Here is a 252,295-nt window from a genome sequence, read left to right as displayed (position 1 = left end):
TTAAATCCTACCAAACAGGCCCTTTAAGTCTATAGTTACATTGACAAATTTAACCGGACATGGGTGATTTTATAGGACAAGGCTGGCAACTCCGCCACGTGGAAATACGCATGATAAGTAAATTGAACCATAAAAATAAAGCCTGGTGTTGTACTTACCTTGTATTTGACCTTCAGATCTCCTACCTTCACTCAGACGGAGTGGATTCGATGAGTATTAATGCTGAATATATTATTTCTATATTTTGTCAGATAGGTTGCACCGCCTCAGAGAGCTACGTCTGGCTAGCGATGCCACTTACCAGCACGAGTTTTTATTGTATGTGCTGTTAAAAAATCTGGATTTTTTCTGTTTACATGGTAGGCTGACACTGCACGAGTCTTGTGAACTGTATCATTGTCTTGTTAATATGGTTTTAATTTGGAAAATCTCCAGCCAAGTTGCAATTTCTTCCAGGACATCACTGCAGCACACAAGCTGCACCACACTTCAATCTCCATACATGTAAGCAATACCACCTATGTCTTGATCTGAGGAGTCGGATCGCACTCGCTAGTTGTGTAGATGCAAAATATTATTGGTGTGCGTATAATAAATCCTAAATCCTCAGTGAAAGTTTGTGATGTGATCGTGGACAGTCGGTCGATATGCCTGCCTTCTATTGTTATTACTATGTACTGAAACTGAATAGAGCATCTTCTAATTACGAGAAAGGTTCTTGTACAGTAATAAAGAAAAAAATCTTGTAATAACGAGATTGAAAAATACTTTTATCACAATTAAACTTATTTTCAGAAAATGGCGTCCAGAGAGAAAACAGTCATTATATCCTCATATGACGTCACACCGTTGTATTGCATGGATACGTAAATGCCAATATTAACGTTTGGATTTTTTGTTAATTATTTCCGCTGTGTGCCGAAGCCGCCATGCCGTGAATACGACATAGTTTGAAACCCTCGGACTTTAATCTCCAGCCTAAGTCCTAATAGAAGAAATTGGCTGCCAATGTTTACAGTGGCGAAAGCACAGCTCACAAGGTGATCATTTCCAAACTCCAACAAGGGCGAAATTCCTGTCAGTTTCTTTCTGATCGGAGTTGCCAGCATTGTGTAGATGCAAAATCTTATTAATAGCATACATTGGTGCGATACTCGTAATAAATCCTAAATCCGAAAGTGTTGTGTTGGATCGCAAGTCATGGGCGCAGCCATTTTTATTAACGTTTGCCGCTGTCAAGGTTAAATGGAGTTTTCAAGTCTGGTCACCTGTCACTAATTTTGAAGAATGACATCTCGCATACCTGTGAATAAAAAGAAATAAAGATCTACCATCTTGCTAAACTTTTATGTGGGGGGTGCCATCTTATGTTGAATTCCGCACCAAAAATCAGAAAGTCAGAAAATGGCGTCCAGGGAGAAAACAGTCATTATATCCTCATATGACGTCAAATCGTTGTATTGCATGGATATGTAAAGCCAATCGGTAACCTTCGGCACTTTCCGTAAACGGTGTATTCTCAATCGGATCCCCTCGGAGAAATTTCCGGTAATCTTCGGAAATATAACACCTCGGGAGTGTGTGCCGAAGCCGCCATGCCGTGAATCACGACATAGTTCGAAACCCTCGGACTTTATCTATCTATAGGTTCCTAATAGAGAAATATGGCTGCCAATGTTTACAGTGGCGAAAGCACAGCTCAGTAAGGTTGATAAGGATACGCAAACTGAAACAAGGGCGAAATTCCTGTCAGTTTCTTTAATGATCAGTTGCCAGCATGCTGAGATAGAAAATCTACCAGAGCAGGATTGGTGCGATACTCGTAACGTAGTGCTTTCCTTCGTGTTGATTTCATGCCAATTCATGGGCGCAGCCATTTTGGAATATGACGTACATACCACGTGAACATACCACGTGCCCCTCCATGCATACACTCGAGGTGATATGTTTCCGAAGATTCACGGAAATTACTCCGAGATGTCGCGATTGGGTGTATTCTTTAGAGAATGCCCGAGGAGTTCCGATTGATGTAAAGCCTTAGACGACATATGACGTCACACCGTTGTATTGCATGGTTACATAAAACCTCAAACGACACATATACTGGAATATCTGAATTTATAGAGGCTCACTCTATACTGAATATCTATAATTACAGAGGCTCACTCTATACTGGAATATCTATTATTATAGAGGCTCATTTTATACTGGACTATCTATAATTATAGAGGCTCACTCTATACTGGAATGTCTATAATTATAGAGGCTCACTCTATACTGGAATATCTATAATTATAGAGGCTCCTCTATACTGGAATATCTATAATTATAGAGGCTCGCTCCATACTGGAATATCTATAATTATACAGGCTCACTATATACTGGAATATCTATAATTATACAGGCTAACTATATACTGGAATATCTATAATTATAGAGGCTCACTCTATACTGGAATATCTATAATTATAGAGGCTCGCTCCATACTGGAATATCTATAATTATAGAGGCTCACTCTATACTGGAATATCTATAATTATAGAGACTCACTCTATACTGGAATATCTATAATTATAGAGGCTCACTCTATACTGGAATATCTATAATTATAGAGGCTCACTCTATACTGGAATATCTATAATTGTAGAGACTCGCTCTATACTGGAATATCTATATTTATACAGCATATAATACAGAAACGTACAAAATCTAAGGTGTACATGACAAGCTCAGAGGAATGCTTTACATCCGGGGTGACAGTAAACATTGTTATCAGTCAACATTGGTGTTATCGTCTCTACAAGGAACCTGACCTATGACGTCACAGGCCATGTCTATTTTGAAATACTTTCATACAGTCATTGAGGAACAAGGAAAATTAACCAGATTATACAGGGTGTGATCAGTGTTAAACTTGACAATGAACAAATCCAACGTTTTCCCCGGTGTGAAAATGAACAGCATCAATTCCTTCGTCTTTGTTCTGTTAATATTGGTTACGTTTCTAACTTCAGGTAAGTTCATTGCGTTTATCTATGATGTACCCGGTTTATTCTATTAAACTTCCTTGTGCAAACTAAATTCGACGACTAACTGTGGGTGAAATTGATAGTTCAACTTACTCGAGTTTTTCAGTGCTATGTATTCCGCCATATATGCCAAAGGGGGCCAACTCAATGAAAATGGGTGTTGTCATACGTTTTTTTGTATAAATATATATAATACGAGATTTGAAAACTAGAAAAAAAATGTATGACAACATCCATTTTCATTGAGTTGGCCCCCTTTGATACACATGTATATGCTGGTCATTTTTGTTAATGCCCCGTCATGATGACCTATCGAGGAGAATGACCTACTATCAGGAATTACAAGACTTTGAGTATTACAAAATTAAGTAGCAAATCATGTCACATAACTCATTAATTCATAATTCTAGTATTTAGTATTCTACGTAATCTATATGCACATATACCTGTACAGATTCTAGCGAAATGGATATTACTCAAGAAATAGCATTCATTCGTAAGAGGCGAGTAAACTGAATAAAGAACGATGATTTTTTTTCTATTTATTTTTTATTTTTGCAAATATGTGACACATAATAATATGTATAACATAGACAAGTAGGATCATGTATACACTTTTATCCATAACTATATATACTACCATACACAAACATCTCAGGGATCTGAGAATTAGTTACAGTTTATAAATCTGGACCTTCCAGTATCCATCGATCTAGACCCTAGGACCTATGACAACAGTGTATGGAGACCAACGTGGGTCCAAATTGATATAAACTTATTACACAGACCCCTGTGCTACATGCATGTATCATGTATCACCACCTGTTATTTTGGATGGATAGACAATTGTTCCCCTCAAACTACATGACTGACTGATAACAATCAATATAGTTCTTAGCTACTTTAATACAGCGAAAGCTAACGTAGCTGGATTGGTAACTTCCGATACTCTCCCTGCAATAAAAGAATGTCGGACTGGATACCCTTGGCTAGGGAAGTTGTGGTATTGTGACAAGCGTGAATGGAGAGGGGTGTGTTGATTACTACATAAAGCAAACAAACATAATTGATAAGAATGTCAGACATATGTACACGACCTGTCACTAGAGTAGGCTAAGTGGCTGGTATTCTATTTAATACCCTAATCGCACATATTGAAAATCGTTAGGTGGTGCATTAGAGTTTAGACCGCTTTTTGTCTGGGTTGTATAGATTATGAAAATGAATCTCCTATAACGTACTAAGTGGGTGAAGGTGAGTGATTGGGCGAGGATGGGAGTGAGGTGGGAGTGAGGGTGGGAGTGAGGTGGGAGTGAGGGTGAGGGAGAAGTGAGTGGATGTGATTGTGTAATGGTGAGAGTGAGGGTGAGGATGAGGGTGAGGGAGTGGATGAGACAGTGGGTGAGGGTGAGAGTGAGAGAGTTGGGTGAGGACATGTTGGTGAGGAGGATGAGGAGAGGAGGGAGTGATGCGATGAGGGTTTGAAGGGGACTGTGGATGAGGCGTGGAGGAGTGGATGAGACAGGTGAGTGGATGAGAGTGACAGGATGATGAGCATGAGTCAGTGGATCGAGGTGAGGGGAGTGGAGAGTGAGGTGAGGATGAGGATGAGGAGTGGGTGAGATGGAGATGAGGATGAGGGAGTGGATGAGGTGTGAGGGAGTGGATGAGAGTGAGAGAAGTGGATGAGAGGTGATGGGAGTGAGATGAGGGAGTGAAGGGAGTGTGAGTGTGAAGAACAGTGGATCGAGGGTGAGGGAGGTGGATGTGAGAGTGGATGAGGATGTGCGGGATGGATGAGGGTTGAAGGAGTGGATGAGTGGTGAGGGAGTGGGATGAAGGTGAGTGGAGTGGATGAGGAGGGACCGTGGGTGGATGAGAAGTGGATGAGGTGGTGGAGTGGATGAGGGATGAAGGAGTGGGATGAGGGTGAGGGAGTGGATGAGGGTGAGGAGAGTGGATGAGGGTGAGAGTGGATGGAGGGTGGATGGTATGAAGGTGAGGGGAGTGGATTAGGGTGGAAGGAGTGGATGAGGTGAGGGACGTGGATGAGGGTGAGGGAGTGGATGAGGGTGAGGGAGTGGATGAGGGTGAGGGAGTGGGTGAAGGTGAGGGAGTGGATGAGGGTGAGGGATGAGGGTGAAGGAGTGGAGTGAGGTGAAGGAGTGGGGTGAAGGTGAGGGAGTGGATGAGGGTGAGGGAGTGGATGTGAGGATGAGGGAGTGGATGATGGTGAGGGAGTTGGATGAGGGTGAGGGAGTGAGTGAAGAGGGAGAAGGGAGTGGAATGAGGGTGAGGGAGTGGTGAGTGAGGGTGAGGTGAAGGTGAGGGAGTTGATGAGGGTAGAGGGAGTGGATGAGGGTGAGGGAGTGGGGTGATGAGAGAAGTGGGTGAAGGACGTGGACTGAGGGTGAAGGAGATGGATGAGGGTGCGGGAGTGGATGAGGATGAATGAGGAGTGGATGAGGGGTGAGGGACGTGGATGACGAGGTGAAAGGAGTGGATGAGGTGAGGAGAGGCATGGGTGAGAGGATTGGTATGAGGGTGAGGGAGTGGATGAGGACTGAGGGACGTGGATTGAAATTGAGGGTGAGTGGGTGGATGAGGGTGAAGGAGTGATTGATGGTGAGGGAGTGGATTAGGGTGAGGGAGTGGATGAGGGTGAGGGAGTGGATGAGGGTGAGGGACGTGGGTGTGAAGGTGAGTGGAGTGGCATGAGGGTGAGGGAGTGGGTGAAGGTGAAGGAGTGGATGAAGGTGAGGGAGTGGATTAGGGTGAGGGAGTGGATGAGGGTGAAGGAGTGGATGAGGGTGAGGGAGTGGGTGAAGGTGAAGGTGAGTGGATGAGGGTGAGGGAGTGGGTGAGGGTGAGGGAGTGGGTGAAGGTGAGGGAGTGGATGAGGGTGAAGGAGTGGATGAGGGTGAAGGAGTGGATAAAGGTGAGGGAGTTGTGATTGAGAAAAAACTACAGTTGTGGGACATAATTGAGTTCGAATGCTAAATTTAACCATAATTCGTATACACTTATACAATTTTCTATGAATTATCTAGTTCGACGCCTTATATTTCACTGCTGAAAATGTAATAAAAGGAATTATTGCACTTTTTTGCAGTGAAATATAAGGTTTTACGGTGAACATAAAAGCAATTTACTTCATTCCAGTGAAAGATCAATTTTCATATTGGTATTTTCACTTACTTTTGAGCAATCGAATCGTACTAATTACAAGGGCAAATAACTCTGTACAATATAATGGCGAAATAATCTTTGGCGGTACTAGTAGTGATGGTCCTTTGTTAATGGAAGCAAGAAAAAATTTAATAAATATAATATTCCTTGTTTCTTGATGAATATCATTGATATTTAATCTCGTGAGGTGGAAATATAACTGGTAATCATCAAAATAACAAGGAATAGCCTCTATGTATTACAAATCAATAATCAAAGTTTTCTTTAAGCAATAAATCGTCACTCTGTAATACATATTCTAGTAATATAGATATATCACGTGGTAAAAAACATAAAAAATATTGCGACGCTATGCACCTTTATAGGCCAACCAAAATGGCGTCAACAAAAAATATAAGTTTCATTTTTAGTAGCAGTTTCCTTGAATAGTGAATTAACAGCATTATTTTTTTAATTGATACATATGTATATTTGCGATTTCTGAAAGTGATATTGAAAAACAAAATTAAAATACTTCGATAACATGATTTTTTTTTCGAACACAATATTACAGCATATCAAACAACTGTATTTACTTTTTCAACATTTTGGGACTTAGAATGATGTATTGCTTACCCTATTGAGGACCCTTTCGATGTCATATCTTGCCATCAGTATATAGTCAATAATATCAATATAGTCCTAATGATTGGTGTCTTTGCCACTAAAGTTGTGAGATACCTCTAAGAATTGCATTATTCTATCAAATAAGCATCCTCGTTACTCCAGGGGTTGATATCACTGTCGTTATATCCACTTTTGAACTTTGTCATAACAAACTCAGTTCAGGAGAAACAACCGACCAATCACAGGCCGGCAAAAACTTCCCTTGAAAATTACAAAGAGTGACACCAAACTTCAAAGTCACAAAATCAACCACAGTTTACCGTTGTTCGATTCTTTTGACGTACATCAAATGACCAACTGAATATGTCATTTTAACCAGAATATGCAGGGTGTGATATGAATCAATATTCTTCATCATCATTTTCTTAATATATTTGCGGTCATTATATATTTCATCATTCATGTATTACGGGAGAAGACGGACTATAAGTTATTCAACTTGTGTCTGATCCCATTTGTATAAATGCAAATAAAATATGTTTAAATCAAAACCAAATGAAGTGTTCATTTGTTGTCGCAGACAGAGTCTTCAGTTTTGCAGTGAGGGATTAATATTACCACAGTGACAGTCACACCTGGAATATCTAGGCTATTTAAAAAGAGAAATACATAGCTCTCCTTCAAACACTCATAGAAGGCTACGATGGTCTTCACCATTAATAAGACGTAGAGCGTAATAATAATACCAACACGCCCATCCTCTAAATGTACATGCGTGTGTAAACTAGATTGATCATCAAGACTTAATTCAAATGAAGCATTCTGTCCCTCTGTATAACAATAACTATTTTTGTCTTTTTCAGTTACTGAAGGAGTTCGAATTCGTTATTATACCAGATATTACTACTACAACTACTATAGCTACACGACATATACACTGTAAGTACTATTTATACAAGAATAACAAATAAGCAAAAGAATACAAAAAAAATATTACATAGTCATCAAAAAGAGAAGGTAGGTACTGTTTGTGACGTTCATATGCTTGACAGCGTAATCTGTACTATTCGGAGAAAAGACTTGGATTGCGCCCACAAATAATGACATCACGATTGATACTTTACCCGCAACGGGGGTAACTCTGTAATGTTTGCAAAGACGGTGATTATCATTAATGTTGACATCAAGTACTGAACAATATCGATTATGTTGTTCTATTTGTAATTTACTAAAGATACGCGCATTAGTTACCAACAGTTCAAATTTTCCAAAAATTCAAATAGAATTTTATATAGAAGTTTATATTGAAACAAAGTTGTCGTATATATCGAGACTCATGCGAAATTTGATGGGGTTAAAATGAGATAAATTGTGTTAAAATTGGTTGATACCCCGGTTTCTGTACATAGTAAGACATGCATATACTCGGTAAACCCTATTTTGGTCTAAATTAAGCAAAATGCTTCTTAACCTCCTAAAAATAACATCTGTACATAAATAATTATAATTGCACAATAATCATTCAAAAATCAAAAACTTAAATTAATAAAACATGTTCTTACACTATCTTTCGCAAGTTATGTCGTGACAAAAAATGTCTGTCTGTACATTAGATTTTAGTAAGTAAGTTAGAAAAGTTAGAAATGACATATCTGTCTGTACATTAGTACCCACAGGGCAAGTAGTCAGTAAGTAGATTTCAAGTTAGAAATGACATATCTGTCTGTACCATATAGTACCCTACACAGGGCAAGTAGTCAGTCAGTAGATTTCAAGTTAGAAATGACATATCTGTCTGTACCATAGTACCCCACAGGGCAAGTCGTCAGTAAGTAGATTTCAAGTTAGAAATGACATATCTGTCTGTACATTAGTATCCCCCAGGGCAAGTAGTCAGTAAGTAGATTTCAAGTTAGAAATGACATATCTGTCTGTACATTAGTACCCCACAGGGCAAGTAGTCAGTAAGTAGATTTCAAGTTAGAAATGACATATCTGTCTGTACCATAGTACCCCACAGGGCAAGTCGTCAGTAAGTAGATTTCAAGTTAGAAATGACATATCTGTCTGTACATTAGTATCCCCACAGGACAAGTAGTCAGTAAGTAGATTTCAAGTTAGAAATGACATATCTGTCTGTACCATATAGTACCCCACAGGGCAAGTAGTCAGTAAGTAGATTTCAAGTTAGAAATGACATATCTGTCTGTACATTAGTACCCCACAGGGCAAGTCGTCAGTCAGTAGATTTCAAGTTAGAAATGACATATCTGTCTGTACCATAGTATCCCCACAGGGCAAGTCGTCAGTCAGTAGATTTCAAGTTAGAAATGACATATCTGTCTGTACATTAGTACCCACACAGGGCAAGTAGTCAGTAAGTAGATTTCAAGTTAGAAATGAATGTCTACATATATGTCTGTACATTAGTATCCCACAGGGCAAGTAGTCAGTAAGTAGATTTCAAGTTAGAAATGACATATCTGTCTGTACATTAGTATCCCCACAGGGCAAGTAGTCAGTAAGTAGATTTCAAGTTAGAAATGACATATCTGTCTGTACATTAGTATCCCCCAGGGCAAGTAGTCAGTAAGTAGATTTCAAGTTAGAAATGACATATCTGTCTGTACATTAGTATCCCCCAGGGCAAGTAGTCAGTAAGTAGATTTCAAGTTAGAAATGACATATCTGTCTGTACATTAGTACCCCACAGGGCAAGTAGTCAGTAAGTAGATTTCAAGTTAGAAATGACATATCTGTCTGTACATTAGTACCCCACAGGGCAAGTAGTTAGTAAGTAGATTTCAAGTTAGAAATGACATATCTGTCTGTACATTAGTACCCCACAGGACAAGTAGTTAGTAAGTAGATCTCAAGTTAGAAATGACATATCTGTCTGTACATTAGTACTCCACAGGGCAAGTAGTTAGTAAGTAGATTTCAAGTTAGAAATGACATATCTGTCTGTACATTAGTACTCCACAGGGCAAGTAGTTAGTAAGTAGATTTCAAGTTAAAAATGACACACAGGCTAGTCGTTAAAATGAATATTGTCTTTAGTACCCCACAGGGCAAGTAGTCAGTAAGTAGATTTCAAGTTAGAAATGACATATCTGTCCGTACCATTAGTACCCCACAGGGCAAGTAGTCAGTAAGTAGATTTCAAGTTAGAAATGACATATCTGTCTGTACATTAGTATCCCACAGGGCAAGTAGTCAGTAAGTAGATTTCAAGTTAGAAATGACATATCTGTCTGTACATTAGTACCCCACAGGGCAAGTAGTCAGTAAGTAGATTTCAAGTTAGAAATGACATATCTGTCTGTACCATATAGTACCCCACAGGGCAAGTCGTCAGTCAGTAGATTTTAAGTTAGAAATGACATATCTGTCTGTACATTAGTATCCCACAGGGCAAGTAGTCAGTAAGTAGATTTCAAGTTAGAAATGACATATCTGTCTGTACATTAGTACCCCACAGGGCAAGTAGTCAGTAAGTAGATTTCAAGTTAGAAATGACATATCTGTCTGTACATTAGTACCCCACAGGACAAGTAGTTAGTAAGTAGATTTCAAGTTAGAAATGACATATCTGTCTGTACATTAGTATCCCACAGGACAAGTTGTAAGTAAGTAGATTTCAAGTTAGAAATGACATATCTGTCTGTACATTAGTGCCCCACAGGGCAAGTAGTCAGTTAGTAGATTTAAAGTTAGAAATGACATATCTGTCTGTACATTAGTATCCCCACAGGGCAAGTAGTCAGTAAGTAGATTTCAAGTTAGAAATGACATATCTGTCTGTACATTATAATAGTATCCCCACAGGGCAAGTAGTCAGTAAGTAGATTTCAAGTTAGAAATGACATATCTGTCTGTACATTAGTACCCCCACAGGGCAAGTAGTCAGTAAGTAGATTTCAAGTTAGAAATGACATATCTGTCTGTACATTAGTACCCCCCAGGGCAAGTAGTTAGTAAGTAGATTTCAAGTTAGAAATGACATATCTGTCTGTACATTAGTATCCCACAGGACAAGTAGTTAGTAAGTAGATTTCAAGTTAGAAATGACATATCTGTCTGTACATTAGTACCCCACAGGGCAAGTAGTTAGTAAGTAGATCTCAAGGAGTCAAGTTAGAAATGACATATCTGTCTGTACATTAGTACTCCACAGGGCAAGTAGTTAGTAAGTAGATTTCAAGAAGTTAGAAATGACATATCTATCTGTACCATATAGTACCCTACAGGGCAAGTAGTCAGTCAGTAGATTTCAAGTTAGAAATGACATATCTGTCTGTACATTAGTACCCCACAGGGCAAGTAGTCAGTAAGTAGATTTCAAGTTAGAAATGACATATCTGTCTGTACATTAGTATCCCACAGGGCAAGTCGTCAGTCAGTAGATTTCAAGTTAGAAATTACATATCTATCTGTACAATATAGAACCCCACAGGGCAAGTAGTCAGTAAGTAGATTTCAAGTTAGAAATGACATATCTGTCTGTACATTAGTACCCCACAGGGCAAGTAGTTAGTAAGTAGATCTCAAGTTAGAAATGACATATCTGTCTGTACATTAGTACTCCACAGGGCAAGTAGTTAGTAAGTAGATTTCAAGTTAGAAATGACATATCTGTCTGTACATTAGTATCCCACAGGGCAAGTAGTTAGTAAGTAGATTTCAAGTTAGAAATGACATATCTGTCTGTACATTAGTATCCCACAGGACAAGTAGTCAGTAAGTAGATTTCAAGTTAGAAATGACATATCTGTCTGTACCTTAGTATCCCACAGGGCAAGTCGTCAGTCAGTAGATTTCAAGTTAGAAATGACATATCTGTCTGTACATTAGTATCCCACAGGGCAAGTCGTCAGTCAGTAGATTTTAAGTTAGAAATGATATATATGTCTGTACATTAGTATCCCACACGGCAAGTAGTCAGTAAGTAGATTTCAAGTTAGAAATGACATATCTGTCTGTACATTTGTACCCCACAGGGCAAGTGGTCAGTTAGTAGATTTCAAGTTAGAAATGACATATCTGTCTGTACCATATAGTACCCCACAGGGCTAGTCGTCAGTAAGTAGATTTTAAGTTAGAAATGACATATCTGTCTGTACATTATAATTAGTATCCCCCAGGGCAAGTAGTCAGTATAACTAGATTTCAAGTAAATGACATATCTGTCTGTCTGTACATTAGTATCCCCCAGGGCAAGTAGTCAGTATAACTAGATTTCAAGTTAGAAATGACATATCTGTCTGTACATTAGTATCCCCTAGGGCAAGTAGTCAGTAAGTAGATTTCAAGTTAGAAATGACATATCTGTCTGTACATATCTGTCTGTACATTAGTACCCCACAGGGCAAGTCGTCAGTCAGTAGATTTTCAAGTTAGAAATGACATATCTATCTGTACCATAGTACCCCACAGGGCAAGTAGTTAGTAAGTAGATTTCAAGTTAGAAATGACATATCTGTCTGTACATTAGTACCCCACAGGACAAGTAGTTAGTAAGTAGATCTCAAGTTAGAAATGACATATCTGTCTGTACATTAGTACTCCACAGGGCAAGTAGTTAGTAAGTAGATTTCAAGTTAAAAATGACATATCTGTCCGTACATTAGTATCCCACAGGACAAGTAGTTAGTAAGTAGATTTCAAGTTAGAAATGACATATCTGTCTGTACATTAGTACCCCACAGGGCAAGTAGTTAGTAAGTAGATTTCAAGTTAGAAATGACATATCTACATATCTGTCTGTACCATTAGTACTCCACAGGGCAAGTAGTTAGTAAGTAGATTTCAAGTTAGAAATGACATATCTATCTGTACATTAGTACCCCACAGGGCAAGTAGTCAGTCAGTAGATTTCAAGTTAGAAATGACATATCTATCTGTACATTAGTATCCCACAGGGCAAGTAGTCAGTAAGTAGATTTCAAGTTAGAAATGACATATCTGTCTGTACATTAGTATCCCACAGGGCAAGTAGTCAGTCAGTAGATTTCAAGTTAGAAATGACATATCTGTCTGTACATTAGTATCCCACAGGGCAAGTCGTCAGTCAGTAGATTTAAAGTTAGAAATGACATATCTGTCTGTACATTAGTATCCCACAGGGCAAGTAGTCAGTAAGTAGATTTCAAGTTAGAAATGACATATCTGTCTGTACATTAGTATCCCACAGGGCAAGTAGTTAGTAAGTAGATTTCAAGTTAGAAATGACATATCTGTCTGTACCATAGTAGTACCCCAGTAGATTTCAAGTTAGAAATGACATATCTATCTGTACCATATAGTACCCTACAGGGTAAGTTGTTAGTAAGTAGATTTCAAATTAGAAATGACATATCTGTCTGTACTTTAGTACCCCACAGGGCAAGTATTCAGTTAGTAGATTTCAAGTTAGAAATGACATATCTGTCTGTACCATATAGTACCCCACAGGGCTAGTCGTCAGTAAGTAGATTTCAAGTTAGAAATGACATATCTGTCTGTACATTAGTACCCCACAGGGCAAGTAGTCAGTAAGTAGATTTCAAGTTAGAAATGACATATCTGTCTGTACCATATAGTACCCCACAGGGCTAGTCGTCAGTAAGTAGATTTCAAGTTAGAAATGACATATCTGTCTGTACATTAGTATCCCACAGGGCAAGTAGTCAGTAAGTAGATTTCAAGTTAGAAATGACATATCTGTCTGTACATTAGTACCCCACAGGGCAAGTAGTCAGTAAGTAGATTTCAAGTTAGAAATGACATATCTATCTGTACCATAGTACCCCACAGGGCAAGTAGTTAGTAAGTAGATTTCAAGTTAGAAATGACATATCTATCTGTACCATATAGTACCCTACAGGGTAAGTTGTTAGTAAGTAGATTTCAAATTAGAAATGACATATCTGTCTGTACTTTAGTACCCCACAGGGCAAGTAGTCAGTAAGTAGATTTCAAGTTAGAAATGACATATCTGTCTGTACATTAGTACTCCACAGGGCAAGTAGTTAGTAAGTAGATTTCAAGTTAGAAATGACATATCTATCTGTACCATATAGTACCCTACAGGGCAAGTAGTCAGTCAGTAGATTTCAAGTTAGAAATGACAAATCTATCTGTACCATAGTACCCTACAGGGCAAGTCGTCAGTAAGTAGATTTCAAGTTAGATATGACATATCTGTCTGTACATTAGTATCCCACAGGGCAAGTCGTCAGTCAGTAGATTTCAAGTTAGAAATGACATATCTGTCTGTACATTAGTATCCCACAGGGCAAGTCGTCAGTCAGTAGATTTCAAGTTAGAAATTACATATCTATCTGTACAATATAGAACCCCACAGGGCAAGTAGTCAGTAAGTAGATTTCAAGTTAGAAATGACATATCTATCTGTACCATAGTACCCCACAGGGCAAGTAGTTAGTAAGTAGATTTCACCTTAGAAATGACATATCTATCTGTACCATAGTACCCCACAGGGCAAGTAGTAAGTAGATTTCAAGTTAGAAATGACATACCTATCTGTACCATATAGTACCCTACAGGGCAAGTAGTCAGTCAGTATATTTCAAGTTAGAAATGACATATCTATCTGTACCATATAGTACCCCACAGGGCAAGTAGTCAGTAAGTAGATTTCAAGTTAGAAATGACACATCTATCTGTACCATAGTACCCCACAGGGCAAGTAGTTAGTAAGTAGATTTCAAGTTAGAAATGACATATCTGTCTGTACATTAGTACCCCACAGGGCAAGTAGTTAGTAAGTAGATTTCAAGAAGTTAGAAATGACATATCTATCTGTACCATATAGTACCCTACAGGGCAAGTAGTCAGTCAGTAGATTTCAAGTTAGAAATGACAAATCTATCTGTACCATAGTACCCTACAGGGCAAGTCGTCAGTAAGTAGATTTCAAGTTAGATATGACATATCTGTCTGTACATTAGTATCCCACAGGGCAAGTCGTCAGTCAGTAGATTTCAAGTTAGAAATGACATATCTATCTGTACAATATAGAACCCCACAGGGCAAGTAGTCAGTAAGTAGATTTCAAGTTAGAAATGCCACATCTATCTGTACCATAGTACCCCACAGGGCAAGTAGTCAGTAAGTAGATTTCAAGTTAGAAATGACATATCTGTCTGTACATTAGTATCCCACAGGGCAAGTCGTCAGTCAGTAGATTTCAAGTTAGAAATGACATATCTATCTGTACAATATAGTACCCCACAGGGCAAGTAGTCAGTAAGTAGATTTCAAGTTAGAAATGACATATCTATCTGTACCATAGTACCCCACAGGGCAAGTAGTTAGTAAGTAGATTTCAAGTTAGAAATGACATATCTATCTGTACCATATAGTACCCTACAGGGCAAGTAGTCAGTCAGTAGATTTCAAGTTAGAAATGACATATCTATCTGTACCATATAGTACCCTACAGGGCAAGTAGTCAGTCAGTAGATTTCAAGTTAGAAATGACATATCTATCTGTACCATAGTACCCCACAGGGCAAGTAGTTAGTAAGTAGATTTCAAGTTAGAAATGACATATCTGTCTGTACCATATAGTACCCCACAGGGCAAGTAGTTAGTAAGTAGATTTCAAGTTAGAAATGACATATCTGTCTGTACATTAGTATCCCACAGGGCAAGTAGTTAGTAAGTAGATTTCAAGTTAGAAATGACATATCTATCTGTACCATATAGTACCCTACAGGGCAAGTAGTCAGTCAGTAGATTTCAAGTTAGAAATGACATATCTATCTGTACCATATAGTACCCCACAGGGCAAGTAGTTGGTAAGTAGATTTCAAGTTAGAAATGAGATATCTGTCTGTACATTAGTATCCCACAGGGCAAGTCGTCAGTCAGTAGATTTCAAGTTAGAAATGACATATTTGTCTGTACATTAGTATCCCACAGGGCAAGTAGTCAGTAAGTAGATTTCAAGTTAGAAATGACATACCTATCTGTACCATATAGTACCCCACAGGGCAAGTCGTTAGTAAGTAGATTTCAAGTAAGAAATGACATATCTATCTGTACCATAGTACCCCACAGGGCAAGTCGTCATTATGTAGATTTCAAGTTAGAAATGTCATGTCTGTCTGTACATTAGTATCCCACAGGGCAAGTCGTTAAAGTAAATAGATTTCACCTTAGAAATGACATATCTATCTGTACCATATAGTACCCCATAGGGCAAGTCGTCAGTCAGTAGATTTCAAGTCAGAAATGACAAATCTATCTGTACCATATAGTACCCCACAGGGCAAGTCGTCAGTCAATAGATTTCAAGTTAGAAGTTACATATCTGTAAGTTCCTAGTACCTTAGTTTGCATTTTACAAAGTTATTTGCCCATGCGAGTGGCTACTTATTTATCATCGTAGCTACTTACTTATTATTATCTCTCCCAATAGATGTATGAAGGAAAAGAATCGTTCATTTTATTTTATGTGTACTATCCTCATATTTCATTTTTGTTAGTTTAGACGAATTAATGTTTCTACCATATGTCATATTTCATACAGTTCCTTACGAGTGCTAGCAATTGTACATTGTCAACGCTTTCCTTTATGTGAAAGAGTGTATGTGAAATGCATTTCATTTAAATCAATGTTTAAAATCAGTTCCGTCAACGTGTTGGCCTCTTTGGGTTTGAGTTGATGAAGATTAGTACATTAGTAGTTTGTGTTAAAAAGATCACATGTCTATAACTAGTTTTATATCGGTTTTGATTGGCACTTAATGAAGAATCATTATATAATAAAATCCATGTTAGCAAATTTCTTTTCATCGTTAAGTAATATGCTGCATATCTGGTCTTGAGAAAGATAGATCATTTTAGCTGTTTACTTCGTGCTTCTTTAGGTACTACACAGACAAGTGCTGCAGTTGCTTACTATCCAACCGGAAATGCGTCACAAACTACTTCGCACTCCGCTCCCCCGCCATCATATTCCCAGGTGACGTCAGTTGGAAACGTGAACCTAGGGTTCCAGGATAACAAGTGAAGTCGTACTGCTTCCCATGGGTATTTCTGTAGATGAACAGTTACAAAACGTCGATAGTTAAGGAAATGACAAGTCAGCACTGATGAACTGTGATACACAAAGAATAATGGACATATGAAGATGTTTATGTGGTTGACTTGTTGAAATACATAAGTATATATCACTTAAAGATTAGTTCTGGATTAAGCGTTACCTATTAATATGTATATATATCGTTTAGCCGGCTACTAATAGGGAATTTAACTAACGATTTTAAAGATGCTCCACCGCCGACAGAGCTTAAATGATATTCATCATTTGAACTATAATTGGTGTTTAATCGTGTATATATATATGTCTAATTAACACAAAAATAATATTCAATAATTTATTTTGCCTTTGGTGCATGCGCAATCAGTACTTCTTTCTATATAGGATATAGTGCCATTGAATTTTTTCGGGATGCAATTAATTGTTTTCTATATTTTTAACTTAAAGTAAAATTAGAAGCTCAAACTTTTCAATGGTGGTAATGGTGTAAAGTAAGTAACTTTTGTAACTGAAGAAAAATACTAAATCGTCTGTTCCTGTTTTTGATAGAGAAAATATACCATTTGTCAGCGGTGGAGCATCTTTAATTAAATGGGTCCCTTTTCATCAACATTTTTGAACCTAAGGAAATTCATTTGATCATAGTCTATATGATAGCATCATAATAATTTTCAATGATTTTTATGGAAAATTTAGTTAAGAGAAACGATGGTAAAATCGAAGTAATAGGAATGTAATACGCGAATATATATTAACTTTTGTTTTGTGATCCCATGAAACTTGGAATCACAAAAACAAACTTGCTAAACGGTAATAATTCACACAACGTTATTCTTGCCTTTTTATCAATTGATGCAACTCATCTTTCCGTTTATATTTACAATATATATAATCTCAATAAAACTGATTTATAAAAATCGGCATATCTCTTGATATCTCAAATGATTCAAATTCATTATAGTATATAATTTGTAAACGGTTACTTATTTGACAAATCGGTAGGGATATTGTGTTGGTTTTATTCGGGTACTCCGGCTTTCAGGCACCTCTTAACTGGCTCATTCTTAATGTTGTAGAGCCTAACAGTATTACCAAAACTTTTCGCATATTTCAATTTTCTTTATAATTGTTTTATCAATTGACCCTGTTGTTTTGCATCTTCCGTCAACATTTCAAAGAATGTGTACCATTGTTTGTAGATTGATATTCAAATTTGATTTTTTTTTTAAATATTTTCTGTAAATGCAAAAAGGTCCTAAGGTAAATCCTCCGCATCAATGCAAATTAATCAAAATCTTCTATGACATATGTATTGGTTGATATATGTGATATAAATATGATATTTTCAAGAGAAAATGCTTCCTTTCCTTCTTCGTATTTTTTGAGGACATTTTTGGTTTGATGAGATAAAACAATTCTCTGAAAACAAAACAAATCAAAGTTAATTTGTTACAGAAAAGTAAATATAAGAATAAGTTTGCTTTTCAATCCTTTTTAAGAAAATTTTAAATATTGTAAAAAAAATACCTTTATTTATCATTGACCAGGACTTCATAATTGTTTATTTTGTAATTTCATCTTTTTATTATATAAACTTGGTGTCAGTATATTTAATCTTGAATTAAACAACAATATTTAAACAATACATATTAATTATAAAATCAAATTAAATTTCTGGCGGTGTTATTGCTGTATTCATAACTTCAAAAGAAATTATAGGGCATTTATTCATCACTTGAGTCATGGTCATACTTAAAGATCTAAAGACATCTGTTTTTATTCAAGCGTAGGCATGAAAAAACAACATTTGAGTGTCACTTACCACGAAACTATCATCTAAAATGACCTGACTGTTAAACCAATCAAACGAAACCAATTGTTCGTGACATTTCAATAACGTCTGATCTATATCCGATATGTTATATAAGATCAGCAAAGACATGCGTTACATTTTTGAGCTTGTTGAATGGTAAATGATATCGACCGATCTGGTCGTTAGCGTGATGAGGTGGTCACTCGACTTCACATCCCATTTATAATTAATGGACGGATTCTTTAAATAATTTAAACATCACTATAAATGGTCTTCGCAATGTACGAGAATTTCAGAGTTTGCGAAGTCAACTTAAGCAAACCGTCTAACAGAGCGATACATTTGAAAACTAAGATTACGCTATTGTCCATTATAATATGTGTTTCTGCCATGATGGTTGAGATTGATTCACGAAATGAGAAACATCTGTGGGAATTATCGTTCCTGATTTATAGATGGCGCGAAACACGTTGCGGTCCCGGAAGTAACACAATCCTCGGTCGGTGGCTGGTTAAATGCTTTTTAGCATATAAAAAACCCGGTTACATGTAATAGCTGTAGGCATTTTACGTTTGCAATTTTTTCTTTTACAATGTATATGTAGTCCAAAGTCTGTTTACATATTAAACCCTGACTATGACGATTAATTGTACAAAAGGGTTTAAACGGATTTATACAATGTAGTTCCTGTAGTTCGATGTAGTTAAATCAAAATGGAAGTTTTCCAGTGATAACATTTTACAGAAAGCGAGCAAAAACATAGTGATGTTTATTTACACTTATATACATGCACGGTTATTTGCATTACGTTACGCTTCACTGTTCATTGCATTACGTTACGCTTCACGGTTCATTGCATTACGTTACGCTTCACGGTTCATTGCATTACGTTACGCTTCACTGTGATCAGTGTAGCGAAATGTGCCATCAACGGCGAATTTTAACAATTGGGAATGTCCAAACTTTGCAACGGAATTCAATAAAGTTTTGCATGATTTTTCATCGTCGAATTTTGGAGAAAACATTTTTCTATCATGGGTCTCCAACAATGGGGAATTTCCAAACTTTGTAACGGAATTCAATGATGTAGCACAATTTTTCCTCGTTGAATTCAGGAGAAAATATTATGTCATTTATTTTGCAGGGTACATATTTATACCAGACAATAACTATATGGAGGTTCAAATATATCCTTTTGCGTTTTATCAACCGTTTAATCGAGAAATCAATTTTCCAGACAAAAGACCTCTCTCTTTCTCTCCTTGAGCATTCTTTATTAAGTAAGTCTGCTTGTTCTCTGTTCAAGTATATGTAGTCCTGTTTGCAATTTTATGATTTCATACTTTTACTTCCATTTTTTAATAAATTGCAAAACTATTAAAGTTTAAAAAAAATATTTTATTGAAACTTGACTTAATTTATTGCATATTTAAATAACCACAAGCTTCATCATACACTAAAATCGCCAACAAGTACTGTATATTTTATAAAACCTGTCTCTGAAATTAAGGTACACATATTCCTAGTACAGATTTATTTCCATGACAAAAATATAAGATAAAACTCCGGCGGTATTGTTTTAAGTCGGGTATATTGTATGATAATTATACAGATATTTTATGCTGCATATTTCTTTCCATATAATTAATGTAAATGTAATAATCTATAAACATAGCCTGCTTGTGAAAAACTGTACATTATGTACAATGATAACAGCAATCAATTTAATTTCTATGGCAAATACCTAAGCTTGGATACATCTTTCACAAAAGCCTTTGCAACGTGTTTATCAAAAATATCATTTTTTTTTTATTTTCAAAAAAAAAAAAAAAAAATCTTATGATTACACAGACGCTGTAATGACGGTCTATAACTGATAAAATTAGATATGAAAGTTACTGTAAACCATCTAATTTTCACTGCGTTAATGGCGACTAAATCTCTGCGATGTAATTTCGCAGCTTATATCTCGGTTTTTGATTACTCAGGAAATACGATAGATGGAATCGTACGCAAAAATAAGTTGGTTTACAATATTACTTCTATTATGTCTATTTGTTCTATTTATAGTAATTCAGTCCTGAATATTAGCAAGTTTATATACATAAGCAGAATTAAAGGATAGAGACCAAACGTGTCCATTTACCTTTTGATTAAAGGTCAGTTGTCATCTACCTAAAAGATTCGGTACCCTTGCCTCAAGTGCCTGCTGGAACCTGATCGTTAACAATATGGCACGCCATATTTTCATCAAATGATGAACACATCTAGGCATAGGATTTACTCTGAAGGTTCAGAAATTTAATCTGAAGAATTGATTGTATTTTGTGACAAACATTATTGCACCATTAATGAGAAGAGACATATTAATTTTACAAAAAACTATCCGAGTTATAAAAATAAATAATTGACATGAAAATAAAGCACAATGTGGCTAGTGATGTCCGAATAAATAAAAAATATATAACATTGATAAATAAGTAAATACACTTAGTAACGCTGAAACGATACATACAAGAAAAGGGTGTCGGCATTTTTTGTCAGCAAGACACGAATAAATAATATATATCAAAAATGCAAGATGATATTAACAATGTTTACATAGCAAAACAACGCTTTAAATGATTGACGCGGTATGTTTTGATTCATTCCATGAAATCATATTTAAAAAAAAGCCATATAAAAATGGAGAATTAAATACATATATAATCCTTGAATACAATACAAGCATGGACAATCGACAAGATTTAACAACAAACAAAAAATAGTAACGATGACAATGTTATACGGTAGTCATATTTATGAGAATGGTTTTGACAATAAATAATATTGTGGATCACATACAATCAACATAAGTTAATTAAAGGCTTAGCATGAACATTTTTGAAACGCAGCAACTCGATGAACAACAAAACAGTATAGACAAATGTAGAAATCCCCACTATAATTGGTATACGGTAGACTCATTGTGTATTTGTAATGTTAGCAATAATCACCATATATAATAGCATTATGAGGATAATAAAAACATTTTGAGCGATATCTTATCTTTAAAACCCATTCAATTTTTTAAACATCATTAAAACATACATTTATGTGCAATTGTAAGACATGGTTTTTATTTAAGACCTGGTTAACTATTATATTGATTTATCAAAAGAATAACTACATGTTCCGGTTTAATTTTGTAGTAATGGCAGTAAAACCCACTACAACTCATCACTATTGATGGTGTAGCGAAATTAATCATGAGCACCACGTAGGCGGTTAGAACACTAAATTTAGAAGGTGAGACGGCTAACTAAAAGTACCACGATTTCTAGTTGTAAACGTCCTTTGGTTTTTGGTATACCTGCGTGCCGTAGTTTCTAATTGTCTTTAACCTTTGGTTTTTGGTATACCTGCGTGCCGTAGTTTCTAATTGTCTTTAACCTTTGGTTTTTGGTATACCTGCGTGCCGTAGTTTCTAATTGTCTTTAACCTTTGGTTTTTGGTATACCTGCGTGCCGTAGTTTCTAATTGTCTTTAACCTTTGATTTTTGGTATACCTGCGTGCCGTAGTTTCTAATTGTCTTTAACCTTTGATTTTTGGTATACCTGCGTGCCGTAGTTTCTAATTGTCTTTAACATGAGGTTTTGGTTAACCTATTTACCACAGTTCACACTCAATCAAATACTTTAGTGTTTGGTATACCTAGGTACAACGGGTTTTTAATTGTCTTGGATCCTTTGAATCCTCGAGTTTGGGTTTGCTAGCGTACGGCTATTCTTATTTGGCACGATCTTTTTATCTATAATGATGATTCTGCAGTATTCAAGTATATAAAACATTTGTTAAATCTGTCTATAAAGACCACACAAGGGATCAAGAAAAATGGTCTTTACAACCAAGTGGTCTTTATAAAAAGTGGTCTTAATAAACAGGTGGTTTTTAAACACAGGTCAAATTGTGTTGAAATTCAACATTTCAAATGACCTTGATAAAGTGATCTTATTAAGAAGGTATTCTTGATACAGGGGTTGTGGTTTAGGCAGGTTTGTCTGTAGAATGTATCAAGTAGCTTAACGAGTGGACCGTAACAGCTTGATTCAATGTCAAATTCAAAATGAAGGAAATCCTATGGAGAAACCCTTTATGAACATCATTCTTCTGGTGACCGTTTGCAGAAGAGAGTGCGCTGTACATTATGAATGAATTGGGTCTAGCTTTCCTAGAGTCGAATATTATACTCGTCCATCTCGGAATAAGTATCATCATCATTATCCTATAGAAAAGATAAAAAAAATAATAGTAATAATAAATAGATAAATAGCAATCATTGTTGTGTAGAAAGGATTTTTTAAAATCTGAAAGAAACAAAACAAAAAACAACTAATAATAATAATAAGTTATAATGAATACATAAATAGTAAATCTAAATAATGCATCATCTGCATAATTGAAGGTACCAAAATAATGTATTTCAATTATTTTAATAACTTTAACTTAATACTTGTCCTAGATCATTTTACAAGTCATTTATATGCTAAGATATTTATTATTTTTTCAACGTGTTAACTCATACAATTATTATACAGAACTCATTCATGATATCATTTTAACGTTTTACATAGTGAACACTAGCATATGCATGACGTTTCAAAATTCATGTATTACAACCATAAATTTACAACAGTTACGTCAACAATGAGAGTTAACGCCCTTGAACCAAGGTGACGGGTTTTTGCTCTCCGCTCCAACGTGTTTGGAATTTCACTGAAAATATTGAGAATACTGCAATATTTCTTGGATATATGTGAAGTATTAACTATATACATTGTTCAGAAATACTGATTTCTGAAAAATAGTGAAAAACTGTGCTCCTTTTGCGAGGAAAATGGATTCTAAACAAAGTCTCCCACAGACAATGGAAGACAATATGGCGGGAAACGGACCGAGAGAAACATCTTTCGCCAATATTGTGGCAGCAACGAATGATACGCCAAATACAGCTGAAGGATATGGCTCAGCAAAACCAATCTTCTTAATGGAAAAAGACATATTTGGTTTAATCCAGCCGCAGAAAAAAGACTGGCTTACACACCAAGAACTGTACAAGGCCATCGGCGAAAAAGTAGAGGCAAACCATGTATGTGGTCTGCAACGGACAGGCAAAATGTGGCGAATATACGTGGACAACATGGCAGACCGAACAAAACTCCTGACAACAGGTATCGTAATACGTAAAAAGATGGTCCAATTAATATCAACCAACCCCAGACGCCCAGATAACAACCCCGAATACACATCCCGAGTCAGAGTGTCAAATGTACCCTTATCTGCTGATGACGGACAGATCAAGAGGGCACTAACATTGTTAAACTGTAACATTAAGTCCATGTATCGAGAAAAGTTGAGAATTGACAATCAACTAACTAACTGTGATACAGGGGATAGGATAGTGATAACTGAAAAACTTACCACCCCCCTCCCCAGAAACATGAAAATCGGAAGATATAATGCATTAGTGTTCCACGCTGAACAGCCCAAACCAGATGGGCACAACACTAACTCCGACACCATGAACTGCAAAAAGTGTTTGCAAACAGGCCATGTAGCAAGAGACTGTATAAATTCATGGGTATGCCGACAGTGTAATATGTCAGGGCATCGTATGATGGAATGTCCCTCCCTTCTCCAGACAGAAGAGGAAATTCGACAAGACCTCCACGAATTCGAAGGCAATGACATAGTGCATGAAGCACCGGTAACCAATGACAATGATATAAACAATTACTCGAGTACATCCACAGATGACAGCAGAGACAGTGATACATCTGATGATGCAATTAGACCATATGAGACTCCCTCGCGCGCGAGTGCAAGTAAAACACAACGCAGGAAGAAAAGGGCTAAAAGGTCTAAGGGAAAAAAGGTCAAAAAATTTTCCCTTGAAGATTTCATGAAAGTGAACAATGAGAACACTCCCACAAATCAAAGGACAAATACTGTGAAACACCAGGGTAGAACCCCACCTTCTCCACTGGAGGATGGTCCTGCAAAAAAAAACAAAGGTGCAAGTACAAGTGCATAGAGACAGTACAAAGCACCCTCCTCAGTAATTAGTCAATACTTAATTAAGTAAGTAATAAAATAAGTTAAAAAACAAATAAAATTTGTTAAGAAAGTTTTATTTGATAAAAAAAATCAACAGATATGAAATATTAAACATGTAAAAAAAAAATGTATAAACATGAGAAATTCTTTAAATATATCATATTGTTTACCAAAATATTCACGTCAATCATATTATCAATGAACAAAATTTATATTTGGTTCAATAATTTTGACCTGGAAATCAAAAAATGCAACAGAAACATACATAGGTGTACTAGTAGGTGCAAATATGTGTACATAGAGACAATAAAAATAGTACATGTAAGCACCAGCCTATGTAGTAAATGGTATAAAGTGATGAAAGCATGTGTATACTTTGTGTGTATATATAGTGTATATGTGTATATTGTATACTTTGTGTGTATATATAGTGTATATGTGTATATAGAATTTTTAAACTGCATATATGAAATGCTTATTCTTCATTCGAATATACGATTGTATACACACTTGTTTTTTTTTCGCATATTAAGACTTAGAACTGAGGTTGTGGGTTTTTGTAAGAAACAAATGAGCATACATACATATTGTATGAATATCGATACGAAATTATCAAGAAAACCATGTTTGTGCAAAATGTTAATTTGTAAAATACAAATATACATGCAGTATGTGGATGTATATAAGAAACTAACAAAACAATTATGTGTAAATATTAACAAGGTATTAATGTGTAAACGGCAAAAGTGCTTTCATTATATGGGTGTATATTTCAAATTAGCAAAACAAATATGTGCATGTACATATAATATTTTAAAACAAAAGAAACAAGTATGTAAAAATGTTAAACAAAAGTTGTTTTGTAAGAGTGTAAATAATAAACTACCAATTCAGGTTTTTGCATGTAAATATTTAGGACTAATGTACATGCAATATATGAGTGTATATATGACATCATGGTATTTTTATATCAAAGTAAAATGTAATGTGAACATTAATGTAAACTATACATGCTGTATTAGTATACATGGGTGTGACTGTATGATACCCCCAAAGGGGATAACAAATTTTGAAATGTGGATAAAAAAGATATACATCTATTTGTGTACATACAACACCAAAACTACATACATTTTATGTAAAATAGAGATACATTTTAACAGCATAATAACATATATATAAAAAAAAAAAAAACAAAAAAAAAAACAAGATATGAATGGTATAAAAAATTTCCATCTTATCTCTTTGAATGCACAGGGATTGAGAGACTCATCTAAAAGACAACGTCTATTACAATATATTAAACAACAGAAATGTGACATAATTTTTCTACAAGAAACACATTATACTCTAGAGTTATTTCCCTTGATAGAACAAGAATATGATGGACACATCTATAATAGTATTGGGAAAAGCGATAGTAGAGGAGTTTCAATTTATATTAATAAAAATGTGCATTATAATTTGATAGATCAATTTAAGTCTGAAGATGGTAGGATTTTGATGTTAATCTTGAAAATAAATAATAACACATATACATTAACAAATGTTTATGCACCAAATGAGCCGATAAAACGAAATGCATTTTTTAAAAGATTAAAAGAAAACTTAAATGAATTAAGTGTTGGAATAAATATCATTGGGGGAGATTTCAATGAAACTCTGAAACCAATTGACAGAAAAACAAATAATATCAAAAATAGAAAACCAGTGTTTGGTCTGACGGATCTAATTAAATCATTTAATCTTATTGATATATGGCGAAGTAAACATTCAAATACAATACAATACAGTTGGAGAAGAAAAAATGGAAAAGAAGCAAGCAGGATAGATTACTGGCTTATAGCAAAAGATTTCTTAAATAGAATTAACTCCTGTGATATAAGACCAGCTCAGATACGCTCAACTGATCATATGGCTATATCACTAAAACTGATAAATGTAGGCGAAACACGCGGAAAGGGAATTTGGAAAATGAACAACAGTGTGCTAAAAGACATAAACTATACTGAAAAAATTAAAAATGTAATTGTAAATGCGAAAAAAGAATGTCGAAGGAGTAATCTAAATAAAAGGCAAACATGGGATTATATAAAAATTCTAATTAAAGAAGCAACAATTGGTTACTGTAAAAAAAATTTAAGTAAACAGAGGAAGGATAAAGTTATATACCTTGAAGAAAAACTTAAAATGGTTCATGAAAGAAATGAAAGTAAATCAGAAAAGGAAAATGAAGAGCAAATCCTTATATTGGAAAAAGAAATAGAAGAATATTATGAACACAAAGCACAGGGTGAACAAATTAGGTCAAGATGTCAATACATAAAAAAGGGAGAGAAACCAAATAAATACTTTTTGGGCTTAGAAAAACAAAGACAAGCTAAAAAAGTTATACATAAGGTTAAAGACAAGAATAATAAATTAGTAACGAAAGAGAGTAAAATCCTGGATGTTATTCGTCTGTTTTACGAAGACCTATACAAAAGTAAAAATCCTAATGAAGAATCTATAAAGCAATATCTCAGAAATACAAATTGTCAAAACACCCTAAATGAAACGGAAAAGGCTATTTGTGATGGACCCCTAACAAAATCTGAATGTACACATGCTATCAAAAATATGAAAAAAAAATAAAAGCCCCGGTTTAGACGGTCTAACAGTAGAATTCTATGAGCTTTTCTGGAGTATTATTGGAGATGATGTAATCAACGCCTTAAATGAAGGGTATTATGCAGGAGAAATGTCAGAGTCACAAAAAATAGGTTTACTTTCTTTAATATACAAAAAGGATGATGAAACTTCATTACAAAATTGGAGACCGATCACCTTACTAAATATAGACTATAAAATTGCAGCATTTGTATTAGCTCAAAGATTGAAAAAAAATAATGCCTAAAGTTATACATACAGATCAAAATGGTTACATCAAAAATAGGTTTATTGGGTTTAATATACGACAAATACAAGATGTGATAGACTATGCTGAAAAATTTGGAACAGATAGCGCAATTTTATTTTTAGATTTTAAAAAGGCCTTTGATACTATTGAATGGGTATTCATGCTAGAAGCTTTAGACAAATTTGGTTTTGGAAAATCTTTTATCTCTTGGGTACAGACACTGTACTATGATATATACGGGTGTATTTCCAACAATAATTATGTATCTGATACATATAAAATCTCACGCGGAATAAGACAAGGTTGTCCATTAAGCTGTTTGATCTTTGTGATTGCAGTTGAAATTATGGCAATAAATATAAGAGAAAACCAAAACATCAAAGGGGTTAAAATTAAAAGAAAAATAATAAAAATTTCCCAATTAGCAGATGATACAACATTATTTGTAAAATCAAGTGATATAAAAGAAGCAATAAAAGAAATTGAGAACTTTGGTATACATTCTGGGCTTGAGCTTAATAAAGAAAAATCACAAGGTCTTTGGCTAGGTAAAAACAAGAACAAAAAAGAGGTTTATGGTATAAAGATGACAAGAGAAAACATCAAGTCTCTAGGTGTGATTTTTGGTGTTAAAAATAAAGAAGTAGAGCAAATGAACTGGGAAAAAAATATAAATGCTATCAATTATCTCATAAAAAACTGGAAAAAAAGAAAACTGACACTAATTGGAAAAGCTACTATAATAAATGCATTAATCATACCTAAAATAACTTTCCTGGCAACAGTTCAACATATAAATAGTGATCAAATAAAGACACTGGAAAAAATAATATTTGGATATTTATGGGATGATAAACCAGACAAAATTAAGCGAAATGTACTGATAAATGAAATAGATAATGGGGGTTTGAACATAAGAGATATTGAAACGCATATAGAAATGTTAGGATTACATGGGTGAAAAGACTATTTGACACAAAAAATACTTTTTCGAACTGGACAATAATACCTAAACTCTATTATGATAAATTTGGTAACAATTCACTAATATTCAGAATGAATATCAAATCACTTAAAAAGATACATAATATTGAAGAGATCCCAGCTTTTTATAAAAAAATACTACAGTCTTGGATTAAATTTAGATCACAAGAGCGAAATGCTTTACCAACATACGTGCATAATGAGATAATATGGGGTAACTCCAGCATTACTTACGAGGGTAAATCTATTATTTTTAAAAAATTGGATCAACAGTAATATAATACAAATACAATATTTATTTGATGAAACTGGAAAAAATAATGATGCTAGCATCTATGAAAAACTAGTTTGCAAAGCAAACTGAATTGCAGAACTTATCAAATTAAAAAAAATCAATACCGAAAACATGGATAGAAAAAATGAAAACACAAGTAAGAACAGAGCCAAGTAAAAATAAAGATGAAATTCAAGTATTGAATGGACATACAAACAAATTCTTATATAAAACCTTACTTAATCATAAAATAGAAAAACCAAACCTATTAGAAAAATGGAGATATCATTTTCGATGTGATATCAATGAGTTCTGTGAAATTTTGAAATTTAATTTAAAAAAATTTACATGACAATTCATTAAAAATTTTCAAATGGAAATTGATTCATAATATAATTCCAACTAGAAAAAATCTGAAAAGGTGGAGAATAGAAAATTCGGAATTGTGTCCATATTGTAATAAGGTGGACGACAACACACATTTTTTCATAGAATGCACACATGTGGAAATGTTTTGGAATAAACTGACAATGAATCTTTATAAAATAGGAATATTTATAAATGTACGCTCTCTTAAATATATAGTTTTGGGTTATTATCCAGAAAATAAGATGTGTAAACAATTTAATTTTTTGCTTGCACTTGCAGGATACACAATATATAAATCTTACTATGTCAGTGACAAAAGGCAAAAAAGTCTTGACATATATAGTATGTTTATAGCAGACTTGACATTTTATTCTAAGAATTTCAGTCAACTTGGTCTATTATAATTAGAATACATTGTGATACAAAGTAATAATTTAATTGTTCAGCTGCAATTTTGAATATCCACTTGATATACACCGATCTTCGTCTGTAGTATCAACAACACTAACTTCTTTAGAAAATAAATCCCAATGGCAATGGATCACTTGAAATAACACAAACAGCATCTGCATAGCTTCAACAGGCACTTTTTAGAATAAATCCAACTGATGCTGAAAAGAAATAATAGCAAATCAAAATAATTATAGTGTCAATTACATTTAATTTTAAACTGAATATAATTTTGTATTATTTCATATGAACTACATTTAGTTGCATGTATGACAATGTGTAAAAATCACTGTGAAGTACTTTTGTTTACATTAATTGGTATAAACTGTACAGGAACTTTGGATATTGACCTAGAAATTATTTAAATAACAATTTACCGGTAGTTTGTAACTTTGTATCTTAGACTGCTGGAGTATGAAAGATTTATTTACATGTATAGAGCAGCCAGGGCTAGAGTGTAAGCTTACTAGACTCCCAGGACCCTGTGCTAGAAATGGTAATAACAATACAAAAATGTATTTGGAAAAATGGTCTTTTTTATAATAATATAAATTAAGCAGTTCACTTACCTGAAATAGTAGACAACTGTTTATCTTTACCACCCAAGTGTAGACTATAGCTAGCTTAGTGGACCACGTGTAGACGCCAACATGTGGATACCGTACATGTGTTTCGCGTGAAATTACTGACTTCCGGGTGGTATTAAGAGTTACCTCCCTTAATATAAGGTATCACGACATAAATCTGTAGGTTCTAGGCCTAGCTATGTATGAAAGTGGGAATGATGAATGGATCTCCTCCTGTGAGAGGACACTAAATGTATCATGATAACATGCCTATTATGAATAAACTTTTATGTTAAAAAAAAAAAAAAAAAAAAAAAATCCACGCTTACAGTAAATTAATATTGGAATATTAAATTCTTTTTAAACAAGTTATGTATTTCTGATACCTGTCTGATTTAATAATTATTCTCTTTACATATTATTTGTGCTGTAACAAGTAGGAACTTTTAAACAAACATTCGGCAGTAAAGGACTAACATACTACAGCTCTCTGGATGGGGACTTCTTTGGAGTGTCTTTGGGCGACAACTGTTTTCCTATCCGAGGATAGAGAGAGAACATGTTCTCATGAATTCTCACCCAAACAACGTGAACATTACCTAAGAACAAATATGGCGATGAGTAGGGAACTTGGATACACTAGCAATTTATCAATTTATAGACGATCTTCTTAACACTGAACATGAAACCGAATCGGAGACACCATTTTATATACATATAACAACCCTGAAAAACCCAAACCTTTTAATATTGAACGTTTATTAGTTTGAAAAAAAATCAGATTCATTAAAATAAATTTCACTTATTTATTGTTATCTTATCAGTCAATATATTTATGCCCAATACATAACTGATATTCGTGCCAGCCAAAGTTTCTCTCATTTCTAAACAAGTGACGTGTACGGTAACGTTACGTCAATTTTAAAGAAATCATTGGAAATTTTCAATAAAACTTCACAGCATTTTACGACCAATTAGTACTTAAAAATATATAAATTCACATTTACATCAGTATTTTTAATCTTATAATCACACTTCACGGCCACAGACAAAACAGTCAAATTGAAGCGAAAGGGTCAACCATTACTTTAAATTTGCCGCCATTTTTGTTCTTGTTTGTTCTTCATGCCCCTGCTTTGGAGGTGGTCTTAGATTTTGTTCCAGGAACAATGTTCTCTTTTCATGTTCATTACGGTTGGGCGAAATCATCCCCTTAGAACAGTGTTCTACGACCCAAGTGAAAACTGTGCCGCTGTTCTGACGGACAAAACGAAGGGAAGTAACTCTGATTGATTCAAATAATGCACCCATAAAAAAGACTGATTAATTCACAGATAATTACTTAGGTAACACACTTATAACGATTATTTCATTTTGATGTAATTGACAAATGGCAAAATGGGTTAGTTCGTTTATTTTTTTAACAACGTGCAGTGTTTCTTTCTATGTGTTTAAGATCACACGTGAGTATTTGACTATACATATACTAGAATACTGGAACTGTGATATGTGAATACGTTCATGTGTTAAACACGTGTATATATATATTCATTCTCAATACCCCAGGGGTTACTATCATTATCGTAATATTCACCCTGAATCAGTGATACAAAATTGAAGGCCTGCAGAGACTTGCTTTGAAATTACAAAGTGATACAATGAACCACCATGTTCTGGTGATGAATTATTTTAATATACATCAAAGGACCAAATTACCGATCTCATCTTTTGTCGCAAACAGAACCTTCAGTTTTGTTATGACATATTCCAGGGTTGGATATAACGATAGTGATATTAACCCATGGAGTATTGTGGATGGTGTGTACTAGACTATATATACATTAGTATATTTGAGGTGTGATGTGGATAGAGACATGTGTTAGTATATATACTGTAAACCAATTTATTTTCGTGCCCGGTTATATTTCGCGTATTTCAGTGTTCGCGAAAATAAATCGCCACACAGAGTTAAAAAGCAAGTCAATTAAAGTGAATAATCGGGCAAAGGAAATTGCTCGTAAAAATGGTGTAAATATATCCAGTATAATTCCTTATGAAATGGAAAAATAAAATTTCCCATTAAAATCACTCTACATTCCAAGAAATTAATTTGTATCATAGAATCCTAAAACGTCCTCCCAGCTGGTTTTATATCCGTGTTGATATTTCCACGCAGTCACGCCTTCAAATGATTAGGCTAAATTATTAAAACTGTCCTAAATTTACACAGGGCTATTCCATAATTTCATTGGTCAAAACTGGACAACATAAGCAGAACTTCACTGTGGTTTTGATATATAAGGACTTTTGGAAGGCCAATAAAAACATTTAGATTCGTTTTCACTGCCCGACTTTTCACTTTAAAGCATGTTTACTGTAAAATAGAGTAACCGCGGAAATAAGTGGTTATACAGTATAGTACCTGAAATTCGTCCTGGTTATCAACAGAGCAAACAAATTGCTGCAAATCAATGAAATGAAAACAAAAGTGTCAACACAACCATGAACTATTGATTACGTAATGTAATCAGTTGCAATTTATTTTTTTTTATCCGAGTTGATTTCTGATGAATATATTTACGGGTAGAGCCAAACTCATTAAGGCGGCAAGAAAAAGTTGTCTTTAGACAAGTTGTCTTTATGAACATGCCAAATTGTGTTGTAAGTGGCTACATATTATTTGGGACCCTAAGAAAATGGTCTTAATAAGAAGGTGTCTTTATAGAAGAGGAGGTCGCTAAGACAGGTTTCAATATATATTATGTTACGTTTCTAGATACCGAAGACCTGATAGGGTCATGCTGACTATGAACATGCTTCCCCACTTTGTTTTGAGAATTTATGATAAATCACCAGATGTAATATTATGTGAATTTTGAACAGTTCTGTAAAGTTTTTCAGAACTTTATTTGACGTATTTTGTCACTAATAATGTGTCTGCTGTTTTAAAATATTAAGTTTTAGATTGAGCACAACACTGATATTATTTTTCATACATCTTCATAATCATTCAGCATACCACTGTACATATATACCAAACTAGTTGGGTATGCTCAATTAGTACTACTCATTTCGACTGTGGCAGTCTAATTCTAAACCTGTTAATTCTAATAGATTTTTCCATAGCTTTGTTGCAGAAATTTTGATTTTGTTTAAAAAAAAAGTTGCGCTTCATTTTCTTAGCTTAATATATCAAGTGATAAATATAGTAACAATAAAATGTTTGCGATTTCAAAACTTGATAACTTCTGATCAATGTTATATCTTGAGTAATGCAATATTGTTATAACACAAAAGTAAATTTAGATGGAGAATATTATAGTTAGACGGTTTTACGGTAGATGCGAAACGTAATACATTGAGTAATGCAAACATTAATGTTAAACCCCGAAAGCTTTAGATGAGTACAATATTTAGATGATTTTAGAAGATATGGAATGCTTCTCATTAACGTAATACATTGATACTGATGCTATAACATTAAAGCAAAGTTAGAAGAATAGTATAATAATGAGATGATTTTACCTGAGATATGTCCATTGTGTTATATACTGGATTATCAAATATTGCAGCAGCAGCGGATGCGCTGTCTCTGTTGACCCCTGACCCTAGATCGCTCTCATCAATATATGTCTGGCCTTTAGAGTTTATCCTACAAGAGATAAAGACACATGTTCCCTTGGACATTGTATTATTATATCCCTCTAAATAGGTGGGTCGATAAGTATTCATCCTACAATAAATAAAGATAAGAAAAGTGTTAATTAACTCGGAAAGAGCAGTGTGGAATGCGCAATTGCAAGCTGGTCATTTAATATCCATTTTACAAGAAAATCAATGAACATGTATATTCTCGTTGACATTGATAATTACATCCGCCAACAAATCCATGTTCCTTAATATTTTTCCTATAACAAATAAAGACATTTTGTTAACATGAACATTATTATACGTCAAGATAGGTTTGTTTGTAAGTAGATATTTCCTATAATTAATATAATTAAACCATCATTAATATTTTCAATATGATATCTTTGACAAAATTTGTCCCTAGCCAGATTTTCACCTACAAATACAGTTTTAATATTCTAAATTTGCATATTACATAGTTACCTGCCCTTCCAGGTAGACATTGATTGTTATATATGCCGTAAGAGCGGAAGCTTTGTAATTTGCAAGACGGAATACCTGGATTTCGAGGTATAAATTAATAAAAACTTTTCTTTTTTTTAAAGCTGATATTACACATCTGTGTATCCTTATGTTGGCTATTTGGATAGTCGGTGTGCCGTGCGGTTTTAAAACATTAACATAACATTCGCGATTTTACAGTATATTGCTTTATTTACGAAAATTGAGACTACGTCACGCAATTTCAGTCTACGAAAAACAAGTTTTGAGTAAAATCACATACTCCGTTCTTATTGCTACAATCCCGAATTTTTCTCAGACTTGTTTGAAATTGACAATGGAAAATCCTTGACATGAGGTTCAGAAATAGGGTTTGTCTAGTGTTACTATTCCTCGATATTCCGGGGTTTGGGGGGGTTACTACACTGTCATGATATCTACACCTGCTTTAAGTAATAGTAAAACTCACCGAAGTTAAGAAAATTAACTGACCAATCACAGACCTACAATGTCTTTTGTAGTAATTTTGGTTTTGGTTTATATAAAACGGGTACATATATTTTAAAATGATTTACTTACTTTCGTTTTCTGTAAATAATTGATGCTGCGATGACAACTATTAATAACCCACCACCAATACCGACAAGTGTCGGCCAGTTGTCTGCCGCCCAGCCCTGTAACAAACAGATACTTATTTTAATACCACTAGTTTATATGTCTTTTTTGTGATGGAAAAAACATCACAATATGTCTAAAATAAATAAAATCATTAAATGCTAATGTCGCAGTAGTCGAATTTCGCCATACGGTAAAATAGGAAATGAACCCTTTTTACTTACATATATTTATATGGATAATCTTGCTTTAGTTTGGTGTTGTTACTTTTTATTTATCTTAAGCCATCGACAACATATATCTTTATTTTGTAAACTTAGTGGACATTTCAATGTAATTTGTTTCATGAAATTGGCTTTGAACTATTATAGACATAACTTACCTGATCCGTAAAAAGAAGACTTACTTGATCACCCTTGTTTGCACTTGCGTTTGATGGTACAACAGCTCCAATGGTTGGCTTAACCGTCCTTGAAGTTTTGGATGATGTGCCAGCACCTCTAGTAGATAAGATAAGGGAATTTGACGCAGTCGGGACCTCTGTTGTGGATTTTGTTGATTTAGGTATGTCATGCCGACTACTATGAATACCTTGTGTTGTTAGTGAATGTGTCGCACTGTGACTTGTTCTAGTGCTTGTTTCAGACATTCCGTGTTGGGTTGAGTAATATGTCGTCGTTGGTGACGTAACCTCTGTTGGTCCAGTGGATATGTCTGCAGCAGATACGTGTTGCTTTTCAGTTGTAATGGGCAGTTTTGTTGTTTGTTGGTGAATTGGTTTTGCCGTTGTTTGAAAGAAACCTTCTTTGGAAGTTGCGAACTGAACAGAGTGTGTTAATGTTGATTTATGAACACTACCTACTGTTGTCGTTCTGATGTCATCGGTACAATTTGGTCCTGTCCAACCTTCGAAACACTCACAGACAAAATTTCCATCGGTGTTTTTACATGTCCCGCGATCACAGATGTTGATCAAGGCGCATTCGTTTACATCCTCCTCACAGTGGGCTCCTATCCAACCACTAGTACACATGCACTTAAACGAGCCGGCCATATTGATACAGGTTGCCCCATTTTGACATGGGTTTCCGCTACATTCATCTATGTCCTTTTCACAGTTTTGGCCTTGCCAACCAACAATACACTGACAATGGAAGCCACCATCTAAATTTGTGCATGTAGCGTTATTTTGACACACATGCTGTTGGCATTCATTTATATCAGATGTGCAATTGTCTCCCGTCCAACCAGATAAACAGGTACAATTATAACCGCCGTTGGTATTGCTACAGGTCGAATTATTTTGACAAAGTTTCGGCCTTATTTCACATTCGTTTACATCACGATCACAATTCCTTCCTGTCCAGCCTATTCTACACTGACAGGTATAGCTACCATCTATATTGTGACATGTGCCGTCATGTATACAAGGAATATTATCACACTCATCGATATCGTTATTACATGTTAAACCTGTCCAACCATTAAGGCAAAAGCATGTGAAATTTCCGTCTGTATTAACGCAAGTGCCGTCATTTAAACAGGGATTATGCTGACATTCGTCTACGTCACTCTCACACGTATTTCCGGTCCAGCCTTTGGGACAGGAACACGAGAAGCCACCGACATGATTAGAACACGTTCCATCATTATGACATAGATAATTGGTTTTACATTCGTCGATGTCCTCAGTACAGTTTTTACCAGTCCAGTGGGGATCACATTTACACGTGTAATCTCCCTCAATGTTAGTGCAATTGCCATTGTGTTGACATGGATTATGTTGACACTCGTTCACGTCTTGATCACAGAGATGACCCGTCCATCCAGGCGGACAATTACACTTGAAGCTACCACCGGTGTTCTGACACCGACCCTGATGTAAACATGGATTATTTTGACATTCATTAAAGTCTGTTTGACAAAGGTTTCCTGTCCATCCATGCGTACAATTACATATAAAACCGCCATTGGTATTGATACATTTACCCCCGTTCTGACAGAGTCTATGGTTTTCACATTCATCCACATCACTGCCACACGTATTTCCCGTCCATCCTTTTCTACAAGAACACAAGAATCCACCCTGACTATTAGAACATGTCCCACCATTATGACATGGAGGATTGGTTTTACATTCGTCTACGTCACTTTCACACGTATTTCCGGTCCAGCCTTTGGGACAGGAACACGAGAAGCCACCGACATGATTAGAACACGTTCCACCATTATGACATGGATGATTGGTTTTACATTCGTCGATGTCCTCAGTACAGTTTTTACCAGCCCAGTGTGGATCACATTTACACGAGTAATCTCCCTCAATGTTAGTACAATTGCCATTGTGTTGACACGGATTATGTTGGCATTCGTTCACATCATGATCACATAGGTGACCAGTCCATCCATGAAGACAAACGCAATTGAAACTTCCTTGCGTGTTTCTGCAACTACCATGATGTAAGCAGGGGCTATGTTGACATTCGTTAACGTCAGTTTGACACCGGTTCCTGTCCATCCATGCGTACAATTACATCTAAAACTGCCATTGTTATTGATACATGCACCTCCGTTCTTGCAGATTCCGTGGTTTTCACATTCATCCACATCACTATCACACGTATTTCCTGTCCATCCTTTTGTACAAGAGCACGAGAATCCACCCTGACTATTAGAACATGTTCCACCATTATGACATGGAGGATTGGTTTTACATTCGTCTACGTCACTTTCACACGTATTTCCGGTCCAGCCTTTGGGACAGGAACACGAGAAGCCACCGACATGATTAGAACACGTTCCACCATTATGGCATGGATGATTGGTTTTACATTCGTCGATGTCCTCAGTACAGTTTTTACCCGTCCAGTGGGGATCACATTTACACGTGTAATCTCCCTCAATGTTAGTACAATTGCCATTGTGTTGACACGGATTATGTTGGCACTCGTTCACGTCTTGATCACAGAGATGACCCGTCCATCCAGCCGGACAATTGCACTTGAAGCTACCATTAGTGTTCTGACACCGACCCTGATGTAAACATGGATTATGTTCACATTCATTAAAGTCTGTTTGACAAAGATCTCCTGTCCATCCATGCGTACAATTACATATAAAACCGCCATTGGTATTGATACATTTACCCCCGTTTTGGCAGAGTTTATGGTTTTCACATTCATCCACATCACTGTCACATGTATTTCCTGTCCATCCTTTTGTACAAGAGCATGAGAATCCACCCTGACTATTAGAACATGTTCCACCATTATGACATGGAGGATTAGTTTTACATTCGTCTACGTCACTTTCACACGTATTTCCGGTCCAGCCTTTGGGACAGGAACACGAGAAGCCACCGACATGATTAGAACACGTTCCACCATTATGACATGGATGATTGGTTTTACATTCGTCGATGTCCTCAGTACAGTTTTTACCAGCCCAATGTGGATCACATTTACACGAGTAATCTCCCTCAATGTTAGTGCAATTGCCACTGTGTTGACACGGATTATGTTGGCATTCGTTCACATCATGATCACATAGGTGACCAGTCCATCCATGAAGACAAACGCAATTGAAACTTCCTTGCGTGTTTCTGCAACTACCATGATGTAAGCAGGGGCTATGTTGACATTCGTTAACGTCAGTTTGACACCGGTTACCTGTCCATCCATGCTTACAATTACACATGAAACTGCCATTATTATTGATACATGTAGCTCCATTCTTGCAGATGCCGTTGGCTTCACATTCATCTACATCACTGTCACACGTATGTCCGGTCCATCCATTTGCACAAGAACACGAGAATCCACCCTGACTATTAGAACATGTTCCACCATTATGACATGGTGGATTGGTTTTACATTCGTCTACGTCACTTTCACACGTATTTCCGGTCCAGCCTTTGGGACAGGAACACGAGAAGCCACCGACATGATTAGAACACGTTCCACCATTATGACATGTCTGATTGGTTTTACACTCGTCGATGTCCTCAGTACAGTTTTTACCCGTCCAGTGTGCATCACATTTACACGTGTAATCTCCCTCAGTGTTAGTACAATTGCCATTATGTTGACACGGATTATGTTGGCACTCGTTCACGTCTTGATCACAGAGATGACCCGTCCATCCAGGCGGACAATTACACTCGAAGCTACCACCGGTGTTCTGACACCGACCCTGATGTAAACATGGATTATTTTGACATTCATTAAAGTCTGTTTGACAAAGGTTTCCTGTCCATCCATGCGTACAATTACATATAAAACCGCCATTGGTATTGATACATTTACCCCCGTTCTGACAGAGTCTATGGTTTTCACATTCATCCACATCACTGCCACACGTATTTCCCGTCCATCCTTTTCTACAAGAACACAAGAATCCACCCTGACTATTAGAACATGTCCCACCATTATGACATGGAGGATTGGTTTTACATTCGTCTACGTCACTTTGGCAAGTATTTCCGGTCCAGCCTTTGGGACAGGAACACGAGAATCCACCGACATGATTAGAACACGCTCCACCATTATGGCATGTCTGATTGGTTTTACATTCGTCGATGTCCTCAGTACAGTTTTTACCGCTCCAGTGGGGATCACATTTACACGTGTAATCTCCCTCAGTGTTACTACAATTGCCATTATGTTGACACGGATTATGTTGACACTCGTTCACGTCTTGATCACAGAGATGACCCGTCCATCCAGGCGGACAATTACACTTGAAGCTACCACCTGTGTTCTGACACCGACCCTGATGTAAACATGGATTATTTTGACATTCATTAAAGTCTGTTTGACAAAGGTTTCCTGTCCATCCATGCGTACAATTACATATAAAACCGCCATTGGTATTGATACATTTACCCCCGTTCTGGCAGAGTCTATGGGTTTCACATTCATCTACATCACTGTCACACGTATTTCCGGTCCATCCTTTTGTACAAGAGCACGAGAAGCCACCGACACGATTGGAACACGTTCCACCATTATGACATGGATCGTTGATTTTACACTCATCGATATCCTCAGTACAGTGTTTTTACCACCCCAATGTGGATCACATTTACACGTATAATCTCCTTCAGTGTTAGTACAATTGCCATTATGTTGACACGGAATATGATGGCATTCGTTCACGTCATGTTCACATAAAAGACCCGTCCATCCAGGCGGACAATTACACTTGAAGCTACCGTCAGAATTCTCGCATGTAGCACCATGTAAACATTGACTAGGGTGACATTCATCCACATCAGTCTCACACGTTTTCCCCGTCCATCCTGTTGTACATGAACACGAGAACCCGTTGTTATGATTTGAACATGTTCCACCATGATTGCAAGTGTTAGCAGAGTTACATTCGTTGACGTCTTCACTACAATTCTTGCCAGTCCAATATGTGTTACATTTACAGTGGTAATCTCCATTAGTATTGGTACACTGGCTGTGATGTTCACATGGGTTATGCTGAGTACATTCGTTGACATCATCGTTGCACGTGTCACCGTGCCAGCCTTTGGTGCACTGGCACTTATAACTACCATGGGTATTGATACATGTGGCGTTATTTTTGCACACATGTTGATGGCATTCATTGACATCTGACGTACAAGTATGGCCCGTCCATCCAGGTGAACAAGAACAGTGATACCCTCCGTCGGTATTATGACAAGTCCCACCGTTTTGACAAAAATGTGGATGTATTTCACATTCGTTTACATCCCGATCACAATTCCTCCCTGTCCAGCCTGTTCTACACTGACAGGTGTAGTTACCATCTACATTATTGCATGTCCCGCCACGTTGACATGGATTATTATGACACTCGTTCACGTCAGTATTACACTGTGTACCTGTCCACCCTGTGACGCAAAGACATTTATAAGATCCGACTGTGTTGTTACATGTACCTCCATGTTGACAGGGATGTTGTGTTTGACATTCGTCAATATCATGTGTACAGGTTTTTCCACTCGAACCCAAGACACATACAGGTGTATGATCCGGCGGTATTGTGACACTTACCGCCATTTTGACAAGGGTTATGTTCACATTCATTAACGTCAGTTTGACACCGGTTACCTGTCCATCCATGCGTGCAATTACATTTGAAACTGCCATTATTATTGATACATGTAGCTCCATTCTTGCAGATTCCGTTGGCTTCACATTCATCTACATCACTGTCACACGTATGTCCGGTCCATCCATTTGTACAAGAACACGAGAATCCACCCTGACTATTAGAACATGTCCCACCATTATGACATGGTGGATTGGTTTTACATTCGTCTACGTCACTTTCACACGTTTTTCCGGTCCAGCCTTTGGGACAGGAACACGAGAAGCCACCGACATGATTAGAACACGTTCCACCATTATGACATGGATGATTGGTTTTACATTCGTCGATGTCCTCAGTACAGTTTTTACCAGCCCAGTGTGGATCACATTTACACGAGTAATCTCCCTCAATATTAGTACAATTGCCATTGTGTTGACACGGATTATGTTGGCATTCGTTAACGTCAGTTTGACACCGGTTACCAGTCCATCCATGAAGACAAATGCAATTGAAACTTCCTTGCGTGTTTCTGCAACGACCATGATGTAAGCATGGGCTATGTTGACATTCGTTAACGTCAGTTTGACACCGGTTACCTGTCCATCCATGCTTACAATTACACCTGAAACTGCCATTATTATTGATACATGTAGCTCCATTCTTGCAGATTCCGTTGGCTTCACATTCATCTACATCACTGTCACACGTATGTCCGGTCCATCCATTTGTACAAGAACACGAGAATCCACCCTGACTATTAGAACATGTCCCACCATTATGACATGGAGGATTGGTTTTACATTCGTCTACGTCACTTTCACACGTATTTCCGGTCCAGCCTTTGGGACAGGAACACGAGAAGCCACCGACATGATTAGAACACGTTCCACCATTATGGCATGGATGATTGGTTTTACATTCGTCGATGTCCTCAGTACAGTTTTTACCCGTCCAGTGTGCATCACATTTACACGTGTAATCTCCCTCAGTGTTAGTACAATTGCCATTATGTTGACACGGATTATGTTGGCACTCGTTCACGTCTTGATCACAGAGATGACCCGTCCATCCAGGCGGACAATTACACTTGAAGCTACCACCGGTGTTCTGACACCGACCCTTATGTAAACATGGATTATGTTCACATTCATTAAAGTCTGTTTGACAAAGATCTCCTGTCCATCCATGCGTACAATTACATATAAAACCGCCATTGGTATTGATACATTTACCCCCGTTCTGCAGAGTCTATGGTTTTCACATTCATCTACATCACTGTCACACGTATTTCCTGTCCATCCTTTTGTACAAGAGCACGAGAATCCACCATGACTATTAGAACACGTTCCACCATTATGACATGGTGGATCGGTTTTACATTCGTCTACGTCACTTTACACGTATTTCCGTCCAGCCTTTTTGACAGGAACACGAGAAGCCACCGACATGATTAGAACACGTTCCACCATTATGACATGGATGATTGGTTTTACATTCGTCGATGTCTTCAGTACAGTTTTTACCCTCCAGTGGGGATCACATTGACACGAGTAATCTCCCTCAATGTTAGTACAATTGCCATTGTGTTGACACGGATTATGTTGACACTCGTTCACGTCTTGATCACAGAGATGACCCGTCCATCCAGACGGACAATTACACTTGAAGCTACCACCGGTGTTCTGACACGACCCTGATGTAAACATTTATGACATTCATTAAAGTCTGTTTGACAAAGTTTTCCTGTCCATCCATGCGTACAATTACATATAAAACCGCCATTGGTATTGATACATTTACCACCGTTCTGGCAGAGTCTATGGTTTTCACATTCATCCACATCACTGTCACACGTATTTCCTGTCCATGCTTTTGTACAAGAGCACGAAAATCCACCATGACTATTAGAACACGTTCCACCATTATGACACGGAGGATCGGTTTTACACTCGTCCACGTCACTGTTACACGTATTTCCCGTCCATCCTTTTGTACAAGAGCACGAGAAGCCACCGACACGATTGGAACACGTTCCACCATTATGACATGGATCGTTGATTTTACACTCATCGATATCCTCAGTACAGTTTTTACCACCCCAATGTGGATCACATTTACACGTATAATCTCCTTCAGTGTTAGTACAATTGCCATTATGTTGACACGGAATATGATGGCATTCGTTCACGTCATGTTCACATAAAAGACCCGTCCATCCAGGCGGACAATTACACTTGAAGCTACCGTCAGAATTCTCGCATGTAGCACCATGTAAACATTGACTAGGGTGACATTCATCCACATCAGTCTCACACGTGTTTCCAGTCCATCCATGAGTACAATTACACCTAAAGCTGCCAATATTATTAATGCATTGCCCCCTATTGTGACAAATGCCTTGACTAGGGTGACATTCATCCACATCAGTCTCACACGTTTTCCCCGTCCATCCTGTTGTACATGAACACAAGAACCCGTTGTTATGATTTGAACATGTTCCACCATGATTGCAAGTGTTAGCAGAGTTACATTCGTTGACGTCTTCACTACAATTCTTGCCAGTCCAATATGTGTTACATTTACAGTGGTAATCTCCATTAGTATTGGTACACTGGCTGTGATGCTCACAAGGGTTATGCTGAGTACATTCGTTGACATCATCGTTGCACGTGTCACCGTGCCAGCCTTTGGTGCACTGGCACTTATAACTACCATGGGTATTGATGCATGTGGCGTTATTTTTGCACACATGTTGATGGCATTCATTGACATCTGACGTACAAGTATGGCCCGTCCATCCAGGTGAACAAGAACAGCGATACCCTCCCTGGGTATTATGACAAGTCCCACCGTTTTGACAAGGGTTATGTTGACATTCATCGATGTCACTCTCACAGTTTTTCCCTGTAAAGCCGTGACACGAACAGGTATATGAACCGATAGTGTTAATACATGTACCTCCATGGTGACAGGGATTTTGTGTTTGACATTCGTCAATATCATGTGCACAGGTTTTTCCACCAAACCCATGACACCTGCATGTGTATGATCCGGGGGTATTTTGACACTTACCGCCATTTTGACAAGGGTTATGTTGACATTCATTGATGTCAGTCTCACAGTTTTTCCCTGTAAAGCCGTGGCACGAACAGGTATATGAACCGACTGTGTTGTTACACGTACCCCCATGTTGACAGGGATTGTGATCACACTCGTTCACATCAGTATTACACTGGTCACCTGTCCATCCTGTGTTACACGGACACTGGTATGATCCGACTGTGTTGACACAATGCATGTGATCATGCGGACATGTTAAATGTTGACATTCGTCGATGTCACTCCCACAGTTCTTCCCTGTAAATCCGTGACACGAACAGGTATATGAACCGATGGTGTTATTACACGTACCCCCATGTTGACAGGGATGTTTTGTTTGACATTCATCAATATCATGAGTGCAGTTTTTCCCATTAAATCCATGACAAGTGCAATTGTATGATCCGTCCGTATTGTGACAACTGCCGCCGTGTTGACAAGGGTTATGTTGACATTCGTCGATGTCGTGGTCACAGGTTTTTCCTGTATATCCTTTCTGACACAAACACGTATACAATCCGACTGTATTGTTACACGTACCACCATGGTGACAGGGATTGTGACCACATTCGTTCACATCAGTATTACACTGGTCACCTGTCCACCCTGTGTTACACGGACACTGGTATGATCCGACTGTGTTGACACAATGCATGTGATCATGCGGACATGTTAAATGTTGACATTCGTCGATGTCACTCTCACAGCTCTTCCCTGTAAATCCGTGACACGAACAGGTATATGAACCGATGGTGTTAATACATGTACCTCCATGTTGACAGGGATGTTTTGTTTGACATTCATCAATATCATGAGTGCAGTTTTTCCCATCAAATCCATGACACGTGCAATTGTATGATCCGGCGGTATTGTGACAAGTACCGCCGTGTTGACAAGGGTTATGTTGACATTCGTCGATGTCACGGTCACAGTTTTTTCCTGTATATCCTTGCTGACACAAACAAGTATACGATCCGACTGTATTGTTACACGTACCACCATGGTGACAGGGATTGTGATCACACTCGTCGACGTCCTGGGAGCAGTTCTTTCCTGTCCAGCCTCCATTACAGTTACACTGATAGGATCCCGCACGGTTGTTACACCGATGTGTTCCAGGTCCGTGACAGTAATGTTCCTTACACTCATCAATATCGTGGCAGTCACTCCCAGCGTAACCTGGTAACATGGAAGAAACTCTTATTTATGTCATACGATTCATTATTAAAGTAGTGTCTCTAAACATTGCTTTCTAACATGTAACACATCTTTATATGATTAAATTGAAATTTTAACAAGTTCTGAATTGAAAATAGTGAACATTGAGAAGTCCCCCAAACATCCCAACAATCAAACTGTTCAATTCACCATACATGAAAACCAGAATATGCCAATTTTGTTGAAATTGAAGGATAACTTGATTTTAACCAATCAGAAGCTGTTATTTCATTGTTTTGATAATGAGGGCTTTCGAAAGGGGGATCATTATATCACAGTATCCCTCAAAAACCTCATTTATACTAATTTGCACTATAATCAGACAAGATCTAAATTTGGCCAATCAGAAGTCGGTGAATGACGGCTTGATTGATATCTTTGTGATAGTTTTCGAGAGGACGAAGAGGAAATAAGGTTAAGATAAAATTAAAACCGATGACTCATCCAAATTAAAAATATGATAAAAATAAACATTATCCTCTCATCAATGTTAAACAACAAAATACCTATTTATAAAAAAAATTATATCTGGCTGTAAAGACATAACTGCATAAATCAATACCAATTATTCTAATACTTGCAGTGGTTTATGTTATAAATCAAACTGAAACCAATCAAACACACTTGAACAACTCTTCCTCTATAAAATATGGGTATATAGTTTAAAGATATTTATCTGTGTTTTTCCCCATACCAATAACTCGGAAACACAATTAAATTGTGTATGGTATTTCAAAGTCTTGGATCTTAGAAATGTGATTTAGATGCTCAACTTGTAATAGCAATTCGTATTGGTTATATAAATATTAATTTCCTCACTCACCAGACTGACAGACGGCGGCGCCAGTATCAGGATCACACGATCTATGGCCGCTCGGCGTACACTGAACGTCACAATTCTTCCCGTACTTATGGGCCGCGCACCAAACCAACAGACGCAGGCGTAAACTGGAAAATTAAAATTCTGAAAACTTACCCACATAACTAAAAATAAAAAAAAACCATGTAAAAACAGACTCCAAATATTACAATTTAAGGAGATATATTAAGTTTACACCGAAAAACAGTTAGCAAGATTTTCGCCCCATTTTTTTTTATAAAATGTACTAAATATAATCGACCAATCAGAGTATTAGATTATATAAGAAAACAATGAAAAAAAAATTATGGAGAATTAATAAAAGCAACCTAAGATCTACCTGACGTGTCCATGAAGTTGGACGGATTCCGCGGTGGCTCCTGATAGATCCCAATGTCCCGGTGTCAGGTCCTGTTTTAACGACATGACATCAACCGTGTCGTATTTATTTCCATCGTCTGCGTCCCTCACCTCTACGTGGATATATGTATTGTTCTAAATATAGAAAGATTGAACACACTACTAAAAATAACAGCATGTTGTAGAACTGACATTTATGTCGAACAAAATTAGTTACTACAAAACTATCGGTTCTTTTTTTATATACCACGATTGCGGAACAAATTTTGTATCTTATACCAATCAACTTTGATGAAGTAAACGAACGTTTGATAGGTTTGTCAGTTTTTGGAAAAGTAGCTCTGTTATCTTTCGTTTATATAACATATAAGACTTGAAGTAAAGCAGAACTTTTAATGCTTATAATTTATAATACGGTGTAACATCTTTTAGACATTATTTGAAACTTCAGTTTTACAAAGGACCATAAAGTATTGATACTTCGATGATAACTAGTCCAATACGGAACTAAAAACATCCAACAATAAACGAAAACAAAATCATGATAATACTAATGACCATGACTGTTATCATCGTTAATCAATGAATCAAGATTTTACTTTACCCAGGTCCAAAATTCCGTGACGGAGATGTACGTTGACGCAACGTCTAGTTGGTTAGTTGTGTGGTTGACCCGCACATCACCACAAGTGGATAATTCGTTTGTATCCGGTCTGACCCTAGTGGTGATACAGCTTCCACTTCCGGTGTTATGTAGATCACTGTGGAAAATACCGGATGCAATAGCGCACTTTTCAGGACAAGCAATGAGGCGTTACAACTTTTCCATTTGTATTGTATTTTGTTAGTACATTTCTCTCACTACAAGTATGTAAAACAGAGCGCACGGTTTGATAAAGACAATCACTGCATCCCCAGAGATAGAACCCGAGACCTCTGGATTACCAGCCTGACACTCAACCGATCGATAGAACTAAAGCCCTCTCTAGTCGAGAGGTATATTGCCACTAGTATTAATTGCCAGGGTTACATATTCCCCTTCCAGGAAAGACCTTGATTTCCAGGGGTTAATAGCGATCCATGTGTGGGGTAGCTGAGTATCTTTCCCGAGTTCCTACGTGGGAGCCAATGCAACAGAGTTCAGGATTATATATAAACATAATCGTTGCCTCTACCATGGATTGATCCGGAACATCTGGCGTACTAGTCTGACTAGTACTAGTACATGTGCTTGTTTTACTACGTTTAAGGTAGGAATACTGTACCGTTTTTGTACAAAAATAGTAACAGCCGACATAACATAATTAATATCCAAACACATGCAAAGTTAAAAAAAAAATGACAGAAAAGATATAAATCAGGGAATGGAACATTAGGCTCCGGAAGAGTAAGTGATCTTGTGTCTCACCAATTACATACAAATCAAGTTAATGAGCATTACACTGTTGTGCTTTGTTATCGCTATTTCAGAAAAGTTATGAAAAACCAAAGATAATCAATAAAATGAAAATGAAACAAATAACGTTTGGCATAACGTAACTGTGAATTCTGAAATCAAAAATGGAAATTAATTCAACTTGTTAAAGGTCCACTACCTTTCCAAATGAGAATCTGATTCAATATGAACTCACTTGTTGACACAGATCCTGAAATGTGTGTCGAACGTGTAACTTACTTGATGACACAGATCATGAAATGTGTGTCGCACGTGTAATTTACTTGTTGACACATATCCTGAAATGTGTGCCGCACGTGTAACTAACTTGCTGACACAGATCCTGAAATGTGTGTCGAACATGTAACTTACTTGTTGACACATATCCTGAAATGTGTGTCGCACGAGTAACTTACGTGTTGACACATATCCTGAAATGTGTGTCGAACATGTAACTTACTTGTTGTAACTTACTTGTGTGTGTCGCACACAGATCCGCACGTGTAACTAACTTGCTGACACAGATCCTGAAATGTGTGTCGAACATGTAATTACTTGTGACACAGATCTGAAATGCGTGTCGCACGTGTCTGTATCACAATGGGGTAGATTACCGCCGTCACAACATTTCCTGGTTCCTTTTGTTTTACAGGTTCTGTCTTGGTTTGTGTAGCTTTGTATCTTCACAGCGAAAATCGCAACTACATTCATCTAAAAAAAAGTAGACAAAAGAACCTCTGTGATTATATAAACCCAGTGTGTTTCGCCGCTACATCATAGTTTTATCAACAGGGTATTTTAATTAAAGTTATATGTGCCATAACTGGACGAAAATTTGACATGTTATTTTTTCTTCAGTAACGTATTGAAAACCATATGGTTTGATGAATTAAGCTGTGAAAATCATTCAAATGGACAGGGAAACATGTATGATGCCTTAAACGTATGATTTATGCACTGTAGAAATCTTATTTTATGCCTTATGTATGTTTAGATTGAACCACCCTGCATAAATCACTTTACACTTACTAATATATCTGTTAAAATGTGAAATGAGACAACCTGGCTTCATGGTCTGACCTATGTATTGATTTTCAAGGCACTGTAGATGTTAATATGAAAAATAATTTTCAGCTCTTATTTGTAGTTATAAAATAAAACCTATCGTTATACTCAAAATGTTGGTAACTTTTGTTAGCGAACGCCATATCAAAAGTTTAAAATTACGGCACATACAACTTCATATTATTGTCTGATAGATAATACCAATAAATCAAACTGAAATAATTATAATGTTTCTACCGTATTTCATATAGGGCTATTGAGCAATGGATTTCTGAATTATTATCGTGTACAGCAGATCAATACATTGTATAAGGAATATTTTTTAATTAGTTTTGCTTATTTATATATTCATTTTTTTCTGAATAATTTTCAAAACTGTATAACGACTATGATTTAAACTGCATTCGGTAATTTAATATTATATCTGAAATACAAACAATCTTCCTGAACAAATCGTTTTAACATTCAGTTTACAGTAAATTGTCAACATAAGAATACGGATTTGAGCGAGTATATTTTCCAATTAACATTATGAATTTATATTTTACAATAAAATGTATAACTCGTACAGACTAAGAACAGACTTACCCCTTGTCGGTAATTGTTTAATGGTGTAGGGACTATTTTCAGACTCCCCTGATTCTGGTATCCCTCCGTACCCAGTGCCGCCTGTACTACTATAGGGTCTACCGGCTTGTCTCCACATTTGGCAATAAACCCTACCCTGGATATTGGACATTGATGTATGATTCAAAAGGTGTAAGATAAACTGTCCGTGAAATAACTGTGAAATACATCCTTATAACGTCAAAAACCGCTAATATTACCTAAGATTTAAATAATATCTACATTTTGCCACAGACACTCTCGTAACTCTAATGATAACCATGATCTGTATTATGAATCAATAAATACAGTTTAGAATGTGTGTAGTAATACCTTTGTACATGAATGGGAAACCTGTTTACTGACACCAAGTTAGTGTAAGCGGGAAAATTGACATTGTAGTTTATTGAAATTATAAAAAAAATCTTTTAAAAGTTTGGATTATTAATAAGCGCTTTTCTATTTATCTGCCATTTAGATACATCTATACCTTTAAAGAGACAATTCGATCTGAAGAGTACATTGAAACTTGTACATATTTCGGATACAAACCAGTTCTAATGGAAATTGTGATATGTCAGAAAAGCCCACTGTTGTCAAAGTATGTGAACTGTTCAATCGCCATTACACATAGTCTTGTATGCCGAACCCTGACCTTTGCCTGTGTTGTAAAGAATTTTTATCTAGAACTTCACAAAACGCTCTTCAGTTGTGTTAACATTATTAGATGCATGTTTTTGTCTAAAAATAATTTCATCAACTCCTCAGTGGTTATGTATTGCTTTTGTTTAACGTGCGTGACTTTGACTCGGGCAAGGGTACAGCGTACATGTTGTACCTGCTTAATCGTGTTGATCAACGATTTGGAATTTCAATGATATTAATTAAAATACTTAACAATGTTGTGGAATTTGTCACTATTTCTTGTCAAATGTTTCATAAGGATTGTAGAACAATACATTGATGTCATATTTTGCTTCGTGGTTATGTAACGAATTAGCATTACTGAATTGTCCCTTTAATTGTATTATAATACCTAATCCCCAGATGGCTTAAGGATCTGCTCTTATGAAAAGTCAAATTTTTCTGACGATTAACTTTTTTTTCTTGTATGGACTTTTGGAAATACATATAAAGGCGTTCATACCAAAGTTAAAAATGAAAAAAAATATGCTGGTGTACTTGATTTTAAGCTATTGTGAATTAACCAATACCTATTAGACGTAAATTGAAATATAACCGGAATTTTTACCGTATTGGCCATACACATAACAAACTAAAGCAATATTTTCCAAATTCGTTGTCGGACAAGTATGAAAATTCGCGTAAAATTGACAAAACTAAAGTGTTTTTAGGAAAATAATAGTATCGCACAGGCAACGCATTTTTTTCTGCCCAGAAAAGAAGTATATATTACCCCAACCCCATTAATTTTGAAGATGAAAGCACCTCGTTTTGTCCGATTTCTGACAGATTCAACGCCTCACAGAAAAATTACTGATGACTAACTTTTTCTAAAATTTTGCAGTTCCATAGAAAACACGTTACTCTTTCTAAAATCAGCATAAAATTAGGTGGCCAGTGTGCTTGATTTTCTTATCCAGTTACAATTTGTTTGGTTCTTCAGCATTTTTTGCTAAAAATTCCAAATTAATTTAATCTCACTATATTGTAAAAACAAAAGACCAATAGAACAGGCTATTGAAGTGAAAATGTTGAAACAAAACAAGAAAAATTTAAACTCTTTACAAAGTGCAAGAAAAACACAATTTCAAAATGAACGCCAAATTGTGTAAAAAAATCTACAAGCAATAGAAATCTTTATATATATTCCATACATAATTTCTACAAAAAAGAGTAAATTAGTTTTTGAAAAAAACCTCTTTGATTAATGTTGAAACGAGACTTCAACGAGACTTCAACAGCACCAGATAGATCCTTAACAGTTGGCCAAGCATGTTATCGTATTTGATCAAAATATTTCACCTCGAAAATATATGTATGAAAAACATACTGTAAATCAGTGTATTTTGGCGTGCAATTAGAATTTGTGCAAATAAACTAAAATCGTCATGAAAATATCATAAATTACTAAAACGGGAAATTAAGTTGCCTCGAAAAAATACGTTTGTTTACAGTGATTTGTTTTCTCTAAAAATATGGTGGTACATTTAGGACATTTAAATTGTAATTCATATCTTAGATGTGACACCGTGGTAACAAATAAAAAAATCCCATTCATGTCCCTTTCAATGTATGTTTACCTGGAGAGAGACCACAGAGATTGTTTACTGTACAATCGTAATGTATCACAAATGTGATTTTTCAAGAAGGCACCGATGTGTTGTTCAAAGCTCTGGATTGATGTGGAGCTGGACGGAGTGTAGGATGAATATCTAACTATAGCTGGCTCTAAAAAAGAACATATTTCTCTTAAAAATTACTTTTTCCATAAAGCATAAGAGATATTTGCAATTGAAAGGAATTCATCGACGTCATATTCAATGAAGGAGGCGGAAACGATTTCCTAAAGAGATGCAATATAAGTAAAGAGTTGTAAAGATCAGTAATAAAAATCAATCTTCAATATTCAAAATTCAATCCTATACCCTAAAAGCTTCAGTTTGCAGCCGCCATTTTTTACCAACTGTTAAAAAAATCCCATCAGCGCGAATGCGATGCTTTGAAGTCAGCTCATTATATAATCAATTAATCTTCATCCGGCAGCAATTTAGGGCTATTTCTCATTATTTGTAAGCGTTCAAGTAATTGAACATCTTCCAATATAATCAGCTAACCAAAAACGGAATATCTGTTACGAAAATAAAAATTTCTTCCTTCTCTTCAATAGATTTCCTTCTCAAATGCGGGTTTCGGGACAAGGATAGAGTGTGAGTATATGAATAAAAAATAAAAAAATAAATGATTAAGGCCTTGCCTTCAGTCATATTGTTGAGAAAGGATACAGAACCCTTCATTTGAAAGTTTGACTTCATCCACAATTAGCATAGACGTACAAGATGGGTAGTTATACACCTAACAGACTTAAACTGTGTTGCAGCACTTGATCTTACGGATTATAGAAATTTTCAAGTGGTTTACTAGTAAGAGCGCAGCTCTCTGCACGGACAAACACCGCGTAGAGCGATGCTCTACTAATAACCATAACACGTGTGTGAGCAGATAGATTCCAATACATTCCAGTACCTCATGGACTTTGAAATCGTGCCCCGCGGGAAAAGTCTCGCGCCTCCATGCAGGCTGCCATGTTTTAATTCTCGTTATTAGCACGACGAGATTTGAAATTTTCTCTATAGACAAAACGTGTGATCAGGATACACTTTTAAATTACTGTAAATGGTTTTAGATAACTACACAAAGACAAGAACGGCACAATAAATGTACTGGTCAATATACTCTGTGTGTTGTCAAGTGCTCGGCACCGTCAGCCGTGACGTCAGGACGTCTTTGGTTTCAAAAATGACGGCACAATTCCCGCGCATTTTTGATACATGGCATGTTGCCAGGTTCTGCCTTAGAGAGAAACAAGGTCGATAGGAAATTGAACTATTTTACGGTAGTTGAATATTTCTTTCTGACCTGTATACATGACAACTGTTGAAAAATTGCATTTAAAAAATCAATGATCGGACTATACAAGTTTAAACAATCTCGTTCTGGGTCCGTTTTGTAACATTTTTACATGTAGCTGCGCTCTTCTGAGGGTTTCCCTTAAATTCATATTAATAAGAGCTAAGCACTTTCGACGCGCGAAACGCGTGAAGCGCGTCGAAAATCGAAAAAAATGTTCCGGTAACATGTACGTAAGCAAAAGTACATATTGAGATTAATGACCTGCATGCATGGATTGCTCAAATTTTTCCGTTCTTCCGGTTTAACCTGCGTTGCTCCGGTACTGTTCTTCGCAGTAAATATATTTAACTGATGAAAATGCATTAACATATGTGATGAAACATTTCAATTTGTTTTTAATAATAATAAAAACACTTTTGAAATTTAAAAAAAAACTACGGAATGTCAAAATATCCACCAAGCGAAGATGAGCACAAGGAATCATGACGTCACATCACGTCAACAAATGGCCCGAAATCCTATAATTCGCATACTCGGCACCCAGGCCTCTAACACTGCATATGCATGGGAACAGAAAATGAACGTCCAAATCCGATTCAATGTCTACTTTAAATTACGTCCTTTTATTTGTAAATTATGTCTTGAAATAGAAAAGAAAATAAACAAATAGAGCTTCGATCTTCCCATGCCGTGCATGATTCATATTAAACGTTTTAATTTTTTGTGTTTCCTTCGATTATTCTTTTTTAATTTTGCAATTTATTATTGTTGCGCAAGACAGTATGCTCAATATTGTTGTTCTTGTAATAAACTCAATGTCAGTAATTCAGCAAAGCTATGACTCAAATAATTATATAAATGGTTTCTAGCAGTACAGATAGTCAGTGCACACAATAAGCAATAAGAACAAAGCACGTATCAACATCGATAAGACTGATGGGTCATGGGAGATAACTATTTCGCCGTTAAAAATCCTTTATTTACCTGCAATTTTTCTATTTAGTAACAGTTAAAGACACAAAAAGAATGGACTTACAAAAATGTACTGCTGCGCTCTCAGATACGCTTTGCCTAAAATTATATTAGCGTATTGTAAGTTAATGAATTTGGTGTAACACCAGTGAGGGGTTAGAACGTGATAGAAATTATAACATTGTCTAACTGTTTTTGGAATCTTACCTTCATTGGAACACTGCAGATTCACACTTCCGTTATTACACGTTAGGTATGGATCACTTCCGGTATACCGAAAGGTACATCCGGGCCCTGAGTAACCCGGGCTACACCATGCCTTAAACTCCATGATCAGGCTGAAATGTTAGGAAATAGTAATACTCCGCGTCGAAAATCGAAGTTCTGTTCCGGTAACATGTACGTACGCAAAAGTACATACTGAGATTAATGACCTGCATGTATGGATGGTAAACTTTGTTTATTTAAGGATTGAATTTTGCTTTGGCCGGTTTCAGGAGGTGATGAATTGAGTTCCTCTTAAATCATATTGAAGCAGATCATGTTAAATTTGTTTCAAGAGGAACTCAATTCATCACCCTATGAAATCGACCAAAGCAAGATTCAATCCTTATATTTCAATTCATTCGTATTTAATTATTTTCTTTTAATATTAATTAATTAAATAGTATTTGGACTCGGGCAAGTCTACAATGAGAGACATAAGAAAGTAGTCCGTCATTAGAATACAACTAATTAAAATAAAAAGTGCATATATTACAATTTGGCATACATTTATCTAGAAACCATTATCTAATCAGAATAATTCAGATGAAAACCCCCCCCCCCCCCCCCCCATTAAAATAGATTTAGAAATGATTGCAAAAATCGTTCGCCAAAGTTGCGGAAGGATAATGTCAAGACTGTGTGATACGGTTGTATCACTGTAACGTGATGTGACAGTCATTGTTCTAGTCGTTTATGTACCCTTTAGCCTTGATACAAGTTAAACACCTGATTAATGGTAAATCGATATCCATTGACTTTCATATAGCTTTTGTTATCGTCGTTTAGGCTTCATCACTTGATTTTATAGAGACGTACATACGTCACACAGGGACATGTCACATTTTATTACGCATTGATGTCACTATCTTTTAATTTCATCGGGGTATGAAAGAAATTTTGTTACCAACCTGTGTGAATGTAACAGAACTTATAACCCGATGAAATGAAAAAAATAGTGACATCAATACTTATAATTAATTTTCTGACTACTTGATCAAATAAAACAATTTAAACGTTTGATTCCGTTGACTTTCCATGGGGCTCATTTTTCAAATCGATACGCAACGTCAATATATATATTTTGACGTCACGATAACGTCGTTTTTTTCTACATAGAAGTATAAGAAAGTTACAATTATGACATGGATGGTTTGAAAACAGCTGGTCGATTTTTAACAAATCATGAACGATGAGAACGATGATAAAGGAGTGTTTATGAATTCAATATTAAACATTTTATTTCCTGTTTTGTCAAACATTACGAGAGTCCTATTTAGCAAAACCGATCTCTAATAAATAAATCAATTTGAAATTCTTCCATTGTTTACATACAATAATTCCTATTTTCAGAAGAGACATTATAAAAATGTGTGAAGGAAGTATCTGATTGATATGTGTCATCATTGCTTGTTAATCTCCCATCCCACTCCATTAGGTCAACATTATAAAATATTGCTTATCCAACTCTCCTCTGTACATATGCAGGTACAGAGCAATATTTAAGCCAACAATATACTGTGTATAGGTATATATACGAGGCGCTAAGATTAATTCGTTTCTGTACAAGACTTTAGTCAGGCGTATACGACACTATATTACGTATTTGCATATTATAGAGTTATCTGTAATATGCGGGTAGGTATTGATTGTGACGTCATGTGTTTGCGAGCGTAACGTCATACTTTTCGGAGAAAACGACGCGAATTGCGCTCACAAAAATGACGTATTAATCGATACCTAACCGCAAGGGAGCTAACTCTATAATATGCAAAGACGGAATACAATAATATAGGATACCCGTACACAAACAAACGTACAAGGTTCAAGATGATAAATTAAAAGAACAATATGTCTAGTAGTACTGTCTGTTCACAACTAGGACGCTTTAAACTGCGTACACCATAGCAAAACTATTAAGTACGTACTGTTATTTTACTTGAACCCAGTTACATTGCCAATATACTACAATGTGTGATAAAAATTACATGGTTTGTTAATAACTTACGTGGTATGATTCGTCATTACAATGGGTTGATGTCCAGTGCATTCTTGTTTTAATCCCGGCCATACCGACAGAGGGATATTCAAAATGTCTATCAAATCACCAGGTTTATTCGGACTGTCCTTGTCGAATGGATTAATCATGGCTAAGAGATTCGACTGGAAATTGAAATTTTGATTATTACAAACAGCTTATGTTTCATCTACCATAAGATTAGATATAAATTATCAGTTTTGATATATAGACAATATAAATATCTAGAAAATTGGATCAATGTCAGAAAATCCTTCACTAAGACCGTTCAAATTATTTACCAAATATCATTTATTCAATAAGAAATATTATATTGTAATATCCTACAAATAAAATCACCCATAGATTTTTTTTAGATATATATATATTTGTGTGTATTTGTTCAATGCTCACGATATGTTTCTCTACCGGCTATAATAACATACTGTCAAACCAAATTGACATCATTTCATCTCAACCTTATAAACATCGTAAAGTTCACCAATACTTACATCCCAGTTATTTGTCGTCCCTGTCCATGTGGTGTCATTACCAAAGGTGATATTGTTACTGTTGGGAAATACTTTGGAATCGTGGTTTATAAAACATTTACCCCTCCTGTAACCGAAATCAGGACAGAATGTATATTTAGGATTTGGTTAGTTTTTAATTATAGTTTTATTAGTAGAACGTCATATTATCAATCAGAGTCGTCAAAGGACGTACAAGGTTTAGACGGTGGAAGAAAGCCGGAGTACCCTAAAAAAAGCCACCGACCAGCGATCACTACCTGGTAACTGCCCCAAATGGAATTTGAACTTGCAACCCAAAGGTGAAGAGCTTTGGTAATATGTCTGTACATCTTAACTCCTCGGCCACCGCGGCCCCTAGACTGCATATACACGGGGGAGAAACTACGTCACATACATGATTGTCGTTGCAATCAAAATGGCGGAAAATTGTTCGCTTCAAGGTAAAAAATGGTATGCTGTGTCACCAATAACGACAATCTCAATAAGACAATGAGTGCACCGTACCCCAGACATTTCCGTGTAACTGTAGCAAGTGTTATTTGTGTTATAAATCTCTCCGTTTCTTCAAACACTCCAACACAATATCAAAATATTGCATGATATCGTTAACACAATCAAGCATGGTTTTGTAAATAACCCAAATTTCTGCATATTTCCGATGTCGCATGTTGAATACTTTGTAGGAATCAACCAACTGAATGAAAAATAGACCTTAGCTGGTTAATTATGAATTTCATAATTAAAACGTTTTTCTGATAGGTATTATCCCTAGGAACCATGATATGAAATTGGAAATCCATATTGAAATCTAGGTTCGAAATCTAGAAAAAATGGGTAAAAACATTAGAATTTTAGGCTTCAAAATGGCTACCCTGATTGGAGCTTGAGCTGAATGATCCTATCTCTTTTCATCCAGTGTTATATGAGAATCAAGACTTTAGTTATAAAACACAATAGCTAACTATCATTCACTCAGGCCAAAGATGAGCCTACATATAAAATATGAAACAGATTATTCCTACAACACCTAAATAGCGGTTACAAATCTTGTCCTTCCGGTAGCAAAATGTTCAACTACTGTTCTAGGGCTCCCAAGGATGTAATATCGTCAAGTCAGACGACAATCTCAAATACATTTAGCTACTTGAACACTGGTGTTTTGACAACTTCGGCAAACTCCAGTGTGTAAGCGTGCGTCAGCTTCGCCTCGCTGCACAATAACGGTCACCGAGTTCACACACGTGGCTGAGTACAAATACTTTATGTTAGATTCTATTACGCTACATATTAACTTTTAGCAAAATTGGATATATATTAAAGTTCTGATCTGATTAAATAAAATTATCTCTGTAATTAACTTTATTTATCATGGTTTTTTTTACACAAAAATATTGAACTTTTTTGTCGTCGCGAATGAATAATTCTACATTACGTATTTTGGCGGTATAGACTAATATGGTATGGTGTTTTGGCGGTATTAACTAATATGGTATGGTGTTTTGGCGGTATAAACTAATATGGTATGGTGATTTGGCGGTATAAACTAATGTGGTATGGTGTTTTGGCGGTATAAACTAATATGGTATGGTGTTTTTGGCGGTGTAGACTAATATTGTATGGTGTTTTGGCGGTATAAATAATATGCTATGGTGTTTTGGCGGTATAAATAATATGGTATGGTGTTTTGGTAGTATAGACTAATATGGCTTGGTGTTTTGGCGGTATAAAACTAATATGGTATGGTGTTTTGGCGGTATAAACTAATATGGTATGGTGTTTTGGCGGTATAAAACTAATATGGTATGGTGATTTGGCGGTATAAACTAATGTGGTATGGTGTTTTGGCGGTATAAACTAATATGGTATGGTGTTTTGGCGGTGTAGACTAATATGGTATGGTGTTTTGGCGGTATAAATAATATGGTATGGTGTTTTGGTAGTATAGACTAATATGGTTTAATGTTTTGGCGGTATAAACTATATGGTATGGTGTTTTGGCGGTATAAACTAATATGGTATGGTGTTTTGGCGGTATAAACTAATATGGTATGGTGTTTTGGCGGTATAAACTAATATGGTATGGTGTTTTGGCGGTATAAACTAATATGGTATGGTGTTTTGGTTGTGGTATATAGACTAATATGGTTTGGTGTTTTGGCGGTATAGACTAATATGGTATGGTGTTTTGGTGTTATAGACTAATATGGTATGTGTTTTGGTAGTATAGACTAATGTGGTATGGTATTTTGGTGGTATAGACTAATATGGTATGGTGTTTTGGCGGTATAGACTAATATGGTATGGTGTTTTGGCGGTATAGACTAATATGGTATGGTGTTTTGGTGGTATAGACTAATATGGTATGGTGTTTTGGTGGTATAGACTAATATGGTATGGTGTTTTGGCGTTGTTAGCTAATATGGTATGGTGTTTTGGCGGTATTAACTAATATGGTATGGTGTTTTGGCATTGTTAACTAATATGGTATGGTGTTTTGGTGGTATAGACTAATATGGTATGGTGTTTTTGGCGGTATAGACTAATATGGTATGGTGTTTTGGCGGTATAGACTAATATGGTATGGTGTTTTTGGTGTTATAGACTAATATGGTATGGTGATTTGGCGGTATAGACTAATATGGTATGGTGTTTTGGCGGTATTAACTAATATGGTATGGTGTTTTGGCAATATAGACTAATATGGTATGGTGATTTGGCGGTATAGACTAATATGGTATGGTGTTTTGGTGGTATCAACTAATATGGTATGGTGTTTTGGTGGTATCAACTAATATGGTATGGTGTTTTGGTGGTATAGACTAATATGGTATGGTGCGTTGGTGGTATAGACTAATATGGTTTGGTGTTTTGGTGGTATAGACTAATATGATTTGGTGTTTTGGCGGTATAGACTAATATAGTATGGTGTTTTGGCGGTATAGACTAATATGGTTCGGTGTTTTGGCGGTATTAACTAATATGGTATGGTGTTTTGGCGGTATAAACTAATATGGTATGGTGTTTTGGCGGTATAGACTAATATGGTATGGTGTTTTGGCGGTATAGACTAATATGGTATGGTGTTTTGGCGGTATAGACTAATATGGTTCGGTGTTTTGGTGGTATTAACTAATATGGTATGGTGTTTTGGCGGTATAAAAACTAATATGGTATGGTGTTTTGGCTGTATAAACTAATATGGTTTGGTGTTTTGGCAGTATAGACTAATATGGTATGGCGTTTTGGCGGTATAGACTAATATGGTATGTGTTTTTTGGCGGTACAGACTAATATGGTATGGTGTTTTGGCGGTATAAACTAATATGGTATGGTGTGTTTTTGGTAGTTTAAAATGATATGGTATGGTAGTTTGGTAGTATAGACTATATATGGTCGGAAAAGGATGTTGTAAGAGAAGTAATTAAAGTACTATTGATCCTGCTGTTGTTTTTGACATGATGCTCCGGTTTTGATATGTGTATAGATCCGATTTGGATGAAACGTTGCTCAACAAATGAACCGGTTTGGATACCATTAGAAATTTTTTATCTTTACTATAGGTTTGAAACACATTATTTCTTCTACTTCAGATGAATTAAAGTGATTTGTCGTTGTCACAAATTGTAGAACATTTCCAACAGAGACACAAAAACTATTTACTAAACCTTGCGCAATGCGTTAAGTGAAAGACTACCAATCGAAGTCATAATTTCAATGTAATCCCTTGACTGTTTAGAGAATAAAATTAGAAAGTATTGTTTACTGGCGGAGAACCAGAAAATTCAATGATTTTTATATATTTACATATGCCCCTATATAGTCAACGGGAGGGGAGTTGCGTTCAAATTAGCGTAAACGCAATGATGTATGAATACAAACGCGGTGCAGGTTCGGACTTCTTCTAGTTCACGCTTCGATAAGATTTTTGCGTCATAAGTTGACGGATTTTAAAATAACAATAAAGAGTTTTTATTAGATCCAATTAAATATGTATTTGACATCAAAACAAAACATGTGTTCAAGCATTATAACGGTAATAAACTACAAAATGAATCGCTGGTCGGGGCTACAACCGGGGGGCTTTCCTCAGGAATGTTCGGGGAATCCCATAGTTACGTCAGATGTACATGTGTGTACGGTCACTCATCTCACCTAAATATACAGAACATCTGATTGTCGGTGAATAATTCTGGGAGCGTCTAAGCGAACAATAGGTTAACAGATCATATACAGGTTTCCAGAAAAAAAACCATTACAGGTATAGTCTATCCGAAACAGTATCATCAGCTTAAATGGCCCCGTCTTTGCATTCAAAATAGGCCTACACTTGTCTATCCTCCGTACAATTAAATAAAAGTCATGACTGCGAAGAATTTAGTGTATATCGCGTTCTTAGACCGATACATACATGACAAACATTCAGCAGCTCAACGGTCATACCATCAATAGGCTTTATCACAGTCACTTTCCTCGGTTGAAAATCAAATATGGCGGCTCGCTTCACTTCGGACCGCATCACTACCCTGACAACGATACATACCAGTAGTCGTTCCGCCTTGGTTATCTCATTTTTATTCGAAATGGACATTATTAATATATGTTATCAAATTGAAAAAAAATATATGTTGAAAATAATTGAAAAGTGTCATTGTTGTATTTCAAACCAAACTGCAGCTATAACATTCAACAATCGGAACTATATCTTCGGTCATCCTGACTACCGTAGTTACCCAACTTGGCAACCATCACCGTTTTAAATTGTATGTAAAGGTAGATTTATTTATGTAAATATATAGATTGAACAGTGTTCTGATTGCGTTAAAGGTGGTATGAACGCAATGGGATACAGACATATTCTACATGTAGCGCTAACGCGCTACATTGAATATGTCTGTATCCCCATTGCGTTCATACCACCTTTAACGCAATCAAAACACTGTTCAATCTCTATATGAAACCAGGTTCCAGATTCATAAAAACAATCTTAGACCTAAGTTTAGAGTAAGCCTAACAAAAACATAAATGTTTTTTTTTGTAACGTAATTTTTGATTTGCTAGGACATGTATATAATAATTTTGTCTAAGCACATGGACGCGTTCCTGGTGATGACATATATAAGATGGATCACGTCTATTTAAATATTGTGTAATCGGTAATGTTTGTAAATAGATGTTACCCATCCTACATCTACAAATCTCTCACCATTGGGAAAGAGTCCAGAAAAACTGTTTTAGACTTAAAACTGTATTGTGGGTTTTGGGCCGGGCGTTATCTGTTTTACTAAGCTTGATAAGATTTAATGGTAGCCTTTATCAGACATAGAATTAAGTATACAGAACAATTAAGGATTTTCATAACTTAGTCACCACCTATTTAAAATTCTCATATTTGTTCTTTACCTTATAGCGAGTTCATTTACTGGTATCAATATTTTTTGCGAGTTAAACTGAACATCATGAGAAAATTAAAGTTTAATGGATTTTGTTTGGGATCTGGTCTTCTGGGTACAGTAAATGTGACTCACGAAAATAACCGACTATACGGTGCATCTGCATCGATCTACAAATATGACGCCAATAGTATATGCTAATACTGAAGATGATACTACCCTTGGGGTTAACAAAGACCGGTAAATTGCAGTGCTAGGCCAGACTCACTTCGTTCAGTTAACGACTAACTGAAAGAATGTTTTTGTTAACCAGCATCCATCGCATGCATTGCCAATTTGTTTATATTAAATGTAAAGATGCATGCGAAACGACAACCAGGAAAAATAATGAGTTGCATCGAGAAAGTTTATGACAGTGTATAAAATGTTGTATCATGATATGTATACTGACAAAATAAGCCAAACAAATGAATGTTTAAAGAAAAAACATCAACTACGTTCTACACATATTTCTATCACCAAATAACCATGTTATTTGGTTACTCAACATGCAGGTACCACAAACGTTCAGGGAATACTACGATTCCTTCAATATGTGCAAAACGAAACATGTAGTTGCCATTCTGGGGTTCGATTCTGGGACACCTCAATATTTACTTGATGCTCTACAAGTTACCGATGATTGAGATAGTCAAGTCCTGCTACAGATACACAAAATATACTACTGAAAGAACACAAGCTGTCTATGAAAGGCACTTTCAACAACCCAACAAAAAGTATACTAAGGAGCAAACTGGTACAATATCATGGGATATGAAGACATTTGGATGGTTCAGCTGCTGCTGCCCAACGGTGTTATCTCGGCAATCAATTTGAAATCTGCTAAAAGGTGTAATGTCTCTCAAAAATTTAAAAAAATCGATAGAATACGTCTAATAAATATAAGAATATCCATCCAAACCAAAACTCCAAACCGTAGCTCTCCATTTCAAAGTATAGATCCAAACACGTAACATTTCTACGACAATGTATCATAATTTTGGGCAAGATTTAACATGTAACGTCGTCTGTATGGATGTGTACATGGCACCCTGATGGTGGAATATTTATACTTAAAAACTGTCACTTCTTTAAAAGGTCGTTTTCAAATGTAATTTCAACAAATCTGACGACATCCCATGTTTATCGGCGTGGAATGAGCATTCATTAACTGAATTCGCCACAATAGTGGCAAAGTAAACATAAAATGTGATGATGATACACAATAATGATATCTGTAGATCTGCATTTTGTTCAAACTATACCCATCTGTAATTTATGGAAATCTATGAAATACAGTTATCTTGTTGTCTTAACATAAAACCGGAAGACAATTCAAACATGGGGATTACGGCGCGGATTTAATACAGTGGTGATATTCGAAACATATGTATGGCTTTAGTTATCTTATTTAACTATTTACACGGGTTTTCATTTTCATCACCATGATTACGGCTAATATTTAGAAAAATAGTACTTAAGGTATTTTTCTCTGTTTTGGCTAGCAAATAAATCTATAAGTATGGTCTATTTTAGCTCAAGTATCTCAAAAAGTAGTTCGATAACCCTAGCTTTTTCCTCTTTTCATGGATGATGCAAGAAAAAATGACATGGTTTTCCCAAAAAGTTTAGAGTTAATTATCCCCGAGTAAACATGCATGTAGATTTGTTTCAAGCATACTCGTATATGTAGGTGCCGTTACTAATCATACTTACATCTGTATACATATTTTGATGTAGGTATCACAAACATCAGTACTTCTGCTATCACACAGTCGTCTGTTGCCATGGTAACGTAGTTGATCCCATGATGTACCATCAGGGTTAGAGAAGCTTATCAACTTCAGAGAGTAACTAACTCTGCCATCGACATTCTGTACAGTAAAATAAATATTCAACTTAGAAATAAAATAAAACAGTAACACCATCAACACAATTAGTCAATGTGAATATAGGTTGAAATTCAACATAGGTCCTTCAACATTTCAAATCTGATAATACAGATTAGTTCGAGACAAGGTAATGAACTCAGCAGGCAAACCAACATTATCTTAGATAAAACAAATTGAAGGTGGAAAGAGGAAGGTTCGGATCATGGTCATGGTACCCACCCCTGTTATACTGTAAATTTCCTATCTTCTGTAAATTACGTGGTAGTCTCACATTACCCAACATTTTCCCGTTGTTCAATATTCTTCATATTTGTTTGATCATGTGACCGTGTTGTTATGCATCTTCTGTCAGAGTTTCGAATAAATCATACGTGGTTTTTTTCTATATTTATATTTCAAAATTTGGAATTTTTAACCTTTTCTGTAAATGAAAAACCAATATTCACCATAGGTAAATATGTTCTATAAACTAAAATAACAGAATATTCTATCATATATGTATCTTTTAAAAGATATGATGTACATGTATATCTATGTTTTTTTTTTCTACATTTATATTTAAATTTGGCATTTTTAACCTTTTCTGTAAATGAAAAACCAATTTTCATCATAGGTACATATGTTCCATAAACTAAAATAACAGAATATTCTATCATATATGTATCTTTTAAAAGATATGATGTACATGTATATCTATGTTTTTTTTTTCTATATTTATATTTAAATTTGGCATTTTTAACCTTTTCTGTAAATGAAAAACCAATTTTCATCATAGGTACATATGTTCCATAAACTAAAATAACAGAATATTCTATCATATATGTATCTTTTAAAAGATATGATGTACATGTGTATCTATGTTTTTTGGGTTTTTTTTTAAACCTTTTCTGTAAATGAAAAACCAATTTTCATCATAGGTAAATATGTTCCATAAACTAAAATAACAGAATATTCTATCATATATGTATCTTTTAAAAGATATGATGTACATGTATATCTATGGTTTTTTTTCTATATTTATATCTAAATTTGGCATTTTTAACCTTTTCTGTAAATGAAAAACCAATTTTCGTCATAGGTACATATGTTCCATAAACTAAAATAACAGAATATTCTATCATATATGTATCTTTTAAAAGATATGATGTACATGTATATCTATGGTTTTTTTTTCTATATTTATATTTAAATTTGGCATTTTTAACCTTTTCTGTAAATGAAAAACCAATTTTCATCATAGGTACATATGTTCCATAAACTAAAATAACAGAATATTCTATCATATATGTATCTTTTAAAAGATATGATGTACATGTATATCTATGTTTTTTGGGTTTTTTTTAAAACCTTTTCTGTAAATGAAAAACCAATTTTCATCATAGGTAAATATGTTCCATAAACTAAAATAACAGAATATTCTATCATATATGTATCTTTTAAAAGATATGATGTACATGTATATCTATGGTTTTTTTTTCTATATTTATATCTAAATTTGGCATTTTTAACCTTTTCTGTAAATGAAAAACCAATTTTCATCATAGGTACATATGTTCCATAAACTAAAATAACAGAATATTCTATCATTTATGTATCTTTTAAAAGATATGATGTACATGTATATCTATGGGTTTTTTTTTTTTTTTTTTTTTTAAAAAGATGTTTTCTTTCTCCTCATAATTAATTTTTAGGATTTTGTTTTTTGGTAATGAGATAAAAACATCCTCACACAAATAGATTAAATTTTCTTCGTTCGATTGTTTCAGAAACCTTAAAGAATAAAAACATACATGTTTTCTTAATTCAGTGAATTTTCAAGAAAATTAACCCACAATTTTTCAAGATATATAAGCATAAAAAATCTTCAATTTTTCATTAATCAAACTATATAATTATATAGCAATCTTCCTTTATTTTGTTGATTCAAGAGATGTGTCCATCTTATTAAATAAGCTAGACGTCAATATAATTAATATTAAATTTAAAAAAAAAGAACATGTTCAAGCACTATATATATAACATAAAATAGCATTATTAGATTCATTGAGTTGTTTTTTTAAAACAAGTAATTAATCCATAACTTCGCGACATCCTGCTCTGCTAATATTTCAGTTTTGCTTGTTACAAGCATTTTAAATGGCTCAAAAATATACATAAATAAAAAAATGGCGTCACCGTTTATAACGTCGCTTCTGATTGGCGGAGATAACGCCGTAATAATTCCATGTAAAAAATAGTCCCAAAATGAATTTGGATTTTTGAAGATATTATCTTAAGTAATTTGAATTATAAGGATTAATTTGAGTAGATTATTTTATGTTATGGAGACATAACACAAACATCTGAGCGTACACTTACCATAAACCGCCTCAGATTTTTGTGTTATATATCCATAACATGGAAAAAAATATATTCAAGTAATCATTTCATATCATATATACATTGTAGTTACTTGAGCCATGGTCATTTAAATGCTTGAAGATATAGAGGCAATTGTATTAATTCAAGTGTCTACATGAACACAATCAGTTTATCCATTTATATGATTATTTCAAGATATATTTTTTCTGTTAGTGAATAACCTAGATGCAAATATCATTAATATTGAATTAAATAACAATGTTTAAACACTATATATCTAACATACAATAGCACTATTAAGTGTATGGAGTATCATTTTTTCATAACTTCAAAGGAGGCACCCTGTTCTGCAAAATATAACTTGAGTCAAAGTCATTTAAATTCTTGAATATCTAGAAGTAAAATCATTGACTCAAGCGTCTGCATTAAAAATGAGCCTGTTCTACAAAATATATAACTTGAGTCAAAGTCATTTAAATTCTTGAATACCTAGAAGTAAAATCATTGACTCAAGCGTCTGCATTAAAAATGAGCATCACCCTTAACATGAAACTACCACCTCTACTAGCCGCATGTCTTCAAACTCAGTCCCATTTTTATATCTATATAAGTAGTTCGAATGTATCATGAGTATATGTATATAATGAATAAGAAATTAAACACACAACCTAGATGATATCGTGACTTCTAGTACGGAGTTCACTTAATGACCCCGTGTTTACTTCACCATACTTACACCTTAACCGCAGGTTAAATTTACCATTATTCATAACACCATGCTACACCGGCATTCAACATTCAATGTTATCAAGCTCGTCCATTGAAGGAAATGAGCGTCAATTAACAAACAGTATACCTATAGAAGATAAGTGTAAACTATGATTGTTGTTCCATATCAGAATATTTTCAAAGTACATTACCTTTATTCAAAAACAAATTAGATAACGCAAAAATAAACCCAAACAAACAAAAAAATAAAATACAACAATATTTGCAGAATGGTGTTAGTGTTATATATATATACAATGAAACAATATTGTTGAATCGTTTATTAATATTCTCCTTATAACCAAATAGTAATATACAACTATTCCATTGGTTACTGTGCTCTAGTTCATAATATTTAACCTGAGGTGGTCGTAATCAACTAACTTTATATTGAACGAGGCAAAAGTGATGTAAACATTAAATATTACTTAAATGTAGCAGATGATCATATCTTACCATATTCGTTGCTTCTTTAGGAGATTTGATATTCAAAAATATTTGCCATTATTTTTGCGATACTTTTATAACTAATAATGAACATTTCTCTAGGCACTGCTTATATAACGTGTCTGAATATGTATATCATATGTCGATTTTCTATCAAATTTTACACGTTTCTATTTCGTAAAGATCAGATTAATTTATGTAATCGTATATCATGCTGTAGCGAAACGTATTACTATAACGCTATTTCTCATATTTCATACAAAAACATGATTTAATGATTTCCTGTTATCCTACATAAGTGGTTATGTAATATCTACACAGAGGTCCTGTGATTTTCTCCAGGTTATCTCCCTTTTAAACATTAATGCTAGAATCAACGAAAGACAAAAAAGAGACAAATTACCTGGAAGCAACAGAAAGCCAGAACGGAGATGAGGATAACTGCTGCCCTTTCCATTGTCAATTTTAACAGGGCTACACAAAATCGGTTACCGCCATCACTGTCACCGCCATCACAAGCAGTCGGGTCAGGTGATAAAGACCAGGCGGGACATCAGTATCTAATCTATCGGCCGAATTCTGAATCTGTGGTGAAAACAAACATATCTCTAAATAAGGTTAATCAAATATGATAATACTACATACTACACAGTAGTAAATTATAAAGGTGTATTTGAACCGTGTAGTTGGTATTGTAGAGGTGTTGAATGTGATGTAACAGTTATTGTTGATTTTAGTCATAACAGCTGATAAGTCTGATGATAGGATGCAATTAATGTAATTTTGATAATCAAGTTGATAATATTTCCAGTTGTATGTGATTTATTTGTTTTATTTTTTTTCTTCAGTTCAATAAGTGTAACATGGTCCTCACCCTGTTATTACAGCACAATCCAATAATGTCTGATATGTGTCATTTAACCCTATTAGATCCGTGAAGTCGCTCAATATATATTTGTTACAATACCTATACCCTATATAAATCATCACGACATAGGGCCTTAATCACTTCATTTCTCATTTGTTGCAAAACCTGAGGTTATATCTGTACTAAAATCACCAATTTGAAAACAGGAGACTCGAATGTCCGGATTATCGAGAGTTCACTGTATTGATACATAATACTAACTTTCGTATGTTTTTTCTAAATTGTTGTAAAGTTAGTATTATGTATCAATACAGTGAACTCTCGATAATCCGGACATTCGAGTCTCCTGTCAAAACCGTTCGCATTGCAAGTTTTCCAGGCTGACGGAATTTGTTTACCTAGTTAATAATCAAATACGTTCCTCGACATCCGGAGTGTAAGGTTTCCGGACTATCGGTGTCCGGATTATCGAGGGCCAACTGAAATGATATATGAAAGAAAATATTGGAATACTAATCCACGAGAACAGCAATCGATTTATGCCACGAATGTTCAGATATTTCCTAATGTTAAATATTTCCTGGTGGAAACTTTATCAGAGAAAATAAAAATGTGACAATTCTCTTTCCTGTTTGTGACAGTGTAAAGCATTTATATTATAGATAAGCATGTGGTATTTATCTGCTGATCGTTATTTAATACAGCGACAGAAACAAAGGTATGATATTCATATTAAGAAGTAGCTCAGTAAGGAAAAAAATCGTTGTTTATATCATAAAGACCATCGATATGACAGCTACGTTAGTTTTCTGACCGCCTGAGCTGGCCATTATTGTTAACATTTGTCTATGACACAAGTTTGAGATCGGGCACTGGTTGTCTTAAAGCCGAGCAGATAATGCTTATCGCGTTACCACATTTATCTGTCACAATAAAGACTACAACACGATTGGTAAGTATTAGAGAATGTTAACTGAAAAAATAAGGCGTGACTGTTCTATGGAAGTTATTTCTTAAGCAGTTTGCGATTTATTGCTAGATATTTCAGATCAACGATGTTCAGGTGTGGCCATAAAGTTACGTTGTGGACAATTTCAGATTTGATTATTTCGATGAACTTATTTGTTCTCGCAATTGGTAAATGTGCGTAATATGAACCTTTACAAACTAATCTTCATAAATGTCCATGAATTACCCCACGAATTGCGATTTCGTTGTCACATTCTCTAGGTAGGGTATTAGATTCCATTAATCAGGCGTCTCTATACAACTCATACAAACAATTTAGATGTGTGTTTATCAAATGACCTACAAATATGTAGGTACAACTCATTCTGTCATGAACCTTCACAAATCATAGTTCAAACTTCATATCTTCACAAATCATTTCTGAAAACATGTGAAACGAAACTAAAACGCCGTCTGTAAATTCAAAGAAGCCTTTATCAGTGTGGGAAGGTGACGAAACACTACAGGTACAGGGTCTGTGTATAGTCCAGTAAGATAACATTTTAGATCTGCTGACTAAGATTTAGATCTTTTGAGGTGTACGTTAGTCAAGTACACGTTTGTAAATCACATATTGAAGGTATCTTAAGTATCACAAGATTAGAAGTTTATAAAGATATAATCTATTATAGTAAAGTCATTCTTTATTCAAACGCAATGTGGAGCGAAACTAAAAATTGTCTTTATGCCAATGAACTACTTTATCTTTTTTCGAGATATCAAGCAAATATTTAAAGCATCGATGCATATAAATCATCTAACAATAATTTGAAATCCTATTTAAGTTGCGCTCTAAAAAAGCACCTGAGATCTTTTCTCTCAATAATAATTAATTTCCTGATATCACACCCTCCAGTTGCGTTCAAATCTGGTTACTATTTTATTTCGATGTATACATAGTAAAATGTAATATTTAAACATTTAAATAATTCATCTGAAGCTTAATATCATTGATGTACGTAAGATGTGTTATTTGGCCTTGGAATCCACGACCTCAAGCCTTGTTTCCCTTTCAATCTTAATACGATTGCTACGGAATATTCCGCGTGGACTATTGTGGTGGTAGACACCTCCAAAAGCCATGCACGAGCATGCCCATCAGACCGTGTACGACTCATAGTGAATGTAGAAAGATATGAGATATACGATATATTAATGTTTGCCATGGTTTCAAGATTACAAAAACAAATATTATAATTATGCTTGAAATGAATATATCAAACTGAGAGGTTTTAGTACTTATACATCGAAATAAAAGAATAATTAAATTTGAACGCAACTGGAGGGTTGATATCAGGAAATTAATTATTACCGAGAGAAAAGCTCTCAAATGCTTTACACACATCGTTGCTTTGAATATTTACTTTAAAGAGAATAGTAATTCGAAGAAATCATATATTATGATATTACATATTGTAAAAAAAACAATAATTTGTTAGTGGGCAGTGTTATGTTGAAATTATATGACACAAATCAAGTATATTTTTGATATATTATCCTCTTATCCATGTCTTTGGTTTGTTAAGATATACACCATATTAACAGCAAGGTCATTTAAGAAAAACCGAGTTCCCCAGAGAAAACCAACCGACTAACGTTTGGTACCTGGCATCTGCTTCATGTGGGATTCGAACTCGCAACCCAGAGGTGGAGGGCTTGTGGTAATATGTCAGGACATCTTAACCACTAGGCCACCGTGGCAACTTCTATCCATGTCACTTTGTCTGTAAGATGTTTTATTCTATATTACAGGTGAAGAGTATACATATGATATGAAGACATGAACATACCACTTATACTGTTCCTTGTCCTGTGCTGGCCCGAGGTAAGTATTGCTGGGTAGTACAACACCATATCAACTTCATTAAAGATCAATATGTTGTTGATAAATACATGTCTTAGCGTCCTTTAAATCTTCAAAGTTTTTTTAACATTTCGGCTTTGTTGTGGCATTTATATTTCCTGTAGCACGTCTGAAAAACGGAAAAACGGTCAATAGTCTTGGAGCCAGAAACGATCATTTTACTAGTAAACCTGAGTATTTTTTATCATCTGATTCTTATTTTATAATGGTAATCATTTGGGATATAATTTGCCCACCAAAATGTTTCAAGCAGTTCGTTCTTTTTTTTGATATATACATGCAATGGAAATCGACAGCAATACCATCTCGACAAATGAAGTTAGTTAATTTAATATAATTGTTGTACTGGTGGGAATGACAACCAATATCTTGGCGGCGCCCTGTTATCAAATTGCTATTTCCTAAGATTGCCATTTTGGCGGCCAGCTTGTATTTTCTTGGTTCAGTTTTGTTTTCAGCTATATTCCTATGATTGCCACATTGGCGGCCCTCTTGTATTTTCTTGGTTCATTTTGTTTTCAGCTATATTCCTATGATTGCAATATTGGCGGCCCTCTTGTTTTTTGTTTTTTGTTTTGGTTCATTTTGTTTTCAGCTATATTCCTAAACTTAAAACATGATCAATAAATAAAGACAAGTATACAATTTTTGCGTTTTGGTTAAAATTCTTCATTTCTGCCATCTTGATAGCGTCATAACCATAGGGTCATCCCAATGACTACATATTACCTATTGATTTCATAATTAAAGGGTCATAATGGTTCATTGGTGCGTTCAGATGTGTATTACTGGGACCCTACCTAGCCCCCTGACTACCTGTTAGAATTAAATTGGATCCAACAGGAAGCTACAATACCATATGGATCAAATCACATGTATTTTATTTATATATATATGATATGGATTTTCTTTTTAAATGTCAAAAGGTACTAGAAATGTTCATAGGACACCACCCCGATGAACCCGGATGTGATTTAACAAAATCATATTTACTAAGTGTTTCTTTAAAGTGAGGCACTAAGTTGGTATTCTATATATATATATATATTAGCAAATATATATTAGCAAATGAGAGTAGTAAGCATATTTGATATTTTAAAAAGTGAGATAATATTATTTTTACGATGTATATTGATTCAGAAAATATATAGTGCCCATTTATACAAACTGTCCTTCACATTTCAGTAACGTGTTATGTAATACCACATCTATGTTGATAAGTTCCTCTATCCCCGACTGCACTGAAGCTATATTAACAATATACAATGTTTGTTGTATCTAAAATTAAGTCCAGTAAAGCATACTGCCTTTCAAATTTTAATTATTTATGTAATATCAAATGTATTGTTATCATTTTATCTGTTAAGTTAACTTACAAAATTAGTAAGGTCATAAACTAAAATTGATAGGTATTCACAGTGATAATTGTGATTCAACATGCGTGTAAAAATGTTGTAGTTGTTATATATTCATTTCAATCTAATTAATATTAGATCTTCTATGTCGATTTCCGTAGACCGTCCGCTTCTACGAGCGGACGGTCTACTGAGAGCGAACTAGAATATCTAATTTTAATTAGATTGATATTCATTTAAACCCCAATTATGTTTATGTAACATTTTAATCTTACATTTCTGTCAAAAAAATAAATAAAACAATAAGTGGAGATGAATTCATTAGAATCAGTTTAAGTTATTACAACTTTCTCTCTTGCTGTCAAAAACAAAATGGGAGTTTAAGATAGGTTAATATATTATGTGCATGCCTCATTTTAGGAGACAGTGCATCCCTATATGATAAGTGGTTAAATTCTAACTAAGTAAAAGGTAAAAATGAACTCATGTGAACAATTTGATTTCAGGAGGTCAATAGCAGAGTTAGTTTCTCTCTGAAGTTGATAAGCTTCTCTAACCCCGATGGTACATCATGGGATCAACTACGTTACCATGGCAACAGACGACTGTGTGATAGCAGAAGTACTGATGAGTGTGATACCTACATCAAGATATGTATACAGATGTAAGTATATAGACATCCAATGAAACACGTAGGTACAGCAATGAGTGTGCTTGCAGTGCTAAAGTATATCATTAGGACATTAATTCTATCAGTAAGTAACCTTGGAAATTTTACAATGAAATTATTATAATGATTCTATACTAAGACGTTATTCGTTCAACTACGAATTTAATGCATTTTACGCCGAATGAGTTTACCATGATTATCCAATACATCAAAATATTTTTCAAGTTTCTACTACTAAATCCAGATGATTTAGACAAAGCGCGTGCATTGGCTAGTAGCATAGAAGCAAAAAGTGAGATAGATTAGAAAAGTGATGTAATTGAATCATAAATTTATCGTGTTTATGTTAATTAACACATGTTCAAAATGTTGATTACAATTAACTTGTTTCTGATTACCGTATCAGCCGTAATATAGCGCCCTTCCCCTTTAAGTATCCCTCCCCTCTGATGAATTTGAAGTTATAAAATGCCCACATCCATGGTTTAAACGATGTTTTACAACTGTGTGGTGCATAGAAACATTTGCATTGTATCCTATTTGATATTTTCATGTTATTGCATGTATATTTACTTACATAAATATATCTCAAAGGAGAGAAAGCATATATTATGTATGTTAACTGTGATTAATGTGCCATGATTATGGAAAGAGTTCAAATATGGTGATTTGTTTCGTCTTCAAATTACATTTCGTTTCCCTAATAAGCGCCCAATTTGTTACATGTTACATGGGCGCTAACTATGGCGAATACGGTATATGGAATACAGTTTCAGTTATTTGAGTGAAATGTACTCCATACATTCTGTCCTGATTTTGGTTACAGGAGGGGTAAATGTTTTATAAACCACGATTCCAAAGTATATCCCAACAGTAACAATATCACCTTTGGTAATGACGCCACATGGACAGGGACGACAAATAACTGGGATGTAAGTAAATAGAGTTTCCTGCTCATTATGTTCCGGATAACAGCTTTGCGATTGCGCGGGTCATCAACGTGATCGCGAAATATAGATCCATTAACTATTAAGAACTGGTTGAATGATATATCACTTTGAAGCCAAATCGCGAAATTCTTATTTGCTAAAACGGAATTTTGGTCCAAATCGCGAAAATTTTGACCCACGAAAATAACAGGTTACGGAATCATATATATTTTTTATTCGATCATTATAATGTATAACATTAAATTTTTCTTGTGTCGTTTTTTATGGTTGCTATGGCACCACGAATACGTGGTTGCTGTGGAAACATGGATATAAAAACAACGAATTATGTTTTATATAACATAACTACTATTTATATATCGGCGAACCACGAATATTTACACCCAGGAAATGATTCGAAAGCTTTAAACCACGATAAGATGTGGACATGACATATTAGCACTACAAATCTGTTAATACAGAGTGACAATTATGTTCATTATTGACTTCTATTGAAAAATAATCTTTATAATTCAAAAGAAACGAGGAAGTGACAAGGAAATACCTAATAACCGGTTATTTTCAGGAGAGTTTCATTTTCGCAATTAGCGGAACAATGCTGTGATTGCGAAAAATTCATCCATGAAATGTTGTGGAATAGTTGAATCAAATATACCCTGAAATGTAATGGCAAAGCGAAGAGATCATTAGCTTACCTAATGAAACTGTATCTTTAGGCGAAAAGGTACCACACTTTGAGCTACTTAACGAATATAGTCTCAAATATTTCCTACAATAATAATGCTATTTTCAAAGTTATGTGGGCCGTAACTGCGCAAAAAAATTGTCTTTATTTTTTTTTATTTAGTAATCTATTGAAAAGCATCAGGTTTGATGAATAAAACTGTAAAAATCATTCAAATGGACAAACAAACATGTATGATGTCATATAAAAATTATTTGCAAGACAGAATTTAAGCACTGTTAAATTCGTGTTGTTTATGCCTTATGTATGTTTAGGTGGAAACATGTCTTCAGAAATCACTTTACATTACTTATGAAATTGAAAAATGTTACAACGAAATTGTAGACAACAACCCAGCTTCATGGTGTGACCGTATGTACTCATTTCACTGCTATGTAGATGTAAATGAAATAATAATTTGGCAGTAATGTCAAAAAATCCCTTTAAGCTTTTATTCAAATTACGGCACATATTAATTTAAATATTCATCATGTTCTCAAAACAAATATTCTTAAATTTGTGTTGCATTTGGTACATATGTTAAAATCCTGTCTTTTTTACAATTGCCATATAGTTTTCCGTTACATTATACGGATAGCAGAATCAAACTAAAATTAGTTTTTTCTGGAATTACCTTTTGGGAGAGATGAATGTTCCGGAGTCTGCTGGTTGGATGTTCAAAGTGCATCAGTTTCAAAAGTTTAATGTTTGGGTTGGGCAATGCATGTTAATGTAAAATATGTTAACAAAGAGCCGGTTTTCAAAATGTCCTCTTCTCTGATTCCAATATCCTGTTGGTGGTGCATTGACCATGCCGTTGAGGTCACACATCTATTAAGTATAAAGATTTAGATCACACGGTTTGTTTTTATTGCTCCTCAAAATTGTACCTTTCAGAAGCAGTCTTAGTGCTGATAAAATGCAAATCTAATCAAAGAATGGTCACTGTCAAGAGAACACTTTCATGGCATGATTGTGACAAATACATGTAAATCATGTTTCCATCGCGCCATTTGGTTGTTTTATGGAAGACACAATCCCAAAAATGCCTTTTTCGATGATACCATTTTATACACAAAAACTGTGTTTTTTGAGAGAAAACACCTTTTATGGGCGTTGGATGCAAACCATTTTTTATCCAACAAACAGTACGTAAAGTGTTTTTGATGACAGGACAAATCATCAAAATGTAAGTTGTGGAACATTATCAAATCTTGGGTTGAGTTAGTGTATGATTGATAAGCCGATTTTTGACTTTCTTTAGATAACTAACAGTAACACGAGAGTATTTGCTCGGTGTGTTGAGAACATAAAAATCCAAAATGGTTACTTCACAAGTTCCCGTGGTTGAAGTCATTGGCTGGCATTTATTGGAGTGTTCATAGCTTCGGGCGATTGTATAATACCAATATGTATTTATAAATTTGGTTAGTCACATGGTAAAGGAGAACTTTGATATCGAACCTCAAACATACTTTGAGACATATGCACTCCGTTGCTGCATGGAAAACTATTTCAAGTTTTGCCAAAATTTCTTTACCTGGGGTTGCAATTCTGTATGGTTTTCCAGCGTCCTGTAATACCCAAGGTAGTACAAGATACTGAAGATGTGCGCACACATCCCATCGTTCTCTCTCCAACTGGGCACTGGCAGAAGTAGTCATTTATTGGGACCTCATCATCGGGTCAAACGGTGAACCATATCCAGACGGTGTATTTCGTTTGGCTTTTGTGTCGAGAATGTTTTTGACATCGGAGAAGGTCTGGGGAGTACTGGTAGAGCCACACGTAAAAGTCTCCGTCATCATTTAAAAGTTAGGAGATGTTACCAGGAGCCAGAGATATCTGATACGTTCCACACGTAATGGTTCTCAAGTAATCGAAATCGAGACGGGGAAACAACACGGAAGATGCGTCCATCTTGACAAACTCCGACCTTGCCATTTTAGATATATCCGGATCTGTCTTGATTCTCTGAGCTAAACAATTCGGTTGTATCACACGATCCTTCATACGTTCAGCCATAAGCCTATCTTTGGCATATCTCTCTGGAGATCTCAGGTAGATTGTTCCTCTAATACCATTCTAACAGACAGTGGCGGTTTGAAGTAAAGCCTCGATGACATTGATAAAGATGTTAGACACCACTTGCGTTCGGAAAAGCGCCCAATGTTTCAGACAACCATGATAAGATTCCACAACCCACCTCGATTTGGTGACTTCGACCGGGTTTCAGGTATAACGGCATGCTAGCATTGAGGTCAAAGGCTTCGAGAACTGGTAGGACATCTCTAAAACCTCGGTCAATGTTGTCGTCTGGTTGTAGGCAAATAACTAGCTTGACCATGACTTTTTGTCAATGTAGCATCATTTTCGCTGCCAGTGAATGGTCCTACTTTGTCCGAATGTAGCCATCTGGTAAGGCGATGCTCATGAATTTAAGATAGTTTCTCTTCTTCTGGCCACAGTAGGACATTCTCTGGAGCTTGCGGTCTGAGCTTTTCTGGATATAAATATAGATGCCATCTAATATGGCAGTGGTTTTATTTAAAACATCAAAAAATGTTTCTGAAGAGACAGTATTGTGCCCGAGCAACTGTTCTCTTGTCAAGTGATCCGGATCTAGAAATTGTGGGACTATCGATGTGCCTAATGCCTGTACTATGGATTGGAAAATTTTGGACACACTTGACTTGAAAATACCAAAAAGAGAAGAAAACTGACTCCAGGAAATGTCAGTTTTCAGTTTTACCTAGAACAGTAATAGAGCATCGTGTATAGTCTTTGTATATAAATCAGATGAAAGATATAAGGGACAGTGCGAGTGGATTTCGAGGAACTGATCTTTGGACTAACCTGTCCAGTCCATTTTACAGAGTCACCAAGAGAAGAAAAGCTTATTGCTAATGTAGACTGGTTCTGTGAAAGGACGTGCGATATCTCTAGGATGCCATCAATGATTTCGGACGATTTTTATGGTAACTGAGATTACAAGGAACCACTATCATCAAGGGAATCCTCTATAGACGGATCTTAGTTGTTTTCAATAAGGTGAATGGAGCTGACGAGGGATAAAGTGGAACAGTACAGTTTGTGTGAATAAATCAAGTAATTTCTTGTACGTTTTGGTAAGACTGATGATTTTGTTCCATTTCTTATAAAGGTAACATGAGAGAGACAGCAACGACAGTATATGAGACGGGGAGACGTCTTCTTCCTCTATTTCTTGGTTCTGGTCGAGTTCAGGTTCAGGCTGATTTTTGTTCCGAAGACTTCATGTAGCATTTCTGTCAAATAAGTGCTTGCTCCTTTGCTGACATCAATCCCTGTTGCATCAGCATTCTAGGATTAATTTATTTTCTGGACAACTTACATTGCGTGCACTTCTGATCTTATTGCCAATACGTTTCTTGAAGTATAGTTGACAGTGATCCAATACATTTACCCTCCATCTTGAAACAATAACGATTGGTTTATGAAAAGTCGATAAAGTAACAAAATAGCAAGTCACCGATGATAGTTATAAACACCTAATACTTAGTAGTTTGGTACAGTTATGCGAAAATGTGTGATAAATAACGAATATGGATAATCTATCTATTCGATCTGGTGTAGTCGGCAGGCATAAAGAAAGTGCGACAAGTCAGGGTCCCTACCCTGACAGAGCCACAACGCTTTGGAGACGGGACAATAAAATAAGGAAAGTTAGACAAGAATAGCTAGCGTCGAGTCAATGATTCCGTAAACGTATAGACAAAGACAAAAAGATACGGATAAATGTACAAAGCCACGCCATCAGAAAATTCAGAAGAGGACACCTTGTGATAGAACAGGATTCATGTATCAGGGTGTCAGTGTAAATCTTTATATCGATACTGTTTATTTAGTCGTTAGGTATCAAAACTGTTTTATGAACAAACACGATTTTTTTTTAAACATTTGCCAAAAGATATTTATACTAAGTTGCGATTTATAATTTCTTTTATTTTCGACCTGATGTCTTTGATGCTTATAATGAAAAATTTATAAAAAATATATTTTCACTGAAATTGTGAAATCTCGGTGTCGAAAAGGTGAAATATCCTTCATCGGAAAAAACCCCACTGTATTTAAGCTAGATAAGAAATTATACGGGGCAGGTTCCTGTGAAGGATTAACATTACTGGAAACAAGCCCTTTACCTGTTCTTAAGTCTGATTCTGACAAGGGGAGACAACCAAAATTGTCAATTTCTGGTGTGGAATTCAACACAAGATGGCAGCCCACAACTTAACGTTTAACACGATGGTAGATCTTTAAAATTATGTTCAAAAATGTGAAATGACCTTCTTCAAAATCAGTGAGGCATGACCACACTTCATTTTAGCTGGACCGTAGCAAACGTTAACATTGTTGTCTATGGGAAACCACTTGGTTGTGAGGTCTTTTTAAGTATTGTTCTGGGTATGATCAATCATTATAAAAAATGAGGATGTTGAAAAGTTCGGGATATCCAATGGGCCACAATGCATATTGTATTTGGTTATAATTAAGCAATGGTTTATAAAGACCGCGAGATTTTTGCTTTCTATGAGAATAGTTCTTGATTACACGCCGTTGACATTTAGGCACAATGATGTTACAAAATTACTTAAGATCGACTTATGTATTTGACCTAAGTTTTTAGGATTATTAAAACACCGCCAAATAGTGGTCTCCGATATTTCAACTTTATAGAATCGATTTGTCGATTGAATACAATTTTTCTATTTCAATATCTTTTTTAATGTTTGTAATAAATGCAAAATTTAAACTTCAAGCCAAATATTTTTACTTCGAGAAGGAAATATTATTCAATATATATACTTAACATATTGATTTACGTTTTATTAAGAAAAACGTCTAAGAATATGCATAGTTCGAACTGTAGCTCGAATCAAAATTTTATGATAATACTTTCGAAAACCTAAAACCAATATGGGATGAACATATAGCCGAATTGAATTAGTTAATAATGATAATATTTCATGTGAGTAATTGATCAAAATTTCAATTTTCAGTCGAATCTCTTAGCCTTGATTAATCCATTCGACAAGGACACTGGGAACAAACCTGGTGATTTGATAGACATTTTGAGTATCCCTCTATCGGTATGGCCAGGATTAAAACAAGAATGCACTGGACATCAACCCATTGTAATGACGAATCATACCACGTAAGTGATTTAACAAACCATGAAGAATTTGTCATTTTTGCCACTCAATGTAAAAATCTTTGTATTGTATAGTTATCTGCCATATTTAACGTATATTGATATACAATATTAAGTTAATGTAATAACTATTGCTACAAACCATTTCAATAACCCACTTACTCAGACGTTTCCGTAAAACAATAATAACAAAGAGAAGAAATATCTAAATTCATGGTCTAAGATGACGTTACAACAGCAAACAAATTCAAGATTTTCCTGCGTAAATGGGCGTGATCAATGTCTAACATTTTACGTTTTGCGTTCCCATTTTAAACCGGAAATACTTCAGTACCTTTAAATGAATAGCTGTATAAATCATACGTTAACGTAATTATACTTAAGACGTCTTTTAGCGATACCATACCCTGTTAAGAGGAAGTTGATGTAATCAATGTCTTATATCTTTATTGTTTGATTAGTGTCCTAAACAGATTTTAGCACTCGTTGATATTGCATAATTTTCTTGTGACAGCATAAACCTAATAAAACAAATGCTCTTTCTGAAATAGTATCTTAACAATATTTATATTTTAGATATATTTTTAGTTTTTATTTGCTTACTTATCTCGTGTATATTTAGCTGTAAAGGTCAGTTGAAATGATTCATGGCTGCCGTGGGCTTGGGGTAATCTGACGAATCAAATGTTTAATTTTACACAAACTCATTTCTCAAAATAAAATGGAAACGCTTTAGAACAACCATTGTCTAACAAAAAAAAATAACAAACAAAAAATACCGCTCCATTTATTCCCAGTCTGTTCGACTGTGGGAACGTTTTGTGATATCATCTGATATTTTTCTTTTCTCCGATTACGCTATCATGTCGGGTGATCAGTGCTTCCTTTATATGTTTGTCACCTGATTATCATTCGACGGAGCGTCTTGGCCCGAGGTAAGATCTAGCTGGCTGCTGTATCGATGTAGTAAAGAACGCTAATCCGAGACATCTAGTTCTTTTTGTAATTTATAAATATATCAAATATTATTAAAATAGAAATGCTACTGACACGTACAGTCATCAAGTCGCTTTAATGTGACCAGCCGTTGTCTAAGTTATAACAACCATTGCCTGACAAAAATAAAACAAAAACAAAAAACATACAAACAAAAACAAAAAACACCTCTGTATTTATTCCCAGCCTGTTCTTCGTGATCATCTTTAAACGCAAAACGTGTGATCACAAAATAGATGATAGACTGTGGGAACGTTTTATGATCTCATCTGATATATTTTCCGTTTACACTATCACATCGGATGATCAGTGCTTCCTTTATATGTTTGTCACCTAATTATCATTCGACAGAGCGTCTTGGCCGAGGTCTGATCTAGCTGGCTGCTGTATCGATGTAGCAGAGAACGCTAATCCGAGACATCTAGTTCTTGTTTGTAACTTATAAGGAAACACTCTGTGAATAATGTAAACATAATGCATAGGGTAACCGAATATTTTTTTTTTATATAATTTTATCGTTTCGTTTGAAAACAAAAACCTTCTATTTTCATAAACATCTATAGAGCAGTGCAATGTTGTGGTCATCGCTGAAATGGTAAAAGCTCGGTCAGGTAGAGCAATACAGTAAAGTTTTCTTGTCATATATAGCAAGTTCTCCTGCACAATTGGTATTTCGTTAATAAAAAAAATAAAACTTAATCCGAAAGATTTTTATAAGATATTCACGAGTGGTTCAGATGTATTTGAAATGGATTTAAAACAATCTGTGATCGATGACAACGATCATTTACGGCGGCGGAATAGATAAATAAGTCACATTAAAGAAATCAAATTACTATACATATGTCTCCGCCAAGTCACTTGCACGTATGGAAATATTAGCGATATCATTAAGCTGCTGCTGGATAAAGATTCAAATCACAATAGCGTTTGAACCGTTCAGTAATATAATGAGCTTACTGGAAAGCATCATATTCATGATATTTTTTAACCATCATTCCCATATGAATCCAATATGGCCGCCGAAAAGTTTACTTGTCTGTGTGGAGGCCTGAATGTTAAAGATTTTTTCTTATATTTTCAGGTGAAATCATTCCTTAGAAGTGCTTCGTATAGAGAATAGAGAATGATGAAAAAATATACAAATGGAAACTATTTAATAATATCCTTCCAAATGGAATTTTGCTTAAAAGATGGAATATTATTGAGGATGATACATGTTTGATATGTAAAATTAAGGATGATTATAAACACTATTTTATTATTGAATGTCGATGTGTAGATGCTTTGGTGAATTTAATTCATATATTTTTAGAAAAATATCACTACAATGTACAATTAAGGAAAATGATGTTCATTGTTATAGGCTATAAGATTGCTGATCAGACTTACAGCGAATTTAATGTTCTTTTGTCCTTAATTGGCTATACAATATACAAACATCATATTTCTAACAGAAGAGTTGACAATTGTTCTATTGTTTCCCTATTCAAACTATATCTCGATAGAAAGTTACTGTTACAACGATACAGAGATATGAAATTATTAAAGAATATGTCAATGTACTTAAATGAAGAACAAAATAATTAAAAAGATGATTAAAAGAATAAATGAATAAAACATTGTGCAATGATGATAAACCTTGGGGCTCGGAGCGCTGCGCGCTTAAAATGTAATTATAACAGTTTAATGTATAGATTTTAAATGTAAAAGATGGTGGTCGAGATAAGATCGTAGTTGTTGATAAGAGATAGTTGTGAAGGAGAGAAGGTGGTTGAGGTGAAACGGTAGATGAGACGAGATAGTGGTAAACGTGAGATATCGGTTGAGACGAGATGAGGGTAGAAGTGAGAGGCTGTTGAGACGAGATGGTGCATAGTAGAAGTAAGATGGCGGTAGAAGTGAGATAGCGGTAGAGACGAGATAGTGGTAGAAGTGATATGGCGGTAGAAGTGAGACAGCGGTTGAGACGAGATGATGGAGTGATATAAGGCGGCTGAGACGGGATGACTAAAATGAAATGATGAGATGATGGTTGATACATATATACGAGATGTTAGTTGGAATGAGAGGAGAGAGATAAGTAGAGAGCATGCTGGGATTTATGTATAAGAATTGTATTGAAATGAATGTGTAAAATCCAAGAGTCAAAACGGAAAATATAATACTTGTTTTATATACGACTGAGACTATATGAATGAGATTAGCTACAGGTGTAATGAGCCAATATCTGAGCACAAAAAAAAAAAAAAAAAAAAGTGCTTCGCTCTTCGCCCTTATTAAATATTATTCTCTTTCCGATTCAGGAAAAAACATAATGATCGTTTTGAAAACAGAATGGTCTGTAGAGTATTTTCTTAACATTTCAGTCTGATCATGGAGTTTAAGGCATGGTGTAGCCCGGGTTACTCAGGGCCCGGATGTACCTTTCGGTATACCGGAAGTGATCCATACGGATCATGTAATAACGGAAGTATGAATCTGCAGTGTGCCAATGAAGGTAAGATTCCAAGTATATTAGCTTCCCAAAAAGCTACATGGGCTACGCGGAAGCTTAACCTTTTTGATTGGAAAGAATATGGAAATTAAACAATGATGTGATGATATTGTTTTTCAATTTCAATTGTTCTGTTGGAAGCCGTTTTATTATTTGTGAGCTTGTGTTATTGCAAGGTAGCCAGGTCTAGTACAGACGAACAGTTTTAATCATACTTTCGTTGTAAGAAATAAAAGGGATTTATGCAGAGATTGCTAAGATCAGTAAAAAGACAGAGAAAATATTTTACTTTATCTCATATATTTCTGTGTTTTTCAATGTTCCATTTTCATTCCGCTTTTAGTATGTACTGTTATTCCGCATTCCGCATTTTAGAATGTTCCGTGTACCGTCAATTAGCATATGTATCGTCTGATTATTATTGTTACACGATGGTGTTCTAAATAAGAAATATCAATAAAGAATACATGGTTGGTATCTTACAATACAAGGTTTAATTTTTTGTGCGAGACTTAGAAAAGCCTCGTCATCTCGGTAAAGATTCATTCAGTAATCCGAATGAGAGTGTACTCCTTTTTACTGCAGAGGGAAATAAATAAGCGCATTCACAAACAGTATCCGTAATATTCTTCAGTGTGATTTATCACTGAAACAAAATGAAAATACTCAAAAAACAATATTACCCATTAAAAAATTACTTTACAATACATACCTTTGCCATGAGCCAAGAAAAAGACGACCGCCATGGTATTATCAACATCGGTCGTAGGAAAAGTGCTTTAATATTTAAATTCGCGACGACGACGCGATGATATTACATGTATGTCGGTACACCTTAACCACTCGGCAATCACGGCCCCGTAAGTTCCAGTGAACCTATAAATAAAAATATGACAAAAAGAGCGAAAGTGATAGACCAAATAACTTTAACAATGTTATAATAATGATCTTTCCAACATCTTACTTATCTGTTGAGGACATTGTTTCCGCCACCCTTATTGAAAATACCGCCGATCAATCCTTTCAATGGCAAATACTTTATTATGTTATGTGAAACAAGTGGTTTTTAAGAGAATAATGTTCTTTTGTAGAGCCAGCTATAGTTAGATATTCATCCTACACTCCGTCCAGCTCCACATCAATCCAGAGCTTTGAACAACACATCGGTGCCTTCTTGAAAAATCACATTTGTGATACATTACGATTGGACAGTAAACAATCGCTGTGGTCTCACTCCAGGTAAACACACAAGCACTAAGGATTATTTCCTTAAAATGATCTTATGGTCTGCGACGTAACTTTCCTCTTTTTTCTTTTTTTAAAGATTCAATTAAAAGCATTTCAAATTGGTATTGTATTTACTACGACTGTACATCTGAGACATGAATACCACTTAACATGTGCTTGATGTACCAACATATTCTACAGAAAAAAATTACTGTAAACTTATTCAATTTTCGCGGGACTTATTTTCGCGCTTTCGTGGCTCAATAACTATTGACAATTTAAATTCAAAATATACGTATTTGTCTTATTTTTTCATTATTTAGAAGAATGCTGAAAAATAATCCTGTTGTAAATCTTGCAGCGATAGGACTAAATCGAAGTCAAGATGAGCAATAATGATTTGGAAACTTTTGATAAATAATCGGCAATAATCGTAACTTCTATGGTGACCAGTTTGAAATGAAGGCATGTTTATAAGTATCGACTTTTAACAACTGCTGTACCAAAGTTATTAAGAAATCATTATATATAATATTTGATATAACTTAACTTCAACTACATCTACAAATAATAATAATATCGGGGTTGAATCTAACTTGACTTTTTGTTGATAGTTACGTATAATGTGGCTTTAACTAATACACGTGTACATGCATTTGAAATATTTGATTTATTATCACGCATTCGAATCCCGCTCGAAATATATTCTATGACCGAGTGGGGTGTGCCATTGGATGTCATCAGCTGTATATTTATTGATGTAGCACAGTGATCTGGCTATCACAAGGAGATTAATGCTTTAACGAGTCCATACGGGAAAATACTCCCGCCAGGGGATTTAGATATTACTTAATCTTTTTGATTTTGTTGCGGGAGAAACGGGTTCTTCTATAACACTAAGGATGTCTTGTAAACGTACTTATTTCAGGGCAGTAAATGTGAAAAGTTGTAAATTATGATTTATTAGCGTGGATATAGATTAGCGCATTTTGTTGGTTTAATGCCGAAAATATACTTTTACAAAATTGTAACACTATACATGAACTAGGGCTTAAAAGACAGTAATGAAAGCACTAAGATATAACTACCGCTAACATAAGTATCATTGCAGTATTTCACAGTTATTTCACGGACAGTTTATCTTACACCTTTTGAATCATACATCAATGTCCAATATCCAGGGTAGGGTTTATTGCCAAATGTGGAGACAAGCCGGTAGACCCTATAGTAGTACAGGCGGCACTGGGTACGGGGGGATACCAGAATCAGGGGAGTCTGAAAATAGTCCCTACACCATTAAACAATTACCGACAAGGGGTAAGTCTGTTCTTAGTCTGTACGAGTTATACGTTTTATTGTAAAATATAAATTCATAATGTTAATTGGAAAATATACTCGCTCAAATTCGTATTCCTATGTTGACATTGTACTGTAAACTGAATGTTAAAACGATTTGTTCAGGAAGATTGTGTACATTTTATATATAATATAATTATCGAATGCAGTTCAAATCATGGTCGTAATACAGTTTAAAAATTCTTGAGCAAAAAACAAATAAATAAGTAAAACAAAATAAAATAAATGAAAATCTAAATCTTATATTTATCTGTTGTACCCAATTATAATTCAGGGAATGTTTGTTCATTAGCGCAATTCAAAATAGTTAGTAACATTATACTTCTTCAAGTATAATGCATCAAATATAATGGGAGAGCGACAGAACACACCAAGTTTCTCTGCGGTTCCATTGTCTACTTTTTATAGATGAATGTAGTTGCGATTTTCGCTGTGAAGATACAAAGCTACACAAACCAAGACAGAACCTGTAAAACAAAAGGAACCAGGAAATGTTGTGACGGCGGTAATCTACCCCATTGTGATACAGACACGTGCGACACACATTTCAGGATCTGTCTCAACAAGTAAGTTACACGTGCGACACACATTTCAGGATCTGTCTCAACAAGTAAGTTACACGTGCGACACACATTTCAGGATCTGTCTCAACAAGTAAGTTACACGTGCGACACACATTTCAGGATCTGTCTCAACAAGTAAGTTATACATGCGACACACATTTCAGGAACTGTCTCAACAAGTAAGTTACACGTGCAACACACATTTCAGGATCTATGTCAACAAGTAAGTTACACGCGCGACACATATTTCAGGATCTGTCTCAACAAGTAAGTTACACGTGCAACACACATTTCAGGATCTATGTCAAAAAGTAAGTTACACGTGCGACACATATTTCAGGATCTATGTAAACAAGTAAGTTACACGCGCGACACACATTTCAGGATCTGTGTAAACAAGTAAGTTACACGTGCGACACACATTTCAGGATCTATGTCAACAAGTAAGTTACACGCGCGACACACATTTCAGGATCTGTGTCAACAAGTAAGTTACACGTGCAACACACATTTCAGGATCTGTGTCACCAAGTAAGTTACACGCGCGACACACATTTCAGGATCTGTGTCAACAAGTAATTACACGGACACATCTATGTCAACAAGTATACACAACACATTTCGTTACACGCGCGCGACACATATTTCAGGATCTGTCTCAACAAGTAAGTTACACGCGCGACACACATTTCAGGATCTGTGTCAGGAAGTAAGTTACACGTGCGACACACATTTCAGGATCTGTGTCAACAAGTAAGTTACACGCGCGACACATATTTCAGGATCTGTGTAAACAAGCAAGTTACACGTGCAACACACATTTCAGGATCTGTGTCAACAAGTTAGTTACACGTGCAACACACATTTCAGGATCTATGTCAAAAAGTAAGTTACACGTGCAACATACATTTCAGGATCTATGTCAACAAGTAAGTTACACGCGCGACACATATTTCAGGATCTGTCTCAACAAGTAAGTTACACGTGCAACACATATTTCAGGATCTATGTCAAAAAGTAAGTTACACGTGCGACACATATTTCAGGATCTATGTGAACAAGTAAGTTACACGCGCGACACATATTTCAGGATCTGTCTCAACAAGTAAGTTACACGTGCGACACACATTTCAGGATCTGTGTCAACAAGTAAGTTACATATGCAACATACATTTCAGGATCTATGTCAACAAGTAAGTTACACGCGCGACACATATTTCAGGATCTGTCTCAACAAGTAAGTTACACGTGCAACACACATTTCAGGATCTATGTCAAAAAGTAAGTTACACGTGCGACACATATTTCAGGATCTATGTAAACAAGTAAGTTACACGTGCAACACACATTTCAGGATCTATGTCAAAAAGTAAGTTACACGTGCGACACATATTTCAGGATCTATGTCAACAAGTAAGTTATACATGCGACACACATTTCAGGATCTATGTCAACAAATAAGTTACACGTGCGACACACATTTCAGGATCTATGTCAACAAATAAGTTACACGCGCGACACACATTTCAGGATCTGTGTCAACAAGTAAGTTACACGTGCGACACACACTGTCAACAATTTACAGGCGACACACATTTCTCTATGTCAACAAATAAGTTACACGCGCGCGACACACATTTCAGGATCTGTGTCAACAAGTAAGTTACACGTGCGACACATATTTCAGGATCTGTGTCAACAAGTAAGTTACACACGTGCAACACACATTTCAGGATCTGTGTCAACAAGTAAGTTACACGTGCGACACATATTTCAGGATCTGTGTCAACAAGTAAGTTACACGTGCGACACACATTTCAGGATCTGTGTCAACAAGTAAGTTACACGTGCGACACACATTTCAGGATCTGTGTCAACAAGTAAATTACACGCGCGACACATATTTCAGGATCTGTGTCAACAAGTAAGTTACTCGTGCGACACATATTTCAGGATCTGTGTCAGGAAGTAAGTTACACGTGCAACACATATTCCGGTATCTGTGTCAAAAAGTAAGTTACACGTGCGACACACATTTCAGGATCTGTGTCAACAAGTAAGTTACACGTGCGGCACACATTTCAGGATCTGTGTCAGCAAGTTAGTTACCCGTGCGACAAATATTCCGGTATCTGTGTCAAAAAGTAAGTTACGCGTGCGCCTCATTTTTCAGGATCTGTCTCAACAAGTAAGTTACACGTGCGGCACACATTTCAGGATCTGTGTCAACAAGTAAGTGACACGTGCGACACACATTTCAGGAACTGTGTCAAAAAGTAAGTTACACGTGCGGCACACATTTCATGATCAGTGTTAACAAGGAAGTTCATATTGAATCAGATTTTCGTTTGGAAAGGTAATGTGCCTTAAACAATTTGAATTTATTTGCATTTGTGATTTCAGAATTCCCAATTACGTCATACCAAACGTTATTTCTTTCATTTTCATTTTCTTGATTATCTTTGGTTTCATAACTCTTCTGAAATAGCGATAACAAAGCACAATAGTGTAAAATTCATTAACTTGAATAGTATGTAATTGATGAGACACAAGATCGCTTACTCTTCCGGAGCCTAATGTTCCATTTCCTGATTTATATTTTTTTCTTTCATTGTTTGACCTTTGCATGTGTTTGGATATTAATTATGTTATGTCGGCTGTTACCTCTTTTGTACAAAAACGGTACAACATTCCTACCTTAAACTTGTCTTTATCAAACCGTGCGTCCTGTTTTACATACTTGTAATGACAGAAAAGTACTAACAAAATGCAATACAAATGGAAAAGTTGTAACGCCTCATTGCTTGTCCTGAAAAGTGCGCTATTGCATTCGGTATTTTCCACAGTGATCTACATAACACCGGAAGTGGAAGCTGTATCACCACTAGGGTCAGACCGGATACAAACGAATTATTCACTTGTGGTGATGTGCGGGTCAACCAAACAACTAACCAACTAGACGTTGCGTCAACGTACTTCTCCGTCACGGACTTTTGGACCTGGGTAAAGTAAAATCTTGATTCATTGAACCGTAACGACGATAACAGTCAAGGTCATTAGTATTTTCAAACTTATCATGATTTTGTTTTCGTTTATTGTTGGATCTTTTGAGTTCCGTGTTGGATTAGTTATCATCGAAGTATCAATACTTTATGGTCCTTTGCAAAACTGAAGTGTCACATAATGTCTGAATGATGTTACACAGTGTTGTATATTATAAGCATTAAAAGTTCTGCTTTACTTCAAGTCTTATATGTTATATAATCGAAAGATAATAGAGCTACTTTTCCAAAAACTGACAAACCCATCAAACGTTCATTTACTTCATCGAAGTTGATTTGTATAAGATACAAAATTTGTTCCGCAATCGTGGAATATAAAAAAAGAACCGATAGTTTTGTAGTAACTAATTTTGTTCGACATAAATTTCAGTTCTACAACACTCTGTTATTTTTAGTAGTGTGTTCAATCTTTCTATGTTTTAGAACAACACATATATCCACGTGGAGGTGAGGGACGCAGACGATGGAAATAAATATGATACGGTTGATGTCATGACGCTAAAACAGGACCTGACACCAGGACATTGGGATCTATCAGGAGCCACCGCGGAATCCGTCCAACTTCATGGACACGTCAGGTAGATCTTAGGTTGCTTTTATTAATTCTCCATAATATTTTTTTCATTGTTTTCTTATAAAATCTAATACTCTGATTGGTCGATTATATTTAGTACATTTATAAAAAAAAAAATCCGATCTGATCGTGATGTCACGGTAGAGATATTGACATTGCTTACTGTTTTAGAAAACAATCCCTTGAAATCAATGGAATCGTTCATTGAAATATATATTGGTTTAAAGTTAATTGCAAGCGCATATGTCACTATTTTCTTTAATTTCATCGGGTTTTAAAAATAGTGCATTCTCAACAAATTTGCTATGATTTTTTTTTCAAACACATGATTATGTATTAAAAGTAATCATGACATCATTGATTAAGTAATTAATATATATAATAAATCCATTTAACATACATTGTTTATCTTCTTAGATAAAGCTAACATTTTGTTTACCCGGGTGATACTTTATCAGATTTTGACACTTTTGCGATTTACATGTCATCGATGTAAACATATATCTCCTTAAACTGTAATATTTTGACTCAGTTATTTTTTTGTTGATTTTTTTAGTTACGCGTGTAAGTTTTCAGACTTTTTTATTTTCCAGTTTACGCCTACGTCTGTTGGTTTCGTGCGCGGCCCATAAGTACGGGAAGAATTGTGACGTTCAGTGTACGCCGAGCGGCCATAGATCGTGTGATCCTGATACTGGCGCCGCCATCTGTCAGTCTGGTGAGTGAGGAAATTAATACTTATAAAACCAATTCGAGGTGTATTTACAAGTTGAGCATCTAAATCACATTTCAGATCCAAGACTTTGAAATACCATACACAATTTAATTGTGTTTCCGAGTTATTGGTATGGGGAAAAAACACAGATAAATATCTTTAAACTATATACCCATATTTTATAGGAGAAGAGTTGTTCAAGTGTGTTTGATTGGTTTCGTTTGATTTATAACATAAACCACTGCACGTGTTATAAATAGATTTTTTTATAAATAGGTATTGTGTTGTTTAACATTGAAAAGAGGACACTGTTTATTATTATCCCATATTCATTTTGGGGGACTTATTGGTTTTCAATTCATTTTCTTCGTATTTCCTCTTTTTCCTCTCGAAAACTATTACACATCACAATCAAACTTTTTTTTCATCGTCAGGAGAGGTACACGCAGCCCTTATGTTTCCGAATAATCAGCTATCTAATATAGCCGTCATTCACCGACTTCTGATTGGCCAAATTTAGATCTTGTTTGATTCTAGTGCAAATTAGTAAAAATGAGGTTTTTGAAGGATACTGTGAATTAATGATCCCTCTTTCGAAAGCCCTCATATTATCAAAATAATGAAATAAGTGTTCAATCAAGTTATCCTTCAATTTCAACAAAATGCCATGGAGTGAAGACACATGTAATATTTTATAATCAAATCGATTGTTATTACAAGTTGAGCATCTAAATCACATTTCTAAGATCCAAGACTTTGAAATACCATACACAATTCAATTGTGTTTCCGAGTTATTGGTATAGGAAAAAACACAGATAAATATCTTTAAACCATATACCCATATTTTATAGAGGAAGAGTTGTTCAAGTGTGTTTGATTGGTTTCAGTTTGATTTATAACATAAACCACTGCAAGTATTAGAATAATTGGTATTGATTTATGCAGTTATGTCTTTACAGCCAGATATAATTTTTTTTATAAATAGGTATTTTGTTGTTTAACATTGATGAGAGGATAATGTTTATTTTTATCCTATTTTTAATTTGGATGAGTCATCGGTTTTAATTTTATCTTAACCTTATTTCCTCTTCGTCCTCTCGAAAACTATCACAAAGCTATCTAATATAGCCGTCATTCACCGACTTCTGATTGGCCAAATTTAGATCTTGTTTGATTCTAGTGCAAATTAGTAAAAATGAGGTTTTTGAAGGATACTGTGAATTAATGATCCCTCTTTCGAAAGCCCTTATTATCAAAATAATGAAATAACAGCTTCTGATTTATTAAAATCAAGTTATCCTTCAATTTCAACAAAATGCCATGGCATCTTCTGGTTTTCATGTATGGTGAATTGAACAGTTTGATTGTTGGGACGTTTGGGGGACTTCAATGTTCACTATTTTCAATTCAGAACTTGTTAAAATTTCAATTTAATCATATAAAGATGTGTTACATGTTAGAAAGCAATGTTTAGAGACACTACTTGAATAATGAATCGTATGACTTAAATAAGAGTTTCTTCCATGTTACCAGGTTACGCAGGGAGTGACTGTCACGATATTGATGAGTGTAAGGAACATTACTGTCACGGACCTGGAACACATCGGTGTAACAACCTTGCGGGATCCTATCAGTGTAACTGTAATGGAGGCTGGACAGGAAAGAACTGCTCCCAGGACGTCGACGAGTGTGATCACAATCCCTGTCACCATGGTGGTACGTGTAACAATACAGTCGGATCGTATACTTGTTTGTGTCAGCAAGGATATACAGGAAAAAACTGTGACCGTGACATCGACGAATGTCAACATAACCCTTGTCAACACGGCGGTACTTGTCACAATACCGCCGGATCATACACTTGCACGTGTCATGGATTTGATGGGAAAAACTGCACACAAGATATTGACGAATGCCAAGCACAAAATCACTGTCAACATGGAGGTACATGTATTAACACCATCGGTTCATATACCTGTTCGTGTCACGGATTTACAGGGAAGAACTGTGGGAGTGACATCGACGAATGTCAACATTTAACATGTCCGCATGATCACATGCATTGTGTCAACACAGTCGGATCATACCAGTGTCCGTGTAACACAGGATGGACAGGTGACCAGTGTAATACTGATGTGAACGAATGTGGTCACAATCCCTGTCACCATGGTGGTACGTGTAACAATACAGTCGGATCGTACACGTGTTTGTGTCAGCGAGGATATGCAGGAAAAACCTGTGTCCACGACATCGACGAATGTCAACATAACCCTTGTCAAAATGGCGGTAAGTGTCAAAATACCCCCGGATCATACACATTGCAGGTGTCATGGGTTTGGTGGAAAAAACTTGATATTGACAATGTCAAACAAAACATCCCTGTCATGGGGTACGTGTAATATACCTGTCGTGCACGGCTTTACAGGGAAAGCAGAGTGACATCAATGAATGTCAATGTCAACATGGAGTAGTCAAATGGCGGTAAGTGTCACAATACCCGGATCATACACATGCAGGTGTCATGGGTTTGGTGGAAAAACCTGTACACATTGTGATATACATAACTGGATCTTATAAATGTCTTTGCGTCACAGGGTGGACAGGTACACAGTGTAATACTGACGTGAACGAGTGTCATAATAATCCATGTCAACATGGGACATGCCATAACGTAGATGGTAACTACACCTGTCAGTGTAGGAACAGGCTGGACAGGAAGGAATTGTGATCAGGATGTAAACGAATGTGAAACACAGCCACATGTTTGTCAAAACGGTGGGACTTGTCATAATACCGACGGAGGGTATCACTGTTCTTGTTCACCTGGATGGACGGGCCATACTTGTACGTCAGATGTCAATGAATGCCATCAACATGTGTGCAAAAATAACGCCACATGCATCAATACCCATGGTAGTTATAAGTGCCAGTGCACCAAAGGCTGGCACGGTGACACGTGCAACGATGATGTCAACGAATGTACTCAGCATAACCCTTGTGAGCATCACAGCCAGTGTACCAATACTAATGGAGATTACCACTGTAAATGTAACACATATTGGACTGGCAAGAATTGTAGTGAAGACGTCAACGAATGTAACTCTGCTAACACTTGCAATCATGGTGGAACATGTTCAAATCATAACAACGGGTTCTCGTGTTCATGTACAACAGGATGGACCGGGAAAACGTGTGAGACTGATGTGGATGAATGTAAAAATCAAGGCATTTGTCACAATAGGGGGCAATGCATTAATAATATTGGCAGTTTTAGGTGTAATTGTACTCATGGATGGACTGGAAACATTTGTCAAACTGATATTGACGAATGTCACCCTAGTCAATGTTTACATGGTGCTACATGCGAGAACTCTGACGGTAGTTTCAAGTGTAATTGTCCGCCTGGATGGACGGGTCACCTATGTGAACATGACTTGGACGAATGCCAACATAATACATGTCAACATAATGGCAATTGTACTAACACTGAGGGAGATTACACGTGTAAATGTGATGGACACTGGACGGGTAAAAACTGTACTGAGGACATCGACGAGTGTAAAAACAATCCTCCATGTCATAATGGTGGAACGTGTTCTAATCATGTCGGTGGCTTCTCGTGTTCCTGTCCCAAAGGCTGGACCGGAAAAACGTGTGAAAGTGACGTAGACGAATGTAAAACCAATCCACCATGTCATAATGGTGGAACATGTTCTAATAGTCAGGGTGGATTCTTGTGTTCTTGTACAAAAGGATGGACCGGACATACGTGTGGCAGTGATGTGGATGAATGTGAAAACCATAGACTCTGTCAGAACGGGGGTAAATGTATCAATACCAATGGCGGTTTTATATGTAATTGTACGCATGGATGGACAGGAAACCTTTGTCAAACAGACTTTAATGAATGTGAACATAATCCATGTTTACATCATGGTCGATGTCAGAACACTGGTGGTAGCTTCAAGTGTAATTGTCCGCCTGGATGGACGGGTCAACTGTGTGATCAAGACGTGAACGAGTGCCATCACAATCCATGTCAACATAATGGCAATTGTACTAACACTGAGGCAGATTACACGTGTAAATGTGATGCACACTGGACGGGTAAAAACTGTACTAAGGACATCGATGAATGTAAAACCAATCCTCCATGTCATAATGGTGGAACGTGTTCTAATAGTCAGGGTGGATTCTCATGCTCTTGTACAAAAGGATGGACAGGAAATACATGTGACAGTGATGTGGATGAATGTGAAAACCATAGACTCTGCCACAACGGGGGTAAATGTATCAATACCAATGGCGGTTTTATATGTAATTGTACGCATGGATGGACAGGAGATCTTTGTCAAACAGACTTTAATGAATGTCAAATTAATCCATGTTTACATCAGGGTCGGTGTCAGAACACCGGTGGTAGCTTCAAGTGTAATTGTCCGCCTGGATGGACGGGTCATCTCTGTGATCAAGACGTGAACGAGTGCCAACATAATCCGTGTCAACATAATGGCAATTGTACTAACACTGAGGGAGATTACACGTGTAAATGTGATGCACACTGGACGGGTAAAAACTGTACTGAGGACATCGACGAGTGTAAAACCAATCATCCATGTCATAATGGTGGAACGTGTTCCAATCATCCCGGTGGTTTCTCTTGTGTCTGTCCTAATGGCTGGACTGGAAATACGTGTGAAAGTGACGTAGACGAATGTAAAACCAATCCACCATGTCATAATGGTGGAACATGTTCTAATAGTAAGGGTGGATTCTCCTGTTCTTGTACAAATGGATGGACCGGACATACGTGTGACAGTGATGTAGATGAATGTGAAAACCATAGACTCTGCCACAACGGGGGTAAATGTATCAATACCAATGGCGGTTTTATATGTAATTGTACGCATGGATGGACAGGAGATCTTTGTCAAACAGACTTTAATGAATGTCAACATAATCCATGTTTACATCAGGGTCGGTGTCAGAACACCGGTGGTAGCTTCAAGTGTAATTGTCCGCCTGGATGGACGGGTCATCTCTGTGATCAAGACGTGAACGAGTGCCAACATAATCCGTGTCAACATAATGGCAATTGTACTAACACTGAGGGAGATTACACGTGTAAATGTGATGCACACTGGACGGGTAAAAACTGTACTGAGGACATCGACGAATGTAAAACCAATCATCCATGCCATAATGGTGGAACGTGTTCTAATCATGTCGGTGGCTTCTCGTGTTCCTGTCCCCAAAGGCTGGGCCGGAAATACGTGTGAAAGTGACGTAGACGAGTGTGAACTTTTTAACCGTTGCAACGGAAGTGACCTCTGCGTCAACATTAGGGGAAGTTTCCTGTGCTCCGGTTCATCGGGTAAATTCGTTAATTCGTTACCGTTGCTTGTTTGTTTGTTGTATTTTGGGGGTTTTTTTTCTTGGTTGTTTTTTTTTGGGGGGGGGGGGGGAGGGGAGGTGGAGTGATTTCCGGGATGTAAAGTTGATTTTTTATTCAGTTGGCCATATTAGTATGTTGCGAAAATCTGGTATCATAAGGAAATCACGTGATCAGTTCGTTCCAAATATTTCTATTTATGGATATACCCTATGTATTTCAGTGATACCATATATGTCATGGCACGAAATCTCTTTCATGTAAACAAAATGCAATATTAAAGTGTGAAGTTTTTAGAGAAATAGGGATAATATGATTAATTTTTTGTTGTTTTGTCTTGCCAATGTTGCAATATTAATTTCGTGTGTGAAAGGATTCAAGCCCTTTTAGGTGGAAAAACCTGTGCAGAAAGTACCACTTCAAACTATTCCAGTTCGACGTCTGCGATGGCATATTCCTATAGTAAGTGGCCTAATATTCTTCTGACGCAGAGCTAGTACTTCTTTTCTGTCGCCAATGATACGACAAATTCCTTGCTTTCCTGTAGTACATCAGATACGATGTTACGCCATTTGTAAAATACTGCTTCCCTTGAAATCTCTGTCCCTCATATTTCTCTACCAAAAGAATAATCAAAATAAATATTGCTTAAACTAACTGATATGAAACAAGGAACATCATAAATCATTGAGAAAATGAAGTAATTTATCAAACACAAAAGAATATTTTCTTTGTATTGATGCATTTAATGTCAATAAAAAACTAAATGGAAAAAATAAAAATACAGCAATATAACAAGTCTTCAAATATTGCAATTGTGTTTATCAGAGTCCTACGTTGACGCCATCAGCCTTCAATGTTCTGAAGATGCTTGGAAAGTTCACATTCATGTTCCTGAACTTTACAAGCGTCACGTTGATTTTGATCCGTCCGACATTTACCTTGGTGAACCGGGATGTGAGGGGTACCGGTCTGGAGACTTCCTAGTTATATATCAACAATATAGTAACTGTCTCACTCACCATAGTGTAAGTTCTCAGTCCTTGGTGAGTATATCTGAAGAAAAGGGTGTGGTTGTGAACGCACCGTGTCGTACTTCTATTTGATTTACTAAATAATTATTAAATATGATCCACCGCTAACATAGCATAAATGATGCTCATCATTTGAACAATAATTGGTGTTTAATCGTCTATATATGTATATGTCTAATTAACACGAAAAGTAATATCAAACAATTTAAATTGATTTTGGCGCATGTGCAATCAGTATTGTATTCCATATAGGACATACTGCTATGGATTTTGTCGGGATGCAATTAATTATTTGTAATATTTTTCATCTTGATGTAAAACTAGAAGTGCAAACTTTACGATGGTGGTAGTAGTGTAAAGTAAGTAACTTTTGTAAAAGAAGAAAGAGTGCTATTTCCTCTGCACCTGTTTTTGACGGTGTAGCATGCATCTTTAAGCTTTGACATCGATAATTTAAGCGATTATGCTTCTAGACCATTTTGACTTTCTCTTTACTTGTGTCATACCGGGTTGTTCATTTCCACACTTCTGATGAATTTAGGAAGCATTAGCTCCTATATTGATTTTGGATTAAATATGATACATCATTGAAGATTTGTGAGGTTAGAGTTATATACAAAATATGTACAGTGGAAGTGTTCATTAAAGTTACTTATATATATTATGAAGTATACATCTGGTATCGCTCTATACCTATCATATAAACAATCCAGTAAACATCACTGGGTGATCCTTCAAGGCCTTATTCAGACTGGATTTGAATGTGTTTATATTTGGAGAGTTTATTACATATATTCAGGTAGGCCATTCCAAGTGTTCACTGCTTTAAAATATTTTGAAGTATATTTTTCATTATTATTATTTACAATTCAAACATGCCTCACCACCTTTTTAGAAGGACTGCCTTAAAATCCGTGGTGGTTTTTTTTAATCAGCGCCAACAGGGAACGTTGTTGAAGTGACAGGGGTTAAGTCATAAGCTGTTACATCTCAAACGTTCTAAATTTTATATCGGTATTTAAAAAAAGACATCATCAAACTATAGTTGTATTTCTTTTTACAGATGACATCAGGAAGTGACGTCTACACCAATACACTGGTGTATGCTCTCCGTGACGCTAACTACAAATTCATCATTCGTGAGTTCCGGTTCCGGATAGATCTGGAATGCAATATGGCCAAACAAGTGACAGTGTCACAACATTTTATAGAGACAAATAACCAGGTGCGCAGGCGCAGCAATAACCCACGTATTTCCGGTCATGGCTATTACAATGTTCTAATGGCATTTTATAGGTAAGCTTTTTTTGTAATAAGCAGGGTTTCCAACGCTTATTTAAAAGTTATATGTGTCATAATTTTCATACTCACGAATCAAGAAGAGTTTTTAATATGTTATTCACCACCAAACATCACTAACATGTTGAGAATTACAATGCTTACAATGCATAGGTTTTAATTTTACTAAGTCAAATGAGTATTTAAAGTGGATTTTGGCAATTCATGATATATAAAGATTTTGAAGTACTATGATAATAAGGAAAATAAGAGCATGAATTTAAACGAAACAATATTCTTTGCTATGTCAAATGGCACCCCACAATATACCCCCTTTAATCAGTCGTTTTCAGGATTGAATTGCTATAGCCACGTGCATTTAAAGAAGCTCCACCGCCGACAGAGCATAAACGATCATAATTTGAACAATAATTGGTGTTTAATTATGTATATATATATGTATGGCTAATTAAAACATAAAATGATAAGGAATAATTTATTTTGCTTTTAGTACATACGCAATCAGTACTGCATCCCATATAGGACATAGTTCCACGAATTTTTTTTCAGAACGCAATTAAATATCTCCTAATAATTTTATCCTGATGTAAAATTGAAACTTTTCAATAGTGGTAATGATGTAAAGTAAGTAACTTAACTGTAGTAAAATACTAATTCGTTGTCTCCTGTTTTTATTGGGAAAATATACAATTTGTCTGCGGTGGAGCATCTTTAATTTTCATTGATTTTATAGAAATCCCCGTCATAGGAAATATTTCGAATGTCATTCGATCAACTTGTTCAAAATTGAGCTACAATTAATATGCAATGTACACCAAAAGAAGCAGGTGTAAAATTTGTATGTTTGATGTCATTCAATATCGTGTATCTTTAAATTCACTAGCGACTGTGTTCGTATTATTGTTTTTCCTATCTAAAACAAGGAATTTAAGATGCATCGTTAGTCAAATCAACTTTGTTTCCATAGGGATCCAAATTTCCTCCACCAAATGACTGGTCATTCTGTCATGGACACTAGTCCACTTCCAGTTGACATCGGGACGGATATCTACGTCAAACTAGCCACACACGTGACCAATACAGATGTGAAAATGAGGCTTGACGTCTGCTACACACTCCCATCTCCTGGAGCTGGAGACAGCCTCAAATTCTACCTCATTCGGAATGCGTGAGTAAAATCTATACAACCTAAGTTTGACATTTTGACCTTCCAGAGTAAAGTACTTCTGTTTTTCGCAGGCGATGAGGATTCTTATATATTATTCGTTCATTCTTTCGGGATATGTAGCCATCCGTCATCTTTTTTTTCAGATGTGTCACTGACGTGAACACTCGCGTGCTTTCCATTTTGCCTCACGAGACCAAATTCGTGTTCCGAGACTTTGAGTATTCAACTGATCTGCACAACTTGTACCTTTACTGCACCGTCACATTCTGCAACAGGACCGACAACTCGTCACTGTGTGACCAACAATGCCACCAGAGGTCGCCGCGTTCGGTCATCTATCCTGCAAACGGAAGATACTTACATAGAATATCGACTTCCAGGGTCATACCTCGACCTAATGTTAAAGGCAAGATTATACACAAATTTCCGCATGGAAGATGTAAATATAAAAAAGTAAAGATTCACAACATGTGATGAAATTCAACAGTAGATGGATTCACTTAAAGATGTTCCATCGCCGACAGAGCATAAACGATATTTATCATTTGGACAATGATTGATGTTTAATATACATATCTAATTAGCACAAAAATACCTATACAATACATACAATACTATGCTATTTTGTTGTCTGTGCAATCAGTACCCCATTCCATATCGGGCATATAGTACCAAGGATTACTTCGGGATGCAATCAATTATTTTAAATACGTTTACTCTGAAATAAGATAAGAAGTTCAAACTTTTTAATGATGATAATTGACAAAAGTAAATAACTTGTATCACAGAAGAAAAATAATACTTTGTTTGCTGCTGTTTTAATTGATAAAACTGACCATTCGTCGGCGGTGTAGCACTTTTAAATTTTTTCTATAAAGCACCTCTATTTTTCTACCAATATACAGTATGGCAAGTTGTCAGTTATTCTGGTGTGTCCAAACTTTCGCGATTTTCCACATCAGTGATTATAGTTTACCATGGCTTTCACAGACTGAATTTTCGCGACCACATCGACTTCCTATTAAATCGCAAATATCAACTACTAAGTACGATGTCCCGTTAAATCGCAAAAAGATCCCCCTGAAAACCAACTGCTAAGTACACTTTATCAAAAGGGTGTATATTTAATTTTGACGTTCTTCTATGAAAAACACTCGATCAGCTGATATTTCGAAATGAAATGAAATAATAAATTGACCATCGAATAGAATAACATTTATGTAATTAATAATAGAGGATTTCTTGTTTTTCTTTCTCAAAAATCCTTATATTTCATTTTAAAATTTTGCTTCATACATACATGACTCCTTTCTTTAAATAGGTCAAAGAACTTCTATACCGGATGAACCTGGCCAATCTGAGTCACACAAGCATACGGATGGCATCATCTTTATATCATCTGTTCTTCTGGTAGCGGTATCTGTGACATCAGCAATACTGATGATGATTCAGCTGCGTCAGAAACATGAACGCCATGATGACGACACAAACGACATATGACGTCTGAAAAAAAAATGATATAATAATGATACCAATTCATGAAATACTTGTTTACTTTAAATTAAACCTAAAGAAGGGTTGTCAATTTGGCCCCTCTGGTGGCCATGACCGATAAGCATTTTTTGTTTTGTTTACAGTCATCATGATATGACATATGATTAAGGTCAGGTCGGAGTCCCTTGTGAGTAATTGGGGGTTAAACAGAGGGAGGGAGTCAATTTTCTGTATTGTCCAGTTTAGCTAGAACCAATTATTGGAAATAAAACAAATTGAAAAATAAATCTTACTGTCAAAAATGGATAACAGTGAGCTAATTTTGTAAAATGCCAATTATGCAAGAATAAAGTTCGGGTATCTGTAAACAAAACATAATGCTTATCGGTCATGCCACCAGGGGGTCACATTTCCCTCCTTAAAATAAATCTAACGGGGTCATTATGATTTATGTACAGCTTAATTTATCTACACCGGATGTGACTGGGCCGGTATAGTCAGATTTCCGGATTATAACGGGTTTAATTAATATAAATTGATAAGGAAAATGACAACAACTTACTCCGGAATATGCAGGATCTGTATTAGACATGGACTGGTTTTGATAAGTTATACAGTACTCCGATGCCTATTTCTGATAAACATGATGTTTGGAATAAAAATATATATAATATAAAATAATATATTGTTTATATAACATTATTCGTGTAGTTATGATTCTTATATAGTATTATATAGTTTTAAAATGATTATGAGTCGTTCCTTCATGCCCATGATAATGTATAATCTGGGTCTAGTAATCAAACTCTTCACTCTGCATATTCACATGTTCTGCTTGCTACATTAACTTGGCCAAACCGAGGTAAGAAACTTATTGTGACGTCACAATGGTGAGTTGACTTTAATGCATTTTGACGTCATTAAAGTTGAAATTAAACATATTTTGTTGCCATATTAGCAACAGGATCAGGCACAAGTAATTTCTAACTTACAACACTCTCTCCATGACAATTTACAACTCATATAATATTTACATCTTATGATGGCTTTACTTTATAATAATTATATCACAATTATTTTCTTAAAGGGAAACAAATAAGAGTAAAGAAAGAGATACATAGATAAAGAGAGAGAAAGAAGAGCGGATATAACATCAATAGATCACATGTTATTGACAAACATTGGGACATTTTTTTATATACAGTATACTAAAGTAATTAAAAAGAAACTTTGTACCATCCAGTACAGTCGACACCTCAGAAACTATCGCAACCAAAACTTTCATCTTGTTTGTGTGTGTAAGGTTGTGTGTGGGTGTATGTATTTGTGTAATATGTATATATGACATAATTAGTTTCTTCCTCTTTGTTTTGTTGTTATATAATAATTCAATTCAAAAAACACTTCATCCACCTAAGGAAAGGTTTATATAGGTTGTATTCACTCCTTTTGACTTATAGTCCGGGGCCTCAGCAAAATCCTGTCGATACAATTTGTTGAAATGAAAATGAAATACGATGTAGTCAGGACAATCTTCGTACATCAAACGAGCATGTTGTTTTAACATTCTGACCTTGTACAAAATAGGATTTTATCCTCAGGGTCTAGTTGTTTAAAGGGTTATTATCCATAGTTTAACGACAAGTTTCAAATCAAAATAAAAAAATTTCTGCAAGATTCTTAAAAATTCTATTGTATGCCTTTCTTACTTATTTTGGTCAAGATTAATTTTCAGGTTTTTCAGCAGATGAGAAATGAAAAAAAATACTAAAAAGCCATTAATATAATTACTCTTGAACAACTAGACCCCCGGTTGAATTACGATTGCCTATTAGTTTTTATTAATGCATGTTTCTAGGTTTCGGCTTAAAAGTTAACGCGTTGAATATTCTCATCCAAGATACATGATTAAAAAGCCATGGTGTCTATCACTTAAAAGAAATGCATTATAATTACTTGTGTAAAGGACAACAACATCCCTCTTACCACTCTTGGATCATAAAGAGTGTTACCAAAGCAGACAAAGGTCGATTTTCTTGGATAACATCTGGACAGTGTCAGATGAGCATAAAACTAAAATGAACTGCCTCAATTATATGGTAGGTGGTGTTATGAAGTATGGATTAAGGACGTTCCGAACAGTGATCGAATGCGCCGTTCGTTCGGACCTCCTCGGGTCAACGAGTGCATTCGGAACTGCACATGAAAACTCTTTTGTGACTAAGATTATGAAGAATACCGATCTATATGTTATCCGTCTAACGATATCTTACATTTTAACGTTAAAATCAGGATAGTATAGTCGATAAACGGCGTATTTGTCGATATTGTACTTAGTTCGGTTTGCCGAAAGCTTGATACCGGGTGAAAATCAAAGTTTGTACGGTAGGTGTAGGACCTAGTTTCGACAAACTAGAAAAAAATAATGTTGTCAGATCTTTGAATTTGGCTAGGCTAATATAACATGAAGCTACATGTATCTTTTGAGAAGCACGTTACATAACTCATACAAACGGACTGATATATGCCGAAACGGTCTCGATCTTGTACTGAATAAAATGAGATTTCATAACAATCAAGTGATTAAAACATTTTCTGTTCTACTCCGTTAAACTGTGAATATTTGACACATAATATACATGTGTTTTAAGAGAGATGCATAATTAAATCAAGATATTCCAATTTTGCCGTGTAATCCTCTAGTATAAAACTACAGATACAGAAATATTTTCATCTCCATCGCCCTACCCCTGCTTTTCATTCAATTTGTACAAGCTAGTATATTTCATGAATATTGCGTATACATGTAGATGTCTACATGTATCATGTTTAGCTAATATGATCCTCAATAAGCACTAACACGTTCGGAAACAAGATTTTATTTACTGTATACATGTACGATATAACATTGGCCTAACTACTGTAATAAGATGATGCGTGTATTTCCCGTTTCGAGAAAATGCATGGAAGTACTCTAATTAAGTTGATCAAATACTTTATGTAAGCTAGTGTCAACATCAGTATTATATCTGCGATATAGAAACTAAACATGTACATGTAGGCATAAACTAATTATTTTCCTGTCTACAGTAATCAGCTGAACGTAGATAGAGGATTCAGAATAAGAGATTTTTTTCTTATGCGTACACTTGCCGTATAGTTTATATCGAGGCTCCAAAATCTGTTTTAGTTTACTTCGGATAATAAATATGTATCTACATTTCTTAGATATGCAGATATCTCCTCAAAAAACATACAAAGACATACAGTTGTGTATGATGACATCGATTTTATCGACATTGTTGTGATCAAGTTTAAGTTATCAACTTCGATCGTTGTCACATAGACGCTTTTCATCGTTACAATTTTGGCGCCAAATTCAAATTTATGCTTAAATATCTGCCTCAAACGACTATTGAAGCTAAGATATCTTGACGATAGAAAGATAGATTTTGATAAAATATTTTTCCGCTAAAACAATATAAAATCATGGATTGTCTAAAGGGTAATTAAAGTAGAATCTTTACACGGAATTTCCCATATTCATTTTTCAGATATTATATCCAGGCAAAATAATGGCTTATTTGTGCCATTTCTTAGCTTTGTATAGCATCAAATCGGTGGCATCGTGACATAAAATTAACTGGTATAACACTTTATATTATCAGACTATTACACTTTATAATATTCAATATATAAGATGTTCTTTATAAAAATATCACCGCTCGATTTCGGTCAAATAATATAATTGTGAAAAAAGTCAATTTTTAGGGGGTAGGGGTATAGAAGGGCTAATTACTCAAAAATTCCACGGTCAATTTTTTTAATATTCTTTTATCATAACCCAAACACCTGTCTTATTATGTGGACAAAAAATAAAGAAAATTAAACGACACAATTTTTTGAAATTAGATTTTTAAGTTGAAATTCAAATGCAAAAATTGGGCCTTTTCGCATTCGCGTGAAAAATTCACAATTGTTGTATTTTTAAGAGTGAAAACGACATTGAGGTCATTGATCGCCATATAAACTTACATATTAAAGATAAAAAAAATGTGGTTGTTTGTAATATTTCAGTCAATTACCAAGCTTTGAAAATATGTGTGTAAAATTGTATTTTGAGAAAAACAGACGGTGAAGTAGGGTTATTGAGAGTACAATATTTCCAAAACCGCACGGTCAAATTTCAAATAAAAGCCTTAATAAACAGTTTATTAACCAATCTTTCAGTGAGCAAATTTTAAAGAAAATTAAACGAGGGGAAATTTTTGGGCCTAACTGTATCGAACCACCTTAAGATTATCAATGAATTATGTCACAGATACGATGTTGTGGGTACTTGATTGTGTACATTCAACGAGTGATCATCAAAATCACAAATTCACCTAGAACAAGTAATAATTGGGATATTAGTTGTTTGAAGTCAATTAGAGAATTGCATATTAGTAATGCGAAGAATGTACTGCAATACGTCTGTTCACTGTTGCTTGGACCTGGTGATGTGTTGGCAGATGTCAGGAGGGATGACCTTGCAAAGGTAATCACGTTTTTTTCCAAATATGGTTGTTTTTGGTTACCATAAAAGATTTTCATATACACATTTTGACCCAAATTCAATATGACGGTCATCTGGATGACATCATGACCGGAGGTACTCGTCATCTTTTGTTCTTATTTTTGATTAATTTATTCTTTTTTTCATGTGCAAATCATTTAGAGTTATTTGTTCACCATTCCAAAAATTAATATTATCTTTGATTTGTAACTGTAATCTGTATTGGCTACTGTTGTCGTTTTGGCGGTTATCTTGGATTTAATCGTTATTTTTAGCCCACCATCTTATATTCATATCGCCTTTCGTCCGTGGTCCGTCCGTCCTTCCGTCTGTTCGTCCTTCCGTCTGTCCGTCCGTTAACAATTCTTGTTATCGCTATTTCTCAGAAAGTACTAAAGGGATCTTTCTCAAATTTCATATGTAGGTTCCCCTAGGGCCCTAGTTTTGCATATTGCATTTGGTAGCTTATCGGTCAACAAGATGGCCGACCGGCCGCCATCTTGGATTTTGATAGTTATCGCTATACATCAGAAATTACTGAAGGGAAATCTCTCAAATTCCAATGCGTAGGTTCCCCTTGGATCCTTGTTGTGCATAGAACCTTTGGGACTGATCGGTCAACAAGATGCCCAACTGGCCGACATCTTTGATTTCAACGCTGTTTCTCAGAAAGTAGTTAAACGATCTGTCTTAAATTTCATATGTAGTATGCTTGAAAAAGTTTGAAAAGCATGGAAAAGATCCCTCTTCCCATTGTCAGACATAGATCATTCTTTGGTGGGCGCCAAGATCCTCTGGGATCTCTTGTTTGATTTGTCTTCAATGATTTTTCCAATTATAAACATCATGTAAGTTTTATACAATATTTGTCACATTTGATCAAATAAAAGAAAAAAGTCAAATTATGCCACAAAATGTTGTAAAACCCTGGGCAAGCCTCGGGTATTACAATGTTCAACATTTTGTGACCCTCGAGTATTACAATGTACAAAATTATGTGACCCTCTGGTATTACAATGTACAACATTTTATGACCCTTCGGGTGGAATATTCCTATCCTCCTACCACATATGAAAGAGTCTTGTAGTATCAGTATTATCATGATACTCTGGAAAAATAGAAAACATTTCTTACATAAAACAAGAATTTTGAGAGTATTGCTGACGCAATACATGCCACCGGTCGGTCCCACATTTTCAGTTAGATCAACTTCTTAACCCAAAATCAACCCAAGCAATGTTTCATCATAAGCTACCATTGTATGACATCTCACGATATTCCATCAATCTCTTCTAAAGTTATCGTCTGTAAACAAACATAAAACACAATCTATTTTAGCAAGAGTGACCATTGATGTTGATTTTTTCACATTTTTTCTTCAAAATCAATCCCAAGCTATTTGTCACAATACAATACAATTGTTTGAAGTGTCAACAAAATCCATCTATCCTTGCTCAAGTTATCGTCTGGAAACCAACATCCAGACATAGTCCCCTCCAGTATGACTACATATTCCTTGAACTTTTGAAATAGCATTCCTAGTCATGCTCTTTCAACCATATGTCGCTCAAGCTTGATTTCAATAGATATCTGTAATGTACGTACCTTTACATAGCATTATATAGATATGTATCACTGAACTAGAGTACAACATAGCCAGTATTCGATTCACCTGAAAACCATCCTAGCGTAGAATCACTGTCTACGTGTGTACGCACAGTACCGTGACGTTACAGGGTTACAAGGTCGTACCGCTGTTTGTTGTTGTTTATAAAAATAAAGATGGCCGATGCCGAAACTGGACGTGAAGGATGTAAGGAGTGCTGCTCAAAAGAATTCCAGGTGTCTAACTTTCTCCTGGAATATGACAAACCACACCATTTTGTAGAGTTTCAGGTGAGTGATGTTAAACGTAAGAGAGAAGTGTTGTGTGTTATATTGCTGGTGATGCGACATGTAGTATCCGTTAAGTGACACATATAGTATTATTGACGTATACTGCAAGCCTTTATGTCCATATAAATATACAGAATTATTAAATAACAATAACTCCATGGGTACAACTGTCCATAACATTGGTTTTCTTGTATACTTATTCTCTTGATATTCAAAAGAGAATGAACAGAAACAATATGTATTACATGAAAAATGAATGTAACAATAGAAATGGCAAGATCTACGTCTGCTTCTTTTTATATTTGATTAATTTTGAATATTCACGCATCAATGATTATACTAGTGTAAATAAGAGACGATGTCAGTCAACTGTGAAGAACTATTAAATTACTATCACGAATGTGGGAATACCTTTAGCTGCTGGAGGGCTTTATAAACTTTTAGCTTTTAACTCGTCATATCACTGTTAATGTTGTCGCATCATGTGTATGATGTTGTCGCATCATGTGTATGATGCTCTATATCATCCTGTGTACAGTGAATTCTGCCCAAAAAGACTACCAAATGGACAATGAAAAATGGTCTTTATAGCCAGGTGATCTTTATCAACATGTCAAATTGTATTGAGGTCTTTTGGGACTCGAAAAAGTGGTCTTATTATACAGGCGGTCAGTAAGACCTCTTAAAGTTATATGTGTCGTAACTGGGCGAAAATTTTGGCATGTTAATTTTTCTCCATTAATCTATTAAAAATCATAAGGTTTGATGAATTAAGCCGTGAAAATCATTCAAATAGCTTCAGATGCCATATAAACATTAGTTACAATACAGAAATTACATACTGTAAAATTGTTGTTTTTATGCCTTATGTATGTTTAGATAGAAACTTTCCTGCAGAAATCACTTTACAATTACTAATAACACTGTAAAAATGTGAAATGAAATTGTAGACCACAATTTGGCTTCATGGTCTTACCGTAGATACTCATTTCGCTTCACTATAGATGTACATATAATAATTTTTGGCTGTACTGCTAAAAATCATTTTCTGCTATCATTTGCATTTGTAAAATTGAAAGTAACTTTTGGTGCTGAATAACATATTTAAAAATTGATTCGTGAGTATGAAAAATACGGCACATATTTAACTTTAGCATTGATTATAAGATATATTTTATGTTTTGGTCATATACGAATGTTCATACAATCACGACCTAACATTGAAATCGCTGACATTCCCATTGTCTATCATTTGTAACCATAGAAACATAAGCGACTGACATGACTATCAATAAAGTATATACCTAAACGGATACGAAGGAGCATGTCTTGCGTAAGGTTTTAATCATTAAGATATACGAATAATGTGAATCCCGTTGTTTGAATATTCAACAGACAGCTACATTCAGTCCTATCTTATGAAACCTTTATAATACCTGTATGTGTGTTATTGGGTTATCGCTGTCAAGCAGACTGACTTTTATTTCCATTTCTAAAATTGATTGATAGTTGTCATATGAAACTGTAAGAAAAATAATAAAAATTAAAAAAAAAATCTTTTTACAAGATAATAAACGTAATGTGTTCCATGTTGATCCATGAAATTATTCATATCCTTCTGTTAGGCGTTGTGCCCGCCGTCCTCATTGCATAATTGTAAAATCGGATGTTATCTTTGCTAGTCTGCTTTCTTCTTCCTACCATCTCCATTGGTACCTGCCCCTGACCAGAACACATAATCTATATAAATATAAACTTTATTTATTTTACATCGATTACGAAACAAGTTATACAACTTATGCAAATCACTCTCGATAGCCCGGATGTAAGCGCGTGGGATCTTAGTGTGGGAGGAAATCGGAGTGCCCGGAGAAAACCCATGTGGTCGGGCAGGTGACCCCTAACCTTTTCACGTCCGTGCCGGGGATCGAACCCCGGCCGGCTAGGTGAAGGGCGAGTGGCTTAACCACTACACCACCCGATCACCATAGTCTATAAAGGTGGTAGTTTTGGCTCCATAAAGGGATTAAGACGACTGGTTTGTCCGTTTTTAGTATCATGTGACCGGGATGGGTTTTTTCATTGAAATAACATTATGAAAAGGCACAAAACGAACATACTGAAGTCTCCCAAAATACACAAGCACTTACACAAGCAGCACACGGGAGACCATAAATAAAAAACAAATAAATCAACCAAGCAACAAAATCGTTAATGTATATGGTACCTTAAAACTTAATACACTAACGTAGGTTAATTATGAACAAAAATTTTCGCTAGATTTAACTCCGTATATCATTGTCCCTTCATATGATGTGTATGAACCTCTTTGTCCTTGTTTTTGTATCATATTCTCTTTTGAAGTTGGTTTTGTTATTCTCATATTTGATCTAGATTTGTATGATGGGAATTTTCCCTCTTGAGACCGCGGCTTACTCTCCTGGAGTACAATGACACTTAAGCTGACTTGAATTGGCAAATATGGACACAAAGGTGCGGGAAGCGTGCTCTGTCGATAATATCATGGTCTGTAAAAGTGTGGAATATCAGGACTGACTCCAGGCTTGGCAATTTGCATTTTAGTCTATAAACTCACGATTATACCTTAGTTCTTTATTTCAGTGTGGGAAACAAACACCATATTTAGTATGGCGCGTGATCTGGACTGTGTATCACGTGATCTGGATTATCATCACGGGTGTGTATAGCTGGCAGTGGGCTGGGCCAGACCCCAATCAACAGGTAAAATGGTTTATCTACCTGACTGACTGGTGCTACTTCATGCTAACCTTGTCCACTGTGCTAGACCTGGGCGCTGTCATTTATGCTCGTGCAAAACGATCGGATATTTGTCAAGGTATTAAGTAAACTAAATTGTTTTCATAAAATTGTATACTATAATTTACAATACTTTAGATTTTTTGGAAACAGATTTAACGTCCCAGTGTGAGATTTCTACTTATATGTGACATGTAACTTTTATTCATATCTGCTATATTCTGCAATTTCAAAAACTATTCTATTATTCCCTGGTTTGATATACATTTGTGGTTTTCGTTGTCCTATTCTGATAATGACATGCTGATTTTTTATTTATCTCAACAGGAAACAAAATCATGTTCGTAGAAAATCGTTCGGAAAGGGAAATACAGTATAAAATGAAATATTCGTCGCGAAGAAACTTTCATTGTTTTCATGGTTGCTATGGAAACTCAAATATAAAAACAACGAATAATTTTATATGACCTTGTTTAAATTATTTTATCTGTGAACCACATTTGTGTCTATGAAATAATTGGAAAGCTCCGAACCTCGAAATAAAGTACTCATGAATACTTCATATTATATAGTAATTCTGCGAATAACTAAAAAACGTTGCGTGGTGTACACATATTTTCAAAAACTATATAATTGTGTTGTTTTTATCAGGGATAGCCTTTACGATTTCAAGGTACTTAAAGTGTAACTGGATCAAACTTTGAAATAAAGTACTCACGAATATGTCATGTTCTGCAGTAATTCCTCGATCAAGGATAAGTTAGATAACTCGTTGGTGATAAGTACATATTTACAAACATTATGTGTTCTGTTTTATCAGGGATAGCCTCTACCATTCCATGGTACTTCAGGTGTAACTGGGTCATTTTCAATGTGGCGAACACGTGCAGTGTCACCGTTTCTCTTCTATACTGGGGTCTTCTCTACAGCAGTAAGTATACACGACATTTATTCTTGTCGATTTATCCATGCATTTGATAGTATCATCAGCGTTTACTTTCACTGTCGTCTGCCCGATTTGTTTATTGGTCGCCATCTTGTTGTTAATTATGTTATGGCCAACGGAGGACGGTACCTTTTTCGTCCTTAACTAATAAGAGATTTCACTATAACCTAGTACGACTATATTTTGGATATCATGTGACGTCGTTTAAATAAATAAAAATACAAGATTTTGTCTAAGGCGGACTAAATGTAAATATATTAAAAATGTCTTCATTCCAATTCAATAATGGGACTAATGCACGTACCACGTGATACCCGATAACGTTTGTGCGGGACTAGTATCTCCAGCGGTGATGGAACGTTACTCTTTGTAATCTTCCCGCTGAAACGACGTTATCCCGCGATAACGTCATTGGACGTCATTCCATCACCAATAGAAACAATAGTCCCGCACAAACGTTATCGGTTATCACGTGGTACGTGAATGAGTCCCATTAGGCTTTCTCTGTGGCTATATGTCCGCCATATAGGATGTTTTAAATTTATGCATCTCTCAGGCTGCAGATGCTGTGGGAACTATAAAACCTCACCAGGTTTTGTGACATATATCTCTACAACGTATACCCGTGACACAGAATGTTTACATCATTGTTCTAGTATAAGTCGTTATCATAATTATAGGATTATGGTGAAGAAATATGACCTTTATGCTTATACACGATTTCGGTTATGACATGAACAATAAAAGGGTTTGATCACGTTAAGTGTATGTCAATGACTAAAAAAAATAAACAAATCAAATATTAGCTTTAGTGACGGATTCGTTGTCATATATACAGGGTGTCCCAAAAATATGTCCCAACTTTGACAAGTAATAAATACAAAATGATTTGGAAAGCATGGGTATCCTTTTTTTAACTTAATCGGGTACAAATATACATATTACATCATCATTATGTGTGATGACGTCATAATAGAAATGATGGCATAATCGATGATGTCACAATTTAGGGACTTTCCAGCACCATGAAGATTCAGGCTGAAATTACTGAACTCTACTATTCGACCGGAAAATTGATTTTACTTTAGTGAATGAAATGTTGTGAAAATGTCACCCAGGTATACTGCCCATTTCCTGGAAGCGATTTACAGAATTGTGAAATGGCGTGGAATTTCAGGGACAGAATTAATCATGTCACCGAAAACATTCTTTAACACTGAAAGTTATTAATTTTCTGAACAAATAGCAAAATTAGCGAAATGTGACTTTCGCTCAAATTTCAATATAAGTATTACCAAAAAGATATTTTCCGTGTTGTTATATATCGTTGTACAGAGCAGATAATTACCTTTCTTATGGTATATAGATAAAAATCTTCCGTCTAGTAAAATATTTTTCATGATGCGTCAAACACATGTTTTTGGGACACCCTGTATTTACTACTGTAGGTCCATGACTATGTATTAGTACTATTCAACTCTTTGTTCTAGGTTCCGAAACGATGACAGCAGTTAATATTGAAACCCACGCCCTGAACGCCGTCTACGTCATCATCAACCTGCTTGTCACCGGCATGCCTGTCCGAGTCCTCCATTTCTGGCACTCCGTGGTGTACGCTTTGGTCTATGTGCTATTCTCGCTGTTCTACACCATTGCAGGCGGTACCAACCATATAGACAAGAACTATGTCTACTCAGTCCTGGACTGGAAGGGAACCCCAGGTTTTACCACGGGAATTTCTATCGCTGTGATATTTGTGGCCATGCCACTGGTCCATTGTGTGTGTTTTGGTATTTACAGGCTCCGCCGCGTAACCTGTTGCTATGGTGACGGACACGTGGTCCACAATAAGGAGACAGAGTTGGCTTACAAAGACAATCCGTCTTATACGGCAGACTAGTGAATTATAGATTTTAGATATATATACAAATTTCTCACATGGTTTGGTACCAAGTGTGATTTTAATTTGCTCGTGTTATACTTTTGCATATATGATGACGTATGTGGAACCATATTTTTATATACATGTACTAGTAAATTATAATGTGAGGATTCGAGGGCTTTTTCTCAAAGGTTGTAGTTATGTGATAAAAATATCTTAGATTTGTGTTCATATGAGCTTTTATAAAACCTCGTCTAAAAGATGTTTTTTATTATTATTTTTGCTGACTTCTTTTGCAAAAACAAAATACCAACATTAAATCTCATATGACATGGACACCCATGTAAGACCCTAGAAGTATTTATATATTGTTATTAAAGTGTATATACGTGTTCAAGAACAAAGTAATTATCAATTTTGTGTTTGTAGCAATGTAAAACCAGATAATTGGCATCTCTTTGTTTCGAAGTACACCGTAAGAACATTTATGGATCCCTCACCTCGCTTTATTACTTTCCTCTACGATGCGATGACGACTAAAATTGTTATTTACAACTAACTATTCTACCATTAGTTAAATTATATAGTCATTTTTTTCTGAAAAGTATGACGTTACGCTCGCAAACACATGACGTCACAATGAATACCTACCCGCAAGGGCAGATAACTCAGTAGTAATACTTCAATAAAGAATAACATTGTGATAATGGAAACGAGTATTTGACAACGTTGATAACAATTACTCGTATCTCTGTATTGTTTATTGGAGTTCTAATTCGAGACGAGGGGGGGGGAGTCTTAAATCGCGGCATTAAGCGTTTCAAACAGTTGCAGTACCTACTGTTAAAATTTTGAAAATTTAACAATATGGTAGGCTAGTGTTCTATGGTATATTATAGATCCCTAAAGCTATATTTTATAACTGTCGTATAAATGGAATATAGAACAGCTGTTGTACAACTGGAAAATCAATATATACAAAGTTATTGGTCGCAGATTCAAAATGCACCGAAATGTTTATATTATGTTTTAGTAGTGAAGGTATGTGTGTGTATCATTTAGAATAACGTTGGGATCTGATCGAACGCTGACAATACTGTTATCAGTATTGTCATCATGGAGTAAAAATTTTATATTTACGATTATTTTTATATTTACGATTTTTTTATATACTTAGGGTAATTTTTCATACCAATAAAGCAAAATTACATCAACATTGTGACAAAGTCATAAATTTATCAGGTGTTCTCATATTCATATTTCTAATAAATATATTCACGATGTCGAACTCAAATTTTATTGGAAAAAATCACATTTAAAAATACTGAAGCCATGGTCAAAAAGAAGATGTGTTCGAACAGAATATTGAAAATAGGAGATAAGTTTATGGTTGTGAATATACATGAATCAAAGACAGAATGTTCATATAAAGTTTATTTTTGATGATTTCCTTTAGATAGGCTTTCTTCTGTGAAAGAGTATCTTCCCCCTCTGCAAAGATACATTAGAAAATATAAATAAAAACTTTAATATTCCTAAATTGCAAAATAGTTCATTCTTCATCTATTAATTGTGAAGTATAATGTAATTGTTTTATGTAACAAATTATAGAACATCATCATTAACGTTTTAATATTGCATAGACAATGACATGTTAGTGAAACAAATACCTTCATTACATAATCGTTTATGTGAGTTTACATTGATAATCTGTTACAAGAACTTTCATCCTCGAATAGATATGTACAGTTCGCAATTTCCACTTAGATTCGTTTCGTCAGAAACCAATTTAATCTGGTCTTTATCTTTTATTATAAACGACATTATTTGTGTGATTCCTGCAATGATAAGGTATTGTTTTCCAGGTCTTGTTGTTATGGAATAGAATTTTAATCAAGATCACTAGAACTTCTAAAAAATGTATTATGATTTGTTGACGGCTTTTCGGATTTATTTTTGAACTGCAATGTTGACTTTGGGAACGTTGCATGTTGTTACGCATACCATACTGTGAAAAACATATGTGGAACAGCCATTCTTCATATTCGAGGGGTTACTATCACTGTCGTTAAGTCCACCCCTGGACTATGTCATAGTAAAACTGAAGACTTTGCGTGATAACGGATGAACAGGTATTTTGGTCCTTTTATGAACATTAGTAGAAAGTTAGACACACATTTGGTACACTGGGTAGCTTTGAAGTTGAGCGTCGCTCTATGTAACTATGTAAATTTTCACAGAAGGGCAATATCTATCGGTCTATTTAGGCCATGGGCTAGGAGGGTCCCACATGCACCCCCCCCCCCCCAAACCTCCGAACCAATATTTTTCTGAACCCTTATGACCCACTGATCACAAATCAAAATGTTAACATTGCATAAGTTGGGATGAACTTCCGGTTATGACGTCATCAAGATGGCCGCCATCTCGAATTTCACTAAAAATTGAAAAATAATCATAACATTAACATTTTTCAACCGAAGTAGACAAATGAGATATCAAAATGACCACAATAGAACAACAAATACATTCAAATAATATCATCCATGTATGTTTTTGAAGCCAACTTGTCATCAGTTTAAGCTTCGATGGCCACCCATCTCGAACTAAAAATGAAAAATAGTCATAAACAATCGGCATCAAATGAGGTATCAAAATGATGGAGATTAGGAAATGAAAAAAATAATATTTTAAGCTCAAAAATAAAAGCATCAGTTTTTATTTGACCTAACAAAACATCACCGCACTTTACAAATACCATGACACTTTTCGAAACATAAAAATTATTTTTCCATGTGATAACTCAAGATATAAAGATGGTTACTCAATTTGTGCGTGCTTTCTCGCCAGAGCGTTCGCTTCAGGATGTTGGAGCTCTTCCTGTAAAGATTCACATATCGGATGTAGAGGTCAACATCAAGTGGTTCTCCTTAGCACCTATTGAAATACAATAACTTTTTACTGGAGAGTCTTCAAATGTCAAACACCAGATCGTAGAACAACAATTAACATTTTATGCCCTCATATAATGACCTCGCATTATATCACCATTGCCATGACACGAGGGTCCACGATTACATCATATCGAATAAAGGATTATGTGCTTAAGAGAACAATACCACACCATTGAAGAATGTTTCCATAATCGAAGTCTAAACAGCATAAAATGAAAGAGATCCCACATCCCTGAACCTGTTGTTATATAGAACTCTGATCATGCATGGGTCCCAAAAAAGGCTATTTCAAAGTGCGATTACTCTGATTCGGACAGTCAATTCAAAGGTCAGTGAGGCGAGAAAGCAACAATTCTAATGTTATCATTGAGAACCAGTGAAAGACCATATTAGTGTACATTAAAATGACTTTTGCTATGCAATGCATAGGAATAAACAATAATGTGCTCATTTTCAAAGTAACTGTTTTATGATATTAAACGCCTCAGATTCAGATTTATTTTATTGGTTATTAACTAAGCATTTCATACAGGCGACAAAGTTGGCAAAACAGATGGTTATTCAGATGTTTCCGCTGTTACTAGAATAATCAAGCTAATCAAATATATTACCATTTAAACAACATGTTAAACATACAATACCACTCTTGGTACAAAACAAAAACGTATCCAGGCAAGTCAATTTTAGATATGTGTTTATTTATCTATTAATATATTTATTTTATCTCAGTTGTTACAATGTGTATATACTCATGAACATAGACCAACGTATTTTGAATGTTTATACCAAATGAGTTAATGATCCATTAGACGGATAGCATTACTGCAATACCACACTGTAATACAATATTTTAGCAAGATATATGCTTATATATAAATGTTACCCAAACAGTTACTATTAACCGTATGACACACCTGAGAATTAGAAAGATTCTAAGTGAATTCGGACCTTACCCTAAGTTTGTACAACACATTTCAGATTATTTGGTGTGGGTCTAGACTAGGATGGTTCTCGGTACAAAAAGGACACTTTTCTATATGAATTTCTTCACGAATTTCTACAGTATTTTTTATATTCATTAAAAGATAATGAGACGGCTATTAAAACTTCCTAAAATGTGCCATGCAGACAAAAGGAAAAATCCGAAAATGTCACCACGTATGATTAAAATACCCAGTTCATGATATTTTCATTACCCCTCAACCGTGCCCTGGAATAGGCGTTGCACTTAACACAGGAAATATGTTGTTCACGTGAAAGTCACGTGAAGGAATATTTTACCAGTGGTGTAGTAAAACGAAGCCATGAGCATACGATTTGAATTAGATTGGAATGCATATTTAGAATATAAATCTAATTCCTGTGGTAAGACACACAAACAATCTCCACTGAAACAGCACTCTGTCAATAACTTGGGCATCCACGTTTCACCACTGCAAGGACAATATTTTCTCACCTTTCAATGTATAGCAAATAATAATCTAGCATCAATTGAATACTAAAAGATATCGGAATGCGCGCATCTGGTAAATTAAAAAGTATAATCCTCCTAGAATGGTCCTAAAAAACGAACGGATTGAAGTTTTCGCCATCACAAAAAAACTAAAAGAAAAACACTCTTGAAAAACAATTTTAAACTATTTAAGTATACACTTATTAAAATATGTATTTTTCAAATAGAAATATACTATAAATAGAATATTCGTATAAATAGAATTATTAATGAACAACAGAAATTTGTTTGAGAGTTACCTCCCTTACATTACAGAGAAAAGTATTTGAACATGTATCCCTCGAAATTTCAATTATTAAGATAAAAATTATTTCCTTGTGCCGTTTCATCATTCCAAACAGTGTAAAAGAAAATAACCAAAAATATAAAACAAGAAAGCAAATAACTCACAAAAAATATACATAAGCAAAGTTTTGTCCACGAAACCTCTTCACTTTCTATTTACATATATAATACTGTAATCGGTAGGAGTCTGTCCCTACGTTCGAATCTAGAGTGTAGTTTTGATATATTTAAAGCTAAACAAATAAAACAACGGTTTATTATAACTTCAATATAGTCGGAGAACAGCAATTAGGGCCGGCTTCCGGGATCAGACAGAAGGTCAATGAAACAAGGAAACTCCGAGGGAAATCCGAAACACTTTGATTGTTGAATAATGACGACAAGTCATTTGACTGAAAGCGAAAGTCAATACAATGGTTCCTATAACGTTTCGGCGGGCGTTAGCCCGATCCCAAGTACATGTCAAGTATGGTCCGATAAACCCAGTATCTGCCAACTGAAAGTAAAGCAAACATTAATAACGGAAATATAATTGATAGCGCGCCACATGAGACAGACATACAAACCTTCCCTATACCTTTATCGACTTTTTTATGTGCTGTTTGGGCAATTATACAGCAAGCGAACTGTACCATACTATTATAGTATCCATTGCATTCACTGTTCGTCGCTACATCCGCGCCGTGACTGCTGAAGAACTAGAGGAATTAATGGTATCCAAATTCATATGAAAAAGATATCAAAGTATATCAAGGAAGGTGAAAAAATAGTTCATTTTGTCATGTCTATGACTGGAACTCAACAGTTCTTAGATAAAATGGTAACTAGAACTTAGAGAATTGCGAAGGAGTCTGTAACAAGCTTAGATTACAACCAACCAAACTCTTTTTGTCCAGGGAATTAAGCTCCTTCAAGTTTTCAATCCTCGTATACCCGGGACCTACTTACGATTTGGATGGGTTTATGGTCGGTCTATCACCAGTACCTCACGAACCGTCATCTAGCCCAGTCATTATAGGAAAATTATTTTTTTTCTTGTTGACTTCCGGCTAAAACACATCCGGGCGCCTCTGGTTGAAAAATTTGTGTTGGAAGTTCTGCTGCGTCTAGACCATGTAAAATCCATAATCATCTATTGATCGTATTGGAACTCGATGTAACCATTGTCCTTTAACAAACTTAACCCTGGTGCCTTGAGCTTTTCGAACGGTTTTTTGCACGTCAGAAAAAGTAACATGATGCCTTTCTTCTTGTCGGCGAGAAGATATTCCATTGTCATATATAGTCAAAGAAGTGAAGCATTAGCTTCAGGCTGTAAAGCGTATAAAGGCAATGATGATTTATTTTAATACGCCTACAGGCATTGGGATTAATAGAAGCGATTGCTCCATTAAAAACCAAGGGTTAAATTTAGCACACACAATGACAAACCATCATCCATCAACAAGGCATTCGATTATTAATTAAGCCACAAGATAAAATAAACAATACAACACAACTTTTTGTATGGAGGAAGGTTAGTTTAAATCCTATAATGTTTAAACAAAAAGGAACGACATAAGCCGTATTATTGGGACCTTGTCTTCGACAGAGACAGATGATCCTAGCTGCTCTGGTCCCTTGGAATTGGAAAATACAATTCATCACAATGGCCTCAAAAACCAAACTTCCATGATTATCCATGGTTTCAACTTACACAATACTTCATAAAAACAAAAGTTTTGACACATGTATATAAATATGAATTTCTGATTCTGAGGGAAACTTCTAGAACAATAACTAAGGATGTGTAGAAAGTTGTGGAGTTAATTACAACATATAATAAATTGCCTTTACAATGGGATACTAAATAAAATGTTCACAGTCGCAAGAGAAAGGCGAAAAAAGTCAACATAAAATCAGGCTTGTTAGTTTTATACAAACACACTCACCAATTGCAATCCACTATAGTGTTTAGTAAAATGTAACACTGTACGCTCCGAGGGTATATCTCCACACAAGAATCACTATTGCATGAAGATATAATTATATATTTGTTGTCGAATATGTAATTAATAAAGTTAACTTAAGACCTACTGCAGAGCGGAATAATTCATGCGGGTCAAAGCATTTCGCGCTTTTATTAACAATCGAAATCAGAACATTAACATTAACATGCGGATTTCAACAGTTTGCGAAACTGAGATATCATCCATAAACTGAGTGAACCATTTTATTCACGGATACAAATAATTTCGCAACATTGTGAATGTACCGCCATCATTCCGCGAACAATATTGTCACTGTGACAATATCACCATCGCGACAATATCATCACCGCGACAAAAATTCACCACCGCGTGACCATAACAACACCGTGGACAATTTCACCACCGTGACAATATACCACCACCAGTGGCCAAAAGCCACATTGTGATACAGATATCCATCCCATTGTGACAATAATCTTCACCGCGACGAATATCACCACCAGTGACAATAACATCAACCGCAACAATTCCCACACGTGACCAAATATCACCAAGCCGTGACAATATCATCACTGAGTGACAATATCCACACAGCGTGAACAATATACATCACCGGGACAATATGCATCACCAGTGACAATATACATCACTGTGACAATATCAATCACTCAACGACGACAATATCCCCCCTGTGACAATAACACCACCGCAGACAATAACACCAACCGTGACAATATCACCACCGTGTACAATCAACATCACCGTGATAATCCATATCATCACTGTGACAATAATCATCACCCGTGACAATATCACCACTCGTGAACATATCATCACCGTGGACAATATCGAATCCCACAGTGACAATATCACCACTGCGACAATAACACCACCGCGACAATATCATCACCGTGCCAAAACTAATCATCGCGACAATATCACCACCCCGTGCCAATATCAACACTGATGACAATATCACACACCTGTGACAATACATCCACCGTGACATAATCACCACCGCGACAATATCATCACTGTGACACAATCACACACCGCGACAAAATCCATCACCGATGACAATATCAGCACCAGTGACAATAACATCACCGTGACAAATACTATCATCGCGACAATATCATTCACCGTGACAATAACATCCATCGCGACATTTTATCACGCGAACCGCGACAATATCATCACTCGTGACAATATCACCACACCTGACAATATCCATCACCAGTGACAATTATCATCACCGGGACAATCAACACCACCGTGACAATATCACACCGTGACAATATCACCACCTGACAATACATCACCGTTGACAAATAACACCACCGTGACAATATCATCACCGTACAATATCATCACTGTGACAATTATCACCCACCGTGACAATATCATCACCGAGTGACAATATCAACACCCGTACAATATCACCACCGTGACAATATCATCACCGTATGACAAAATCCCCACCGTGACAATATCATCACTGTGAACAATATCAATCACCGTGACAATATCATCACGTGACAACATATCACCCACCGTGACAATATCACCCACCGTGACAAATATCATTGCACAATATCACAGGACAATATCATCACTGTGAAAGTCACCACCGTGACAATATCACCACCGTGACAATAACACCACCGTGACAATGATCATCACGCGATTTGAATTACCACCGCGACATGCATCATTGTGACAATATACCACCGTGACAATATCATCACTGTGACAATATCACCACCGTGACAATATCTCCACCGTGACAATATCATCACCGCTGACAATATCATGGGCATCCGCGACGACGTATCACCACCGTGACAAGGATCATCACCGTACAATTCTCACCTTTCAATGTCATCAGCGTGAAATAATCAACCGTGACAAATTGATACTGACAATAATTTGTTTGAGAGTTACCTCCCTTACATTACAGAGAAGTATTTGAACATGTTCCCTCGAAATTCAATATTAAGATAAAATTATTTCCTTGTGCCGTTTCATTCCAAACAGTGTAAAAGAAAATAACAAAAAATAAAACAAGAAGCAAATAACTCACAAAAATATACATAAGCATGTTTTGTCACGAAACCTTCACTTTCTATTTACATATATAATACTGTATCGGTAGGAGCTGTCCTAGTTCAATCTAGAGTTAGTTTTGATATATTTAGTAAACAAATAAAACAACGGTTTTTATAACTTCTATATAGTCGGAGAACAGCATTAGGGGCCGGCTCCGGGAACAGACAGAAGGACAATGAAACAAGGAAACTCCGAGGGAAATCGAAACACGTTGATTGTTGAATAATGACGACAATTATTTAATGAAGCGAAAGTCAATACTATGGTTCTTTACGTTCTCGGGGCGTTGCCGATCCCAAGTACTGTCTTGTAGGATCCGATACCGTATCTGCCAACTGAAAGTAAAGAAAACATTATTAAGGAATTATTGGATAGCGCGCCTCATGAGACAGACTTACAAACATTCCCTATGCCTTTTCATTTTTTTTATGCTGTTTGGGCTATTATACAGCAAGCGAACTGTACCACATTTTATAGTATCCATTGCCATTCACTGCTGAAGACTAGTGGAATTAATGGTTCAAATTCTTTGAAAAAGATATCAAGTATGTCAATGAAGTGAAAAATAGTTCATTTTGTCATGTGCTAGAATGGAACTCAACAGTTCTTAGATAAAATGGTAACTATAACTTTGAGATGGAAAGGAGTCTGTAACAAGCTTAGATTACAACACCAAACTCTTTTTGTCAGGGAATTAAGCTCCTTCATGTTTCAATCCTCGTTACCACTTACATTTGGTGGGTTTGGGTCGGTCTATCAGCCAGTACCGGAAACCGTCTCTAGCCCTGTCATTATAGGATGTTCTTGTTGACTTCCGGCTAAAACTCATCCGGGGCCTCTGGTTGAAAATTTGTGTTGGAAGTTCTGCGTCTAGACCATGTAAAATCATATCATCTATTGATCGTATTGGAACTCGTGTAACATTGTCCTTTACAAACTTAACCCTGGTGCTCTGAGCTTTTCGAACGGTTGCCAAGTCTGAAAAAGTAACATGCCTTTCTCTTTTGTCGCGAGAGATATTCCATTTTCATATATAGTCAAAGATGTGAAGAATTAGCTCAGGCTGAAAAGCGTTAATGGCATGATGATTTTTTTATACGCATTAAGCATTTGGATTAATAGCGTTTGCTCATTAAAACCAGGGTTAAATTTAGCACACAATACATAAACATATCATAACAAGCATTCGATTATTAATTAAGCCACAACATAAATTAAACAATACAACAAACTTTTTGTATGGAGGAAGGTTAGTTTAAATCATAATGTTAACAAAAAGGAACGACATAAGCCGTATTTTGGACCTTGTCTTCGACAGAGACAGATGATCCATCTGCTCTGGTCTCCTTGGAATTGAAAATAAAATTAACCAATGCCTAAACCAAACTTCCATGATTATCCATGTTTCATCTTACTCTATTCTTCATAAAAACAAAAGTTTGACACATGTATATATATATGTATTTCTGATTCTGAGGGAAACTTCTAGAAACATTACTAAGGATGTGTTGATGTTTGAGTTAATTACACATATAATAAATGCTTTACAACGGATACTAAATATATTGTTCACGTCGCAGAGAAGCGAGTCAACATAAAATAGGCTTGTTAGTTTTACAAACACACTCACATTGCAATCCACGATATTGTTTAGTATATATACACTGTACATACAGAGGGTATTCCCACACAAGAATCACTATTGCATGAAGATATAATTATATATTTGTCGATATGTAATTAATAAGTAACTTATGACATACTGCATAGCGGAATATTCATGCGGGTCAAAGCTTTCGCGATTTTTAGTAAAATCGAAAAAGAACATTAAATTGATGCGGATTTCAAAGTTTGCGAACTGGATTTCAGGGTAAACTGAGTGAACCATTTTTTCACGGATAAAATTTTTCGCGATCATTGTAATGTACCGCGATCATCGCGACAATATTGTCACTGTGACAATATCACCACCGCGACAATATCTTCACCGCGACAATATCACCACCGTGACAATAACATCACCGCAACAATATCACCACCGTGACAATATCACCACCGTGACAATAGCATCATTGTTACAATATCATCATTGTGACAATATCTTCACCGCGACAATATCACCACCGTGACAATAACATCACCGCAACAATATCACCACCGTGACAATATCACCACCGTGACAATATCATCACTGTGACAATATCACCACCGTGACAATATCATCACCGGGACAATAGCATCACCGTGACAATATCATCACTGTGACAATATCATCACCGTGACAATATCATCACTGTGACAATATCACCACCATGACAATATCACCACCGTGACAATATCACCACCGTGACAATATCACCACCGTGACAATATCATCACCGTGACAATATCACCACCGTGACAATATCATCACCGTGACAATATCATCACTGTGACAATATCACCACCGCGACAATATCACCACCGCGACAATATCATCACCGTGACAATACTATCATCGCGACAATATCACCACCGTGACAATATCATCACTGTGACAATATCACCACCGTGACAATATCATCACCGTGACAATAATATCACCACCGTGACAATATCACCACCGCGACAATATCATCACCGTGACAATATCATCACCGTGACAATATCATCACCGTGACAATACTATCATCGCGACAATATCACCACCGTGACAATATCATCATCGCGACAATATCACCACCGCGACAATATCATCACCGTGACAATATCACCACCGCGGACAATATCATCACCGTGACAATATCATTCAATGTACCAAAAAATCTTAATTAAATTTCCATGGAATTGGTGACAAACTATTTATAGCATCTCAGAGTGAGTGACAATCTATTTACATGAATAGCATCTCGGGTTATGTGACAAAATATTTATAGTATCTCAGGACTGAAGAAGGCCCTATAGTGGCTGAATGTATATTCCATAGAAATGATTTTTATTTTACTTTGAATTTATTTTGGCCTTTTATTTCAGATTATTTATATACTAGCTTTTTACCGTTTTTACCTCATTATGAAACTATTTATAGTTTCCGTGAATTTAGTAAAAATGTAGTTAAAGCATAACAGTATTGTTGAGCTATAAATAATATATCTCAGGATTAGTGACAAGTTATTTTTATAGTATCTCAGGATTAGTGACAAACTATTTCTCGGAATTGGTGACAAGCTATTTATAGCATCTCAGAATTAGTGACAAACTATTTATAGCATCACAGGATTGGTGACAAACTATTTATAGTATCTGTGGATTGGTGACAAACTATTCATAGTTTGTGAATAGGAGACAAACTATTTATAGTAGTTTTGAAATTGGGACAAATTATTTACCAAATTACCAATAATTTCATTTTCTAAATAAATGGGACAAACTATTTAAAGTATCATTGTAAAACTCTTTCAATTCTCTTTATAGTAACCGCGAGTTATTGTTTGGTGATGGGTAAAGTTATTTACTATATCTGTTGTCGAGGAGGTAGTAACTGACAAAAATTATAGTATTTGAAGATAACGACACAGGACTCAGGTTCTATTTACATCTATTAACTGATAATTCAACACCATCTTTCTTTGTCTTTCCGAAGTTTGACTAATAAGACTTATGAACATATATTTATTGTCGTGACATAATACAGTGCGGTACATTGCCCGTCTTTGTAACTATACAGCATATCTATATAGATAATTATTAAGGTATGGTGCCTAGCCTGAACTGGGTGGTGCTGCCAAGTTTGGTACGATACAGTCAATAAGGGTGAAGGTTATCGACAGATGTCTATCAACGACACTTAAGTCAACGTCTCAATAAACTCGTATTGGGTACTAGTATATAGTCAACCAATAATGATCAGCTAGATCAATCACAAGATTTTGATTCCATACTAGCAATATGTATATATGTGTGTTATACTGGATATTATTCAGTATTTATGTGTATGTGTAATTATATAACCAAAAGCATGTGGTTTAATGTTGTATACTTAAAATACTCTAAATTAAAACCTAAACATCCGATGGGAATTTTCTAGATGAGTTTATTTTAAAATGATATCGCTTTTCTCTGTCGAGATTTATATTCATGCTCTTCCTTAAAATGTCTGTACAATTATTGACTATCCGTTAGATTAGCCATGTTGTCCTTACTTTTAGTGGATTTGGATATTTTAATTCATTAACCGACGGGGCTATACAATTATTTAACGAATCCGTCTTTAAAATAGAAAAAGTCACCACAGTTCAAAGATAATGTATTATCTTACCAATACTTACATTATGTATGATGATTTTAACAATACTACATGTATTTAAGATCGTTTCTGCGTGAAGGCGAGTTTTGACTCCAAGGATACATTTATGTCTACATACCTAGTCGTGCGAGATCATTACTGTCAACGTGGATATATTCGAGTGTATGATTCGCGATTTCCATGTGTAGACCTTTCTTTGTGTAGTTATTTCCGCGATAAATACACCCGCTCATCACTTTCCGAAACATAGTTCCATATAAATACACCCGCTCATCACTTTCCGAAACATAGTTCCATATATACACCAGTGAAAGTAAAAGTGAAGGTCATTCGCGTAAATATCCACCTTGCGTGAAATTCCACATTTACAGTTTAAAATAGCAATTCATATATACATGTAATTATATCTACCATATTTAACCATACGAAACGTTACCAGTCCACTAACATGGAAATTGTCTCTAATATAGGGCATTAGGATACATTTGAAATGTGGACAGAAGTTGACGATACGTCTTGTAAAGTTTTGGTGAATTTTGATCGTGTGCATCGAAAGTCTTGCATCCATTGTAACTAAAATGACGTTAACACTCACCTAGATCTGAATCGGAGCGTATCTGGAGTCCCTTGGCGCCATAAGACACGTTGTAGGAACCCGACTGAAATATAAATAATTCAGAAGACATTAATAGATAAATAGTGATAGAGATACCATCTATGTTCCGACATCGACAGCTGTTAAAACATTTTTAAAAACGGAGGTATTAACGAGGTAGTTTTTGGTCATTGTTTTAGAGCGCTAAAGATTTTGAGATGGATATGTCCGCAGTGTCTTGCAACCGCCTCTCTCATGGATTCCGAACACGGAACCCAGACGTAGCGATTATTGATATAATGTCGGGGCTTCAGTATTAGTCATCGATCAAGAAAATTTCCATATCAAAATGGTGAACGCTATAAAATATTGATTTAATCAAAGAGCTGGTTGGCTGGTTAGTTATATCTACGTCCCACTAACATCAAGTGTCATATAAGGAAGGCCTCGCTTGCCTGTGGTCTAAGTGCGAGTGTGTTTTGGGGGACTGCGAGATGTTCGAGTTGTGGGTCCTTGTATTAGTAGAATCCTTTGTAGTTATACCCACTGAGACATGCCACCAGAGGTACAGAAGGGGTGGTGGGAGACAGACTATGTCATGGATGAAGAGAAAGACGGCTGTTCAAGACCACTGAAAACCCTCGATCAATTTGATGACTATTTATTCATTTCTTACGTTTTAATTTTATTTCGTTTCATTTTATTTTTATTTATATTTATATATTTTTGTTTGTGTATTTTTGGATATTGAAACAATTGTTTTTGAAGATTTCACAAACGATGTAAAAACAGAAGCAAGACAAATATTTCATGATTATTGAAGATCTGGTTTTAATCAGATTGGATAAAGCGTTACGTTCTTTTACACGGACTAGCTGACACATCAAAATTCTCTCCAGAACTTTCAATGTCTTATCATATTGAATAGTCTTAATTTTTGGAGTCCATCGTGTCAATGTATGTGGATTTTGCCATATCGATTAAACCTTCAACTCTATCGAAATTCTTTCTATGTACACGTATATACTTCATTTTATAATCATTTTCTAAATCTCTTTCACTGGCATTGAATGTCGTGAATTAGATTGCTATTTTTATCTGCAATCAATGTGTCTCTGGAATGTTTGCTGATTTAAAACGTTTAAGAATCGATACATTTCTGATTGTATGTAACGTCTAACGATGGCCTTGGCGAGGTATTATATACCCGTGTGTACATGGAATTTTAATTTTTTCTGTTTCAGTGACCTTGACCAAAACTTGATTTTGTGAAATAGTTAACAACGACCTATTAAGAAATTAACATTGTGATAAAATGAGTTTGTGTGTGAGGTCTACACAATGAACGTATTTTCTAACAGGGATATCGACATTTTCAACACTAACACATTTGCAAAATAAAAACCAAAAAAATACTTGTAGATCACCAATTTATCTGTTTTACATAACCAGCATCCATTATTCGGTAAAATCACTTAATCATATGTGCATTTAAAACACCAATACAATTCATATTTATTTTACAAAACATTTTCTGTGTAATTTCAAATTTGACATACGTCTTAAATAAAACCAAAACTTATCTATATGTTTTATATAATCGGCATTCGTGGTTTGATAAAATCACTTTATCATTATTACGCAGTAATTTTGTACATAGACCAAATAATCTTTGAATCGAATAAGGGTGTCGTCTGCCAATAACGCGGGCTTATATCATCGTCTGCCCAGAACTCGTCACAGTGACGGGACACGATTATAATCAACCAACACATGGAATTATGAATGGATAACATTGTGACCACAAACCATGTATAAGAATCAAATCTGTACTGGTATCTATATACTAGACGGCCACCAGCTAGTAGGTTAAACATTGTCGATTAAATACATGTACATTATATAGCGTTAGTATTCAAAAGAACTTATCACGAATATTTAAGATTCTATTTCATTTGAAATTAAATTTTGGACTAAGAGCTATGTATGGATAACCTGTTATGTCTACGAGTTTGAAAAATTAAATGATTTTCGACGATCTACTCATTTTTTTAAAAAGATATACAGTGGTCGAAATTACCCATGTGTGGTCGTAGTTACCCCGATATGGTGGTCGAAGATACCCTAGCTGTGGTCGATATTCCTCCTGTTTGGCGTACATGTTTATATCGTTGAATTGGGTCTATTTGTGAGACTATCAACTTAATAAGTGGTTGTGCATTGTACAGGAAAGGGAGGTTACTCTTACATGATCGACAACAAGATCAGGAACGATAACCATAATTGCAGGCTGAGCGGTGGGTCCAAAGGTGGTCGAAATTAGACCATCTTACCCTACTAGTAGACTATTTACAGAACACATTGCTTTAGTTTATAATCAATGACAAAAAAAAAATCAGAAAAATGGCGATGGTGTATTGGTCTCTTCATCAACTCATTGGTTTGGTATATAATATAGAAATTAAATCACTGACAAAAAAATGTTCAATTGTTTTCGAAGAATGGCGGTGTACCGGTATCTGAATATGCTAGACGACCACCAGCTATAGTAGACTGTTTTACAGAATTCGTTGATTTATAGAGTCAATAAATTGAATAACCGACGAAAATGTTAGGCAAGGAATGGTGGTGTATCTGTATCTGAATACTGTTTTGAAGAACTCATTGGTTTGGTTTACATAGTCAAGAAATAGAATCATTGATGCAAAGTTCCAGCTGCATTGAATCTCCAGTAGATACATATTACATTAGTTCAATTTGGTTTTTTATACGTGAAATATGTACAAGGCTTACTTTTTATAATTTCGTGAAACTTGCAATGCCGCATTTATCCACGTAATGTTACCTTTACATGTCTATAAGAGTAAAATGATGCCCCTGATTGCGTTGGACCAGGTTTGTTTACAGTCGAAACCTTTCATCATTTTCGATTCTGATGATACACGTACATGTAGGAATATTTTCCGCTACCTTGCTTTTTGCTATTTCATTACTATTTTTTACCTATAGATTTTATTTAATTCCAATATATGCTTTGGTTTTATAAGATATAAAATGGGAATTTTAACATAAGATCTAAAAGCCAAGAAGGGTACTATTGAGTGAAAATTATCTGTTTTACTTACCTTCTGTCTCGCTTTTGACCAGTGGTCAGTGTGACCTTGCTGTTGCTTAATTGGGTCATGCCTTGACCAAAAGGTCATCCTGGAAAGAGAAAACCCGATTTTAGATTCAAAATTGAGATGTTTGTTCAAATAAAACATCGATCTGATTAAAATACAGATCCTAATAACCAATAGAGGATCTGACAACATCCCATAAGGGGTCATGTTCGGATCAAATGTATTTTCTTCATCTTACTATGTCAATTGAAAACGCCATTTCGTTCCGGAGTATACATATATATTTAGTATTGTTGTGCTCTTTGGGCGAGATGACTATTTTCAAACTTGTTCCTATCAAGTCAAGTTTCTAGAAGCGGCAGCAATTTGATTGGCCATTTTCAAAGGTCATCAGAATGTAACCCCTAATGGGATGTTGTCAGATCCTCTTGTCCAACGTTGCGATAGTAAAGGATCTGTATTTTAATCAAATTAATGAAAACTAGGTTTTGGCCAAATAGAATTGTTACACATACCATACTCTTTTGATCGTGGGGTAAAGTAGATCGGTATGACGTGTACATTAATTGTGTAAAGGCTACGTCTTTGTGATACTGATGGCTGATGTGATTTACATCACAATAGAAATGTAATGTAGTATAAATGAAACAATGAAACGCAAGTCTTCTATTCAAATCCACTGTAAGACGAAGTGGTTAATAGTAGTTATTAATACTAGTAATAATTCAGATAAAGATTTCGAAGACAGACAACTCCAAAGGTTTGTCACAAGGCGTCAATGCAACTTGATAAGAAAAACTAGTAACTACTAGACACATCATTCCCAGGGGTAAAACTGCTACATAGAAACCAAGAGAATACAGACACATCTTTTACGGAGGGAAAACTGCTACATAGAAACCAAGAGAATACAGACACATCATTCCCAGGGGGAAAACTGCTACATAGAAACCAAGAGAATACAGACACATCTTTTACGGGGAAAACTGCTACATAGAAACCAAGAGAATACAGACACATCATTCCCAGAGGGAAAACTGCTACATAGAAACCAAGAGAATACAGACACATCATTCCCAGGGGGAAAACTGCTACATAGAAACCAAGAGAATACAGACACATCTTTTACGGGGGTAAAACTGCTACATAGAAATTAAGAGAATACAGACACATATTTTAGGGGGAAAACTGCTACATAGAAACCAAGAGAATACAGACACATCATTCCCAGGGGGAAAACTGCTACATAGAAACTAAGAGCATACAGACACATCTTTTACGGGGAAAACTGCTACATAGAAATTAAGAGAATACAGACACATATTTTAGGGGGAAAACTGCTACATAGAAACCAAGAGAATACAGACACATCATTCCCAGGGGGAAAACTGCTACATAGAAACTAAGAGCATACAGACACATCTTTTACGGGGAAAACTGCTATATAGAAACCAAGAGAATACAGACACATCTTTCACGGGGAAAACTGCTATAAAGAAACCAAGAGAATACAGACACATTTTTCAAGAGGAAAACTGCTACATAGAAACCAAGAGAATACAGACACATCTTTCACGGGAAAACTACTACATAGAAACAAAGAGAATACAGACATATTCTCACGGGAAAAACTACTACAAAGTAACCAAGAAAATGCAGATACATCTTTCACGGGGAAAACTGCTACATAGAAACCAAGAGAATACAGACACATCTTTCACGAGGAAAACTACTACAAGGAAACCAACAGAATACAGACACATCTTTCACGGGGAAAACTGCTACCTAGAAACCAAGAGAATACAGAGACGAGGAAAACTGCTACAAAGAAGCCAAGAGAATACAGACATATGTTTCACAGGGAAAACTACTAAATAGAAACCTAGAGAATACAGACATATCTTTCACGAGGAAAACTGCTACATAGAAACCAAGAGAATACAGACGCATCTTTCACAGGGAAAACTGCTACATAGAAACCAATAAAATACAGACACATCTTTCACGGGGAAAACTTCTACATAAAAGCCAAGAGAATACAGACACATCTTTCACGGGGAAAACTGCTACATAGAAAGCAAGAAAATACAGATACATCTTTCACGGGGACAACTGCGACAAAGAAGCCAAGAGAATACAGACATCTTTCACGGGGAAAACTGCTACATAGAAACCAAGAGAATACAGACATCTTTCACGGGGACAACTGCTACAAAGAAGCCAAGAGAATACAGACATCTTTCACGGGGAAAACTGCTACAAAGAAGCCAAGAGAATACAGACACATCTTTCACGGGGAAAACAGCTACATAGAAGCCAAGAGAATACTGACACATCTTTCACGGGGAAAACTGCTACAAAGAAACCAAGAGAAAACAGATACATCTTTCACGGGTGAAACTACAACAAAGAAACTGAGAGAATACAGACACGTCCTTCATGGGAAAGCCGCTAAAGAGAAAAAATACATCTTTCACGAAACACGTCTCGTATAGGAATATTGGTCAACAAAATAAATATCCAACTTGGTAACATTGGTGATTAAGAATACAGCTGTACTTATGAATAGTCATTCATGTTATTATTACGTAACACGTATTACTTCTGTCACGTAGATATATAGGATACATAGGCAGTTATAATGTACAAGTGTGTGTTACATAAATCTTTTAGTTGTAACACGATATTCTTTGACTGAAAATGCAAGATAAAGCTTTGATTACGCAGGTTTGGACACACAACAGTTGTGTTTAATGCGTTGGGTGGTTTGTAATCTTGAATTTTCTTTTGTTACCAAATACAAATCATAGGGGAAATTAAATGTAGCCAAGTAGCTTACGACATTATCAGATTCAGTTCCACAATTCTTTATCAAAAGCGTCATAAGATTTCTTCGAAAAGATACCTCAGCCGGATTGTCATAAACGGTCTGTATACGAACACTGGCAAGCTGTGTATAGTTAGTTTACCGTCATCCACATCACACTCAATATTCTACCTGATTAGCATTCTAATTAACATTCTACTTAATTAACATTCTATTCTACTTACACACGGAGATTGGGGTTATGACTGGCGTCAAAGGCAGACATCGCGTGACTACCTCCCGTGGAAACTGTTGCGCGAGCCTTCACATAACACCTATGACGTCATACAATTGATGACGTCACAATGAAAAACTAAGTCTCCTTAGAACAAATACTCCACGTCCTCTTTGAAGTTTTCCGAGTTGTTCTATGATTCAGGGTTTTCTATTCCGGTCTACAACCGGCCTGGGCTATGACTAGAAGTATAGTACCCGTAATAATCTTTGGCGGTTTTATTTTGGACGAGATATCGGTGTCTGGCTCTGTGGTGTTAGAGAAACAATTTAACCATTTGTTCGTGGCATTTGGTGACACTTCTGGCTTCCTATCAAATGATCGTTATGCTTAACACTGATCGATTATCGATTATCATCTACCTATGTGGTATAGTTACTGCTAAATCTGTCTGTCACTTTGAGCGCTATTCTCTGATACACATATAGAGGTACGTAATGTGTAGTCGAGGTGTTTAAAACCACCGCCGGGACAACGGATAGTAAGGATTCTATTGTACATTCCTTTGTATAAATACCCTAATTGAAATCTTTAAATGGTTAATAGTTTCTTCTTTCAGGACTTAATATTGTGTTTTCATTTCTACTGAAATAAAAAATCTTTTCAAATTGACAGATGGCTATAGGGAAATTGGTTCTAAAGCTACTCGCGATCTTCGCTGCACGAAGCATTTTTTGAAAAGGTGTAATTTGGATTTCTTTGATATCGGACCTTTAATCGGTCAATGTATTCGCTCGATTTTTACCTTAAAAGATTAATTACGTGACATACATTTGACTAAATCAATTAGGTAAGTCTTGATATGGTACACCATTGATTTGTCACGGTCACGCTGACATACGATAAGTCTCGGCCACGTGTTTATATGTTAACCCCTTCACGGGTGATTGAACCCCAATATTCCGCATTCAAGATATACGTTCATATGTTCCCTCCCATTTTATTTCTCACGATGATTTTTTTCGGTGTGTTTATTTTGTGCAATATTGCATATATAGATGTCGATATGTAACAAAAGAAGTTCGTCGAATATCTAAACATACAAAAAACAAACAAAAATACAAAAAACAAACAAAAATACAAAAAAAATGATGAAGAAATAAAGCAAGCCCCAACCAAAAACAAATTTGATCTTGACCCTTTTGGGTAGAAAATTAATGTATATCCAATTCAAGCTATCTTGTTGTCATTTTTACAATCCACAGAAATGTAATATTTTTTCCGCAATGGCGTCTGGTTTAGTTGTAAATGAATTAATCAAAAACTGCGCTTACAGTCAAGTAAGTTATAAGGAGATCATTTTCATAAGAACTTTGTTTTTATTTCTTTCTATACTTTAAGTTCCTCCATTCACTTGGCTCAGACCCCTGCTTCTAGTCCCGATTATGTTATTGTTAGAAAGAAATGTCAGGACTCTATCATATAGACACGTTCTAAAGTCGCTCTACACAGGTTCATCCTGTCCTCCGTCAAAGTGTATTACACAGATCCTGTTTTGACAGGTTTTTCATCGATCCGATCTAGTTCAGCTCGCTCAAGGCATGTCCGATTTTGACAGGTGACTGTCGTTCCGATCTAGTAATTCAGCTCGCCTATGGCATGTCCGGTTTGACAGGTTTGTCGTTTGAATCTAGTTCAGCTCGTTCAAGATATGTCCGGTTTTGACAGGTTTGTCGTTTGAATCTAGTTCAGCTCGTTCAAGACATGTCCGGTATTGACAAGTTTGTCGTTTGAATCTAGTTCAGCTCATTCAAGACATATTCGGTTTTGACAGGTTTGTCGTTTTAATCTAGTTCAGCTCATTCAAGACATGTCCGTTTTTGACAGGTTTGTGTCGTTCCGATCTAGTTCAACTCGGCCACTGCATGTCCGGTTTAGAAAGGTTTTAATATCCTGATTTAAATTTTAATCGAAGGTCCTGTCAATATCTTTGCATAAAATCGCCTCAAATTCCCCATATACTGAGCGATATACGACATTCATCAGCACGCCATTTAATTGCATAATTCATATTCCGTCATACCAATATCGGGGCCCTGTACGTCTAATATCCGAGCCGGGGGTCCGGACATCCCGGTCCGGAGAATCCGAGTCTAGATATTAGGATTAAAAATAACGCTTCCACTAAAACATCGAAAACATCCCCATATCCAGGTAGTCAAATAAAAGCGTGAAGTGTATAGGGGCGTGTATTGAAAATAAATCCAATGGGATAGCTGGAAGATTTTCCTTTCCAAAATGAATCCACTTTATCAATTTAAAGATACCTTTTTATCTTTCATTACGACAACAAAAATATTTTTATAATCTCACCTGTTCAGCTTTTCGTAGGAAATCCTAGTCGGTTCAATGGTCATTGTATACAACAAAATCCAAACACAGTATTATGAAAAACAAAAGTAGTCTCCGTGAACTTAAAGTGTCGGTATTAACAGGTTTTATCCTCAAGACGTATTCTCAGACTGTCTGGATCAGAGGGGTGCCATTTGGTGGTGTTGGGTTTCCGTGTAGGGAAATGGTGAAATGGTGACAGGTTTTTGGTCTTATTACCAACCAGACTACAATACAAAGTTCGGGGCCCTGTGTGGGAAACACAGCCAGTGTCACATTAATAAAGGTTTTATTGGTCTGCTGAAAACTAATACACATTAATTCCCAGACGTACCAAATACTATCGATCACAAAAGCCCCGCGTCCCAAATAATCACAAAGGTTTTACTCTCAAATAAAAGCGAGCTATATGCCCATAAATGTTGTAAAAGGTGCCCATAGAAAGTCATTATAATGGAATACACACATTATAAAATGGTAATCGTTTAAGAAAACAGGCGTGTTATTGAATTCTGTCTATCCCACATGTACCTCTTCATTATTAGTACAATATTCGTGTATTATCAGCCGGATCGCGCTACTTTATAATATACACTTTGAATTATAATAAATCAATCCTATTGATTTTAGACTGTGGTGTACAACAGTCAAGGGACAAAGGCTGTGACGATAACAAAAGCTGTTCCTACATTGTCGTTAGAATGGGTGGACAAGGCATATAGAACTAATATACATTTTGAATGTTTCCAAATCAGTGAAGCCTGCCTAACACTTTGGCACGGAAACGACACGCGCTTTGAAACTCATGCGCCATGGAAGGCCCATTATGTATAAAGATTTAGATCGATAAAGGTGCATCGTACTAAGCTGTAAGTCGAAGTTTAGGTACATTATTTCAAGACTTGACGCTTCCGCTCTTGAAACGTTTTATCCAAAAATGTATAACTACACTCATTGTGCCAATCAATGTCATAACCGACGTTATACAATGTATTTTGATATTTACTACATATTAGGGTTCCCTTCCTTCAAGTTGCAAGTAGGAAAATGTGAGTTGTGAGTTTGGAAATGCGAGTTGCGAGTCGGAAAATGCGAAATTCCTGTTTAGGATTACACGACCGCCTAATTTTTTACCCCCGACCCTAATTTGCTTTCCACTTTTCCACGAAAAATAATCAAAAGTTGGAATTTCGATCTCAGACTCCGGTTCCGGCCATTACTTAAGAGTGAAAGACAATGAAAAAAATCCCGACCTACCAATCCTATTTTTTTGCCAATGTTATCCTATTAAAACAGACATTTGTTTTGTCTAAGTCTATTAGTGAACTACCTTCACCAAGTAGTTCATTAATTAAATCATAAATAGTGTGGTCATTTAAATACATCTCCATCTCATATAATCAATACACAACAGCAAATTATCATTTGTCAAAAGGCACGTGACGTTGGGAAAAAACGTTTCAGAAGCAATGGCTACAACTTGCATTTATCATTAGCAACATCTACGTACCCGGCCTACTATACCTTTGACCATTATCTGTCTAAAAGTCTTTTGAGCTACAATTTTGCAGCTAATACAGCGCTAGCAACACTTCTCGAACACTTCACACAAACAGCAAAGAAAAAGCATTCATATCACAGTAACCGCGGTCAAATAATTATTCAAATGACGGTGTCTGGTCGTGAAGAAATACAATAAATCACATTATGATAATAACCGACCAGAAATTGACCCATATACATTAACCTGTCGGATTGGTTATCAATGATTTATAGAAGAAAACCACCGGAAGCAAAGTAGTTTTTCATAATACAATAATCTAAAATACACAAAAGCAACATATCCTTATAACCGACATAAAACAAATTTCCACATTACAATAATCGAGTACGGAAAACACATTTCCTAATAACCGGTATTACAATAACCGGATATACAGTATTTCAAATCATATAAATAGGTCAAATAGCATAAGCACTTGAAAATGGTATAAAAACAGTGGCTTCAAATCTTCTAAGACACATTCAAGCCGGACTTGCGTCCCAGTGCACGTGCGCCACACAGTGCACGTGCGCCACACGATATCGTTACCTATCCTTGCTCTTTTTCTTTGCTATTTGTTGAATGATGGGTTCAAGGTCAGTAAATTCTTGGTAAATACATCTGTATAGGTAAAGGGCAACAAACAGGTAAACAAATATTAATATGATCAAACATCAGGTAAAAAGATGTTAAAAGGTGAAAAATCGGGTAAAAATAGATCTTTTAAATGGTCATACTTCACGTAAACAGATCTTCATGGGGTCCAATAAACAAACAGGTAAACAGATCTTTAGATGACCAAACAAAAGGGAAAAAAACTTAAGATGATCGAACAAAAGGTAAAATAACGGAAAGATTTCCTTTTGAACCCCCTCCAAAAATAATTCATTCTTGCTTTAGCCAAGTGTCTGAAAAGGGTTGTTCTTTAGGGATGCCAATAAAAATTGGGGCATGGCGTTTTTGAGGTTAAAATGAGAACAAACAAGTTTTAACAATCCAGGAAAAAATATTAAAAAAAACTATTTGCATACATGTGCCTACTTTCCTTTGTCGCATCTATACAACACTCATACATATTGCGTAGTTAGGTGATATGAAAGTTATAACAAGCGGATAAAATCTTTTTCATTTATGTAACCTTACTCTCGGCGAGATTTGTTAACCCACATATGTACTTGACACTTACCATCAGCTCTGAAGTCTATCGTCTTTTTCCCCCAAAAATAATATTATTCAAGAATTATTTTATACATACGAATATGTAACATACATTTTAAACATTCAAAATACACACATATTGCCTGTAAATTCTTGTATCGTCTTAACAACTACACCACTGGGTCAGTTGGCGAACCAAAGGCAAACAATTCTGTACAAAAGTATGGCTTTAAAATTAATCCTGCTTAATTAATACAATGATAAATATGAAGTGGTTTTTTTTATTATAGAGTACATTTGAGAATGAAAGAAGAGGAGAATTCCTTTAATTTCTCACCAAAAATTAGTTTAGTCATAAACATCTTGAGGGTGGTTCAAAAGGAACTCTTAATTTAGAGGATCAAACAAAAGGTGAAAAGATCTTTAGGGAATCAAACCAACTTTTTGTGCAGAGCTTAAGTTCAGGTAGTCATATCATTCGGTATACAGACAATGTCTCAGATACAAAAGTATCAATGTTAATGTATTTATCAAGTCACAGGCGTTTAGCTTTATATATGTTTCTCTCTCTGTATGTGTAATACTGTGTCACAGTAATTAACATACATATGTATATAGAAAATATCTATAGCGTCAAACGCCTGTGGCAGTCTATAGTTATTTTGATCTCTTTCTGAATAATGAAGTTTCCAAAGCCCTTGTACTTATGATAATTTCGCTTTTGTCAATGTTAAAACTTACACAATACGGTATTATTATCCAAATATCTTTTGTTAGAACCAATACAATCATTAAGTACGTATGTTTGATATAAAGAAATCGTTACGACAATGTTTGTTCATCCGCAAGTGTAAATATTGAGTCGAATCCGTGCATATATATAAGATACGAAAACACGTGCACTTCCGCAAGTGTAAATAAAGCTGTGGATTATGTGGTAGAAGAGTGGGCGGTCCGTCTGTCTTAGCTGTGTATAGATCCTCTCCTTACATAAGAGTTTGAACTGTATTAAAAGGATATCTTATCTAGAGTCTAGCGCTTATGGAATTAATATACATACCAAGTGACTATGGTCTCCATTTAATGATAAAGCATGTTTCAGGATATCACCGGGAGCTCGTGAAAACCCTCTACACAGGAATAGCATGTGTATGTAAAGCTCGGGCCTCGACTTATCGAGGAAAAAACTTACATAAAAACAGCATTTACTTCAAAGAAAAAAAATGACTCGGTATTAGCTCTGGTATTAGGTATGTTTTAAAAGTAAGTAGAAAGTAGATGCTCCACCGCCGACGTACCAAAAACGGCACTCATCCTTGGAACTATAATTCGTTTTTAATCGTGTATCTATATGTCTAATTAACATTAAAATAATATGAAATAATCTATTTTGCCTTTGGTCCATGCGCAATCAGTACTTCATTCCATAAAGGATATAGTGCCAGATAATTTTTCGGGATGCATTTAATTATATTTTGTATTTTCATCACATTAAGATCGAAGCTAAAACTTTTCAATGGTGGTAATGGTGTAAAGTAAGTAACTTTTGTCACTGAAGAACAAAACTAATACGTCTGTTCCTGTTTTTGATAGAGAAAAAAATATCATTTGTCAGCGGTGGAGCATCTTTAACAATAACTGATCTTTCCGTCGGAAGGTACGTTAGTCATGGTACCGGTGTATAGATCCTCTGATAGTATTCGAAAAGAGAAGGCTTATTGCAAACTACCAAGGAGGACTGGAGGCTTTTGTAATGTTATTATAAAGTAGGTAGGGTAGTGTAGACAGTATTTTTTTTAATTTTTTTAAGCTTTCATGATATAGCTTTTCTGTCTCAACAATATTTGGGAGTTTAGATCCATCCCTGTTAAGCTCAGTTATAACAGGAGCGTGGGCGTTATCCCCAATCAATCAACAACGATATAAACTGAAACAACATAAACCGTTATTACCATAAACAATTTAGATGGGGCACATTGAAAATTAATGAGCTTTGTACATGGATGTATGAGGATTATTGTGATTCACTATGTATATATTGTTACACACTATGTATATATTGTTACACACTATGTATATATTGTTACATTTTGGTTTCACTGAGCCTTTATTACTGTACCCATCACAGTACTCGTTGGACGAATTGTTTTATTAATGGGAAAACTATGAGGTCATCGGGACCTTGCTAGATTCTCTTGTCCAACGATTTGAAAGCAAAACCGTTAACGACTTACCACAGCTTTTCTGGTTTAAACCCTTCCCGTTGTGGAAATTTCACTACTAACCAATAGCAAAAATACTAAAGTATCCATATCATTCCCAATGTCTGTGACAGTGGATATGATAGTTAAGAAGAATTAAATTCTGGATATTAGATATGCAATGTTTCCATTATTCTCATTGGCTAAAATAGGCCACGTGAGGTTCGATATGTAACATAATGACTCGATGATTCCTTTTGTAGATGCATAGAGTTGATACATTGTATTCTTACCCAAACGGTAAATTCGTCAGGGTGCCGTCCTACGGCCATCGTTCTTCTTATAATTAACAAAGGTCCGTATTTTGTAAATATCTGTGGTACTGACCATTGGTCAATAGACAGTCTAGTGTTATTCCATACCAGTAGAATAAAAAGATAAGTTGTATTTTTCTCAGTAACTAAAGGGACAATGTCGAGAATAATGGATGCATGGCCATGTCAAAACATGAAGGACTTTTAGTGCTTATTTACTTCAATTGAGAACTATTTCTAAGCCAATGAAAATGGTCGTTACAAATAAAATTGAATTATTAAAGGCTAGTGTAATGCTCAGGGGAAATTTACACAAAAGTACTAAACCATGACATATTTGTGACATGGTTTTTCAAACACATTAATTATAGGTACTAATTAAGGCACTTTGGATACATCCCGCCGCGAGTCAATGACAAGCATTACAAGAATAATCCGTAATCCTCATACCAGATACCACGATAATTCCAGGCTCAGTCGTGGGGTTCCTTACTCCTACTTACATATTTGTAGGATTATCACACGGTTTACTGTGATAAGACGTGGATTGTTACTTATAGTAAGATGGGACCAACAGCAGAGATGAACCAGCTGGAAAGCACTCTTTTTGTTCGGTCGGTTGAGCGTAAGACTAGTAAGTCGACGGTCCCGAGTTCGATCCCTAGCGGAGGTAGTGATAATATTTATGTAAAATCCTACATTCTATCACATTCGGTCACATGTTTACAGATGCTTCAAATGGACAATGACCAGACCAATTGAACAAGCATTTACATGCAGGACCTACCTCTTAAAGGGGCAAAACTTGGGCCAACAACATAAGAACTAGGATTAGGACACTCGGTCACCAGTTGGCTCGTCCCCTCAAAGAGGCAAATATTGGACCAACAACACAGACGAACCAGGACAAGGACAAATGGTCACATCAAAGCCTTCCCCTTAAAGAGGCAAAGATTCGGCCCTCAACGGACGAACTAGGATTAGGACACTCGGTCATCACCAGTAGGCCTTACCTCTCAAAAGGGCAAAGATTGGGCCAACAACAGATGAACCAGGATTAGGACAATAGGTCACGTGAGGGCCCTACCTCTCAAAGGGATAAATATTGGGCCGACAACATACGCACTAGGATTAGGCCCATCGGTCATCAGTAGGTCCAACACCTCAAAGAGTCAAAGATAGGGTCCACAACAGTCGAACCCGTATTAGGGTACTCGGTCACCAGTTGGCCCTTCCTCTTAAAGGACAAAGATTGGGCCCATAACAGACGAACCAGGATTAGGACAATTGGTCACATGAAGGCCTACCCCTCAAAAGGATAAAGATTGGGCCCATAACGTAGGAACCAGGGTTATGGCAATCAGTCCGTCACCAGTAGGCCCAATATCTCAATTGGATAAAGATTGGGCCCTCAATAGTCGAACCAGGATTAGGGCACTTATTCAATCCCTCGTTATGCAAAGTAAGTTATAGGTGACGTATGTAGGTGATTTAACATTTCGCGCCATTACGATTTATTTTTGTATTACGTCACGAGATCTACTGTAGCTATAAATCACATACATTTACATTCATTTAATCCTTAGAGCGGATTTCTTTGTCGTCAATTCTATGGACGGTCAAGTAAGTTTACGCCGTTAGTAAATATACACACCTGCTTTAGTAGTCAAATTTGGTAACAAAAGTGATTGCCGCTGGATGTGTTTACACTTACTTTGAAAATAAATTGCCAAATTGAGAATTAACAACAAAGATACATTAAATCGCTACCCTTAATGTATATTTGGTCTTTAAATTAGACATAAATTTTATATTATCTGCTATACTTTTGTTAAGGGAAAATTACATTTAATACTTTCTTCACCGCTGTTGATGCCATTCAATGACATTATTTTATAGTTATCTGTATCTAGCAAGTCCCATATATGGGGGAATTATTAAGAAGTTGGAGTATAGGAGTAATCATATACTAGTTTAGTACAACCACACTGATTCCAGAGAGAAACATTCAGAGTCATTCCCAAAGTACAACAATCGAAAGCCACATTTTCCAAAGATAACTTCGTTGTCCACGATGACCTCAATGTCGCGATTTCGAATTCCAAATGGAGCAGTTGCCAGAAACTGACAGCTTGTCGGAGGTTTTTTTTCCGGTTTCTCCGGTTTTCCTACATCATCAAACCTGGCACGTCCATAAATAACCCTGGCTGTTAATAGGAGGTAAAACGAAAAAAAACAGACAAACCATCGTTGACCATGCCATTTGTGCAATGCTACAATACAGCATTACTAACTATCAACCTAACACTCGTAGGACATCTTTAAGTCCATACTTTTACACAGACATACTTATTGTGATATATGGGACAAAGGACAATGTGTTGTAAACCTTTCCAAATGCCTTTTGCCATTATTCTTTGCTAAACATTGATAGGCTTTGATTCATACACTTCAATTACACGCGCACTGGATCAAATCAACAAATACTAATATAAAACTAAATTGTAACAGGGGTACCCTCCAAATACTAGAAGAAACCTACTGGGAAGTCTTCCAAAATAAGCTTATGCCACAATTACGTTTCAAAACACAATATAGTATGCTGCTAGGACTCCCTGATACAATACGTATTTGAGGTGGAATCCACTAACATATCCAGAAAATCAAAAGGCATCACCACAAGCTAATATACTAGCTTCCTGTGATGCCAAGTTCAGCTAAAGTTCAGCCAAAATATCAAAACTTAAAATTATCAGAGGACCCCTTTCAAAATACTTTGTAAGATATTGTATATGGAAAGTCAGTTTACATATCCGATATCGCATGACCCCTTCCGAAAGAAGCTTTTTTAATACTGTTTACATCAAGTATACTGCTTGATACTGTCAACTGGGATACAACATATGTTAGAGTAATGTTAACAAATGTAATACTGCAAGACATGTACATAGTAGGTACTGTACTAACTCTTCAATGCATAATATTATGGACCAACATAATTAAAGGGTAGATATTTCAGGACACGACATAGTAATGTGCATTGGATTCCAGCAAAACAGATAAATTAGCATGTCGATAATCCACACCTGGGACGTTTTCACCGGTAGTTTAAACAATAGCTAACCCACGAGATTACCTGTAATATTAATTAAGTGTTACTTTGCAAGCTATACTTACTCGGATGTGGCTGACCGAGGTCTGACAATCTCCATATCTATTGCCTGTCCGGAACAATACACTATATCGTCTTCTTATATAAGTCCAATAGCTTCGACACAGTTTTAATTAGTACCAGTTTTCATAAATATAACAGTAGGCCTATAAAACAAACTCGACAAAACCCCGATACTATACAGGTAAGTCCCTTAATACGGCTCCAAGTTGCCAAGCGACACCCGGAGGCTTACAATATTAATCACGCTGCTTGTTCATTTGCCAAAGTATAGGAGAAAGCTGAACGGGAAATAGAGTTTAGATTTAAATGTTTATTCCAAAGAGGAAATGAGATTTGCTTGTTCATTTCTATCTCACAACAGCCCGATATAAAGCCGAAATTTCAAAAGCATTTGCCATTTAAAAAGTTAAATTGCACACGAGACGACGATGTATATTGATATCACAATAAAGACGTTTTAAAATTCAATCGATATGACAAGATTGTGGTTTAGGATGGCAGCGAAAAGCTATGTCAATATATTTATTTTCGATTAGTTTTGAATTAGTGGACATTTTCGCACAGCGAATTAAAGCAACGGAGAATTACCGGTATATATTATATACTGTAGAGCAAGATATAATTTCAAACGTAATCCAGAGAGCTATTTAAGATCCCGTATTCAGAACACCTTATCTTGACGTGTCAAACCCACGATTACGATAAATGTGTTATATATGATTTGTTAACCAAATTAAATATACACTTGAAAGAGCAAACATACTTGCGTCGGTAAAGTCTGAATTTTCATGCAAATATACGAACTCGTGCGTTGCATTGGCAGGGGTAGATTTCTAATCATTAAATGTATACAAATGACATTCCTTATTTCATTTGAGGATCAGGTTTTTATTTGGGTGGTGAATTCCAGATTGGATAAATGGAAATCGGTCTTTACTAATACCTTGTGTATATTTTAACCACACATAGTGCAATAATCCGTTCGATCGGTTGGGCGTTCAATACCTTGCGGAGGTAGTGGTCTCTCCAAGAGCTCATTACGATCCCTCGTCTACCGAACATTATGAGTAAAGAAAGACAACTCCGGCAGTATTGACAAATCGAATCAAAAATCTCCGTGACCGGTCAGATAAAGTCATAGTCTGTAACTCCGGTAGAGATTGTTATTGTTTGTCAATACTGTACTTAAATGGCATTGCTATGAATGGAAACCAATCTAAACCAATAATGTGTTATAACATGTAGGTTTACTAAATACCTATACACTTAAACACAAATAAACTAAGCATAGGTGTCAAATGCAAGGTATAGTTTGTATAATTGAGGTCAACCATTTTGATCGAGCCAGTTTTCATCAAAGCCTATTTTGCATATTACAGCTAGAGTTACCCGCCCTTGTGGACAAGTATAGTGAATTTATTATCTAACAATTGACACCAACTGGCAAGGGCAGATAACTGTAGCATGCAAACACCAAATATTCTGTCGTTGCATATCACAGTTATCTGCTCTTGATGGAAAGTATTATTCTTTTTTTCTTCATTTTGTGGTTTTTTTTTTTGTTTTTGTTTAAAATATGACATGAGGGTAATCGATTCATACAACGTGACAAGGAACAACTACTCGCAAGAACAGATAACTCTGTAATACAGCATTCCACGTGTCTATGTGATAAAAACAGTACACTTATGGTTATTCTAAATTTTGTGTATATATATTTTACGCTGAAAACTTATCTCTAGTCAAATTTTACGAATGTTATATGCCTTCCGACGTGATAACGCTGGCCCTACATCTCTGGGCTGCGAATTTGAAATATACATAGTGTAAATGCCACCGGTTTTTTTTCTCTCCAGAAACTACGGATTTCCTCCACTTCAATCTGGTACGTTCTTAAATGACACTAGATGCTAATTGGACAGACAAAATATCCAAACTCTAAACCCAAAATAAATATGAAAACGGTATAAATTGGTATTTATTCAAATTAAGGAATATTGAATTGAGATTCTTTTACAACACAAATATAATTGATAAAGGTTTTATGAACATGGTATTTCATGGTTCAATATGTTACAATGAGCTACTGGTGATACGATGAAAACGGCTAGATAAAACACCGGTTAATTACATAATATCTATGGCACATGATGCTTCAATATATATTGCTTTGTCTTGGAAGACAGTAAAGGATAATCACCTGACAACTCAGTTCTCTTGACGCTCATAATTTGCAAACCGGACGCCAATTTCATCACTTGAATTACGAAAACCGTTGATTTGACATTTTGCAAATTGCAATGGAAAGCCTTTTAAATTTTAGAACACAATAATCGTTTCTCATGTTTTACATCAACATTAAGTAAGGCCTATTAGAAGCTGTAGTATAAAACAACTGACTTAACGATAAGTATGATAGCACTAGTATAGCATATTAACACGTTGAGAAACAGTACTTTCCTAATTGACAAAACTTCCATGTCCCTTCCTCTTGCTATGGCGTATCTGACGTCACTCAGTTGGCCTCACTATCAATTTGTATGGATGTGGCGAGCGAACAAACGAATACAGCCCGACCTTGTCGTATGGCGGACCTTCCGGTTTGAGTAACTCGCACCTCTGGAGGACGTTAACTAGGAAAAGAAAGACCTCTAGACGAGCCAGTCCTTCTCCGAGACATCTACGCTTTCCAAAGCCGAACGCAACGGACAGATCCACCTTCGCCTGGTCCAGCGTACCGTCCACGTTAAGGAATCTTTCCGGATTGAATTCGTCGGGGTTTTCCCAGAGATCGGGATCGAACGAGGTGCCATATAAGTCGAAGAATACAACAGTGTCCTTTGGTATGTTATAGCCACGGAACGTGACATCGCATGTTGTTCCATGCGGAACGCACATTGGCAAAGTTGCTGAAGTTCGGAGCACCTCTAACATTACTGCTTCCACATATGGTAATTTAGCGCGGTCTTGTATCGTTACGGTTCGGCTTCCGAGAACATTGTCCAGTTCGGCCCGTGCTTTTGCTTGAACTTCCGGATTTTCAGCAAGGTACATGAAGGCCCATGTCAATGTCGAGGCGACGGTATCGAACCCCGCACCAATGTAGTCATGGACCGTTTCCACGATCATCTTGTTAGTAAGGCCCGCCTTCCTCTTCTCTTCCGCTGAGTAACTTTCAGTCGCATGCAGGAGTCCGTCTGCTGCATCTCGGAGATGATCTGCATCATAGTCCTTCTTGTGGTACGCAATTTTTTTGGCAGCAAGCTTTCCCATTCTAAACAGAATAGTGAGTATACCTTTATACTTCCACGGCATCATAAATGCCATATAAGGCATCACATCAAATGGATTCCCGGCTCTTGTGAAGTTTTTAAAATCGCCAAAGTTTCTAATGAGATACGACAGTTGTTTATCTTCCTTTGCTTTCCTCCCTCTCCCGTACACTACCTGGTAAATAACACTACCTACTGAAAACGATATACTCTCGCATGGATCGAAGGCTTCCCCGTGGTGCTCGAGGAATTCGTTGACGAGGTCCTGAGCTTGCTCTTGTACCATCTCAGTTATAGGGTTGTTCCGTGTTCCTGTGAACATCTTCAGAGCGTTTCCGGCTATTCTACGGTGCAAGACCCAACGGGGGTTGTATTTCCCGAAGACAAGACCCTTGACTGGTCCCCCTATTAGTCTGTTAATGAAAAATAAGGGCCTGTCTGAAAACTCTTCCATAGAAAGGGCAGCTTTGAAGGCTTCCTTGCCGCTGATGACAACTGTCGGCCACATACCCATACGGATACTATATATATCTCCATATTGTTTCCTTAACATCCGGAAACCCTCCAGAGAACCATATTTGTTGAAGAAAGGTATATCTCCGACGATAGGGTAGCCCTTTGGACCCGGAGGTAGTTTTCCCTTTGGTTTTTCCTGATTAAAGAAATGAATCTGCAAGAACCTTGTGACCAGTAAAACCACGGTGAAGGTCAAAAGCGTTCCTAGCAAGCTTTGTTGGATTCCCAACTCGTCCAAAACGTTTGAATCGAGAGTCATTTTCTCCGGAAAACTCATTCCAGACCACTAATCCAAGTTTGTTTTTCTGATGTTTTGTTTGGAATGCTCAGTGATACATCTCAAGACTTAGCTATTCCTACAATAAAAGAAAAGCAATCAGTTTAGATTTATATTTATACGCAGTCATACTTATCAATAACAGTAGACAGCTATTCTTAGACTGAATTGCCTGTCGTCGTGTATTTTCTCTCCGCTTGGTGTCGCTCCAATAATAGTATCTATGAGCGCAGCCAAGCGGACATTATTGGTACTAAGGCACTATACGGGCTTCTGCTCCTCATAATATGACAAAATATAACTTTAAGGTTTTGGGTAGAAATTACTAGATAATCTGGCAAACCATCATTTACACGAAGCCATTGGAAGGTTTTAAACCATTCGACCCCGTGACCTTGAATTACGGTAAAGGTCATTTATTTGAACAAACTTGGTAGCCCTTCATCCCAGCATGTCACAGACCTAATATCAAGTGTCAAGGCCTTTACTAACAGACATGGTTGTACTTCATCCCAGCATGTCACAGACGTAGTATCACGTGTCTAGACCTTTAATGACAAACTTGGTAGTCCTTCATGCCGAAATGCTACAGGCCCAATATGAGTACCTTAGGTATTTCGGTTATTGAGAAGTCGTTTGAATGAAAAGGTTACACACGGCGGACGGCGACGGACGATGCTTTCTGATAATATCCTAGATAAAATGATAAAATTACATGTATTTGATCTTATAAAAATCAGGAATCTGTCATTGAATGTTTATAAATACAACTCAAACGTTATTTTTCATAGATTGTTATACAAATTATATCAAGTTCGATGGCTCGTCTGTGGTAAGAACTCGGAGTGCCCTGCAGGTAGGGCGTTAGAATTGTACCTGCTGCCCCTATTGCATGATCGTAAAAGGCGACTAAATTTAGGATCTTATCTTTTCTCTTCTTCCTAACTGACTTTATCTTTCCTAATGCCTCCCTTGGCACCGCCTCACTTTTGGCCTTGAGTTGAGCGTTCGCCCCTGTGAGGAAGGCCCTGGGTTCTGTCCCCTGGCCGAGACACACCAAAGTCTATAAAAGTGGTAGTTTCTGCTCCTGCTTAGCGCTCAGCATACAGGGAGTGGGACGACTGGTTCGCCCGTTGTCAGTATAATGTGACCGGGTGGGGTGTGTTGCTTGGTGTCTTCGGCGGCATGCTTCAGTGATATAGCACTATAAAAAGGGCAACAGTTCCACTATACAAGAAGACACAACATGAATATACCGCAGTCTCCCAAAACACGCACCTCGCACAACATACACGCAACACACCGCATACATGGGAGGCCGTCCTTACATGACCATAGCTGTTAATAGGACGTTAATTAATCAAACAAACAAACGATGGCTCGTCTGTGGTAAGAACTCGGAGTGCCCGGAGTGACCCTTGTGACCAAGTCGTAGACCCCTGACCTTCTCACGTCTATGTAGCGGTTCGAACTCCGGTGAGTAGCTTTATCACCACATTACTCTATCACACTATCTATATAGCTTCTTTTCATATAAATCAATACTTTATTCGCCTACAGCATAGCTCTATTCTACACATACGAACAGTAACTAACAGTATTACGCCGATTTGAATAATGTGAGTTTGACGTTCTACCCTCTAAATAGATTTACTTCCTATTTTGCAATTTTACTTAAACTCGGCGTTCCAATTCCGCTAATAAAATATGGTGCATGATGCATAGGGATTTGAGAATTAGCTACAGTCTATATATAATCATGGACCCACCAGAGTGTCCTAAGACCATTTTTAGACGTTTTAAGGGTCTAGTTAAAAAATCGGTAAAATTATGCTATACATAATACTATGTAAAGTATGACTTTTGCCGATTTTTTATTTTGACCGATAAAATAACTTCTAACAATAATCTAGTACTATGTAGAGTATTTTTTACCGATTTTTAACCTACGTGTAGACCCACCCCTAAAACGTCGCAAATGGTCTTATGGCACTCTGCTGGGTCCATAATTATATACTGCTGGGTCCATAGTTACCTGTGATATCTATCTGTCCACAGAGTGGGTCATACATAATATAAACGTAGCCCCCTCCCCAACCCTCCTCAACACATACACAGAAAAGTGTGTTAATAAAAAAACGTGGCCTCTATGTATCGGAATAATAATGAAAGTACACAACTAATAATCGAATGAATCGTTCGTCCGATATCCGGATTAACAATACAATTTACTTACTGCGTCGATGCCCATTTCGAGTGTCGCGTGTGCCATAAAACGTGACGCGATCGTCGTCATCGGCGTCCGTACCACAAAATATAGCTTGTTGTATAACATAATTTTTAGCTTACATAACTTCGGCCATTTTGGATGCGAGTGATTCATCATAATGTCCTAAACATCCAATTTCAACACCGATTCATTCTTGCATAACATCCATATTCATATAGAGATAAACTATTATTAAATGTCGATGATAAATTGACTTCGAATAAGCTACGTTTTTTCCTATACATTATCACTATATGCTTTGTAAACACATACAATTAATGTATGTACTGTACGTGTGTCACCTCGGTACACGTGTACTATACGCCTAACGATTATATATGTTCACCCAACCGATATTTTTTGTAAGTTTTATCTGATCATTGTCTGCCGTGGATTCCCAACAATGTACCGTGAATGTATACAGACATCGGTTTTGTCGTGGTCACCTAGCAGTCTTTAAAAAAACTACCATACAGAAATCACTATTGACATGTATGGATGACGTTTTAGTTGCTTATTAACGAGGAAGGACAAAGAAGATGTATATGCTACTGTCGTTAAATTTTGTTACAACTACATCACATTTACTTAAACACATGCATGTCATTTGCTTATTTGCTCGAGCAGAATGTCCATAAACCAAAAAGAAATCCCTTGTGCACAATGCATATATATATATATATACGAAAGAATACGAGTTACCTCCCCTACAACCTATAGCCGAAAGAGTCCAAAACGTATGTTTTTTTCAGGCTACACACCTGTTATCAGGTCTCCGGGTTTTCTGATCTTTATTCTTCATTAATCATTTAAGATTTTTTTTCATTTTTGAAACTAGTGGTTTTAGATAAAGGTCAAGGCCATTCATATGAAGGAACTTAGTAATACTTAATACCATCATGCTACAGACACACTACAGACATGCTACAGACCACATATCATGAATGACGGTCATTGTCATTTATTTGAACAAAATTAGTAGATCTTAATCCAGCATGCTACTACAGGCCCAATATTTAGGTCAACAGGCCTCTGACATCACGAGAAGCTGTTGAAACTTGGTTCAGTATATTTACCCATATGTGACTTTGAATGAACGCCGACGCTATATTTCAAACAAGCGTGGTAGAACACTTCAGGCCTAATATCGTCTCTAGGCATCATGGAACAAGAAAGTTGATTTTTTTTAGAATAATAAATATACGAACTTAGCACGACGCCGGACACCAGGACAAAAGGCAATCGCGCCTGGTGACCTAAAGACTTGCTTAGAATACGGAAATACGGGTAATCTTACATGCTTCCTCGATGCTCCAGAGGTTACTATCACTGACGTTTTATCCACCCCTGGACTATGTCATCTTCAAGGGAAGGATTTGCAGGCCACTGCCTACGGATTTATTATGAGCAATCAAACCGTACGGTTACCGCACGTGACTTTTGCATTGTCCTGCTGTCAATCAAACCGTACGGTTACCACACGTGACTTTGCATTGCGTATGCTATACGCACATTTGCTACGACATTGATAGATATAACAGTGTTAGGATGGGATGCTTCACATAGAGGATAAATAACATGCTTATAAGGATGCGTCGGACATCTTGTATTACACAGAAAATATACTCGATCGTTTAATATTTTGATTGGTGAATATGATGATTATTTAGAAAGTAAAAGACGGCAACCTTGGTACGCCCGTATTCAATGAACCGGAACTAATACATTCAATTTGTTATATTTTCTCTAGAATCCGTCCAGATTTTTTATGATTGTGCAAGATTATCCATTGATTAATATATATGTGTGATGCATATTAACAAATTACTCAGTCGTCTTCTGGAATAATGAAATTAACATGCTTACCTTACTGATCCTACAGTGTCACCGCTGTCAGGTCGCTCGTGCAGTCATTTACGGGCGGGTACAACCATAGGGACACGAGAATTTGTTACAAGTCTGTATAGAGTCACAGGGGCACGAGAATATGTTACAAGTCTGTATAGAGTCACAGGGGCACGATAATGATCAGTGTAACTTTAAATTCAATTCAATTCAATTTATTTGGATTTTTACATCCACAAACAAGGATCGATAGAAAATTGCAAAGATTACATCACATGTATAACACAATAATAATAATACAAGAACAACTTATGTATCAAAAATGACATTGCTAAATTACAAATACATTTAAAAAAAAATAGAAATAGATTTTCCACAGCCTTCCCTGTAGGAAGGGTGTTAGATTTGTGCCTGTTGTCGCCATTGTATGATCGTAAATGGCAACTAAATGTGGGATCTTTTTCTCTCTTACAGAACCTACCACTGACCAACTATCAATTGCCGAACAAAAATACTAAAATAGCCTTGCTTTTTACAATTAATGGTTCCCCAGCAATCAGTCAATGTGAACGTGATTTTGCATTGTATATACTACAACAGTTTCTCCAACATTGAATAGGTTACGATTTGGAGTATATTTACAGATTTTCTATTCACTGTACACCCAATGCCGATCGTCATTTTTTTTACAAAGTTATTAATTTCAAAGTTTCCTAAAAAATATTTAAAATGCATTTTAAATAGACAACGATACCTCTTTTCATTAATAAATAAATATTTAACAAAAGCATGAGTGAAATGGAACAAAATTCCTCAAATTTCCAGAACCAAGGCAAAGCATTACAGTGATAGTGATTTTTTACGGTAAATAATTATTTCTGTCACGTAACCTGGAAGCAAAGTATTACCAAAATGATAATAATTTTAAAAAAATGTTCCAAAATAAACAAATAAATATTGCCATTTCCTATGGCATTGTTAACGATTTATTTATATCGTATCAAGTGATACGATCAAGCAAAAGATACAATATTTACGCTATATCCATACCCGAGCCAAATTCCTGTAAAAAGAAACCAGAACCAATTAGACGCATATGAGCCTGTTTCATCAAGGAAAATAAATTCTTAGACAAGACTATGCACCTAAAAAATAAATAAGCTACTGTAAGAACGATTTGAGAAGTTTTTACCAAACAGTGCTAAATTACTCCACTAGTGCTGTTTAGGGTTGGGCCTACAACAAGTAGCCCACACTCACATTGCAGGTCTCCATGATGCCAGATACTCCACAGGTTATTAGAAATTATAACAACGCAACTTTCAATAAACTCATAGACTTTAATTTTTCCTAAGTGTTATGAGAATGATTCAGGGGAACTATAGAACACTAATAGATAATAACTAATCAACTATATGTCCTGAAAATTGTAAAATTATAAAATAATAATACAAATGTACATGTGTTCTAAGTGATTCTTTGTTCATAAATGGAACTTCTGGTCATTGTAAAAGTGTGTTACGGTGTTTGTATAGTTTACTGTAAAATTAGCAGTCAGTTCTATATCTACCCCTTATCCTAAGTCTTTTTCACGTGGCCTTGGGCTACGGCTTACCTACAAATACATATGTACCTAAACTATAAGCACGTGTCTATCCATGTTCGATCTCGATTTAGGTTTATGAATGTTAATAGTTATCCTTTTTTTTTGCTTCCGACTTCATATGACATCAGACTGAGCACCAAAGAAACATGAATTCGAATGAGAGTCCACGGTCATCAAAATAACGCCTGATAAGAAATCGGCCGATCATACAGTGAACTTTCTAGCTGTGGAATTATTTTAACGGTTTAACGTGTGGGTACCACAACAGCTGTTCATGTAAAGGCCGTGCAAAAGTAGGACATTCAATATAGCACAGACACTTGCGAATTATGGTAGAAAACGAACGATGGTTGGTTGGCTGGATTTAACGTCTTTTTAAAAGCTGTAGCAGGATTGGATTGTTTAGATTCATGTTATTGGTAAATCCACTGTACGAAACTGTTACATCTATGGTCATTCAAGGGTCTCCAATGTATTCAATGTGCTGCGTGTATGAATGTCTGACAATCTAACTGGAATGTCTGACCGTATTTTTTAGAATATTTGCGGTATATTAATGTCGCGTGTTCTTGTAATAGTGAGACTTTTGTCCCTGATTTAGTGCTATCTTACTGAAAGATACCAACTAACCAGTCGTCCCACTCACTTCATAGATTAAATGTACCACTACAAGTAATACACAAGGAACTTCTATGGTGGCAAATAAGAAAACATAGAAGCAAAAAATTTGTTTTGCGTTTATTCATAAAAGTTTTGCGAATATCTCTGCCCTTGTTGGTAGGTATCGATTGAAACGCGTTATTTATTTGAGAGCGTAACGTCGTATTTTCAGATGAAACGGCGTCACAATCGATACTTCCCGCAAGGGAGATAGCCCTGTAATGTGCTAAGACAGAGTATAGCCATGTAGGTTATAAAGGACTTTGATCAACGAGAAAATGAAGCTTTACTGAGCATTTTACTTCGGTTTGATCATGCATAGATAGAGGCCGAGTAAAGTTTAGTCTGAATTTGCACGCCCCAGTGAATTGAACTACCAACGTATTCACTGAGCTCTCACTGGGATAACGACATGTCTAAAGAAGGTAGGTTACAAATTACTACTAATACAAAAATTACGGTCTAACTCAGCTATCGACAGAGGTTGCTGCTTATCACATGGGGTGTGCAGTTATTGATTTTATTGTTGATGAGTGGATCGAATAAACAATAATGGTACACAAAGTACACAACAAATACCTGTCACACCAGTTTTAAGTGGATGCATTCATTTGTAAAGAATTTGATTTTCTGCATGACTTCTTACTTAATGCTATATACGGATACCTTGAGTATCTCAGTTAAACTCTCCACACTATACATGCTATAAGTTCTTGGGAGCATACAAACTCGGGTTCATAAGTAACAAGGTTTTGACCAACACCAACTGGTATAAGTAAACTTTCGTAAAGAATACTTTTGATAATTCATAAAATAAAGATAAGTCCTATTTATATATGTTATTAGTGTGTTTTTGTTTATCAAATATCCATTGGTGAGTTAATACAGAGCGTGTTTCCAACCAAAAGTACATTATGTGCATATTTCATACAATTAAAGAACAGTTAGTTTGACCACAGGCGTCTGCATTTGGTTTTGGAAAAATACAATGTCCTACCCCTACTATATGAACATGGTGAGACACTCCATGAACCGGAAGTTGAAGGTACGCTCAAATTCACTTTGAAATTAGACCAAATTTGACGAAAATATCGAGTGTCCGCTCGTTTAATCAACGTACCTTAATTAAGAATCCTCTTTTCGCAATGTATGCCAGGTTTTTGTCGACGGGGTTTTTTTTTTAATATAAAACAGGACACAACGTATCCAAGTAGCGGACGATGCATCAACTATGGAACGGAGTTTGAAGATCGGTCAATTCCGTTCCACAGTTGAAGTATCGGAGTGTCTCACCTTGTTCATATAGTAGGGGTAGGTTATTATATTTTTATCAAACCAGAAGCAGACGCCTGTGGTTTGACGCGGGTAGCTTTATCCAAGGACAGTTGCTAATAATTAAGATACATGTATACTTTTATATACTCGAAATACATCCCAACTGACGCGGGTTGCTTCACTCAAAGACATATATTTATTAAAGGCCCATTACCTTTCCAAAACGGCTTTTAATTTTTAAAATGGGAATGTAAAACGAGATCGATAGTTTTGTAGAGTCGCAAAAGTTATTAACTCATCTTTAATCCTACACTCATCCTCATCTTATTTAAATTTTAACTTAAATAATAAAATGTTAATTTTCATAACGCGGGTCGTCTTATGTTTCCCGCCGTCGTCCTAAATACCGCACAGTAGTTGAATATTACTGCGTCAGACGGCAAAACAGCGAAATGAATCTCTACAGTTATCATTATTACGCAGGAAATCTTGCATATGTTTGATGTTGTTACCTCATCTTAGGCCATGGATAGGCATTTTCGTTTGTTATTAGTGTTTTTAAGAAACCTTTAAATTTTGCTTCGGAAAGGTAGTGGGCCTTATTAACATAACGCCATTTTATACTGAACATAACATTTATTTTTCGCGAGATTAACATGTTCGCGTAGTTTTCGCGAGATTATTATGTTCGCGTAGTTTCGCGAGATAAACATGTTCGCGAAGTTCGCGAGATAAACATGTTCGCGTAGTTTTCGCGATATTTATATGTTCGCGTAGTTTCGCGAGATAAACATGTTAGAGTAGTTTTGCGACATATATACCATGTACATATTCGCGTAGTTTTCGCGAGATAAACATGTTCGCAAAGTTTCGCGAGATAAACTTGTTCGTGTAGTTTTCGCGAGTTAAACGTGTCCGCGTAGTTTCGTGAAATAAACATATTCGCGTAGTTTCGCGTGATAAACATGTTCGCGTAGTTTCGCTAGCAAGCTTAAACATAAAATAAAATGTTTCGCCAATAATTGTATGATACGCAAATATGTGAACATAGTTATTGGGTGGTGATCACGAAATAATGTAATCACGAATAGATTTACATTTTTGTGAATATGTTGAAATGATTACGCGAAAATATTGTGGTACTATTAACTAGTCATTTTTGGGTGGAACACGACCGCAATCTTGCGGATCTTCCTAATTAAGTAAACAATTAAGATGTTACTAGTACGTAAATGACAGACGAACACGTCATTTTCCCCTTTATTTCTACAGAATGGGGTAATCCTATTGTTTCGACGTTTGGATTAACGTTTCCTAATTCAAATGGTTTAAATAAAAGATGTCTATACTAACATTCCTAAATCGGTTTGCCAATGCATTGTTTAGATTTTTTCTTTAAAATGGACTCTTTGATCTTTCTGCACTTAACTGGTTCCCTATGTTGTGCACATAGAAGGCATGTGTGTACACATTTTAAATTTATTGCATAGACTCATTGTATTTGCATAGCCTTAACGTTTAATTGAATTATCATGATTAACATTCAATGCACCTAAATTTATTTCCTGGTTAGGTTTGGTTGAACGCTTAGCTCGAGGGGGCAACATTGTCATCGCCGAGGGATACGTCAGAGAATTTGAACGTCGAGGATATCTAAATGCCGGAGCCTTTGTACCGGAAGTTGTCCTAGAGTTTCCGCATCTCGTGAAAGTCATGCATGAAGAATTCGTCCATGCCGGAAGTGACGTCGTAGAGGCTTTCGCGGTATGAGCGTAACTACCACGGCCACCACTCTACCAACTCCGGGTACAGCATGACATAGAAACTGATCTGGTAAATGTTCCTCATCAGTAAAACGAGGCATTCGAAAGACTATCGACCATCAATTCAATCCGAACTTTTTTCTTGTTTTAACACGAGGCTATGAGTTGGTAAAAGGTGGCTGTGACAACTGCACCATTAATTTTTTTGACATTTTTGCTGTAATCCTGCTTATAAACAAAACTTTATGGCTACAAACACAATTACTTTGCATTTCAGTATTATGCTCACCGAGAAAAGCTGAGGTTGGTCGGGAGAGAAGATGACTTAGAAAAGCTCAACAGGACGGCTTTAAAAATTGCACGTGAGGTAGCAGACGATACTGGAACGCTGATGGCGGGAAATATTTGCAACACGGGTCTATATGATCCTGACAACAGAAAAACTGACGAAACTGTTATGGAAATGTTTAAAGTAAGAAATGGCCTAGGTATTTTCAAATTCACTTTTCTTGATATAAATTTATATGTACGAGTACCTCCGAAAGTATTTAAATGTGCAACTATTTTTTTTTCCATCGAAACAACTAAAATCATAAAAGAGTTATTTCTTCGTCATATTCTCAGTATTATGCAAAAGAAATATCAAAAGGAGGAACTCGAAAAAGCCTAGCAAATCTGAAATAAGAACGGTAGTATTAATCAATTAAATTGTACCTCCTATTCATTATCTAATTGTTTAAAGATTCATTTAAGCCAATGGAGAAAAATCACCTAGTCGACCAAAAAGGGGGAGGGTTTACTATGATTTGAATTTCAAGCCTTACGTTAAAGATGCTTCACCGCTGATGCATGGTATTTTTGTCTATCGAAAACAGGAGCAGACGAATAAGTATTTTTCTTGTTTTTGTGTTAATTAGACATGTATACAAGATTAAACACCAGTCATTGTTCACCAGTTATTGTTCAAATGATGAGTATCGTTTATGCTCTGTCGGCGGTGGAGAACTTTAAGAAGTTGGTCCCATTCTACCTACATATCGAACTTAACTCCAAAATATTCTGACAGTGATTTCATTTAGCATAGATTTATATTTTGTGTCGCATCAATCTCTCCCGGAGATCTTAGTGGTCCCCTGATTGACGGACCACAATGATCCCTGGAAGAGAAAGGTGTCGCGTATGCCATCAGTACAAATGTAGACGCTCATTGTACCGGAACGTCTGTTCTTGTCCTCCTTGTGCTTATCCCTTATTGTATTTTTGCGTCTACAATTTACCCTAAGTCAATCCACTCGTTACCTACATAACAACACAATGCAATGGTGTCCATTGCTTTACGAAATGTATTGAAGATGTAGAGAAAAGGTTCAGTATCACGTTTTGTTTCTATGTAGGAACAAATTGAGTGGGCCGTTGAAGGTGGAGCCGATTATATCGTAGCGGAGACGTTCAACGACTATGGCGAAGCCATGCTAGCGCTTCAGGCTATCAAAACGTTCGGCCAAGGTTAGAGTAGCGAAATCTTACCATTATGCATATAATGATACATGAACTTAATGGTTGTTCTTTCGGTAATTCCATTGCCTCTGAAACTTTGTTCAAGAATCGTTTTCAAAAATTGACCCTATTATTCGCGTACAATATTGCTAGGGTTACCCGTTCCATAGTTACCCAGCGGTACTTTAGATATTCCATTTCCGATATTGCTAGGGTTACCCGCCGTCATCACCATGGCAGCCTACGTCCCGGATGTGACCACAGACGACATCCCTTTCCCTGAGGCGTGTAGGCGTCTAGAAGAAGCAGGAGCAGCGGTGGTTGGGTTAAACTGTGCACGTGGACCTTCAACTATGTTACCTCTTATCCGGCAGATACGTGCGGTGTGTCAGGTAATGCATTTCAATGAAGATGAACTAGACATCTGTATGGGTTTAGAAAGCCTAGACAAGTGTTATGTTCTCCTTGTTTTTGCCACTATCTGAGGTTCAATTGGTATAATCTTTCTGCATCCAGAAACCCGATATCTATAGGGATCAACCAACTAAATAAAAAAAGACCTTTGAAATGGCCCCTGTGTATACAAGATTGAGCCCAGGATAGAATTTTAACCCGGCCGCTGATTGGCTGGCTAATTATGAATTTCAAAAGTAAAAATGTTTTCTGACAGGTAATTATTCCTAGATAACCATGATATCAATTTGGAAATTCATATTGAGATTTAGATTCGTCCGCTCTGCTCTCTGACTTTTGACAACGCTGCAGTTCATCTTTGTTCTGAATGTACATTCTACGACACCCTAAGACAAACTTTAATGGAAGATATTCAATCTGAACTTGACCTTTCTATTTTCAATTTTATTGAAAATTTGGATCATTCCTCCTTCACCCGTAGCCTTTTAGGAGCCAGTACAGGGATCCCCTTCACCAGTGTTGCAGACCAAAGACAATTCTTTATAAAGTCACTTCAATATGTTGTACGCGTTACGCGATGCCTTTTGTGAACTATTGAAGTTAACCAACGTTACTGAACCGCGCGGCTATATAACTTATTCATAAGTTGTATATTCCAGCAGCGAGCTCCGACCTATTTAACTTTTATTTTCATTACTCTTTTCTTTATTTTTGTGTGGATTTGATTGTATTCAATATCCTCTAACGGGGGAAATAAAGCTTGATGATGCAAAATGCGCCTGATTTCAATAAAGCTACCCTTGTTGGAGTTTGAGCAGAAGGACCCAAACTTTTTTTTCTATCTAGTGTTATATGAGAACCTAGACTTTAATTATAGGACACAATACCTAACTAATATTAGTTTGTTTTAATAATACAGTACGAAACTTTAACAAAGTTTAACACTGTGGTCTATGTAAAATCATTTAGTTGGTTGCTCTCTTTATGGTGTATTTTTTACCTTTATTTATTACTACAGGTCCGGATTTCTTGAGACAAAAGTGTAGGCATAAATCTTACTTAAGTCTTACTTGAGTCAAGAATTAAGTTTTTCTCCTTAGGTAAATCATGTGAAAAAATTGACTCAAGTCGGTTTTTGACTTACGCTTGTTTCGGGAAATTGGGGTCAGGTTCCATTGGCGTAACCTAATGCGCTGTACATGTTTTCATTTGTCGTTTGTCTGCCCGAATCTCAATTTCCTTCATTCCCATGTTTCACTCTTTAATTTTCCAAGGGACCAATCGCCGCCATACCTGTCCCGTTTCGTACCGACAAGGACCATATAACTTTCCAATCTTTGAGGGACCCCCAAACAGGTAATCCTTAACTTATTTTTCTATCGAGTCTATATGTAGTTCCATAGAGTCGCCGGTGACTATCACCTGTATGACTGAATCTTTCAGGCGTGTACCATGTATGTAGTCATTGATGCATTTTAATTAATTTCACATATTATGCTACGAATGGTTCTTTTTTCTTCCAGACATAGACACTACTCTTTAAAGATTGTTCTCGCTCTGTCAGTGGCATACAACTGGAATAAGATGAAAATATTCATAGTTTTAAAATCGTATTGAGACTCACGTCAATCCATACCAGAATGATGGTTCATATAGTCCGTCTAGGATGTTGCGAAACTTGTCCAGGCTTTCGGATATTGAAACTGTTGCTTTTGGAAAAGGCTAAGAATAATAAATAAACAGGGTTATTTCCAGTTTCTCGCATCCCTCCAAGCAGGCTAACGGTAGATTGTCTAAGATATTGGGAAATCTGCCAAGGCTGGTTTGTCCTTGAATCTGTTGCTTCCGGAAGCGTGTTCCAATCTCGGATTTTCCTAAGGGCAATGGTATTGTTTACCTGTGATAATGATGTTAGAATTGCATATATTGTCCCCTTATCGTGAGATCACTTGGGCTATAAAGTTGTGGTAAATATTGTACATGACTATGTATATTAGTCAAATATTGGTCCTCCTTATCACCAGCCGAGTTGTAGTTAATACTTGCTGTTGGCATGCCCAGCTCTGTGTTAACGTAATCTACTTGTAGCAACTCTACTATTCTACGTTAGACTTATTCTAACTGGTGTATTTGGTTGGATGTTTTAGTGCTTCAGATTGACGATGTGTATTCTTGTGTCGGGTTTACCAGTACTCGGTACGCTCTGGACCTTGCTGATGTCTTGCATCTCATTATGTTGTGTCGAACGAATCCTATAACTCTGTTTCCATTGGAAGCAAACTTTGTCAGAATGAGTGTTCCACTTTAGATCTTTATAGACTGTACTTCTAAGTACTTGTTGGACACCAGAACATGGCCTTGGGAAGTGTGAAAGCGCTTGATCAGTTTCCTCTTACGAGTAATACTCAACCCCACATTGTCTACTGCCTGCTTTGAAAACCACCTGTTAATTCTCGTTTAATAAGGGCAAGATATTTGAGCCATCCCGAGCATTGCAACACCTAATAAGACGGACTTGATTGAGACACTCAACACAGCCCGTACAAGAAGTAATCAATATCTCTTATTCAACATCCATACTGATTATTGTACCATATTATGTGGATATGCAAGGCGATGTCAGACCTTTGCTATCTAGCAAGCCCTAACCCCTATAACTGTTTTTTTCCTTTCACGATACGCGAATGCATGTGATTCCCGGTAGGTTTTGACTGTACACTCAGAACGAGTTCTTTGTAATATATAAAAATATTGTTACATTGTTTAATTACTTTTGCAGGTGAAAATCTCTATCCGGTAGATGTGTGCGCGTGTATGTCCAAGAGAAGCGAAATACGGACATTTGCTCGAGAAGCCAAAGACATCGGTGTAAATTATATTGGTCTTTGTTGCGGAAATGCGCCGTTTTACATACGGGAAGTGGCGGAGGAATACGGAAGAACTCCTGGCGCTAGTAAATACCATCCTGACATGTCTAGTAGCCATATCTACAACAAAAAGACGGCAACACCGAGGTCGCTGAAACTGAGAGCATACACCGGTATAGACCATCAAAGTCCAGACGCTATTTAGATTGCTTAGAGTATACGTAAATTCCCTTTGTTTCTCTACGCCACTTCATGTTGATCTATATGAGTTATTCCCCTTGGTTTCACTCTGTCTGTACTTAGAATGACCACACAAAAGCTCGCCAGTGTTTACAATGTCAAATCTGGAAGTGCTGATGTTTTACATGTACTAAAAAGTATTATATCATGTTTGTATTTTATACACTATACTGTTAAATATATCTATGAGAATAAAATAATTGCTATTGTCTTGGGAACGTGTTTTTCTTTTTGACATATATTATAATGATAACCCTTACCTGTCTGCAATTATTTACTCTTATGTTCCACATGTTTTTACTGTACCCCGAGTTACACTGGTCATTGACATCAGATAGACATTTTGACGTGTAAATATCTGCTGCAGGGCATCTATTTGTCAAAATATCTTTGTCTAGTGGTATGGGCAAAGCAGCTTGTTTACTGGTTTGTTGTTTGAAAGGGTTTAACGTTCTAGTAACAGCTTAGGTCATTTATGGACGGTCCCTACTGCATGTAACGTATGAAGTATGTGAATGGCTGTACGTTTTGGAAGGCTGTGATATATTCGTGTTGTGTCTTCTTGTAAAAGTGGGACTCTTGCCATTTCATATTGCTCACCCCACCTGATCATCGGGCAAACCAGTCGTCCTTCTCCTTTTATGGTGAACACTTAAGCATGAACAGAAACTATAGTATGTGGTACGTCACGACGTGTGAACAGAACCCATACTGTCTTCACTGTAGCTCTAGGCGAACGCTAAACTCGAGGGAAACGGTGAGGCGATATCAAGGAGGTCTTCAGCAAAATAAGGTCAGCTAGGTAGAATATTTCCTCAAATTTAGTAGCTTTTGCACCTGGTATGCTTTAGGTTTATTACTGGATTTACCTTGGTTGTTGCGTCAACGCTATTAAAAGTACTGTTCACTTGAAAACTGGAGCTGGAATGATGCTAAAATGAATTGAATTAATTTGAAGAGTTTAACAATTCCATTCAATTCATTCTCTTCAGCATCATTTCTGCTCCAGTTTTTTAAGAGTGCTGAAGTGATGTTGGTTGTTTATAGTCAAGGTTTAGGTTACAACCTCTACTTGAGACTATGTCCCTCCTTTCCCAACACGGGCTCGGGACCGGCTACGGTGGCGTTAGAGTGCTGAAGAGTTGAGTTCTCCCGATTCATACTCAGTATCAGCTAATCAGATTTCAGCCAATCAGAATGCACCATTGCATTATACTCAAGCCAAGCTGATACTGTTCATCATCCGAACCAGTATTTACTAAGTATATTATGGTCTTCAAACGAACCATTCAGCTATATATACAATAGAACTTAACTATGGACGACCTATTTCTATTGCAGTACACTATGGTTGACTCTTTGGGTTTGATGTTGGACGTTGCTGTCTCTGTATAATCCAATGCGTACGGGCCCGCACGATACTCATCTTTTTCCGTGCGACTGGCGCTCAGAATGCCTTCCAGTGGAAATGAAGTCTCTACAGGCATATGATAAGTCTTTTTTCTGCTTTCAGTTTTGCTATGATATGCTCCAAGGTGGATATGACGACAGTGATAGTAACCCATGGAGTGTCGAGGATGTAATCAAAATAACTAATAAAATAAAATAAATAAGTCGTTAGCAACCACCATAGACATGTCTAAAATATTTCGTTTTAGAGAATAATAACAATAACTAATGCCAAATATCTTACGTGAACATTCGCCTTCGCAAGAAAACGCTGAATTCTACTCCTGAACTTATATATCTGAAGTAAAAACAAACGACAGGTAATGATACGATAGGTTGAGTAGTGATTACATACATGTGCTTGGCAAACTTCAATATATGTGTAAAGTCTTTTTTAAAAGATTCTGCCCCCCCCCCCGCCAAATTTATAGTGATACATGTATCTCACTAACACAAAAGACAATGACCTGTCACACTGAAATCATACCAACTATCTTAGTCCAACTACCATTGTGCCGAACTCTGTATGCATTGCAGGAGCAGAAGCATCCTCGATACTCCAGGGGTTCCGATAACTTACGATCTCTACATCCCTAGACTATCTCATAATAAAACTGTTGTATTTAACGAATATCATATTTCAATCTCTTAACGATTCATATTACATTATTGCCTAAAATTGTTCGATGATTACCCGGGTACACTTATACCATTTTCATTTCGACCAATTTTATTGAATAAATCAAAAGATTGGGCAACAAGCCTTTATTTATATAAGCCCTTTCCTATACCATTACAACTATATAGTGGTGTGTGACATTTTGACAGTCAAAGGAAGACAACCTCTATCGTATCTATCGTCCCTAACAGATTTACAATACATATTATAACATACATAGACATTTCAGTTCAGAAGGGAGGCATTCCTGGCGTATCTGGATGTTTGGAACATACCAGCGTACTAACCCAAATTATCAGAGAAGCTAGGGAGAACAAAGGCAATGTTGCGGTACTTTGGCTCGACCTGGACAATGCGCACGGTTCCATACCACACAAACTAGTAGAGATGACAATGTACTACCCAGACTCTTGTGGCCATTGCTTGTCTACGAAGTAGCACTTACATCTGTAGAAGCAATGGAGAGGATGATCAGTGGACACCTTCGAAGATAGCTGAACATTCCACGCAGCTTCAGCAGTGTAGGCTTGTACAGCTCAGGGACCAAACTCCAATTCCCGCTCAAATCGTTAACGGAGGAGTTCAATGTTACCAAAGTACGTCAAGTCATCATGTTGAGGGCCAGTGCGGATGACAAGGTCAGAAAAGCGAGGGTCGTTACACATCATGAAGAAAGTGGGACGCTAAACAGGCTTTGAAGGAAGCAGAGGCAAGACTTCGGCATGGAGATATCGTAGGGTCCGTGGCATCAGGGCGTCTTGGCCTTGAGACATCACAAGGCCAAGGTGGGGAAGTGCAAACCAACGGACACGTAGGGACATGGCCCGGGCAGATATTAGATCGATGGATGAGGAGGCTAGACAGGTGAAGGCAGTGAGCATGAGACAGTAGGGCAGCTGGACTCACTGGGAGGGAGTGAGGCAGAGGAAAGTATCCTGGAACGATATTTGGAAGATGGAAGGTCACAGACTTAGCTTCCTGCTGAAGCCAACCTACGATTTACTGCAAAGCCCAACCAACCTATTCACCTGGGGAATCAAGGACAACGCCGAGTGTGTACTTTGCAGGAAACCGGTAAACCTGGCATACGACCTCACATCATACCAGGTGGCACTTACATATGGAAGATATACGTGGCGCCACGACCAGGTCCTCAAGGAGGGAGCAGCAAGTCTAGACCGTGCCAGGAGGAAAAACAGGACGATATCAATAGGGCCAAAGTTTGTCACATTTGTGAAGTCTGGAACCCGGGTTACAGGAAGCGTAGAGGCTGGTGGGATACTCGCAACAGCAAACAAGAGACTGGGAAATGAGGGCAGACATCCAGCAGCGGATGGGTTTTCTAGCAGAGGTGGCTTCAACACCACTCCGCCCCGATGTTGTGTTATGGTCCCGCAGCTCTAAGCAGGTTGTCTTGGTGGAACTAACAGTACCATGGGAAGACAGGGTGGAGGAGGCCAACGAACGGAAGCAGTAGAAATACCAGCAGCTGGTTGAAGAATGCCAACATCGAGGATGGAAGACATGGTGCTTACCGATAGAGGTCGGATGCAGGGGTTTCCCCGGCAAATCATTATTGAGAGCCCTACGCCTATTAGGGGTAACCGGAGCAGACCGGAGGAACCTGATATCAGCAGTTAGCAGGCAGGCAGAAGTTGCTTCCGGTTGCATCTGGAGGAAGAGGGAGGAAAAATGGATTGGTCATCAACAACAGTGCTAGCCACAAGGTGACGAATGGCAGAAAGACAGACATTGCTGCCCGTGGCGATGAGCAGGCAGAAATAAGACAACTACCCGCAATAACATCACGCGGATGCGATAGCCGACCGGTCCCTGGTTGGGCCTGATCAACCCAGCCGGTGTAACGTTGAAAATGGACCCCCGTTGAAAACTGACCTCGGGTCATTTTTCAACGTTGAAAAATGACCCCGAAAAACGTTGAAAACTGAACTTTCAGCGCACTTTTTACACCGACCCGTTGAAAATAGACCCCGTTGAAAAGTGACCCCATAAGAACTCGTTTTTACACAACAACACAACACGACACCACAACACCACGAAACCAAACAGCATCACACAGCACAGCAACACACCAACAACACAACAACACTACACAACACAACACCACACAACAACACATCACATCACACAACAAAACACAGCAAAATAACACAACATCACACAACAAAACATCAAACAACATAACATCACACAACATAACATCACACAACACAACAACGCATCACACTAAACACAGCATCACAAAACACACAACACAAGACAGCATTACACAACAATACGACACAACATCACAACAAAACATCACACAGCACAACAATTCCACAACACACAACCACGCAACAACAATACAACAAAATCCAACAACAACACTACACAACACAACATCACACAACACAACATCACACAACAGCACATCACACAACATAACACAAATACACATCACGCAAACACGCAACAACAACACAACACCACCCAACAACAACACACAACACCGCAAAAACACAACTCACCTCACAACACATCACAACATAACAACAAAACATCAAACAACAACACACAACCACAACAACACACAACACAACTACAATACAACATACAACAACAATACAACAACACCTAACAACACAACAATACAAAGCAACACAAAACCCGACAACAACACAACAGTACACAACATAACGCAACAACACATCACAAAAACATCACGTAACAACGCTTTACACAAACACGGAACAACAACACAACACACAACATCGCAACACATAACACAGCCACACAGCACACAGCAACACACCAATGCCACACAACACGATAACATGACACAACCAACACACACAAAAAACACAACAACACAACACCACATAACATAACAACACAACATCACACAACAACAAAACAACACACAACAACACCAGAAACAAACAACACACAACACAAAAACACACAACTACAAAACAACAAAACACAACCATACGCAGAACACAACATAAGTGATCCATACGCAGATATATAAAACATTCTTGTATTGCAGGGAATAAATATATATTAAAAATTACTGAATATCTGACAAACGTAAAATCGTCGAAAATATAATCATAAAAAATCATTAAGAAACAAATTACTAATATCCCATAATTATAGTTTTGTAACACTATCCACTGGTACTCGGAAGTGAATACCACATAACAATTCCTTTTTATTTACTACGTTACCTCAGTGTCATATAGCAATTCCTCAGTCTGAGAACAATTAAATTAACATTATCTACACGGGCGAACAAAATAACTATAGAAAAAATGAAAGTTTTGTATTCTCCATAATAAACATACAAAATATTTAAATGAGGTATTTGATACGATGATAACAATACCAAATTTCAATTCAAATCGAGGTGATTACGTAATTTAAATACCAGCACAGAAGGGTCGCTTATATTAGGAATGGCGATAACAGAATTCGAGAATTATGTTTGTGCAGAAACATATATACATAGAGATTGGAAACTCCTTCTTTGTCTATGTTGACAGGCAGAGGGACCTCCAGTTTATAGGCATTTTCCCTTGGCTAACTACATTTAAGTGTATTCTTTTAAACATGATACTTTTGCATCAACACAAAGTTTAAACATTATATCATGGTTTGATGTGATCAGTTTTCCCAATTGATGTTATTTAATATGATTTTTGAAAGTATGAAAATGAGCAATTTTACCTGGTTTTTCGAAAATCAGGCATTCAAAACCGGAAGTGCATTTTGTTTTATTAATATATAAGTTAAAATATTATTTTTTCTTTCCAAAATCGTACTCAAACCATCTGAAAATTACTTAACTTTTATAACATATCAAAGTTATTCTGCTGTATTTAACTATTTAAGAGTTTATCTAAAAGCCCCTGGGGACATAGAGAGGTACATCTGCCTATCGTAAAATTGGCGAAATTGCCAATCTCTATGTATATATGTTTCTGGTTTGTGCAACAGTTTTATTTCAACAGACCATCCGTTGATAGTTTGCCAAGGTCATTTTTCAACGGTCATTTTTCAACAGACCTGGCGTTGAGAATTGACCCTAGCCACCGTCAATTTTCAACGGCATGTTCAATTTTCAACGGCATTCGGGGTCCGTTTTCAACGTTGAAAACTGACCCGAGGTCAATTTTCAACGGAGGTCCATTTTCAACGTTACACCGGCCGGCGCACCTCTGGAAGACGTCGTGGAAAGCGCTGAAACGTCGAAGGAAGGAGGATCCACCTGATGAGGGGACCGGCCAGCATTGGAGTCATCTGATGTATTTAAGGTATCTATCATATACCTAGTTGTCAGATTGCACGTAAGTTTATATTCGTGAGGAACTCTTCAGCAATCAAAATAGGTCCAATAAATAAAATAGTATGTACATTTGTATTGAAATGTGTGTGATATTGGATCTGAGCCACATTTCTTAACATCAGTCATGCAATTTTCATCGATATTCTTAATATATACTATTATTATCATCCTAAATGCCCCAGGGGTTACTATCACTAGCGTACTATCCATCCTTGGACTTTCTCGCACCTCGGACAGGGAAATCTCACATGATACCCGGTGCTAGATTTTTCTATCTCGTCCGATCTGTCTGGTACCTTTATGCGAATTTTGGCGGAATTTTACGCCATTCGTGTAACAGTCCGCGCACGTGACGTCAAACTCTCGAACCGGTGACGTCACAAGCGTCAGATAATCAATATTATTAGAAATATGTGCATTCAGTCATTTACCATGCATTGTTTGTTTGTTGTTTTTAATTATGAAAACAGTATGCATCGATAGATCATCGTTTTTCTTTGATATAACCGAACTAAAGTTTTATGCGGAATAACTGAAATCGAAGCGCAGATGAAATGGTTAATCGGCTTTGACCGAGAGCCCGAGGAGGCCCGAACGGGATAGTTTTACACTCTGAACGCGTATATAGACGAGTTTTTGCTATATCTTAGATGGGATTATGTTACAAAATCTTAGCCCTCGACTGAGATAACCCGATCTCGATCACTTACAGGTAACAGATTTTATTAATCTCATAGTAAAAGTTCAGGAGAAGAAACAAACCAATCACAAGCCTGTGGAGATTTCCTTTGAAGATTACAGAGAGAGCAGCTAGCATCCATCTTCAATATAAAGTACTTGACAGTCAACTACAGTGTAACGTTACCCAATTCTTGCATGTATCTTCTGTTGCCTTCGGTTATGCTATATGATATAACTTCTATGGGTGGATATGACGTCAGTAATAGTAACCCCTGGAGTACCAAGGATGCATCATTATCAATCATCAAACTACGTATATACTGTTCACCATAATCATCATCATCACCACCACCATCATCATTATCAGCAAACCCATTAATTATCATCGTCATCAGTCAACACCATTTGTGTCATCTTTTCATCAATCATATCATATTTATCATCGTCCTTATCATCCATCATCATCATCATCATCATCATCATCATCATCATCGATCTTCTACATCTTTCCATCATTATCATCGTAAAAGAAAAATCGTCATCATCCTTAATCGTCAGCAATCAGTGTCAATATTATTACTATCCAAAATCCAAGTTAGTCATCAATATGATAAATCGTACTTCGTTGCCTGCCGTTTGCATGTGTGCCCGCAATTTTCGGGTTTACCCGCCTAAATCGGGCACTGAACTATGCCTTTATAGTTTTACATCTTGCGAGAACAAAAGGCCGATCCGCAGAGAAGTGAATTAATTCCCTTTTAACAATATAATTTACAGTTTCTGTGGAATTAAAATGAGAGTCTTCATTTTGTAATATATTACAAAATATACCATAGGCCTACAGTAAATGTGCGAAACTAAAGCCGGGTGACTTCGCCAGCTCTGCATATTGTGCCTCCATTTTGGATTTTGAAACATCTCGCACTTTCGATACAAGAAACTATTTGATATTGTTACAACCTTATAAAATAACAAGCAAATGGCGTCACTTCCGAGGCGGATTATTAAGGTAAATTTCTTGAATCCACTTTTTAAACGATAATTTTAAGGTAGGAAACCTCTAAATATGAAGTTACCGTTGTTATGTCGAGAGAATGACAGTAAATCCGTTGTTATCTTTCACTAGGAAAGACATTTTTTGTTGAAAAGTACATTCAGTCTTCATGTAAATGTCGCATTAAAATATGTATAAATAGTTTAAATGGTTTCCAAATCATTTAATATAAATATAGATATGACCTTGCTCCGATTATAGATTTATGATGATTATTGTCATTCTGACATAATCATTTCACTCCGATCAAAGGAAGTAAAGATTAAAGACAAGTAAACAATTCAGATATTTAAACATTTTTTTAAAATAGAAGAAGTCTAAATATTTGTGTAAGTTTAATTTTTTTTCGTCAATGTTTTTAGATTACATACACAGGTTCATGTGTTCTAATAAATCCTCCTGTAGGCCTATAGATATATCTATAGATCTAGGTAAAAAATAAATATCTTGCGATATTGCATTGCCATTTGTTCTAAATATAACTGGACGGTTGGAATTTCCTGGTTTCGTTTTTCCACTGGTTATACCATTTAACCAAAATCCATGCTTGAAAGTGCTCAAAATTGTCTGAATTATCATAACTTTATAATGTTAACCACATTTACGAGGAAGGAAGATTAATTTGCTCATTAATAAAACTTATCATAATCAAAGACTTCTAGATCTCGTACCAGAGCTTGTCATTTTTTCCTTCAACTAAAATTTGTGTTGTTGGAATACATTTTAGTGTTACCACATGGAGGATCTTACATGATCTGTGTGATATGAAATTTATCAAATGAGATCAATAATTTGATATGCCAAGAGCCTTTAGGCGATCGTACAGGTGGCATATATAATATACAAATATCGACCTATTTTCAGGTGGATACGGTGAGTTATCAAACAGAGTAAGTGATATATTTCCCAAGGCCAGAGCCAGAGTTACATCATTTTAGAGTGTTGATATAACTCACTGTATCCACATGAAAAAAGGTTGATAACTGTTTTATATGACGTCATTTACAGGATATTGATTATAACCCAGCTCTTCAAAAGGCTTTACTTCAATAAACAGGATGATATTTGCAAATGTTCTCGTTTCAAAAGTAGTTTATCCATTACACGTAGTATATGGTAAATATCCAAATGCTTTTTGCTAATGTTTTAGACTGGTAGAACTGGAATATTTTATTGCTGCATCAACTGCCCGTCTGGCATTCTTGAACGTTTTCCATAAATTGAAGTTCGCAGTTGAGCAGATCGCAGTAAACTTGCTGCCTTCCGCCACGTTGCCAACCATAATAATGACGTCACAATAGATTATAAAATTATCCCAACTTCATTGAATTGGCACACTCCCGTTACGCTATATTTGGGTACGACTCGACATCAAAAGTGATTATGATATCACATCTAAAGGGAGTTTTCGAATAACCTTTATCTATTTTTGACACACTGACAGGTTACTGGACTCGCGAGATTTCGGGGTTGATCGCAGTTGATGAATACTTCTGAGAAACGTATTGGCCAATCAAATTACAGCAAAACCACCATTCATATAATAAGATTATTTAACAAGTTTGATAAATTTCATGTCACATAGTCACGAGTGTAAGATTCTATTTATCTATTTTATCACATAACTTTTAATACTAGAAATATAAGTAAAACTTAAAATTTCATCTTTATATAAAACAGTAGAAATCTGGCTCGGATGTGACATTTCTGTCTACTGAGACAATCGTGCGACGTCATATATAGATATCATGACGTCAAAACTACCTTTGACGTCATAAAAGTGTTATTACACATGCATGTGTCTTACAATATTTATGACATAGCTGTATGATATGGCTGGACGGGCTAGTTATGTGATAAATATATTTTTGTTTTATTCACATCAGCACTGCTGGAAAACTGCTGTATTGGAATTTCAGTATACATATGTGCGCAGATTCTGAGGCAAAATGTTGCAACATTGTTAGCTTTTATGTTTTAATGAAAGCTACAGCAGGCCTAGGGCATCCTGTAGACTACCGAGAATATGTTTTTGACTCCCAAAAACATGTTTGACTCAAGGTCTCCTCTGATTTCTGAGAAATTTAATGATGATTTGACTTCTGAATCTGCTGAAAATAAACCAGATGCCCTGGAAAGGAAATGACTTTGTAAAATTATAAAGCATTATATTTTGTTAAAAGTCTATAGCTTTATACAAAAAACTTAGATTAACGTAAAATATATACACAGTTGAATCAACTGTATATATGACGTTGCTCTAAGTCACTTGATGGAGAATGAAAAAAAAAATTACATCAAAACGGGAAAAAATACTTAATATATTAGTTTATATTAGATTACTATAAATAAAGTTTTCTTTTCAGGAAACCCAACGTTTAGTAGCGGAACCGGTGAGCGGAATCACAGCTCTCCCAGATGAAAATAATGCTAGATATTTCCATGTTAAAGTTGTTGGTCCAAAAGAGGTAAGTAAGCAATACAAAATCACTTAAAAAAGAAAAAAAAAATGTTTGGACTACCCTTAACTATTTGATCAATTTCAGTGAAGCTCGACACCAATTGTGGGGACTGTGTGTAAATATGCATGTTACATTTTGTCAAAACTATGGTTGCCATGGTAATCAGCTGGTAATAAAACACAGGTTTTGTAAAATGCCAAGAACTTGTAAGCATATTTTTTTAAAAATTTTGTATTAAACGTGGTCAATCATTGTCACAAATTATGGATAAGGAATTGACGCATCAATCACATGCTTCAAAAATTGTTTCCATGGAAATATATATAGTGTAGTGAGGGGGAATAACCACACTACCATGTACACTTGCACTACCTCTTCAGTTCTTTTCTTGTCATGGTTATTCCCGATAATGATGCATAGGCTTATAAAAGGAACATTTGGTATATGGAAAATTGCATTTGGTTGCCATTATCTCAAATAAGGGGTATATAAGTGCAATTTATAAAATCTTATTTTATTTTCAGTCACCTTATGAAAGAGGAGTATTTTCATTGGAGTTGTTTTTACCCGAGGAATATCCTATGTCAGCACCTAAAGTTAGATTTTTGACAAAAATTTATCATCCAAATATAGATAAACTGGGACGAATATGTCTCGATATTCTTAAAGGTATGTATACAGAATATAAGTTGCTTTTGTTTTGGAAATGAGAAACAGTGTTACATATTTTGAAAATGGCGCCCAAGTTCCCCAACTAAACTACCCATGATGGTGGTATAAGGGTCTAACGTGTCTTTGAAGGTGAAGACTTTTGAAAGGGAGGGAGGAGTACTAGTGTAGCGGGTTAAGACTGGATATAGATATCTCGGTGATAGAGCATTCCAGCTGCTGGTGTTCTGAGATCCCGGGTTTAAATACCAGTCTGGCTGCTACATTTTATTCTCTCCTGTTGCAAAGATATAAATGGGGAAAATTATACAATTACAATAAAATATTTTACCTACCGACCTACCTAATAACAAGAGTCATTGTCAGGTTTATATGGCAAAAATACACTTAACCTTATGCTGTGATTCTGTCATGTTGTTAAAAAGAATATAATTTTCTATTTTTGTTCAGTTAAGTTAACCCATCATACGAAATATCTGTTGCGGTCTCAAATTTCATGTCTCACATACCATTAACACTTGAACTAATCCTATGATGTGTACCTATTTGCAGATAAATGGAGTCCAGCTTTACAAATCCGAACTGTGTTGCTATCAATCCAAGCCCTATTAAGTGCTCCTAATCCGGATGATCCCCTAGAAAATGATGTAGCTGAAGCCTGGAAAACAAATGAGGCACAAGCTATAGCAACTGGTAATGTTTTATGTAGAAATTTCACTTATGTTATAAGTGATTTTTCAGGGTATTTTGGGAGAAAAGTTTTTGTAACAAATTGGGAATTTTTAATCGCAAAAAGAGCAATTTCAGGAAAATGTTACCCATGGCATTACTGAACATGGTATCATAGGTGATTAGATATTTTGAAACAGTAAACTCTTTCATTTTATCAAAAGGTGACGACCATCACAACAGTTTCAGAGTAGTTCGTTTTTAGATTAAACAACGAGGGGAGACTGATTTGTGACAGGTTTTATTTGTTTTTCAGCAATTTGATTTGGGAATTTTTCATTGTAATTGGGAAAAATTTCTCTGATTTGTGACAGATTTTAGCAGTGAGAGAATAATAGAATCTTATCAGGTAAACAGGGATATCTCAACCAAAGTGAAAGATTTTGACTGGTCAACTTGAGGCTTGCCGAGAGTTGATGGTCAAAACTTTCACAAGGGTTATCCCTGTCCACCTAACAGGCCCATATTTGATTCTTTTCCTCCCATACTTTAAGGAGAAGTTGTGAATATTCAGTTGATATGAATATTGATGTGCGTAAAAATGGTCGCCTTATGTATTGATGACGTCACTGTCTAGCGTGTGTGAGCTGTCTTTTCCCTATCACGGTAAAAAACAAAGTAAATCTTTTCCCTAGCTAGCAACAATGGAATAATCCTGTCAAGAATGGGAGAATTCTCTGTCAACTCTAAGGGTATGATAGATTGCACACACTAACTACGTAACCTTTTGAACCTGAAATTCTGGTAAAACAATTTGGTGACCTCATGACTTCTGGTGTAGTCGTTGCATGCATATTGTCAATGATGTTGTCAATATTGACGTGCTGGTGACAACCATGTTCATGTCACTGTATTAAAATGCTGCTCTTTTGTATTTCAATTAGAGAGGAAAAGAATCATTTCCTATATATAAGGGCGTGACAATGAAATTATAACCCTCTGAGTAATTTGTGCATGTCCAACCCTCACAGTAAAGCCTCGAGTTGGACATTCATGAATATACCCCTCAAGCTGTGATTTTGTTGTTGCACCTTCTACAGTAATATCCCTCTCGTTATAACTTTGGTAGTTGCGAGTCCCTTATATAAACATTAAGGTCTTTTTGCTAAAATTGATTGTAGATCTTATAAAACTTTTTATGTTGTACCAGAAAATATATCTTGTACTGTGTAACCAGTGTTCGAAATTAATGCCTGTCTGTCTGCCTGTGACCAGCAACTTTATGGTCGGGCAGAAATTTTTTACCATGTAGCTGGTCCTTTGACTGAGAATTTTTGGTTCAGATAGAGAATTTACAAACCAAAAATGGCAGTAGAATTGTAGAAAGGTTGAAGATTAAACTGTACAAAACAAATTTTAGTTGTTATCTGGTTCTCAGTCAACATTTTGAGAGCCTACGATACTAATCCGGATATGAAGATATATTTTGTTAGTAAAACTATTCCTTTGTTAGTAATTATATAAACTGCAAGGACTTCGTAAGGACCAGTAACTTTCAGTTAGGACCGGTAACTTTTAGGGTCAGTCGGTCCTTAGAACCAACAGGGAAAAATCCTTAAGGGAGAACACTGTGTCTAACTAATAACTATATGCTTTTGAAAAATAGACAATTTAAATATTGCTTCTCTCCATCTAATTGACCTGTAATTTTCATTTTAAATTCCTTCCACATCGAGTCCAAAGGACTCCCATCATTTTATTTTAGGAGTCCCTAGGCATTTTGTGTGTCAGAGACGTAGAAAACCTGCGTCCGGGAAATCCCTGCTTAGGTCCAGAAAGATTGTATTATTCTGCATAAAAAATACCCAATTTTAATATGAGTTATCTCCCCTTGAAAATTTCTTACTGCCATGTTCATATCACGGTCAATTGTCTGTCCATGACTTTATGAACTTTTTGATATATACATATTCATGCTATCTAATTGCTTATTCTTGGTTGGTTTGATAAAGATTATTAGTGTTTTTATTGTAGACACTTTTGGTATTTCACTTTGAATTTTCAGAGGGCTTCATGTAAGTTAGAAAACTTGTGCCTAATCCCATTGTATATAAAATTACACAATAAAATATGTTTAAATCAAAATACCATAAAAATACTAGAACACCGACTCTATGCAACACCAATTTAATGCAATTTTGAGTGTCTGATATTTTAACACTGTCTTAAATAATAAAATTCAGAAATGGTTATCAGACAGAGAAGTTGAATTCTAAAGGCTAGGCTATGTTACCACCATCTCTCAAAATGATTTTCAAAGATTCTTCTCAGATTTCAAAAGACGCTAATTATATAAGCCTTTGTACATAAGTAAACATGATAAAAAGTTTATTAAAAATTGCAGTCATCACAAATTTTAATTGTTGAAGTGTGTTTTTTCACAAGAGATACCCTAAAATTAATTTACAGTATATTTTTAATTGGTATTTCATGATAACAAAATTATGGTTTTTTTTCTTTTACAGCTAAACAATGGACATGTAAATATGCAATGAGTGAATGATGCTTGATTTGTTATTGTTTGGTGATACAGAAGAGGAGAATAAGCACTGGGCTTGGAGCAGCTCATATTCAACTGTCAGCGCATTACCCTGGGACTATATAGCAGCGACTACTCATGCAATTTTTTTCAACACTTTTTGGAAACAGTGATAACTTACCATATCATTTAAACAGGCCCCCATTTCTCGAAACAAAGGTGCAGTCATCAAAATTTAGCTTTTCTCCTCATATCACTGATTTGAAAAAAATTGACTTTGTTTCGAGAAATCGGGACCAGGGCTGCTGGTAGATGTAATTATAAGATAAAGTCGCTGACAGCAACAAGTTATTTTATTAAACATCACATTACACACACATGTACAATCAGTTGGCTGTGTCGTACATTTGTAGGGGTAAGGGTTGGTGGCATGTCAAACTATTCTGTATTTGCATATTACAGAGTTATCTGCCCTTGTGGGTAGGTATTGATTGTTAAGTCATCTGATTACGAACGCAACATCATACTTTTCGGGGAAAACAATGTGAATTTCGCTCACAAAATAATGACATCACAATGTATACCTACATGCAAGGGAGGTTACTCTGTGATATACAAAGACAGAATCATGTACACATGGTTATAATGGCGTGTGTGTGTGTGCACATTGGGAGTACTGATACATTTGTATCACGGACTTGTGTCTAAAACACAGGGATGAACGTGTGTCTGCTATGTATGTGTGAAAATATAATACTGGTCGCAAAAACAAACCAAACAAAAGTGTAATTATGGAAGTTGTATTATCCTTTGGTTTGTAAGTATAAAATTTAAAAATGGTGTTTTGTAGTACTTAAACACTGCTTGATGTAATAGATTTGTTGTAATGAGGAAGTTTCAGCGTCAATGATTTTTGTATGTTTATTTCATTATATTTTTGCTTGTAATTTGCAATAAGTAAAAATTCTGCATCTCTTAAGTGTTGCATATTAGAGATTCAATTTCAATCATAGATGCCAAGAAATGCTTCCAAATGGGTTTCTTTTGATGATATAAAAATTTAATTTCTGGGTAGAAAATTGTATCTTATACAGGAACTAAGTACATATATGATACACTGTGTTCAGACTGGGTTACAAGGATCATATGTCATGTGTTTAGACTTCCAAGTTTTACTGGGCTAGTCAAAATTTTTCTCCATGGTGTATTAGAGACACCCCCGGCCATATATGCAACCTCAATGACACATGATTTGGTATCGTCATTATAAGTAGTTAGTACTTATACCTCTTCACAGGAGATCTGGACACTTAGAAATGCTGATTAAGGCAAATAACGTGATTATGGTGAATTGATATACATATTTCTTGTAAACAAATATTAGGAAATTTCCATTCAATTAGGCTATGAATTAAAGGTATAAGTGAGTTGACAGTGTTGTAAGGAATGTTGGTGGCCATCATTAATTTGCATAAGTTCTTACAGTAACTTTAAAAATACAATAACAGTAAAAAACAATAACAAATAACGTATGATGGGAGATTGAAATTCCTGATAAACTGATGTCGCCTACTCAATATTAAGCTCAGTATCCTATGTGTGCTTTAGAATTTTCTGATAATTAAATCTAGTTTAAGTGAGGAAAACCTTTGAATGCCATGAATATCCTTGAACAATCCAAGGCTTTGATTTGAGAAGAAAGCTGTATAAGCCAAAGTCTTGTCTGGTGTGTGTTGAAAGATTTTGGAGCATGGTAATGATATTGTGAAAGCACCACCTAATTAATTAAATTATTTTATTAATTATTAATGTTTTGAAAAGAACAAATAATTTAAAAATTGTTTGTCAATTGTTGTGTATGCATTCAAGGATTTTAATCTCATACCAAGAAATTTATTTAACTCTCAAAATTAAGAAGCCGATACATTGTTTTCAAATAATTTCTCCTGAAAACCAAAGTTAGTCTTATAATTGAATGTTTTACAGTAAAACTCGCAGTTAAAAGTTAAGATTTATGGAATCAAGGGTTGGATTTAATCCATCCCAGCAAAATTGGGTTAAATTAACAAAAATAGGTACATGCTGCTAAAACAGTTAAGATAGTAAGACATTTCTCCTGGTCAGGTATATGTCCCATTAGAAACTAGATATTTACAGTTGTGGATTTGATTTAAGTCGTGTTACAGTGCCAAGCCATGTTAAAATAGTGCTAATATATGTACTCATGAACTCATCGAGAAGGGGTCTAGTCTGTGTATGTTTATATATAAAGTCTCAGATCTTACTGAACATGCTGTATGGTATCCGTGGAGCATGCTCCGATAATGTAGCATGTAGACCTATTGAACTTTTAAGACTAATGGTGTTTATCTCCTTTTATGCTTACTGATGAAAGTGCTGAATAGTTTTGAATTGTTCAAAAATTATTTTTACATTGATTGATGAGTGCATGAATTTTCTGTATTATCAGAAAATACATTATAACCTAACAAAGTGACTATCTACATGCATTCAATTAAACTAGTAACACATTGTTATAGGACAATTTAATAAATGTGTGAGTGTTTGAGTTTTTGTAGGTATTGTTTAATAAAGCATAGAAATAGGCAGATGAAAAAGGTTTTATTTGTGAGATTTGGAAATAAGACTTTTTTTATTTTACTTTAATGGAATTCTGTTTGTAGTATTCAGATTCCTGCAAAGAACTCCATAACCTAGCTACCTGTAGTAACATTGGTTGATGTGTTTTAGATGTACCTGCTCTAGGACTCATACGTTTTGTTTACAGGATGTCGCCCTCAATTGATTAAATTCTATCATTGTATTAAGATTGATAGGAAAGAAATCCAACCTTAGTAAGAAATTATGGATCTCATCATCAGTTTTTTGGACCGGAAACCGTTACACTGTAAAATTATAGATTTTCCAAACATGCTGAACAGAGTGCAGGTTACAAATCAAGTCTGATGATCCTAGCAGGATTCTAATTGGTCTATACACTCGCCCGATTCAACAACTATACAGCATTATATACTAGGGGTTTTGTTTAGTCTGTTGTATTCAGACATACAGGAGAAACTACATTATACCACATCATAATTAAATTTTAGTCTTTGAGCATACTTCTGTTATTTTGGGTTGTAAACTTATAGAATTTACTACCCCATTTAATATTGAAAAGTGTTACAAGTTTTGTCAACCGACAGAGGACTAGATATATATATTGTCATAGCTTTTGTATTGAAGTGACCTGATTCACTCTACATGAGGAATTATGGAGCACAGACAGGTGTGAAAATGGGTAATGTGTGAGGAAACCAGATACCAAGGTATTTGATCGATGTTTTGAGGTAATCTTTATATGTAACCTTATGTTTGAGATAGCTGTTGATAAACTTAATGTTTTGTGCATATCTTTATTTGTTTGTTTCTCCCGAGTTTAACGTTTTGCCATCCGCAAGCTGTTAATGGTTTATGTGATGAACTGGTTAGTCATAATATGCCCCCCACTTCTGAATTTAGCATTTCTTGCACAATCATTCTCATGTCAAGCTCTTGGGTGGAAATAAGACTTAAGTATTTATTCTGTCAATTTTCTATGGGGAGATGACATTTGACGATGTAATACATGTCCATGCATATGTGAGAAACTCAATAAACTCAAAAAAGTAAGCTTCCTTTTTGTTATATTTGCTTATGTACATAATATAAGTACACTGGTGATAATATTCTCAGGTAGTCAGTGTTTTGATGTATTACTGCACAAACACACATCGTTATTATGATGTAACAGGAGGGGAGAAAATGTAGCAACTAGACCAGGACTCAAACCTGGGACCTCCAAACACTAGCCGGATGTTCCACAGATTGATCTACCCAGTCGCGCATGATCAACCAAGTCCAGTTCCGCTTGAATGAGTGCTAATTATAAGCATTGATGTTGCTAATTTATCCCCCGCTTTCTAGGAAACTGGGGATATTAATTTGGGTTTGTCTGTCTGTAACACTTAGTTTCTGTGCAATAAGTGTAACAAATGTAAACCGATTTTCTTCAAACCTAGTAACATGGTTAAATGCCTTAAGGACTCTACCAAGTTTGATCGTGACTTTCAACTGACCTTATTTAGCGGAGTTATGGCCCTTTGCTTAAATTAAAAAAAGTCAGTTTCTGCCACTTCCGTACAATAACTGTAATAAATACTAACCAATTTTCTTCAAACTTGTTAACAAGGTTGAATGCCTTCAGTGCCTGGCCAGGTTCGATCAACTCTTTCAGCAGATGTTATTTATCAGAGTTATGGCCCTTTAATTTACTACAAATGTCACTTTTCTGCAATTTCTGTAATAACTAACAAATGCTAAAACTAATATTGTTAAAACTTGGTAACAAAGTTAAATGCGTTAAGGGCTTAGCCAAGTTCGATCGCCACTTTTGGCAGATCTTAATTAGCATGTTAGCATTAGAGTTATGGCCCTTTGATTTAATAAAAAAAGGTAATTTTCTGCCACTTCCGTACAATACCATTGTTAACTGTAATAAATATTAACCAATTTTCTTCACACTTGGTGGCAAAGTTAAATGTCTTACTTCCAAATAAGTGTTTCAACCAAGGTAAAACCTAACCTCAAAACGGGGGATGGAAGTTCCACGAATTTGCTTGTTATCCCATCATCTGATGGTGCCTCGGTTTTTTTCTGTCATCTGTCCTTCCTTCCATTAACAATTCTTTTTATCAGTATTACTCAAAAACTACTAACGAGATCTTCTCAAATCTCTTATGTAGATCCCCTTTGGGCCATTGTTGTGCTTACATGTCTTACATTTTGGGGGGACCGATCTGTCACGAAGCTGGCTAACAGACAGTCATCTTGGATTTTGATAGTTTGTTACAGCTATTACTCAGAAAGTAGTAAAAGGATCTGTCTCAAATTTATATGTAGGCTCTCTTTGGGCCATAGTTGTGCATATTGCATTTTGGGATCAATCTGTCAACAAGATACATGCACCTATCTTGGATTTTGGTAGTTGTGGAAAAAAACTACGTAATCTATAAACAATAGCAAAACAAGTTCCCTGGTATGTAACTTGTACAATCACAGAATAGTCCAGATGTATATTCGCGAGAGTCATGAGAGCATGAGGAAACCAGAGTGCCCTGAGAATACTCAAGGTCGGGCAGGTGACTCTGATCTCTTCTTCTCCAACAACTTACACCATCTGATCAGACGATTGGACTAATAATAGGTCAACTGAGACTTCATCTCAACAAAACAACAAAAATACATTTCATCTTGGTCATTTTATTTTTGACAAAAATACATTTTGTTAATTTCAAGTAAATAAATATTGCCTCATTTTCCTGAAATTATATTTTTGTGATTATAGATGACACAATGCACCACAGATTATAGTGAAAAAACATTGTGGATATGTGAATATGACTGGGTCACATATATAGGCACCTTTACTTGTGAATTATAAAACACTTTAAAGCTAATAAATAAATGAATATTTCTTTGTGGATGTTGTCTAGAAGTATATTATAAAATCCTTATTTCAATCTAACAAACACAAATATAACACTTGCATTTATCCCTCAATGAACGCCAAAAACAACTGTCAGGGATACACTTCATACAGAATAATGGAAATTTAAAACTAATTGGTAATTCTAGCATGATAGTGGTTTTAACTGAAACAAAATGACCAAGACAAACAGGCCGAAATTTTATTAAATTTTTAAAAATTATATTCTGATAAAAAGGCCAAAGTTTACGAATCACTAAAGATCAACTATTTTGAAATTATCTTCTATAGATTTTAACTTCTTCTTGGTGTCAAAACAATCTAAAAATAAAATGTTCAAATTATATATCTATTTTATCGTTTTTTCATACATAAAAACTGGTTTGGTTTCTTTTTTTTTTTACCTTCACAAAATTCAACTTATTATTATACTGGTTTCATAAACAAAACATTCATTAATTAGGCATCATTAACAAAATAAAAATAAACAAGTACTTGCTGTGGATCAGTTCAGTTATCATACGTTTAGAATTAAAGTGATATATGCAACTAAATCATGAAATATGGAACTACATTGTATATGAACTTTGACCTTTTATGATACTGGTTAACACTAGAGGGCAGTGATACGTAATTAAGCCCCAGTGATGGCAGTTAAATTATCCAATCAACAGTAAATTTTCAAAATCATTGTTAAACCGTCACCCATTTTTTACTACTAAAAATATAATGATTATCAGAAGATGATTTGCTGATAGCGCTCTCATATAATGTCACTCTTGATTGATTGAGATCAAGTTTACATTGGCAAGTATCGAGATCAATATTCGATAAATTGAATGAAAATTTTGTTGCAAAATAGATTGAACTTTACAATTTCAATTTACTTAGAAAACAAAACATTGTTATTTTTCACACCTCAATGTAGACCATGATACTATGTTTAAAATACTGACTACAGTTTCAACACTTACATCAATAACAGGGTAACAAGTAACCTCCCTAACAACATGTTAACATGTGGTAACTACTCTTAAATAAATCTCTCTTCCAATTATAACACATTTATAGACTTTAGAAGCAAGCTTTAAATATCCATCAACCACAGGGGTCTGTCACAATACTGGGGATATCTAAGTACCATTATATTACGATAATCACTAGCACATTCCAGTATTGACAGACCCCTGTGCTATCAACTACAATTATGTTTTAGACCTGTTATCAGCAACAATCTATGTATATATAATGGGATATGAATGTGTTGTTTAAATATGAAAGAACTTTATGTTGTCACAAGCAGAATCTAAATGTGGTTATATGACCATTAAGCTTTGTATTGATTTGCTATGATAAATAAACATGCAACATATAACCAAGGCATCAGAATTATAAAATATCTAATGTTTGCTACATATGGATATTTGACCACAATACAAATTATATCAAGTTTATAATTGAAGCGTTAAGGCAGGGAATCTGGTTAAGTGAGTTATAAAATGGAAATCTAAAAACAATGCAAAAGCAGAGAAAGGTATTAAAGCGTAAAAGAATCTGATATATTGGTATTTTGGCATGCTTCATTTCATGTATGTATATCTGCAAATGTGTGGTTTAAATATGATTAATGAATGGTTGTATAAGGTTTATACGTAAATGAATTGATAATTAATTAACACGTCAGTTTAATTAAATAGGTGGTTATGAAATAAGACAGGTAAAAAAGCATAAAGCCTAACAAACATAATCTGAGTAAATGAAAATTTCCTACAGACCTATTAAAGCCATGTTATTGCTTGGAAAATATTGTATATAAAAGTTTATCCAATGTACATTATTAAATGGCAATGTCATGGATTTATTTATCTGAAGCTGGCATACCTTACACGTTTCCATTTAAAGCAAAGACAATTCTCTTTAACAATGAAAGGCAGGCCATCCATTTTAATGGATTACCTGATCTCTAACAGAACAGCCATACATTAAAATGGACTGATTTAACAAACAAAACAATGAACTCCTGACAAACTAATACAAAGTACCGGTATATATACCAGTAGTTCTCATTAAAAATAGAAATCAGAAATATCACATGTAAAATAAACACCTGTTTTACGATATTATGTAGGATAAGACCTATCACAAGAACCGTTTCAAATAGGCTAAGATCACCATTGATAGATAAATTCTAAATTTCAAATGGGCTAAGATCACCATTGATAGATCAATTCTAAATTTCAAATGGGCTAAGATCACCATTGATAGATAAATTCTAAATTTCAAATGGGCTAAGATCACCATTGATAGATAAATTCTAAATTTCAAATGGGCTAAGATCTTCATTTCAAATAGGCTAAGATCTTCTTTGACAAATATTTAAAGCTCTAAATTTAACATAGGCTAAGATCTTCTTAAACAAATCAGCGCTAAATATCAAATGGATCAAGATCACTCTTGTCTATGTCAAGTTCTATATACTGGACTTTGAATATTCCTGGCTAAATTTGTTGGTATCAATAACCAATAAATGTTTATTATATAATTTCATTCATTATCATATATTATATGATATTGTTCATATTTTTGTGACAATAACTAGTCTGAGATCTAGATATAAATGAATAATGTTGTTGTGTTTCTTTATTCTAATTCCCTAAACAGCAGCTGGAAACACTGACTTTAACTTAAATGATTTTGTAAACAAAGTGATGTGATCCTAGAACCAATAATCCGTATCCTAGACAGTGGAGGTAGGCCTTAAAGTCAGCAGCAATTTGGCAGCAATTCAAACAATAAATATGCAGTGTTTATTTTCAAAATGACTCGATACCATGGCACCCCAATTAGTTTTCATTTCAATGATTTATCAAGCAGAAAGTTCAAAAAGAAACTGTGTAAAGATATTCCTGGTCCAGTTTTGTGAAAAGATTTATGCACAGGCCACCAGAGACACTTGCAGGGAGGCGTAGGTACAGTTGGATCTGTTACAGATCTTCTCTCGGACCGACAACTCTTCAAACTTCAGGGGCTTGTGGCAGAATTCGCATTCATCAGGACACGCTTTAGTGAACAAGTCAAGGCCGTTATCCTTCCACACATTAACGAGCGAATCAACCAGGTCGTCAAGCATTTCCTGTGTGTGGTGTGGAGTGGGGGCGATACGGAGGCGCTCCATACCTCGTTCCACCGTGGGGAAGTTAATTGCCTGGACGTAGATGTTGTGGTCATTAAGGAGATCATTGGACAGCTTTGTACAAAGAGCAGCATCTCCGACCTGTAAGGTTCAACAAAGACATACAATGTATTATAAATACCACATAAATGTACACTGATTTACAGAGTATTATAATTACCACATACATGTACATTGAATTACAGAGTATTATAAATACCACATACATGTACATTTACAGAGTATTATAAATACCACATACATGTACATTGATTTACAGAGTATTATAAATACCACATACATGTACATTGATTTACAGAGTATTATAAATACCACATACATGTACATTTACAGAGTATTATAAATACCACATACATGTACATTGATTTACAGAGTATTATAAATACCACATACATGTACATTGATTTACAGAGTATTATAATTACCACATACATGTACATTGAATTACAGAGTATTATAAATACCACATACATGTACATTTACAGAGTATTATAAATACCACATACATGTACATTGATTTACAGAGTATTGTAAATACCACATACATGTACATTGATTTACAGAGTGTTATAAATACCATATACATGTACATTTACAGAGTATTATAAATACCACATACATGTACATTGATTTACAGAGTATTATAAATACCACATACATGTACATTTACAGAGTATTATAAACACCACATACATGTATATTGATTTACTGAGTATTATAAATACCACATACATGTACATTGATTTACAGAGTATTATAAATACCACATACATGTACATTTTCAGAGTATTATAAATACCACATACATGTACATTGATTTACAGAGTATTATAAATACCACATACATGCACATTTACAGAGTATTATAAATACCACATACATGTACATTGATTTACAGAGTATTATAAATACCACATACATGTATATTGATTTACAGAGTATTATAAATACCACATACATGTACATTGATTTACAGAGTATTATAAATACCACATACATGTTCATTGATTTACAGAGTATTATAAATACCACATACATGTACATTGATTTACTGAGTATTATAAATACCACATACATGTACATTAATTTACAGAGTATTATAAATACCACATACATGTACATTGATTTACAGAGTATTATAAACACCACATACATGTACATTTACAGAGTATTATAAATACCACATACATGTACATTGATTTACAGAGTATTATAAACACCACATACATGTACATTGATTTACAGAGTATTATAAACACCACATACATGTACATTTACAGAGTATTATAAATACCACATACATATACAATGATTTACAGAGTATTATAAATACCACATACATGTACATTGATTTACAGAGTATTATAAATACCACATACATGTACTTTGATTTACAGAGTATTATAAATACCACATACATGTATATTGATTTCAATAGGCAATATTTCAATAATTAAAACACGGCTCAGTTTGACGAACATTCCAGAACTTTAAGGAATTACTTAACTTAACATTCCCATAGGAAAGCATTAAAGAAGAAGTTTAGGGAAAAATCTTTCTTTAGGAGCCTCCCTTAAACTATGTAAAGCTTTACCATCTAGAATTTTAAGTTAAAGAATTGCTCAAAGTTAAGGAATGTTCGTAAAACTGGGCAGAGAAGTTTTCCTTCTAGAAGAGAAGTCTATTATCTTTGATTTAAATTGTTAAAGTATAGGAACCTATTTTGTAACATATTGATTAACCTGGAACTGACTCCTTTTAAAGTCATTGTTAAAAATGTCCATTGATGAGTATTCTTCCCTTTGAAGCGAGTGTTTTGTCCTCACAGACAAGTGTTTTAAGATCTATACTTACATGGACAGGTATTATATGACTGGGACAATGTAGAGCAGGGATGCCCTTCTCCTTCAGCTTCTCACGTAGATATTGCACTTTTTCTTGATGGATATGTCTCAGTTGTCTCCCCTCTTCACTTCGCAGAATCTGAAAGATTGATACCACAGGACTTGATTAAATAAAACCTCAAAATATAAGACAACAAAGAATTTGGATACATGATTACTTGCTGGATACCTGAATCTTACAATATTTATACTGTATCTATCCTAATTTCTTTATGTAACATTGCCTATGTACAGTATGGAGGGTGGGTGAGGTGTGGAGATTTACCTTGACAGATGCCAGGCTCCCAGCTAGTGTAGTGGGGGGTAGAGAGGTAGTAAAAATGAACCCAGAGGCATAACTCCGTATCATATCTATTGTATTGGTAGATGCAGCAATGTATCCCCCAACATTTCCAAAGGCTTTACCTGTGAAAAAAACACAAGCACAGGTAATAGTCAATCACCAGACAGATACAAATGCTTAACATGTGTAGATTATCGTCATAAAGATATGCTTAGAAGCATAACATTTAACATCGTTTTTAGATTATGTAAATAGTAAACTCAATACATAACTGAACCCCATACCTAGTGTTCCTGACACTATATCCAGCTTGTCCATACAGCCATCCCTCTCAGCCACCCCAGCACCATGTTGTCCGTACAGACCGACAGCGTGTACCTCGTCTACAAACGTGATGGCTCCGTACTTATGGGCCACATCACAAAGCTCCGACAGGGGACACACAGCACCTGTACAAGGAAAAAGTTAAAATGTCTGTCAGAGATATGTGGTATTTACATAATGTAAACTTACTTAATTGTGATTTATTTTCGAATTTTTCATGAGCGATTACAGTTCGCAAAAATAAATTACCGCGAAAAAGATTTAACTGCAAGTACAGTAAAATATTTTACCAATAAATCGGAAAATTGAATTGCCATGAAAATTAGTTGGGTTTAAATATTCAGAATGAGACACTGACCATGATAATTAACTTCAGGTTCAAAGCACTGTGATAGAAAATCAAAGACACTATCATAAAATCATATATAAATATACAACCATTTATATAGATAAACGAAAAAAAATCAAGTGCTTTAGTAAAATAACAAATTTTGATAGCATCTCAATTGAAAATGTATAAAAGCCTTAGACTTTTGCTTTCATAAATCTTTTAACACTGTCTTTATGTAAAGCAAATGTAAGTCATTTTCATAGACATTAGGAAAAAACAAGTCGATTTGTTTAGTTTTATGTCCTACTATATAATTAACAGCCAGTGTCATTTAAGAAAGTGTAACAGGTTTGACTGTGGAGGAAAACCAGAGTATCCAGAGAAAAACCACCCACAAGCAGTACCTGTCAACTACCCCACATGGTATTCAAACATACAACCCAGAGGTGGAGGGCCTTAATCTTGTAGTAATATGTCCAAACATCTTAACTTCTCCGACACCAAGGCCCCATCTAAGTCGGCCCATTTACACTATTCATTCTCTTTAGCAGGATTGATTTATATGAAACAATATTTTCCTATGTAATTGTCAAAGGGAGACAAACGTCACATACTATTCAAGTGATCCAAGACTAATATAGTTAAAAGGAACAGGATAAATACATATGACAAGGATTCTGTTAATTTTTGCAGTCATTCAGACAGTTTGTCTACTTAAATTCTTACCATCCATGGAATGTACAGTTTCAAAGGCCACTAGTTTGGGTACACATATATCCACTTGTTTGAGTAGGTACTCCAGATGTTCTGGGTCATTGTGCCTGAATATATGCTTTGGTGCTCCACTGTTCCTAATACCCTGTATCATAGAGGCATGGTTTCCAGCATCAGAGAATATATGGACACCTGAAAGTTAAATCACTGTAGCTTTAGTAGGATTAACAATGTATGAAAGATTGACAATGCTTATCTAAGTACTCTAGACATGGCTATACATGTCTTTAAGAACAAGAGGCCCAGAGGGCCTGTCTCGCTCACCTGATGACCAAAAACCCTGGACGGACGACTGGCAACAGATAACCGACGCTGGATGCCACGGCATTGCATAAGCTCACATTGGTCCTATGGACCAGGTAAGTTTAAAATATATTGAACAAATCTTCTTGCTGTTGATATTTGTTTCTTACATAAAGTTAATTGCAAATTTTTTTAAGATATTTAGTCGCAAACATTATAGCAGAGTTTAATGTATGATTATTTTTTGCGATGTTTACGATGTTTACCTGGCAGAGTTTTGCCCAGGGTGTACAAGGTCGAGTCATTGGCTACATAGCAGGAAGTAAAGACTAGTGCCGCTTCCTTCTGGTGTAATGAGGCCAGCTCTTGCTCCAGTTCTTCATGTAGAGGAGAGTTCCCCGATATGTTCCTTGTACCACCGGCCCCAGCTCCGTGCTCATGGACAGCTTGTCTACAAAATAAGGAACATCATCACTGTAATATAGCATGGTCAAAATACAAACTACTTCCTATTTATTATTGTCTAGTCACAGTCTGACCATATGGAATACTTTCCATATAATATGTTCCCATACTTGTAAATAAGATCATGCTCAATATATTAGAAGTTCAAGATTTTGTGGCATTCCAAAATTGTTCTTTACTGTGCAAATACAAAACCCAGCAAATGTATTACCAGTATATAAAATATATATCAACCATAATGCAGCTATTCAACATAGGCGTAGATACTTATTTTCAAATATACTTAAGTAACCTGGAGTAATAGAGTAAGCACTTTTAAGTGTATTACTTACTCAACAGGTTTTGTGACCTTGAGATACCAACTAAAATCTAAATACTCCTCTGTCCTGAATAAGTGTATTACTTACACGACAGCCTTTGTGACCTTGAGATACCAACTAAAATCTAAATACTCCTCTGTCTTTACCAGTCTATTACTTACACGACAGCCTTTGTGACCTTGAGATACCAACTAAAATCTAAATACTCCTCTGTCCTGAATAAGTGTATTACTTACACGACAGCCTTTGTGACCTTGAGATACCAACTAAAATCTAAATACTCCTCTGTCTTTACCAGTCTATTACTTACTCGACAACCTTTTTGACCTTGAGATACCAACTAAAATCTAAATACTCCTCTGTCTTTACCAGTCTATTACTTACACGACAGCCTTTGTGACCTTGAGATACCAACTAAAATCTAAATACTCCTCTGTCTTTACCAGTGTATTACTTACTCGACAGCCTTTGTGACCTTGAGATACCAACTAAAATCTAAATACTCCTCTGTCTTTATCAGTGTATTACTTACTCGACAGCCTTTGTGACCTTGAGATACCAACTAAAATCTAAATACTCCTCTGTCTTTACCAGTCTATTACTTACACGACAGCCTTTGTGACCTTGAGATACCAACTAAAATCTAATTACTCCTCTGTCTTTACCAGTGTATTACTTACTCGACAACCTTTGTGACCTTGAGATACCAACTAAAATCTAAATACTCCTCTGTCTTTACCAGTCTATTACTTACACGACAGCCTTTGTGACCTTGAGATACCAACTAAAATCTAAATACTCCTCTGTCTTTACCAGTGTATTACTTACTCGACAACCTTTGTGACCTTGAGATACCAACTAAAATCTAAATACTCCTCTGTTCTTTATCAGTGTATTACTTACTTGACAACCTTTGTGACCTTGAGATACCAACTAAAATCTAAATACTCCTCTGTTCTTTATCAGTGTATTACTTACTCGACAGCTTTTGTGACCTTGGGGTGCCAACTCATGCCGAGGTAGTCATTGCTACACCAAACAGTAATGTCCTTCTTCTCTCCTGAATGTTCTTCTGCGTAGGGAAATTTACGACCTTTCCTCATCACATTCTTGAAGATACGATAGGAATGATCTCTCTTTTTCTTTTGGATTTCTCCCTCAAAGAAGCTTTCATAGTTGAACAAAGGTATTGAATCTTTTATGTCCTCTCCTGCAATAGAAAAATAAAAATACATAAAACTTTCTATTTCAAACAATAAAACTAGTGTTATGAACCATGTCTGAACATCACTTGAGTTTAAAATCTAAGCTTTGAATAGGATAGAAGACATACATGTAATTGTAAATGAGTTTCGTACCAGCCTTATGTAAATATACAGTAAACCCTGCCTTAGCGACCACCTTACTTTTAAGACCACCTGCTTAATAGGACCAGTTTTTCAGGGTCCCAAATGGTCAATTTCAGCAAACTTTGCCCTGTGTATAAAGACCACTTGGTTATAAAGACCATTTTTTTCTTGGTGCATTTATAGGTAGTCAGACAGGTTTGACTGTATATATATGGCATCAATATTAGATGAAAGACAAAGAACTATTCCAATGAGACCTGTTACACATTGTATAATTGCCACTCATTTCCCATGCGATCTTTTATTGAATTTCCCAAGCAGCAAACCCATATTCAATAGACAAAATGTTCTTCATTATTCAACCTGGTATTCATTTTATTCAACTTCATGTAGTTTATTGATTCACATCACCTATAGAATTTTTTAAGTATTGATTACATAGTGTTTCCGTTAAGGCATCCCAATTTAGTAACTGCATTTAAAACTGTAGGTAAAATCCTATATATATGTCTATACAAACTGGCCCAGCTCTCCTTCTTACACTGACCTTCAGCTCTATTCAAGGACAGCTTCATTTCCTGTAGCGCTCTCTCTACATGCAGGCCTGATGGATAAGTAGGTCTGGGAGATGTTTTGGCAGGGCTCCGTAAAGTTCTTTCCTTGGAAATTGGCCTTGTTTTCTCAAGTCCCTCCTTTAAATCCGCCAGAGTCTGACCCGGTTTAGATAATTCAGTATCTATCTCCACTACTGCTTCCTCCTTTATAGAACCAACCATATCGTCAACCGTATCTATGTCATGGTGGAGATCTATAAATACAATGGTTAGACATTCTTCTTAAAATTACCTAGATCAAAACATAATTATACCAAGGAATCTTCCAGATATATATTGTCAAGCTGTATGTTAAGATAAATGTACAAAAAAAAAAAAAAAAAAAAAAAAAAAAGATGATGTAAAGTTTACATTCATCTCTGTAGAGCTGCTTGGAACAGTTCATAATAAATTTACAGGGGTGAATAAGATGAGTATGTGGATTTACCTACAAGATATCTGGTCAGATGTGGCCTTTAATTGGTGGATAACTTATTCAAGAATTTGTCATATCTTTTCTCTTCCAAAGGTTTATTGATACATTTCCCAAAGAGAAATACCCCTACACTTGTATCTAATATTACCTTTCTGTAGAATGGTGGCGATATTGCCTTCGATGACCATGTTATTTTTGGACATGAATGGACACCTACTGGCTGGATTGGTCTCTGTAACAGATAAATAGATAATTGTATAACAAGTTCATGTGATAACAAAATGTAAGCACATTGAACAACAAAAAATTAAAATCAAAAATGTTTCAAGCAGGCTGTGTTTAAAAAATTCATGTAAATTCAAGAATGAATTAAGTCACTTAAATGTAGACAAACTTAAGAAGAACAGACAGAAAGAGGGACGTGAAAAAATTAGGACCCTTCCTCATCTTGGAATGTTCACCTCAAAATGCAGAGGTCCACAGCCTACCTGGTTCAGGAGCCTCCCTGGGTAGGAGACTCATGTATCGGAAAGCATGAGCCATAATGGGACAGCGCTCTGCATACAACATCAACTGGGGCGCAGCCTTCTTCACTTGGTTCATCGGAATACGACTCAAAAAGGGACATCGTAGTGAGGCAGTCATGTTGCTCAATCTGAATAAGACGAAATAACACATTTTAGTTCAATAACACAAGCATATTGATATTGCCTGTAAAAGTTAGCTGTCAAATGTGGACGTGATTGTTAGGGTAAATGAACTAGTATATTTCTTGTTACCATGACAACAGTAATTCTGATACAGGTCAGAAACCGCTCTGTGATTACAAGAAAAACAGTGATAATCACTATAAACTATTATTGATTATTGGATATCTTGTGTTGTCTCCTCCTATTATTGGATATCTTGTGTTGTCTCCTCCTAAGTATAATTGGGTTAATCAGTCCAGAAAATGGTCAACAAATAAAAGTCGGATGTCTACATCAATATTGACAAACGTGCTAAGTCAGCATAGCTGGGGTGAGGATTATTTACTTCAATTGAAACTGAACACACAGACACAAAATCAAATCATGTGGAGTCATACACATCCATCTTTTACCCACTTCAGATATCTACCCAATTACATAGTGTTGTAATTACCATAAGAAAGTTGTAGATTTGTTAATTAAGTGTATAAGATGATATTAGATATACCTTCAATGTACAGTTGATATTCACCAAATAGTGAAATATTGATTTTTAATTTGGTTCCCAATTTAAGTTTACCAAAGCTAAGGTTATAAAGAAATCATGCTTGATCAAGTTAGCATTGCTACCTTGAACTTAAACAAATCCCAAACTTTATGCAGCAAACAAATTAAAACAGGTGCCCTTAAAGCTTCATTCCTGTCAAATTACTTATATCTTACAATACCCAAGTTAAACAATGCTTTTTTACAATTTAAGGAAGGCGACCAGCTGCTACACCAGCTCATATTTTTATTTTGGTTACTTATTGATACCTGAATATAAGTACGTAGGTGTATATTGTAACACATACAAAACTACTCCAAGTCTAGCCTTTTTCATGATTACTATTAATCAATGGCTGAATGCACAGGTGGTTCTAACCTACTTATTTAAGGTACATCCTTATCCTTGTCTGATTTCTTCAGTTAATTAAGTTATACTGTAGATTGATGTTAACGCATGGTGAAGTTTCTCGGGGAAATCCTGCTGTGTTGTTGTTGGGTGGAAAGTGTTGATAAGGTTACTATTAAAACCAAACAAACATTTTTTTCAGAAAAAGCACTAAAGCAAATAAAAGATTGTCGCTAAAATATGTACATTCATAACTGCAACTGGTAGCATTTTCAAAATGAAAATTGAAATGTACTAATTACATTGTACATTTTTATTTTACTTTACATCTAATTAAATCAAAAGCAAATTGGTTTGTGGCTAATTACTTATTACTTAATTAATTATTGTGCCATAATTTAGTGAAAGGTCTAATTACATTTGGTCCATAATTTTCAAACAACAACTATTCAATCAAACCAGCAGAAAGAATACATAGGCTGCACTACATAGCAGCTACCAGCTATCAATTTCCAAGATACACATGATCAAAAGGTCCAAGGAAACCTACAAATCAAAGAGAAAGATATAAAGACTTATCTGAGATATTGCAGTAGCAAACTTCAAAATCTGAGATGGCTGCCTTTCGACCATGTCTTTTTGCTAATGCAATAACCTTAACTAGGGACAAAGGGGAACCTGCGTAAGATTCCTTCAGTTCTTTCTGAGAAATGGTTTTGGATGGACCAAGGATGAAAGGTGACTTGAATAATACAAAGCTCACAAACAAATTCCCACCTCAATAAAATCTATTGTAGCAACAATATATCAAGCAGTAATTAATGTTGTCAGGACAGGATTTCAAAATCACATGCTGCATAAACAAGACACATAGATCAAAGACTGTGTAACCATAGAGATAGAATAGTTTTTTCCCCCTTTTTTCTCCATTTTCTTGTGAAAATGTTTTTCAAAAGGTTTCTTATCACGGACCAGCAATATGAAAGCTCACGCTTTCACTAAATCAATATCCTTGGGACATGACCTTATGTAAGTACAGATTATTCACACAGAGGAATTACAAATGTATCTTAATTGAACATCTCAATAATAAACAATTAGCTGTATGGATTTACATTATAAATTATTGACAGACTGATGTTATCCTAGTTCCTCCAGCATTTCTGAACTTATCTACATGTATCTCACCATCATGATTGATAATTGATCTTATAAGCTTACCATAAGACAAAGTGCTCCAGGCAACATCATATTTGACTGTTCAGTTTATAAATAAGTATCTGTGACCTTCATGCCCTCATATATAGAACAGGGAGAACAAAGAGTTTTGAATCTTTAGTTAATCTTAACTCTTAAATGTGTACATGTGCATGTTTATTTTGGCTCTAAGAATTCATCAAACATTTAAAGTTGTGTTCCTTTTTTTGTAAAAGCAATAGTCAAAATAAAGAACCGTTAGAAACGCGAGAATGCAAAAAAACAAATACCGGTATAGTAAGACATGATCCATCATAAGATTTACAAGAACAATTAAAAACACAAACACAAACCTAACATAACAAGTCCCAAGCTGCTTGTTCAGCTTCTAATCTCTATGACAAGATTTTTTTTCTTTTCTTATTGAAAATCAGCTTTTAAAATCAACCACAATTTTGTATTCAAATAATTAATTAGCATTGGATCTACATGTATGTACATTAACAAGTTCAGTATGCTGCTATTTTGTTTGTCTTGATATTTTTGGGGTTTATATAACCTATGAAAATGTGCTTAAAAGAGCATTTTGCGATATTGCTATTCATTCACTTTCTCATATGTACATATTTATGGTAAAAAAACATAGAATTATGAGGCTAAAAAAACTCTTCAAAGGCTATAAGTACAATATTCAAACTAAGATAGATATATCACAAATTGATCATCCAATAAGTATGGTACACATTACCATATGTCAGTAAAGAATGATTATAACATACCTGGTCGTACAGTACATCTAAAAACTGACTTATCAGACACTGCCTCTGTATAGTACACTATATATGTGGTAATACTTACACACACTTAGCAAACATGATGCCACTGTTTAAAAACACACCAATCTATTAATAATCCTTGATCATGACTTGTCTACTGTAAACTTACTCAAGTGACAGGTATATCATCCGACAGGTAATATTTCTACAGGTAAATTAACGGTGACCTATCAGTGCACGGCACGTGATGATTGACTGACGTTATAGCCACACCTTATCAAGCATCGCAAGACGTTGTGTACGTATAAGAAATGACGGCTATAAAATATCCCTGCCCCTAGGGCCTTTCTATCAAACGTACACAGACTACAACTTTTTGTTTTGAAATTTCAGTGCCCTGGAAAATGCAAAAGCTATGCTCACTTATCCATCATAATCCTGAAACATGTATCAAAATTAAAGTGACAAATTTTGTAAAGACTTTGGATGCCATCATCACATGTAGTTATTGTGATTAACTGCTGAGTAGCTTAATTTGTATAGCTGTTGGCAAACGGGGCATAAATGTCTAAATTCTATGTGTTTACTGACCTCTACAAAAATACACATTTGAGGTCACAGAACTTTTATCAGATCACTATAACTTGACATCAGGTTTGCCTTCCTTAGTAAATTTATCCTAGATTACATGTCATCCCTGATAACTCCATCAATCACCTTTTTTTTTATAATTCAGCAGCCTCCATATATATATATACATGGCTGACCTTAAATCTTTTGGATAAACAATATCTGAAGTCTATAGGGAATAAATTGCAATATCTGAAGTTTTCATTGTTTAGGTATTTATATTAATGCATATTCAACATGATGAGCATCTTTGTAGATAGATCTAGAGTAAAACATGTTAAGTCTGTCTTTGCATATTACAGAGTAAGCTTCCTTGCGGGTAGGTAATCAATCAACTGTGACATCATTATTTTGTCGGCACAATTCACTTCATTTTCTCCGAAAAGTATGACATTATGCTCGCAAACATATGAGGTGACAATCAATACCTACCTGCAAGGGCAGATAACTCTGTAAAATGCAAATACAGAAAAAACGAACATGCATAAAACAAATTCATAACATAGCTATTGTCATTCCCTGTCAAGGTTCCTTAACTATATCTATAGTAATTGTATAACAGACTACGCTTTTAAGTGTATAACAGACATTTGCTTTAACAAAGTGATTTTGCAAACAGATGTTTGTTATAATTGTGTTTTACCGTACAATCAAATTCATTGTTAAATAGAGATTGAACAGTGTTTTGAATGCGTTAAAAGTTAGCACTACATGTAGAATATGTCTGTATCCCATTGCGTTCATAAACGCAATCAAAACACTGTTCAATCTTCATATTAACATAAATAAGTCTACTTTTACGTCAAATTTAAAACGGTGATGGTTGCTAAGTTGGGTAACTACGGTAGTCAGGATGACCGAAGATATAGTTCCGATTGTTGATTGTTATAGCTGCAGCTTGATTTGAAATATAACAATGACACCTCTAAATTATTTTTAAATTGTGTTTTTTTTTTCAATTTGATAATGTATCAGTAATGTTCATTTCCAATAAAAATCGAGATAAATGAGGCGGAATGACTACCGGTATATTATCGTTGTCAGGGTAGTGATGCGGTTCGAAGTGGAGCAAGCCGCAATATTTGATTTTCAACCGAGGAAAGTAACTGTGAAATAGCCTGTTGATCAAATGGTATGACTGTTGAGCTGCTGAATGTTTGTAATGTATGTATCGGTCTATGTACGCAATATAGAATAAATTCTTCATAGAAACGACTTTTATTTTATTGTACGGATGATAGTCAAGTGTTTGCAGGGTGTGTGACTGACGTAACTATGGAATTCCTAGAACTTTCCTGAGGAAAGCCCCCGGTTGTAGCCTCAACCAGCAATTCTTTTTGTTGGTTATTACCGTTACAATGCTTGAACACATATTCTGTTTTGATGTCAAATATATTCTAATTGGATCTAATAACAACTCTTTATTATTATTTTGAATCCGACAACGAAGAAACTTTGTTTACACTTCATACAGTAGGCCAACCAAGTAGGCTAATGACGAGCATGATATTGTCTGTGTCGCCTAGGGACCGAAATCGTTTTTCAGTTTATTATTAATTCAAAGCAAATCTGTCATCTGTGAAAAGTTAAATGTAACTTGAGTAATTAAAGTTTATTTAGATTATCATATGACGCAAAATCTTACCGAAGCGTGAACAAAAAGAAGTCCAATCCTACTCTTGGTTTGTATTCATACGCCGTTGCGTTTATGCTAATTTGAACGCAACTCCGGCCCCTCCCGTTGACTATATAGGGGCATATGTAAATATATAGTAAAATTTACAGTCAGTGGTTAATTGATAGTATAAATCCTGTTCATTTCAACCAAAAGTTACACAGCTTTATTTCTCAGTCCATTCCAAATATTGATACCCTACTCAACTTTATTCTTCGATAGAAGCACCAGAAAGAGACTTAAATCCTTAAATAAATACACCATGAATGCAGATGTAACCAGCAGTCATCTCATTCCTAAATTTCAGGACCAACAACGACCCTGTTGTGTACAGACACCAATGTCTAATCCAGAGGACAGAACAGGAATAGCAAACAAGAAGACATGCAAAAGAGCAAAGATAAAATCCTAAATTTCTAGTCATTCAATGAATTCCAAAATACATCTGTCCTATTTACAGGAAAATGAAAAACTTATGCTCATATTTATTCTCCAATGCTACCAAGAAATGAGAAAGAGGTTAGCAGGCAGGCATAAATATTTGTACATCCCGGCCATCACATTTTGACATTCGGTGTCTTATACCTACTGTATTCGACCCAATAAGCGCCCATGCCCCTACCCATTTTTGATGCCTTGCTTTCAATTGTCCAGGCATAAATTAAGACCAAAAACTGCATAGATTTTGCAATAGTTTCGTCTTATTAGCACTTTTCAATTTTTTAAACGCCCTGGGTCGAATACAGTAGTCACATTATTTTTCAGTATTGCTCTGAAGATTACAACTGGTACACCTACCTTGGTCTTGGTGTTAGTTCTCTGCTTAGGGTGCTGGACTTCAGCGGTCTTAGACTTTGGTACCCCACTGAAAAACAAATTATCTCTACATTATAATCAACTCATCAGATAGAAACACCTAATTTTGTGAAACCTCAAAAACACACACAAAGACACAAATATAAGGGCCAGCTAATTTAGAACATGAACTACTTCTGAAATATTATTGATTTATTTATTAAGTAACCATGCTGTTATAACATCAACAGGAAAAGACAACTAATCATACTAATTGTTTATGCTAATGTTGGAGATGAAAGAAAAGTAAAACTTAAAAGTTGATTAATATATACATCACACCATAAAAGGCTTCAGGATTCAATGTCAGTGACTAAAATGAAACAAGCATCCTCCCTGTCCGATCCCTGCATGCTATAACACTGACCTTTACCTTGACAATAAGAAAATTCCAACGACAGTAGTACAGACTAGCTACCCCTTTATAACTACAAGCTGTGCAGTGAGAATCAATGAAGAATTCAAAGAAGGCATTTGAGTCCAGATAATTATTTTCTAAAAATAGCAATGATGACCTTGACATTGACCTGACAATCATGAAATTCAAATACATCCCAGGTAGTTTGATTATTTACAAAAATATGCAATCACATTATCTGGTGGACACCAATGAAGAAGTGTTGTTCTGATGATGATTTTCTAGGAGAAGAATAATCTATTTTTAGTAACAAGAGACCTTTCATAAGCAACAAATTGTGTTAATATGTTTCAACAAAATCTTTCGATCTTTTTTTCAAGTTATTATTTGGAAACAAGATTTGGGCAAAATATTACCGATAGTGAGTGACCTTGTAATTTGTAGTTGACCTTTTGACCCAAAATCAATCTCAGTCTGTATTTTCTTTCTAACATTGTATGAAATTCTTTAACTTTTTTTCATTTTCATCTGGAAATCAAAATATATGAAAAATAAAATTTTTAATCACAAAGACCCGTGTAGTTGATCATCTGACCCCATATCAAATCACAAAATGTAGTACCTCATAATATTAGCTACCATTGTATGAAGTTACAACAAAATTTATCAATCTGTTTTCAAGTTATGTGAATTATCTGAAATTTGAAACCACCATCCGGACAGACAGACAGACAGACAGACAGAAACTAACACTATAGAGTTGATCCCTCCGGTTTCAGCTGAAGGGAACCAATAAAATAAACCATAAGGTACTTACATATATAATAGGATGTTCTCTTCCCCCTGTGTGTGCCCTAACACTGAGAGCGACTCACTCCTGAAAAAACACAAAATAAATATGAACTTTCTGATGACATTAGAATTTTTTAAGTATTAAGTCAGCCCATATATATACTGGTAAATAGAGATAACAACAGGTTGTACAGAATCTGACAATAAGTGCTGTAAACAGCTCAGCAGATGTCTTATAAATCAATCCACTTCTCTGTTGGGGATAAATCAATAGAAGTCTAGATCAACCTGTTCCTAATCGGCTTCTAATGCTTCTAAACATCAACCAAAGACAATATAAATTAGAACACATTGACCGATAATCATATTTTACTTTCCTTCAATTTGAGTAAAACTTATACCACTTATGCATGGACAGGACAAAATAGGACAGGATGCTATACGGTAGCCTTTCCCCAATTCAGGAGATTTCCTCACTTATAGGAAAATTAGTATCAAGGTTACAATGAAATGAAGCGGACAGTTTAAGATCTGTTATTCAAAGCCTGATTTCTTTTTTATATTTATCAGATGTATAGCATTTCATAAACTTCATAGTTGCAATCAGATCTATTTAATAAAGTTGACAGAATTGATAATTTACATCAAGCCGCCCATCTTTGAAAGTATCTGCATTATTTGAATCCATAGCAATTACTAGTAATTATAATTTAAAGTAAAAAGAGTCAAATCTAACATACAAGATGCCTTTGAAAAACCCAGTAGATCTCCTAATACATACATATTTTCATCCATTCAATTACAAGGTGAATCTTAATATCGCTACACTGATTTAGCAAATGAATTAGCACATTTGCAATTTTACAGCAAACAAATACAAAATGCATTCAATTAGCACAATTACCATTTTACGACACACAAATATTCAATTAACGTATTCCTGTTTATCTAAAGTAAGTAGAAAATTTCAGGCCTGAAAAAGCATCAAAATATTGTTTCTGTCAAAATATCTAAGTTTACATTATTTAGTTATGTGCACTATAGTTGATGATATATATATGCTATGCTATTTAATCACGTTCAATGTAACAGGGGCATTGTATGTGTCTTCCATATGCGGTACTGCTGCATGCTAGCTGCATTACCATTAGTTCAAATTCTGTTTAAAAAGCTCAAACTATCTGCAATCACTAACCTTTTGATTTTTGGGAACAAATTAAACCATTGGTAATTTACATATAAATTTAAAAGTATTTAAATTACCTATATACTCCTTAATGTTTACACCAATAAACTTTAAAATGTTTGTTATCATTTTGACATATCATGAAATTCTTAATGTATTATATAGAGTACTGTGTTTATTAAGCAACCTACCAGTACTTTAGTAACGCATAAGGAAGCTGTTGAAATGGAACATAGCTAGTCAGGCATACAACAGTTCAGATTGGATATTACTGCTTAAATCTCGACAGCTAAAGCTATAGCTGACTCTGTACATAATTGAACTTAAGAAGTTCTGAACTATTTTGTTAATTAATAATAAGGATTGGGTGAAACTTCTAGAGTATGTACACAGACTGATATATTCTTTTATCTGTATGTGACTACAGTCTACAGCCCAAGTTATGTTTGGCATGTCACATTAAAATAGATACTTGTTGAGGTTGCATGACCGTTGTCTTTGAGACGGGGTATTAGCGTTGTTGTTGATGAATGGAATATTACAGAGTACATTATATGGAATGTTTATTTACAAGTGAGAGAAATAACACACATGATTCAGTGATAATACAGAATAGTCACATATATGTACAGAAGTTGCATTTGAGAGGGGAAGTCCAGTCACCAGGATGAAAAGGCGAAACACTTTATTCATTTACCTGTGAAGGGTTCCGTTAAGTAAAAGTAAATCCAAATATATGTTCCAAGGTTAAGCTCTCAATAAAGACGTCTCTGACTACAAGGAAGTCCAATTTAGACTCTGACTCTCATGATTGACTGTCGCTAATAATTTCTTTACATCTTTAAATAGGTAACCTGAATATATCTACTTTAAATTAGCGACATATGACAATTGTTTTTTTACTCCAAAGTTCCTCTCAAAATAGAGTGTGATATGTAACACTTAAAGTTAAAGCTAGATTAATAGAAACAAATGTAAAAGTTAAAGATAATCAAAGGCTTACTATTCTGTCTAGCACCTACAAGCTGTTTTCAATAACAATACAGTACTTAATTACGGGTAAAGTAATGAAAATGGTTTGGATTCAGAAAGTACTTAATTACGGGTAAAGTAATGAAAATGGTTTGGATTCAGAAAGTAAATGATTTTATATTGATTTCCACTAAAATATACATGTATTTGAATAAAGTTACAAAAGAGAAAAATATCAATTGTGCAAATTTAGTATTTGCATTGGTGAAACATACATACATATAGCTTGTACATTGTGAAAGATTTACATTTGTCATCATATGACTACCTGAGTACGTATTTGAATAGTACCTGCAAGCTTAAAGGTAAACACTAAAAACTGTTTGCAGTATTTACAGAGATCATAATTAAACCTTATAGATGAACATATGTTACCTGACAATATGATATGAAAGCAACCTAACCAAAACCTTTTATAGAATTAATTCACAAACTGCTGCATTGTTCAAAATATTTCACTTTATATTGGAAGGATAAAAACAACTACTAGTAAAAAAATCCATCATTGAAATCCTAGACAGATTGTGGTATGCCTAGTGTATAAGAAATAGGACATTCTAAATTGTGACCCCAGTATGTACACAAATACCATATATCCACATGACACCCACCTTTAGTTTGCCTTGTGCCAGCAGTTTATCATCAGAATGAGCCAATATTTCACAAGAACACATGACGCAGTGTCATTTATATTATTGATCATATAATTTTTTTATAACCTTATAAGTGTTACAATCAAGCTAATCTACATGTCATTTGTATGCAAACAAAAGAAAATGACAAAAATGAAGAGAAAAAATACTAATAAAGATGTTTGATTTAATTGTCATAAAAAAGCTACTAAATAATGTGCATGCCACAAAACTGCTGACATGAAATTGCAATATAGTTATGTAGTACATTACAAACTGAACGTTAACCCAGAGTAATGTATGTATAGTTGTAATATGTGTACATGTTACATTAACCTTAGATGTGAACAATTCATGATCACCTGATAAGAAATCGTGACAATCTGCTTGCAAGACTGATTTTATAAATAAACTCCGGCATTACAAAGAATCCAACAAAGCACTTACTTTCACAACGGGCTATGATAAGACCATTAAACCCTAGATCCTCTGTAACCTGGCTGTGTACTAACGCTGGACGACAAGGGGACGACAACAAGACGACAAGGGGGAGATCAGGAAGTAAGATGTTGAGGACAACAGGGAAACGCCCACTCTTGACCTGGTCATGATTGACAACCAAGCTAGTCACAGGGCATTAATACAGTAACTCCTGTCAAACGTGACTTTATTTCTTGCAACTCAGATAAAAAATACTCTAAGATATATATATATACAAAGGTATATATTTAATGATATTGGATATGGCATATTTGATAACTATATGAATAACATTTTAAAAATATTGGAAAGAAGATTTAAGCAAATTTTGAATTCAACTAACCAATGCAGGCCACTCCTAACTTTCCCTTTACAATAAATGGAGAGGTCCATTGGCCTATGTGGGCCACTCCTAGGCCTTTCCCCCTTTACAATAAATGGAGAGGTCCATTGGCCTATGTTGGCCACTCCTAGGCCTTTCCCCCTTTACAATAAATGGAGAGGTCCATGGGCCTATGTTGGCCACTCCTAGGCCTTTCCCCCTTTACAATAAATGGAGAGGTCCATGGGCCTATGTTGGCCACTCCTAGGCCTTTCCCCCTTTACAATGAATGAGGAGGTCTATGGGCCTATGTTGGCCACTCCTAGGCCTTTCCCCCTTTACAATGAATGAGGAGGTCTATGGGCCTATGTTGGCCACTCCTAGGCCTTTCCCCCTTTACAATGAATGAGGAGGTCCATGGGCCTATGTTGGCCACTCCTAGGCCTTTCCCCCTTTACAATAAATGGAGAGGTCATGGGCCTATGTTGGCCACTCCTAGGCCTTTCCCCCTTTACAATGAATGAGGAGGTCCATGGGCCTATGTTGGCCACTCCTAGGCCTTTCCCCCTTTACAATGAATGAGGAGGTCTATGGGCCTATGTTGGCCACTCCTAGGCCTTTCCCCCTTTACAATGAATGAGGAGGTCTATGGGCCTATGTTAGCCACTCCTAGGCCTTTCCCCCTTTACAGTGAATGAGGAGGTCTATGGGCCTATGTGGGCCACTCCTAGGCCTTTCCCCCTTTACAATGAATGAGGAGGTCTATGGGCCTATGTTGGCCACTACTAGGCCTTTCCCCTTTACAATGAATGAGGAGGTCTATGGGCCTATGCAGGCTACAAATAGGCATTTTCTCTTGACAATGAATGAAGAGGTCCATGGGCCTTTAGTCATTTGAGTTCTCAAATATCAAAGCAAAACAATCTCACTTCAATTCTATCTTTCAATTTATCCTTGCAATTGCAGGTATTAAAAAGAAGTCAGTTGGATATTTTAGCCTTTTTCCTCATGGTTGCGAATTATAAGTGAGCCTTCAGAATATGTCTTTTGCCTAAGATTGAAACCTATTTGACCAATGCATCTGACCTAAATAAAGGTCAAGGTCAATTATTTGAGCAAATTTAAGAGCACTGTATGCCATGCTAAGTACAGGATAGCAGTGGTTTAATTATCTTTCAGTACAGACAGTGCTTAAAGATGTTTCCGCTGCTGACAAATGGTATTTTTTCTCTATCTTTCATCAGTAATGAAAGTTACATACTCTACACCATTACCACCATTGAAAAGTTTGAGCTACTAATTCTACTTCAAAATAAAAATATCAAAAATAATCAATTGTATACATTATACAAGCAGAATGTTTTCTATTGTACTTTTGCGAAATTCAGGCAGTACCACATCCATTTTAACCAGCAAACGGTACCAGAATGATACAATGCCACATTGCCTCCAATTGAATCCCCTGGGATAAAGTAACCTACAAAACTTTATAAGCTAGGGTACTGGTACACCCCACCCTCTTACCTTTTGCCAGCTTTCCACATAACGTTAATTTTGTATAACTTGATTTTCCTCATCAATTGATGCAAAATAATTAAAAGAATTTATGTGAATTTTTTAAAAGTAATACATGAAATTTGTATTTGAAATTATTTTTAAGATAGGCTTTTGCACATACAGTTATCATATCTGAATGATGGCGTGGGTGTCATGTACGTCAGAAAGGTTTCCTAAAAAACATCAAATTAAATTAACTCTGCTGAAAATATAACTGATTGTGTACACAATCCATGTGTATACATACGTCAATATAGAATTGATATTTATAGTTAATGCTTGAGAGATACTGGTAGGTGAATATTCTACATCCTGGTAGTGATCTAGTATTACAAACACTTGAGGAAACCCGGTGTAAAATTCACGCTACATATAAAGTTGTGACACATATATTCAGGTAACAGCCTGAACAACAAAACAAGCTGAGCTCAGTGATTTTCCTACTCAATAATTTCAGGGGCATGTGCCTTTTGAATTGAAAAAAACCCACTACATTTCATCTTTCTTGAAACATTTATCTTTTAGAGAGCTTTTCTTTATTTGGGAAAATTAAATATTTACCTATATATATCAAAATTTCTCTAGAGGAATATAATTGACTCCTTTATTCGCCCCATCAAAAAGCTGATATGGTCACTGACATGAAATAATCCCATGCTTACCATTACTTTAACAAGAAATATTAAAGCACATTACAATCATATTTAATTTCATTTTACCTATATAATAGTGAATAATTTACATACATGTATTGCAAGAGGCAACATATTAGAAGATCTGATGAAAAGCATTAGTATAGCTACGTAATAAAAAACAAGTTTTAAAAGTATGGGCCCCACCCGTCCTGCCTCTTATTTGTGTAGACGTTTGAAAACTAATGATGATGACTCTATTAGAAAGAACAAGATATTACAAGAATTATTTCTAGGATTATTTATCAGAAACGTACCATTGCTCATTCAATGATCAAAGGTCCGAGTCCAATTTTGGGGGGGAAATTTTGCAGTTTCCTAATTTAAATATACTGAGTATAAAAGAATGTATCAGATCACTAACAAACTGTGGAACTAAATCACAGTATCCCAGCCCTAAAGTTTGACAAAGTCAAAGTTATGTTCCTTAAAGATGGAACCCTGCATATCATGTTTGTGCTCACTTATCGGAAAAGCAAGATGAAAAAAAATTCAATGTACTTTCCCCATCGACTTGCTATAAACTTTGTGTTAATAAATTACCAAGTGACTAAGTCTTTCATTTATTTGTAACCCACAAATATATATGTCCATCATCACCACTGATTATGCCTGTGAAGGCAGAAAGGCTAAACTGATACAAAGTCTTCATATTTTTTCTTTTTTGATATATAAATATATATATATATGTGTGTCTTTTAAATCTTTTAAAATGTCACAAACATATAGGTTCACATTAAGTACAATATAATTCTACAGCCTTCACTTCATAACAGAGACCATGTGTATATTTGGATGAGAGGGAGATTTTATTTTTCATTTATTTAGGCCCTAGTTATGATTTATTCTATTTTGCGTCCACGTGCGGGTAGGTTTTCTGCGGTTGTGAGGCAAAAACAAACACAAGTTGTTATTTTCAGATTTCGTTAAAAAGTCAACCGACAATAAAAATTCCAGAAAAAATTAATATTCATATTCTTCCTATGGTTTCTTTGATGTACAATGCATACTAGCCATTGTCAATTCACCTATCCATTGTGTAATCATTTCGAAAAATACTGATAGATGTATATAATTTGTTACATCGCTTTGACATTGCTGTAAAATGTAAACTAAGTTTGCAGAGCTGTGATGGTGATTTTTCTCCTTATATATCAGGGATCGGTAAATTTTACCTACCCCATTCACAATGCCAAACCCCTTATTTTGCCCCTAATTACTATGAAAAACAATTTTTTTCTCAAAAACTGCTCTTTTTGCAATTAAAAATTTCCAATTTGATATACAAAACTTTCCCCCAAAATAACCAGAAAAATCACTGTGTGAACAGCTTGAATGAGTAATAGTCAGGCCAACATTGAAGGTTGGACAATAATGGAAGGGAGGTAACCCATTCAGAATGATTCTAAATTAAGGTATTTATCATCAGTTATAGCAGCTAGAGGATGATATTTTCTTTTTTTTTTTTTTTTTTTTTTTTTGGGGGGGGGGGGGGGGGGGGGGGGGGGCATTCTCCTACCATTCACTGATTTATCACCAGTTTTAGGTGTTAAGAGATTTCTTTGTCAACCCCTAGGATATGACAGATTGTGTGCGTTAAATTTTTGAACCCGACGGCAATTATGTGATGTCATGACTATATAATGGACAATAATTAAACAAGGGTGCATGTAATCAAATAATATCTTAAAATAATATCATTAGTTACACAATTCACTGTTTTATTAACTAACTACGTATTTCAAATGAATAACCAATAATATACAAATTACCGGTAAGTGACAGATGTGACATAGGTTGTTTCTAACAATGTGTCTAAAGTTATTCATATATGATAACGTCTTTTTATATTACCAATTCATCAAATCATTTGGGCTTTTTTAAATTTTCATTGCGACTTGTTTATAGGACTTAACTAAAGGGGGAAAAACATTAGGTACAAATTCACTATATCTACTACATTATTTACTAATGCTAGAACAGCTTACCAGTTAACAGTTATCACCGATTTGGTTTGAGCATGTGTCCGGCTAGTCATTTAAGGGGACAATTCAGCCTATAGATGAACATTAATAAATTGTGTACATATCGGTACAAAGTATACACAACAAAGGGAAAAACAAGTATTAAGTGAAATCAAGATATCAGTCAGGTGTACTGGTTGATATGCCTACACAAACGACCATGGTTGTGACTTGTAGTGTAGATGGTGTCAAACTCGCTCGCTCTGTCCGCCATCTCTCAAATTGTGGTCCGACTATCCCTGCATTGCCGAAACCCTGATCCCATTGCTCGTTAGAGTAAACTGCAATTTTTGTCCTAGAACTGCTCTAAATCGCTCTGACAGTAGTGTGATTTTACCGTTGTAGAAAGTTAACCACCTTCTCAGTGGTTTATGTAGTGTATTTGTTCAACGTGCGTGACTTTGGCTCGGGTATGGGTACAGCGTCCATATTTGTACCTGCTTAATCCGTCTGATTACCGCCATACACATTTGATACAGACAAAATAACCTGCCAAAGTAATGAAATTCTCATACTTACAGCCGTCTTCATTTCTGGTATAAGGTATACGTGCACAACTTTGTTCTTATTTTGTTTCATTTCATGTACTAGTTGTGTTGTATAACTTTGTTATGAAATTACAAAAGTAATGAATTTCCTGCCTTACAATGTCATGCAAAGAAATGACATTTTAGCATTAAATCACAGTAAAGAAATGAGAATTAAATATATTTTGAGAAAAAAAGTTTAAAGCAATATCATCAATTTTTAAATTTAGTAATATCTTGGATTTATAGGGGCTGAAACCAGTTTGTCAGAACATCCATATGGTGTCTGGTAGGAAGCAAACGCCAAATAAAACGTTGGATGAAATTAACACAATAGAATTTTAATGTTTTGGTGACATTTAAAATGAAATTTGTGTTTAGAACTTAAATTTTGGAAGATAATTCAAGTTTGACCTTTATCAGGTTGTATAATATTGTGTATTTTTAATCAGAGTTACCTCCCATCTCCCATAGTCGTTACACAATGTGCAACCGGTAAAAACTAAAACCGGCCTTTAACATCAATGAATACAAACATGTGCTGTATCAGATATAAAGTTAGTAGATGAAGAAATGAATTTTAAAATGAAATCACAAAAATACCAACCATTCTGTCAAATTTGCTCCAAATACAGGTGTTTACATCAGTTCCTCTCTTCAATTTTGGATTTCGGTGTCAAAACCTTATTTTACTCTCTACACCAAAAAAGGTTCTGTAGCATTTTTTGTGTTTATTTGAAAGTAAATGGGAATGAAGTATTCAAACTAAAATTTAAAGTATTACTTTTAAAATGTTCTTTCCTCTAAGCAAAGTTCTTTCTGTAAAATTTTACCGGCATTTTTATCAATCTGTGTAGAGAGTATTTGCTGTTCCTTTAAGAAAACGCCCTCCCTGCGAAAAGTTTACAATAAAGCAGTTAATAAATTATTAAAGAATTGTCTCTTGTACTTATGCCTTATTAGAGTCCTTCATTGTAATAATTCATATTTTACAATGGCTTTAACCATACATTGATTCGTTTTTAGATCAAAATCAATATGCATTCCCCCCAATCTTGGATTAGGTACATGTACTTCCGGTTTTGAGGAGATTACTGTGTGTGTACTGTGTGTGTGAAACTTGATCCGCTAGGCCTATGTGAATGAATGATTAGGGTGCCAGTGCTCGCGAAGGTAAGGGCAATCATGGTTTCTGCTTTCTTGTTTCACATGTATTTGCAGTGAACTGAATAGTTTTCATTCATTTTTGTAATCTTATTTTTCCTTGAACCAAACTTCCATTGATATTCATGTTTATTTACATTCAACAAGTTGCGAAACTTTCCTAACTTTCTGTATCGGCCGTGAGAAGCCCTAAATATGAAAAACACAGATAACAATGTAATATAAGTGTCTGGCGTTGGATAATGTGGTTTTGGGTCCACAAAAATCTTTTGAATTTATGTTTATATGTGGATCTTACTTGTATGATTTGGTATGAATAAGCGACCACGAATATGGTAATGAAATGTTTTAGCCAGACGATCTACAACGACTGAATGAGGGTACATCATTTATGTAAACATGTACCCCGGGGTTTTAAAATGCTATTTTTACTTGGGAGTTTTGGCACTAATTCAATATTTACATTTTATTATATTAATTTCAATATCACATTAAAGTTGAACTTTGTAATAGGCCTAGCAAGGAAATTAATCATAATTGGAGTCTTTATACTTTGTTTCAGATCAGCTTTTGCTGGCTGGCTTCAACTGGATAACAACCGGCAGGCATAAGCCTGAAGACTATGGACTGATTTTCAGAAAGCTTGGATTTGGAAAGGAGCACCCAAGTGTAATGTCTTAACAGGGATGATAGTTTTTAACCATATTTGTGCACACAGTTAAAGAAGTTTTGCTGAACTTTTATGGATATACAGCAAGAAATTTACTGAAGACATCATAGACAATACTTTATTTAATCAACATGGAGCGTAATATATTTGGACTCCTTTTATTAATTTCAATTTTAAATGGTAAGTATTTAATTAAGCTGCATGCAGCCAGATACTTTATATATAAATCTAGTAGATCAATTAAAATGCAAAAACAACAGTAACCGATCTAGTTACATGTGAAAATTTTGCCATCAAGTTCTGATTTCACCATTTTGGCTAAAAATAGGAAAATCTAAAAATAGGAAAATCTAAAACTTAATGTAAAAAATTTAGGTTATTAAAGACTTGAATATGGTCAACCCATATAATCATCCTTGAATCATGGACGGAAATTAACGGGAATATGCATGATGCAGCGTGCTTCTTCGAAATTTAGAAGTTTGATCAGAGCCAGTTGACCACCCAGTTAACAAGAACTGGAACAAGTGCTGCCTAGAAGGTTTTAATTTTCAGTATCTAACTCCAGATGATCTGTCAGTAACCTGAGACAGATTAAGGGACCAGTTTAACCCTGATTGCTTGATTAAATTCAGATAAAACCTGGTGGCTGGTTCTCTACTACACTGTACATGTGCCACTGCTGTTCTCAATCAGTGTGATGGCAGCTATTAAGTTCATAATTCAGATAGTTATGTACCACTTTAAAATGTTAAAATAATGACATCACATTTTAACATTTAAAAATATTGTAGTACAAGAAGGGTATAATATAATTTGAAAACAAGAATTGATAGTATTGTGGTACTGGTTAGTCTGGTCTTAGTTGTTTATTTTGAAATTTATTTTAGCTTGTAATCTAGTATTATACCAAAAGCATTAAGTTGCAAGTCTGATATTTCTAGATTTTTTTTTTATACAAGACCACATAGAAGTTGTTTGTATATAATTAGTAGTGTGCCACAATTACTAATGTTACCAAAATCAATCAATTTGAGCAATTTAAAATTTGCGAACATTTTGGAGTTCCCACTTCAAAAGTTTCAGCAGAGACATGTAAACATCAAACAAGAAAATATGCTGTACTTGCAAATTTACAAAGTACATATAGTTGAAGCGAAGAGAAACAATTTTGTCTGCAGGACATAGAACCAAGTGAGGATTAGGATGTTGTGTGTGTAATGGGACTAGAATCACTGGTTATAATCTGAAGGAGGATAGGGGATCTGACACTTCCATCTGATAGCTGGATCACCATTAGCTAGTCAGCCTGATTTGTCAGACAGCATTCTATCTGAGACTAGCTTTACATACACATGTACATGTGCTAGAACTGTGTAGTAGGGAAATAGGATCAGACCAAGCCAAGATAAATATATGCTTCAGAGTTCTATAGAATTTGGGGCATATATCTGGAAACAAATATTTGCTGTACAGCCACAAAGAATCCCAGCTAGCAGACACGTTTTAAGAAACCATGAACTTGGTGCATGAATCTAGGGCTGCAGGGCACTGGGCAAGTTATGGTTATTACATAATACCACCCCTCACATTACTGCTGTCTGCTGTGTAATAGACAATACTGTCCTCCAGGAAATCTAGCGGGTTATGTTGCTAATCCAATGATATATACAGACTTTGTCTACTTTTGCAATCAGACTCATCTTTATTCTGATGATAAAACTCATAATCAATTCATTCAAAAAGAAGATAACAAGTCAAATGGGTTATGAAATATCACCTCTATATGATAATCCTTTTACTTTAACTGACCATTGACCAGACCACCACCTCAGTTCTAGAAGATTGAAGTTATATATATTTACGTGTGCATTTGCAGACTGAAATGCACTTCACAAGTGTGTATAACTCTTTATTAATGATTGGTTTATTATATCATTAGACATAACACCTTATTAACAGCTATGGTTATTTAAAGGAAAATGCTAGGTATTTGTCCTTTAAAATTTGAAATACGGTTGTCGATTTTATCTCTAGATACCAAAATTTACTATAACTTGGCCTAATTTCATTTTTTCTGTTATTCTATAATCTGTATGCTCCACATTATAGAGTGCCAGCAGGTTATACATATATACCAAGCTATACAAATACCCTCTACATTCCCATTGTCAAGTTTTATGTCGCCTACTAAATCAAAGTTTTGAGAGTCTCATATTCTGGTGTATGTGATACAGTGTGAGGTAGATCTGGTTGGGTATGTCTCATGTGCCAACAAAAATAGGGAATTCTTTTGATTAACCTGAGTATCTACTGTCTAAAGTGGGACACACAGGTCAGGTTACTGGCTAAATAACCATGTCTATCTGAATATTAAACTGCCACAGTCATCAGTTTTATAGATTTAAGTGATTATGATCATTCAAAATCTTCCCAAAATTTAGAAAGAGGTCTAAAGTTATATATTTCTCATGATGGTGGTGTTGTGGATACAAAGTAACAGAAGTCAGAACAAGAACTGTTCATAGGTTAACATGTGCAATTAAGATTTGAAAGTTATCCTCCACCATGAAGTTACCTTCTAAAGAGTGTATCGACAGATTTCAATATCTTAATCTAAATATGGTCAGTGTTTTTCCTGCCTATATATTTGGGGCCGATATAAGGCCGCATTCCCAATTGTTTTTCTTGTTATTCTTTTCCCAAATCTTTGTCTAAATTTCCCAAATCAGTGAGTTGACGCCTATTTTTGCAACTAAACTAACAAATTATGCAACACCCAAGTCTGAACGTCGTATTTTAGTATCCATTCAGAAATTTCTTACACTTATTCTTAGAGAAGCATAATTGTCTATTTCTACCTTTTCCAAAATTTCCATAAACACTGTTTAAATTTTTCATTTCCTACTTTTATTGCACAAAATTTCCAAATTTTCACCAGGTGGCAATTTCCCAAAATACCCAGGAAAAACACTGATGGTAAGATGTCTCGATGGCTTGGTGGTTTTTCTCCGGCTACTCCAGCTTTCTTTCTCAAAATTAAACCAAAGCAATCGTACATGATGGACCAAGACAATTGTTGGCTGGCAATTTGTTCCTGAGTTGAATGTCTATAATTAATTTCTCAATTTAGGGGCTTTGGTTGTTGACTGTTGGACAATTCTAGTTTTCTGTTCTTTTGTTATACATTACTACTAGTAATAGGAGTTGCAAGTTGTATGCATATGATATCGATATTGTGTTTTCTTCTGAACAGCTGTTGGGTTCATGTCCATGTGCATGCATAAGGTTAGGGTGTTGCCTGATCATCCTGATGATGTGTTTTTTCTGAACAAATGAAATGCTTGATGTTCCTTGGATGAAGATGTCAGTGTCAGAGAGGACAACAGGGAAAGAGTTCTGCCCTTTGCTTGTCATGGAGGATGAAACCAGATCTAGAGTGCACTCTACTCTAGAACTTGGCATTTCCTTGGTTTATTGGGTACAAACCAAGAGTGGTGGCTGCGGTTTGGATAACTTGATCTTCTGTGGTTTTGAGTCAGTGGGTCAGTGCCTGGCGGATAGGTGGTGGTATATGTTTATGGTAGATACAAGAGCGCTACCTTGTTATTTGTGGTTGAATTGATTTGAAGAGCTTTCATTCACAAAATCTGGTGTATGAGAGACTGGTTCATTGTAGGAGGATAAATATTTCTATTTTGTTGCCTTTCAGGGTGTTGTTATGTTAGAAAACACCTTATGTTAAAGAGCACACATGGAGAGATTCAATTATGGCTATAAATTCGGAGTCCCTCCTACATAAAAGCCAAACCATGCCCCATTGACTGTTCACTTTGAAGGCCCTTTTTATAGAGGTTCAGCGGTGAGCAAGGGTACAAACATGCTGACTATTAACACATCCAGGCATTGTAATGGGAGGGTCTAAACTTTCTGTCTTCCTGTAAATCACTTTAAAACTTTCCCTAACAATTCTTTAACAGATATTCATTGTTTGTATTGGCAACTCTACAAGAAATGAAATATGTTCCAAATTGGTTTCTTTGGGAGAAAGAAAGGGGATACATTTTAACAGTCAGTACTCAAACTTAAGTTTATGCATTTTGTTGATAATTGCATACATATGTACATTTCTATATGACCTTGGTATTAATACGTTTTTAAATATTGAAAATAACCTCCAATGCTTTTCATAACAATTTCTGTTTGACCATGACAGAACATGGGAAGTTCAAATTTGGTACTAAATATATTTGTTTGTGTAGACAAAGTAATGTGATGTTTGTCATGTGATGTCAACTGCTTAAAAAACCATCATATGAACCACATACTTTTCACAAACATGGAATTGTACCGATAAGTAAATGTGCACTAGAATAGTAAGTCGGGACACAAAAAACAGGAGATAGAAACACATGTACAGCTAGCCTTAACATCTTTAAAACAAAGGATTCCTCCAGCCCTATTTCACCCAGTTCTTTGATTATAAAACCCCCAGGATTCAGTGATGATGAGGGCCCAGCGGGACTCCTGACAGTTCCCATGGCCTATGCTCAGCCTCCATCTGGGAGCTGACCTTCCCCAGCTGCTGGCCTGACCTGGACATTGTTTGCTTTGACAAGGAGAGAAGCTAGGCTACAGGCAGCATCATCACTACCAAAGTTTCTGTAGCTAGGCCAAGCCAAGATAAATGTTATGGTTATAATATGTTTGACTGTGTGCAACATCATCACTACAAAGTTCTAAAGTTAGGCCAAGCCAAGATAGATGTTTTGGTTGTTTGACTGTATGCAGCATCATCACTACCAAAGTTTCTGTAGCTAGGCCAAGCCAAGATAAATGTTATGGTTATGATATGTTTGACTGTGTGCAACATCATCACTACAAAGTTATATAGTTAGGCCAAGCCAAGATAGATGTTTTGGTTGTTTGGCTGTGTGCAGCATCACTACTACCAAAGTTCTGTAGTTAGGCTAAGCCAAGATAGATGTTTTGGTTTGATCTGTTTGATTGCAGTTATATAGCAACCATGATCACAAAATTCTGTGGCAAGACCAAGTCAACATATACAGTGTATACTATATTACTTTACGTATCTCAAGTCTCATCAGGGATTTAAAAAGACTAGAAAAAAAGTTTTTTTCAATGTTTATGGCGTGTAGATCTATGTCACTAAAGGCTGTATAGCATTCATCTATGTCAGATTTCTTTGACTGTCAAACAATTTTGGGCTAGGACCAAGCGATAAAGGTTTGAATCAAAGTCTGACGAAATAGTTCAGTAGATTTTGGCACTGGCCATCGACTAGACTGTGATAGGGTGTTAATATAATCTTGCTATGCATGCATGCAATGTATCAAAGTTTTGTGAAATTGTTTCATTGGACAATATGTGCCTATGGCATCTTTTTATTACGCTGTGTATTTTGTATCACTGTTTGTGTCATTTATAAAATATTACATGGGAGTTTATTGATGTTATATAAGGTATATTAGTATTAAGTTGACCATAAAAATTAGTTTGGCATTCATGATGTGTGAATCAATTATTGCATTGACGATATTTGGAATCAGGCCCATTAGGTTATATATCTCAATCTGTTGACAACTATGCATGTTATTTTATGTCTGGCTGATAGCTATAGTCTGCCTTGATTATATCATGTCAGCCATTCAAAATTCAGAAATTGAATTTTATATTTTTGTCTTTTTATCATAAAGTCTAATAAAACTTTGATTACTATATTGATCACATATAATTACAAAATAAGTCATGAATTTTTTATGAGTAAAAAGTTGAGATTGCAGCAGGTACATGTACACAAGAAGGAAAAAATCCGGACTGCAGAATTTCATGCAAAAAACAGAATTATTCCAATAAACGTTATATAATGCAAGTAGCTGTAGTTCTATGTACATATAGTTTGTATTTGATGGTCTTACGTTTTTAATGGGTCAAGGTCATATTTATTACTAAGTCATGGAAAACAAGGTCAAGGTCATATCCAGATTTAGTTGGATAAATCATAAAATGGCATATTACGTTATCGACTTTTAAGTAATGTTGATTCTCTTGCACCAGATAGCTTACAAATATTTCTCAATCTAAAAAAATTAAAGACAACTACCGTATTCGATCCAATAAGTGTCCAGGGTGTTAAAAAATTGAAAAAAATTAAAAGGTGCATAATAAGACAAAATTATTGCGAACCCATACAGTTTTGCTAGTGTTGGTTTTATGCCCGGAGAATTGAAATGAGGTCTCAAAAGGGGGAGGGGCACGTATAGGGACATGCATGGGTGCTTATTTGGTTGAATACGGTATGTATATAATGTATTTCATGTACACAATGTACCTGTATATGATAAAGACCAGGTACACATTGTGTATGTACTCTAGCATGCTGTTTGTTAAAGTATACATGTAGCAGACACATCCATCCATGCTATAGATATTTTACCTGTGACATTCAAAATGGGGCAAAAACCTTGGGCACACTTAACATATGAATGGTGTGGTGTACAGGTATGTCTCTGGTAGGTAGGTCATGCTGATAATATTGTAGGCATTCCATGTGCTATTCAGAATAAAAATTAAAAGTCTACAATACACTCAAGCTTATCCTGTATAATACATGTCTGTCATAAATTTATATACCACCTGTGGGATTCCAATTTTCATTCTCCACCATCTAAATTCATCCCCCTCTTAACCTCCTTTTGGTATTTAAACAGAGATTAGTGGAATCACAAGTTTTTCAAATTTACTTTATTGACTTCTTATGAGGTGTTTTAAAGTTGGTGTTCTTTACGTCTGCCCATTTTGTGTTACGAAAATAAGGGATCGTATTTGGGATCAGCAGTCAGACCATTAGATGGCGTGATCGTATGATCAGGTGGGGCTCTTGCTGGCCCTATGTAGTATAGTGACAACCAAGTCATTAGAGTGTAGGCGGTATTATAATGATGTCACTCATTCATCCACAACCATTGTCATTATAAGATTATATATTTTAATTCTAATCTGTCCCAATTATTGTTATTATTTGATATTTCATTCATACATACATATCACGAATAGGTCTTAAGTGTTTACAATTTAGAAATCATATTTATATGAAGATACATATATACACAAAAATAACTGTTATATTATATTTAGACCTAAAGTAAATGATTTTACAGTAATTTATTGGTGCAAACGAAATAATAATCTGTTAAGATGCATATTGATTTTAGTTATTTTTGTAACGGTATGTTTCCATTAAGATCTGGATTACTGATGACTTGATATGGGTTTAATATAAACTTTAACGGTTTAAGATCTGGATTACTGATGACTTGATATGGGTTTAATATAAACTTTAACGGTTTAAAATAAAATATAGAAGTTCAAACTTATTTTGACATTAAGGAATTGATAATTTCACTGTCAGTAAATATTGTTATCTTCTGAGATTTCAATATGACAATTGATTAGCAGAAAAAAACCCAGCTTAACTTATGTGTATATAAATTTACAAGTTTGCTAAGTTTGTGCTTTTCAAAACCTAGAAAAAATGATGCATTGGAAATTCCAGCAGGCAAAAAATATTTATAAATCTTTTACTCAGTAAACCTAAAGAGGAAAATATTGACAAGTATGTATATACAGAGTTGATGCACATGGCTGAAGCTTTTTGTTAATACTGAAATCTTTAGCTGATAGTTTTGCTGAATCAAAGGCCTCAGGCTGGCTATAGGTAGCTAATATCTTGGATTGAAACACAAGATCAAACACCTGCTATATAGCTAGTACAGTTGATTTTTACATGTGATGGATCATTTATATAGATCTGAAGTCTTTGATACGACAAAGAATGATGACTTCTCCTACAAAAACACATGTATTGACAGCCAAAGAGACACGATTAAGTTATAGATTTGTCTCACCGATTAACGTAACAGTTATGATCCCAAATTGTCATTTTAATGGATGATATTTTTCCTCATTATATATGCTGCGAAATATTATGTCTCGTTATGATTATATTGTTGTTTTACATTATATATTCAATGACTTTTTTACCTTCATGACAAATCTACTGTTGATGTGTTTGTTTATTTATAATAATATACATGTACAATCCTGTCAAAAAAGAATTTAGTCCTTATTGGGATTATCAAGTATGAACAACGACACATGATTTGACTAATGTATTTATACATTCATGAATACAATTGTTCTGATTATTTATACACAACAGTGGACAGTGCTCTTTTGATTGAATCCTTATGGAAAAATCTAGTATGTGAGGTCCTTTATCAACATTTACTAAAATCAAAAGGTTCTCTTGAAGTAGATTAAATTCTGTATAAATTATCAATTTCCGGAGATTTCATTTTGAATAGGAATGTGAATGCTGTTTATATGTAGATATAAATGGCTTTTTGTTAGCAGATTATCATTAACAACCAATTTCCTGGAATTTGATGTATCTTGTAACTTGTGTGAATGCGACTTCTACATGAAAAGTTTTAGGTCTACATGAATGGATAAGTGTTCATCTGGCCTGGCCTGTGTACAGGATGACCCAGGTTCTGACCAGTACTTGGCACACATGTGTACCAGCCTCCTGGTGTGAGGAGGGGGAAGTAGGGGGGACTACTCACACCCACCACATCCTGTTTCATGCCTAATCTACTTCATCCCAGTGCTACCCCTGGGGTCACAGAGTTACCATAGTTTTGTAGAAGTGACTGACCTTTTACTGAGGAAGAATGGCAGGTCAGTCAGGGAGGCTGGAGATAAATGGTCAGTCAGTTAAATGACCACAGACATTTATTGTACTAGTACTATAGCATGTCCTCACTCTAGTTCAGTCATTCATATATATACTCTAGTGTAAACAGAACAGTTCTTTTGTACTGCATATACAATGCACAACAACATGTCCATTCATAAAATCTGAAGTACCTGTAATTAAAGACTTTAGCGACTCTTAAATTTGTAAATATCCGTGTTGGGTCTCATAGTGACTCATAGCATATATCAAAAGCGAATCTTACCACCCCTAAATATAACTTAACTGTGTACATGTAGGGAGCTGTAACCAAGATTTGGTTTACACCTATAAGTCAAACAACTTCCAGTATGGACCAATTCAGGTCATGTGGCAAGTCCACTTATTTAGTTTAAATTTGAAACCTAAGAATAAATTAAACCTAAAGATTGTGTAGATATTTTCTTAATATACAGGTATCGGCTATCATTTGTCTTCTATCTAGTGTTATTGGATACTGAATCTCAACACTTTATTGAGATGATAAAGCTTTATAAATCCAGTGTGGAATTACTGCTGTGTTACTACAAAACCTTGTCTTCCTGTATAATGTGTAAGGTAAAAGGTTGAAGATCTAGAGACAAGTTATATATGGCATTCTGTTGTATTTCTATGGTTTATATATCATCATTGAAAGAAATATAAAGATGACATTATGAAACATAATATAAACTTAAAAACCAAAAAATAGCCATTCAGAGGGCCGTTAGTTATATTGAACAAGCTTCTTAGTGTTCCACAATGTGAAGAGCAATTTTCTGTATGAATACTGTTCACTTATGTCAGGTCTAATCTGGTTAGATTATAAATTAGAACATGAATCAAGATAGTAGCTGTAGAGGTACACAAAGCATATATATCTAAAAAATAATTGGGTTGTCTCAACTTCAATATCTTAAATACCACCCCCATCCCCTCACTCCTTCACCGCCACCCCCAGTAATCTTAATTATGAAGTTATATGGCAGTCATATAGAAAATTGGTTTGAAAGCATATGCACAATTATTATTCTGTATTTTCTCTGTTCATCATGCTCTCTGCATAATTCCGGCAGTTAAGATGAGATCTTTCAGTTGTCTGGATTCATAGTTGTAAAATCTGTAGATTTGTGATAAAAGCATATGGTAGTTGTTACTTATGCCTGTGTGGTCAAGTGGAAAATTGTGTCCATGTTATACATAAATCATTACCAGAGAATGGGTCTGTATTTCTGTGTCACATAGATGTGTTATCGTCTCCAATTGGAGTGATTGGCTGACAAAAACACCTATAGCCAAGTATAGAAATTGGAGGTGTCAAGTTGGAGATAAATGTTTGAGATTTCACTGGTTGATAAACACACAATAGGTGGGCCAGGGTGTGGAGTTTCTGCTGTTTTAGTTCTTACTGGATCAGGCGGATGATGTGTTAAATGTTATTGACAACTCATGTGTCTATCTGATCAAATGTTTGTGCAGTTTATTTTGTGTATAGGGGTGTCATGATTGTTATAACACATTGTTAATTATTTTGTGTAGATTTGTACTTGAATTTGCAGAACCTTGAATTAGTTTGTACAGCTAGACTTAACTATTCCAGGGAACATTTACAAGCTGGCATCCTCCTAGAGATATATAGGACATTGAACTCTGGTTGGCCTAGTCACACAGCATGGGAGACTTACCTATATACATGTATATAGACTTTCTCATTAACTTTAACATGTGTCAGTTTTAGTGTTAATTAAGTGTAGAAAGGTCAGCTCCCAGAAGAAACCTGGGGTTTCTGTAACAACTGTCTATGGCCAGGTATTTGTAGTATTATTACAACATTAGCTAGCTGTTCTATCAGATGTATTGGGAAGCAATAGATTTAGTTAGTTATAAGAAGTCTTTATAGCTACATAAAAGCTTCCCCACACATTGAAACCGACCAATCAAAGTGAACGAAAAGCTAAGGTGTACAACTTTTAAAACCAGCTGTTCTTCAAGTAATTTCCTTAATAACAAAAATTACTGGACTGTTTTTGTATCTATTGGGCTAACGTAACTAAACTTCATGTTGGTGTTAATATTCAGATTGTGTGGTTGCTTATAAAGTAACAATTTAGGTTAAACTGTACTTGAGACTTTTGAGTTTGTGACAATTGCTTCTCCCTCCTCCTGTGACAATTGTTTCTCCCTCCTGTTGTGACAATTGCTTCTCCCTCCTCCTGTGACAATTGTTTCTCCATCCTCCTTTCTCAACAAAAGATTAGGACTGTCTGATACACTAATTACAAAGAACTCTCCATCATAGGAACTATTTGTTAGCTCATTCGATTCACCCCTTAAGACACATTCATTCAGGAGTGAATGTGGGACATGCTTTCATTCTCAGCATGAAATGAATACATACTAGACGTGAGAAAAAAAAAAGTTTTAAACAAGAAATACCCTTAACAATAGAACATTTTGAGCTTTTCAGTTTGACAAGTTATTTATGCATGTCACTTTATATTGATGTTATTTTGTTAAACATTTAACACTTTGTAATGTAGTTTCCTAAATATAAAGCATTGATGATGAGCATTGATAACTTAACATTTCAAGAGGTTCATAATACTTGAGACTTGAATTTCACCAGTTTAAAAAAAAATACTGGTATTTCCAAATTAATGAAGTGTGAATCATGTACTTGTAATTACCAAAGGAGGGGTTAAAATATGGTTAGGGTGGTTCTTGTGAATGTTTTAAACAATGGATCTGACTGACTAATGGTAGCACAGCTGTTCCTAATACTGAGGAGGGAAGGGGGGGTCTGTATGGGGCCAGGTTTATAACATCTCACATATGGCCCTACCAGTTCCTATCAATCAGGACACTTGTTGTTAAACTCAATTTAATGTTAATACCTCATACTTCCTGTTGGAGGGACCAGATACTGGGGAGTTATATATTAATTACATGTGTAATGTAACAGTTGTGTGAGTTACAGGGGCAAGGGAGTTAATTACTTGTATATGGTTGCATGGGGTTACAAGTATGGGGGATTCTGATATATTGCAGATAGTCTGCTTTAGTCTATCTAGAGGCAACCTGTCTACAGTGACCATTTTCTGTCTGCATACCTATACATCTGCTATAATCATGCAGCTAATATTCCAAGATCCTCCTACTCTCAGTTGTTCCTCCTTAATTACCTCAGAGAGTTGTAAGAAAGAATTTTTATCAAAACAAGAAATACCAGAATTGTGATACTAATATTGTCTATGTATAATTGTTACTGGAAATACCCACCTTCTTACCAGTGTATATTTATAATGAATGGATATATACATGAAACTTGGCCTTGAAATTAAATTTTACAGATATGATGCTACCTGACTGATAGCAGCAGCCCAATTATATATATACTGACCAATATTTAATGGCCATCTTAAAATTTTCATATACAGTGATATATGAACTGTAGCTTGTTCAGTATATGGACTACAGATTTGTTCAGCTGAACTTCAGAGGTGGATTATCTTCCCTTGTTAAATCCTTTTTCATCTTCTAGTGCAGACAGGATCTGTTTGATGTTTAAAAAAAATTAACATCAAGAGCTCTGGAATTTGAACACGTCATCATATTCAAATTGTCACAACAAACAGTAAAGCTGTTGTAGAAGTGGGGTTTTTACCCAAAGTGCTCGTTTGTAAATCGGATAGAAGGTTGAAGTGTCTTCAGTCTTTGTAATTCATACTATCTATTTGGATTGGGGTATACTTGAGATCTTTGAAGATTTCATTCATTGACTGAAGTATATGCTGACCCCTATAGACACCCGGTCAGAGTGTACAGAGAGAAGAATAAAAGTATATCATTCATGTCATTTATACTGAAACACATAATACAGTATGTGTACCAGACCTATAACTTGTCAATATAAAGACCAGCCAAGAGACAAGGAAAAGGGTCATTATGAAGCAGGTGGTCATTATATAGAGGTTAAGGCATGGTAGTTACATGAAAGCTGTATACATGTATTCCAATAATAATATGCTACCTGATTAAGTTTGTGGTAAAATCTGTTAAGAACTGATCAAAACATAATGCATTGGATAAATGAGGTATATTGATCATATATCTGCTTTTATTGCTTAATTTCTTATCTGAATTAACTCATAGATACATTCCATTAAAAATGCAAGACAAGTTATACTTACAGTGAATTTAGGGGAAAAAAACAAAAAAAACCAGTAAGGATACGTGGAGCACTATGTTTATTAGAAGAAGTTATTATTATATTATCTTTAAAGTAATACATTTTCTAAAGCTATAATTCACTTCAATTTTCAAACCTTAACCACAGGTATTTGTAATTAGAACTATATCTAGCCAGGTATTTGTAATTAGAGCTATATCTAGCCAGGTGTTTGTAATTACATCAACTAAATTTACCTGAACAGGTGTCCTTCATACTATTTATAGGAAATGATTTTATCCAATTACATGATATTTCGTACTATACACCACTATTTATATAAATGCTGAATATACAGTTTTAACCTGGTTATGATATAAATGTAATTACCTTGTTCAATTGAGCCCCAGAATGTGATTATAACTATGTATACCGTGTAAAAATGCCTAGAATCATAATGGCTTCATGATCACATTATTCAGAAAATTTACATTTTACTATATAAGCTCCATGAAAGAAAAACTGCTTAATATTCTGAGACATAGTCACATTTAATTTGTACAACTACAAACACAAGTGTCAGAATTGTGTCAGCACAACCTAAACTTGTATGTGCTGATGTTGTTTATGCACAAAACTTGGTGTGGAATGATAACTGTTGGTTTGTGTATTGCTGCACTTATATGCAAACTGTGCAAGGTCATGGCCATGACTCAAATTGTGCTACATCTGCATCTCCTTAGCACTTTTTGTCCTATTTAAAAAGTGATTATGAATTAATCAATATCAGAGTTAAGTGGGAGAGTTTGATTAGGATCTATAGAGGTCATCAGGTGAATAGTTTTAGAAACAGAACTTGTATTTGTGTTTCCATTAGTGTTTTGTCTATCAGAGTACTGATCTAGTAAGATATCATGTACAGCTGTACATGGCTACAAATTCCATGTCGTCTTTGCATAATACAAAATTAATTCCCTTCTTGGTAGATATTTATAGATATTTTTTGTGACATCATTATTTTGTGAGTGAAACTTAATTGCATCATTTTCTGTGAAAAGTATGACATTTCGCTTGCAAATACATGTTATCACAATCAATACCTATCCTCATGGGCAGACAACTCTGTAATTTGAAAAAACGGAATATTAGTATTGAACTTATTATGTGTATATGCAGTATTATGCAGAAGTAATTAATGACCATGCACATTTTGTCACTATACTTATCTAAAAGGCTGTATCTTTGAAATTCCAGTTTTCTTCAATTTTATTTTATACAGAGTTATTGCCCTTTGTCAATCAAATGTTATATGATATATTGAATTCAGAATTAAGCTAAATGTTTTTGTGACTTTGTATTTTTCAGGTATAAATTGTCAACGCCGGCAGCCTCAGTGTGAGCAAGGTAGTTGTTATCCAGCCACAGGAGATCTGCTGATCGGCAGAAGCAGTGATGAACAATTGTATGCTTCATCTACATGTGGTTCTAGAAATCCAGAGACCTACTGTATTGTTAGTCATTTAGAGGAGGAAGAAAAATGCTTTAGTTGTGACTCTCGGACCCCATGGTCTTTGCAGAATAATCAGAGTCATAAAATAGAAAATGTTGTATCTTCTTTTATAAGGGACAGGAAGACACGTTGGTGGCAGGCGGAGAACGGGCACCAAAATGTATTCATTCAGTTGGATTTAGAGGCAGAATTCCATTTTACCCATCTCATCATGACCTTTAAATCCTTTAGACCAAAGGCTATGCTTGTAGAGAGATCTCATGATTTTGGAAAAACATGGAAAGTTTACAGGTATTTTGCCTACAACTGTGAAAAGTCTTTCCCAGGAATTTCCCGAGGTCCGGTGCAAAATCTTACGGATGTGATTTGTGAGACAAGATATTCCGATGTGGAACCTTCGTCAGGAGGGGAGGTAATTCATAATCAATAACATGTATAATTATGTCTCTGTCATTTCTGCTTCCGCTTAGTGCTCAGCATTAAGGGAGTAGTACGACTGGTAAGCCCATTGTCAGTATAATGTGATCGGCGTGTTGCTTGGTATCTTCTGCAGCATGCCTCAGTGATATAGCACTATAAATAGGGCAAGAGTTCCACTATACAAAAAGACATCACATGGATATACCGCAGTCTCCCAAAACATGCATCTCGCACTTCATACACACTGCAGACATGGGACACCGTCCTTACATGACCCTGGCTGTTCATTGGATGTTAATTTATCAATTAAACCAAGTCATTAATTGGGGTGAAGGGAGTATTAATAAAATTGTTACTAATGTCTGTCATAGCCTGTCCTGTTCCATCCCACCATATTCTGTCTGTGCCATTCCAATTAGGGGACATTTATGTCATAGACACTTCCATGTTTTCAGTAAACACTTTAATGCCAATATATAAGTATGTGAGCAGCAAACCTATCTGTCTGTCTATGAAACCTTATACTTACAACTTTCAACTGTCAAACATAGAGCACAAGAAGGGAGCTTATATATAATCATTCTCAACTGTTTTTGCAGAGGGTGCAGTTGCATTCAACATTAAATTAGAAATAAAATATAATTCTTTTCATAAATTGGTATGCAAAGCTCTTTAAGTGCATGTAATTGAATCTCATTCATTCATATTAATAGTACAAAATTTCTTGAAAAAGAGCAAACACTATTTGGTACACACTCTTTAAATCTTTTTTTTTTTTTTTATAATTTTCTTTTCATTCAGGTTTTTCATCATTGCAATTTACAAATTTACAAATTATCATAACTATCAACTTGTTAAATCTCACTCTTATATATACAAGAAATTCACTTACCCATCTGATTCACACAATAGGTATTACATTTACAAGTAGGACCATATACCCATCTGTACAAACTCATGCATGCATGCACACCTACTTTCATACACCTACAAGATGCTTTGTTATATAAATTTTATTCTTGTAAATCTATAAAAAGAAGGACCAAGAAAAATGCCATAGGGAGAATATTCAGTTAACTGCAATGTACATGTTCACTCTTTAAATCATTACAACAATATGTCCTGAAAGTTGGCTTAATCAGGTCATCACTATAAAACTCTCATTGTAAAACAAACTATTTTACACAACCTAGCCATACATTTCGGAGCAGATTTTCTCGCCATAATCTATAGTTATTTTTATTGTGGGTCAGACAGCTTGACCCGTGGCTGAGGCCTGTCCTAAATCTCCTATACAAACACCTGTTCCACAGGTTAACCCAGGTAAGCAGCTTTAGCCCCTTTCTGCCTCTATTGTTACATTATATAAGACCTTGTTTAATCTGTAATGGATTTACTTATTTGTTATTGATAAGGTAAAACCTGTCCTTGATAAACTTAAAACCTGCACTGTGAGCCTCGTCTTCCATAAACTTCACCTTACTCTCTAATCAGGTGAGAATACCGCTGAAAACCTGTCCTTGATAATATAAGTTAACTTTATTCACCCCTGAAGACCCGTTTGGAATCCCCCAAAACTAAAGCTACAACAGTTCATTATAATATTTCAGGGGTGAATGCACCAGTAAAACCACTGAGTTTCGTTCCCCACAATCTTCATCTTACTCTAATCAGATGAGACTTAGATATATAATAGTACTGGCCATATTGTATGCCCTGTAATCATGTGTAAGCTGTTTTGAACTTATCCTTAAAATCTTGTAACATTATACATATTCAGAGAAAAAATTCAATATCTAAATAAGGTAATTATATAATAAGAGAAAAAATTCAATATCTGAATAAGGTAATTATATAATAATGAAAAAACTTTGTAACCTCCCCTTCAATCAAACAAAACACCATAAGGTTATAATTATGTCTTGTTCTGTCAATAAATTACCCATTTGCAAAAATACATTTAGGTCATGCACTAAGCATTTTCCAAGTTTCCTTACAAGGAATATTAGATTGTTCCCTGAGTCTGTGATAGCACAAGAAACAATACTAAATCAAAAGGAACTCTATAGCTTTAAGATAAAAAAAAATACAAAAAAAAAAGAGTTTATATATGTGTCAGGTGGAAATTAAAAAGGATTTGTAACAAAGTTTGATTTACATTATGCAGTACTTTAGTAATTAAAATGACATTTTAATTGTAGTCACAGATCAAATATCATGTTATTTGCTTAACTTCATGCAGTCTTGGATGCATGTATACATACAGCTATATATATATTGACTTGAATTAAAGGTACCATGCTGATTTGAACATTTGATTTAATATATCGTATATTATATATCGTACATGTTTAAGTACATTAACCAATACTTGAATGAACAAACCCTGCTGTGATCTATGTTGTAATTTGACCCTGTACTTTGTAGTTTTATCTACAAACCATATACATTGTCTGTCGTTATTAAAACAACATTGATATCGTAACACATATTACACATAACAATTGTACTTTAAATCCATTGTCTCCAAATATTTGCATTAAAGCAACTATTTCGTAATTATCTTTGAATTGTAAAATTATACCCTAGCTTGTATATTTATGGGTATTGAAAGATAAATTATTGTTTGGAAATTAATATAATTTATCGTGGAACATATACAAGTCTTTAGTTGTATAAACACTTACATATATATAGCCTAGTTGAAACTTAGTTACTACAGTTTAATTCACTGCCTACATGACTGTTTTATTACTATAGACTCTTAATTTGTTTATTGAAACTAAGAGAGACCCCGGGGGACTACTATAGTTAGCTATATATAGTTACAGATGCCATATGAGGGGGGGATCACAAGGTAATCGACCAATGATCTAACTCCGTCTCAGCATCTATACCTGTCCCCACCTGTGGGTGGTGTGATATTTCACACCTGTACTACCTGGGACAGGTGTAATTAAAAGTTACCTGATGATAAGGTGCTACAGATCAAACGAGTATGCAGGCTTAGTTATGTAATCTTGTGAATCCTGTTTCTGGTGGGATTACATAGGAATACTTTACATCACACCTTGTAATACACAGGCCCTGACACCTTCATTTACCTTGAGCTGTACATATACTGGAGGAGTCTAGCTTGTAGGAGTAGTACCCCAGATATAATTTTTCAGCTCTAGCTCTGCTGTGTAGGTTGGAAGTTATAGAGTAAACAATGCTTTAGATTAATTTAATTAACACAATCATCTGGATTTAATTGGCACCTTCAATTAATTGTATATTGCATTTGATGTATTAATTACGTAGTATAATATAATAGAAAACAATATTGGTAAAGCATCATCAACTAGTCCCACCTTCAGGTTATTGTGACGTACTTTGATGTGACTTGGTGATGTCATAATCACTGTATAGAAATACGGGACTAATCAATGATAAATCATACTTAACCTGTGTCATTTTGGGATCTAAAAACCCCATCCTGTTTTGAGGTTATTTGTTAATTAGTATCTGAGCTACAAGACCTCTCTCTCTAGATTTTTATATAGTTTCTGCATTTCCAGTAAGTTTAGGTGAAGAATGTTGGGCAGGGTGCTATATAATGTGTGTTGGTTTGTGAAAGCCAAAGTCAATAAATGGTTTGGCCTGGTCATTAGCTGTGGCTGTTGGGGATTATCGGGGAGATGGGGGAGTTATATAGGGAATATACACCACAGCTATTTATAGATCGGCATATCTATACTCTGCCCAGCTCAGCTATGTAACACTTCCAGTCTTCCTCTTACACTCTGTACATCATCACTCTTATTTGTTTGTCAGACGAAGGATTCAGAAGTGCTTGTCCTTGGCAAAAGTATATCTGTTAATAATCTTTTCACAGCTGTAAGACCTACAACAAGCACGTAGCAACTCCTTACCGAACATATAATGCTATATTGTTAAATTCGCTCTAGTTAAAAAAAAGGATTGTGAAATGAAGAAATCTTTGATTCATTCTAAAGCTTGGCCTGCTGACCTGAATATAGCAGACAGATGTACCAGGGCCTATTGGGAGGGGTACCTACACATATATCTACAAATTTAATGGTTTATGAAATGGGTCGTGGTTCACATAGGTAAATAGGTTGGTGTGTAATGTCAATAGGAGGCTAGAAGTATGTTTGAGCTGTTGGGAGTTAGTGCCCATAAACTAGGGATAAAGATTACAGTATGGCTTCGATACCCCGACCCTGGATCATACAGTTGATATTACTTCTTTGACCTATGCAGAAAATGTCACTGCATGGTGACTTTTGTACCCTGATCATCCTAGATATTATCCTCTGGGTATACCAACAAAATTACTTCATTATGAATATAGTATTATATATATTCCCCTGATAAGCAATTTTATAAGCATAGTTTTGTCATATATACATAAACAAACATCTTCTTGAAAGCTTGATCATGATGAGTCGAATGAAAAAGACTACGTTAAAAATCAAAAAAATATTTGAAGAGATTCAAGGTATTTCTATATGCAAAATCTTTATTTGGATTTTATAGGGCTCGATTTAGATTTTAAGCTCACCTGGCCCGAAGGGCCGGTGAGCTTATGTCATGGCGCGTCGTCGTCGTGTCGTCCGTCCGTCGTCCGTCCGTCAACATTTCCTTTAAATCGCTACTAGTCATAGAGTTCTGCATGGATTGTAACCAAATTTGGTCACAAACATCCTTGGGGGAAGGGGAACAGAACTTGTATAAAGTTTGGCTCTGACCCCCCGGGGGCAGGAGGGGCGGGGCCCAATAGGGGAAATAGAGGTAAATCCTATAAATCGCTACTTGTCCTAGAGTTCTGCATGGATTGTAACCAAATTTGGCCACAAACATCCTTGGGGGAAGGGAAGAGAACTTGTATAAAGTTTGGCTCTGACCCCCCGGGGGCAGGAGGGGCGGGGCCCAATAGGGAAATAGAGGTAAATCCTATAAATCGCTACTTGTCCTAGAGTTCTGCATGGATTGTAACCAAATTTGGCCACAAACATCCTTGGGGGAAGGGGAACAGAACTTGTATAAAGTTTGGCTCTGACCCCCTGGGGGCAGGAGGGACGGGGCCCAATAGGGGAAATAGAGGTAAATCCTATAAATCGCTACTTGTCCTAGAGTTCTGCATGGATTGTAACCAAATTTGGCCACAAACATCCTTGGGGGAAGGGGAACAGAACTTGTATAAAGTCAGGCTCTGACCCCCGGGGGCATGAGGGGCGGGGCCCAATAGGGGAAATAGAGGTAAATCCTATAAATCGCTACTTGTCCTAGAGTTCTGCATGGATTGTAACCAAATTTGGCCACAAACATCCTTGGGGGGAAAGGAACAGAACTTGTATAAAGTTTGGCTCTGAACCCCCGGGGCAGGAGGGGCGGGGGCCCAATAGGGGAAATAGAGGTAAATCCTATAAATCGCTAATTGTCCTAGAGTTCTGCATGGATTGTAACCAAATTTGGCCACAAACATCCCTGGGGGAAGGGGAAGAGAACTTGTATAAAGTTTGGCTCTGACCCCCCGGGGGCAGGAGGGGCGGGGCCCAATAGGGGAAATAGAGGTAAATCCTATAAATCGCTACTTGTCCTAGAGTTCTGCATGGATTGTAACCAAATTTGGCCACAAACATCCTTGGGGGAAGGGGAAGAGAACTTGTATAAAGTTTGGCTCTGACCCCCCGGGGGCAGGAGGGGCGGGGCCCAATAGGGAGAAATAGAGGTAAATCCTATAAATCGCTACTTGTCCTAGAGTTCTGCATGGATTGTAACCAAATTTGGCCACAAACATCCTTGGGGGAAGGGGAACAGAACTTGTATAAAGTTTGGCTCTGACCCCCTGGGGGCAGGAGGGACGGGGCCCAATAGGGGAAATAGAGGTAAATCCTATAAATCGCTACTTGTCCTAGAGTTCTGCATGGATTGTAACCAAATTTGGCCACAAACATCCTTGGGGGAAGGGGAACAGAACTTGTATAAAGTCAGGCTCTGACCCCCCGGGGGCAGGAGGGGCGGGGCCCAATAGGGGAAATAGATGTAAATCCTATAAATCGCTACTTGTCCTAGAGTTCTGCATGGATTGTAATCAAATTTGGCCACAAACGTCCTTGGGGGAAGGGGAACAGAACTTGTATAAAGTTTGGCTCTGACCCCCTGGGGGCAGGAGGGGCGGGGCCCAATAGGGGAAATAGAGGTAAATCCTATAAATCGCTACTTGTCCTAGAGTTCTGCATGGATTGTAACCAAATTTGGCCACAAACATCCTTGGGGGAAGGGGAACAGAACTTCTATAAATATTGGCTCTGACCCCCCGGGGGCAGGAGGGATGGAGCCCAATAGGGGAAATAGAGGTAAATCCTATAAATCGCTACTTGTCCTAGAGTTCTGCATGGATTCTGACCAAATTTGGCCACAAACATCCATGGGGAAGGGGAACAGAACTTCTATAAATGTTGGCTCTGACCCCCCGGGGGCAGGATGGGTAGGGCCCAGTAGGTGAATTAGAGGTAAATATTCGAATTCCTTCAGAAAAGAAACAATGATCCTGTATTTAGAACATTACTTGGCATTACAAACCAGGTGAGCGATACAGGCCCTCTGGGCCTCTTGTTTGTTTGTCATCAGTTTGAAAGGAGATCTTAATAAGATGAAATAAAATGGGGGATCTTTTTGTGGATGTATCTCCCATAAGAATGATTATGTATTGATAATCAGGTAGTAGTAGGGAATCTATAAGATAAATGTAAGTTAGTACATGTATGTAAGTCTGAGTCCGTGTGTTGTTTGTTTACAGTAAGTAATTTTTGCCAGATTGGTAGATATGTAATTTTACTTTAGAGAATTTACCTTCATTCCTGTAGATTCGTGAAGTAATAAACATGTACCTACTTTATTTGGAAGTAAGGCTAGGAACCTGATGTAGGACTCTGCTGACCTGGTCATTTAAACCTATTAGGGTCCACATAGAAATTTAAGAGGTGCTACTGGAGACAGGGTATTGTATGTGTTCCACCTCTATACATTCTACGATGACATCTTCTGATAAACATCGCCCTATTGAAGGATTTTAAGGATTTATAGAACCTTACAAATACCCTTTCTTGGCATATTTTTTCCACCTGTCGTCAATCTGAATGCTTCAATAGAAAGTACAACAGATAATGAAAAACACTTTCTATTTAATTGGAAAATAAAAACATTTGTAATATAATGATTTCATTGTTATTCAAGAAATGTAGTTTTAAACTTGTGTATTTAGGGATTTTGTGTTGGAAACATTCAACTCAGCATATCTGGAATATGTAGGAGGTGGCCTAGATCTGACTCAGCTATAGTCCTTGATATATGGCTAAAGGGTTATATTCTCCTTTCTCAAGTTATAATACAGGAGAGATTCATCCTCAAAATCTGTCCTGTAGGTTAAAGTTTAATGGCTTGGGTGACTGTAGTACCAGTTAGCAAAATTGGTAACTTATTGTACAGTGCACATCTGGTAGACTGTACTAAATGATTTACTCATCCCAACTGGCAAAGTGGCAGCCATCAACATACATGCAGAAATCATCCTTTTCACAGAAAGTTGAAAACCCGTATTCTGTAAGAGACTGTCTACACATTTTAACAGAAATATTCAAGCATTTTTCAACCTTGAAAATTTTACCTTAAATACGATTCCAGCAATAGTTGCATTTTCTTTATATATAATAATTGATATTTTTGCCATAATTAAAACTTCAGAAATAAGTATGTTGAAAGTGTCTATTCTCATAAAAAAATAGTTAAAATTTTAACTCATCCTCTTGTTTTGTTTAGATTTACCGTATATGAATGTTTGTGTAAATCGGGGTTTCATTTCCTATAATTTCACCAAAGATAATCAGAAAATAAAAAAAGTGTGTGTACATTAGCGGTAAGAAATTCCCAAGAATAAGTTTTTTAGAGGATCTCATATTGAGTTTGTATATCTATCTAACATGATGAAATGCACTTAAATTGTCTCTTCAGAAGACTGACATTTAGAATAACTATTGATTGTACTCTAGTTTTTACAACATTTTACACTCCCATAATATAGCTGGCCTATGAGCAGACAATGCAGGATTATGACCTTTGAAATTACAGCACAATGGAAACTTTACATTAATTCTGAATGGCAACTATTATAGATTGGAAAGAGGGAATGAATTTGTAATTATGAGAAATAAAGTAATTGCAAATTATATATATATAATTAATACTTCTGAAAATATTGCTTAAATCGTCTTAGAAGATAAAAAAATGACATGTCATATATAAAATAATATACAGTCAAATCTGTCTTTAAAGATCTAGACCTGCACCCATTAGGGACAAAAGAAAAGTGGTATTATAATATATAGCTAATCAATTTTAATATATATAGGTTTGTACATGTACTATATAAAAATGGCTATTTGGGACCCTAATGATATCAGGATTTGGGTTTTATTTATTTAACATCCTATCAACAGCCAGGGTCATGTAAGAATGTGCCAGGTTTGTTGGTGGAGGAAAGCCGGAGTACATGGAGAAAAACCACCAACCAGCAATCAGATTTGAATGATCTATATCAAGGTGGAGGGCTTGTGGTAATATGTCGAGGTATCTTAACACTCAGCCACTGCAGCCAGGGGGCCCTAGGAAAGTGGTTGACTTAGCTAATAACATCCTCGCTACTCCAGGAGTTCCGATCACTTACGATCTACACCCCTGGACTATCTCTTAGTGAAATTGAAGGCAGCTCAGCTGAAAATATTTGACCAATCACAGACCAGCAAAGAGATCCCTTGAAGACTACAGATGAGAGCGACGCCCAACTTCCAAAGCCACACAATCTAACCACAGGTCTAAATTACCTGTTCTGTTCTGTTGCCTCCATTTATAGTCCAGGGGTGTAGAGATCGTAAGTGATCGGAACCCATGGAGTATCGAGGATGAGCTAATAAGTATCTGGTCTTTGTACAGGGGTGGCCAGCTAAAGACAGGTTTTTGCTGTTCTGTATCGCAATAGACATCATGTAGCTCTACAGATATCTTTAGGTCAAATTTTTTACCATCTGTAATGATATATTTGTTTACCATAAATATGATAAGGAATTTCCGGTTATCAAAGTTCAAGATTAAACGGATTGATTATGATATTGTATGATATACTCGGTATATTACACAAGTTATAAAACTTTATTATATTGATCAGTGTAAAGCAAATTAAAATTGATAGGTTTAGAATTGTTTACAATGCATAGTAGGATTCATATGAAAGTCTCATGACAATTAATATAAATTGTCTTAAAAAATAAATACAAAAATAAATATCTAGCATATTTATATGGAGAGAATACAAAAAAAAAAGTAAATATAAAATATCTTGTATACTTATATGGAGAGAAAACAAATGAATGTCATCATTATATATAAATGCTGGCATACTTCACAATTCGCATGGTCAGTAAATTATTCCCATAATATATACACATACCAGGATAAAATATGTATGTTCTCAAAACAATAAAGTAAAAAAACAAGGCTAAATAATCACCAACAGAAACAGCTGAAATGTCAGTTATTTATACACATCCTGGATCGCCGACAAACATCCTGATAAGGGCTAACAAGGAGGCCAAAACAACAGCAAAAAATGAACAGATGTCTGCACATTAATACAATTGTCAAAACATTTCTAGGTAAACTTATCACTGATTGTACAAAATTAATTAAATAGATGTTATATTTTGTCATATAATTAGTAAAAGTGTATACTCTGAATACCTTTGTGATAATAAACCTTTTATTTACGCTTAAAGAGGACTTTAAAGCCTGGATTTCTACGCCTATTGAACATGACACCTGCCATAAGATTAAAATGGGGGAATTAATATTGTGTCAACTGTGTCAACCCATGTCCCAACCTATGTCTTAAATTTTGGCGATCTTGGCGTGTCTTTTGTCCTCCACACACCTTATGCCATCCTGTCATTAACCAGTATACTAACTGTACATCCATTCACAAACGATACGGAATGGACAAAAGGAATCTTAGTTCTTAATAAATTCTGATTTCACAAATAGTCTTCTTAGATTGTTTCAGAGGCTTACAGACATTTATATTTCACAATTGTTTATTGCTGAAAATTATATTTGTTTACGATTAGTGTTGAAGTCCAGCTTGCGAAGCAGGTGGAGACCCGGGCCGTTCAGCAACGTACCCCGAATTTTTGTTCACTCACCCCTTTTGTACCGATAAATGCCAATGGTTGTGAAAAAGTTATGAATAGACTAATTGATCTTCAATGTATCAATATTTCTGTATATACATGACGAATAATGCTGTATCAACAACACTATTTAATAAGAAATATACTACAATGAAATGTTGAACCACCTGGCCAGACCACTGGCCGCTACGTGCATGGCTTTCGACTGGTTGATCACCTCGGGCAACAGTCATAGTTAGTTGAGGACAATTAATAATATTTGATTTAACGTATATTACCAACACATAACTCAATAAGTATACTTGTAAAATATATCTATTTCGTTATTTCCCATGTATATCATTATTTTAAATGAATGGTATAAACCACCGTTACACATAAAATGAAGATATACATGTATGTGTACGTAGACGTACAGTATGGCTGCCGATATCTCGAAAAATAAAATAGTGAAATCGTTCAATTTCATGAGTTTATTTTTTTATTTTTTAATCACTTTTATTCCATGTGCCGTTGTGTGAAGTCCCAAATCGAGGTGATATTACTTTTAAATAATTTGAATACATGTTAGATAGACTACATTTAGATGTATGAATATAGCTACAATCAAGGATTTAAATACGTCCTTGCTACAATGTAGATCGTAATTACTATAAATGCCGACCAGGACACATTGCGCACGGCTTGAGAATACTAAAAATACTCGAAGTTTTGACTTAAACAAGATATCGATAAACAAGTAAACTATACAAATGACTGCATCTTGCAAATAGTTAATAAACTAAAATTCCAAATATTTTCTAACTAAATAAGTTTAACCCATTTAATGAAATAAATTTTTGTGGACTATGAAAAATGACCGAAATTCATGGGATCAATCTCGAGCAGTACTTGCAACCAGAGAACATATATACATATATATTTATGACTGTAAGTAACCTACGAATAATGGCAATAAGTTTTAAATTGGACATCAATCAACGAACATCGTAAGGTGGTCTTTACTCAAGTATAAGACTTATAGCAATAACGTAAATTGATATAATTTGGAGGAAACTTGAGAATTTAAATAAGTAGTTTCCAAGGTCAAATTAGTACTACTGCCAATCTGTACAATGTTTATACAGTAGTTTCTAATGGCTGACCCGTGTTTTTTTTCACTCGTGGGCGAGTAGAAAATGGGAGTATAAACGGAGTAAAATAATATATAAATACCAGATGTTTATATTCTAAATATTATTGTTAAATATTTTTATTTACCCCCTTTTTATAAATTAAAATAACGCAATAGTTCTCGGATTGTACGTACTATTATAGTACAATAAAATGTATAAAAACATCGCAAAGCGGGCTGTTATTCCCTCTATGTTTATGAGTACGGGGGGATAAATATACGGCAGTTGTACCTTGAGCTGCCGGATGTAAACGTTCATCGCCATCTTTTCTGAAATTGTCCTATTTGATTATGATAGTTAATAGTCTATGTGCATTATCACTATATAATGAGTCATACTGGCTAAAAGCCTGTCCTATCTAATTAGGACACCAAAGGGACAAGAAAAATGTCCATATATGGATAGATTTTGCTTTAATACAGAGTCAAATTATAAAGTTAATTGCATCTGCCAATGATGATGACGAGCATCTGGTCCATTTATAAATGTAGACAGGTATCTTTGATATTGGCGTTCCATTCCCCTAAACTGGTACAAACTATTTTGTAAAAAATACCAAAAAACATCATCTTATCACAAATATTTTAATGTAAAACAGTCAAGCGTGACACTCATAAAGTAAAACGATACTGCCTTTAGAAAACCCTATTTAGATCTGCAATGTCATTATTCACAGATTTCATCTTGTCCAACGTAGAATAGTTCGAGAAAATCGCGCAATCTACAGTTAATAACTGGCTATGTATAAATTTAGGCGATTATAACCATGCCTGCCATCATTAATTGGTAGAACTCTCATTGTGGCATCTGGCTTGTATGATGTTGCTGATGTAGAGAATGTGTGAGTAAAGCCTGCTGTTATAGAGACTGACTATTGGTGTGAGGATTCACATGGTGTCAAAGGTCACACGTCTGACACCCTAACAAGTCAAGGGTATTTCCTACTCTGTGTATTGGAGTTCCTCTAAGGTTAGCTCCCTTTGATCTTGTCACCTTGGATCAGTAGTCTATGGTATTACATCATGTAGTCTGTGGTACACACACCTTACTCATTAATTTGTAGGCGCCATACTTAATAGGTCAGACAACAAAAAAAACCAGGTTAGGATTCACGGTCTCCTAGAAAGTCAAGGGAGATAATCTCTTCTGGTGGACACATGGTTAAGGTGTTTCTGACATACCTAGCCCTCCACATTAAGTCTGCCCGTATAAAGATTATTTGAGGACTGAGATTTTTCCAACCTCTTGGGACAGGTATGAGGATACTTAGTTAAATAATCTAACCTGCAGAATTTTTAATATACATGTATAATTTCAAAACATCTGCATTCAGAAGTTGATAAAAATGTTAAATTTTGATCTGGGAATTTGACATAATGATGACTAGTCTATATACACTATGTGTTTTCCTCACTATTATTGGTTTTCCAAAATTATTATTGATAACTGGCAGTCCCCAAAAAACCTATGTGTCAGGTCAGGGCAAGTTTGATTGAAATAAATGATTAGCCTATAGTCATAACAAAAAATAATGTGGCATTGGATGACATAGAGTTTAAGAATCATCTACTTCACTATAAAATTGATACCTGTAGTTTTTGTGCTATCATGTGTTGATGACCAAACATACTAGCTTCTTTAGTCTGTAGTTACAGAGAGTTATCTGTCCTTGCAGGTAGTTATGGATTGTGACATCAAGATGTGTGTCAGAGAAAATTATATGAGTCGCCCTCAAAATAATGATGTCACAATGAATACCTACCAAAGTAAGGGAGATAACTCTACAATAATGCAAAGATTGGATACAAACATGCTTTTGGGTGCCTTAACTAATTTACAAGAATATCATTAATCAGTTTTAAGTGAATCATTATTACTGCAACAAATAACATATCAATAGAAATCCTATGTCTGCTTCAAAGGAGATGAAGCAGTTGATATTTTATAATATCAGTGAATATTTAATAACACCAGTAATTTCTGTTACAGGTTATTTTCCGTGTACTGCCCCCATTCATTCCAGTCCGTGATCCTTACAGTGTAAATGTTCAGAACCTGCTCAAGTTAACAAACCTCCGAGTCAACTTTACAGAGCTTCACACACTTGGTGAGGAATTCATTGTGAAATATAGATAAAATTCAACAGGAAATGCTGATTGAATCGGTGTTATATCTTCCCTTTGCCAATAAATTTTGACAATTAATCATTTTAATGAAGCTTTAATTAAGAATATAATCTAAAGCAGATTTGTAAAATGACTTTCTAATTGGTAATTATACAATCTCCATAGCAATTATCTTGATAAATCCATACATTTCTACTTTATTATTGTGAAAGAAAAAGATTTTGTTAGATTTTAATAAACTTTCGTCTGATCAGACTTTTAATCTGTCATGTAAACATTTGTTTTTTTCAGGTGACACCCTTTTGGACAGCCGTCGTGAAATCAAAGAGAAATATTACTATGCTATATATGATATGACTGTAAGAGGAAGCTGCAGTTGCTATGGTCACGCATCTAACTGTGTACCAGTACCCGGCTACAACAACCACTCGGGAATGGTAAGGGGGTAGAGATAACAACTTTTCACTATGATGCTCTTGGATACGCTCAAATACAAGATCTAACAACTCTTTGTTCGGGGTCACCTCAGCATGATCTCTGGCCAAGAATCAAAACATCTTAGGACTTTCTAATAGCCATTTATATTCAAGAGAGAATTTACCACACTGAAGATTTCATGGGCAACTCACTGATTGGTTAACTATAGGGGTCATGCTGAGATAACCCAGAACAGGGAGTTGTTAGTTCTTGTATTGGAGCGTATCGTAGAGCACTGTAGTGGAGCGGAATCACAAGTCTTATTTCAATCAGATTGAGGTACAAAGAAAAATCCTATTTACATTACAATTTTGAAACTTTTATTATCTTTTATTATTAATAAATGATTAAGTGATGAGAGCAGTTCCATAAATGTTTGTTAAGAGATGTCATTATTTGTAATATTACTGTATGTTTTGTGTAACAGGTGCATGGCCAGTGTGAATGTACACACAACACCATGGGCAGGAACTGTGAGTTATGTAAGACAGGATACAAAGATGTACCATGGCAGCCCGCCAGACATAACCAACCATTCGAGTGTCAGAGTAAGTCTGTCCTCTCAAGTGTTACACATGTCTGTCCTGTCCTGTACTGTCCTATTCTGTCCATTCTTGGCCTATCCTGTTGCATACCATACCAATTTCATATACGGCTGCAGGCCAACCTCGATTTGCACTCTTCCAAGAGTATAGAAGTGAATATAAGTCTGCTCATCTAATTCTATAAATAACAAATTAACAGAATATGTCGAATAGCCTTAAAATAGATGCTGACAAGCTACAGATGCCAAAGTTGATCAGATGCAATAATCTAGAGACCTTATACAGATGGAGTGCAGAAACAGTTTCTAGTGGAACATTTTGTTGCCTAAAATGATAAATATTCATAGTTTTCTCGAGAAAGCTTGTTTGACTAAGAGAAAAACCTGCCTATACCACAACATGCTTACAATTAAGAAATCCTACAATATGTAGAAGAACAGGAGACTAAGAAAACTTATAAACCAATTGACATTGTTAAGAGACCATACTCTCCGGTAGAGGGTTTATTTTTAAATACATCTGCTTTTACTTGTAAAGCAGGCAGTGAAAAGAATGAGGATATCCATACCAACTTAGTATCTGATCAAAATTGTTAAATCAATTAGGTAGAACAATCTGGTAGCATGAATATCAACAATGTATAGGATGTAAGCTAGTGTCGTGAGTGGTGTGGGATAGGACATAAATAGATAGAATAATCTTATTATAAGACAACCATAAAAGTATCTTGTTTTATGAGAGATAACCTTCCTTGCTTTTCTTGGTGAGAATAGTGAAAAAACTGTTATTGATAAACTGTATTATCACATGAAAGAACAAAATCTAAAAGACTAGATTTTTGATTGTTATCCAGACTAGTTGTACAGTCTGTAAATCAACCATGCTGAATACTGTACGTATGGAACCTCGGCGGTGTCCAGTGCGTATATGTTACAAGATCGGGTAAGAACAAAGTGGTGCCGCGTAGTGTATCGAAGTGACTGTGACAACATAATTGATCAAAACCTAGAGGGTAAATAACTGACCATGAAATTGGTCAAGACGATATTACTACCGAGAATTGTCGACTGCCCAAACAGGACATGCCCAGATGGCCATAAAAAAATTCACAAACTAGTCCAACGTAAGATAAGCTAGGAAAAAATTATACAAATTCCCTTGAAATTAACCTTGTAATAGTTTGTCCTTCAACTATGTTACGAAGAATACGTAAGCTAAAGAAAAAAACTTCTTCATCACTTAATCACGTTGTATGTAGGTGATGCGGATTAAGCCAGTGTAGAGAGTTAGAGTCTTAAAGGATAAAATAAACTTAATTAAATGAAAATTTATATATTGGTAACCCAAAACCTAGTAGCGATGCGGCAAAATTCATCAAACCAACTATCTAAGTAACATATAATACTTTCATAACCCAAATAAAGTTTAATGTAATTTTTAACGCAATCTATTATGTATAGATGCAAAGTTTGTAGTTGGTTATGTATCCTATGGTCTGTAAAAAGAAATCTAGAACTATTATTGAGTCGTTAGATAGATTAAGTTTATATTTTAACCTTGATTAAATATATGGTCTATTTTACCTTATAGGAAATCTATTAAATAATTTTAACCCTTTAAATAAGATTGAATATTTGGTCAGTTTTAAAACCCTGGTTAAATATTATTTGTGTATATTTATACTTTCAAGCCATTATTGAGGAAATATATGTTCTATTCTTTACCCATGAGTATGAACATATTCTGTGTATGTTTACATGTAGTTCAACAAAATTCTTGTATTATACACATATTGAGTAATAACATATTGTGTGCGAGTATAGTATGAGACCTTAGAGATGAGGCGTTATATAGGTGTCCGTGATGGTGGACTTATTTGAGACAATGAGAGATAAGTTTTGGCTAAATAGGGACCTACAGACCTGTTACTGAGGAACCGCGATGGATCCGAGGTAAGGTTGAGTAGACTGATTTGAAAGCCACATCGACAAGATCCAGCCTATGGACTGGATTGCCGGTACCAGCATTGTACAATAGGTAAAACAATAACTATCACTGGTAAAACTTTGTGAATGTCTGTAATGAAGGACACTTCTCAACGCTGACACTGCTTATGTAATAACCCGAAATAAGGATGTATGAAAATCGTATTCTAGAAAGCAACGGTGCCTTAGTTGTACTAAAAGGTGATTAAGTGAGAATTTCATCTTCTTATTTTAGCTAGAGACAACACCTGTGATCAAAATCTTCGAACGTGCCCAGAGAAAAGCAAGCATAGTAATCACTTATTAAAAAGAAATTGATATTTAACCAATATGATAATGAGTCAAATTTGTAATGAAAAGATCTTTAAAGTTAGCCTAATTACCATTGAACAGTCATAAAGCAAATAATATTAACCTATTAAAAGATAAATTGTCATAGTTAGATTCGTTAAATTGGCCTTATTACACTTAGTGACCCAGTTTAAATCGAAAAAGCTTACCATTGAGAATGAAATTAAGAGCGTTCCCTGATTAAACTATGTTAATAATCCTAAATACCTAATTAGCAACAATTTAATCTAGAAAAAATTTTACCTAGATAATAGAAAAATGATCGAATAAGATATTTTGCTAGTATATGCCCTTACATATACCTATTGAACAATTTTAGATGAGAAATATGCTAGTCACATTGATATAAAAATAGCTCAATAAAAAACTTAATAAGCCTAAATTAACCAAAATTGAAGCATTAAGAAAATAAATATTTAACCATTTATATGAAGAATGAGTTCAGTAAATTTTTAATGTAACCTTATTACGCATTATGATACATTTTTAAGTAGATTAGTGTTAGTACAGTCTATACCTAAGTAAATTGCTCTTCTTAGGTTAATAAAACAACATACGCGAATGTGATAATTGTCACGAATTTTCAAAATATGCCAAGACATTTATTCGTGAGAACATGATTGAGATTGCACCAAATAAACATATTTCATAAATAGTTAGATACCCAAACAAGTGTGATAAAGGCCAAAAAACATTTTCGTTTTTTATTTTATTTACATCCGAACGAAATTTCATATTAATCAAATCATTTATTGTTCAAAATAAACTCTAATGATTTGAACATACGTTGAAATATTGGGACTTTTAATAGTATTATGACTTTGTTGTGTATTCAGCTTGTATTTTGTAACACCCTTGGTAACCATTGGAATCAATAGGATGAGAATAAATGACTATCCTGGCCGAATGGCTTCAGTAAACATTCACGCTTACCTCCTACGGCGGTGGTAAAATGTGACTCCTCTTATTGTAAAGATAATACATGAATTGTAATACAGGATTGGAAAAAAAAATAATTACCAAAGGGATATTATAGAAAAAAAAAAAACTTATGAATGGTGCGATGTTTGACACAAGTTATAGAGATGATGATCATAGGAACAATATAAGTCTGATAATTAAGTACTGTCTAAAATACCATTATAATTTCACCATTAATAATGTTACATAAATTCAACAAGAACAAACAAAAGTCAAACAATTCACTAACATTGTTCCGCGTTCACAATCAAAATCTAAGTACAAAAAAAGAGTTTAAGTGCTTATAAATACTTTAAGATGACTATAACTAGATAATTAACTGTGATTAAAAAAAGGTCGGAACCAAAGGTCTTACAGAGACAATATCGAAAACAAAGAACATACATATATAAAAGTGTATAGTTTACTATGTGAGTCTCCCTAGCTTTCATGATATGACAAATAAAAAAGCAATCCATTCAGAACGAAGATAAGTAAATACATTGAATATCCTTGTTATTTGTTTTCTCATAACCAACTTGAGTATTTGAATACATCAAATGATGCATACAAAGAGCACCAAATAACTGACTCAATCACTACTGCACGTCATAGGTACAAATGTACAAACTCACATAATTGTCTCTAAGCCCCTATCAGAAGCGAAGAAATCTATTACTGGGACGACTGTGTACTGGATCCTCTTGATGTAACACCCGTTGTCATCAAGTATAAATCATATAACCTAGATAAAGAACGCTAAGAGAGTGAGATACTACCAGTATACAGAGGAAAAGACCTGAGAGTAAATAAACCACAGCCATGTTGCCTGTGACAATATGCAGGAATATATGTTGTTGTCTTAAATCAATTCCTATTCTGTTTGTAATGCCCGGTTATTTACTGGAACCTCAAGCGGATTGAGAGCGATGACTGGGAGCGATTTCACCCCGTGTGTGTATAGTACGTGAGGATAATTTGGAAGGGGTGCCGATGTCCGAGGTCCTGAGTTGACTCCCAGAGATCGTGTCAGTGTATCTGTCCCGTACCCAATATATTGTGGACGGCCGATTTAACAAGGCCCAATACACTTGCAAACAATTATTCATCACAATCTGGGATTAGTTCAGATACGAAAGCCGAATGATGCCATGGAAATCGGAGGATAGAATAATAGTTCATATACGCCATTTTAAATGGAATAGGTGAGGTTATACCTTTATGGATAATTAATTTTAATTGACGTGACCAACGAAAATAGAATTTTTCAAATAAAGCTGAAAATGACTTGCTCCACCTTCATATTAAAACCAAGTACATTGAAAGATATTGATCGCTTTGGTCGCATTACTAAGACCTAATCAAGGAAAAAAATGGGGGGGGGGGGGGGTGGGAGGGGGGGGGAAATTGGATATAGAAAAACGATAATATTTATAGATTTAGTGTGATTAGGGACTATTTTAAGAACCAATGGCATTTGGTAATATCAATCAACATAAGGAAAAATTCGATAAAACAAGTGTTAGAATCCCACCTGCTACCACTATAGACCGGCCAAGTGGGTCTTTTTCCAACACAATGTTTTGAACATTCATGATAAACCAAGCTAATTAAGACAAATTTTTTTCTTTTTTTCCCTTAGTGGTAGGAACTTTATTAACATATTTAAAATGTATTGTTGTTAAGACTGAAAGAGACTATTATTTTCTTTGTTTAAAAATTGTAGTTAGTTTATTACATTAGAGAACAAGACCCTCGTTTTATATTTTCTATGGTTTAAAACAGCAGATATTTTGTTACGACAGAGAAACAAGACAATTTCTTTGTATTAAACAGCTGTTATTTGTTACAGCCAGAGGAACTAAGACAATTTCTCTTTATGCTGCGTATATTGTGTTACTGCTGATATTTTTATAGTTACGACAGCAGAACAAGACAGATGACTTTTTTTACACATGGTGTATTTAGTATTACGTAGCCACAGAGAACAATGACAATTTTTCCTTTAGTTATTAAACGGCTGTTATTTGTTACGACAGAAGACAAGAACAATTTCTTATGTAAAACTGCTGTTATTTGTTACGACATAGAACAAGACAATTTATTTGTTTAAACAGCTGTTATATGTTACGACATAGAACAATACCTCGTTAACTTTGTTCTAAACTGCTGATATTTTGGTTACCCACATGAGAACAATACCTCGTTTACTTATAGTATAAAAACAGGGCGTGATATTTGTTACAACACATGAGAACCAGACCCTTATCTTGTGTTTTAAACTGCTGTAATTTTGAGTTACTGACAGAGAAACAGTAACACTATCTATGAAGTATTAAACTGGCTTGTTATTTTTGTTTACGACAGATGAACAAGATAATTTCATTGTTCCTAACTGCATGGTTATTTTGGTTACGACAGATGTACAAGAACAATTAATCTTAGTATTAAACTGTCATATCAATTATGTTACGACCAGAGAACAATACCTCTGTTTACTTTGTTTAAACTGCAGTTATTTGTTACTACAGAGAAAAATACCTCGTTTTTCTTTATTTAAAACTGCTGTTATTTGTTACGACAGAAGCAAGCCCAAGTACCATTTCTTTGTCTAAACGACAGTTATTGTACGACAAAGAACAAGACAATTTTCTCGTTTGTTAGTTTAAACAGACGTTTAATTTGTTACGACAGATAACAAAACAATTTCTTTGTTTTATAAACTGCTGTTATTTGTTACGACAAGAACAAGACAATTTCTTTGTTTAAAAAACGACTGTTATTTAGTTACGAGCAGAGCAACAAGACAATATTCTGTTGTTTAAACTGACGTCTTTTGTTTAGCGACGAGAGAAACAAGACAAATTTCTTTGTTATAAACTACGTTTATTGTTATACGACAGAGGAACAAGTACTAAAATATCATTTTATTGAAACCGTCTGTTATTTGTTATCGACAGAGAACAAAACAAATACTTTGTTTAAACTGGTTTTAAATTTGTTACGACTAGGAGAACAAGACAAATTCTTTGTATAAACTGCTGTTTTTATTTAGTTTACGACGCAGAGAACAAGATTCTGTACACATTGTCCGTCCTCAATACTACAACCATCCTGCCCTCGGAGACAACAGTGGACATGTCAGTGATATCATTAGTGGTATTAACTGAGAGATACAGCATCGAGTTCAACGTTCTCCGTACAACTACATCGACTTACCCGATGGACTACGATATTGTCCATCAGATACAATCCAGCGGTACATATCCCCCACAATTCATTTTTATAATATTTCATTTATTTAAAAACAAAATATTGTTACATATATCAGTGATATCCAAATGCTGTGAATAGTAGTCTTATGACATGATTCTGAAAGAATTAACTACAAAAGAGTTCCTTCTTTACATTTAAAAGAAAATTTGAAATGCATCTGTAAACCAACTTACTAATTATAGTGCCCATTAAATTTTGGTTATTTCAACGAGAAATAAGAAGTCGCAAAAATTGATATTAAAAAGATATAAACCATATAATATTCTAAATCAGTGAGCATTGAAAAAATAGTCGCTAGGCATATAAAACGTGAAATTAAGTCGTAAAAGAAAAAAAAGTTGGTTTACAGTATATTATCAACTATGGAAAGATTATTTATAGAACCAAATGGAACTGACGGCTGATTATATTGATGACCGTACATTTTAATCTTTCTTTGTATGTAGTTGTGCGAATAATTTAAATCAAAAACTCTTACTATCTATCCTTAATGCACAAAGGATTTAGGGTAAGTAACTTGTCACTACGTGTTCTGTCAATCGCTGTGGTTAGGCTACACACGAGTGGTCCCAGTAAGTGGAGCCTCTAGTTACATGGGCAATTCCTCAACCCATTCACACCCCCTGAAGATATACCTTAGATTCTTCTAGATCAAAGGCTGGAATAGGTCCCATTTTGTAATTAATTCAGGGGTGAATGAGTAAGTGTTGGTTAAGTCCCTCATCAGATTAAGTACAAGCAGAACCTGACTTTATTGACAACAGAAAACTGTGTCAGATTTTTACAGTGTGTCCGTAAACTCAGTGTTTTTGTTGATTAATCCCCATTCTTATTATTTTCTTATATTTTACTTTTATTTGTGTCCCATTTTGGGTTTTCATTTATGTTTGATGTTTTATTTTGAGTTTCAGTATATTTCATTTTGTTAAATATGTTAAAAATAAATGATTTATTGAAGAAGCTAAATGAAATCAATTTATAAAAAAATATAATATGTGTGTCTAAAAAATTAATTGAAAACTCAACACTGCCGCGAACAAATGATCCACTACAGAATTACTTGGTAATTAATGGAATTTTGGCATTGTAAAGTTCAGTTTTAGACACATTACAATTAAGAAAAAACCTATAATTTTCATCCAGATGATGAGAAGAGATCATATAAGATATATCATTGCATTAGACGTTTTTTTGATTTCTATGTAAACAGATGCAGGATTATTTGGGAGGATGTCCGTGTGTACGTTGTCGTCTGTCCCGAGGCCCAGTCAACGAGTTGGACCATGTGCTAATCACATGCCATCAGATGATGAAAAAAGTCACCAACCTCATGACTAGTAAGTATCAGAGTTCATGTAAAAAACAGAGTGGTTTGAAGAAGCCCTGAATTTAATGGGCTGAAAATGTAGAGAGGATTAAAATCAGTGACTTTAACGGGCTGTAAAGGAAGTAGAGAGGGTTAAAAAGCCCTTTCTCTAAAAGGCTTTAAAATGTATAGAGTTAAAAAGCCTGGACTTTGATGGTGTAAAAAAGTAGAGAGGGTTAAAAAGTCCTGAGTTTAACACCTTCCTGTTCGGGTGTTTTTGATCTGCTAAATAAGTGAGATTAGCACTTTTTTGTATATCTTATATTCCAAACGTTGGCTGCATAGAACCATAAAGTGTTATGCATCATTGATTAGTATATCACCTGAATTTCATTTTCCTAAATATAGTTTTCACCTTTGACCTTTATGGTAGTAAAGGTCAAAGGTCAAAGATCACCAAAATCACCTTTTTATTGAAAAAAAATCACCATTTTGATTTTTTCTGGATCATTTAACGGGCGGAAAACAACAAACAGCAATCTGTATATTTGAAGATTCAATGTAAACTACAGATAATTCTGAAGATAATCCTTATGAGATAGCCCATTAATTACGATCAACAAAGTTTTGGCACAAAGATTATTCAGTGTGACCTTTGAAGAAAAATAGCAGCTAAAATGACAATAATGCAAGCAAAATCATGTATTGATTAAGTAAGTAGTTACACAATAACATAGTAAAACCTTGGATTGATAAAGATATGAAGTTACCTACGTAATTGAAAAATCAACAAAGTTTAGTATAAAGAATAAAATACATGTACATAATATTAATATTATTATATACAAGTACATCGGCAAGACACAAGGGAGGGTAATTAATATTCTTGCACATATACTCATTGTTTTGGAGGAAACGTTTGCATTTACTCCCAATTTGTCATGAACTTGGAACATGAAAGATGGTGTGTAACATCTTCGTCGCAAGACTTTGTTTCCATTCATATTAACAGAGAATGACATGTTTAATTTTTTACAAGGTCCGATTATAAAATGTATTATAGTATGTACCTGGAATATATTAAACACGGGAGATTAACTTTTGGGATTAATTGAGAAGCATAAGCAATAAAAATTTTGTTTGTAAGAACATTTTAATCCGATGTGAGACGTTTTGGAGGATCTATGGTTACGACTCAAAATGTTATGTATATGTTTGCAAGAGTAATACACTTTTCAACAAATATCATAAAATAAGGCATTGTCTACAGCATTGCTGATTAGTATGTAGGCTTAACTCATAACATACTACTAGAGATTGGTAAACCCGCTATTTCTCAGAAAGGATCATAGGGATTCCTTCTTTCAAATTTACATATAGTAGGTTTCCCTAGGTCCCTAGCTGTGCATATTGCATTTTGGGAGCGAACGGTCAACAAGATGAGTCGATACGGGCCGCCATCTGGATTTTGAAATCGAAAACAATCGAAAAAGATCCCCTCTGCCATAAAGGTGGAAGGTGTCAAAAGACAAAGACAATTTTTGGGCGTCAAGATCCCTCTAGAATCATTTGTTTCTTTGTAGGAAAAGGAAAAACACGAGAAATTAAACAGTACTGACATTCTGATAACTCAGTACCAACATATGTTATATCGATTATATTTGACATCTTTTTGAACGACGAGGTTTCTGATTAATTGTGGTAAGAGCGAGATAATGCACGACCAGTAACGTTGTTCAAACCCGGGACCAACCGAACTCTTTCCCGGATGCTCTACAAAAGAACCAATCTGAGCAGCTTGTTTTGTCGCTTTCGATCCGATCCAGAACCATTACATTAGTATTATCTCCTTCCTTTTCACTCATCGCCCCTCAAAGATTCAACATACTAACCGGGGTTTTTTATATTCGCCTTTTTAGATTCCGAGACACTCCAAACACTATCCTGATGCTCTACCAATTCAATTGAGCTATATAAATAATATATATATATTCAAACAGATGAGCCGAAGCTCAGCATAATAGAAAGCCGGAGCAAATGGGAAAAAAAAAATACTCTTGTGTTATAGATTAAGAGGAAAACATTCTTTTTTATGCCATGATATATATATGATAAGCAACCAAGTCTGGTTCTGATTTTCTGTACATATATGAATTTGACTCAAATTCAATTCAAATCACTACATTTACGAATTAGTATCAATCAAGTGTTGTATTCATCTAGATCCAAGAGAAAACCGTATGTTTAAGAAAATAGCCGCTGCCCTTTGGTCAGTTCCTTAGAGCTGTGTAACCATTTATAATCACATGTACACATTAAACATTAAATCGTTTTATTTACTGTTAACCGTTTTCATATGGATGCTGTCGATCAATTGTGAGAAGCATTGTTGTAAATGATATCTATAAATATAAACCAAACTCTTTATATATTTCATTACAGGCTGTTATTGCGAAATAAGATTTGTAATCTGTTTTCTTTTTTTTTAAAAACTATGTAGCAGAGTCATCCATGATTTTTCATTTGGTTGTGTAAAATAGTGGAAATGACAGATCTGACTTGTAATCAGTATGACTTAATTATATGTTTATGGAGTTATGAACCACAAGATTTCTAGTATATAATCTATATTTTACATATGAACCACAAGACCACAGGGACCTGACAAGAACATTTTAACCAACAGTATACATATATATATTATAGATACTATAATATGTATGTACAGTTGGTTAAACATTTTCGTGCCAGGTCCCTGTGCACAAGACTACATTTTTTATACTGATTCTGATACTAGAGTCAACATTTTAAAGCAAACAGATTAAGAAAGCATTATAATGTATATGCATATGAACAATGTATATACATATAATTATAATGCACCGGTCGTCACTCACAAAAAAAGGCGATTTGATTTTACCGACCAAAACGTGTATTACAAATAGTTCGTATGTCAATCTATTACGAATAGTTCTATATTCATCCTATCCTAAGACTATTTCAAAACGGATCCAGAGCCCCTGTTAATTTGTGCACGAGGTCTACATGTACATGTACACGTACGTACAATAGAACTATGGCTATCACGACTTACCCGTCACAACTACGTACATGTACACTGTACACGTATTACCTACGTGTGCTGCACATGTACCTGCTACTAGTCCCGCTATTTCATATATTTAAGTAAACAAGTTGAAATCTAT

General features: G+C 35.5%; 11 protein-coding genes across 20 annotated transcripts; 6 read left to right on the top strand and 5 right to left on the bottom strand.

The window, feature by feature from the left end:
• Nucleotides 1-21,465: 21,465 nt before the first annotated feature.
• LOC138304976 (fibrillin-1-like) lies at nucleotides 21,466-48,355 on the bottom strand. Its single transcript, XM_069245394.1, is given in 14 exon segments — nucleotides 21,466-22,953; nucleotides 32,750-32,788; nucleotides 33,853-34,060; nucleotides 35,038-35,132; nucleotides 35,480-37,580; nucleotides 37,583-40,127; nucleotides 40,274-40,629; nucleotides 41,054-42,384; nucleotides 42,387-42,549; nucleotides 42,774-45,435; nucleotides 46,298-46,422; nucleotides 46,674-46,828; nucleotides 47,298-47,454; nucleotides 48,325-48,355. Coding segments are annotated over 12 exon segments (9,765 nt in total). The 5' UTR covers nucleotides 46,760-46,828; nucleotides 47,298-47,454; nucleotides 48,325-48,355; the 3' UTR covers nucleotides 21,466-22,899.
• A 280-nt stretch (nucleotides 48,356-48,635) lies between these two features.
• On the bottom strand, nucleotides 48,636-68,579 carry LOC138304975 (uncharacterized). The gene is made up of 8 exons (XM_069245393.1): nucleotides 68,480-68,579; nucleotides 64,325-64,482; nucleotides 57,159-57,264; nucleotides 56,638-56,792; nucleotides 54,573-54,703; nucleotides 52,064-52,211; nucleotides 49,782-49,917; nucleotides 48,636-48,839 (listed from the first exon to the last, which is right to left on the bottom strand). Exons 1-8 carry the CDS (start codon nucleotides 68,531-68,533, stop codon nucleotides 48,636-48,638), a joined length of 1,092 nt encoding a protein of 363 aa, XP_069101494.1. The 5' UTR covers nucleotides 68,534-68,579.
• Nucleotides 68,580-71,708: 3,129 nt separating this feature from the next.
• On the top strand, nucleotides 71,709-94,096 carry LOC138304974 (delta-like protein B). Its single transcript, XM_069245391.1, has 12 exons — nucleotides 71,709-71,777; nucleotides 73,678-73,835; nucleotides 74,668-74,773; nucleotides 80,555-80,709; nucleotides 84,072-84,202; nucleotides 85,291-85,438; nucleotides 86,608-86,743; nucleotides 87,191-87,348; nucleotides 90,192-90,348; nucleotides 90,831-90,985; nucleotides 91,551-91,699; nucleotides 93,231-94,096. The coding sequence occupies exons 1-12, from the start codon at nucleotides 71,733-71,735 to the stop codon at nucleotides 94,094-94,096; spliced, it is 2,364 nt and encodes a 787-aa protein (XP_069101492.1). The 5' UTR covers nucleotides 71,709-71,732.
• Nucleotides 94,097-94,367: 271 nt separating this feature from the next.
• LOC138336645 (CUB and zona pellucida-like domain-containing protein 1) lies at nucleotides 94,368-102,512 on the top strand. 2 transcript variants are annotated; one of them, XM_069286169.1, is made up of 7 exons: nucleotides 96,640-97,071; nucleotides 97,498-97,551; nucleotides 97,918-98,117; nucleotides 99,187-99,419; nucleotides 100,390-100,590; nucleotides 100,734-100,996; nucleotides 101,912-102,512. In XM_069286169.1, exons 1-7 carry the CDS (start codon nucleotides 96,786-96,788, stop codon nucleotides 102,088-102,090), a joined length of 1,416 nt encoding a protein of 471 aa, XP_069142270.1. In that variant the 5' UTR covers nucleotides 96,640-96,785; the 3' UTR covers nucleotides 102,091-102,512. The 2 variants fall into 2 exon arrangements, 1 of the variants encoding a protein (XP_069142270.1); XR_011210447.1 differs by lacking the exons at nucleotides 97,918-98,117; nucleotides 99,187-99,419; nucleotides 100,390-100,590; nucleotides 100,734-100,996; nucleotides 101,912-102,512 and having other exon boundaries at nucleotides 94,368-97,071; nucleotides 97,498-97,550.
• A 5,769-nt stretch (nucleotides 102,513-108,281) lies between these two features.
• On the top strand, nucleotides 108,282-115,689 carry LOC138336039 (protein rolling stone-like). The gene is made up of 4 exons (XM_069285308.1): nucleotides 108,282-108,535; nucleotides 111,158-111,392; nucleotides 112,134-112,244; nucleotides 113,750-115,689. The coding sequence occupies exons 1-4, from the start codon at nucleotides 108,422-108,424 to the stop codon at nucleotides 114,157-114,159; spliced, it is 870 nt and encodes a 289-aa protein (XP_069141409.1). The 5' UTR covers nucleotides 108,282-108,421; the 3' UTR covers nucleotides 114,160-115,689.
• Nucleotides 115,690-122,795: 7,106 nt separating this feature from the next.
• On the bottom strand, nucleotides 122,796-145,029 carry LOC138336038 (uncharacterized). Of its 4 annotated transcripts, none has more exons than XM_069285306.1 (5): nucleotides 144,800-145,029; nucleotides 130,978-131,056; nucleotides 127,853-127,916; nucleotides 123,705-123,950; nucleotides 122,796-123,307 (listed from the first exon to the last, which is right to left on the bottom strand). In XM_069285306.1, the coding sequence occupies exons 1-5, from the start codon at nucleotides 144,832-144,834 to the stop codon at nucleotides 123,243-123,245; spliced, it is 489 nt and encodes a 162-aa protein (XP_069141407.1). In that variant the 5' UTR covers nucleotides 144,835-145,029; the 3' UTR covers nucleotides 122,796-123,242. The 4 variants fall into 4 exon arrangements, with proteins under 4 accessions (XP_069141407.1, XP_069141405.1, XP_069141408.1 ...); XM_069285304.1 differs by lacking the exon at nucleotides 144,800-145,029 and adding an exon at nucleotides 136,389-136,665; XM_069285307.1 differs by lacking the exon at nucleotides 144,800-145,029 and adding an exon at nucleotides 136,389-136,647 and having other exon boundaries at nucleotides 123,705-123,842.
• Nucleotides 145,030-146,757: 1,728 nt separating this feature from the next.
• On the bottom strand, nucleotides 146,758-153,079 carry LOC138336436 (cytochrome P450 1A5-like). Of its 2 annotated transcripts, none has more exons than XM_069285940.1 (2): nucleotides 152,998-153,079; nucleotides 146,758-148,941 (listed from the first exon to the last, which is right to left on the bottom strand). In XM_069285940.1, the coding sequence occupies exon 2, from the start codon at nucleotides 148,860-148,862 to the stop codon at nucleotides 147,309-147,311; it is 1,554 nt and encodes a 517-aa protein (XP_069142041.1). In that variant the 5' UTR covers nucleotides 148,863-148,941; nucleotides 152,998-153,079; the 3' UTR covers nucleotides 146,758-147,308. The 2 variants fall into 2 exon arrangements, with proteins under 2 accessions (XP_069142041.1, XP_069142042.1); XM_069285941.1 differs by lacking the exon at nucleotides 152,998-153,079 and adding an exon at nucleotides 151,099-151,396.
• A 2,242-nt stretch (nucleotides 153,080-155,321) lies between these two features.
• LOC138336814 (betaine--homocysteine S-methyltransferase 1-like) lies at nucleotides 155,322-163,509 on the top strand. The gene is made up of 7 exons (XM_069286406.1): nucleotides 155,322-155,667; nucleotides 158,091-158,281; nucleotides 158,558-158,752; nucleotides 159,675-159,786; nucleotides 159,991-160,169; nucleotides 161,466-161,547; nucleotides 162,971-163,509. Exons 1-7 carry the CDS (start codon nucleotides 155,655-155,657, stop codon nucleotides 163,261-163,263), a joined length of 1,065 nt encoding a protein of 354 aa, XP_069142507.1. The 5' UTR covers nucleotides 155,322-155,654; the 3' UTR covers nucleotides 163,264-163,509.
• A 7,826-nt stretch (nucleotides 163,510-171,335) lies between these two features.
• LOC138304834 (ubiquitin-conjugating enzyme E2 N-like) lies at nucleotides 171,336-181,523 on the top strand. Its single transcript, XM_069245159.1, has 5 exons — nucleotides 171,336-171,467; nucleotides 173,879-173,980; nucleotides 174,499-174,643; nucleotides 175,196-175,336; nucleotides 177,838-181,523. Exons 1-5 carry the CDS (start codon nucleotides 171,438-171,440, stop codon nucleotides 177,873-177,875), a joined length of 456 nt encoding a protein of 151 aa, XP_069101260.1. The 5' UTR covers nucleotides 171,336-171,437; the 3' UTR covers nucleotides 177,876-181,523.
• A 1,613-nt stretch (nucleotides 181,524-183,136) lies between these two features.
• Nucleotides 183,137-210,634, bottom strand: LOC138304825 (5-aminolevulinate synthase-like). Of its 5 annotated transcripts, XM_069245141.1 has the most exons (15): nucleotides 204,758-204,908; nucleotides 201,486-201,545; nucleotides 200,254-200,320; nucleotides 195,212-195,349; nucleotides 194,082-194,248; nucleotides 193,742-193,825; nucleotides 193,112-193,372; nucleotides 192,211-192,425; nucleotides 191,748-191,764; nucleotides 190,697-190,881; nucleotides 190,140-190,319; nucleotides 189,043-189,207; nucleotides 188,741-188,880; nucleotides 188,426-188,554; nucleotides 183,137-186,652 (listed from the first exon to the last, which is right to left on the bottom strand). In XM_069245141.1, the coding sequence occupies exons 5-15, from the start codon at nucleotides 194,236-194,238 to the stop codon at nucleotides 186,308-186,310; spliced, it is 1,878 nt and encodes a 625-aa protein (XP_069101242.1). In that variant the 5' UTR covers nucleotides 194,239-194,248; nucleotides 195,212-195,349; nucleotides 200,254-200,320; nucleotides 201,486-201,545; nucleotides 204,758-204,908; the 3' UTR covers nucleotides 183,137-186,307. The 5 variants fall into 5 exon arrangements, with proteins under 5 accessions (XP_069101242.1, XP_069101241.1, XP_069101240.1 ...); XM_069245140.1 differs by lacking the exons at nucleotides 195,212-195,349; nucleotides 204,758-204,908 and adding an exon at nucleotides 210,520-210,634; XM_069245139.1 differs by lacking the exon at nucleotides 195,212-195,349.
• A 293-nt stretch (nucleotides 210,635-210,927) lies between these two features.
• On the top strand, nucleotides 210,928-249,121 carry LOC138304973 (laminin subunit beta-1-like). Its single transcript, XM_069245390.1, has 8 exons — nucleotides 210,928-211,085; nucleotides 211,639-211,926; nucleotides 226,077-226,633; nucleotides 240,053-240,170; nucleotides 240,481-240,626; nucleotides 241,094-241,214; nucleotides 247,563-247,766; nucleotides 248,994-249,121. The coding sequence occupies exons 2-8, from the start codon at nucleotides 211,878-211,880 to the stop codon at nucleotides 249,119-249,121; spliced, it is 1,323 nt and encodes a 440-aa protein (XP_069101491.1). The 5' UTR covers nucleotides 210,928-211,085; nucleotides 211,639-211,877.
• Nucleotides 249,122-252,295: the final 3,174 nt, after the last annotated feature.

This window comes from Argopecten irradians, chromosome 12, assembly GCF_041381155.1.
Source record: "Argopecten irradians isolate NY chromosome 12, Ai_NY, whole genome shotgun sequence".
NCBI lineage: Eukaryota > Metazoa > Mollusca > Bivalvia > Pectinida > Pectinidae > Argopecten > Argopecten irradians.
This window is presented reverse-complemented; position numbering and strand designations above follow the sequence as displayed.

Excerpts from the sequence above, each read along its gene's own strand:
- LOC138336038 (XM_069285304.1), bottom strand. The coding sequence starts at position 136,432 with ATGACCATTGAACCGACTAGGATTTCCTACGAAAAGCTGAACAG. Across the intron at positions 127,917-130,977 it reads GGTCAAAAGCGAGACAGAAG|TCGGGTTCCTACAACGTGTC; the intron begins GTAAGTAAAACA and ends TTTATATTTCAG. Across the intron at positions 123,951-127,852 it reads ACGCTCCGATTCAGATCTAG|ACTTGGCAACCGTTCGAAAA; the intron begins GTGAGTGTTAAC and ends TTACTTTTTCAG.
- LOC138336645 (XM_069286169.1), top strand. The coding sequence starts at position 96,786 with ATGGCAATTGTACTAACACTGAGGGAGATTACACGTGTAAATGTGATG. Across the intron at positions 97,552-97,917 it reads TGCGATGGCATATTCCTATA|AGTCCTACGTTGACGCCATC; the intron begins GTAAGTGGCCTA and ends TGTGTTTATCAG. Across the intron at positions 98,118-99,186 it reads ACTGTCTCACTCACCATAGT|ATGACATCAGGAAGTGACGT; the intron begins GTAAGTTCTCAG and ends TTCTTTTTACAG.
- LOC138336039 (XM_069285308.1), top strand. The coding sequence starts at position 108,422 with ATGGCCGATGCCGAAACTGGACGTGAAGGATGTAAGGAGTGCTGCTCA. Across the intron at positions 108,536-111,157 it reads ACCATTTTGTAGAGTTTCAG|TGTGGGAAACAAACACCATA; the intron begins GTGAGTGATGTT and ends TCTTTATTTCAG. Across the intron at positions 111,393-112,133 it reads ACGATCGGATATTTGTCAAG|GGATAGCCTCTACCATTCCA; the intron begins GTATTAAGTAAA and ends CTGTTTTATCAG.
- LOC138304975 (XM_069245393.1), bottom strand. The coding sequence starts at position 68,533 with ATGGAAAGGGCAGCAGTTATCCTCATCTCCGTTCTGGCTTTCTGTTGC. Across the intron at positions 56,793-57,158 it reads GGACGACAAATAACTGGGAT|TCGAATCTCTTAGCCATGAT; the intron begins GTAAGTATTGGT and ends TTCAATTTCCAG. Across the intron at positions 49,918-52,063 it reads TCTCTGTGGTCTCTCTCCAG|GGTAGGGTTTATTGCCAAAT; the intron begins GTAAACATACAT and ends TCCAATATCCAG.
- LOC138304974 (XM_069245391.1), top strand. The coding sequence starts at position 71,733 with ATGAACATACCACTTATACTGTTCCTTGTCCTGTGCTGGCCCGAG. Across the intron at positions 74,774-80,554 it reads GGACGACAAATAACTGGGAT|TCGAATCTCTTAGCCTTGAT; the intron begins GTAAGTAAATAG and ends TTCAATTTTCAG. Across the intron at positions 91,700-93,230 it reads CGCCGCCATCTGTCAGTCTG|GTTACGCAGGGAGTGACTGT; the intron begins GTGAGTGAGGAA and ends CCATGTTACCAG.
- LOC138304834 (XM_069245159.1), top strand. The coding sequence starts at position 171,438 with ATGGCGTCACTTCCGAGGCGGATTATTAAG. Across the intron at positions 171,468-173,878 it reads TTCCGAGGCGGATTATTAAG|GAAACCCAACGTTTAGTAGC; the intron begins GTAAATTTCTTG and ends TTTTCTTTTCAG. Across the intron at positions 173,981-174,498 it reads AAGTTGTTGGTCCAAAAGAG|TCACCTTATGAAAGAGGAGT; the intron begins GTAAGTAAGCAA and ends TTTTATTTTCAG.
- LOC138336814 (XM_069286406.1), top strand. Across the intron at positions 160,170-161,465 it reads AGATACGTGCGGTGTGTCAG|GGACCAATCGCCGCCATACC; the intron begins GTAATGCATTTC and ends TAATTTTCCAAG. Across the intron at positions 161,548-162,970 it reads TTTGAGGGACCCCCAAACAG|GTGAAAATCTCTATCCGGTA; the intron begins GTAATCCTTAAC and ends TTACTTTTGCAG.
- LOC138304825 (XM_069245138.1), bottom strand. Across the intron at positions 193,373-193,741 it reads CGCCACCATTCTACAGAAAG|ATCTCCACCATGACATAGAT; the intron begins GTAATATTAGAT and ends TTGTATTTATAG. Across the intron at positions 192,426-193,111 it reads GTCCTTGAATAGAGCTGAAG|GAGAGGACATAAAAGATTCA; the intron begins GTCAGTGTAAGA and ends TTTCTATTGCAG.
- LOC138336436 (XM_069285940.1), bottom strand. The coding sequence starts at position 148,862 with ATGAGTTTTCCGGAGAAAATGACTCTCGATTCAAACGTTTTGGACGAG.
- LOC138304973 (XM_069245390.1), top strand. The coding sequence starts at position 211,878 with ATGGAGCGTAATATATTTGGACTCCTTTTATTAATTTCAATTTTAAAT. Across the intron at positions 226,634-240,052 it reads AACCTTCGTCAGGAGGGGAG|GTTATTTTCCGTGTACTGCC; the intron begins GTAATTCATAAT and ends TTTCTGTTACAG. Across the intron at positions 240,627-241,093 it reads ACAACAACCACTCGGGAATG|GTGCATGGCCAGTGTGAATG; the intron begins GTAAGGGGGTAG and ends TTTGTGTAACAG.